The sequence below is a fragment of the Scophthalmus maximus genome, chromosome 7 (assembly GCF_022379125.1).
Source record: "Scophthalmus maximus strain ysfricsl-2021 chromosome 7, ASM2237912v1, whole genome shotgun sequence".
Taxonomy (NCBI): domain Eukaryota; kingdom Metazoa; phylum Chordata; class Actinopteri; order Pleuronectiformes; family Scophthalmidae; genus Scophthalmus; species Scophthalmus maximus.
In genome coordinates this window covers 6,593,698-6,882,055 of record NC_061521.1, presented here as the reverse complement: position 1 = coordinate 6,882,055, position 288,358 = coordinate 6,593,698, and the positions used below count along the sequence as shown (strand labels likewise).

Genomic DNA, 288,358 nt, shown 5'->3' with positions numbered 1-288,358 from the left:
GCTACACACACACACACACACACGCACACAGTGACACACACACACACTATCATCATTACCCCCAATAGAGTATCTCACACGGTCCACACTCTGCCAGACTCGGTCTGGATCCACTCCATTAGGAAGTTACTTCCTCCGGCAGAAAACTCGCCGGTCCAATCACAACCGATTGTCGGATAATGGGCGGGGTTTATCACGTGACGCGGAGAGAAGGGACTTTTGTACAGAACCAAGGCTGCCGCTCATGAACGAACAATTGACTCATTCACACATCATCAAATGTCTCCCACGATAACGTCAACACTGGTTCACAGACATCGTGGAATCCTCATCACAGACATCACAGACGTCTCCTCTCTGATCTGGTCTGTCGCTCAACAGACGTCACATGATTCGTTGCTCTCAGTGCTTGTACTGTAGGTCCAATTGGGTCCGGAGTCATTTTGGTCTGCATCCGTTAGTAACGCCTCTTGGAATTCTGAAATCAACTGAGAGGTCCCAGACTAATACCCACTTGAGTATGAGTCTGACTGCACCAGGCTACATTAATATATATATAGAATATAGATCATTTTAGCTTTGGAACCTTTCCCACCCATCAACCAGTGTCCACATTCAACAGATAGCAGCCTCACTCGTGAGTCATTTGTACCTATGCATAGGTGCATTTTGATGCGTACAGTATTTAAATTTATAATTTGCTTACATGTATGTATGAGAGTTTTTACATATATTTAGACATTGTTATACATTTTTTCTAATTCCCATATCGCTTATTACCTGCATATATGACAAAGAAATTATGCAAACGACCAAAAATTCCGCACCTTCGCTTTATCCGTGTCCACCCGCCCCTTTGCATTGACTTTGTATGTAAAAAAACAAAACGCTTTGGTTGGATCACATGATAACAGGGGAATTCACAAGTGTGACACACACACACACACACACACACACACACACACACTTTGTATGAAAACGAAGTGTTTAGTGATTTCCACGACAAGTGATTATGCTGGGCCCCTGACTGGAGTATCAGAAAATAAAGTGAGTACACGGCGTCTTTGTACCGACCACTCCTCGCCGACACAGCACAACAGAGCCGGAGCTGAGGCTCTGCTCGTGATTGTACTTGTCATTCACCCGACAAACAAGATGACAAGAGGCAGAGACGTGTGTGTGTGTGTGTGTGTGTGGAGGCACCTAAACTGAAAGAATTGTCATGTATTCCGAAACTTCACACAGTTACAAAACGTGTAACCAGATCAAGGCAGAATGAGTTGCTCTTCACGTCCCGCCTGACAGTCAGCCCCTGAAACCGGTGTGTGAACCTCTTCAGATCACCGTCGTCATCATCATCCCTCTGATCCAGGGCAGGGCGGGCACATCTGCATGAAATCTGCAGTGATTTCAATTACTGGCGAATAAAAAAGCGAGGCCAGCAGCTGCATAACATGCAACGTGTAGTCCAATCAAAACTTATTTGATATACAAAACACATGTTTTTTTTCTATCGGCCTACTGGACTGCAATGACAGCTTTTAAATTTCTTATACTAATCTGATTATTAATTCCGAAAATAATTAGTTTTTTTCCTCATTTGTTGCTTAATGGTGCAGAAAATATAAGATTGTTTCTTTTTCAATATCAAATAGTAAATTGAGAAGACAATGTGTGTGTGTGTGTACATACAAAAATTAATTTACAAGTACATATATGTATATATACATATATGTATATAAATTCAACTTGGCTTCCCCCATAAAAGAGAGAAGGAGAATAAAAGCCAAATATGGAGAGAAATGTAAAACCCCTGAACACCATGAAGACAGATGATGTTGTCGAGGAGCAGCGGCGGACACGTCACCTCTGTGCTTCACTGCAGAGGAAGAGCGACCGATGACATAAACACTTTCGCTCTCTGTCGTCAGGTCACATCTGAGGAGCTGCTCCTGTCAAAGCTCGTACAGTGTGTGAATGTCACAGGGGAATTCTCTCCGCTCCGAATGGAGCAAGGCCTTCACCTGTACACACGTCCATCCTCCTCTTCCTCTTTCAACACTGTCCAGCCACAGAAGGGAAATGAAATACATAAATACATAGACATACTGACATGTCTACCATGGGAGGATTTACACAGGGCTGTCCACAGCTAGATCTCTGTAATATCCTCTAATACTGGAATTCAATCGCCTGCCATTGGTCCACAATATTTGATTATCACTGCTTCAAGTAAACAAGATCATACTACACCAATCTGGCCTCCGCTTTTGTAGTCCAGGCCTCCAAACCCTGGAATGACTGCTAGGATTTCATTTTCTACATCTGTTACTGCTTTTAATATTATATTATATAATATATGGTCATTGTGTGAATTTAATTCGACTTTATTTTAATGTTTTAAATTAAAATGTTGTATTGTTTTTCTCCGTATATCTCGCTCTCTATATAAAATCTTGTACAACCACAATAAATGATAAAAGTACTGGAATTGTGTAGTAAATAAAAAAACTAAAATCGGACATGTTTTCATCAAAATAAAGAAACATGAACAAAAATGTCCGGAGTTATCTCATTTTTGAGATATGACCATACAGGACTACGCTTTTCAGAATAAAAAGAATGAATATTATGGTTTTTATTTTAGATCTATTTAGACAATTCAACATCAATGCAATAAATACATTAAAAACAATCAAACCGTGCAATGAGTTATTATTGGCTGACTGCCTACCCTGTGTGTTGGTTTCCTCTAAAGATGTTAACCTCTCAGAAATATGTAGTTTAATTTCCAACAAAAGGATCGGTCGTTTTGGAAAACAGCTGGCCACTTGGTGCTCCGGAGAGTGTTTGGGGCAGAAGACTTGGTGAACGCAGAGACTGTCCTCCACTCAAAAACGACCACGTATGTCGCTAATTCAGGAAACAATTTGGTCATATTTTACACATACCACACTCTGTTGTATGGATTTGAGGACTTGATGCAGGGCTGAGTTCAAATGGAACAAAACAAAAACTGGGTTTATTCACATGAATCAGCGTAGCAACCAGTTCAACAATGTGGCATATCAGGCTTTATAACATTGACCATAGTTTGGGTCTGCACATGAGATTTGTCAGGAAAAAGAAAAATATCAAATATAAAAAATTCATAGGCCTCATGTTCAAGAAAAATAAAATAGAAAATTGCAAGCAACAATACATTTCATTTCACTCCGAGGATGAGCAACTTCTTTTTGCCGCTCCTGTTGCTGCCGTACATTTAGTAGAATACTGCTGCTTGAGAATTGACTCCAGGGGAATTATTTTAAGTGCCTTTATATTCAAAATGCACAAATAATATATATATATATATATATATATATATATATATATATATATATATAGATAGATAGATAGATAGATAGATAGATAGATAGATAGATAAGACATGTTTGGCTAGAATGAATGATTTAGAAGTTGTCACTAATTCTGCAGAAATCATAAATTAATCACCTCTGTGTTTTTGCCACCTCACTATCAAATACATTTTTCGAGAAATGATTGATTCATTTGACCCAATCTCTGAGAGTGAAAACGTTCCCTGAGCCTGCGGGCCTCGTCGGTGCAGCCTCCGCGGCTCTCACCGATAAACACGGGGACAATGGTGGACAATAGGTAGAGTGCTGGTCAGGGCAGGGGGCAGGGGGCAGGAGGGCAGGTAGAGAGGGGCAGATTAAGCACAGAGGACGGGGCAGGGAGTGGGGGTCCAGGGCCTATTAGGGGCCTGTGAGCCAACACAGATTACTCACGCTTAACCTGGACCGAAGCTGCTTAGCACCAAGCAGGACACACTGCTCTATATTCTATTCTGCTCCGCTCAGTGGGTCAGTGAGCAGCCCTCCTGGTGGAAACCCCCAATCCAAAACCACGGATATTGGTTTCTTTTTTTCTTCCTTTTTTAATGAAATCTAAGGAAGCTAAGGAAGAATTTCCCTTTAGTGCTTGCAACGGGTGCAATTTTCAATTTCGACCCGTGAACCAATGGTTTCTCCAAGAAAGGTTTCCATAGTGTGCATTCATGATCTTGGGCAGATGAACTTTAAACTTTGATGACTCTTCCTTTTTGGATCAGTGCTCACTGCCAACTCTGGCAATTGCGACCACAGAAGGACACAAAGGATTCATTAAAGTAATTACATGTTTCAGTTGTGAATACGGATACCTTCTAGATTTCGTAGAAGGTATCCTATTTGGTTCGCCTATTTGGTTCGCGTTCAGAATGTAACAATTTTTTATATTTCCTGGGGGAAAATGAAATGACCTGGGAATGTTGATGGGAATGCAACAATACAATAATTGTGCCTATATATTTGGTTTTATTTTGGGCTGCACGTGGTGTAGGGGTTGGCGCTGTCGCCTCACAACGAGAAGGTTCAAATCAACCAGGGCCTTTCTGTGTGGAGTTTGCACGTTCTCTCCGTGTATGCGTGGGCTCTCTCCGGGTCTCCCCGGCTTCCTCTCACAGTCCAAACACATGCAGAGTGGGGTTAGGTTAACTGGAGACTCTAAATTGACCGTATGTGTGAATGTGAGAGTGAATAGTTGTTTGTCTCTGTATGTCGGTCCTGCGATATTCTGGCGACCTGTCTAGGTTGTAGCACGCCTCTTGCCCAACGTCAGCTGGGATTGGCTCCACTACAGTGTGTCAAACTCCATTAACACTGAATCCTACATTTCCCATTATGCAACCTGAAGGTGTTAGTAAGGGATGTATGGGATGCTTGTAATCATAATAATAATTCAACATGACCATTCTTTACCGAACCTTGATCAAACTGACGTCTCTCTTATCGTACAGCTTATATCGGACCTACAGTAAAGACTCTTTTTTCAAAATACACACAGGACATTACTGTGATGAAATCATGTCATCATTGTTATGATCAGGGTTACTTCCTCGGACTTGACAAAGCTCCCTCCGAGTAAAACATACAGTCAGCAGTGAGACGCTTACATTATATCTCTGACACGTTCTACACACACACACACACACACACACACACACACACACACACTTTTCCTGGTCATTCATATCGGGTTCAGGAGCTTTGAGCTAATAACAAGCTAACAACATGCTAATGGGACGATAAGGACTGAGTGTCCCCGAGGCCCTGTCTGCTACAGCCAATTAGTCAGCGCCCAATGGAACATCACTTCATATAAACAAGGTGCCCCTCCCCCTCTGGTACATTTGAAGAGCTATGCTACACAGAACCCTCACAGCTCTGCTTTATTGATCACAGACACTTTCACTGGTTTGTTTTGTCATTAAATCAAATCAGGCCTCAGTTGAATTTAAAAAAAAATACTCATACAGCCAGTGTGCCCAAAAATGAACCAAGGCCCAATCAGAGTCTTCCGCTCTCCTGGGAGAAAAGTCGGCTTGCAGCACTGAATGCTGAATGATGCGCATCAGAGGCGATTAAGGCATGGAGGGTACATATACATATCGTGTTTCCATGCCTTAATCGCCTCTGATGCGCATCATTCAGCATTCAGTGCTGCAAGCCGACTTTTCTCCCAGGAGAGCGGAAGACTCTGATTGGCTGGTACTCGTTGCCTTTGTCGTTAGGTTGGTTATAGATGAGGAGTGGTGATTGGTTAGAGTCAGTACATGAATATCAGAGTCCGCCAATCAGAGGCCTTCCTTTACCTTTTTTGGGGGGGGGGGGAAACCCTCTCGCGACTGAATAACACCCTAATGCAGCTAAATATGGCCTTTATTAAATTCATACATGAAGTGAACTACACAAACAAAGATCTTAGTTCAGCAGAAACGATCTTGTGTCGCTACATCGGTACATCCCGGCCCCAGTCAGAGAGGAGGTCGACGGGCATTAGTATCTAGTCAGTCTCACCTCCAATTAGAGTCATAGTGATTAATTTGTGGATTAAAATGAACTAAATATTAGACCTGTAGATGCACTGTCTCTTTGTTTAACATATATTTCTTGTTTTGACATTGCAGTAATGAGTTGCCTCCATAATAGTTTGAGAAAAGTGTAATTATGAAACTTAACTTAACTTAATAGATATCAGGCCCCCAAATATGATTGTTTCCATTAAGATCCATGGATTACTTCCTGCGAAACCTGGGGGGAAAATATCACAAAAATCCTTGTCTCAACCCTTTAATTAGTTATTTTTTAGCCCACGTTCTTCCAATAAGTTTCCTGTAAATCCATCATGTTTAATTAATTAATCCTGCAGACAAACAAATATACAAAACAAAAAAAACCCAGACAGATCTGGGTGAAAGTAAAAAGGAAAACATATTTAAATAATGTTCATCCGTCTGTTTGTATTTTTGTTTATTTGCCTTGGCAGAGGTGTCATTCTAGTCTTGTCATGTTATGTCTTACCAATTTATCACCACTTACACTGGTGACAAGCCAAAGTAAGAAAACATTCAAAGATGTAGTGCTGGAGCGGAGTTAAAAAGGAAAAAGAATTGAATTTAGAAGACAGAAATTGAAGAATAAATGTCAGTATAGTTTCATTAAAAAGGAAGTGGGAAGAAAGATCTTCAGAGCCACAAACAATGCTACTTTTTAAATTTTGTAATGACTTTTAAACATATTCAGAAATTTAGAAGAATTATTAATGGCTTTTTTTAAGTTATGAGGATTTAAGATGACTGTGTATCATCACAGCATATAATACACATGCAACACAGTTTTCAGGGAGGCAGTTATTAAAGGGCAAAACCACCATTTCACAGTTATTATCCTGACAGTTATTCAGCACATCCATCAACACCTCCACCCCCTCTATCATCAACCGTGCACAACCGTCCGCCACCCAAACAGAAACACAGACAGAGGGAGAGGCTTAGACTGAGTAGGAATCAGCAGAGAGACTGTGTGTGTGTGTGTGTGGGGGGGCTACATAGATCCATTTGTGAGAAAGGAAAAGAGGAAGAGCGAGGGAGAGGAGAGGTATAGGGGGTTAGACATAGAAAATGATCTAAGGGCTCTAATTGCAGGATGGAGAGGAGCGGGGCTTTGAAAGACGAGGGCAGGATACACTGTAAAAAACAACACTGTGACCACACTGCTCATTCGTTTTTGGTCATTACTTAAAATGACTTACTTTAGATGTAAAACTGTCTGAGCCTATCTGAACTTAAAATGAGTTGGACTAATTCTGGATGTTGGAAAGCACGTGTTTGTGTATGGTGAAAAACTTTCTAACCACATACACAGGTCAAAGTGAAAGTAGGTACATCCTAAATGGTGATAATAATGCATCAGCATACAGGTAAAGTGTACCCAATCACCCTACATCTTATGAACATTGCTATTCTACTTCTACACGCAGATTCTTGGTTCTGTCTTTTGCCTGCATTGCTTCTCCAGCGATATGCTGATGACACCCATGTATTTTTCTCATACCCCCATGTGAAACGCCTCATTAAGGAAGTTATAAATTAACTGAAAAAAATACATAAAAATTGATTATTATTACTGTAATAAAGTCTGTTTTTTTACAACTGTATTTTGATGTGCTTTTGTAATTTTGTATGATTTGTGATCATGGGAGTTGGTGTCCACCATTGTCGTCATTGCAGTCGGCTTCTTTAGTGTTTGTCGTTTAGGGGGTTTTACCAGGAGTGAAGTATCCCCTGAGGCCTCCTCCTGACCCATTGAATACATCCGATAAAAACACTGAATATCTTGTACTTCTATCAAATTTATTAATAGTGAGGAACTTGGTTGTGACCCTGGGTGATGAAATGTTCTCACCAAACATCAGAGCAGTATCATACTCCTTTAGATTCCTCTTGTACAACATCAAGAGGATCCTGCCCTTCCTCCCTACGGGGGGCAGACCTTTGCCATCTCCTGCCTGGACTGCTGTAACTCTGGAAGTGGTGGACTTATTACGTCAAAGTTTTTAAAACATCTAGTGCTTCATTATAATCTAGTTGTTACGATGGTTGGCCTTTTGTAAGTCAGAAAAAATTACCTGTGAAATGGAAGAAGAGTGTTTTAAGGAGGGGCAGACCTCAAACCGGCCATCATCGATGCGCAAGGGCAAGAAAGGCTACGGAGTCTGGGCTGAAACGACAGAAGGGCTACTGTGGCACACGTCCCAGATCCCAGATTTTACTATCCACCTTGGCTTTATTCGCCAAAAATAAGAACACCACCCATGTTGCAAACTGGAATTATTCTTGATTAAAGGGGTTACAGATAAAAGACAAATTGATTTAGGTTTTACAGTGTGTAAACAGGGCGGGGATGGAGTTCTGGGGGGTGGGGTGGCGGGGGGCAGGTTGGTAGAAAGTGATCTAAAGCTCTGTAATTGCAGGTGGTGTATCGGTGAAAGTGATTTTGTATCCCGGTACGTCCCAGCACATCTCTCTGGCTGTCACATCAATATTCTACCAACCCCTCATTTAAACATCAGCTGTCACCCCGCCCCGCCTGACCCCCACCACCCCCACTCCTGTGTGTGTCAGTGGAAACTCGACAATGTTGACCATTATTGCTGATTTTGATGATGCAGTAAGAGACAATTAGTGGGGAATTCAAACAATATATCTACCCCCCCCCTCTTTTTTTTTTCACATCCTAACTTTCTCTGCCCTACACCTTTTCGTCTTCACTTGCTGCCTGTGAGAAAGACAGATATGGATAGATGGATGGATTTATGGGGGGGTGGGTAATAGATGACAGACGATCATCACTGGGAGCTTCTGTCAGCTGTGACCTTTGCAGGCTGAGTGACCAGAGAGACGGAGCAGAGTCATTACCAGTCTTTATCCCTTTGTGTGTCTGTCGCAGTCCTGCTGAGAAGAGAATGGCGCGAGCGTTTAGGACGGCAGCTCCAAACCTGCTGTTCAGGACCCCAGGCGGTCACAGGATAATTTTTCAGGGTCATAGGATATTACTGTTTGTTCTTTTTTTATCTTGCTGCTTTCACTCAACCTTCTGCGATAATTGATGACAGTGAACACCACGAAAAGGGGACACTCGAGGAATCACTGTTCTCAACGTGAGGAAAATGTTATAGATTTTTTTTAAATGCTATCGATTCTGATGAATGTTGTTTGCTGCTGGAACCGTATTTCATAATTTTTTTGCATTTAAGGGTTGTATCTGCGCTTCAACGCAGTATGATGATGTACCTTGACACAAATTAAAGTATTTTTGTTATAAAAAAATGGTCAGATCATCTTTTATACTTGTCTTTTAAGTTTCATATATTCTAAAAGAAACAATACCCAAGTTGCCATTGGCACCTGATACAGAGATGCTCCACTATGGTTGAATGAGAGCGATCCTTCTTTTAATTTACTCACCATCACAGGGACATTAACATACAAGGTTACAAGCTGTGTTCCTTATCCGCCATATAATACATTTGATTCACAACAGTGATACCAGTTCATGTGCAACATAATGTTTCTTGTTTGCAGGGGTGTCCTCTGCTCGAGTCATATGGGAATTAGCCAAACGAGATGCGATAAATGATTGTGATCTACAGTGTGGATTTTAAAGATGCTGCTGTTATACAGTGCAACTAATCTGCAGCTTTTTACCGTCCTGCGTGGCACTAGAATATTGTGCTATAAATAAATTAACTGTCGGAACAAATGGGCAGAGTAGAACACAGTATTAGCCACATACCTACATTTGTTTAACTGTTAATTGTGCTCCCGTGGTTCCAACAAACACATCGCTGCTGGTTATCTGTGTGATGGTGGTTGATGAGCATCAGGTATATGCTCTGCAGCATCATGCCAGCCTGCAGGCAGGTTCGGACATGTAGTGAGGACCCCAGGGTCTCCAGACGCCCCTCGTGTCGCCCGAGTGAAACCTCACAGGATACACCACCACCCTCTGCTGCTTTAGCGTCACATTACCTCAAAACAATCCCCATGACGGTATCTCTGCTCCTCCGATAACATCCGTCCACAGATTGATGAAATATCATTAAACTTCAAAGACAGACCTAATCAAATTCACAAAGTATTTGTTTTTGCAATGCTTCTGATTTTATTTAGCTTTAGAAGACATTTTACCATTATTTAAGTCGGACGTGTAGAACATGTTGAAACCGGTCAACCGACCAGCTGCATGAGTAGCCCTGAGCTGCCAGAGCTGATCACCTGCTGTAACAAAGGGTAGCATTGCCAAGCAACAGTCATCTGCACATACTTCTACTGAACACACACACACACACACACACACACACACACACACACACACACACACACACACACACACACACACACACACACACACACACACACACACACACACACACACACACACACACACACACACACACACACACACACACACACACACACACACAATGAGCCATTTCATCAGTGCCTTGTTTACAGGCTCGTAGACAAAAGTGAGACACGTTGAACATGAAATCGTACACAATCCACTTCTCATTGTCCTCTTCACGTTGGAGTCTTTCTGTGTAACGGCCATGTGACGTACACACTGAGGGAACACGTGTCACAGCAGACCACCACTCCTCTGTTCTGTCCCTCCACTCTCTCCTCCTCCTCCTCCTCCCCCTCATCCTCCATCCTCTGTGTCTCCTCCTCTACCTCCTCCTCTGAGATGCTGAATCCTCCTCCACAGCGACAACAGTGCGTGTGCACACGCTCACCTGAAACAACACAATCACATTTTACATGGGAAACCATAGATTTAGCTTTTCATGACGTAATGTTCACTAAAAACTAAAATGCAGTTACAGGAGTTTGAAACCAATCATTTCCTATTTTAAACCAATAGAATAACAATATTACAATATTTATATGGATATACTCAGTCCAAAAGTCTGAGTAAATAGGAAGTTTCAAATTAAAGACTAATTCCTTACATTGCAAATGATTATATCACCTTAAGAGAAAGGTTGAATATTTGATGAATTTCAGAATATATTTGTATTTTATTTTGCAAATCCTAATGATCCATGTAATCCCAGTATTATCTGAAAATTCCCAGAATGCTCGGCTTCTTCTTCAAATGTCCCAATAAATGTTGAATGGGGTTGAGGCCAGTGGATTGAAGAGGAAGGTTCATGACAGTCAGGACTGCCTGGTCTTCTTTGGTGTCATCATTTTACTATAGTTCTCTTATGTTGCACCGTTAGAAGTGTTCTTATCTCCTACATTACTTGAATGATGAACCTGGTCCAGTCTCCCTTATTGGAACAACTCCACGCTCATACACAATTTGGTAAGTTAAAATGTAGTAGTAGATATTCCATGACGCAACTGAACAGAACAGTCAAACATGCTGGATATGTCAGAAACAAGTGACTATGTAAAATGATAAATATTTTAGCATGCTTGTGTGTGTGTGTGTGTGTGTGTGTGTGTGTGTGTGTGTGTGTGTGTGTGTGTGTGTGTGTGTGTGTGTGTGTGTGTGTGTGTGTGTGTGTTTACCCTGGTCCCAGGTCATGTCCTCCAGATAGACAGTGGAATCGACTGGCCAATCCTGTTTCAGTTCCTGTGCTGGAGAAGCATGAATACATCAGTGTTTGATCTGCTGTGATCTGTCAGAGTGGTGACACTTTTCCCTTTACAGACTGCTGATGATTAATCATTTTCTGATTCATGCAGAGAAGATCTGTTGTTACACATATTCTGTATATAGTTTGGAAGACAAAAAGACAAAATTTTGAAAACTGAGAGCTCACCCACTGCACGCTCACCTACAACTAACTGCAACCATGCACCTATTGAACAGCACTAGCTGTCAATCACACTGTACCCATGCCCCAATACATACGGTGCTTTACCGTTCAACAAATCAAGTTAAAGCCTAGGAGCATGATGGAACAAATAAAAACACATTACTACATCCTGGTTTTATTGTGTCAAGGAACAAATGTTTGCCTTTCCCATTAAATACTGGAGTTCGCCTGATCTGAACCCCACTGAGCTTTTGTGGCGCCCCGCCCCCCAACGGGAGCCCCCTCGAAAAGTGAAATTGAACGTATAATAATTATAATTAAACATATAGTGCCAAACAGAAGTCATTTAAGGTCCCTCCGCTATACACCTTATTCCTCATTCCTGTGGGCTCCTGTATAAATGATTGTGGATGAAACTTAATGTGATTTGTGAAACCTAACCCTAACCCCCCCAATAATCAGACATCATTGGGCTTGTGTCGTTGTTAGGCGCATGTGCGGTAGGGAATCACATAAAAATGCATTCCGGGATTGTCGTGGATGGTATCATATGGCACAGCCCTAATATGTACTGAATTTCGGCTGTGGCTCAGACAATCGTCCACTCACCCTAAGGTCGGCGGTTTGATCCCCGCTTCCCCCTGTCTGCATGCTGATGTGTCCTTGAGACACACAAAACTCTTAACCCTTCATTGCTCTGACAGCTTTTTCAGCAGTGTATGAATTTGTTGACAACAGGGCTCCAGAGTGCAACCAAAAGTCTGTGAAGTGCACCCCTGCGCCGAACATTTAGCTGGTCTGTCTGTGTGTAGCGTTATGTTTTTTTCCCCAACCAGCACACAGCGAAGAAGAACATCACAGTCTGAGCCAATCAGAGGCAGAAAAAGAGCAGACCTTTGTCTCTGATTGGCTCTGACCCTGGTATTCTTCTTGCTGAATGTTGGTGTGAAAAAGAAACAGGCCCAGGGGCCAAATCAATAAGCTCAGACGTTATCAGTGCTGCTAACTGTATTGAAAAAATTAATGCATTCGTCTATGAGGAATTTTGTCTATTTCAAATCCTGAAGAGAGGTGGGGCCAGCTCTCACTGCCCGTCACACACATGATGGCAGAGAGTGAACCAGTCTTGTTGTACTTCACCAAAATATTAGTTATTTGTTCAAAATACTGCTGTTCAGTGTTCAACAATCAGAAATGTATTGTATTTCAGTGGACTTTACCTTTATGAGGTAGTTTGTGCACCTACTGTAACTTCTGCACCTCTGCATTAGCTCCAAGGGGCTGGGTGGTACCCCATAAAATCCACATGATTATTTGTTGTTTTTAACAAAAGCTCACAAAGTGAAAGGTGTCGTCCTACCTCTCCTCTGCAGGTCATACTGTCTCCTGGCTTCCTGGTCACCGAGGATCCTCCAGGCTGCGTCGACTTCCAGAAACTTCGTCACACAAGTCTCTGCTTCTGAAGAACACTCACCCCGAAGGCGATCTGGGTGGTACTGTATACACACACACACACTACTAGTACTTGATTTGCCAAACTCATCAGTACTAAAGACTTTTAATCTACAGCTCGAACATCATCCTCATGTAATACATTCTGTCTTTAGAGCCACTGTGAACAGGAGGAACTAATGCAGTGACCCATAACTTCCTCCATGTACAAGACCCTGTGTGAGGGCTTAGTTTGGACGGTGCCTTTTGTCTGATGGGGCCGAGCTCTATAAAAACACTAGTTGGTAATAGTAGTTGTGTGGGGCGTTCACCTGTAAGGCCAGCTGCTGGTATCTGTGTCGGAGCTGCTGGACTGAGTAGGAGGGGCTGGCTCCCAGGACAGCATACAGGTCCATCTTTACAGCTTCACACATTCCTGCTCTAACACAACACAACAATTCAGTTACACTAGACGCATCAACTACACAATCCTCTGCTGACAGAGCTAGTGCATCACCAGGCTGCACAACTGACTTGACAAAAAATGGATTTGAGACATGCCACAAAGCCCGAACGATAATGATTTATAGGCAGCCTAGACTTAGTCTATTTCAAAATAATGAAAAATGATCAACATGACAGCTAAAGGTGACGTCTTTGGTCTTCAGGTTTGTTTGTTCTAGTCTGACCAACAGTGTGTGTTGTGTGTGTGTGTGTGTGTGTGTGTGTGTGTGTGTGTGTGTGTGTGTCTGTGTGTGTGTGTCTGTCTGTCTGTGTCACTCTTGCATCTCAGACCACCTCTGAATGTGGTCTCACTGATAGGATCTCAGTGTTCACACCTGACCATAGATCTGTCCACACACATCAGATCACTCAGGGCGGATGTTAATACCTGATCTGAAGGGGGTCTATGAGACATCAGGGCAACATTACATGAAAAAAAATTTAACACACTTATTAACTGTGTCTTTGTTAATTCACTGTATCCAGTTAACACTCTAAACCCCGCCTCTACCTCAATGTCAGCTGGGATTGGCTCCAGCCCTCCAGTGAACCCTTAAAGGATAATGCGGTACAGGTGTAAGGCTATTACATACATAATATCAACGTCATTATTCTGAATGCTCATCGCTGTTATATAGTTGAACCACATTAACAAAACTTAAAAGGAAATCCCCTGGTCCCAGCAGAATGCATTAACGTGTCCACGTACGGTACTGTGTAACATTTAAATGTTCCCGGGTTTTGGTCGGACAACACGAGACACGTCACCGCGACCTTTTGTGTTGTGATAACAGCGTGGAACCAACGTTTGACGTCCATGAAACGGGGACGTTAAACAGTAACGTACCCACAACTTCGTCCTACATTCACCTCCTGCCTCTCCTTCTGTCGGTGCTCTGCGTTTGAGACACGACACTCACCTCATGAAAACACGAAGGCACCGCGGCTGTCAGCTGGGAGGCGACGACATGGTGTACGACGATGTTATTTGTCCCCCGGCAAACAAGCGGTTCGCTTCTGCAGTTCCGCAACTGACGCCTACGGAGACTTCCGGGTTACCTCTGACCATTTAAAATAAAAGCATAAGGACCTCGAGATAACAATTAAGAAAATAAAATGGTAATTTAAGAAAAAATCCGTATATATTGTGATTAATTGTTCATTTATGTCTTGCTATTTGAAAAACACCCCAATACATAGCAGAAGTATCATATTTTACATCTAAATCTCTTCAGACTGGACACCTATGGCCACATATTCACTGGCAATTCTTTTTTTTTATTTAAAAATTGCATTTGCATTTTATTTGCACTAATATGTACATTCTTTATATTTTATTCCTTAGATTTTTATATTATTATACCTGTATTCCTTATATATTTTATATATGTATGGTATGTATAAATTAAGTACATCTATCTCTCTATCTATCTCTCTATCTATCTATCTCTTTCAACAGCTGCTATATCGTCTCATAGTTCTCCCTCTATGTGTGCACAAAGGGTAACTGTTTGTAGACTGAATATGATCAATGTGAAGATAAATTTAACTGACATAAGGCTATGGATATTTTGACATATGTATATTGGGGCCCTGTCTTTGCTTTGAATGGACACTATCTATTACTGTTATTACTATGAACATTTCTATCTTCATGTTAATTGCCCTATCAGCGTTTTGTTTTTACGCTGCATCACCACTGACAGGATTCTATCCTCCTCCCTGTCTTTCCAGAGTAAACTAATTCACCAAACACTATTATCTCCTAAAGTAAATCATGATCAGGATCACATACCATTCGTCATGTATTCTGTCGTGCATTTCTGTTGGTGTCTTCATCAACATCGTTCCAAGAAATACTGTCCAAACAGCGATGTGAAAACATAACTTGGCAGGAAAACTTCATCCGTTGGCAGCAACTGTAATTGTTTTCTGGAAAACATAATCATAAAAACATAATAGATGGATAACATACATGTTACTTGAATATATTCTAACTATAATATTGGCTGTCATAGTAACTTTTATCAGCATGAAAGTCATGATCACAGTGTTGAATTGCTCTGCCGAACCCGAGAAATTGCAGCCAGGAAAAAAGCAGCGCAGGACCACATGCGGAGAAATCTGCCCTGACACTACAGACCAGCAATGATCTGTTAATTGAAATGGGAACACAAGAGATGAGGTGACACATTGACACCTTTACAATCTGATTTCCTGTCTGTCACTTACTGATGGCTCTTCAACCACAGAAGGAGAGGGAGGGGAGATAGACACGGGGTGACTGACATTGTTGTGCAGTTAATTATTTCTTCATTTTGGGCGAATTAAGGCTCAATTAGTCAAGTGACAAAATATTCAGTCACAATGGGGGGCTGTAGTTACCACTTTATTAAATACAGAGGTTTGTACCGTCTGATGAAGTTCAGCACAGCTGTCTTTGAGAAGCTTCGTACTGACACTGTGTCGGAGGTGTTGATCGAACTCTGCTCCTCCACAGTCTGTAGTAAGTAGCAGATTAGTGTTTGATGTGGTTTAACAAGTGAAGTCTCTATTGTTTGTCCACACGCCTTTATTTATACTGTATGAGTACGGTGTATAAGACAAGTAAAGTGTTCCAAACTTAGCAAAAATAATTCACATTGTTAATATGCAATTATAATCTGACCACCAGAAGTAGAAGTCCCATTCCTTCCTTTTCTAATAGACGGTGTCCGGTGAGTGGCAGCTGGAGCACCTAAAGGCTTGGACAGATATGAATCATCAATATAAAAGATTAACAGTTTTTATTAGAAAATACAGCACCTGGTTCTGTGCGACAGGTGAGTCCCAACACAGGCCTCGGAAGAGAACGGTGAGTCATGCGCCAGGTGCAGTCAGCAGAAGTGAGGAGAGCAGGACGAGCAGACTGCGAGGCACTGGCAGAGGTGGGCTTAACCCCATCCTCCAGCATGGGAATAAAGGAGGCTTTGGTAGCCAAAGAAACATTCAAAAGGGGACATTCAGGTGGCAGCGCTGGTCGTGTTGGGGTTTATTTTCAACCCAGGCGAGTTGAGTCCATCACAGAAATGGATTACTGGTGGCTATTCAGTAGAGTGCAATTTACAGGTCCTGTAAATGGAATTAGAAAAACCCCATTTGTCCCAGATGTGTCATTACTTTGCCACAAATCCTGGTTTTGACCAACCAACCAACCAACCAACCAGGGCCTTTCTGTGTGGAGTTTGCATGTTCTTCCCGTGTAGGCGTGGGTTCCCTCCAGGTACCCCTGCTTCCCAGTCTAGGACCCAGACGAATTCTGGAAGTTCATTTAAATTTGCTCTGCCAGACTTGGTCTGGATCCCCTCCATCGGGAAGTGATTTCCGAACCGAATATCTAATAACGGGCGGGGTTTATACTGTGACGCGGAGAGAAGCGACTTGTTAAATCACCACGGCTGCCGCTAACGAACAAGCATATGACTTAAAGTACCAGATATTTTCAAAATTCTCCCACAAAAATGGCAACACTCATCAGCACAGACGTCAACTCTCTGCTCTAGTCTGTTGACATTTTAGCGTCACTCAACAGACGTCCCATGATTCGTCTGCATCCGTTTGGTAACGCCTCTTGGAAATCGAAGAAAAATGAACCGAGAGGTATCAGACTAACACGCATATGAGTATCAGTCAGGCTACGCTTCCTCCCACAGTCCAAAAGCTGGCTTGCCTTATCAACATGCTCATAATATGTGGAGCAAGATTGCCAGAGAAGACACTCTGCATCAGTGGTTGTGACTAGATCAAATTCGGTCTGCAGCTCAACACCACATTTGAGTAAATTGGGGTAATGGCAAGTGACTATATGTTGATCCAATTTACTAATGTTAATAGATAGCTCATTACGAGTTTTATTTTTTTATGTGCAGAATAAGAGATAACTTGACCCCCTCGAAAAATATTATTTCAACAATTCCCACAACAACGATTAGAGATGACTAACTGGGATAAAACCTAGAGTCATTGACCTAATTGCAAAAGTTAATACTTAGGTCCGAGCTTCTGTAAATATAGCAAGACAAATATGAACTGGAAAAAAAATCATATAATAATAATAAAAGTCTTGGCCAACATAATATACCTTACTTGGTATGTGTGTAGAGTGAAAAAAAGAATAAATGTCCATACTCTTTCAAATGCAATTCATCCGCATTGTTTACTTTTGTGGGTATTCTTACTTGCTCAGTATCTTAATGAAATCATTTGCATCTTAAACTGCTACTTAGCACCATTGTGAAACGGAGGTGCCTATGATAGAGTACACCAAAACATATCCCTGGTGGCCTTGGTCCACATGGGGGTCTGGGTAAAGGGAGTGGAAGAGGAGAGGAGTATTGGTTTTGGGTGCTGCGACCCGAATGTAGTCTCTGGAGCAACAACAGTTGGCAAAACCAAGAAACAGCTGAAGCTGTTTAAGTAAAGTTTCATTCCCAGCCACTACCCAAATCCTTCTCAGTTCTGTCTTTACTTGCCTTCACCATTCAATGATCAAACCCAAATAACTTATTGAGCTGATGTTGAATTCTCACTCTGCTATTATGAGTAAATTATTCTCAAGAAACCTTTCACGAATCGATCAGACATGGAGGGTGTGTTCCGTGAGGTTAGGGGGAAAGATGAGAATGCCATCGCGGTAAAGGATGACAAAACGGTAGAGGGAGTCTCGGATAATGTCATTCACCAGAGCCTGGAACCACGGGGGCATGACGAGGTGCTCAAAATGGCCAAGGGGTTATTGAAGGCTGTCTCCCAATCGTCTCCTTTCCGAATGCTGCCCAGGTGGTATGCGTTCCTCAAATCCAACTTGGAGAAGAAGGTGGCTGCATGAAGAGATTTAAAGGCCGAGTCCATAAAGGCAGAAGGTACCTGTTTTAGGTCTGGCTCATTGATGAAAGTTGAAGGTGCAAGCCTATTTAGAGCAGAACTGAAGGAGAGAATTCTCTTATGATAAAAGATAAGATATTCCTTTATTCATGTGGGAAATTCAGACTAGTATCAAAAGCTGTTGATGAAACTGTGCCATCAAAAACTTATTTTGTCTACATGTAGACTTTGGTAATCATGACAGCTCCGATTCATACCTCTGTCTGTGGAATAAGCTATGATGAAGATTTAATAAATGTGGTGGTCATTAGAGGACAACATTGTGGTCAGTTCCTTTACAAAACTAGGTATCACTGTTAAAAATTACAACAAATTAAAAAATGTTTGGTTAGGTTTAAGCAAGAAAATGGCTTGATTATAGGTCACACTACAACTCCTCGCCTCGGCAGTTCTCCCCACTTCCGAATCCTCTAAAGGAGCTGACGCAGAGGCAATGACATCTTTCTACAAACAAAAGTTGAGTTCATGGAATAAGTTTGTATATGTACAGTGTGTTTTCTGGTGAATGAAATATAAAAAATGTAATGGTCGAAAAATGGCACACAAAGTCTTTTAAATTTTGTATTGTGTGTGTGTTGTGTGTGTGTGTGTGTGTGTGTGTGTGTGTGTGAGAGAGAGTGCTGGCTAGCACTCTCAGACATAGAGCAGCTGTTCATTAGAAATGTGTGAGCTGAAGAAACAACACAGACGATAATAACAGCAATCTCTTGCTCATTAAAGACAGAAAAGAACAACCGGGCAGAGATGACACAAACACATGCACATGCTGGCACACGCTACACACGCTACGCACGCAAACGCACGCAAACGCACCCAAACGCACACCCAGGCTGTCTACCTGCTTTATGACCATAAAGTTGTTGTTAATTACAAAAGACAATTAAAACAAGATAAACAAGCAGAATGATACAGGCAGCTACAACATGTCAGTCAGACACTCACTGACCCGAACATTCGATTCTTTCTCTGCAGCCCACCTGACTCCGCGCACACACACACACACACACACACTAAACAGATGCTCATTAGAAAGGTGTTGACTAAAATAATAATCATCCACATTTAAAAAAAACCCAACAACTTCACAAAGAGCTCTCATATTAACTGAATCCACTGCTGCTGTTATCATCTTTACTGGACGAACCGCACACTGAGCACACGATTGACGCCTACGTCTCGGTAAATAAATAGAAAGCTTTTGTCTCCGCTTCATTTGAAATGTGTGTGTTGGATGAAAAGACTGTGAACCACTCCCTTATGTTTAGGACCACTGGCACAATGAAAAACCTTTGTGAGTGTTGACCTTTAACCCCGGTAAGATAACAACACCAGTCTCAGTTGGTCCATTCACCACTTCCATGCATGAAAGTAATGGAATGATCAGTTTCATCAAAACAATTTTCGTTTCACCTTTCCCTCTCGTTGTTTACACCTTTGGATTCATCTCTGTGATTATTTTCAGAAAGTCGTAGAAAATGCCTATAGGAGCAGTGAGTGATATGTGTTTGATGGTAAATGGACACTGTCGGAGGAGCGTCAGAGGCTAAGTGTCCAGGGTGTTAAGTGTCTTTCCCAAGGACTCATCGGCGTTCGGACTGGGGGAAGCAGGGATCCACTTTCGCGTTCGTGGACGACAGCGACCCCTGCCCTGGCGAGTTGCAGTAGCATATGCATAATATGCTACATGGTGGTAAAATGCTCCTATTTGATATTTTACATGGGTACCATTCATTTAAATCAATAAAGTATATATATATATATATATATATATATATATATATATATATATATATATATATTTATATTATAGTGATAGGACGGTAAGGTCTTAGTATAATATTAAATAAAAAGTGCACTTAATTATTGTATTTGATATACGCATACAAGAGCAGCGGAATTATGGTCAATTCTGCTTTTATCTGGTGCTTTACATTAAAGTAGAATATATTTTACATTACCTACTATTCATTTAAATCAACAAAGTCAAATTTGTTATAATAATTAAATAGTATAGTTAGGTCAAAGTGCCACGGATCTGAAGGACCAGGACCCAGATGAAGTATTTAATAACTAAGGTAACAATAAAACATAATCTCTCTGCAAAACTCAAATCCAAACGCTCCAAAATAAAGTGCAACGGCATCATAGAATTCCTGAAATTCAGTTATTGCTTTTGGTTTCAGTGTGCCACCCTGGGGTTTCCGGTCGCCCCAGACATTTGAGAATTGGTGATGCAAATGTCCACATTGGCTTCCTGATTGGTTCTTAATATGCACAATGCGGTGAACCAGAACGTGACACCTTACTGTCAGTAACAGTGCCGCCCCCTCACCAGTCCAAGGAATTAAAACCCTGCTCCCTCTCTTCACTATAGCTGTGAAGAGAGAGAAAGTATTTTCTGAGGCAATGGGCAGCCAAACATGTCAATGTCTTCCATGACATTGTGTGCTGCCTAACCCTGCGCCACACTGCTGAGTCCACCTCGCCTCACACAGGCCGGCTCACACTCAGCCACGCACAAACTGTAAATGCAGGTGACTTCATTCTACCAGAGCGTGGAAACACACTGAAGTGGAAAAAGACCTCATCTCATCCTCACCTCACACACATACACACACACACGCTCCCACCACCTGCTTCCTTCTGTGTGTGTGTGTGTATATGTGTGCTCGTGTGTGTGTGTCTGATTGATGATGGGTCGCATCTTGCTGTGCTCTGAAACACTTCACTGATTTAAACTGCTGAACCAGCAAGAGGCTGCCTGTGTGTGTGTGCGTGTGTGTGTGTGTGTGTGTGTGTGTGTGTGTGTGTGTGTGTGCTTGTGTGAGTGTGTGTCACAGTGAGTCTGAGCCAGAGAAACACAGCTGGTCAACAGAAGTTCCCAGGCAGCTGCTTCCTAAGTAAAGCGTCGGCCCGCTTCAGGACCCAGCGGGGCTTGCCAACTATTCCAGTAGGTTTTTTTTACACTTATTCAGCTCATTGTACACGTTTCGTTTTTTTACTGCCGCACAGCAAAATGCAACAAGCCTTTCAAAAAAGCTTGTGATCCGTTACGAGACATTTGCGATAAATATAAACTAGTCATGATTAGGAAGCACTACACTCAACTTCTCTCATGGTTGGAAAGCGCTACTACATCAACATTACTACAACAGAAACTCGACTACATTCAAGCACTTATTATAAAACAAATAGGATGGACTTTCATTGTTCTATCCTCTTGTGTGTGGTTCAGGGTTTTGTCCCGGATCGGCTGAAGAGCGGGACATGGGGCAGAACAGGAGCAACAGTTGAGGCAGAGGGAAGAAGGAGTTTATAGACAGAATAGAGATTGGGCCCTCAGGATAGAGGACTGACTGCTGAGAATGGACCTGAATTAACAAAGTTCAAAACACATAGCGAGATTACTCTCAGTAAAAGTTGACCAAAGCATTTGGCAAAGAGTGGGGTGAAGATTCACCTTTTATTGCAGTCGTGTTGGAGTTGATGATGAGAGCCATAGATCACCGTGCGCTTCCTGAGTCTGCACAGTGGTGATCGTGTGATGTGGACTGGAGCCACCAGGGGGCGATCAAGATGATTTGGCTTCACTTTTGGGGAGCTGTCACTTCTATACAGTTTATGGGCAGAAACAGGAGCACAGGTGAAATGGCTGGAAAGACGCTGGAGGGCGACGGCCAGAAGACGCAAAGAGAAAGACAAACCAGGGACGTATACAAACAACAAGGAGGGGGAGCACAAAGTAGAAGCACAAGAAAAAAGAGCTAAGAAACACAGGTTAACTCCAAATATTATGTTCTTATGTATTTTTTATTTATTTATATATTTACAATATTTACAAACTTTAGCGACAGCATTTTATTTTGCCATTATTACTGCTCAAACAGCGACGACAAAGCCCCCTTCAAGACAACAGGCAGAGAGCGGTTCTCAAAACCTGGGTGTTTGGTGGACAACGTGATAACAATTAGGGAGATATTTTGAGGTCCTGCGGCCGGGATGTGTAATATGGAGCTTGATTGTATTCAAAAATAGATTTCTGAGACAACAGCAAACATTATGACTTGATCTCCACAAATGAAGCCTAAAGGATCCCCCACCCCTTGTAATGTCGAGTATATTTTTGCAATGTCACACTGTACTTAAGTGTGTGTGTGTGTGTGTGTGTGTGTGTGTGTGTGTGTGCGTGTGCGTGTGTGCGTGTGCCATGAACGTGTCAGTGTGTGTTAAAGCATAAGTGTGAGGCCTGTGTATGTATTCATGCATGCAATGAATTAATTCCAAGTGTGTGTGTGTTGAAGCATGCATTGTATTAATTGTAAGTATGTGTGAATTCAAGTGCAACTGAAGTTCATAAAACACTCAAGAAGGAACAACTTTAAAGCTCAACTCCTCGTGTCCAACTACTGCATGCCAAACCCGTATTTACATTTTCGTACATGGTATGAATGGAGGCGTGGATGTATATTTCCAATTTAATCTAAAGCATTAATATATGTGATTATAATTTTTGCGCTATCAGGATCTGCTGAAAGGCCTGGTGATGTCCTAAATTCCGTGGAAAGACATTTAACAACAATTCCCTTGACTGATGGTGCTTAGATGATAATTCCTCGTGATGTTTTATCCACCTGATGAGAATTTGCTCCAGACATTTAAAACTAATGTGAACATCCATTCTGTCCATGACCCCCATGACCTTTACTCTTGCACCACCCTCAGGACCAACATTGTACGCTGAGTAGAGTTTCACCATTAATGGATTTTTTTAGGGGCCTATGCTGATGCCAGCATCAAGAAGTAATGTAATTGCGGCTTGATATTTTATAGATTAACCATAAACGTTTACTATCAATAGCTACCCTAACTACATATAGAGAACTTGAATTAAGAAAATAATCATATTCATCATATTCATGTACGTAAAATATAAAACATAAATGCACATCTTTTCTGCATTGTTTTTTGTCTGTAAAATAAAAGTTTTTATATTGATGCATATCAGCAAACGTAAATGACATACATATCTGCGAAAGGCTCATATCGGCCATTGTTATCATTATCTGTATTTAGTCGGATTTTAGTGACATGTAAATGTAAATACATGGGGGGCAGAGAGAGAGAGAGAGAGACTTTCCCCAGCGGCTTATAGCATCATAGCAGCTCTATTCTGAATTTGACACAAAGCCAATGCTGTGATGCTCACACTGGAATTTTTTTAAAGTTTCTGTCAGAACTTGTGCTGCAGCGTTTTGGATTAACTGGAGGCTTTTCACAGACTCGTTGGGAAACATCCTAACAGTGATGAATCACAGTATGGACTACTGCCCCAGCACAGAGACCTTCATTCCTAACATGTGTATGAATGGAAGAGTTGTTAACATTGACAAACTAAAACGTGTCTGATAAGTAAGACTTAAACCATTCTAGTGCTAGCCCTTTAATCCCTATAATGTGTTCTAGTCTCTGCAATAGAATGTCGTGATCAATGGTGTCAAATGCAGCACTAAGATCTCACAGGAAGTGAGTTCTCCAACTCGTACGACAACATATGTAATAAGGTGTTAAAACGACCATATCGACCGTTTCCTAAAATAGTGCCGTGTACATAACTACGGCTAGAGGTCTGCGGTCTTTCAAACGACCCCATACATTGTAATACGGTGCTTCAAAAACCATTCCCGTGCAAATAATCACCTAACTAGTTAGCAAAAGTTTTTACAAGGATTTTTAAAAATGAAATATCAAGAATATGACAGTAAGTTTGGTAAAAGGACTTCGCGATTCCTTAAGCTATCAGCTTCATGTTGCGTACAGCTTCCTATTTTCTCAGCTCAATGGAGCATATTATGTTACTCCAATCAACAACTGCATATCAGGATAAATTTGCCTTGAACACTTGTAGCCTTACAGGTGCGCGACACTGCAATACTCAAAGCGTTTAAAGATTTAGAGGTCTATACAGTTTATACAGAGGAAAAGAAACATACAAATACCACAACATTACGTACAAGGCGAGTCATTCACAGTATCTGTAACTGCATTTGAAACATTATATTTTTAATATAAAAGTTATGCAGCCCCATACAGCAACTGGGGAATTTGAAAGTATATTATTGTTAAATTATCGTGAACTCTTAAAAAGTTAAAAAAAAAAAACATTTGGACGGTTAAGGAATGTCAGCACTCTGAGAGCAGCTGATCAACCAGCTCTGAGGTCAGAGTCTCCAGCTTACGAGAAGCCGCTGGTACCTCGGATACAAAATTATCTTTTTGCCAGCTTAACCAGTAAAGGAAAGACTTGCTTGTGTGTTTTCCATCAGCTCAGTGGGTCTGTGAGTACCGGCGGTGTGACCTCCTGGGATCTTTTCACCTCCTCGATTCTCCGCTGTGGCAGATAATGATTTTGGTTACTGTAAACACACACACACACAAAGAGAGAGAAAAACAATCCGTTGCTTCTCTTTGGTAAAGAAAGACAGTGGTAGATAATATTATAGTTAATTTGTATCATTCATTCATTCATCGTCTACCGCTTTATCCATTTAAGGGTCGCGGGGGGTCGCTGGAGCCAATCCCAGCTAACTTTGGGCGAGAGGCGGGGTACACCCTGGACAGGTCGCCAGCCTAGTTAATTTGTATTTCAGTTTTAAATAAATCTTTACCACTATGAATCAAATATTAATAGAGCAGTGAGGGACATTTCTTGAGCAGATACAGATTATCATAATAATAGAGGATATTTAATATTGTGCGTGAATATTGAGCAGAGGCAGGCAGCCTGGTGGTTTCTCCGACAGGGAGACGAACGTGGTGTGGAGTGAGGCGGCACAGGAGGAAAGCCAGCTGATGGGTGCTGCCGGTCTGTGGCATGAGCTCCAATCCTGGATCTCTGCAGGCAGGAGAGATAACGTGGGGTTAGACGGGAGTTTTACAAAACACAGGAGAAAGCTAAACGAAAAGTTTAACTGGTATAATAATCTGGTGAGGTGTCCGAGCGAGGTCCACGTCTTTATGGTGTCCGGTTTGCGGAAAAAATTGCGAAAAGTAAATATTTATTTCATTTCAAAGGGTCCACATTTTAGTTGTTTTCAAAATATGATTAGAAAGATTTAAAAAAAATTGAATTTAGAAAAATCTAAATAACTTTAGATAACACAGAGCCTTCAAATAAACCCAAAAAATTGTGCTCTACTAAAAAAGAGCCATTGTTGACAGTACAATGTAATAAGTTGGAACAATAGAAAATACAGGACAATGAAAATATGAATAATTTAATAATATATGAATTACTATTTACACTTCAGGGGCAAAATGTAATATAACATAGTTCCAATTCAGAGGATTTACCTTATGTGCTGGACCCTGCACTATGGCTACTAAGGCTTTTACATTTACAGCATAATGACAATATACAGTTTTCAGTTTCATATATGGAAAATACAATAAAATACACTCACCACACTGCACATAGCACAATAACTTACACCAACCATCTATGAGGAGAAGAGAATATTTATTTTTGACAGTTATCACATTCAGTCCCCTGAAATCAATGGCAGGCGTAGGGTGTGATCTTTGTTCTCAACAAAGAAAAACTCTGCTCTGACAGGCGAAGGGGAGGGACGTATATGACCTGCAGCTAATTTTCCATCGCCTCTCTCTCAGGGCGGCAGAGGTTGTACAGCCAACTGGTGTGTAAGGGGGCTCCAGGAAGACGGTCAACGGCACAGTCATAGGGGCGATGAGGGGGAAGAGACTGAGCCCGTTGCTGGCTGAAGCCCTCAGCTAAATGGTGGACAGGTTAGGATTAGGTGGGTTGATAATGGGGGCAGAGTGAGCTGGAGCTGAGCGAAGACAGTTGGCCAGGCAGAAAGAACTCCAACGATGACTGGGGTGGCGGTCCGCTCTAGGTGGGAGTTGGGGAGCGGTAGCCCGGGCTGTCCCATTTTTGACCTAAGCTGCTCTTTTTCAGTTTCTGAACCTCCCTGCACTGCACGTGCTGCTTGCAGGCGAATAGGCTGTAGATGTTCAATGTAACTATGCTCATGTACATGAACTACACCATTAAGAGTAACAAAGTCCATTCCCACATGGCAGAAATGTTCATGTTCCTCACGTTCAACATTGGGGATCACATCTGTTGAGAAGTTTTGTGAGCCTGCCCAAAAAAAGTCATCAACATGACTCCAGTCACTTTGCACTCTTCATCCAACCCATAAAATACTGCTGGATCTACTTGAGACATTTAACCAGCTGTACTCAGCATGATTGCTTTCACCTTGTTGTACCAATACAGTGATGCATCTGCAAGGCCATAGACACATTTGTTTAGTTCCCAGAGAATATTTTCCTTTCCTGCTTCAGGAAGGGGTCGGACATAGGTTTCTCTGGACAACTGCATGTCCTGTAAGAAAACTGATTCGATGTCCATGGAATGGACTTGCCACTTATTCTGACAGATTACTGCTAAGAGACTCGGAAGCACAGGCATGGGGAATCCTTCTGCAGCTCGTGAATATTAAGCTCTTCAAAACCTCTGGCTACGACTCATGCGTTGGGCACAATTTCATTGGGAGTTTCTTTGAGACTACAGACCCATCTGACCCTGCTTCACCCCGACTTCCCTGCCTCGTCTCTGCCACGGTAAACACCTCTGCCTTCTGCCCCCGACTACTAGCTCTGTCAGTGTGTTTCTGGAGCACTGTCTGCCCGTCTCCTCGGCGGCCTGGCTTCTCCCCGTACCTGCTCTTCGTCGTGAGTTTCCAGCCATCAATGCTGTGGGTTGCCTCATCTTACAGACTCCAAGCTGTGTTACGCCCCGGCCGTCTGGACTGCTCCTGGGTGCCTGCTCTGCCGCCTGGTATACGCTACAAGCTGCCTTTAGCCTGTTTTCTCTGCCAACCTGCTGGTCTGCTGCAATAAAAGACTGCAGAATTGATGGAGGAGACAGCTCAAGACCAAGAGTAAGTCAGGTCAGACAATAAACTCATGGTGAATGCTATTTTAGATTTATCAGTAGCATAAGTCTGGGGGTGCTGAGTAGCCAACGCCTGCCGTAACCTATCTGTCGGGAATGCGGAGAGAGAGAGACAGAGATGGTTTCCAGGGTGTTTATTACGAGGAAACAAAACAACTAAAAGTCTCTGGAGAACTGGCTTGAGGCAGGTGGTGGCTGGCTGGCGTGGCAGGTGAAGAGCGGAAGTAGACCCGAGGAATCACAGGAGCTGAGCTGGAGGACGCTGGCACACTGGAAAGCCGTGCACACGAAAAAGCTCAAATTAGTCCAACAAAATTTAAAAAATGCAATAACAAAAAATACGACAAAACTTGTTGTTTGCGCTCACAAGAAAAAAATCAATGAGCTAGGTACATAGACACAAAGAGCCACAGAACACTACCGAATGCAACGGGATAAACTGGCACAGGAGTTGAGCTGCACCAACACTGCCAGGGAGAGAAACAGAAAGGCGAGGGGGGGAAAAGAAACCCACCAAACACAAAAACAAACACCACCATGACACTGGGGTCACTTGTGTTATAAATTGGCACTATCTAAATCCAATCAACTTGACTTGGTATCACAAGCGGCACTAAGATTGTACGAAACAAGTAATTCAGAATATTGTGAACATGTAAGAAGAGCAGATACATTGCTTACAACAGCGACCATCACAAGGACCTCCTTATATGGCGGAATATCTAGCCAGAGTCTTCAAGTCCTGAAGGACCAGCAGTTACCACAAACCATTCAGCATCCCAACACCTCTGCTGGTACACTCCATAAACAGGACCATGTGGAGCAGCTATGGGGAATGAACACTTCATCAATGAAACGTTGTTGACCACAGCTTTAAGTGTCATGCTTGAGCCCTTAGAAGTCTTAAATCTGCAGATGGCTGCCCAGGAGAATGCCCAGGCCAGGCCTCATAGACTGAGCTACTGCCACAATCAGCTCCTTCCTAGTGCATCCATAATAACCTCCGCCGGGGAGGTTATGATTTCGGCCCTGTCCATTTGTTTGTTGGTTGGTTGGTTGGTTGGTTGGTTATGTTGTTGTTTGTTTGTTTGTCACTGGTTTCCCCAGGAATAATGCATAGATCTTGATGATAAAAGATCGGGCATATTTAGGGGACTGATATCTATGAGCGCAATTTGGTGCAGCATCATTGAATTTAGAGGGACTGTTGAGTCTTGGTGGAGGTATGCAACTGGCAATTTTCTGCTCAGTTGTCTCATCACTTTGCTCACTGAGGTAGCCCCAGAGTGTGTCTCTAATTGCTAATTTGTGTCTGACAGTAAATAAAAGTTTGTGTCCAACTTTGTAATTATTTATCTGACTCCAATATTGTCACTGTGGTTGAATGACCTTGCCTTCATATTGTAATAATAGAGAGCTGAGCTGTGGAAAATGTCGATTTGATGTTTAATCATTTTGTGCTGTGAGGTGGAACAGAAACCATCCAGTGTCCAGTTCGTTGGTTCTATTCTAAATTCCCTTAACATTAAATTACACTGTTATTATTCACTGCTCATATATTATACTATTGACATAATAACAAACAAAGAACAGCAACTCAGTAATACTTACTGTAACTACATTTAATTTCCATTTAGCTGTGTTTTACCTACTTAACTGAATGCATTGGAATCAGAATTATGGTCGAATTCACCTGGAAAAAAAACCCATATCACTGATCAATTAATATTTTAATCTAAGCTATCAAAAAACTTCAATACTGTAATCTACCTAGTTATCTCACAATATAATATTTTTCAAATCAGAATGCTTTTTATTTTTTGTCAAATGAAATATGAAACCTTAAAAAAATGTCCCAAAACCACATGTCTATATGTGGATTCATCACACATGAAACTATATTTCACTTATAATGGAATTTCTTACAATCATTCAAAGTCACCTGTCTCATGAAATTTCCGCGTGTCAGCTGCCAACTACGTTATCAGTTACTGTAGTATCCTGGGCCCATATTAGTTCTCCATTATCAAAGACTTCAGTCATAGTAATCATATTTAGCTCTGGGTCATTGTTTAGCATTGTTAACGGGATGGACTGAAGCAAAGGCAGAGGTCTGCGAGTTGGATTTTTTTGAGCTTGTTCTTATTGCCTATCCATTTTTCCCATTTGGGAATAAAATTGATTTAGAAAATGTGGTGTTGTAACAATATAGTTACATAATATATAATATAGAAATGAGAAATACTGAGGAATATTTATCCCAGGCCCTTGCAATGCAAACTGCATTTGAAAATGGAGTCATGGCCTATATGAGGTCATTAAGGAAGGGTAAATGGTAAACTGATAAATGGACTGTATTTATATAGAGCTTTTCTAATTTTATCAACCAAAGTGCTTTACAGTAGAAGTCACATTCACCCATTCACACCCATTCACACAGCAGCTCTATATACAACACTTTTTCTATCACACATCAGTCATACACTGCTGGCACAGTTGTCTAGGGTTAAGTGTCTAGCCAAAGGACACATCGGCACAAGGACTGGAGCAGGCAGAGATCAAACCGTCGACCCTTCTGGTTTGTTGGCGGCCCTCTCTACCTCCTGCAACACAGCCACAGGGTGAGGAGGTCATCCAGAGCCATGGGGTCACCAGACTCTATGACACACAGCACACAGTGGACACCATCCTTCTGTGTCACTGTCAAGCCAATCTGACACAGTTTGAGTCAGTGCTGTAATGTATGGCTCTACCTACCTTCTGCCTCCAAGTAATCTGGGTCTTCATCTGTCAGATTGTTCTTGACAGAATCCTCTGTCGGAACGTGTCCATCTGCTGGAATCAGAATCATCCAGATCCGCCCCAGCAGTTCGCACCTCATCAAACCAGTTTGAACATTTCAAACCCTTTATGAAAACAAGAATAAGGTCTGTTTATAGCAACTTTAAAAACTGGGTCTACCGACTACTTTGGCAGACAAAGCAGACACAGCACACTTAGGGGCAGTCTCAAAATGAACTTATACTATTGAAAATGTACTTCTTAGTTGTTGGCCGTGGCCGTGTTTTCAATCACACACGCAAACTTTGTGACAGCTCGAAGCACTCTGACACACTCACAGATTGATAGACACATTCTCTCCTCTCTCTCTGTCCTCACACACACACACACACACATGGAGAGTTAATGAAGTGTAAACGATATTCTCTCCAGACCATTGCTACAAGAATGGAATTTGCACTTTATGAAACTGTCGCTACATGTGAGACACACGCACACACACACACACACACACGCACACACCTTGCAGCTTTTAAAGGTGTCATTTGTCCGCTTCAGTAACCGATGTGAATATTCAGCCTGACAGCTCCCAAAACAGACAGAGCAGAGATGAGCCATTGTTAGAAAGAAAGCGAGAAAGAAAGAAAGGGTTCATTTTACTTTAGATCAAAGCTCCAGAGATAGGAGAGACAAAGGAGGGAAAGAGATGATTGCTGGACTCATACTATCCCCTCCTGGTCATACAAGGAACAGCCGGAGGTGTGTGTGTGTGTGTGTGTGTGTGTGTGTGTGTGTGTGTGTGTGTGTGTGCGTGTGTGTGTTGTATGTGTGTTGTATGTGTTTGTGTGTTTGTGTGTTTGTGTGTGTTAGAGGTTAGAGAGAGAGCAAACTGGTACCATATGCTCTCATTTTCACCTCCAAAGCTGTTTGTGTATTGTCAGCATGGCGTTGTTGTGTATGTGTGTGTGTGTGTGTGTGTGTGTGTGTGTGTGTGTGTGTGTGGTACATTTTTCCCACATATATTTGTCCCCCATTCACCTGACAAACACTGACAAATCACTCTCATGATTCTAACACCTGAGTGTCGAATACAGAGACTTGGTAAAGGGTCAGTTCACCCAAAATACAAAAAATCAACTGTTTCTCAATGTTGGTTGTGTTTGTCCAGGTCCTGTCTGTCTGTCCGTCTGTCCGCCTGTCTGTCTGTCTGTCTGTCCGTCTGTCCGCCTGTCCTCCTGTGTGTCTGTCTGTCTGCCTGCCTGCCTGCCTGTCCGTCTGTCCGCCTGCCTGTCTGTCTGTTTGTCTTTCTGCTTGTCTGTCTGTCTGTCTGTCTGTCTGCATGTCTGTCTGTTTGTCTGTCTGTCTGTCTGCCTGCCTGCCTGCCTGTCCGTCTGTCCGTCTGTCCGCCTGCCTGTCTGTCTGTCTGTCTGTCTGTTTGTCTGTCTGCTTGTCTGTCTGTCTGTCTGTCTGTCTGTCTCTCTGCATGTCTGCCTGCCTGTTTGTTTGTTTTTCAGTGATAATCATTGGACAGCCTAATACCATCTAAAGTTAAATGACTTGGAAACAGCTTTTGCGCCCTCAAACAATACACGTCCTCAGCCCGTGTGTGAGTGTGTGTGTGTGTGTGTGTGTGTGTGTGTGTGGGGCGGGGGGGCCTTCATTCAAAAGGACAAAGAGCCTTGTCAAGTCAACATGCAGCCAGTCAAGCAAACAGTAGAGGGCACACACACACACACACACACACACACACACACACACACACACACACACACACACTCACACACACACACTCATTCACACACACACACACACACACACACACACACACACACACACACGCACACAAACACACACACACACACACACACACACACGCACACACGTCACAGCAGGAGGTGAGAGAACAGCCTTTTAGCTAATGAGCTTCTCTCATTCCTCACACTCTCACCCTCTCTGCCTATACAGATCTGTCTCTCCTCTCTCTGTCTCAGTTTTTGACTTTGTCACTCTGTTACATTCTTTTTGTATGAATTGTTTTGTATGAAATGTCGCCATGAAGACGGTCTCCTCTGCGGGTATGTGCACATTGCCTGCAACAATCAATGTGCATACAGGCCTTTACCTGCGAGAGTTGTCGTTACACCCACAGGACGGCTGACGAGGAAGTGAAAAATAAACCTTTCCAGAGATGACTTTCGACTGGCTCATGTGTCCTTCTGGTGCTTGTGACTAAATACATTATCATTTGATAACTGTTTTGGGAGGAGGTAGAAAAGGAAGTGATTGGGTCGGGGGTCCTGCATCAAGTCAATCGACAACAACGACTTTTACAGTGAAACAGAGTCTCTGTGGACCAAACTGAGAGTAATTTTCCTTTGCTTTCACACAAGGTGCATTCAATGACCACATTCTCCCAAATCCAAAAACTCGTTTCTCATTCATACTCCTCCAACTGCAAAACACTGTGTGCAGCACATTTTTCAAAACATTTCATGCTTTTCTGCACGAACCATGTTGAAAGATAAAGAAAATCCTGCAGAATCGGCACAATAAAATGAAATAGTAAGATTCGGAACACAGCTGATTACAAATTCAAATGAAAGCCCACCAATGTGTTTTTAGTCCTGTTACCTAACAGACGAAATGGGGGACAGCTTCAGAAGGATTTTGTTTTTGGAAACGTGGATCACGGAATAAAAGTAGGTGGGAAGAGATTTTCTACGGGAGTTGCTCACCCAGCGCATAGGCCGGAAAAGTTGCCCGGCTTCCACAATACTTCCTGGATCTGCGGCCCATAGATTTTTGCGCAGTAGCGTCACTCCCACCGTGCCTCTGGGTTATGAGGACGAGCGAACCGCGTTCTAGATCTCGCTCTGCGCGTCCTTGAATGCGACGTGGACTTCACAGGTGTTTCATCAGACTTCTACGGGTTAGTGTAAAAATGTGGATATAATGAATCTCAAAAAATCTTTGATTTCACGGTTAATTTGTGTTAAATTTGAATCTACTTGTTTCCAGGGAGAACGAGTCATTGGACTCTCGACAACAAACCATAACCAGGCATGAAGATTCTGTCTCTCTGTCATTTTTATTGAGACACTGATGCTGTTTGTGACATATAACTCCAACGTGCTATATAATGTTATTACTGGGGCTTTACAAATAAGTTCTTTACCTGGTTATATTGATATATATCTTATTCCATCTCTTAGACAGAGACTTCTCTTCAGTGCAACAGCGTCTCCTCTGACAGTCACTTCATTCACCATGTACTTACTCTATAGTTTATATATATATTTATTTATAGTGCAGCCTATCAGATGAAATGTGTTGATTTGAACCAGTCATACACTGATATTTTGTCTTTGTCTTTTCAGAGCCTCACCACTTTGATCCACTGAAGCTTTTCGATTTCACTTATATATAAAATATTTTTATTTCACTAACGTCACTGTCAAAGACCAAACTGTATATAATATTTTAAAATTTTAAAAAGGATGAAGAGCCACATGTAGTTTGTCCAATAGACAAGCTGATGAGCATGTCACATGTATTTTTACTGTATGTGGACTGAGGTACAGCAAATCTGGGTTCACCATGGATTAAAAAAAAGGAAATTAAAGCTTTAAGAACTTGAGATTCATTTCATTTTGTAAGTTAAATTCAACTTTTTAATGGTGAAGAATAATTGGTTTGTTGTATGTATTTATAGTCAATTTCATATCACAACCTCATCAGGCGTTGGAGATTAATTGTGTGGTCCAGATGCATGTTGGTGATGCAGACTGTGAGAAGGGTTTTTTTTTCTGAAAAAGTGGCTCCTGTACTCAACGATGCTTGTTAGCAATTGAAAAAAAAAACTGTAAATAAAATGGTGCCAAAGGGTGAGAGAGTACCAGCGTACGGCGACAAAGACAGAGAGCGCGACTTCTCCTGCGGCTTGTCAAGTCGAAGCAATGGTGAGCTGAAGGGGATGACAACTACTGTTAAACTATCTGACAGCGGGTGAGAGTCCTCAGCAGCCGAAGCACACCTGCAGTCAGCACCAAAGAGGCTGACCCTCGGTGGATGGCAAAGCCTTAAGTGAGGCGCCATCAACGAGACAGAGAGGTCAACCGCTGACCAGGAGGTTGGGCGTTCGATCCCTGCATTTTCCGAGCGCTGACAGTCCGTTTTCGGATTGTATCGTTCCATCGCTGTGGACTGTTCGCGTTACGGTGCTTTTATGATAGACGGGCCGACGGCGAGGCGAAGGCTCTGCTGGGCATTGTCGCCGAAGACGATATCGAAACGGCGTCTTTTAGTTTCCGTTCCTTTTTGCGCAAAAACGTCATCGGCCTGATTTGCATAGGCTTCCCAGGACTTCAGGCCGCGGTGGAAGCGCAGACAACAATGGGCCACAGGATTCCCTTTTAGTTCCTGGAAGAGCAGTTCCAGGAACTAATAGTACTTTTGGCGGAAACGCGGCTTAATATACATACCTGCTCACAGTCAGGGCTCTCCCAGTGAGAGCTGAGTCCAGTTACCAGGCTGACGGAGGGGCACTCAGCGGTGGTCATCCGTCCTGACCTGGAAAAGGACAGGTTTCATGACAGGACAAGTCACATGACTCCATTCCTTCAGGTGGACCCCTCAGCCCACCCCCAGCAGTTCTCTGGGAGCCAAAAGTGTTCCGCAGCTTCGACTAGTTTTAATGAGCACACGCTGGCAGCGGACACTGTATTGAATCTGAGCTGCGCATGTGACCCCTCTCTGTGATGACAGGTCATCTGTGTGACAGGCCGCATCATAAATATCTGATGGTGGGTGACCTGCGAATCCGTGTGCGTTGACACAGACTAAAATGGGCTCAGAGAGGACGCGGAGTGTAAAACCAGCGGCGTGCAGTCGGGCTTCGTGAGACGGCTCCCAGAGGCTCCACTGTCACTACAATCAACGGACAATGCTACTTTTCTCAATGCTTAGGGGTGTCACTACATGGATGGTTGTGGGGTCATTAAAATCAACGGGGTTTTTTGCCCTTGAAGGCATCAGTGGTCCCGTATTTTTTTCCGGGGTGTTATTTAAAATTTTGATATGATTTAGAGGATGTATTTCTGCCATCAAGCACCTGTGGGTGCTCGGCTGGAGGGCGGAGACGTTACAGTTGTAATAATAATGGACTGTGTGCGCCTCTTCAGGCACAGTATCTATTTAGCACCTAGACCTGCTGTGTACTCAATATCACAGATGTTTTCATCTACAGTACTCTGAATTTTGTTGTCATCAGAATTTCATCCGTATACGATGCGCTCCTGGTAAAACTCTACTGTTATATAAAGGTCAGTTATGACTAAATCTGGTTTTGGCGGATTGGCATTAAAAAACACGATTGCGATTGCAGTGAGGACCACTCCAAAAACTTAGATGTGGGCAAATAGTGATGGAAAAGTGAGGAATCAGGACAGAGGCGAGGAAGACGGAGTGATGGAGGCGGGGGAGTTGATAATTGTGTTTCTGACAGAGAGGGGGAGAAAGGAGAGGCGGAGCTGCTAATAGTGTGTGTGATGTTGGTATCGATCAGTCACACAGACGGGGAGGTGGGACGTCACACCATGACCCGACACTGTGGCTAATCGAAAACTAATTCCGTCTCCATCATCATCATCATCATCATCATCATCAACCTATCACATGCACACAATGGCAGCTGTGATCAGCCATTGTCCAGCGGCTACGAGTCCAAGAGTTTATTTTATAACTTTTTACTATTAGGACCGACTTTCACTGGAGCGTCACAGAGCTCTCTGCACATCGACCATTATCTGTCCGTTGTATTGTTATATCGTTTTTCTTACAAGGAGAACATGGCAACAATGCGAGAGGCAACACAAGTACAGTAATACAAATAGAAAACCATTAAATATAGAACTATGAATGAGCCCCATGAATTTCGATCGTAAATGACGACTGTTGTTTTATCCCGTTTTTCCTCTTTGACAACAAATCGCACGTTCCGACCTCAGAACCAGACCATGACCATGATTACATTTACATGACATTCATCTAGCAGTTGCTTTTGTCCAAAGCGACATGCAATAAGTTCATTCAACCATGAAGATATTACCCAAAAAGTGCAACAATCAAGAAACGTATCCATTTATCAAATAGGCAAAAGCAGTTTCAAGTGCTCATTTTAGTTTTTTGTAAAAAAAATTAAAAATTGTTTTTTATAAAAACCACCAATGAATTGATCTTACTAACACATATTGTATGCCTATCTTAAACCCCATAAGTTAAAATGCTCTGTGCCAGGGACTATAGAGTCTCCCAGGTCAAACAATCTGATTGATTGATTGATTGATTGATTGATTGATTGATTGATTGATTGATTGATCATCAAAGGAACGGTTCAGAATTTTAGAAAACATTCTTAGTTCATCTATTTTTTCCAGAGGAAGGAACCGGCGATTCATACATTCTGATGCTGTATGGAGAATGACGTTGTGGATATTGATTCTATAGACCGACAATGAGTCTGTAGCTGAGTCCGCTGCACCGTATCCCCCTGGCAGAGCCCTCCTTTTTTTGGTGGGTTTTGCTGCACTTCCATTGCACATTCCTCACTTAAAAATGTTGAGTTTGCCCAGTTCACAAAATTGTCTGCGGCGTCTTTTACGATGTAAAAATCTTTCACATAGCTTTTCAGCTCCTGGTGTGTGTCTTTACCAGGAGATCCGTCCCGCTGGTCTGAGGCACTTTGACACGCGGGCAGAAACACTCAAAACTTCTTATCCTTTAAAAGTGACTCCATGAAGTCGTGTGCTTTTTACACACACAGCTGGCTTTTTTTTGGGAAAATAATCAAATCCCCAAATAGTTTTTATTAGTTTTATTTATTAGAAATACAAGGACCCTTTCTGAGCGGCCCATAAAGAGGGTGGCCCTTCTGGCATTTGCCCAGATTCCAGATGGACGGTCCGTCACGGCCTGCGAGTGTCTAACTGTGTCTGACCTCTGCTGGTGAGCAAGCAGGGGACTGTTGCAGCCTGGACAGATGAACACTGAGCTACAGATTCAGCTGTACCACAGACCTCGTTCACAATTTTTCACATCAGTATTTCATACATTTGACACTAAAAAGACATGCGTTCATCCAGTGGAGATGTTGACTGAGTGCAGTCAGTTCAGTTCAAAGATCCCTGTGTTGTGTTGTGTGTACTTGAATGTCCCTCAGCTCATATTTCTATACATGGTGTGTGTGTGTTTGTGTGTGTGTGTGTGGACCATCTAAATCACAACATATATTGGGCTATCATCTCTCTGTTACCTGTCTGTCTCCATTATCTCTCTGTTACCTCTCTGTCTCCATCATGTCTCTGTTACCTGTCTGTCTCCATTTCTCTACAACCTGTCTGTCTCCATCATCTCTCTGTTACCTGTCTGTCTCCATTTCTCTACAACCTGTCTGTCTCCATTATCTCTCTGTTACCTGTCTCTCTCCATTTCTCTACAACCTGACTGTCTCCATCATCTCTCTGTTACATGTCTGTCTTCATCTCTCTGTTACCTCTCTGTCTCCATCATGTCTCTGTTACTTGTCTGTCTTCATCTCTCTGTTACCTCTCTGTCTCCATCATGTCTCTGTTACTTGTCTGTCTTCATCTCTCTGTTACCTGTCTGTCTCCATTATCTCTCTGTTACCTCTCTGTCTCCATGATGTCTCTGTTACCTGTCTGTCTCCATTTCTCTACAACCTGTCTGTCTCCATTATCTCTCTGTTACCTGTCTCTCTCCATTTCTCTACAACCTGACTGTCTCCATCATCTCTCTGTTACATGTCTGTCTTCATCTCTCTGTTACCTCTCTGTCTCCATCATGTCTCTGTTACTTGTCTGTCTTCATCTCTCTGTTACCTCTCTGTCTCCATCATGTCTCTGTTACTTGTCTGTCTTCATCTCTCTGTTACCTGTCTGTCTCCATTATCTCTCTGTTACCTCTCTGTCTCCATGATGTCTCTGTTACCTGTCTGTCTCCATTTCTCTACAACCTGTCTGTCTCCATCATGTATCTGTTACCTGTCTGTCTTCATCTCTCTGTTACCTCTCTGTCTCCATCATGTCTCTGTTACCTGTCTGTCTTCATCTCTCTGTTACCTGTGTCTCCATCATCTCTCTGCTGTCTGTCTGTCTCCATCATCTCTCTGCTGTCTGTCTCCATCTCTCCATTTGCTGTCTGTCTGTCTCCATCTCTTCGCTGTCTGTCTGTTTGTCTGTCTGTCTCCATCTCTCCATTAGTGAAGGTGTCTCCTTCGGTCGATATTTAGCGTGGTGACATACGGTGACGCCCACTTCTCTGAAAACATCCAATCATGGACCTTATGACTCCCAGCTGACCTCTGAAACCTCCATGCTCAGTGGAACTGATTGTGTGTGTGTGTGTGTGTGTGTGTGTGTGTGTGCGTGCGTGCGTGTGTGTGTGTGTGTGTGTGTGTGGGACTGAGAACACTGACATATTACTCTGTCAATACATGTTTTTATTTGCTGGCAGCAGATTGCAGCTTTTCTTGAAGTTGAAAAGGTGTTTTGAAGCAGCACTTTGAAGCGGGGAGGCGCACGGACAAACGCTATAATCAGATCGCTGTCTGGAGAATAATGTGTGGTCACAGTAATGAGCAGGAATCACAGGGTGAACCTTCAGCACACGATCAATACTGATGGCAGAGAGAAATGAAAAGACCTCACTCAGTAGTTGACTTTCTTTGCGCCCGACAACCACCGTGACAACACATTGAGTGTTTGAGTGAAAAAAAACACCTTGTCAATAATCGAATGCAGTATTTTTGTGATAATTACGAATAATGCAGAGCGGAATAAATACTATACAATACTAAACATGTGCTACAATTTTCCATTATTTTTATTGGTGTGAATACTGGAAACATATGTCATATGTTATACTCTCCATGTAACAGGGCTACTTCCTAGTTTTGGGAAATAAAAAATAAATTTCCTTTTTCCTTTTCACAATTTGAAAGAAACAAAATTTCAATAGCAAAAGGCACAATATTACTTACATTATTCACGTTTTATGCTGATAAAAACATTTTCTTAACAATGTCCAGGTCTGTGATTTGACTTTAGCCCCTGTCCGTCTGGTCAATGTCATCTTTGCGTGAAACTTACACTCACCAAAGATGCTATTCGAGAGAGAAGCACCACTCTGGATGGTTTTCATGTCCGGAGAAGAAAAATGACGAATCCAGACCTTTTTGAAACTAATGTTTACCCAAGCAGCAAAAGCTTGATGCTGTCGAAAGTGTCATTAGGAACCATCAGTCTGGACTTTTACATCGTCAGGCAATAAGACATGAGTGGACGATTCTGGAGCAGGTATCAATAAATATGACATCACTTTTGAATGTCGAGATTGTCTTTTTCATACTGAATGTTTTGTACCGCAGTACTTAATTTCTTACTCAATGTGAGATAGTGTTTATCACGTCATCCTCTGATAAAAGTCTGATAGAATAAACAACAGCTCAGAATATAGAGAGAAGTGTGTGGAGACCTTTTTATCATTCTGTCAATGTGTGTAAACATATTATTAAAAATAACATGTAGATCACAAAATAGGCCTTTGGCCTATAGCGTGTCATTTCTGTTTTGAACGGCATTAATATTCTGCTAAATTACTGTGAGTCATTTCCTGTTCTTACAAGTACGATGTGGTCGTTTTAAAGAGCGCAGACCTGTAGTCGTCATCACGCGCACGGCCACTAGAGGTCAGCGGTGGACCCGGTAGGTCCGTCAGGTTTGTGCATTTCAATGGATTTACTTATATTCTGTTAAGTTATCGCTCTGATTGTCTGCCATGTCACCCCAAACCCTAACCATCACCCTTACGGTAAAGACAATTAAAACCCCACAATTCTCTGAGGCGAAAAAGTATTCGTGGTGTACCTCCTGTCACCAGTGGTGGCGCTGATATAGGAAGCAGTCGATTTGGTCGTATTTTACACATACAACGCAGTTTGTCGTATGAGTTGGAGGCTCGACGCTCAGTTAATCCAGCTTTGAATATCTCACCCGGGAGTATTGCTTAGTGCCGTTCAGGAAAAAGTCAAAAATAAAAGCCAGATCCCGGTGACAGTGGGCGACCCCTCCTGTGGGCTCCGCGGGTGGTCTTTTGTCGTACGTAGTGTGGACAGCTCGCGGCAGCTCTAAACGCGTTATTAAACCTTTGGGAGTCTCACCAGCAATTCAGGCTTTTCAGAGGCTCGTCACCCTGCGGTCGAGATGTGCTGTTGTATTAGATCGCTTAGATGATGTTCCACTGTAATTGGCCCCGAACATGTCTGGGCTTTTCAATGTGCGACAGACACAGGCCATCTTCTGAAGGGAAACCATTTGATCTGAAAGGGCTCACCAGCAATCGTGAGAGCGAGGAAGCTCTCCTTTTTTTTTTCCATTTGTTCAAGATGTCACAGTGGTCATCCAGCAACTTTATTAACCGCACATGTGCTGGAGGGTTCTCATTCTACAATCGTGCCGGTGCGGGGACGAAGACGTGGCCGATTGACCGCGTCAGGAACGGAGAGCGCCGGCATGAAAAAAAAAGGAGCCAAAAGAGTACCAGTCGGCGTATCAATAATCACAAATTTCTAAAATGAACTTCATAGACATGTGTTAACAGTTCTGAAATAATTAGCACAGAATAAATAATAAAAGACAAGTTTGAAGGAATCCTGGAATTTTGTTGGATTAGGCATCTGAGCATTGTGGTTTTCTGTTGGGCAAATGATTTGTGTTCATGCTGCAAGACCCTTGACTGATATGATTAGAAGAGCGCTATATATATATATATATAGTACATTCACCATTAAATACCCTGAATCGCTGGTCACTGATACTGTGGCATAGTGCTAATGTTAGTAGCCACTCCAGGTGAAACAAGGTCTGATTTAAGTACATACAGAGGAAGGAATGACGTGTGAGTGCCTGCGAGTGTCTCTCATTCTGATATTCATCATGCAGTGACACTGAGGTGAAATTTTATACTGCGTATACTGCATGAACCTACACCGTCATATGCACTCGGTTGTCAGTTTATTAATGGATTCTAGCTAGAGGTAATGCGCTCCAACCACGTTCCGGGTATTATTAGTCATTTTCTGACACACACTGGGCAGGGTCCTCTCACACACGTGTAGACAAACACAAAAGCCAGGGCCACCAGCATACAGTAATTATACACGGACAGCAGTTCTCTCTACACACAGACGCAGAACAGCTCTCAGAGACACGGGGAAGAGGTGAAGGTGTGTGTCCTACAGCACGCAGATCCAGAGAGCTCAGGGTCATCTGATTTGCATAAATGTTTCGAGCGTTGAGGCACTGGCTGCCACGAGAGACGGAAGGGTCCCAGGACGGCCGATGATATTTTAGGGGTCTCTGGCATCGGCGTGCCAAAATGAGTTCCGAGTCAAAGCCCCCAGCATGTATTATTACTTGTGTTGTTGTCGGTGGTGGTGCTACAATTATTATCATTAACATCTTTACATCTATACGTGTCAGTGTTATTCGTGTCATTATCAGAACCAGTCTGACAGAACACAAAAGCAGCGGTTACACTCAAAGGTTTTCACAAAACGGCTCTGCAAGCAAATATTAGTGTAGGGTGGCCATAATTGTTTCTGGGGTATATACTATGTCTGTGTATTGCTTTGCTGTTTTACTGTACTGCAACTTTGTTTTTCTTTGTTCAGTAACTTTGGGCATTTTAGTCTAATATCAAAAAATACATGAAAATGTATATAATTTTAAATACATCAAAAATGATACCTGGATACTGTGGTATTTTCTCATATTTGATGGTCACATAATTCTTAAAGGAGACATTTCTAGTGGCCGTGGACAGATAATGAACCCGTGTACCTCCACCATGTGTCAAGTGTGTGCAGGAGGAGACGGAAATCACGATTAATCCTTGGTCGCCATCTTCTGGTCACTCCTCAGAAGATTCCAGAGGGGGAACCACTCTGGCAGCTGTCGATGATGTAGTTTGGAAAATTGTTAAATCGATTAAACTGACATATCACATTGATGACACTTGGATTTGACCTTTCCTCTGGATCATCTGTGAAATGAGTACCTCCTGTACAAAAGTCAGCCGTGTGACCCGCTGAACACTACAGCCATGACGGTAAGCACACGCACCACGTCCTATACTGAGGACACATTTCTAATGACGTGATGGCAAAGGAAGCACTAGACAAAAAAAAGCACAGGTTTATGGAAGCTAATCTGTCTCACAGATTTCTTTTTTTAGTAAAAACTCAATTATTAAAATTTTGATTCAGATGCAAAAAAATCCAGATAGATAATTTTAAATGCAAAAAGGATTCAGAGGTAGAAATTCAGTGCCTTTTAAACTTCAAAGTCTGGAGAGACATATTCGCCTTCCCTCAAGACGTCCCGTCACAACAACATTCTGATGTTTGCATCTGGCGTCACATCAACGCGACTCTCTGGTTTCTAGCCTCTCAGATGAGGATAATGTATCTTTGCTTTGATTGTTTTTTAGGATACAAGATAATTCAAAGGCATGGGCGATGGGACCAAATGACAGACGGATGGATTGATAGAAGTTAACGTTAATCATTGCAGCCCTACTCAAAGGCTTTGTAAATCTATTTGGCCAGGAGTCTTGGAGAAATGAGTTGACATTCATATTACTCATTCAATCAGATTCCTTGCTGTGCTGTGTATTGGAATCTGATCAGTCTCCCTGAATCCTCTGTCATCGTCTCACTGGTTCCCGAAACAAATGTCTGAAACAGTACCAGTCGGATGTTGAGCCTTCAGGTTTACACTGAAGCTGAAACATATCATATCACATATGCTTTGTGCATAAAACTAAATAGAAACTGGGAGGCAGAGTGTAAACTGAGCCCCAACAGCATGTCGCTCAACGGGGACAGATCCAGTCAGTGCTGCCTTTAAAACGGAAAACAGACAGTTGCAATGAAGAAACATGATTCATCTCATCTTTTCAGTAAAAGCCACTTACTTTACTCTGCATGTACGCAGAGGGGATACAGTGAAATGTCCAGCAGATGGCGACACCCAGCACAGATTGGATGGAAGGATTCCAACATCCTCAACAAGGTTGAAGTGAAGTGTATAAACTAAAGTTCAATTTCACAAGAATGGATGCAGGGTTTTAAATCCTTTTTCTTCAGAGACAGTTACTGAATATGGAAAATGCTCTGGATCAAGTCATAAAGTCTTGGAATTTAGATTTGCCAATAAAGATCTTTTCTTTGTGTTTTTGTTTATCAAAGGGAGCAAAAAATGTCCTTATTGATAATTGGATTTCTATCCAAGAGCCAGACTGAGCACAAACAAACCAGTCTTCTATTCTCATAACTGCTTGTTGTTGGTGTGTTGTTGTTGTTTCCTATTCCTAACAGTACAAACTTAATAATTTTTAGCTTGGTCGCAGGAGGCACCGGGGTCAAATGAGTAGCTGGGCTCCTTTTACCCCCAGTTCTCCACACGTATGCACATTTTGTGCTTTTTTTTTTTTTACCCAGCCACTGGTTTGTTGTGTGGTGATTTGCGGTAGGCAAATGTGAAAGACAGAAATGTAGGAATATGCACAAACATCTGACATACGGGAGGTTGTGCAGCTAAATTCTGACACAAGGACAAGACCTCAGCCATGGGACCCACCTCTCAAGGTTCTTATCATACCTGGGAAAATTTGACTTTATAAACACAACACAACAAGCCACTTGCCGAACATTCCCAATAATAAAAGTAACTGTAAAAAAAAAAAAGAAAAGTTTATTCTAGGGCTGCGACTAACGATTATTTCCATAATCAATTCATCTGTCGATCTTTTTCTCGACTAATCCATTAGTTGTTTGGTCCATAAAATTTATAAATTTCATAAAATGGAGAAAAACCCACAAACCAAAATATATTCAGTTCACTGTCACAGAGGAGCAAAGAAACCAATAGTTGGTGGTTAATTTAGTAATCGATTACTGAATCGATTAATCGACTGTGGCTGTTGCGGCTCTAGTTTATCCTACTCATTATTGTTTAAATATAGAACATATTTTATCCTGAAACTCTATTGCTTGTCCATATATCCTTCTTTTACAAATCTGAACATGCATCCAAACATATTCTGGTGTACATATTTTGATAAAAAAAAAACACATTGTGATAATAACCATTTCGGATGAATTACAAAGATACTCATTTGACTTGAACGCAACTCTTTTGCCGGAGGTAGTCGGTGTCGCAGGGTCGCGGTCCGGCTTTTTGACATTTCGATTTGAAAGGGCCGACCGGAAGTTGTTTGTCGTGGGACCGCAGGCCGCTTGACGCTGGCGGAGCGACCGCTGCGCTGCCGGCTGCATGGAGGAGAGCTGCTCCCGAGCGAGCACCGGGTCGGACAGTGAGGAGCCCGGAGCCCTGCACGGTGCAGCGGGTCGTCCCGCGGCAGAAGAGAGCCGAGGAGCCGGAGGGAGCACCGCAGCAAACATGTACGTGGATTCACCTTGTGTGTTTTTTGCTCTTTTGCGTGTCGCCATGTTGTTCATATGTTCTCCGGGTTGGTCACAGAACAGTTTGGGGGGTTAACTGTGATCCCACTGTGACTGCTGCAGTCCGGTGCCTTCGGCCCGTCCCGTCCACACGTCCCGTCCCGTCCACACGTCCCTTCCACACGTCCCGTCCGTCCACACGTCCCGTCCACTCGTCCCGTCTGTCCACACGTCCCGTCCACTCGTCCCGTCCACACGTCCCGTCCCTTCCCTTCCGCACGTCCCTTCCACACATCCCGTCCACACGTCCCGTGCTGTCCACACGTCCCGTCCTATCCACACGTCCCGTGCTGTCCACACGTCCCGTCCTGTCCACACGTCCCGTGCTGTCCACACGTCCCGTGCTGTCCACATGTCCCGTCCACTCGTCCCGTCCACACGTCCTGTCTCGTCCACACGTCTCTTCCACACGTCCCGTCCACTCGTCCCGTCCACTCTTCCAGTCCACACGTCCCGTCCGTCCACACATCCCGTCCCTTCCCTTCCGCACGTCCCTTCCACACATCCCGTCCACACATCCCGTCCACACGTCCCGTGCTGTCCACTCGTCCCGTCCACACGTCCTGTCTCATCCACACATCCCGTCCACACGTCCCGTCCGTCCACACGTCCCGTCCCTTCCGCACGTCCCTTCCACACATCCCGTCCACACGTCCCGTGCTATCCACACGTCCTGTCTCATCCACACATCCCGTCCACTCGTCCCGTCCACACGTCCTGTCTCGTCCACACGTCCAGTCCACTCGTCCCATCCACACGCCCCGTGCCGTCCACGCCTCCCCTACTCGTCCCATCCCTTCCCGACCACATGTCCCGTCCCGTCCACACGTCCCGTCCCGACCACATGTCCCGTCCCGTCCACATGTCCCGTCCCGTCCACATGTTCCATCCCCACGTCCCCGTCCACCCCTCTCAGATCAGCTCTTGGAGCTGGGACTCGGAGCCTGAGCTGCAGCTGAGTTTCCCCTCGTTGCTCTGCTTGTTGAAAGAAGAAAACGAGTGATTGAGATCTATACAGAAGAAGAATACTACTACTACTAACAAGTCTCTGTCATGATCTTTCAAGTTCTCCAAGTGATCATGTGGCATCACTGGGCTGAAGGTTTGTCACTGGACAAAGTTTGTGCCTTTGGTGAGACAATATTTGAGCCAGAGTCATGCTTTAGTGTGTGTGTGTGTTCTACATTACCGTCAGCTCACACTTTGAAACTACCATGTTGCCGTATGGATTCTAATTGTAGTGGACAGGCTGGGCTGTGAGGTTGGACCATGTTCTGGAATAATTAAGGCAAAGCTTGATTTAAAAAAAACTTCACTCCCAGAAGCCTTGCATCTCACTGCGTAATGCTGAATATGAGCAACTGTTGACACCGTGACAGCAAACAAAACCAAAATTAATTCACTGAGGTTATATTAATCTAAAAGGACCTTCTCTCTCATCAGAGTGTCCTGGTCTTCATCAAACCAATAGTGTCAGACGACTGTAATAACCTTTTTAAAAAATATATATTTGTCCCCTACCACCAACTTAATTCAGTCCAAAATAAGTATTATTTAGCTTATGAAGCAATTGATGAACATTACCAAAAGAAAGAAGAATACATGTTTTTTTACTCTAATTTTTGTAATTGCAAAATGTCCACCGAAACAAGCAACAGTGTCTTTTTTCTTCTCCAGTGTCCCTTTCCTCGTGTAAAATCTGAAATGCGATGGAAGTCTGACCTTGCAAGACTGGTCTGTTTAGATTTGCCCTACGGTTTCACGTGCGCACTTGTGTTTTGTGCACACAACATGAAGAAACTGTAACATCAGAAGAGCATCACTTCATCGAGGGGACTCACTCTTACTCAACAAATCCAAAAAAAAAACACTGATGCGTAACACTTCCAAACATCTTCTGGTTCCAACAGTGCAACAGCAGATGCTCAGATTTGAGAAAAATCTGAGCATCTGCTGTTGCACTGTTGGTCAGGTAAAATAAGCATCTAGAATACTTTGAGTCACTTAGGGCTCTGGACTTTCTCATGAATGTTGACGTTTTTAGAAATCAATCATTTATCCATTAACTGATGGTGACAACACCCCCCCCCCCCCCCCACCCCCCCCCCCCCCCCCCACCTCCAGTGTTGTGACACCGGACAGGCTGTCTGTCTCCAGATGGAGTGACAGCATTCTTGGCATTGCTTTGCAATGGGGCACATGCTGTAGTAGCGCTCTGGCCTCGGAGACAAACACACAGCCCCTCTTTTGACTGAGCTCCAAAGGGTGAAGGTGGCGGAATCCAAATGTTGTCGTAATAGGTGAGAAAAACAATCCCCCCCGTCGGACCTAGTGTGGGAACGCTCCGTCGAAACCACAAGCGCACTCTCTGTGTGCTGATCTGAACAGTCGGCCCATTGTGCCGCTTCCAGGCCTCTCACTGTTAGAAGACCTAATTCAGCTAATGATCGGGCCCGGGCTAACAAGTCATATGAAACGGATACAGAGCAGTGGGCAGGCACTGTACTCACTCATCTGATTCTCATTCCATCCAGCATGGACTGGGTTCATTCATGAGGCGGGACGGAGCAGCTCATTCCAGCAATGTGTCTCACTTTGAGGTGATTTTGGCAGTGATGAAATACAAAGTGGTCAAATGTGGAAATGGTTTTGTGACATAAACAAGCTGACGTAGTGAGGAATGCCTGTCATCTCTGTGCTCTGCTTGAAGGCACATTTCTTTCATACTGAGCCCACAGTGAGCTCAGACTGCACCTTTTCTTGCTTCAGTTCATATTTCATCAGAAAATGCACACAAATTCATTTTCTCAATCCTCTCACAGTTCCCACATTTGGATAGAATGCCTGAATGGATCGCATGGGTTGAGGTTGTATTCAGTTGTATTAGTGTAACAATAGAGGTACAGAGTGTTTGTTTGTGTTCGTTTGGACAACACTCTGAACCATTGATCAATTTGACAATGATCCCTAAGATTTCGTTATCAAACCTTTGTGACAAAAATGTAATTGAGGCTTGATATTTTACAGAAACTTTATTTTAAATAACTATAAATAAAGAGAAAAAAAACTAATGCTAATATTTTCTGCATTGTTTATTTTGGTAAAATGTGTTTTGCCATTCGGCATGTGTTGCGGATTTCACTTCCCGTGTCCTCGTACATGATGCATTGACTGCACCATGTAAATCGGATGGCGTTTGTCACATAAGTCTTACTTCCTGTTGTCAGTAGGTGGCGCTATGAACATGGCTCACTATTGTCATTCAAATCTGTTGAGGGCAAGACTGTTATAATTCCTGAGAAATTAGTTAAAGATATGACCACATATGGTTAAGTGATGACCGTGTGATATTTAATGCATAAAAAAGTAAAAATGTTCGACTTCAGGTTGGGCGGGGCTAATGGCTCCCAGAGGCTTTTTTGTAGTTCGTCACATGATACATGTGCCTACTAAATTTCATTCATCTACATTCAATTTAAAGGTGGGGGCCTTGACTTTGAAATGTTATAGGGTGCGCTAGCGAGCCATTTTGCCACAATTAGACTCAAGAGCCATTGCAGACATGAGGATGTGCCTCTCGTAACCCGTCTGCCAAGTTTCATTAGATTCTAAGCATCCCAAATCCCTCAAACAAACATTCGTATTTAATGACGAACAATGCATCACCATTGCAACAGCGTTTAATAGATGGTCAAACCTTTCAGGATATAACATTGTCAACGTCTCACAACTTAAGTGACCAAATTTGAGGTGGATGTGGTGAACCTGCAAGGCAGAGGACTTAAAAGTACAAAAAACTTTTAACTTCCTGTTTCCTGTTCATTTACGGTAAGGTAGAGAAGAGGGCAATGCGCAGCTAGTCGGCGCTCGGTGGAGCCCCTAATTAATAAAAAATTTACCTCGGGGTGGCCCCCGTCAAAGCAAGGGAGATGATAGCCAATTTACTGATTCAGTCTCATTTACAATTTACTAAATATCAATTAGGAATTCTGATTAATAATTACAACCAAATAAATCACCATATTGGTAGATAGCAAAGGTTGAAGGATTTCGAGTTCTGCTAGTCATAGGTTGGCAATGCTCTATCTTAAACAATATTAAATAGACCAGACTGGTTATTTTGAAACATTTATTTAAAAGGACGAGATGGCAGATTTCTAATGGAGAGGTCAAAGTACTACAAACAAGATGGCGGTAAACAAAGAAACTACAACAAATTGGTGGAATCAAAGTTGTCAGTTTGACCACATGGGATGGATTGGGATCGTCCTTCATATCGTCTTTTCCTATCTACTATTGGTGCTGAGGATTCATAGGACTTAGGAAAAGCCGACAGCGCTGCTCAGAGAATCCGACTCCACTAACACTAAACTACGTCATTATGTGACGGCGGATGTTATTGACGTGCGTCTGCCGAGGTGAAACTGCACATTTCCGAAAATGGACTTGAAAAAACTTAGTGGCTCCATCCATCATTCTTCAGTGTGTTTTACCACCGTGTGACATTAGATGTAAATGATTCATATGTATCAGTAACTTACATGATGACGTGCGTCTCTTCTGGGTCATATTCATACTCTTCTTCTTCTACTTCTGATTGAATCGTTTACACTCGTGCATTGCGTGTCACGTTGAATATCGCTGCCACAATGAATTGTGGGTCTATTTCTCCTTTCCTTTCACATAGGAAGCTCCGGGTGTCCTATGCTAAATGAGATAGGAAAGGAAGCATTGAAGCACCTTTCCTAAACATTTAGAGAATCCGAACAGCTCTTATCATTGCTGCCCATGAAATACTTCTGGGTCATTTCAAGATTTAGGAAACTTCCTAAGCAAATTTGGCAATTCAACCTCACCCATGGTGTGTTTCTTTGTTAAGGCCACTTGGGGCCTGTGAGGCGAGTTCAACATACCAAGGATATGTTGTTGTTATCTGGTTTGACTTACCCTGCCATTGACGTTCCTGGAGAACTGTGCTATTAAGCTGGAAATCAACGGTCTCAGTCAACCCTGGGTTTTCCTGTCGGATTACTAGCGCGTTCAAGAGCGCATGGAAGAGGCAAGAGTCCTTCATTTAAAGCTACATCACCAGAAAATGAATAAAGTTTTTAATATGATACGAAAAGAAACTCTGATACGTGCAGGTCAATTTGGTTGGTGTCCTTCGCCTCCTCACAGAGTTAGATTCTCGACACTAACTCAACTTGGTGGCTCCTAATGCTTGGATCAGCTGGCAAGACTTTACAGCCTTGGTTGATCCTGAGGCTCTCGCGTCGCTGCCTTTAGGAAGTCGCAGCAGTCTGCTTCAGGCAGGCCTGCATGGAGGTCAGGGTCCTCAGAGAGCAGAGAGGAGAGATGTTCTCTCCTTGATGTTTAGAGGCCATCAAAAAAAAAGAGAGAATAGTTGTGGAGCTGGGGTTTTAATGGCCCGGTGACCCCCTGGGGTCTGGGACACACTGACCAACACTATCTGGAGTTTGGATCAGATTTCACACCCAAGGTGTGATGAGGTGAAGGACCATGGGAGTCTGAGTTTTCTTGCTTTCCTTGTGTACCAAATGTTGCAATCCTCCATTTTGTGAGGCGCAACAAGGGAATGTCCTAGCTTTTAGAAGAAATCTGTTTGGTAGGGAGCCTCATGCCGGAGGCCTCTGGTGGAACACCTTCCTGACACACTTCATGGAACTGTATGTGGCAGGATAGAAGGGTATTACATTTTTGAAAGCATTCAGTACAGCTGCAGTGAAGTACTGTTCAGTAGTATTAGACCACAGATGGAGCAGGTTGTAGTTCGTGTGACATTAAGCAACATGAGTGGTATGTGTTTTGACTCATTCCATTCATCCGTTGTGAGGAGAAGCTGCAGGTCAGGCTCATCTTGGAGGCTACTCTGTGAAAAACGTACCTAAACCAGTTCATATTTCCCAGCAAGCATTTTGTGATGCAGCACCCACTGTCCAGGTTTAGGAAATATTTCTTTGTAAATGTATCACAGACAAAGAAATCGTGACTAGCGTGAATGTTCTTTAATCTCGGTTAGGAAGAACAAAAATCTTTTCCTTTCTACTTACTTGTAAATCCATCTATATAACTTAAATGCAAAATTACATAATGAACCATTTTGTTTTTTTGGACTACCTCTCTCTTTCTTTCTCTCTCTCTCTCTCTCTCTCTCTCTCTCTCTCTCACACACACACACACACACACACACACACACACACACACACACGGTCCTTTGAAGTTAATGACTTCCTCTGGTGGAGGAGACTTCCTTGAAAAACTGGACAAAAATCCAATGAACACATGCACACACACACACACACACACACACACACACACACACACACACACACACACACACACACACATGCCACTCTGGACCAGTAAAGTTTTTAATAATGTGAGTTGAAGACTTTGACTCTTGAGGAAAAAAAGAGTGTTGTGAAGAAAACATGTTCTCCAGTTGGTTTTGGGCTGGTTAGAAAGGGACTAGTTTTTTCAGCAGAAAGTGTGTGGTCGTTCCAATCTGTCACACTGGAACGTGGGGTAAGAAGCCAATCATCATAGAGCGGTCAAGACGTGATATTGTGTCTACTTTATATTGTCAGGCATTCTCCCCTGGAAGACGTGTTCTGTGTTGCACCTGATCGTGCCTGTGAAAAGTGCCGAACATATTTATATGAAAAACAGTACAGACAGTATGTGAAGTGGGTTTGAATGTCAGGCCGTAAGTTTCCTAAAGGTATTAGAAAGTTATTATAAAGTTATGCATTTGACCTTTCTCATCACCGTAACAACAGTGACACGTGATCAGGTCTGCTGAATGGTGACAGTCTGGTTTGGCTCTTCTTAGGTTTGGGACATTCCGAGGATTTGAATGCATCTGGTCTCACAGTTAACAGACGGACGAGACAAACTAGTACACAACCGATGACTGACGTAGGCTCGGCCTGTTCAGAAAGATTGATTATTGGGTTGATTATTGAGATTGCCCAATGAATGTGTGCAAAGTTTACTCTCATGATCACCGGAGTGACGAGAGTAGGACTTATGCTTTAGTCTGCCTGCCAGCTAAAGATGTGGCGACTGCGACTGTGACGTGTGACGTGTGACGTGTGACGTGCGTGTGCGTGCGTGCGCGTGTCGTATAGGGCTGCATCTATCGTCTTGGTTTCAGCAACACGTAAAAGTGACAGTGATCATAAAATTATCAAACAACTGAAATAGAAAAGAACCACTCGTCAGCCTAAAAATATCATGTTAATAAGCCCAAGGACACAACGGCATGCGGACTGTGTGATGCCGGGATCGAACCACCAACCTTCCGCTTAGTGCCCTTTGTTCTTCTACTAAAATATAGAATTTAGTTTTTGTTACCATTTATCGTGTTGTTCTGAGCTGCAGTGGTAAAATAAGAAAATTAAAACACTGTCAGTGATCCTGTCGGGAATCAAATCATCTTTATTCAAATCCTTAAACTTCATCTGAGTACTCTGGGCCATGATCATTTTGAGATGTTCTCTGCGGGAAACTTTGAAACCAGTATTGATTATTGTTGTAAATCAGAAATGTCATCAATCGTGAGCACACATGGGTGTAGCCTTTGACAAAAAAGAAAGAGAAAGGACCAGACTGAAACTGGATAAGTGTTATTATCAAGCCACACACAGCGACCTGACGTGACCTCTGACTCAGCTGAGTGTGTGTCCATGGAGCGGTTCTGCGTGTGACTCACGCAGCGTCTTGTACTAATGACAGAGCTGCTGCAGTAATGGCACACTGCTCTGATGAGAACAGCTCTTCAGCCCCGCGCATGACCTCCTGTCCGCCTCTTCTTCCAACAGGAAGTGCACGTGGAGGGAAGGTTAGCCATTGGTCGGTTGGCTGCTGTTATTTTCACCACTGGTCCTGGGCAGCTGTTGTCCACACCCCAAAAGGCTTTTGCTTTGAAAAGCATTTGGAGGTAATGTTGCATGTAGAGCTGCAACAGTTAATCGATAAGTAATCGATGACTAAATTAATCGCCAATCATTTTGATAATTGATTAATCGTTTCAAGTAGTTTTTATGAAAAAAAATAGAATATAATATTTTCTGGTTTCTTTGCTCCTCTGTGACAGTAAAGTAAATATATTTGGTGTGTGGACAAAAACAAAATTTCATCTTGGGGTTTGAAGAAACACAATCGTCATTTTTCACCATTTTATGACTTTTTTTTGACCAGACAGATTAATCGATTACGAAAATAATGGTTAGTTGCAGGCCTAGTTGCATGTTTGCATTGACTGAGGCTTCTCAGCTCAGAAGCTCTGCTCTTCATCTCTGTCGTGCTCCATCACATTCTCCTCTGACGCTGGTTAATAGTGTTATCGGTGATTTGTCACAGTAGATCTAAGCTGAAAATCCCCCTGCTTGTCATTTTTCCCATTTATCTCATCCACTTGTCATTATCTTTTCTCATAACTCCACAGCCCCCCATCCTCCTCATTCCCACTGCCCAGCACGGGTTTTTTGAAATGTTGTTTGAGCTGGTATTACACTCTTACTCGCAGTTTATTAGGTACATGAATTAATAATTACGGGATCACAATGAGAGGTTCTCCAGGATCTTGAACTGCCGCTGCAACAATGATCACAAACAGATTTCAGGACAAACTGAGCATCCTGAGCTTCACGAAGAAAGATTTACGACAGGACCGTATTAGTTTGAGATAGGTGTACCTAATAGACCAAGCACGCTGGGATGTGGCCTCCTCTACACCTCTGGTGGCTCAGGTAAAACAGATTATAAAAGGATTACTCACTCGGTCTTCTGCCTGTAAGACCAACGCCATGGTAACAGATAGTGTGTGTGTGTGTGTGTGTGTGTGTGTGTGTGTGTGTGTGTGTGTGTGTGTGTGTGTGTGTGTGTGTGTGTGTGTGTGTGTGTGTGTGTGTGTGTGTGTGTGTGTGTGTGTGTGTGTGTGTGTGTGTGTGTGTGTGTGTGTGTGTGTGTGTGTGTGTGAGAGAGTGAGTGAGTGAGTGACACAGAGAGAGAGAGAGAGAGAGAGAGAGAGAGAATGAAAATTTGTCAACACATTTGTTTCCAGAGAGATATTATTGAGTTTTTATACTAAAGTGACTTTGCCACTACAATCATTATTGTTCCTGCTCTAGGACCAAATTGTATTCATCCAAATCCTGATCCACATTTTATTCTTTCAAAAAATAAATACCCATAAAATCCAATAAAGGACCGAATGAGGTATCGATGAGTTAAGTTATCCAACGTCACATGGCTTCACACTGCCTCACCATTGCGACTTTAACATAAACTCTGATTATGATCTTTGTCAAGATGAGCATTTTAGTGTCCATACTAACACTTCTGAAAACACTTTTTTAAAAGGTCCCACCCAGATAAGCAGATTATCTACTCTGCAGCTGGTTGCCTTAACATAGCATTGCTGGAGCAAGGAACAGTGATGGTGAAAAGTAAGAGCATTTCTTTTCGTGGAGCGATGACGTGGTCTGTCAGTGACAGTAAGTCTTAACAAACCCTTAATACATTCATGCACTAAATATACTATATTTACCCCACCACATCTTCATAATGATACATTTATTTGTTATTTTAGACATCATCAAAGATCTCGAACTTGGTGTGTTGCACCATTGCTTCACTGTAGAGCTGTGGCCCTGCTGTCTGTCTCTCTGCCTGCCTGTCTGTCTGTCTCTCTGCCTGCCTGTCTGTCTCTCTGCCTGCCTGTCCAGATTTTTTTGCTGTGGTTCTGTGAGTCTGCTTGAGATCGAACGAGGGGGCCTGTGTGTTTTTGTGACTTTGTGCATGTGTCCTGAAGGGTGTGGTACTGGTTTGGCTCTGCACAATCTGATATTTCTCAAAGCAAAGTTATCGATATTTCTCAAAGCAAAGTTATCGCGCAAACCTTCGAAGACTGCACCTTATTTGAGCGTTTCTCTGTACTGCGTCTGCAGTAATTTATCATAACACAACAATTATGGAATTAGACCAGAGTTTCTGAATGCTCCAGTACCCCCGTGTCGGTGAAGTGTGTACCCTGGTGGTCATGAACATTCCTCTGCTCCCACGTCCCCCCTTTTTTTTTTTTTTATTGGGTCCCATATCTGAAAGTTGCACCATTAGTCATTCAAAGAACCTGGCAGAGCAGTCTACGTCTGCTGAATCACAAGGTAAACATGTTCAGTGTTGGATAAGTGAAACTGTCACAGGCCAAACTCCGAGACATAACTTCCATAATCCAAATCTATTTCAGCACGAGTATTAAAGAGGTTCTTTTCACTGTGGTTATTTGTGTCCCTGAACCATATAAGACTGGCTACAAACTAGTAATTAGCCCGCTGCACTCCAGTGACAGCTAAGCTGCTTATTGGCCAGCTGGAGATTAACCAGAAAGTCCCCACTTCACAGGGGTCCACACACACGCGCGCGCACGCACACACAGAGCCAGTCATGTGGTGCTTAGTGCAGTAGGAACAGTCTGTCAGTCCGTTACCGACTCATTCTACTCCAGAATGAAAGGTGTTAAATGAAAGGTGTTATTAAAATGATTCGCTGTCTGGTACAGTGGGATTCAGACAGTACAGTGTGGTCCAGGTTCTGTCCCACACTGACCGCCTGATAAGTCCAGTTGTACAGGAGTGTTCCAGAAGGAGCTGACCCTTCACAATGTTTATCATGCTCGTTAAAGCACACCGACCCACTTCCTGCTGCTGCTGCTGCTTCACAATAAAAGCCTTCAAGCAAAGAAACATTCCCTGCAGGTTTTTTATGCTTTGTGTAATAAACATCCAGCTACTTAATGTAGTTAAACCAAGTCTGAAAAAAAGGAAGTGAATACTTCTCAATAATATTGAATTTGAAACTAATGGCACCTTTGACAAGCAAGAGGTCAGCTTTTATATTTGCTTTTTCAGTGTGCACTTCATGTAAACAAGAGCTAACCAATGAGTTAATATGGTGCCATCTCAGGTGATGAGTTTGGTGGAGTGTAAACTTCCCCAAATCCAATAAGGAGCAGCCGACACTCTGATATACCACCTGGACAGACTCCAGCACAGTAGGTGCTCAGCCTGGATGTAACAGGAGGTTACTGCTGTCGGAGGAGGTAAACACACATTCTGTTCACTAAGGAAAACGACACAACCCTCGAGACTAGTTGTTTACTGGAAGACCACCGTGCCTGAGCCGTGGTCGGACAGTCACCGTTCAGCGGAGGTCCGCCTGCAGTGGTGTACGTTATGACTCCTGGCCTTTTCTGTCCTGATGTGTAGGTCTGGGAAAGACGTGAGGCGTCAGGTGAGGGACAAGTGCACGCAGGGGATGGTCTCATCAACATGACCCGCTGAGACGCAGATCTCAAAGGCAGTTGAGGTTTATTAAGGTTTACCCTGCGTACAAGATTTGTTGCAATATGCGGCAACATTATTTCTTGTGCTCAAGTCATAACACTCTGACGTGACGCGTATACATTTTTAGATTCGGTGTGACTTGCACTTACTAAGGGTGTCAGTTTATTCATCATGGAGAACAACAAACACTTATTATAACTAGAGCCCAACCGATATGTATTTTTGGGGGCCAATGCCGATATGGATATTAGGGAGGACAAGATTCCCGATACTGATACATCCGCCGATATGCATATAAATCAATGTCATTATCAAACCTTTATGACAAAGAAATGTAATTGAGGCTTGATATTTCAGTTTAATTACAAATACAACCAAATAAACAGAAGTTGAATTAAGAAAATAAACATTTATTATTTTACCTAAAATGTAAACAGAAATACAGATTTAAAGGTTCAAATCTAGAGCTGCAACAGTTGATCGATAACTTGATTAGTAATCGATTTCTAAATTAATCGCCAACTATTTTGATAGTTAAAAAGTAGTTTTAAAAAGTAGTTTTAATGGAAAAAGAGTAAAAATTCTCTGATTTTCAGAGTAATCTCTTTAGTTTCTTTGCTCCTCTATGACAGTAAATTAAATATCTTTAGTGTGTGGACAAAACAAAACATCATCTTGGTGGTTTTGGTAAACACGTCAATATTTTTCAACATTTTTACATTTTATGTACCAAACAATTAATCATGAATAGAGAAAATAATCGACAGATTAATCGATAATGAAAATAATCGTTAGTTGCAGCCCTAATATATATATATATTTAAATCTGTCAATGATTTTAAATGTCGTTATCACACCGACAACAACATTTATTTTAATTAAAGTTTAATGCACATTTTAAGGCTCATATCAGTTCATATCGGCTCTAAACATATCGGCCGATACCAATATGTCTGCGAAAGCCTAATATCGATATATCGGTTGGACCCGCAGCCTCAGGTATGGGGGACCGACACGCAAAATCACTAGGCCAAAACCGTGGCGTTACAGCACCACCCGCTAGCACGTCTCTTAAGGGGTCGACGAGTGATGTTTAAAAAACTGCACTCGCAGTGTTGTTGGTGCAGCCCGCACCATTTGTTTTGTTTTTAAATTTACGGAGCTTGGGCTGAGCCAAAACCCCCGATTTTTTTCAGCTCGGACACAGAACCGTCTGCTAGCGGACTGTGAGGAAATATTCACTGATTTTTACAACACGTGTTTTGCTTTAGAATTGCTTACTGCCACTTTGATCTTATTATTTGTTGGATGTGTGAGACCCTGAGCTGAGGAATCAGAGAACCTAATCATGTCACCAGTTTGCGTCTGAGACTGAGCATTGCATTATGTTTATTGAAAGATATGGGCAGAGAGGGTCTAACTATCTACAGCTGCTGTCTTAACCTACACTGTGGACATCTTATTCTCTGGGGAATTCACCGATTCTACATTTCACAAGCAGGTCATATATGGGGAAGATGGAGAAAAAGCAGGTTTTACACGTGTACCCAAATAAGAATAGACACGTCACAGGAGAAGAGTGAAGTGACCATTGTTGTGGATACTGTATACAGTGCATGTTACATCGGGAGGACTATGGCAGTGTGTTTGTTGTCTGTGATGTGAACAGTGTGTGTGTGTGTGTGTGTGTGTGTGTGTGTGTGTGTGTGTGTGTGTGTGTGTGTGTGTGTGTGTGTGTGTGTGTGTGTGTGTGTGTGTGTGTGTGTGTGTGTGTGTGTGTGTGTGTGTGTGTGTGTGTGTGTGTGTGTGTGTGTGTGTGTGTGTTTTTCATCCCAGGCTGGTGCTGTGCCAGCCTCCACGAGTCTTCACTCCAACATTTTCCAAATTCTTCTGTTGATGAAATTCTCCCTTGCTGTGAGAGTCTAAACAGAAGCACAAAACAGTCTAATAATGGTAGAGACAGATATTTTGACCGAAAACAAATATGTTGTCTAAGAACATTTTATTGATACAGTTAGTATACAACAAGTGCACGACTACATTTTACTAAATTGTCAGACTTTTTCATCTGGGTTAGCAACTGGCAACCGATGAGCAACACTTAAAGCCCCAGTGTGTAATTTTTGTAATTGTCTGGCGGCATCTGGTGGTAACGTTGCAAACCGCAACCAACTGAGCACCCAACAGGGGACACTTTATGGTGGCGCACCGCCGATTCCATTACCGTGGAATTTGAGCGACTGGCACAAGGATAGAAAATTAGTAATAATTAACATCCCAGTAATACCTTATAAGGCTTCGCTTCCTGCCGCATGTCAGGAAGAGGTCATGAAAATGGCATCAAAGAGTAAAAAGAAGAACTTTACGACATCAGAGATTGAAGATCTGCGCTCAGACAGCCAGAAATGAAAGTCTATATTTGATCAGCCTCAGCAGGAGTTAAGTGATGGACTAAAGCAGATCTGTCACCTGTGAGTCGCACTGTCCCTGAAATGAAGATGAATGAACCGATATGAAAATGGCTTTCTTTTAAAACACTCATCACAGCAAGTCCATCGATGACTGCAACGAGGCAAAGGTGAAGTCAGATCGGTATCTGTGAGAAAAAGAAAATAAGTGTACAATTGCTACGGGAAAATATGGACTCAATGCATAGGTTAGTTATTTTCTTTTTTCTTATTTAATTCGTGGAAATGTGGCCATTGCACAACAACGTTTAGCAGTAACATGAATACATTTAGAATTTTATTATAATTCAGATATAATCCATTGCAGAGTTAAACAGATTGTCACCATGATAAGGTGAAATTTATATATACATTTCATTTATTTTATCTAATTTATATATCCATAATTGCTTCAGCGTGATAAATAAAAATCCTACGACATGTCTGGATTTCTCATAAATTCTGTCCATACCTGAAAGAAAACTCATAAGCAACTAATTAGCATCAGAGAATGTAACGATGGGTAAATCTCTTTGGGTTTGAATTGTGATCTTTTTCGCCTTGCCGTTCCCCCCCAACAGTAGGGGGGGCTGCAGCACCCTCCGCACCCCTACTTCCAGCCTCCCTGGTATTTGATAAATGTCTATGTAATCTATTGATTCTTGCACTTTTGGGTAATATCTTCATGTTGAATGCACTTATTGAAAGTCCCTTTGGACAAAAGCGTCTGCTAAATTTATGTAATGTAATGTAATGTTTTTTCTAAATCATTCTTTTTTAACAAATCTGTTCTTATGAAGGGTTCTTGCACGAAGCCCAATGTTCCATAGAGGAATGTAGTGGCTGTGAAGGAATGTAAGTTCAAATACACGGGTGCAGACCCAGAAGTTTCTCTGTAGTCAAGCATCAGTGACTTCAATTTGGAAATTGGACATTGCACCACCAGAGCGAGGGCTCCGAACAGTCCCTGCTCACCACTGTGACACTGTATACTAGGACAAGAATGTGCTGTCACTGCAAATAATAGTTCAGTGTGCAGGTCTTGCTATTTGCAGGAATTTTTATGTCTGTGCAAGATGATTTTCATACTGTACAGAAATGGACTCACACTTGAAATGTGTAGTGAAATGGGAGGTTATAGAGGTTATAATATGTCCTCTTAGTAGCACTGCTTCAATAGGACTACAGCTGCAACAGTAAATAGATTTATCGATTGCTAAATTAATTGCCAACTATTTTGATAATCTATTAATCGGTTCTGGTAGTTTTTTTTCTGGTAGAAAGAAAAAGTCAAAATTCTCTGATTTCAGCTTCTTAAATTTGAATGTTTTTTGGATCTTTGCTCCCCGATGACAGTCATATAAAGTGGACAAAACAAAATGTCATGTTTGAGTTTTCGGAGACACAACATTTTCCAGCATTTTATGACATTTTATGGACCAAACAACTAATCGATTAATCGAGAAAATAATCAACAGATTAATCGATGATGAAAGTAATCGTTAGTTGCAGCCCTAATTAGGACAGACTGGACTGACCAGGCCCAGGGCTAACTGTTTTGTTAACGTTAGCTCTTGGTTTATAAAGGAATCAATTTGAATGATGAACTTGCTAAGCTAGATTGTAAGTAAACGGCTGTTAATGCTAATGTTGGATATATAGCAAAGATTCAGACGGGAATTTAGGGATGTAGGAGCACAACAAGGGGATAAAAGAAAAGCAAAGAGAGGATAGTAAGAGACAACATAGGATGCTAACAAAATATTCATATATGTTTTTACGCAGCACTACAAAGAGTGTTTGTAGAGGGAGATAAACACCAGTCTTTGCTTTAGATGGAATAAATACTTCAAGAGACGAAAAGTGATATTTCACAGAGAGAAACCTCAAATGGAACAGCTGACCATGGCCATATAAAGCCTGTAACTTTGCTTTGCTTCACTTCACACAGATAATGTTCAGATGTTGTGCTATGGAAGTTTTTTTTCTTGCTTCATCTGCATTATTACATAGAGAATATATTCACTATTAAATATGTTTTCTTTTTTTTTAGGCGGAAATTTAATATTTTATTTATGTTCCATCTTTATTTACTCTCACCCATATATCTGATTGATAAAGATATATAATGTATTGGTAAATTAACCAAAGGATTAAACATCTTAGTAAATAAACATTAAATCAATCGACTAATCGAAAAGAATAATCTATAAAAAAATAATCGTTTGCTGCAGCCTTACACTTTGAGCAAGGAAGTTTGCAGTCCACTATACACACATTGATTGAAAAAAAAACCCAGCAAGATGAAGGTCATCCAGTGATCCTTGGAATAATAGTGTGAAACAATATAAATGCACCAGAATTTATGTTCAAAACACTACATCATATCCTGCTAGGTTGGACAGTGCCCCCATGTGGGCTGTGCTATGGTAAAGGCACAAAGTTCTGGGAGGAATGGCCATGTGCATTTCTTTGTAGATTGAGCATTCCGATACTTTCACAGTATGTATAGACTGCAGTACAAGCTGACAGTAGAACAGTTTCATCATCAAAAAAGACGTCGGAATCTCACTTTCTGCAATGTAGGAACTTTAAAGTGAAAGATAATTTTACCATACCATAACTTTTTAGCCACGATACTGGAAAGGCTGTATGAATAGCAAATCATTAGTAAGTTACCACTAGTTGGGCATATGTCTTGGATGTTAAGTTCGATTGACACATTCATGAGGCTTATCAGATGCCAAATACTGCGCAGTGGTTTATAGTACTGTGCGACAGGACTTTACAGCTCTGTGTTATAGTGTTATTTCACCAATCAGAATCATGAACATTGACTCTCTATCCTATTCATGGTTAGAGATTTTTAATGGTACTGCTATTCTTATCCATCCAGTATAATTTAACGGTGCTCTTATCAGTTGTTTTTGTTATCATTGTAGGAGAAAAAGTTAAACAAATAGAGAACGGAATGGACAAATGTTTTATTTGTCATACCTGAGGTGGACGGGAAACGGGAGACGAACTGCAAGTTAGGCTGTTGAAAGCTGTACATTTCTCCACCTGAATATAGTTGAACTTTCACTAATTTTTTTTTAACAGATCGCTCATGTTACTGCCATTACTTGCAAAACATTTGTTACACTTGTGAGAACGAGCATTGTCTCCATCGATTTTGGTGAAGTACAACCAGACTTTCAACCGTTTCACTTTCTCTATCGATAAGTAATTTAGTCCCGGGTATACCAGGTTTCGGTACTGACCCCATTCATGATACAAACAGCCATTTTTCATGGCAGTAATATATTTTACAAACATTTCAGATCCATACAATGAAACAGGTGGTGACAGACTGGAGGTTATGTTTTCACCCCTGATCTTTTGTTGGTTTGGTGGTTGGTTGCTTTGTCAGCAGGATCACCCCAAAATTCTGAACAGATGTCCACGAAACTTGGTTCTAGGATGGTACATGGGCCAAAAAAGAACCCATTACAAGTTGGCGTGGATCCAGGCAAAGGGGCGGATCCAGGGATTTTTAAAAAACAATTTCTTTTATATTGCGGGATATTTTTTGACATTTTCACAGATTTCCCGGGTCATATTTGGTGGACTGATATCTGTGTTTGCAATTAACTGTTGGGTCTTGCTAAAGGAAAGTGACATTCTAGTTTTTTGATATTCTTTTTGGTAGGTTAGGTACTTTGCATTAGGCAGGTATGGGGCAGTGTAGAAGTGATATTCTTTATTGAATTCTTTTCAACATTTATGTGAACATGAGATAAAGGTTTTTAAAGCAGCAGAGTGTGAGGAGCACTGTTGGGACTGTGTTTATGTAGCACTTTTCTTTTCTTAACAACACACCAGAGTGCTTTACACTACGAGACACATTCACTCTTTCACATACACACATTTATAAGACACTTTTCTATGTCCCATTCTCACAGTGGTGGCCCAGCCCAAAGACACTTCCACATGTAGACAAATAACCCATATAAAACTATACCCAAAGAACAAGTCACAGTTCTGCTTACAGTCTTCTAGTAGTGAAGTACTGTAATAACAGTATCAGCATTGTCTGCACGTTTCAGTATTTATTATTCAGATATTTGATTAATGAATTTGACCAATATCTCAACATTTCAAATATGTGTGTGTGTGTGTGTGTGTGTGTGTGTGTGTGTGTGTGTGTGTGTGTGTGTGTGTGTGTGTGTGTGTGTGTGTGTGTGTGTGTGTGTGTGTGTGTGTGTGTGTGTGTGGTGTGTGGTGTGTGTGTGTGTGTGTGTGTGTGGTCAGAAACAATATGCTCAGCTGGGAGGGAGGGCAGGAATAACTGATGATGTCAGCAGAGAAGAAGAGAAGGGAGGACTGCCTTGCCTTTTCCTTTTTCCTCCTCCTCCCCCTCCCCCTCTCTTCTTATCAGTGCGGTGGAGACAGCACGGGAGGGGATCAGTCGGAGAGTGGACGGAGAGTTATCAACTGTGACAGTGGAGATGGGGAAAGAGGAAAAGGGGAAACAGAGAGAGAAGAGAAGAGGAGTCAACTAAAGGGGTAGACAGACCCGGTTATTCCCAACGTTCAACAAATTGAAAGAGGCGAATGGCACTGTGAGTGAGTACAAGTAGGGGAAGCGAGCAATCAGAAAGTCCACCAACTAAGAGTACGTCTCTCTGGAGTGCCTGTGTCTGGAACTGGGTGGAACCATCGCCAGGGAGGCTCCACTTCCACCCCCACAGCTACGATGTACAGTGGATATGGAGGTACGAACAAGTGTAGTGTGGCTCAATGGGACGAGGTCGTCTCTAATCATTAACTCTCTGTTTGTCAGGAGGAACTCAGGGTTGGTGGTTAACAGGTTTTGTAACTTATTATTAGTTTGCGAAGCCGGAGAGCTCTGCAAATACCAAACCAATGGAACCTGTAGTGTGTTAGGATCAGCGTTTGATTCGGTGGATGTTTCTCCACTGAGCACAGTATAAGTGTTGCTGTCGCTAATGAAGGGATTAGCAGGGTCACTCCACCTTAAAGGACCATGCCACTGTGTGTCGCAAGGACAGCCAGGGTTGTGTTTCCATTTGAAATCTGCTTTTAGAATGATTTGTTCAACTGATTTTAAAAGATGGTTATAATATGTTCATGTCTGTCTTGTACAACACTGACTTTCCTACATGTATGATCGTAGCCATCATTCTGCCACTGTGAATTAAGCTGAGACGAAAATGAAAAGTATGTTGTTGTTCTTTAACCAATACCAAGACTGTGGATTTAGTCCCCATCACTTACATTGGCTTCACAGCCAGTGTGGACAGGAGGAACAATTACAGCGATGACTAACCATACCCTTGCATATTTTTCATAATGTAAACCCCATGTGAACCTATTCCTTACAGTTTTAACTTGGGTCACTTCTCTTAATTTGTCAACAAAAACCAATTGGGATTATTTCTTAAAGACACCCTCTAGTCACGTTTTAAAGTATTTAAAAATAATCTGCTATGCCTAATATTTTGTTTAACATTGTTTACCCCCAAAAAAGTTTTAAAAAACCCTCTGAAATGGGAAACCACCATCTCTCCCTCATTGAGGAATTGTAAGACTATGAATATTCATGATATGCAAATAACACAGGCCCCGCCCACCACAGCTGCTCACGCTATGTCGACCGGTGGAAGAATGGCTCAACAAGATGGCTAACAGCAAAATCTGAGAGATTCAGCCATAAAACTTTCACTAGCTGCTTGTGCTAACTGTCTGCTGACACACCTGCCGTCCTCTCGTGAATGGTAATGCTAACGCTAACTGTCTGCTGACACACCTGCCGTCCTCTCGTGGATGCTAATGCTAACCCTAACTGTCTGCTGACACACCTGCCGTCCTCTCGTGGATGCTAATGCTAACGCTAACTGTCTGCTGACACACCTGCCGTCCTCTCGTGGATGCTAATGCTGACGCTAACTGTTTGCTGACACACCTGCCATCCTCTCGTGGATGCTAATGCTAACGCTAACTGTCTGCTGACACACCTGCCTTCCTCTCGTGGATGCTAATGCTAACGCTAACTGTCTGCTGACACACCTGCCGTCCTCTCGTGGATGCTAACTACTAAGGTTAACTGTCTGCTGACACACCTGCCGTCCTCTCGTGGATGCTAACTACTAATGCTAATGCTAACTGTCTATTGACACACCTGCCATCCTCTCGACGATGCGCTGCCTCTAGTGCACTGGAAGTTTCCGGTTTCTTTGCCTTGCATATTCGACAGCGATCGGTTTTCTGTATTTGTGACTTAACAAATCTAGCTTGAACAGGATTCGTTTGAATTTAAAATTGCAGAGAAGTGAAACAGAAATCTCCTCCTCCAGGACAGGAATGTAAAAAAACCCACCTCTATAGTGACAAGATTTGCTCAGATAGTCCCTGTAGTCAATGTCAGACATTTAAGAGGACAGAAACTGGAGAAAAACACTTTTTGGAGTGAAGGGGGGACTTGGACTTTGGGGTTTTGATTTCAAAGTGTTTGTCAACATATTAATTATGGTTACATTTAGGATACATTTGTTGACCTGTTCATACATTTTTGTCAGACAGTTTTCTTTCAGAACGCAGACCCCATATACTGTAAGATTTACATTACATAAGTGAGACAAAAGCTGTGTCCCAAATCAAGGGCTCAGTTTGAAGACTGAAGTGGTGAGACTATAGGCTATCCCATTTCGAAGGCGTCTTCAAACGCAATCTTTCCATCCCTGAGCAATGAAGGAGCCAATAGTCGATCCCTCTCGGGCCAACGTATCCCAGAATTTATTGCACACCGGTGACAAAGCTGTCGAACTAAGGCGAGTCCTCCGAAGGACGCTTCCCCTTGAATTGGGACATGGCTTATGAGAGAGTAGTCGTCCTAGTGCTTTGAAAATACTGTACATATTATGTTACCATGACAATATCAATGCATATTCATGGCGTAGGTGTCGAGTGTCCAAAACAGCAGCATGATGTATCATCAAATATACTTGAAGGTTGGATTTAACCATAAAGGCCCGTCTCTACCAATATCTCTAAATAAGTGGTTCATGTTGCACCAACTGTTTGTAAGTGCATCACTAAGTTAAGTCAATTGTAAACAGCGTGTGCGTGCGTGCGTTCGTGCGTGCATGCGTGTGTAAACAGGAAGTCACTGCAGTTTCTCAAGCTGCACATGACGATATATTATATCTTTGTGGAGGAATATTTATGTTTCACAATATGTGTGCATATAGTATGATTCTATCTCATTATGCAACCCTAATGGATAATTTTGGTTGAGTATTGAGTATCTCATTTAGTATTTGATAACCACGTAAAGAACCCTAAATGGAAACATAGAATCTTCCGAACAGGGAATCACAGCAGGCCAGTCGTGTTGTCACCCTGATGCAAATGCACATTTTAGGGTTCATGACAAATGGCAGCAGTGGCTGCAGACAGAACTGAATAAGCATCAAGGAGGAGCAAATCAAAACCAAAACGTGACGCATCAACTCCATTTTTTTAAATGAGCTTGCGGTAATAATAAGGTTTCCTGACAGGAACGAGAAAGGTAAAACTGCACAGCCGGCCTTATTAAATTGTTTTCAGTAATAATAATAATTTATTTGCTGTTTGTAACATAACATGCAAACACTGGCCTGGTCCTTTCAGGAGCTGCCAAAATATAATAAATACATTTTTCCTGCTCCATCTCCATCTTTACCAGACAAACATTGATCAAAAATTGATCATTGTATATTTAGAATGAAAATGGTGGAATTTAATAGACTTGGTAAAATAGGTCAGTTGTATTAATGCAAAGTATTAGCTTTCCACATCGGCTGCATGCGCTGGTGTTTGTCTTTATCAGCTTTACTTCTCAGCATACAGTGAAATGTCACATGGAACCACAACGGTTTTAAGACACTGGAATACTTCCTCAGTCCAACACTTGAGTTTCATAACAGTAAGTAAATGTTTTGAATGGGATCCAGGGAAGAGACACATACATGTTCTCCTTAACACCCACTGTACTCCCACTCACAGTCTGTGTGAGTGTAGCTACACTGTAGAACTATTTTTATTTGTATCATAATGTAATATTGTCCTTCATATCTTACTGTATGTTACAAGTGTCAATCCATTATCTTCAAGTTCAAGCATTTGGCAGAGTGTCACTCGTCCCTGCCTTAGACATGATATCAATAAATCATACGTGATCGTGGCCATCAGACAGAAAGTAAAGCATAGAAACTCGGCATCATAACTATCATTATTATAGCTCCCGGCCTTATAATAGTAATTTTTTCAGACACTATCCTTTTACAGTATCCTTTTTCCTGGAAATGAGCAGGCTTGCCTGTGCAGTAGAGCCTCTGGGTTATTCCTGTGACTCAGTGTCGCCATAAACTGAGCAAGTCTCTTCCTGACCCTGCCCTCCTCGCAGGATGTTACTCCCTCTGCTGTTTCCTTCTCCGAAAGGGCCTGCAGTTGTGAAGCCGAAACTGTATGTACAGTATGTGGGGGCGTGTAGGAAATAGTCATGTCGTGAGGGGAGGTAAACTATGAACATCAAATGAATCATCAATGATTCCAACAAGACGGACCCATCTTTCACTTTGCTCAGTATTCAGTGTGTTATGTTCTGCTGCACAGTCATACAGCACTGTACTTATCTGTCATATTCTTTATTCAATGCTAACCACTGCACATTTCAGCCTTCTTCCACAAGGCAATACTTTGTTTGTAATGTATATAACTTTTTATAGTCTTTTTTTAAATAGTTTTTTCCATTTTAGTATTGTTTCTTTTTTGCTATATTTTTTGTTCGACTACCTCCCTGGTGCCTCTGATTGTTGTTGCTGCTGTAACAAGTGAATTTCTCTGGCATGGGATTAATAAAGTCTTATCTTACCTTAAACTCAAACATACAGAACCTTAAAACCCTTCCAAATATGCAAATCTATGTACTGATCCGACACCACATATTTAAGGTTGATTTTTGCCCAGATAAAACCGCACTTTCCAGCGTGAAATATCGCCAAAATGCTGAACATTTTCACGCGCTCTGGCTGAACGCTACACTACTGGAAATCACTTCTGCATTTTTCTAAACTGTGGGTGCATGTTAAAGGAATTGTTATTTATTCCTAGATTTTTAGGTTTAACCTGAGCCAGGCCAAACAAAAGGGGTTAGGGTTAGGGTCAGTCAATATTGATACATGCCGCAATATAAGTTAAGTCAATGTTTCTGGAAAGTTTCACACCTCCGAGTAGTGGAGTCAGAACTGGAGAAGGGCGAACTTTAGCCGCCGCCAGCACAAAATGTATGTAAATGAAAACATGACACAGAAATAAACCGAAATCTCTGAGAAGGCGGCAGCGCCGAGTTGTCAAAGGCTATGCTGCTGAGGAGTGTGGACAGTAATGTTGTTCTTAGTCGACTGTGGTCTTCTTAAGTCCAAGGTGTTGGTGAATGTTGTCACGTTGCGCCGGCACACAGAAGGACAGCTCCTGTCTGGAGGACTGATTGATAAGATACAGACACGGTCTAACAAGAGTCTGTCCAATTTTGTCATTCCATTGGCGACCACGAATATCGCCATTCATTTCCATTTGATGAGATGTCCTGCTTGTGTGTGTAAGTTTGTGTGCATGTGTGTGTGTGAAAGAGAGAGAGAGAGAGAGAGAGCATTTTTCCAGAATGGTCTGGGAAAGGGAGGCCAAAGAGCATCAAACAATAGGCATGGTGTCACACACTGGGCTGAGTGTGTGGCACAGAGCCACAGTTCCCACTGTTCAGAGAACCAGTGTCAGAGGAGATGGTGTGACTGGACGGGTTGTTATCGACTGGACTGTCTGGATCAGGTAGGGAAGACACAGTTTTACTGCTGGACTTCAGGAGGTTTTGAATAGAGCTGATGGATTGTTGACTGCTGACTGATTGGCGAGTGAATGTCTGTCACCGAGGCTGGAGATGACACAGGAGTCGGGACAGTCGTGGTGTGACTGTCCTCTCTGAACTGGGACAGGGACACGGAGCCCCTTCCAGGGTGGTGTTTGGATTTCTTAGGGTGTAGGAGAACGTCACAGTACTAAAACGTGAAATTTGTCTCATTTATTTTCAAAAATGGCGATACAAAATTGTGGCTCATTTGCAGTTATTGGTGTAAATGATCTTAACAACAGAAACTGACACATATCAAATCAAAATTTATTCAAGGAGCACATTTTAAAAACAACAACAGTAGACCAAAGTGCTGTGCATTAAAAGTATCCCAAAAAACCATGTTAAAAAGAAACAACACAAACTCTACACGATTAAACACAAGGACCAGTTTTTGAACTGAGTTAAAAGCCAATGAGTAAAAATATGTTTTAAGACTCGTTCCAGAGTTTGCGCGATACAACGCACTAAGGCATGATCTCCCCTTTGCTTCAACCTTGACCTGGAGACGACCAGAAGCAACTGGTCAGCGGATCTGAGTGACCTCGATGGGACATGGGGTTGTAAGAGGTCAGACAGCTCGGCTGGAGCTAGCCCATTTAGTGACTTAAAGGCAAACAATTTTAAAATCTCTTAATCTGCATTGAGACCCACCCACCATCTCCATGGTGGGTGTGCGCTCACACTGTCTCTTACAGACCGATTGAGTCCATCAACTCCTCAGGAAAACGTTATTTTTGTTCAGTCCCGTAGAGTGGATGAGCAGTATGTTGCATGTGTGTTTGTGTTCTTGTGCTCTGGTTATCTGATGATTAGTGCTTGTGAAGGAGGTGTGTGAGGAAGTGATTGGACTGGGGATTACAACATACAGACCAGACATCACCAAAGTCACCAGAGCCAACGTTTCTCAGACTGCGGGCTTCACGTAAGGTTTTTGGAGCCCAGTGTGAGAACAACGCAGCCGGGCCACTGTTGGAGTTGGACAGTTACACTTTTACAATGCAGTCACATATTCAGAAGCTTAAGAGTGGTGGAGGTCCGTCTGCTCTGTTCACCACAGATATTGCTGTACCAGCTCTGATTCCAGCAGTATGTGTGTGAAGTCTAGAGGTTGGACTCTGAACATTTCGATGCAGATTGAGTCAATCAGGGTAAAAAGGGTTGATAACTGTTATTTGTCATCATCGTGCAAAAGGCAGCCTCACAAATCTGCTGTGGTTTGGGGTTACCTGCTTCTTTTTAGGAATCGTACCGGTCAGATGTGCTGTCGCCATTGTTATGACAGTGTCTTGACATATTTTCCTGTATTGGCTTCTGTATGCCGGCTCCGACAGTTTAGCTCGTTTTTATAAAATAATCTGTCGGACACGAAGCACGATGCGAGTATCTTTTAGTTTCCGACCGATGAGGATGTAATGTTCCCATCCATGTAAGGTGTGGTCAGGTGTATTGTTGTTGATAGACCTACAACCAGTGAGAGCAACGGATCATGGGAAATCAAATGATATCAAATGAGCTCCCAGAATTCAACTGGGTCCCAGGCCAATCTCGAGGCAGTAGAAAGAGATTGACCTTCAAAAACCTTTTCTGGAGTAGAAATGTTTCCTCTGCAGGGACCTGTTTTCTCCACTACCTGACAAGTCCACCGTTATAACATTAATCCACCAATGTACGAGCTCATCTGGCCCTTAAAGGGAATGGGAGATGGCCTTCTGATTGGTCTGATTACATGTTCTCTTATAGGTCGAAATCCTCTTGAACCATTTGACCCTTTTTCTGCTGTTAAACTACCAAAAGAGGATTTGTACACAAACTAAATTAACTGAGCTGTCGCCCCTGAGCTCAGATCATTAGAGTAGATCCCATAGAGTCTGGAGTCCGAGTCCCTTACTCAGTTATGGACTGTTGTGTCAACAACCAATAATCATTCATCAGTAAATCCAACAGGGAAGTGCTCGGATGTGTTGGACCCAGTTTTAGCCGACTCGTCCACCTGTCCTGTTTGTCTCTGCTCCTCGGTCAAATGTGTTTTCTTCCTCCGTCTCTCGCTCCCCCTTCAGCTCCTCTGTCTGTGTAACGCCTTAATCTAGGTCAAGTCAACAAATCCCACTAAACGCGCACACACACACACACACACACACACACACACACACACACACACACACACACACACAACACACTTCTAACTTTGACCAAATCAAATCTTAACCCCTCAAATAACCCTTTAAGGTGTGACAGAAAGTGAGGACTCAGAAAAATGTCCTCACACAATTAAAAACACATACATTCATATTTAATGAATGTATGTGTTTTTAATGGTAGAAGTCAGAAGCAATCACTTGAGCTCCTGCTGCAGTTCTTGTATATTATGTATTTTCAACGCTTTTGCTCTAAGTAAAAAGTTAAATTAAATGTCCCCTTTTATTCAGAACACATTTTTCATGAGCAACATTTTGGTATTACTTTGAAAGATGATGTGAAAATTGTACAATCAACCAAAAAATCCACTCCAATAATATTGTTAAGTACTCTTTCCATCCCTCGTGACTTAGTTGAACTCCAACAGAACTGACCTTTTTTTCTGTGCAGCCCTCAGGACTATCTCCCTTTGTTAAATTTCCTGTCAGGAGAGGCCGTGGCATCTGACTTCCTGTCGGATTGTGACATTTCCTGTTCTGTTGAGGTGGGGGCGGGGGATTGGCAGGCGTCTCGCGCAGACTTTTCAGCTGTTGGAAGAAACAGGATACAGGACAGTGGATCGGCCGCAGTCGGAAAACAGTGCTTTAGCTGACAAAAGTGAACCAAAATAACAAAATGCCGCTTCAGGCCACAGACGTCACATGTCGGTCAAAGGCCAGAGAATGGAAAAAAGGATTAGACCACAGACACTTTTGAGGTCGGGGTACTGAAATGATTGAAGCTGAAGCTAAATGTTGCTTTAGATATTAGTCACTGTGGTTTTCCGTGTCAGCCATCACAGCAGACAAAATGCAAATAACAAGTTTCAGAAAGCTGGGTGAAGAAACTGAGTTTGAACCTGTCCTCGGGGTTTACTGACTCTGAGCTGTCCAACTCAGAGTTTTCGGTTTCGGAACAGGCGATAACAATTAGTTTACGCCTCGCTGAGTTCAATTAACCCAAAGTGGAGATAAAAAGCCCTCGTCAATGGAACACAGATAACTGAATGTTGGAATGGTAACTGGAGGAAAAAAAGTCTTGAGCCTCGTATTTCTCCCCAGTGGAAATGAACATTCTAATCTGAATATATATTAAAGAAAAAATTAAATATTTTTGCAGCCAAAAAGGAACGTGAGCAGTCGTGGCAGAAAATTGCTGACTGAGTCAATGCATGAGTATTGATTAAAAAGAAGAAAAAAACAAACTTATTCTAGATTTAAGATATATATTCATATTTATTAGTGCTGTCAATCGATTCAAAATTGTAATCACACAATTTTGCTGGGATTAATCACGATTAATCTGATTTTTTTTACTTCTTAAGACTGAAGTTTGGAATAACAGATTTTTACATGTAAAATGATGGAATTACTGAAGAATCAACTCAAAGGAAGTATTTAAATTCAAATACTGTAGTTTAATAGCATCTGAGCACAGATTCTCTCCTGTGAACTACAGATTTCCAATAAAACCATCGAGGCTAAAGTGACGTGTCCAGATATCTATCAGATAAATATCTGGACACGCAGACTCTATGCTTGTTTCTGTCGTGTTGTGCATTTTCACAGCAACATATGCCGAGCGTAACCTCGAGCTGCTTTAATACAGAACCACATATTAACACGTCAAGTTATTTCTCTCCTGTCCACAGAGAGCATACGCCCGATCGCCTTTCTTTTTGACGTCCATCGTGAAAGTGACAGACAATTCCTGTTTGCATATTTTCCCGTGTCACTTCTCGCGTGTGTTTTTCGTGACAAAAAGTACTTTGGAGACATTTCTCCTGCTGAAGGACTGTGTAGTGTGTGAACCCCCCGTCGCAGATGAGTCGCGTAGTGTGAACAGGACAACGACTGAAAGCCTGCCAGTTCAAGACAGCACGTCGTGTAGTGTGAACTGGACAGAGATCTTTGAAAATCGTGTAGTGTGCCGTTAAATATTTCCCAATTAACACAAATATTAACACGTAAATTTTGACAGAACATATATTGCTATAAATGTATATATATATATGTATATGTACATAAACATGAATATACATACACATTTGTACTTGTAGGAATAAAAAGAGGGATATTGTCTTTATTTGGGAGGTGAGGGGTCAGTCAGAAATAATTTTTGCATATAGTGTCTCCAACTGCTCTGCCCTTGCTGGGGTGAGCCGGAGCCATGGGCCTTGAGCATCCTAATGGTCACCTCCACCCTGCCTCGTGTCCTGCACTGAGCCAAGTGATACCGTTGCTGTGGGCCGGGCTCAGGATCAGGGTTAGGGCTCAGTAAATAGGGCTGGCAGGGGAACCGGCTGTCACTGAGCAGGTAACCATTTGAGTCTTGTGGCTCTGTGACAAGGGAACACCACAAAAGTGAACAGCAAGAGTCAAGGTTCTGACAGCGCGTCAGACTTTTGCCTTAGAAATGTGCTCAGCGTCACAACTGTTGTATAGAAATCTGCCATTGGCAAAAAAGAACACAGTGCTACACAAATAAATGTGTGTCCACCATGTGTCATATGAGCGGTATGAGGGCTGAGGATATTGTTTAGATAAATGATGGATTGTGAAGAAAAACGGAAACGCTCTAACAGAAAAGAATCTTGCAATGATAAAATGTACGACCCTGGTGTGATCAGGGTCAGAAGTTAAATGTTCAGGATTGACTGTAACATCCATTGTAGCCCCATAAGGTGGTGACAGAGATGAGGAGATTTTAGAGGAGCTGGCTTTCTCTTCAGAACAAACTGTGGCACGGCATGTTTGAGGTTTAACTTATGTGTAAAGAATTCATTTTAATAATAATGGTTAGAACCACCTTTCATACTTACAACTGCCAGTTTACAAGAAACTAAAGCTAAACTAAATCAGTCTAATACAACAGTCCTGTAATAAATCCTTTTTCATAATGGTTCTAATGTCTTTAGAGGGGTCAGTTTGCATTGTGGTGGATCAATTTGCATTATACAAAATTGAAAACAAAAAAACCCTGTATGATGCCATTTAATTGAACAGCATCACAAACTATTTCCTCCCAAATGACCATGAAGATTAACTTATGTACCCAGAAGTTTTAATAAAGTGTACCTAATAAACTGCCAACAGTGTGTATGTTGCACATTGCACACAGGCAATGTTCTGTCATGTGTGATATCATGTAAAACTTGTCTTGTCTGTGATTGGCTCTGACCCTGGTATTCTTCTTCGCTGAATGTGGGTCGGAAAAAGTGATCGGGCATAGTTAGAGATGGGCATCGAAATCCGGTATGAAACGGGCCCCGGGGGCTAAATTATGAAAGACCGTAGTATAGATAAGCGGCAACGTTATCGGTGCTGGTAACATCAGAGCGTTCCCACTGCCCCCTCACATACGCAGACCTAGTGCTCCGTGTGACGATGGCGCAGAGAGTGAACCAGTCCAAAGTCTGGTTGAACTTCACCGAAATCGACGGAGACATCGCTTGTTGCCACAAGTGTAACAAATGTTTTGCAAGTAAAGGCGTTAACATGACGTGGAAATCTGTGGAAACATTTCGTTAAAGTGAAAGTACACTTTACTTATACCAAAGGGAGGATGACTGAGGTGAAGGGACCCGGTTCATAGTGAAAGAACCACAACCCTTTAGCTTTAGGAAACAGTCTGTCTGTATATATTGATTTGTGTTACTTTACTCCAGAGACAGAAACTCTGACATTTTTCAGAGTAATTTTTAATGAAATATCACTATCCATGATAAAGCAATTTAGCAGAAGCAATAATCCAGAATTTGTCATTTGTCATTATGTTGCAGATTTCTTCATCGTTTCCCCAACTTCCCTTGCTTCTTCACAGTCTGCACTTGTCAGTGTGACACTCAGTTGTTTCTCTGTTCGTTTCCATTTCAGTCAATTTCCAAAATGTAAGAAACTCTAAGATGGTTGTTCATGATCACATTTACGCCTGCATCAGCTTTAAAAAAAATCCTGATAGGATAATCAGATGCTGGAGAGTCCATAGCCGCAGCCTGGCGGTCTAAGGTGCATACCATGGGATTTTATCCAAATCGGAATTCCTGTCTGTCTATAGGTCAAACTGTAAAATGTCAGCGTATGATAAAGGGTTGAAGGGTAAACCTGTTTCATCAGACGTGTGTGTAGTCTGGTTATGGATGTCTTCCTCTGCTCTGCACAGGGAGTCCTTCCCGAGCTCTCTCCACCATGTCGCTGTCCGCTCGCCCAGTCAGACGCCTCACCTCCAGGTCCATCAGTAGGAGCCAGAGTTTCACGGGAGTCAACACCTACGATAAACCCTACAGGTACACACACACACACCTACACACACAGGTATATACTGTATGCTCTGGGTAGATACACACTGATGATCGTGTTGTTTGTGTGTATGCGTGTGTGTCAGAGAGAGAGAGAGAGAGGGGAAGCAGAAGCTGAGTGAATCTAAGCTGTTACTCATTTGAAATAGTAAACAAAAGAGAATCAACATGTGTCAGTCACTGTAAATACTGTGGCGACAAAGGTATGGGTAAAAACTTTTACCCATACCTAAAACTAAAAATTGTTTTGGTTCATTATGAAACCCGAGCAGGTCGGAGGTCGTCAGCTGAGGTATTTCGATGTCGCCCAGGACACACTTTGTGTGGGTGGTTGGGTGGATGGATTGGTGGATGGATGGATGGATTGGTGGATGGGTGGTTGGATGGATGGATGGGTGGGTGGTTGGATGGTTGGGTGAATGAATTGAAGGGTGGGTGGGTGGATGGATGAGTGGGTGGATGGATGGATGGATAGATGGATGGATGGATTGGAGGATGGTTGGGTGGATGGGTGGGTGAATGGATGTGTTGGTGGATGGGTGGGTGAATGGATGTGTTGGTGGGTGAATGGATTGAAGGGTGGGTGGGTAGGTGGATTGCTGGATGGATGGATGGATGGATGGATTGATGGGTGGGTGGGTGGACCGACGGGTGGATGGATGGATGGATGGATGGGTGGGTGGGTGGTTGGTTGAGTGAATGGATTGAAGGGTGGGTCGGTGGATGGATGGATGGGTGGATTGGTGGATTGGTGGGTGGATGGATGGATGGATGGGTGGATTGGTGGATTGGTGGATGGGTGGGTGGGTTTGAAGGGTGGGTGGGTAGGTGGATGGATGGATGGGAGGGTGGATGGATGGGTGGGTGAATGGGTGAATGTGTGGATTGCTGGATGGATGGATCGTTGGATGGATGAATGGGTGGATTGATGGGTGGGTGGGTGGACCAACGGGTGAATGGATGGATGGATGGATTGGTGGGTGGGTGGACAGATGGGTGGATGGATACCACTAAATGCTGCAGAATTAAAATGTTTCCAGACATAAATAAGCCAGTATGAGGAAAATGTTCAGATCCTTTCCATGCTAATGAGATATTTCATGTTATTATGACATGTTGGTATTACATTACATACCAAATGATTCCGTTATAACCAGTTATTCTTCACATGTCATGTTGGGACTTCCAGTTAAAGATGGTCCATGTTTGTGACCATGGATGCCAAGGTCACAAACATGATTGAGGTTTTCTCAGAGATGTTGCTCGTCCAGAGACTCTATGAACTGGCACAACCATTATCACTGTGGCTCAAAATACTGTTTCTCCTTGATCATCAGTTATTTGATCACGATGTGTGTGATTTTAAAATATGTTTTTCAATGTTGAATGAAATCAGAGAAAAAATCGAACCATTATATGATGAAGGGTGTCAGTCTGATGGGATGTGATGATGTCAGCGGAGGGTCTCTAGCGAACATGTTGAACTGTTTTTGAACTGGTGTTGCAGGAACCTATCGGTGTTCAGCACCCCAGGTCTAAGCAGGAAGCCCAGCAGAGCCAGCAGGATGTTCACCATGTCCGCCAAGTCCAACCCACCACCTAAGGTCCCTCAACCAGAGCGACTGGATCAGGTCTACGAGGCGCTGAAGAAAGGCCTGCAGTGAGTACACACTCTCTCCCACAGACACACACACACACACACACACACACGCACACACATATAGACACAAGTGTTTCAGCCTTTCTGTGCACCATATCCAACTCAAACTGAGTCTGTCCTTTACCAACCGTATAATTGGCTTACACTTACAGGAATTTAACATTTTGGAAAACAGTCTTAAACCTTCTTTCTTATCTCACCCCTGGAAAGAAAGTGGATTCCTCTATCTGTAAATTATAAAGCAATAATCAGTCACCTTAACTTAGCAGCTTAATGCTGCATTCAGACCAAATGCAAATGCAAAGATTTTTGGCATTGCGTTGCTCGTGCAAGATATGCGGCAGGAACATTGCAGGACTCGAGTGGGTGAGGCAAATTTATAGTGCAGTAGATGCAACGACTTTGCATGTCATATCTGTGCTTTGGTGTGAATGCACCATGAGACTGGAAGCCTTGCCCCGTTCTACAGGGATGAAAATTCACTTTCCAGTCACTAATACTCTCAGGGATCAGCGCTCAGGCGTGGAAACACACAGTGAACAGTGATCTGGGCGGTGCCCCCCGACTGGGCTCTGATTCATTTGTGTGTGTGTTTGTATGTTCGCCCAGGTCTTACCTGCAGGTTTATCAGATGGACCTGGACAGTCTGAGCAGACAGATGAAAGAATCAAAGAGGAACTCCAGACTGGTACGTCTGACATTTTCACTGTCACTAGTTTCCTTGTGTACGGAACAATTATTTCTTTACCTTTAGATTTTCCTTGGGTTTCAGTGTGGCCCAGAGCCAATGAACGCCACGGCGTTTCTGTTTTTTGCATCCAGCATTCTCGGCATCTCCAAGACTTCCTGAAAAAGAATAAGTTCTGACAAAGCAAAGTGGCGACAGACAAGTTGTTTTGCTTTAAATGATCCTCATCTTGATTGCACTGTGTAATGGCTTTAGAGCAGTGACACCGTCTCAACCATTAGATTGGTTCCCTATGAACTCTACTTTCACCCTGAAATTCCATCCTCCATGGGGAATAAAATATTTATTTACAGCTCAAAAGAAGTGCGTCCGACTTTGCACGAGCAAAATAGAAAGAGGATAGTTTTCCACAGGCCGTGGGAATTTTGAAAAGTCAGGAAAGACTTTTCGTCTTACAGGGGAAGGCCGACTGATGCAGCGACACATTAGGAGTTGTTCTGGTGACAAACCAGTGAGACGATGGAGTGTCTCCAGCAGTAAAAGCACTTGGTTTCCACTCTAACTAAAAGATAGACACAATCATTGTGCAGCCACTTGATGAAAATGTGATATACATAGATGAAAATGTACTATAGACTTGTTGTTTTCTCTCTCTGCAGGGTTTCCTGTACGAGCTGGACAAGGTGAGTTACTGTCAGTTCTTTGGTACTTACCTCAGCTGTCGTCTTGTTAAGTTCATCATAATGTTAAATTCCCACAGCACTAACTGAATTATGAAACACAGGACGTGAGGGTAAACTGTCCATTGTGCCAATGGATGGTATGCACATGAGGTTTGCCTTAATGTTGAGAGTGGCAGGTGAGCTGTATCTCAGACGTGGGAAAGATGTACATTTCGGGACACATCATCAGTAGTGTACTTTAGTAGTGTGTTTCGGCCTTTCAACACTAGACACCCTCATCAAAGTGGCCAGCTACAGGGTGATCGAACCCGAGCTTGTGTCCCATGCCCAATCATGAGAATTGCCTGGTTGTTTAAATGGCGCAGCCCACGGGACTATGCAAGGCAGGGGGCGTCCTCTTCCCTGAGTGAAGCTTAGAGCTGACTGCATACCTTGTTCACCCTCCTCCTGGAGGGTTGTGACCTGGGTTCTCAAGTGGGGTATGGGTTGGGGGGATTATTGATCGAGTCATGTTGATGCTCTTTGAGCCCAGCAAGGGTCCTTCCGCTTGATCCATATCCACTGGCTGCTTCTTTCGGCCGCTTCAGAGACCGATCTAATTGTCTGTCGCAGAGCCTGTCCATGGATGCCAAGGTCTTTCAGCAGCCTGACGGTGGAAGAAGCCAAAAAACCTCTGCATCCCACTTCAACCGGATAGACTCTCGCTTTCCATCCTCGTTGTGGAGCGTCTGCCGCCAGTTCTGTGTAGCACAGTTTCTTGCGCTCATAGGCCTCTTCTGTTGAATTCTCCCATGGGACTGTGAGCTCTGTGATGTAAACAGACGTCAGTGAAGGGGACCAGAGTACCAGGTCTGGCCTAAGGGTGGTGGCTGCAATCTCAGGTGGAAAGATTAGTTGCTGGTCAATATCGACTAGCATCTTCCAGTCCCGGGCCATGGCTAGCTGTCCAGCTTCTGGTTTGATAGGGGGATGGTTGGGCTTTTTCTGTCCCTCTCGGATGAAGGTTGGGGCCGTGACGGAATTGGTTGCTCTCAGGGGCATTAATACAACAACAGTCCTACTGTTAAAGTGAAGCTCAACACTTCCTGCACAGAGGTTTTGACATTAAAAGCATCCCAGCAGCTTAGGCAGGCTTTAAATGTGAAACATTTGTTGTAGGCCTTGCTGGTAGTTCAACAGCGATCCAAAAAGAAAGAAGCTGATTAGAAAGAAGTAGTTATGTGATGTGTTATAATAACATGATAGGTCATTTGACCCATGTCAGGGTTTTTTGTAGAGTAGTGGGAATAAATGTGACTCTGTGTTTCTCTGTTACAGCAAGTGAAGGTGACTGAGAGGTATATAAGACGACTGGAGTTTCACCTCAGCAAGGTAAGGCCCCCGTGATCCCTGTCAGACAATACCTGTTCAAAGGGGCGATTCTAGGATCAGAGCTTTAGGAATGATCCCAACATTTTTTAGATCATCCAATGTTGATGGTGTTGAGGGTCTGCTTGAATTACATTTTTGTTATATATCTGAAACCAAGCACCATGAAAGAAACTTCAAGGGTAAGCTGTAGTAAAGCAGCTTACAGGAGTCTCATTATCTCACTTTGAATCCAAAAAGTCAATACAGATATATACTGAAGAATCCAAACAACAGACTGTGATCTAGAAAACACCCAGAGAGCATCACTTCACACGATAGGTGGTCTCTGTATTTGTGATTTCTGTTAAATGATTTGCCAGCTGGCCCACTGTTCTGATTGGTCAACCGCTTCCGTTGCGTGTAGAAAGTTCTCTCGCTTTATCCGTCTTTGTTGGGGGGCGTGCCAGACTAGCCGCTGGTCATGCTTCCTATCTTCTATACCTGCAGTATATGTAAAATATGTGTGGTTAGGGTTCAGGAGGTGTTTTCCACTGGTTTCCTCCCACTGTCCAGTGGGATTAGGTTCTTCAGAAACTCTAAATGGACTGTAGGTGTGAGTGTCTCTGCATGTTGGCCCTGTGTCGGGTTGGACCGACCCTTAAAGAATGGATGGATGAATAAGATCATTGGCCACTCTAAAAAAACAAGTGAGTCTCATGTGATGGGTTGCTAGGGCAGCACACAAACATCACACACAGTGTTGTGAGCCCCCAACAAGCAGAAGTGAAAACATCATAGTTTCACTTAGTTCAGCCCAACAAGGAACCAAGAGGGAGTGTCACTGACAAAACACAGGAAGGAAAATGAATGTCACTGTAACGCATATCAGTTAGTGAACCACTTTCATATGTGCAACCTCTCATCTAGATTCGGTTGCAGCTTGACAGAGCATCATGGTTGTTTAAGGCAAATAAACAATTATTATTATCGTTTCGATATGACACAGTGGTGTCACGGTTTGGTTTGTTTTCGATACAGTTGGTTCTGTTTGGGCTTCTGTTTTATTATACAAAGCAGGAATCCACGACTATAAATGTATCGCCGCCGTTATTTGTTTTTCACTGTTTGAATCAGTTGAAGGGCTGCATGGCCACCCCGTGACACATGATAGAGTCATCCCCCCCTCTTCTTCTTTCACAAATTGCACCCTGACCCTATGTATCCAGAAGGTCAAAGGTCAAGGTCACAGGGACATCATAATGTTCTGTAACAACACTGGCCATTACTTAACACCATGACTCTGACTGGATGTCAGAGACATACAACTTGCAAGAACAGTACATCTAGTATTTGTTTAGGCAACTGCAGCAGCTGTTTTCAGAGAAAAAGCTCTAGTTTGGACAATTTCTGAATTTCAAGTTAGTTTGTTCGCCCTCTTCTCACAGATTGATGAGCTGTATGAAGCCTACTGCCTGCAGAGGAGACTCAGGGATGGAGCCAACAAGATGGTGAAGGCGTACACTGCCTCTCCAGGCAGCAAGGAGGCGAGGGAAAGTTTGACAGAAGCCAACAAAGGATACAAAGAGTACACAGAGGTAAGACAGAGAGAGAGAGAGAATGAACAATGGATTAAAGGGATCATTCAGTGATTTTGAGGTGAGGTTGTATGAGTTACTTATGCATAGTTAATATGTTACCTTATGGAGATGGTGATCAGCATGTCATTTTACAGAACTTGGAGAAGAAGTGGAAGTAGCACAATTCAGTCCCACTTTTGCAGAGGGGACCACCAAAAAATGTTTTTAAATGCTAAATCCTTGTGGGAGAGAGGGATAGTCATTTAATAAGCAAGGTTTTGGTAAAGAGTAATGGGACACGATAAAGCACGACATAAATATTCAGCTCTGTGAATGACTACCTTGATCCTCTCCGTAGAACATGTGTGTGCTGGAGAGTGAGCTGGAGAACCAGCTGGGGGAATTCCACATTAAGATGAAAGGTACGAATGAAACACTCACGGCGAGAGCGCCGACATGTCTTCACTCTGTCCTCCTCCATTTTTTGAAATTGTCCTCTCGCCATTTCATTCTCTCCCAATCAATGAACATTTAAAAAAAAAAATCACATTCTAGAAAAACTCATAGCGTCTGAGACTCACATAATCCAAAAGAATCTTTAACTGAAATGCCCTCTCTGAATAAAGTTTGAATAAAGGATACATTTATAAAGTGGAAGAGGAAGACTTTACAATTAGCTACAAAAATAATTCTGGATTTCAATTTGGGGCAATTCTCGTGCATAGTAACAGGTTTTGTCATTAGTCTCACATCTTTTACATCCTCCGGTCATTTCATACAACACTGGGTACAGAACACCTTGTGTTGGAACAAGGTGGAAGTCTAGTTATGTTTTCATATGACTAATATCCCAGTTAGAGTTATTAGATAGATATTTGACTCTATGAGAGGATGGTGCTGTGGGTCACACATCTGTATCGTTTTGTCTTTCAGGTCTGGCTGGATTTGCTCGGTTGTGCGCTGGTGACCAGTATGAGGTTAGTCCATCATGTCTCTCTCAGTTCAATTCATTATGCTTTATTGGGATGAACATCAGGTAAACAATATTGCAAGGGCAAAATAAAAGTGATGTCTCAGAAGCAGAATATAAGTACATTAGAAAATAAGAATAAACGTGTTAAATGTGTTTTGTGTGTGTGTGTGCGTCCTCGCAGATCTTTATGAGGTATGGTCGGCAGCGGTGGAAGCTTCGAGGCAGGATAGAGATCAATGCCAAACAGGTGTGGGACAGTGAGGAGATGGTGTTTCTGCCGCTCATCAACGACTTCCTCTCTGTGAAGGTCAGTTTTATTTTACTCTGGATGTATTTTCATTTTCGGAGGTCATCGACAAAGCGGAGGGTCGGTGGTTCGATCTCTGAAGTGAAATGATGAAATAATGCACATGTGAATTAAACATTACCAGTGGGTACGATAATGTTATGTAGTCATCCAGGCAGAAGACAGCAGTGGCATGTTCAAACGATGTTTCTGCGGTCTCCCAGGTGACGGAGCTGAAGAGCTTGGCAAATCACGTGGTGGTGGGGTGCGTTTCCTGCGAGACTAAGGACCTGTTTGCCGCACTGCCCCAGACGGTGGCCGTGGATATTAATGACCTCGGGACTATTAAGCTAAGCCTTGAAGTCACCTGGAAGTAAGTTTAGGCCCACTGAGCTGCCGGCGTGTTGAAAATTGTTCTGAGCCTCATGAGGGCTGTTATTCATCAACAGAACATAGCTTAAATATTATGTGAAATGTTGATTTATTCTGTGCTCTACCTCTACCTCCGCCTCAGTCCATTTGATAAAGATGATCAGGGGTCGGTGGCGAGCAGTGTCAACAAAGCCCCCACCGTCAGCAAGAGGTTCTCGACAATCTTCAACCAGAGTCCACCGGACACGCCGTCCTTACGTGAACAAGCCTTCTACGTGAGTTCTCCCACATGCGACATCCTTCTCATTTCCCCACTCAAGGGGGTGACACTGATTGACCCCTGTGTGACATGTGTCTTATGATGTATGTAGCCTTCAGACATTACAGACAACTGAGGAATGACCAGGCCCGTTGAGGACAGACGGTGTAATGCATTTAGTTTGTTTCCCGTCTTTACACAAAGATTTAAAAGATTATAGGTAATCTGTGTAAAAACACTGGGAGAAAGCAATAGGAATTGTCAGATTCATCACGTTCTGGAACACGCTGCTGTGTCTCCCGCCGTCCTGATCTTCCTGATACTGGTCCACACTCTGTCTTCGTCTCGCAACTGGGGTTAGGGCTGATCTCCCGGTTTCGAACCAATGGCAGAATGAGTTTAGCGTCCAGCCACCGGTCCCCCTAACTCGCTCTGTTGCCCTTTTGTTCCATCCGCGGTGACCCTGCCGTGTAGTCTCTGCCTCGGAGTCTGGCCCGGCGGCAGCACTGGCCGCTGCTGGACATCTTCCGAGACACTCTGAGCCAGAGCTGCTCCTGTAGTGACAAGTCGCCGACAAGACAGCCCACCGTCGTAAGTCCCAATGGAGTAGTTCCCCTGCGTCCTGTAGAAATGCAGAGACCTATTGACTAGTGGCTGTAATGATGATGTAGAACATTAGAAACCTCACCGTTTCGTGGAGCCGTGAGGTTTGTATGCAAGAACTAGAAATCTGCTGCTGTTGGTGTTTGGTCACCTGTTGGAAGATCTGCATACGTGACTCTGCTCGGGTCCATAGCACAGTTAGAACCCCCTGACAGAACTGTATGGAATCATTGCTGACCTACATGCTGCGCTCATTCATCTCATCTTGACCTCCAACAAAAGTGGTTTGGATTATCTGGATAAACTGCTGGTGTTACCTTTACCAGGGAGGTTATGTGTAGGCCCCATCCTTTTGTTAGTTTTTCCACAAAATCCTGGTAGACGGATGGAACATAGGCCAAGGAAGGAACCCATCAAATGTTGGTGTGGATCTGGACAAAGGAGTGGATCCTGGAATTTGTCATCACTTTCTTTAACATGGGGAAAGAGGGCGTTTTTCTTCTAGATGAAAAAAACCCAAGATATCTACGTGTGTGTGCCATTTGGTGTGGCCTGATTAAATGTTAGGGCAGGTAAGGGCTCTACTGTGCCATCTTAGTTTCCGATGCCATGTACTCAGATCTTAACATATACTTTGGTCTGCATAAAGTTAATAACCTTGAGAGGGCGGATGGATTCCTTGCAGGTGAGAATCCATCTCGCCCGCCTCAAAATTTCCAATCGACTTGTGGCCAATTGATATCTGCATCATCGAGCTCTGCCCTGGAACTCTGTGTCTTTGGGTCTTTCTTGAAGGCGCTTGTGTTGTTGTACACACCGCATCTGGAAGTAGTTGTACGCAGAATTACAAAAGTACTGCTCCCCTCCTTTCATACTTACCTGCACAAAGTGAACACGGATGTCAACTTACAATGAATTGTTAGAAGCTGTCTGGTTCTCATCTTAAATCAATTGACATATGCTGTTAGCCCTGTTAACCCTCATTTTTCATAATAAAGTATATGTATACAATAGTATGAAATAATATTTGATGATTACTGAAGGATCCTTGTGTTCCCAAAGAGCAGCTTTTTGTTAACTTTGGCAGATCAACTTAGAGTTATTTTTCCAGATGTTTCCAGGTTAATGCAAATTCCTGGACTTTGCTCTGAAACTTCACATTGATTTACTGTACATAGATGTACTGTACATGTTCAGAACACCCCTTGCCTCAATGATCCCTGCTCATGTATCGGTTTCCACTCAGTTGTCCTTGCGCAGTGTGCTCAGAAATGTACAAATGTGGTTACTGAAGCGGAACAGGGGAGAACAAAGCGAAGCTGAACGAACACATGAGATGATTATGGACTGTGCGTCTGAGTTTGCCAGAACATTAATCCAAAGTCCCTTGAATCTTTTACAGATTTCCGTAAATGATACATACCATTGACTTGTGATATGTAAATGAAAGTGCAAGAAGAATCAACCCTCATTGTCCTTTCCATTGAAAACAAGAGGCAAAGTGTGGTGTTAGCCTGTATAACAGTGAGTTTATTAGGCTGGATACTATGGCAACCGTACAGGTCGCATGCTCACCGACCTTCTCCCGATCTGGTATCCCCTCAAACACCTCAGACAACCCGTGTCTCCCATCTGGAAGACACCAGACCTCTTTGTATTAGTCCCCTTACAACTGCCTTTTCATCAGTCCGGCCTTTTAAGCAGAGCTCTCCTCTTTTAGAACATGCTGCGTCGTCATGAGGAGTTAGAGAACGGAACGGCGTGGTCTAATTCCTCCGAATCGTCGGACGACTCCTCTAGCCCTCAGCTGTCTGTAGGGGGGCTGCGTTACTCCGCACATCAAAAGGTAACGCACACGACAGACTCTACGCAATCTGCAGTTTTTGTTCTGCTAGGATGATATCATGATTCTACCTCGCTGTGATGGTTCATCTGACTAAAGTGTAGCTTGTATTGTATGTGTCATATCATAATCATCAACCTTTCTTTGATTATTTTGCCATTTTGTTACGCTGTAGAGGGATTCCTTTTATCTTCATCAGTCACATCCACTCCATCTGGAATTTATCTCACAGGTCCTCTAAGAAAATAAGCTGTCCTCAAATAGGAATTTGCCATTTTATGTTGAAACTATTGAAACTGAACCTCTAAGGTTGATGATACCAGGTTTCATTGTCAGGGAGAATTGGCGTACAGAAATTATTTTCACCGGCTTCCTCCCTCAGTCCAAAGACATGCAGAATGGGGTTAGGTTAATTGGAGACTCTAAATTGCCCGTAGATGTGAATGTGAGAGTGAATGGTTGTCCGTCTCTGTATGTGGCCCTGCAATAGGCTGGCGACCTGTCCAGGGTGTACCCCGCCTCTCGCCCAATGTCAGCTGGGATTGGCTCCAGCCCCCCCTGCGACCCTTAGGTGGATTAAGCGGTAGAAGATGGATGGATGGATGGATGGAAATTATTTTCATCTTGTCACTTTACTGGCTCTCGCCACGTTACATGTTATCTTGTCACAGTTTTCATTCCAAACAGAAAACTGTGTTCCAGTGGTGTATAAAGTACTTACATGCTATACTTGAGTAAAGATAAAGACATCTTACTTGAAAATGAATCTGGTAAAAGTAGAATGCTCATGAGAAAATATTTGAGTAAAAGTCTTAGAGAAGCTTACATCAAATGTACTTGAGTATCAAAAGTATTTGTCAGGTATTAAAATGTACTTAAGTATCAAAAGTAAAATGTACAAAGAAACAAAACAGCCAGAAATTCAGTTCTTCAATTTAAACTTTATTAACAGTATTTATTCCTCCCTCCTTTTAACTCTACTCCTTATACCCCCGCCATCCCTCTCCTCTTACCCCCTCCCTCTGCTCTACTCCTTCCTTGTCTTAAAGTCCCTTCATTAAAGTCGACAAACTTTGCGATTCATCTTCAGCAGGGGTTGGTTTTCACAATTGCGAGGATCCAGATGTGCCCTTCGTGGGCTGAAGTCAAGTCCTGCGATGCTAAATAGTCGTTCACAGGCTTCATTCCCATGAAAACATTTGTTTAAGATTCGGCCGTTGGGTGTTCTTCTTCCTCCGAGCTGGCCTTGCTGGCGCACGGCGTTGTGGCAGCATCGTCCACACTTCCTCCAACAGTGTGGACGAGGTGGCTGCCATGATCACATTCTCCGTTTACAGCGAGACCTAGTGAGAGCGTCAATACATCCAGTCCAGATACAATATCATTGAGACAATTGGGATGTTATTCTACAAATTTTGTAGCGAGTAACGCCGTTGTCCTATGATAATGTAGCAAAAGTATGTACTTGTTCTTTAGATACAACTAAAAGTACTGTAAAGAAGTACTTGTACTTCGTTACTTTACACCAGTCAGCCAAGGCCTAACAGCTCCTTTTAAAACAATACAGATCATGAAATCATATCAAGACATCAAATCTCCATTGTGTAAGAATGAAGTTGATAAAAACACAAACCAAATTACACAAAGAACAGCACGTATTCACAAGATAAAAAAAAAGAAACTATGAGAATCAAAGCAAAATTAAAAGATTCAGCTTTTCTGCAGGAGACAAGGAACTAGATCAGAAACCGGTGTGCAACCCAGCCAGGAACTCGGGATGACCTCGCCCATCGCATATGTTCCTGTTTCACTTCTCGCGTCTGTTTTCGTGTCAAAATGTACTTTGGAGACCTTTCTCCTGGTGTGCCCGAGGCATTAATATGCCAGATTTTTTTCACAAGATTCATGTTCATGAATGATGATCATGTATTTTTGTCTGGGAAATCAGTGAAAATGTAAAAGAATATCCACTATGTTAAAGAAAGTGATAAAATCCTGAAAGAAACTGAATCTGAGCCTTTGTCCAGATCTTTATTGGCCCATCTTTCGACCAAATTTTATGAAAATCCGCTCTGTAGAGCGCAACAGTGAGGATCCCAAAGTGAAAAATTCCAATAATTTTCTTCATTTTGATTATTATCCATAATGTCGCCACCATCCAAGGTCAGCTCATCACAAGGTTGTGAAACGATGGAATATGAACCTGTAGAAGCTACAAGTCCGTATAATATCAACCTTATTTTAAGAAAAAGGCGTTTTATTCCCGATGTCATTGAGAAATACTACATTACCCACAATCCGAGATGTAATGGAACGCAGCATGAGTTACTGGTACCCACTGCTACCACTGAACTCTACGATGGTTATGCACTATACAAGCACACAAAACACAAGCTGCAACACATCACAAGACTCTTATCAACAATATAAACACTATAGTGATGATGATGAAGGATAAATTCAAGAAGAAGAGTAAATGAATGGGAAATTCACGTCCGGAGCCGAAGCGTTCAAAAGGTGGATGGTCACTGTTGGGTTCTATGGAAGGGACCCTTCATTCACCTACTCAGGGAATGACCCATGATTCAGAACTATTGTTGAAAGGTTCATGAATGTAAAAAAACAACAACAAAAAATTGAGTTCAACCTGAGGTTCTATGTTCTCAATTATCCACTGTGGAGCCACAGTCTTTATTCAGACCGATGTAACGGTAGGAAACTGGAGCAGATCAGGTGAGCGCTCTGTCCAAGAATGGTTCTGGGAGTTAGATCTCTTTCAGCTCTGAGCTCTGCTCTGAGAAAACTATGGAGACGTAGGGGGACTACCGATTGCTTAAGCTTACCCTGACCAACTGAAGTGTTTGGACTACAGAAGATGCGTTTCTTTACTTTGTTGCTGGTGCGTTGTTTCCCAGTGACTCAGTGGCTCCATGTTTCTTTGGCCCTGTAGGCAATGTTGGTGACTCCAGACATTCAGCCAGCTGTAACAGGAAGTTCCTCCCCACAACCCAACGTCTCATTTTGCCTAAGAGACTCCTCCTCCCAAGCTCCAAACCCCCCCAACACGATCTGCTCCGTCGGCGAGGCTCCCGACACCGCCCAACACCAAGCAGACGGCAACAGGTAGAGATTCCATTTGAATTCCATTCTGCTTTCTCATAGATGAAAAAGGGGTTTCATATGCATCACATCGTGTGCTCTATCAATATTTATGAATTGGATTAATTGAGTTATGAACTCATTCACAGAGGAGAGCAGGAGGGGACAGTCAATGCGATCCAACAACCTGTCGTTGAGGAAGAGAACGCAGGGGAACAGTGTCCCGCAGCAACGGCGGATGGGGCGGTGACCAACAGCCACACCTCGCGCAGATACTCGCGCTCCCTGAGCCACATTAGTGAAAGCAGCGCTGACGGTGTCGTGTTAACGGACAGGTCAGCCGGCGAATCGGGGGAGGAGATGTCTTTGGCCTCGGGAATCTCCATCAATGACATTGAAATGGAGCTGCCCCGCAGAACCCCCGAGCTGCCCGGCTCCACTGCCACGGACACTGACGTGTCACCAAGGAGGCTCGGTGTCGTCGAAGAAAACACAACAGCTGATGACGTCACAGATCAACACGAAACTTCCTCCTCCGCCAGGTCCGAAGGAATGAACTCTAGCCCCCCACCACAAATGAACACACTTCCACACCCGGAGTGCGACCCCCTCCCAGAGGGCGGCGAAGAGACGTATGTGGCCCGGCGGGTGTCGGTGGAGGAGGAGATGTCAGGCGCGGTTGCCGATGGTCCGTCCAGAGAGGGTGACGGTCCAGTGGACTCCGGGCTGGAGGATGCCCTGGGAGCTGTAATCTCCTCTCTGGATGATTACAGAGGACAGTTCCCCGAGTTGCAGTTCCTGGAACAAGAGCTGAAGCTGCTGCAGGTGACACTGAAGGTGAGGACGGCGCATGTGTGACAAACACATGAAAGTTAAATGTTAATTTGTAAAAATCCAAGTTGAGTGTGCATCTCAAGACATACGGTCTGACTATGGATTTGTGTGTGTGTGTGTGTGTGTGTGTGTGTGTGTGTGTGTGTGTGTGTGTGTGTGTGTGTGTGTAGGGCGGTAGGCACAGCCGTTCACCCAGCGTGGTCAGCCTCACAGTGGAAACAGCTCTGGGCAGCTTTGATTTCCTCAACACGTCGGACTGCGAGGAGGATGAGGAGGAAAAGGGCGACAGGAGGAACAGGAATGTCAGGTCGGTGCCAACAAATCAAGTGTCGGTGAAAACAATGAAACACACCGACCGTCTCAGGAGAACAAAAAACTCGTAAAAACATATGTGACTAAGACGTGTCAAGTCAATGACCGTCCCTTTATCACAACTTTATTTGTTGATTGTAAGCTGACATGATGTAGAGTCACAACCGTCGCAGGATCTTGCTGCCATCTAGTGTTACAGTATAGTGTTTGCAGTTTTTTCCTCTTGTTTAATATCACAAACCTTCTGCCATAATATTAAATTAAATTAAGTCACAGTGATGTTATTTATTTTGACAATTTCAATGGTTGACTATCACCAAATATTAAATCAGCTGAGCTGCTGATGTTAAAAAATACTTTTTCCAACATGAAAACAAATAAAAATCAATACTAGCGATGAAAACTCTGAATATACAGCCATGCTAACTGTTCTCATGCCCCAGGTTGGCTGATTGGAATGTCACATGTTTATTCATAAATCAGAGTATTGGACAAAGTACAAATTGGACGTGATTGGTGGCATTAGAGAAAAAGCTGGGGGAGTTAGTACAGTTCATAATGACAGGAAACGTGAATGTCTGAATCAAAGTCAGTGTCCATCTGTGTAAAATATGATCTTTGTCCGTCCAGTGGTGTTTCAGAACGTGGACTGTGGTGGCCCCAGCCCCGGGCCACTCGCCTAGCTAAAAAAATAATTGACTATGGTTTTGTCAGATATGGGGTATGGGTAAGCAGTTCACTCTTCAAACACATTTGGAGGACGAGCCGTATCGAGAAGAACCCCGAGTCCATGTCCAGTGATATTTAATAGCTACAGACTGCCCAGCTCCAGCTGGAACACACTGTATTTGATCACATCATTTGGACCACTACTATATCACATTTGGCTTTTCTTTTTTTGCTTATTGATCATATGTTCCCTCTTTTGTTCACCCGTGTGTCTGAATTCGCGCAGAGTTTCATTTCTTCCCATTACACACTGAAATGCCCTCCTGTGTGTGTGTGTGTGTGCAGGTCTCTGCAGGACAGAGGCTGGGACAGCCCCTCCTCCTCCCACATGTCCCCCCTCACGACAGGCTGCTCCACCCTGGACTGCTCCCTGGTGGTCCACCTGAAGAACTGCAGCGCACAGTTGCTGGTAAGAGATAGGAGCCGTTGAATTCAGTCTGCCGAGTGATGTGCTAATTTATCTTGGACAGAAGCAACAGCATAGTGATGAACTGGGGCAAAAGTAAACTCTACATGATTCTACCTGTCGGGTGTGAATTGACACGCGGCTCTTTGTGTGTAGTGTCTGGGGATGTTTGGGCCCCTGCGCTGTGGAGAGATGTACGCCTTAGACAGACTGCTGAGGGAGGCTCGAGTGCTCGAGATCATGCGACGCATCACCAAGGACAACCCGAGACGCCCCAGACAGCCTGCCGAAGGTACGTGCCACAGTGGGACCACTCGTGAAACACCAGTACCTGCTTTTCACTCATCCACCCATGTGTGTTGATCGAGTGTTGCCCTGTAACATTCGGAGATGAACACACTTCAATTCACCAAGTTGTTTGATGACAAAGACATAAAGTACAGTGCTTGTTGCTCGCTACTTGATAAGGGGGACCTGGAAGAATCTCAGCTAGTGATACATCTAACGCACCTCACCAACAGATAGACTACACAGTTAGCACTTTTTACCACAACTGCACAGGCCGTAGCCCTCAGACCGATCTAAGACTTCAGACTACAAGTCGCTGCCCACAGCTGCTGGAGGATGGAAAAAGAAACCTGGAGAAAATTGAGGAACTACAGAACCAAACCTGCATCCTGTTCCTCTATACCACATGTCACTTAGTCATCTGGCTATTCATCAAAATACACATACCGATAGACAATCGTGAGGATTTTTGCGAATACCCAAATCCTGAGAATATTCAGCCTTTGTAAAGGGATGAGAGAAACTGACAGAATCGTGATCATCAGGGTTTGAAAGCGATAAAACTATCACCAGATCATTCTTTTGAATAGCAATATAACAAAAGTTCAATACATATTTATACAATGCTTATGCATGGCAGAAGCACTGTGAGGAGGTATCACACAAAATCATCCGTTTGGTTTCTTCAACTTTTGTCTCGGGAGCAAAACTCTATCTTTCAACTCAAAAGACAACGATTTAACTTAATCCTGCAGACATTCTCGGCCATATTTTTGTAGCCCTGATATCTGAGGTTCTGTTGTCGTCAAGTCTCAGTCTGTAAAGGTTGCTTATGTTCCGGAGGAAAAAAACACTAATGAGTAGGAATAATAACTCCAACCAGAAGGCCTGTGAGCAGACCACAAGGTCAGGAATTGACTAATCCTCCTCTGTTTCTCTCTCTTGACGCTGTCTTACCTTCTCTCCATTACAGTGATACCTCAACTGGGCCTGTGCCTGGGTGCCGTGTCACTATGGCAACAGTGTGTGGGGCAGGGCAGTGTGTACAGCGTCTCTGCCGAAAACCTCCTGGTCACTCTGTCTACAGCTTACTCCATCGCGCTGCCAGAGAGGGGCAGCAGCATGGCCGACAAAGGTATGTGTGTGTGTGTGTGTGTGTGTGTGTGTGTGTGTGTGTGTGTGTGTGTGTGTGTGTGTGTGTGTGTGTGTGTGTGTGTGTGTGTGTGTGTGTGTGTGTGTGTGTGTGTGTGTGTGTGTGTGTGTGTGTGTGTGTGTGTGTGTGTGTGTGTGTGTGTGTGCGTGCGTGCGTGCGCACAGACACACACGTCAGTGTGGGTGCCATGTAAACACTTGTGTGTATTTGTCTAGTGTTCCTGTGTCTGGTTGAGCGAGTGCTGGATCAGAGGTTACCACGGCGGGGGAGCAACGATGTGACGGTGACACTGTTCCAGCTGTGGAGTTACTTAGAGGCGAATGGCATCAGCGACATGGAAACACACATCACTGAGCTGGCAGAAGAGGGTATATGTCACACACACACACGTATAGAATAATAATAATACACATACAGAAAGCTAAATGAAAGCAGGGAAAAGCTTCTGATCAGTGGCAGTAACCAGTGATGACCTCCCCCACCAGTGTGGCTGGTACAGAGGCTGTCGTCGTGTGACCAGGACGTGATCGTCCACACGCTGCGGCGTCCCGCCGAGTGCAGCCTGAGGAGAGAAGGACTCCACGCCGTGGCCAAGTTGCTGAGAGACCCACGGGGCAAAGTGTCGGCCTCCGCCAGCTCTGTGCTGAGGAGCTTGGCAGCCCAGCCCCGACCACGGGAGCAGGTGAGAGTGCACTGCACACAGTGTGTGTTGTCCTTATGCACTGCATGTGCACTGTCAGTGTCAAAACACTTTGACCAAAATCTTTTTAACTGGATTTTATCGACTAAATTGTCTTTCTCTGGATACTGAGACTGCAGTGTTTTTACTGTGAACGATGTGACATTCTTAGAACTTTGATAATTTAATGATGTAACTTTGCTTTTATTTGTGGATCTCCATTCAGTGTCATTTTTATGATGATGTTGTTTGAATAATATTTGACTGTAAAGAAACCATTTTATGATAGAAACTTGTAACCAGGATATATGTGATATTGTGACTCTTTCTAATTTCTAAAATCCTGTTCTTATTTCCAGCAATTTGACAGGTCTGTGCTCGCATCGTTTATTATTATACTGCATATACAGCCAAGCTGTTATTCCGTGACAAATGGAAACAGGCTGACGATAGTGATCAGGCTCTAATCACTCTAACACAATATGAAACAAAAAGCAATGTACAATGTGCAGCAGCCTCTTACCAGAACCCAAAGAAGACATGAAACCTTGTATGTTCTCCTCCTCAGGCCTTGGTCAGCTGTCTGGAGCTGCTGGAGGACGAAAACGTGGAAACCAGAGTGTGTGGATGCAAGGCCTTGGCTTGTCTCAAGGTAGAAACGATACAGTGTGGCTTCGTCCTCAAATTACTGTTTTAGGCCAACGTTGATCCAATTTGTGGCACAAAAGCTTGTTTGTACTGTCAAACACAGCATGTCCGCGTCATGCTGACCACTTTTTTCCATCTGTCGTTATTGCAGGCCAAAGAAAGCATCGACCAGTTGGTGTATCTGTGTCGGACGGACAAGGAGGAAGTCCGAGATGCTGCCAAACAGACGCTGCTAGTGCTCGGTAATAACAAGCATCCGATTGGTCAGACAATGACATGTAGACACAATAATCGTAAAATAATGAAAACACATGCATGTTAGTTGGATCCTTCTGATGACTGTAGACTTTGAGTCGTACAGCGAATGTTGTGGTTTATATATATATTTATTTACTGTAAGTTTGTAGACTAAAACCTTTTGGTATTTTTTTTTCCCATCATTTTTTTATTCCATTTCCTCACATGCTTGTGACATAAGACAATAATTAAGGCAGAAACAAGAAATATACTTGTTTTCTGCCTGTCTGACATTTTCCAACACAAAACTCTCTGGAGAGGATTATTTCATTCATTCATTCATTCATTCATTCTTTCTTTTGTTCACCTTTTCCCATTTGTTATTGTCTTTGCTTTCGTTGCGTGGAGCAGGGGAGGAGGGGAAGATGGCCCACAGACATGTGGAGACGTCTCAGGACAGCATTCCCAGACTCTTCGCTCCTGGAAGCATGGCCAGCACAGCGTTCTAACAAAACACACACACACACACACACACACAGTATGCAGTATGCTGCTCCTCTACCCCATTACTAACACAAAAACATGCAAAAAGAAATATAATATATGATATACAGTACATACACTGTCAGAGGGGGGCGGTCATATTCACACCAGTGACAGCACCTCTGCCATAACACTGGGCAAACTTTTAAAGTCAGTAAGCTACAAACACAACACTTTTTTTTATCAGCCTGTGATAACTGTGCTGAGTTACAGTGCCACTGTAAAGAAAAATGCATAATGTGAGCGATTATCACTGGAAGGATGGAGGAGGGAGTAGTAGAAGGACGAAATTGGATAAGTGGGCAGGGAGGAAACAAGTCAGATTATCGGAAAGACTACTTGCCACAGCAGTCGTGTCCTTGGCCCAGACATATATATATATATATATATATATATATATATATATATATATATATATTTGAAATATGTTGGGAAAAGATAGCTGTATAAAGTCTCTTTGTCACATCGTTTCTGTTTTCACAGTCAACGAATGCCAAAATATGTACAAAATGTACGTTTCCTGTGATTTCAGATATGGAAAGTGTTATTATTTTTGTGCTTTTGAATGGTGACATGGTGAAACATGGAGTAAATATTGCATTCGAGAGAGTAGCGCTGCTGCCGGCTCTACACAACATTTCTTTAAGCCTACACTGCTTTTTCTAGTTGGGGCTCTGCCTTTACTGTAGCCACTGGCTCTGCCTGCGCTTGTTGATTCTCAAGTGTTGCGAGGTGACACGGGAGACCTGTGTGCAGTAGTTGACAAGACCACCATCACTCTGAAAATGTGGTCCGCGTCTGACCGGTTTTCAGACCAGGTCAAGTGAGTGAGTCCAAATGAAACACGATTCAGACTGAAGCAAAGAAAGAAAAATTGTATTCAAAGCAAAAATGTACTTGCACAATGGAACAATTTATACAGACCAGCTGAATAATGCTACTCTAAGTACAGTATAAGTACTGTCGGACTACATCTATGCGCACAACACCATTCAAACTTTTTAATACGCCCCAATGTTTCCAGTTTTTTTTCCTGAACAACGTTTCATTTCCATCACCAGCATGTTCCAGCTGCTGGATGGGTCAAACATTGAGATTAAAAATCAAGTTCAATGAAAAGATTCGAGGGTTACCTGTTTTCTACTTTAATTTCAGAAGTGCTGTGACATGAAACTGCTGTAAAAGCACAACAAAAAGCACCTCAAAATTGAGGTGTTGTAAACATTTGACACTCATTTGGGAGACACTTTAATCAAAAGCAACATACGATGGGGGTCAACACTAATTTGTTCAGTACAGTGTCGTATGGTTGTCTGAAGTAAGGCTGCCATCTAGAGATGTGACAGCAGAACTACAGTCTGCTGTGAGACAAGTGACCAGACTACAGCCCCTGACACTGTGCAATGAGCTGAAACTGTAGAGGAGGTCATCTTGCCCATCCCTGTACCCCTGCACTGGAACATTGCACAAAGAAGTTTGCACAACGTTTCACGTTACCACCCGTGCTGAGCGGCTTCACCCGTTGTCTGATGACAAGGGGGGTGTTAGGTGCTGTAAGATCGACACGCGCTCTGAAGCTCCCTGAGGTCCCAAGAGATACTGTACAAAACCCACAGCCCTCGCACCACCATGCACGCTTCAGTGAACATGAGACTTCTGGTAGCACAGACTCTTTCTTTTTTTTATATGTTCCTGCGTCGAAAAAGAATTCTGAAATGCATCTTGTGAGCACAAACTGGGCTTGTCTCCGCTGAGCGGAACTCTGTGCATGTTGCGTCGCGTGCATGAGCATTGGAATTTGGATGCAGAGGACAGGTTTACTTTTCAGAGTGTCCTGCGGGTCATAGGAAAAGGAGGAGAGCCACACACGGAGAGGCAAATAAATCTGAGTAAAAGATTTTTTATTGGATTGTGCCCTTTGATATGGTGATATATTCTTCATGGATCTGTCAGTGCAGCTGGACTCCTTTTGTCACTCAGGATACAGCAGACACAAACAGCCAGCAGCGCGTTCCGACTGATGCACTCGCACAGATAACTGAATGCTTATTAACTGTGAATCGTCATCCAATTCAAAAGATTTTTTTAAAAAAATAGAACTTTTCACCCTCTATCTCGCAGGCCTTTGGATTTAATGTCACGATGCTGGCAACCGATTGAAAGGAGAGTAACTCACACTGTAGCTCTGCATGAAGCTGAGAGGCGCTGGGGAATGTGTCGAGTTGCTTCTGCACAGGAATGGTCTGGACAACACAGTGCCATTACACTCTGACATATCTTATCAATGCAAACACATACGACTATATGCCACTGGGATTTTAATGTTCTGTGATTGTAAATTGTTTGTTTTTTTTTAAACAGTCTTCATTTGTAAATGTATACTCTGTTGTATCGTGCATTTTTAATGGTGAAAATGAGTCATTCAGCCAATCAGTTTGATGAATGTCACTGTACCACTGACACAGTACATGCTGTAACTGGGGCTGCGTCATGTCTGGAGTCACCGGACAGTTGTGCTGCTGTGGGGAACCGGGATCAGTTACGTTTTAGATTCAGGTCGGTAACAAATGAATCACCGAAGGTGTCCTGGCCTTTAGGAAGAATACGAATTTGTCTGTGTCGTTTAATTATCTGTAGTCTTAGACATTCGAATAGGAATAAGTTGAAAAAAACTTGATTGAGTTTCAAGTTAACTGGTCCCAGACATGGAATCATAAATTATCAAAGGACTGTACCAGTGTTTTTGCGCGGTCATGCTATTGACCACACTAAAATCTCCACAATGCTACTGACCATTTTTCCAAAGTAGGCACACTGCTTCATCCAAAGATAACTCCGAAGACCATATTTTATATTTATTGACCTCATAGTCCAGAAATATGTCATTCACAATTAACTCAATAGTTCCTGATTATGTGATGTTGCTCTTATTAATTATTACTTAGTAACTCCATTTTCTGTAAGTATCAGTTGACAACCTCCTTGTTACAATCGTTTTCTCATAACCATAAAATATGATTTCATTTTTTACTAGTAACTAAGTTGTGTTTTAGGATAATGTCTCATTACCTTTCCATTCCAGTGCAAACACTCCAGCGTACTGTTTTTTTTTTTTTTTTTAATCTATTCCTCTGGACGGCTGCTAGATGTGAACACACTGGTATCATTATTTAAACGGCGGTTATAAGTATTGAAGGGTCATATATGAAAATGCCAAAAATGTGCAGCCCCAGTGACTCCATCTCGTGACGTCAGTTTCCCAGTGACACTGCTGACAATGAAGCTGCCGCTCTGCCTTTCTTGTTTCCAGAGCACTGTTACTGTGAGGTCACCCCAGGCCTGCCACTGGTGATCATTAGTTCATTGATAAGTATATACAGTAGACGTGTCCCGATTGCATACTGTGCATGTTGACATGTGCATTGTTCTGGCAGTTGGAAAGAGAAATGTGTGCCAACTGGAAATGTCAAGTAATTCCTAGCAATGCTGGTGGCGAGCTCTAATGCAGGTATTTGTTTGTCACTCCATCTCGTTACGTCAGTTTCCCAGTGACACTGCTGACAATGAAGCTGCCGCTCTGCCTTTCTTGTTTCCTGAGCACTGTTACTGTGAGGTCACCCCAGGCCTGCCACTGGTGATCATTAGTTCATTGATAAGTATATACAGTAGACGTGTCCCGATTGCATACTGTGCATGTTGACATGTGCATTGTTCTGGCAGTTGGAAAGAGAAATGTGTGCCAACTGGAAATGTCAAGTAATTCCTAGCAATGCTGGTGGCGAGCTCTAATGCAGGTATTTTTGTTTGTCAGTCAGTCCACCACTTTGATTTTTAACTGTACCCACTGTACGATGTTCATCGTGTCGACCAACAGCATACCTACTGCATGTTTGAAAAAAAAATGTCGTGAGAACTACAGGGTATGCAAATGGGGCACAGATTTGGTCTCCAAGCAGAACGCTCAGGTTCCGAACGTACAATGTGCCAAACCTGAGTTAGACGTTCTCGACGACTCTAGTGTACAGAGACTCAACGCCATTAGGAATGAAATCATCTTTACAGTGGATTAGGGACATGTCTTAAACATATACATTCGGGTCCAAAAGGCAGAAACCATCTTTTAGCAATAATGATTTATTAATGATTTGTTGTATCCCTGAAAATAAGTGGCATTCAGATATTACTTTCAGCAGTTAGAGGGAGGAGTGATCAAACAACTAGTTGCTTGTATGTTGTGTCCAATTTCAACGTTTACTTCTTCAATTCAACATATTATAGGTGACAGGCTGCAGTCTCACTGGTATTGTAATATAGGACTGATGTCATGGAGGACTCAGACTCACTGTAAATATGATGGCTACCACTGTATGCAATGCTTTTACCACAATTGATTTCTATAGGACAGCAGCAATCTGCAGCAATACCTCTGAATCTATGAAGCATCTCAAAGCGTTTAAGTGCCTCAAGGTTTGACAGTATCAAAGATGCAAAAGGACATAGATGAAATCATTTATTTAAGAATGACGACAGTGTGAAGCAGTGGAAAAATGTAGCACATTATATATATATATGAATATATTTTTTTTTCTTCCACAAGCTTGATAAATTGTGCAGCATCGAACAAAAAAATGTTTTGTTCTGTTTTTCTTTTCTAAAAATATATTTCCAGGTTTTCTGGTGTCAAATATATACAAACTATTAAAATGTGTTTAAAAATTGTCTCATGTACCGTTGTTTGTCAATTTTATCATAACATGGTCACATACACTAACACACACGTTTTTTGTTTTTTTTACAACTTTATTTATCAGTTTTACATATCAAACTTTCAACAATATAGATGGTTGAGCATTTATGACAAAAGTTCTAAAGACTGAACAAAGATGTCAGTGGCTTTTGTTAATGTGTCACTTGTTGCATACTACAGTATGAACTACAAACCATATTTATACTCAGTTGCCATGGCATTTAACAGATGCAACCAGTTTATTTTAAACCAATCGCTGTATTTTTTTATTTGTAAAAATTATTAATAATAATAAATACATTATTTCTTACAAGGTTTTTACACATAGTCCTTATTTGGTGTGATACTGTAAATATGTAAAGATGCAGAGAAAAATATACGATCATATACGGTGTTTCTTGTAGTGCAAATTATATTGTATATTGATTGACAGATACTGTACATTACATTTTATATAATATAAAATAATATTGAGTTGTAATTGATTTAAGAGAAAAGAATAAAGTGTAGGATAAATATGCTGAAATGAATTCATGTCTTGTAATAAAATAAAGATTGAAGAGGTGATCAATATATTATAGATTATAATAATTATAAATATTAAAATATTACTAATTATGGAGAAGGGCTCGGATTAAATAAGTCATACTTCTTCCCACTCCTTTTTGAATATGTAAATTTAATGAATTAATATTCATGGTTTGTGTTTTTGTTTAAATTATTTTTGTATGTGTTTTTTGGTTCATTATGTTGCTGCCTGCAATGGTACGATCATTTGTTCTATATAATTCATAATTTGATTTCTGTTTCAATTGTATTAACGTATTGGAAATAAACATTTCATTCAATCAATCGATCAGTGCGGTGAAACTCCAATCTCCGAGGGTCACAGTGAAAAATGCTCCTCGGTGCATTCTAACGGGGCGCCCCTCCTGGCCAATCAGGGTGTGTGCAGTGGCTTCGACACCACCCCCCAGCGGCCGCACAGGCGCACTGAGCTCCCAACTGCCATTTTGTGGCAGAGGCTACTCTGCTAAAGCTGGAGAGGGATTAAAACAAACTGCGAAGAAGCCCGCGTTTGTCACGGGCACGGCAAACTTTATAGCCCAACCCCTGTGCCCTCGCTCTCGTTGACCGGGAGGAGAAACACGCAGGAAATAGGTAAAGTACCACTACTTTTCTGACAAGGGGGGAGTTTGCAGGATCTTTGATCGGCCTCTAGGTGTCACGATGGGGCTCTGGGTCCGGGCTCGCTCGTCGGAGAGTGTTTGTCTCCCTCTATCGTTGTCCAAAAAGCCGTCGAAATTCGTTAAAATAAGCGAAGTTCGGACAAATGTGGACGCGTGCCACCGTCTTCCACGGGCGTCCGTGGCGATGTCGTCGAGGAGAAGTTGCGAGCGCCGCGGCGATTTGGTCGGAGAAGTTTAGGCCGAGGCGTCCATTTTCTCGCGTCTTTGTTTCCCCGTCTTTGCAGCCTCGACGACATGGAAACTGGCGGGTTTAAGTGATAGCCCGCAGCTAACGCTAAGCTTGTTTGCATTCGAATATACGCAAAGTGTAACAAACAAACTAATAAAATAAACTACATTATTACGCACACGCAGCCTCCGCCTCGGTCGCCCAGTGAGGGCTCCGTGGAGTTTGAGCGTGGCGCATAACATTAAAACGAGACCTTTATTTGTAAGGCACGTAGCAACTGACGTTAGCCAGGGGCTAACTAGGCTAGCCGTGGTTGAGGGCCCCTTCCCCGCCCCGCTCCGCTCCCCCTTAGCAACGGTTTAAAAAGTGTCACCGCACCCGGATCCCCGACAGTGACCAGGGGCAGGCGTTGTTTTATTTAGCGGAAATTCGAACGAAATTTCCGTTCGGGTGGCGTCGTGTGCACGCGGGGGTTGGCGACGCCTCGCCAACTCGGAAACGAGCCCAAAACAATGACGACGACAAAGGCGTCGACATCAAAGCGATCATCATCATCATCCGTTAGAGAACCCACCGAGCGATCCGCCGGGCCCCCGACCTCACGCTCCGTCTTCGCCCACCGGCGAGCGGTGTCCCTCTCTCTCTCTCTCTCTCTCTCTCTCTCTCTCTCTCTCTCTCTCTCTCTCTCTCTCTCTCTCTCTCTCTCTCTCCCCCTCTCTCCGCGCGACCCTGCTCGGAATCGGCCAGCAGCTGCTACTGCTACTGCTGCTGCTGTTGTTGTTGTTGTTGTCGTTGCGCCCGTCGCCCGCTTGTCTCGTATTCCTAAGCCCACCGAACGCCCCGTGGCCACAGACGCGCGCCGCGGCGGAGAGCTCCCTCTACGACTCGGCTCGCAGAGCTACAAAAACACCGCCGTGCACATGCACATGCTGCGCGAGGAGAGGAGGCGACAGTCGCCCGACGGGGCGCCGATTCTCTCGTCGCCGTGTTGCGGGGGAGATCTGTTGCACCTCGAGCCAGGGGTTCCCGTGAGGCCTGTGCCATCAGATCACTCCGTCGGAGACAAGTGGACACGGGATCCTGAAGACGACTTGATGATGGGCACTGTCACAAACTCTCTCACCGTCCTTGTCACTAATAGTTAACATCGGCCTGGTTTCTGTGTTCAGTCCCTTTTTTTTAAAGGCGGATGCCTGTGATTCTAATCCAAATAATACACTATTTTTTGTCACATTCAGTGGGTATTCCCTCCCAGTCCTCTCGCCATCTGATCCCTGTACGTGTCCTTACACGGCCCGGATCTGTAAATTAAAAAACTCATCAGCAACACGGCACTATATTCCAGTTCGGGTGCACGGGACAAGGGAAATAAGAAGTAGGGAGATGGGAGGGAAAGGGGGACAGTGTTGGGCCCATGCTGACAATACCAAGTAAAAATGACCAGGGGGAGCAGAAGGGGCAGTCAACCACACCAGACTGTGTGGAGTTTTTAATGGGATTGATTGAGAGAGCGGACAAAAGTCCACCGGTGATGTAAATGCGAGTGTCTACCAGTGGCTTGCGCTACACACTGCACTGTCGAGAAGGACCAGTGGTCAAAGAACAGGAACTAAAAACATAGAACAAAGAAAGAAAATAGGCCCTGAACTTATCTGCTGTGAATGACCCACATCCTAATGGCCAGTCCATACTAGAGCCCGACAGATATGGACTTTTGGAGGCCAATATCAGTATTGGGGAGTACAAGATTCCAGATACCGATACATCAGCCGATATAAATATATATATGTATATATCTAAGATGTCATTATCAAACCTTTATGACAGCAATGTAATTGAGGCTTGATATTTCTGTTTAACCATAAACTTTATCATGAATAACTCAATAACTATTGAAAAAAATTACAAAAATACAACCAAATAAATAGTATTTGAATTAGGAAAATAAACATTTATTGTACCTAACATGTAAACAAATGCACATATAAAGGCTCATCAATTGGCTGATGTCTATGAAAGGCTAATATCGGCCGATATATCGGTCGGGCTCTAGTCCATACGACAGGTTATTGGTGCCATTGTGGTTGTGTTTTTTTTAATGCAGAGCAGGGACGGGTCAGATTACACATTTTTTAAAAACTCAAATTCACTGACATTAAAGTCACAAATTCGTGAAGAGATGTTTTTAACATCGCCTCACTTAGCAACGTCAATCTCATAACCCCACAGATACCATTTTTGCAGACTCATAGAGGGCCACTAAGAATGTGGCTCTGGTTATGTGTGGCTGCCTTTGTAAACCAGTGGGAAAATAAACTGCATTAGAATTTCATGTTTGTGAATGTCTTAATAAATGCTGAGATCAAATAGTATCAGCAGGGAGGTAATGCGTATTTTATGTGAGTCTGTCTTGAGCGTTACTGCTTTTTTCATGATATAAAAGAAGGTCTTTATTTATAAAGTGGTTGTTACTGTTACTGACAGACAAGAAATAATCCCTCCCCCCACTGCCTCTTCATGAAAGTCAGACTGACACCCTATGAAGACATTCAACACTCCCCTGGTGTGACCATCCATATTTTGAATGGCCATTAATTCACTTAGCTCTTGGTGCTGATCATATGCTCAATAGAACTGGGACATTTTCTGCTTCTGAGCTGGAAGAAATCAAAGGAGGCGAGGAGCTGAATCATCATCATAAATAAATATATATATATATATATATATATATATATATGAGTGTGTGATGACACATTCCCCCTACCCTCTTGCAGGTTAACATGCAGGTAGCAGCCTAAATCCTCAGGTGAGCACGAGAACAGTTCTCACTGTCAGAGATGTGTAGTGTGTCAAAGTTACTAGAGCCCGACCATTAGTCTCTGACTACAGTTTGAAATCTCGATGTGGCACATTTTTACGAATCTTTCGTCAGCATACTTACCATACATTAGCTCTGGCTATAGGCCGCTTTCTGCCCAGTGTCCGCTAGGATTGGCTCCAGAAAATAGTCAGCATCTCTCTGTGAAGACACTGCTTGTGTTCACATTGACGTGTCTTGTGATGGTAAATTTTCGTAACGGACAAGAGTTGATGCTCCTAAATCTGTGGTCAATCGGTCGGGCTCTAAAAACCGCCATGTGCGTGTGTGAAAGATCTGTCACAATGTGTGAGTGCAGCTGAGTAATGTATCCCTCTCCCCTCCCTCAGGTTGACAGGGATAGTCAGGTAACAGACAGTTGATTCAGCAAAGCTCAGGGACACTTTCCAGTACCACAACCCCTGCAGCCTGCAGCCTACTGTAAAGAAATCATGACAACAGTCCATTTATCGTTGATATTCCAGGTAACACTAGAGGTGTTAAGTGCCAACAGCTTGACAACAATGGCTTGTTATGTCACACTTGCCACAGACGTTTGCTCACACACAACTTTTCCACAAACTAGTGGGCCATAGAACGGAAGTAAGTTCTGTCAGTCCACCCGCAGTGGGCGGATTCAATATTATGTGTGTATTTGCCATATAGGTCTCACCTGCTGAGCTTAAACCCTGTGTATTCTTCCCACATCCCTGTCATAAAGCAAACATGGATCTGTTGATGGTTTTAAAAGGCTGGAGGGAAAGATAACCTGATAGGCAAATGGTCGGGGAGTGAACTACATGAGCACAAATGCCCAGAGCAGTCCCCGGTTTGACTGCCGTCAAATAAAGACAACAATTTCTCCAAGAAATACTTAAAGCCTGAGGGTGATGTTGCACACTGGTAGATAATGTTTTGTTTTCGACAATGCCATATTTCAGTTCCTACCCAGAATGGACGGAGGGCCAACAGAGGGTGTGGAGGTCCCCTCCATCCAGGCCATTCACAGCCAGGACGCCATGGTTGCAGACCTCCTCCAACAAGCTGCAGAGGCTGGGGGTGTGGTCGAGGGACAAGCTGGAGTCATCCTTGATCAAGGTTCTTATAAATTGTAAAAAGCAGAGACTATCATAGATTTTGTATTGTCTGTGTTTTTGTGGAGAATGTGGTCAAAAGTTTTATCCTCCGGCGATGTTTTGTTTCAGGTCATGGGGAAGGATTGGTAGCAGCCACCCAGGCCCAGCAGCAGCTAATGGAAGCCGGGGTGGCGGTCGGTGTAGACGGGGCAACAGGGGTTGAAATGATGGTCATGGACTCACTAGATCCCACCCTGCTGCAGATGAAGACCGAGGTAAGGTCACTGCTCTGAGTTTTGTGTGTCTGAGTGTACAGCGCTGCCCAAACATTCCTGGAACACCTTTTTTAACGTGAAGTTGACTTGCAGGTGATGGATGCTGCAGTGGGGGGGTCGTCAGCGGCTGTGGGTGTAGTTGGAGGGGTAGCGGGGTCTGCTCACCAAGCAACTGTAACAACAGTGGACCAGACTCAGATCATCACACTGCAGGTATGTGCTTTTCTGACGCCACTTCACATCGGACCCTTTTCAGTTGTTTCATCTTTTAGCGTAGTGTTGTGAGAACACTGGATTCACAAGCTGTCTCTAGGCACGTGTCATACCCTCTCCACAGTCTGCTGACCTCGGCTGTTTCTCCGCCCTCAGGTGGTAAACATGGAGGAGCAGGCAGCTTTGGGCCTGGGGGAGCTGCAGCTGGTTCAGGTGCCCGTCTCTGCCTCCACCGTGGAGGCCCTGCAGCAAGGCACCTTTGTTGACACCACTGCGATGCCGAAGGATGGCGACCCGGTCATCTGCCACACTCTGCCACTGCCGGAGGGCTTTCAGGTACACTTTTCAGGGTTCATTATTGCACCATGACCCCTCATGAGCAGCTAGCTCTGCTCGGATTCCCTCAGGTATTATATATAATGTAAAACAGATCAAGTACCTGCAGCAATAAAGCAACATAAACCCGTTTGAGAGACATGGATCCAATTCACATACTTCCTTTTCACTTACGTGAGAGTAAGAAAGACAGGTGGACAAACACAGTAGATTACAGTAAAAGCGTATGCTTTGTTTTATCTGAATGCACTCATAATTCCTTATGGCCTCATTTCTCCCTTGCACTTCACGCCCACAGAAGAAAACCTCTCAATTGTTGATTTGTAGGTAGTTAAGGTCGGTGCCAACGGGGAGGTGGAGACGGTGGAACAGGAAGAGGAGGGAGTCATAGCCCACCCTGAAGAGGAAGAAGATGAGGAGGTGGGGAACCAGCTGCTGGATGAAGTGGAAGACGGGCCCATTCAGACTCAGAACGATGACCCAAACTGGGCCAAAGATCCAGACTACCAGCCTCCATGTGGAGCAGCCAAGAAGTCCAAAAAGGTCTGAGACTTTTCTCTGTCATTGAACTGGACTTTTACAGTAGTGTGTGCTAAAGATGAGGTTTACTGAGTGGCTGTTTTTTTCCCAGGGAAAGAAGAATCGCCTACGTTACGGTGAAGGAGATAAGGACATGGACGTCAGTGTCTATGACTTTGAGGAAGAGCAGCAGGAGGGTCTTCTGTCTGAGGTCAATGCTGAGAAAGTGGTGGGCAACATGAAACCACCCAAACCTACAAAGATCAAGAAGAAAGGTGAGGAACGGCCGTCAGTCACTGCCTCTTCAAAGATCAGTTACTGTTGAAAAGTATTTTTTCTTAACTGGAGATGAACACAATTAGCTCTTCTATGATCTGTGATACAGTGAATATACCACACCGTTTGCCCACAAGGCATTGTGACCCATTTGTTGGCTGCTTCTATGCCATCTTACTTATTGTCCCGTGGAGTACATGACAATCTAATACATAGCAATAATATAAATCAACAACATTACACAGGTAACCTGTGTAATACATAATATGCTTTGTTCTATTCTCAGTATGATATTACCTATAGCATCACTAGAAAGACACGCTCTGGGATTATTTGCAGTTATCATCATCACAGTTAACATATATATATATATCCACAGTACTGTATTTGTGATACCAAACAATACTGTATTATAATGTTTTGCAACATTACATCTCATTTCAATTTCATTTCATTTATTTCGAGCATGTAAAATTCAACAACAAGAAGACAACAGCAGTTGTTGAAAACATATCCAACAGAATAGTAAAAACCAGAAAGATATATTTAATAATAATATTTCCTTAATGTACATGTGCGAAAAGGAGAAGGGAGAAGTATAAACTTATTTAATCCTACCCTTTAATCATGAAATCATTATTTACATTAACTCATACAATTATGGGGCTTGATACACTACTTATCACACCCATAGTTACATATTAACGGTTAAATACAGTTCATAATTTAGATTTTTACATATAACGTCAAGCAGAAGTCCTTTCAGGTCACTTGCCTTATACACCTTATTCCTCATTCCTGTATGAAAGATTGTGGATGAAACTTGATGAAATTTGTGAACCCTAACCCCCCCAAACCAATAAACTTAGGGGAAACACTGATACAATGCTGTAATAAATGTGGTCATAATGAAACCAATCTAGCAGTCGAACATTAGTGTTTCATGTCACCGTCTGACACCTCAGGAGTGAAGAAGACGTTTCAGTGTGAGCTGTGCAGCTACACCTGCCCCCGACGCTCCAACCTGGACCGACACATGAAGAGCCACACGGACGAGAGACCCCACAAGTGTCACCTTTGTGGCAGAGCCTTCAGGACCGTCACCTTGCTAAGAAACCACCTCAACACACACACTGGTAAACACTCACGCTCCTTCTCACGGAAAACATTTGAACAGTAGACAAAAGAACGGTTTAGTTTTTGACTCTTGAGTCTTTTGAATGCAGGAACTCGTCCACACAAATGCACAGACTGCGATATGGCGTTTGTGACGAGCGGAGAGCTGGTTCGTCATCGTCGCTACAAACACACACACGAGAAACCCTTCAAGTGCTCCATGTGCGACTACGCCAGTGTGGAGGTAGGATGTGCTTCCGTCTGCTAATGAAAGATGGTGTTAAGTCGTCGTGTTCTGCCCAGCGACTATAATATTGTCTCTGGCTGTTGTATAGGTGAGCAAACTAAAGCGCCACATCCGGTCCCACACCGGCGAGCGTCCGTTCCAGTGCAGTTTGTGCAGCTACGCCAGCAGAGACACGTACAAGCTGAAAAGACACATGAGGACACACTCAGGTGAGACCTTCTGTTCTGTGTGTGTGAAGCAGTGACTGAGGAAAAGATGATGCACTTTTTTCACATGTCCATTTTTGTCCAAAAGAATGAATTCCAGTCAAATGTTTTGGAGGACAAAAGGCAAATGCCTTTCTAATAAACCCTCCGTTAATTGCTCACTACAAACTACAAAATTATAATTATCACTTTGTGTGAAACGTGTAATATATGTATGTATGTATATGTATAAGTCATGTAATGGTCATACAGTTGGATTTACATTGTTAAAGTCTATTAGAGCTGCATAATCGTTTAGTAATCGATTACTAAATTAATCGCCAACTATTTTGATAATCGATTGATATTTATGGAAAAAAACAATCGGTTTGAAAAAAATTCTCTGATTTCAGCTTCTTAAATGTGAGTATTTCCTGGTTTCTTTGCTCCTCTGTGACAGTAAACTGAATATCTTTGGTGTATGGACAAAACAAAACATCTTCTTGGGGTTTTGGGAAACACGGTCAACATTTTTCACCATTTTATGAACCAAACAACTAATCAAGAAAAGAATCGACAAATTAATCGATAATGACATTAATCGTTAGTTGCAGCCCTAAAGTCTATACATTTGTGGTAGTTGAAACATTGTGGTTCATATCCTCCACCTTCTTTTTTCCTCTGAGGATTCTTGAGTTTTTCTTATTGGTGATTGAAACCTGTGGACCTGTCAACTCCTCTTCTCAGGAGAGAAACCGTACGAGTGCTACATATGTCACGCCCGATTCACCCAGAGTGGGACCATGAAGATGCACATTCTGCAGAAACACACGGAGAACGTGGCCAAATTCCACTGTCCCCACTGTGACACGGTCATCGCACGCAAGAGTGACCTGGGTAAAACCAACAAACACACACACACAAAAACAAACTTTACTCTGCTTGACTTGTTTCATTCCCATAATCATTTTTCTGTTGTTCACCTGCAGGTGTCCATCTTCGTAAGCAGCACTCGTTCATTGAGACGGGAAAGAAATGTCGTTACTGCGATGCAGTGTTCCACGAGCGCTACGCTCTGATCCAGCACCAGAAGTCCCACAAGAACGAGAAGAGGTTCAAGTGTGACATGTGTGACTACTGCTGCCGTCAGGTCAGTGCAATGACATCAGTGTGAGTTGTGAGAAATGACTGAGGTCTTTCGAATATCTATATAATGTTAAACTTTTTCAATTACAATTTTCTTAAAGGTGATATATTATGCTCATATTCAGGTTCATACTGTTAATTTGTGTAACCACATGAAAAGACCAGTTGTTCAGAGCCAGGCTGTAGGGTTTAGCCAGCTCACAACATAACAACAGGGTGTTTGTTTTCAGTTTGTGGGCCGACAAGGTCCACAGATACACACATTTATGTGCACAAACTCTGAGAAAGTAATTTTTTGCATAACATGTCACCTTTAATGTTACACGGCCATCATCGATGTTAGTAGGGGAAGCTTGGATCGAACCGCCGACTCTACCTCCAATCCATAGGGCCTTGGTCGCCAGCATAATAACATGTAATACTGTGATTTGATGTACTGTCCTGACCGGGTGACTTGTGTGTCCAGGAGCGGCACATGGTAATGCACCGTCGAACCCACACCGGAGAGAAACCATACGCCTGCAGCCAGTGTGAGAAGACCTTCAGACAGAAGCAGTTGCTGGACATGCACTTCAAACGCTACCACGACCCCAACTTTGTCCCCACCGCCTTCGTCTGCCCCAAGTGTAGCAAGACGTTCACTCGCCGGGTGAGGAACGTTTGTCTGTCAGCTGTCACCACAGTGTTCAACTCAGGCCGACATGGTCAACAGGCATACTAATTGCGTGTTCTTGTAGAATACCATGGCGCGGCACGCCGACAACTGCAACGGTGAGGTGGAGGATGCTGAGAACGGAACTCCGACCCCAAAGAGAGGCAGAAGAGGAAGAAAGAGGAAGATGAGGAGCAGGAGGGATGAAGATGACAGTGGTGAGTGTTAGATGTTGCATTCTGGGAACACTCGCTGTGTTCGCTCAGTTCATAGCTGTTAACCTGACGTCTGTCTGTCTTTCAGAGGAGGATAACGCTGATCCCGATGACGACGAGGACGGGGAAGGAGAGGAGGAATCATCACTGCAGCAGGAAGACGAGGAGCCAGAGAGTATGGAGCTGGACCAGGCCCCCGCCGCCATCCCAATACCAGCCCCCGACGAGCCACCAGTCAAGAGGAAACGAGGCCGTCCCCCCAAGAATGCCCCAAAGCTCCCTACACCCAGCAAGTCAGCGAGGGTGGCTGCCAAGACGACGGCTTCTGGTGAGAACACAACTGGAGGTGGACACTGTGAACGCAAGAGATGATTATTAGATTCTGTATTTCACTATGGTTACGGTCAAAGTGTACACTGGAACTTGATAATGACTGATTCACTTGAAGGTTCGTAGTGCTGCAACAGTTAATTTTAAATTTAAAGTAGTTTTTAAGAAAAAAAAAAGTCAAAATTCTCTGATTTCAGCTTCTTAAATGTGAATATTTTCTGGTTTCTTTGCTCCTCTGTGACAGTAAACTGAATATGTTTGGTGTGTGGACAAAACAAAACAATGTGTTGGGGTTTTGGGAAACATGATCAACATTTTTTAACCATTTAATTACATTTTTGGACCAAACAACTAATCAACAGTTTAATCGATGATGAAAATAATGGTTAGTTGCAGCCCTAAAAAACACCTTCAAATGGAAACAACAAAAGGACGTACATCCTGAGTGAATAGTAAACTTGTCTCTGTTGTTGTGTAGCTGCTGCCATCATCCAGGTAGAGGACGAGAGCACCGGGGCGGTGGAGAACATCATCGTGAAGAAGGAGGAGGAGGCCGATGCCTCTGCTGTGACGCCCCTGGACGAGGGGGTGGCCCTGACCGTGGAGGGGGTGGGGCTGGACGGGGAGGGGGAGGGGGAGGGGGTGGAGACTGTTGAGCTGGCTGTGAACGAGGATACAGCGGCGGCCGCTGCTGCCGCTGCCAACGGCGACCTGACACCAGAGATGATCCTGAGCATGATGGACCGGTGAACGCGACTCGTGTGGCCAGACTGTGTACAGCTAACATGTCTCATCTGTATGTGCTTCTAACGGCAGCCATGTTTCCTCCGCTGGAGCGGCACAAAGAAAGGAAGCTGCATGTAAATACTTCCACAACAACGTCACACACACACACACACACACATACACACACACACACACACACACACACACACACACACACACACACACACACACACACACACACACACACACACACACACACACACTCTACCAGATCCAGTGTCATCATCGTATACAGATGAGATGGTGATCACGGACTGATGTCTGCTCCTCTGCTCTTTCTTGTGTTGTGTCTCCACCCGGCCACATCCTGTGTCAGTCTCCACCCACACGCTCTGCACCTCACGTTCACATGGAAACTAACCCCTCTCCTCTCTGCGCGTTGCTTTGCCACAACCACTCATTACTTGCCCCTCCTTCACTTCTCACTCTGGGTTTCTGCTCTCCTGCTCCAGTCTCTTGCGACTTTGCCGATTTAGCGAAATGATTTGTGTGTGTGTGTGTGTGTATATAAGTATACACCTAGTTTCTCCTGATGAAGACGTAGTGTGTGGTACTGTACCTGCTCTCACTCATAGGACTGTTAACACTGCTAGCATCTGGGCTCTGGTGGACACGCCCCCTCGGTCAGCTCATGTACCGTCAGTACTTCCGACAGCTGCTCATTTAGTTTCCCACCACCGACGCAGTTTGAGATGAAGTTATTTTCCTCCAAGCCTTACTCACCCACAGGCAACGGGTCATTTGACGTCACATCAACCTAAATATTTAGCTGTAGTCGTGGTTTTGAACATTCCAAATACTTCAGGTCACAGAATTATGCCTATGCATTTGAACAGTCTCACATGAAGTAATCAGCAGTGTCCCTGAAACACCACCCGACTCAATGATCAACTGTAAATACATATTTTAAAACCTTTTTTTTTTTTTTGATTTCTTTTGAAGCCTTTTGAATGTTTTAGCTCGTTTGGGGATGAGTTGGTGGAAACGGACACTGAGGTTCTCAGTTGTGTGGTAACCTGGTTCTTCAGCCCATCACTCTCTCAGCTCTGTATGTGTGTTCTGTTGCTCACAGCTGTGTTCTGCTTCGTCCTCTTACCTTTGGCCCACAGAGAGAACTTCAGTCAGTAAACTGACTGTGATCAGAACTGACGGCTCTAAATACAGATTTTAAAGGACGGCAGTTGTGTTCAATTTGATCATCACAGAGCTTTCAGCACGAATGCATGTCCTAACCTCGACCCATGACCTGTAGTTTTAAATGGAGCCCTCTGTAACCAGGGTGTAAATAACCACGGTCACAGAAACATGCTGGAGGTTTTCTGAGGAATCATGACACTGTACCCGACTTCTGTGACTGGATGACGACATGTCGGTTTTCTTCCGCCGTTGCTTGTTTGTTTTCGTCCGAGGTGGGAGAGCAGAGATTCTAGTGTTGAAGTTGAGACACCGTACAGCTGATGAAAAATAAACGCCTCCTCCTCCTGGGCCTCCGACTGCTGTGTGTCTCTGTTCTGTCATTCAGTTAGGACAGGTAGGGTCATACGGTCATATGGAAAAGAAAAACTCATGTTGTTTTTTCATATCTTGTAACAACAGTGTTGTATGCTTGACACTTAAAATGTTCTTCAAACACGTTATACAACAAACATCATCCACACAAGGTTGGACCGTTTAGTTCAAATGAACTCTATGAATATGTTCATATTCTTCATTTCAGCAGTCGACGCCCTTTCTGCTACTTCCTCTGAAGTGTTCGTATTCAGGCCTGACAAGTTGTATATGTGTGTGCACCAAATCCCCACACATCAGGCATCAGCCCCAGCTCCATCAAAAGACTCCAACTGGTCCAGAACGCAGCCGCCCGTCTCATCACCCACACCAAATCCTGGCACCACGTCTCCCAAGTCCTAAAACAACTCCACTGGCTCCCTGTCTCCCACCGAACTACCTTCAAGGTCCAGGTCCTCACCTTCAAAGCCCTCCACCATCTTGCTCCCCAATACCTCACTGATCTCCTCTCCCACTACCAACCCACACTGTCCCTCAGATCCACCTCTGCCGGTCTCCTCTCCGCCCCCAAAACCAACCTCTGCAGCTTTGGGGATAGAGCTTTCTCCAGGGCTGCTCCAAGGCTGTGGAACTCCCTCCCCCAAGAGATCCGCGACTCCGACTCCCTCACAACCTTGGAGTCACGTCTTAAAACCCACCTCTTCTCCTCTGCATACCCCTAGCTCCCCCATTACACTTTATTCTTTTCTGTTAGTTTTTTTCTTGTTTTTGTTTGTTTTGTACGAGCGCTTTGGATACTTGAAAAGCTCTTTATAAATCCAATATATTATTATTATTATTATTATTATTATTGTTCCACAATAATAACCTGATGGGGAGTGGGTTCTCTAACCAATGTTTCATCAATAACAGACATGATCCTTCTCAGTCAAACTCAAACAATAAGTCACGGAACAATTAGAAACTAATAAGTGAATCTAAATATGCAGGTGCACCTCTCATCAAAAAGGCATGATGCAATATCATATTTCACAAGACTAAGAGTGATGAAAGGTTCATCGAACCTAAAACTGAATGATTTGAGCCGTGTCTCCATATGTGCAAACAGTAATGGATAACGGTACTGAGCAATATTACAATACCTGTTTCTTCATTAATTTCTAGATTACAGCATCATTAAAATGCCTGTAGCTCATCCGATGACCTTTAATAATATAATCTAATGTGTAATATAGGTTTAACACACTAAATAAATGTGTAACGGGGCCCTCTCACACCAACATACGTCTTAATACTCATACTGTTGCAATTCTATTAAAGTGTGTGTTATTTTTAATGCATTTTGAATTGTGGCATTGGCACATGTACTTGATCAAAATGTATTCAATTTATGTTTGGTGCCCCCAAGAGGTGAGCGGTCACCTGAGCATCGTACCCCAGTGTGGACGACACCTGTCATGCTCACAGATCGGGGTCCTCACACCCTCCGATGCTCATCTCCGGCCGTCAGCCCTTGGTGTTTCTGACGTACGTGTGTGTGTGTGTGTGTGTGTGTGTGTGTGTGTGTGTGTGTGTGTGTGTGTGTGTGTGTGTGTGTGTGTGTGTGTGTGTGTGTGTGTGTGTGTGTGTGTGTGTGTGTGTGTGTGTGTGTGTGTGTGTGTGTGTGAGAGAGAGAGAGAGAGAGAGTGAAGCTGCACACTTCCTGACAGTGGTTAAGTTCTTCTGTGTGGGAGGTTCCACTGCCAGGATGTGTGTCCACGTTCATCAGCAAAAAGAAAAAAGTGTGCACAATAAGCAAGAAAAGGTGATGTGTGTGTACGCATGCGCGAGTGGAGAAGAAAAAGTGGCTTCTGTGACAGAAATCTGATTGTGAGTGTGTAATCTCCGCAGTTTTTGATTGATGTTGCCAAGTTGCAGCACATTCCTCCTGGATGAGTTACTCTGATTGTTGTTACCTCCAGGTCGTCAGATGTTTTTTTAGTGTTTATGGTTGAGGACATTTTAAAGTGCACGTTTCCGAACCCGTCAGGCTCAGTCGACTGGAGGAGCAGCAGACGGCAACCACAGGTCGACTCTTCATCAACGTTCTTCTGAAGACCACATGATGGAGTCCACCTCACAGAACCTGCATGGTAAGACCGGCCAGAACGGGCCTGAACCAGATCCTCTGTCACGAAGCCTCTTGTGTTTGGTTGGTGTCGAATATTGTGACCACTCATGTTCACGTTCCAGCTGATGAATCGTATGACCTTTATACCAACAGATCTCCCTACTCGTATCAGTGAAGTATGAGAAGGAGATTTGTTTTGTAGTGTGTGGAAACATAACTGTGGCACATCTTGTGAAACAGGAGAGTTATGTTGAGCATATGTAGAATAAATGTGTGAATAGTTCGTGTGTCTGGTACAGATAGAGAGAGAGAGAGAGAGAGAGAGAGAGAGAGAGACATCACTGGAGCTGGGATCAGATCTGTGATGTGAGTACTCAGACTTCTGAGGGGGAGGGGTCTCAGCCAACAGCCTTGTTTCCATTGTAACCGTCAGTGACAGAGTGACAACACCAGGGGAACATGACTCACGGTGTTAAAGCTCACACGATACAGGAGACTCAAATTCATTTGTTGTTATTGTCATCAGTCCCATATTTCTCACTTAAATGTGCAGAATTCATAAAGAACAGCAGGAATATGTTGAGAAATGCTCTGAGCTTTGAGCTGCACATCTGAACCTCTCTCTCTCGCCTCGGAATATGTTTTGATCAACATCTGTCCCCCATTGTCTGATGGTGGTCATGTAGAACCAGTGCACGACACATTTGAACAAATTGAATCAAAGGGTGAGGGGTTAGGAACGGTGTTGGGAGATGTGTGCAGCTCATCGAGGAGTCAGTCATTGATATGGAGGGAAGCAGGTGAACCAGATTCATATTTATAGCATGAACCCGTTTCTGGTTCCTGGTGTGAAGATGAGCTGAGGCCTCGTGTCACAGTGAACAGGTCAACAGTTGTTTGCGAAGGACAAAGGACGGCGGACTAAATCACAACTACTCATTTTATATAATATTTTGGTATCAGATATTTGATTTTATACAATCCCATTTGATTTTATGCTACCCCTCTTACCGTGTGATGGTCTGTTTTCGGATGACACCCGTTATCCTTCTCTCCCCACGCACATGAACGAAGGCCGTCCTTCCTTAGACCTCTTTAGGTAGGTATGAAACGATGCGGACCGGGAACACCCAACAAGAGATGCCCTGACGCACTCGTCCAGCCGCCGTCAAAGTCGCTCAGATCCTTACACCGGCGTCCAACCCGTTCGCTTTGAGGACTTAATATTCAATCACTGCCATAATACATCCCACCCACTGACAGTGGTCCTGATGTTACGGCTGATGGACGTGATGTATTGTGCGGACGCAACAGAACTGACGGAGTTCAGTCGGCCTCCAGGTGACGTCTGTGTGTGTGTGTGCTCCTGTACACAGATCAGATCTCGGAGCTGCTGAAGCCTCACAGGGTCTGTCTGGTGACGCCCGTCGTCCTGAACCCCTCCGGTCAGACGTGTGGGCGATCGGCCAGCAGGTTCGTGGTGAGTCCCGGACAAGGAATACTACATCCATCACGCTTTGAATTATGCTCTGTTCTCCCCGTCCGCTTTTTCAGGTTAAACTCGTGGTGTGTATTTGAAGAGCTGCCAGTCCCATAACTCCTTCTCATCATCTCTCTCTGTCTTGTAGGTGCTGAGTCTGTGGAGAGGTTATGTGGTTGTAAACAAGCAAGCCGTCAAGGTCAATCACAACTCAAATGTGCAAACATTTGTCATGAGGAAAACTAACTGCTCTTGTAAACTGATATGGAATTGAAAGATTGCAGTAACAGGGACGTTGCAAAAGGGCTGCTGCATGAATCTCTTTTGGTTTTCTGGTCCTTACACGTATTCACAGTGCACCCAGGAAGTATTCAGACCAGAGATTTGGTACAGATTTAAAACTGACATGTCATAACGACACAAGTATTCAGACACTTCCCTCAGCCTCTGGTCTTCTTGGGTGTGACGTGAGAAGCTGTGTACACATTCACCTGGGGATGAGTCAGAGTCTGAATACTTCTGTCAATGTGATATTTCAGCTTTTCCTTTGTGATGAACATGTTTTCCTCTTGTGATAATGCGGTATTGATTGTAGATTGATGTGGGGAAATTAGATTGAATGATTTGAGCGTAAGGCTGCGCTGAGGAAAACCTTTGAAAGCTGTGATGAGCAGTCAGGCGGAATGTTTTCTTTGACATATGGTCATTTTAGGCTAAAAGTTAGAATTGATTTGAGGTCACAGTTGGGCTAAGTGTTGGGGTTGAGTGTGTGTTTTCACATACATGTCTGTTTAAATGTGTCCAGATGGAGAGCATGTTCAGTTACCTGGAAATTTGCTCCATCAACATCCACAGCCCCACACAGGTAGAGCCGCAGCTCAACGTAACAACGGCCCGTGTGTGTGTGTTCACGGACACTGAGGCGTCATGTGTGTGAGATGTGGCGCGTGTGTTGCAGATCGTGCTGGAGACAGACAGGCAGACGCTGTCTTTCAGCGTGTCGCATGTCGAGGATCTCGAGGCCATAGTCGGTCACATGACCACGTCACTGAAGAGGATCTTCCCTGATTCGTCTCCCGGGTGGGTCTCACTCCGCAACCTGAACGCACACCAATGACATCATTATGTCCGAGCAGAATCTGGGTCCTTATTGTTGTGCATTGACATTGGTAAAAGTAACATTTGTCTAAGCAATATAGTTGATCAGTTATGGCTATCAAAATATTCATATTAAAAATATTAATATTAAATAATAATAATAATTAAAATGTACTGATTCTGTCTCATTTTCAATATACTATCAATTTGGAATTCTGATTGATAATTAAATTAATAATTACAACCAAGATCACCATATTGGTAGATAGTGGAGGTTGGCATAACTCTCTCTTATGCAATATTAAATAGACCAGACTGCATATTTAGAAACATTCATATAAAAGATAACAAGTTGAAACAACAATATCTAATCTAACTAATGTAAATATATGAAGGTGTGAGTGTGTGTGTGTGTGTGGGGGGGGACACACAGTGACCAATGGTGTGATAAGGTGAAGGATCTTGGGAATCTGTGTTTTTTCCTTTGTCCTTGAAAAAAAAAAAGACCACATCTTCAAATCCTCCATTTTGTGAGACAACGATCAAAGCAGGAAGTGTATTCAGCACACTCATGCTCACATGAACAAAATGTTTTTAATGACCCAAAAACTTTTTTTTAGTACCACTCTCAGGGCAAAGGTTACAGTTTTGGCCGCACGAAGAGACAAAACTGGATGAGACGATATTACATTTTGTTCACACATTTTTTTGGTTTTCCCCTCGAGATTTGTGTTATAATAATTTCCATCATGCAGGTCAATGTTTCAGTTTGTCTGGTGTTTTAGTGTCTAGGGCTAGTAGGCAAATGTTAACATGCCACAGTAAGGATGCATGCTGAACACCAGCATGTTAGCGTGGCCTTGTGGACTTCGTCGTCGTGTTCTACACGCCTCACGCCGAACGTTCTCCTGCCGTTCAATCCACAGAAAGTTGATCAAGACGATTCCTCCGGATCTCCAGCAGAGACTGGTCACCCTGACTGCTGTCACGGAGGAGCAGATGGATAGTCAGCCGGACTCCTGCGGTATGAGATCTGATCCGTGTCTATATGTTCACGTGTGGCGAGTCATCTGAACAGGCTGTTACAGTTCACGTGGATGTGTGGGTTGTGACCGAACAGTGTATTTGTGCTCTGGTGATACATTTGAATGTGTGTTCCCTCAGGGGGATTCTCTGATACCTATGCTGCCCTGTGTGATTTCAACGAGATGCCATTTAGAGAGGAGATTCAGTGGGTATGTCGCTTCTGTTTTGTTCATTTTAATAATGCAATATGCCCCATGTTCCAAACTCGAATAAATAAAATGTCATGTCGGAGTGTTTGCATCAGTGTGTCATGGTTAACTGCTTTGGCAGGATGTTGACAACATCTACTACATCCACGACTGGAGACAGTTCAACCTGCACGACTTCAGCCACTTGGACAGCAGGTGAGGTCCAGCTGCCTCCCCCTCTCTCGCTCTCTCACTTCACGTCACATCCGTCCCATGCTCTGTTTCAACTCCTCCTCTGGCTTCTCCTCTGCCCTCAGAGACCTGGCGTTAGCCGTGGCAGCGTTGTCCTTCAACCAGTGGTTCACAAAGATCTACAGCAAAGAGCTCAAACTGGTAAACTCGACGGTGTCGTTTGACAACCGTCTGCCCTCTTGAATCCAAGCTTTTAAAAAGATCGTGTCCAGGGCATGTAGACGGAAAAAAACAACAACTCACACAAATATTTCACGAACACATTTCATTTTGCACACAGACAGAAAAGTAGAGGAGGCACATCAGGTGCCAAAAGAAACACTGTACTCCCTACGCAAAGTTGACAAACTGCATGTAACTGCAAACAACCAATCTGGAGGATGGAGGCAAAAAGCGTTTTGCATGAACTCAACAGCTTCCTCGGTGGGGTCACGAGACCTACAGCCAGAATAAATACAGAGTATTCAGCGTTATCGTGTCCCCTTCACCCTCCAGTGACCTGGAACTCTTTCCTCCCACAGGGAAGTAAGAAAACAAAAGGCCTTTTGGCCAATGTAGGTGTTTTCATGGCTTGTTTTTTTGGATTCTACATACATCCTTTTTTACTTAATGAATAAACATGAACAATGGGGCCACTGTTAGCATCCTATAGTATCACAAATCATGCAATTTCGTTGAGACTGATGCCAAACGGTTCCCAATCAGATCAGCTGGCCAATCGTAAAGAGACCGAGAGCTAAAGGGTGTTTTTGTCAGGTTTAAAAAGATTGGTGGTGGCTGAGGTCAGTCTAAGGGACTGGAATGTCCTCGATGGTGTCGTACCTCGAGCTGCTTCCACATCACAGACTGTGGAGGACAGAGGAGAGCACCTGAGTGAGGCTACACAACAGGTGTATATTGACTTGACTTGTTCAAACAGAACTTAGTGGCTTTCAAATAACTCACAAATACTTAGGTCTCTTTAACTCCACCCCCCCGGAGCCACAGAAGACATTTCTACATTATACCACTGTTTAATAAACCGATCTTACTGTTAAGTGTAAAATCAGTGGAGTGCTTACTTTAAAAACAGAACCCAGGGTGGACCATCAGTCCAGCAGTGAAACTATCACAGATTAAATACAAATATCTGTTGGTGTGCATGTTTTATTACAGTGTAAAAATCCATATAGAAACTTTGAATCACTTGCTTGACCTCGTTATTGGGGACGTGACCACACAGATTAACAGAGCGGAGAAGTCTCGTTGAGGACCCAACATGAAAAATATGGAAGGAAACTGTATGCAAGATTTACTTGAAAGTATCTGAACATATTCTTTAAATTGTGACATGGTCCAGTTTACACTAATTTGCCCAAAGCTTTGGTGCACAACATTGGGCAAAGTAGTTTTGCTGCAGTATTTTAAATGAAAAGATGAGAAGCTCACTGCTTCCTCGAGAAGTTGGCTTGAATCTTTGGGAGATGCATTGCCACATTTGTCTGAACTGAGGAGTTGAATTTTCAAAGAGGACATTTCGGTAACACAGGACTTTAGACTTTGTTCCGTCTCTCTGCCCTCGTCCCATCAGTCGGTGGATGTCCAGCAGCAGTTGTCCTTCCTGCTGTCCAGGTCTCCCAGTCTGGAGGAGCTCTCACTGGAGGCCAGTGGACTCAAACTGTGAGTGTGTGTGTGTGCCTGTGTCTGTGTGTGTGACTGTGTGAAGACACTCAGGTACATGAAGGAAACAGACACTTCCTTCAGTGAGCAAACATGTTCCACTTCAACTCAGCGACTCACAGTTTGAAGACTTCAGGTCATACAAAGTAGATTTTCCTTGGATAAATATATTTAAAGTTGAAGTGTCGATTATTCTCAAGTTCTGTAAATAGTGAAGGAGCTTTGCACAGGCTACAACTTTCTTCATGTCCACTTGAGATAAAGGTTGAAGGCTTACAACAAAGGGGTGTGCAAACATGTCTCAAGAATACTGCGATGGGATGCAATCTTCCAACTGAATGGTTTTGCTGTCTCAAAAATGAATGCTACTGTAGGACAGTTTGCAGTAAATCCATCAGACTTTGTGCCCTTTCTGTGCATAAAATCCCACAATGTTGTCGCCTGTCAGCTGATATGAATGTGCACACTTACCCAGAGCAAGAGACACTGAAGCCCAGGGTTTAATGTGAATGAAGGAAATTTACCAGAGATAGATTTAAACGTGAGTCTAAGTCTAATTGAAAGACTGGCTGTTTGTAGGTATTGGTTTGGATTAACTTTTTTTATTCTGCTGCAGGGACTTTGCAGTCAAAATGGCCGCCGCCCTGCGGGAGCACGCCTCCTCTACCCTGCACTCCATCAACCTCTCAGGCAATCCGATCGAAGACAAAGGTGGGCTCTCTGCACATCACTTCTCAGTGGAACAAAGTGGAACAATTTGACCCAAGTTGCCAGTGTAATAGTTTATGGCTTCCTCACGGCGCAATCACATAACCATGGTGGAGGCCTCAACGAAAATGCTGCATATTCATTTTGATCAGGGCGATGTCATGTGTCGCCGAACTGTGTCGTGCGTGGAAGAAGCTGAGGAAAGCTCAACTTAATCAATTAGGTTGAGCCTTCCCATAATCAATTCGAAGGTGAACACAAATCCTGTCTGCCGTCAAACATCAGAATGGAGTGGAGATTGATCGCCGCAGTGGGGAATCACCCTGTTCTCTGTGATCAGATCTTTTTTGATCTCGGAAAAACCAAACCTGGACAAAGGAGAGCGAGAGGCAGCTGGTGAACCGAGCTGACCTTGCTGCAAAGTCGCCATGAAAGACAAATTCTCTGGCTACGTTGTGTGTCCTGAGCAGGCATCTGTGATTGGTTGTTGTCAATGTGCCCTTCATTATGTTTTCTCACCTGTAGGAGTACCGTATACAGCACTGCATCCAATTTTCTCTACTGGAAAGGGCACCCTTTGGGGCACTGTCATGTAGGGTCGGCATAGAGGGCACTTCATAACGGCAACCTTTTCCATTGGAAGGACACCCATGAAGACACGTTATCAAATTTTCTTGGTCTAAAGGGCATATAGTCATAATTTGTTGCATGAAAGGGAACCCCTAGAGGGCACTGAATATTTTTTCCCCCATGTGAACGGCAGCCAATAGGGAACGTTAAGTTCAGACCATTGTAAGGGCCCCTTACAGGGCACTGCACAAAGTTTTCTCCACGTGAAGGGCACTCATTAAGACATGTTATCAAATTTTCTTGCTCTAAAGGGCACATTGTCATAATTTGTTGCATGAAAGGTCACCCTAGAGGGCACTCATTCACCCAATATGGAACTTCTTCTCGTTTTGGCCACTCTTCAGGGAACTTGAGTGACGAGGCCAGTGCTGCTTGATTAGTTCTGTTGTATTTCTGTTCTCAGGTGTGATAGCTCTCAGTCAGGACCTGGGGAATTTAGCTGAAGGACTCAAGCACCTTTCTCTGTCCCGGGTATCAATGACTGCGAAAGGTAGACACACACACACACACTCACACACACACACACACACACACACACACGTAAAAAAAAAAAGAAAGATAAAATGACTGTGTGGTATATGACACTTCTCCTCAGAGGGTTCAGCCCTGCTGCTCTCCATGCAGCCATCTATTTCAGTCACCTCAAACCAAAAGCAGTCATTTCACAAAACTATCTTTACATTCGACTACACGATGAGTCTGTTTGTGTTTGCTCTGATGCATCTGTCTCCAGGCCTGGGCTGTCTGAGTCAGCTGTTATCCTCCAACCCGCTCTTCTCAGCCTCTCTGACCCACCTCGATCTGTCTGGTAACCCCAGTAGCCTGGTTACTGAGGAGGCCACGGTACGCTGTGTGTGTGTGTGTGTGTGTGTGTGTGTGTGTGTGTGTGCGTGTGTGTGCGTGTGCGTGCGTGTGTGTGCGTGTGTGTGTGTGTGTGTGTTGTCAGTTGATTTGATGAACATGTTCTACACTGTTTTTGAAACTATTGTTCTGCTGTGTTACTTTCTTCTGCTTAGCGTTCATCAGTCACAATGACATCTATTATTGTTTATCGACAAGCAATTTTCATTTTTCCTCTGGCCAAAATGTCGACGTGTGTCTTGCAGTTTCTCTTCAGGTTCTTGTCCAGCACTAACTCTCTGTCTCACCTGGACCTCAGTGATACCAGCTGTCCCCTGGACACGGTCAGTGAGACGCGGTTCATGTCAAACTCCTTTTTTCATCCTCGTGTTGTGTCACAGTACAGCGGTAGACCCCAAACCAACACCGTGGACGATTATAGAGAATACAGAGGGAAACTGCTTACCCATCAAAAGTAAAAAGTATTTGACCATGCAGGAATATCTATCCGTCTGTCGATATATATATATATATAAATTTAATACTGGGATTAGCATTTTGTATCAATATAAATTGTTCATTTTAATTCATTAAGTTTTATTGTGCTACTTCTAGCCTGATGGATGAGCAGCACTTGTTGTAAAGCATTTCACCTTCAAATGTAATGACAGTGAAGTTGTTTTTGGTTTCCCTTGATTTTGAAAAGAAGTAAAAATGTAGTCCTTTACTCGCTGTTTGAGGAGGACGTAAATACTGTGATGAAGGTAATGCTCTAACATGTTAAACCTCAGTGTGGAAGTTTGGCACAGTGTGGGGAGAAAAGATTTGTGCAGACTTTCTTAAATGCACTTCATCATTGTTCACCCTGATAGGCCCAGACTTTTTTGCTTCTGATAATTATTGTGCATTAAACATCTGAACATAGCACTCACTCATCCACACTTGCTTCCGCAGTTATTCGTGTCCCTGTCTTCTGGCTGTTGTGACAAACTGATGCACCTGAACCTGGCGAGGAATCCTTTCAGCCACAGGTCAGCTCCGCTGTTCTGTAACGTCATCGGTGACATAATACATCTGACCAGACATTCAGACAACAAAAACACATTTAGTGGATGATTTTACTTGTGCGTGTGTGTAGAAAGGTGCGAGAGGTGACCAGGAGTATCCAAGAGTTCTTCAGTCAGAGCTGTGAGCTGAGGTTTGTGGGCCTTTCTGCAACCAAACTACCTCCACAGGCTCTCAGGTGAGTTCACTCCTAGTTAATGCCAAACAACCAAAACAGCAATACTAGGTATTAACAACAATTCATATTAAACAAATTTACCAGGGTATCCAAGATAATGAATGACTTGAAATCGTTTTTAGCTTTCACAGGACTATTATCTGTCCACATACACAATACACACTGTAAACCTTTCAACAAACCACGATCAACTCGGAGACCAAGAAGATAATATAACGTGTATATTTAATAGTTGTTTTGCTACTAGGTTATTACTACAGGGTCTGGCAACCAACACCCACCTCTTCGGGCTGGCGTTGGACCTAAGTAGCTGTGAGGTACAGTACACACACACACACACACACACACATATTTGTGATGATAAGCATTGGAAGAAAAATCAATAAACTAGTTATTTACATGTGTATATGTAATATTGTAATATTGACCTTACTATGTAAAGTGCCTTGAGACAATGTACATTGTGATTTGGCGGGATACAAATAAAATTGAATTTAATTGAATTGAGCATGTGTGTGTGTGTGTGTGTGTGTGTGTGTGTGTGTGTGTGTGTGTGTGTGTGTGTGTGTGTGTGTGTGTGTGTGTGTGTGTGTGTGTGTGTGTGTGTGTGTGTGTGTGTGTGTGTGTATGTGTATGTGTGTGTGTGTGTGTGTGTGTGTGTGTGTAGCTACGTTCAGCAGGGGCCCAGGTGATACAGGAGCACATTTCTGAGGCTACAGCTATCAAAAGTCTGGATATCTCTGACAATGGTGATACAAAATTACTTCTCACTGAATCACCTGCCATTTACGCCAGGAATTGAAATGAATTCATGAAATGAAACACTTTGTGTGCATAGGATGACACTAAAAATAATCTTCTCTGCAGCTGCCCGCTTATTGCACACCCCCTGTCCGTGCTTTTCTTAACGTTGCCGTAATAATCGGGGTGTCCTTCCTCTCTGCTGTAGGTTTTGAGAACGACATGGTGACACTGGTTCTGTCTCTTGGACGTTGTCGCTCCCTTCAACGCCTCGCACTGGGGGGGAACTTTGCCATGAAGTCCAGGTGTGGAGAACATGACACAAAGCCACGCTTTACATGATCCTTCTGCTCTGACAGCTCGTCTCCTGACACCAGCTCATTACCAAACCTGTGGAAACAAGGCCCAAGTGATTAGAAAAGCATGTTCATGTCAATTGACCCACTTTTCTACTGTTAGAAAAGTGTGCACCAGTATTCACCGTTTCAAATCTCACGTGCCGTCAGACGTACTGACAGCAATGGTCGGTCTTTCTTAATGTTTCAGAAGCCGCTTAGTGACTAAATGCTGCAGAAATGTTTCTTCCGTTTCCTTCTTCCCCATGATCTGCTCCTTCCTTGTCTGGTCATGGTTTGATATGTGCTTTCTGTGTCTACCAGAGCTCTCACTGATGTCCTCCATCGCATTGCTCAGCTCATTCAGGACGAGGAGTGTGTGAGTGACACCCTCCTTCCATTCACTCGCAGTATTTCTCTCAGCAATATTGACGCCACATTCCAGTAAATGATCAATATACAATGCATTACTTATACAGCACATGTGAATTTTCTTAAAATATTGTCGTTTTTTATACGTGTGTGTGTGCGTGTGTGTGTTCGCGTGTGTGTGCGCATGTGTGTGTGTGTGTGTGTGTGCGTGCAGCCCTTGCAGTCACTATCACTGTGCGACTCCAAGCTGAAGACAGGGATGCACATCCTTCTGAGCGCTCTAGGGAGCAGAGCTGCCTTGGCCGAAATGGACATCAGTGGCAACAACATCGGAGACACTGGAGCCAAAATGTTGGCTAAAGCCCTGATGAATAACACGAAGCTGAGGTGCACGCACACACACACACACACACACACATACACACACACACACACACACACACACACACACACACACACACACACACACACACAAACACACACACATCAACACATCAGTTTGCAGCTCTGTAACCAATTTTCCATCCGATTTTCTAATGTTTGTGAATGACAGTGCAGCCTTGTGCTTTAACAAACAGAGACAGTATCGTGGTTGCATCTGTTTCTCGAATGCATCACCATGCAAACTATTTTTTGTTACTGTAAGTTGTGGGTCTACTGTTTGCCACTAGATGTCATCATTTGATTATCTGAAACAAACACTGACAGGACTGGAGTGTGTTCACATGGTCATTTGATGCTGCATGGTGCACTTCACCCACACTTCAGTGATCACTGTGGGTCGCCCTCAACCAAACTGTGATGGAGCTGTACTGTAACAGGTCAACCTCTCTCTCTCCCTCTCTCTCTCTCAAGGACTCTAACATGGGACAGAAACAATGTCACTGCCAGGGGTTTCCAGGATGTGGCTGATGCCTTAGAAAGGTGTCACACACACACACACACACACAAACACACAAACACACACACACATCACGATTTCGATACAGGTATTTTTGCGGACATAAACTTTTCAAGGCCTGCGATTCTAATTGCAGCCAGCACAGTCGATCAAACCAGCAACATAGTAACTTCCCAGTAGTCAGTTAATTACAGAACCCCATAAGTTCTGCTTAACAAAAAAAATGATCTTCTATGGTTTCAGCAATTTCAAAGTAAAAATCTCAGCGGACATTAAAATGTGAAGTGGAACAAGACCACAGCTATGCCAGCAGCTCTGTGAGGCTGCAACTGGGTGTAGTGTAGTGGTGCTTCGAGGTGACTGTTAACATCAGCATGTTGACAAGCTCCCAGGGACAACGCTAACAATCCGGTGTCTAACTATCTTAACCATCTTTAGGTGTGTTTGCATGTTAACCCTTGCTGCATAGCGCTCAGCATAAACATCATAAATTGGTCATAAATCAACTGAACAATCTGAGATGTTGGCCTGATCATTCTGCCAGATTAGAAATCAAAAGGTGATTTCAACACTCAGCCCCAATGGGACATGAATGTGTATAAATCCAATAGAGAAAATCCTCAAGGTGGCACTTCAGGGATGGTGGGGATTGCCAAAGTCAGTAGGATTCATCCTGTGTGGACCATGAGTAAAAGTTTACAAGGAAGGACATAGGCTACTTTACTTCACGGTACGCACGGCGGCACATTTTGATGGCCGAGTTCTATGTCGTGCAGGAACCACACTCTGCGGCAGGTGTCTCTGCCCTTGGGCGACATCACACAGAGTTACCGCAGCAACCCCGACAGAACAAAAGAGGCCCTGCACAAGGTCAGTGTGTATCATCTGCAATACCGTTTGAAAGGGGGAATGCATTTGTCATTTTCTTCTCTTTAACATGTCGTCTTTCTGTGTGGCTGTCAACTTTTAATATGAGCAGTTTGTTAGGGTGACCTCTCTGTCATTCCATAGAGGACAAAGTGTGTTGTGCCTCTCCTATCTGTGTGTTCTAGTCAGTGACGCGGTTCTGCTTTCAAATGGGCTTTTTGTTACTATTTGTATTTTTCACTGATGAATGTTGAAAGAGGTCGGGGATGTTATGTTATTAGCTCACATTTGTAACAAAACATTAATTCCTTGAACAATGTGTGTGTGTGTGTGTGTGTGTGTGTGTGTGTGTGTGTGTGTGTGTGTGTGTGTGTGTGTGTGTGTGTGTGTGTGTGTGTGTGCGTGCGTGCGTGCGTGCGTGCGTGCGTGCGTGCGTGCGTGCGTGCGTGCGTGCGTGCGTGCGTGCGTGCGTGCGTGCGTGCGTGCAGATTCAGCAGTGTTTGGACAGGAACAACCAGAGGCAGTTTGACAGAGTAGAGCTTCAGCGAGGGTTTAGAACTCAGCAGTCTGAAAAGGTAAGAAGTATTCCACCAAGACAAGATATGTAGACGCAACAAATAATACCAATAATATGTGAGCTTGAATTTGAAAATGACATTTGCAGCACAGTTTGGCTTGGCGGTCTGGGAGAGGCTGGTGGCACTAACAATGACCAACAGCACGCTAGATATTTCAATGTTCATTTCATATTTATTCATCTAACAATAAAATGTGTCCCACCATATCAAAGATGAGCTCTTTGACTGAAGGGGGTTGTTTTTAAGATCAAAATCGGTTTCCATGTACCAGCTCCTCTCCGGGTCTTCATCTTCAGCACGGCATGTCTCTGTCGTCTTTACAGCTGCTCCGAGGTATGTGTCGGCAACTGGAGGACAGCGTCCAGCGTTTAAATCACTGCGGCATGCAGGAGGCCCAGGCTGACCTCCTGACAGCACACGAGGTGCTGCACAACGCCAGGGAGTCCTTCAAGGTAAGTGCCGCTCAGATGGGCTCAGAAAAATCCCTCAGAATCTCGTGGGTCTGACTTGCATGAGTCGATTTATAAATGATGTATTCGCTCTATCAGCACCTTTATTAGATACAGGTTTATAATCGAATGCGACCCAATACAAAAGCTCATCTACCTTTTGAAAGATGATCATATTCAGTTTTGAATGAGAGTCAGAGGCGTTCATTTATGTTTATATGTATATTGTTTACATTGCAGTTTGCAGAGGTATTACAGTAAACTGATCTCCATCATGTTGAGAGACGTGACCTCAGAGGTTTTGAATTCTGAAACTCTCGCAAAGTGAAAAAACGACTTCTTCAACGTGTGGTGGAGCTGTTGTACATTACGTTTACCTAATTAAGTGACCAGGAAGTGTAAATAATGCCACTACTTCCCCTGTGCAGCTGCTCCCCTCTCTGTACGAGGCAGGCAGGGCGTGTGCCTCCGATGGAGACTTGGTGAACAGCATCCTCACGGACACTGCTGCTTCACTGACCGATGAGTTCACTCGAAGCATACAGGTACACGTTCAAATTCAATTCAATAATACACCCACCGTGCGCCACATCACTGCCCGGTGATGAACAAGGTTTCAATCATATGCTTTGTGAAAGATATGTTCACATGCTGAGTGTATACAAGTCTTCTGTGAGAAAGACTGCAGCAATCCAGGAGTTCAGGGAACAATCTTTAATTATTTGGTTGTGGTTATCTGAAGAAACAAAAGCAAACAAATATATAAAATGAGTTTCAAAAGCGACACAGAATCATGGTCAATTACACAAAACATCCACAAGAGGTCTCTTTTGACCACAACATGGAATCTATGCACATATTGTCAATGGCTGCTGGTAGTGCTTCAATGGTTTCAGTGTCTACATAGTCACATCACGCACATGTTAAAGAAAATATTTGTTTAACAAATAAACCTGAACCAAGAATATACTGTCAGTGCAGCTATTGAATAGAAGATAACAAACTGCAACGACTCTCAACAGTCTCTTATGAACCTAGTATTCTTTATAGAACATTAATTATAAACCGACTTTAGTGAAAGTCAAAAGGATAACACTTCTCATTCAGTCATTCACACACAACTTTTAAAAATCATGCGACCTGTTCAGTCCGTCTGTCCTGTCGCAGTAACTCTTTTCTTCTTTCGATATGTGGGATAGTTACACCGTTTGTCCAATCATCTGTCTGGAGGGCAACAGGAGGAAACAGTAACATATCTCTATTTTGTCATGTCTCAAGCACACACATATTGCACATCTTTAGGTTGGGCATCGTCCTCATAGTCAGGTGTAGATAGCTGTTAGTACTTTAGGAACATTTCACATGTATTCACATTACACACACTGCAAGTGGAGCGCTATAATCTGTTGAGTCTGTCACCAAGTGTGGCATTTGATTGTCATTTTGAGCAGAGGTAAAGAAAATCGCTTGTCTTAAACAATAGATGTCATTGTGTCTGATGAACGGTAAACAGCGGAGAGCCCAGTTGAATGTCAGAACAACACAGTTTCAAATAAAGTGTAGAACATACATTACAGCACTTATACACACACACACACACACACACACACACACACACACACACACACACATACACACACACTGTCATCAGAGATCGAGTTGTGCTGCCGTGCTATCAAGGTCCCACAGATACACACAATCGACCGTTTTTTATGACATCAAATAGCTAATTAAATCAAACATGAACACTTGAACATACATCGGTGTGATAAGAATGACCTAAAATGACAGAAACCACCTTTGACAAGATTTATTTAAAGGGGCCATATTATGCTCCAGGCACCTTTTCAGCCTGCCTCCACGTATATTTGGTTATCTGGGGTGTCTGCCAGCCCACGGAGAATGAAGAGAAAACAATGAGTCGTTGATTCGTGGTTTGGGTTGGCCGTGCAGACAATCTGTAAACGAGCCGTTCACAGCCCGGGCGTCAAGTGACGTAAGTTGACTCCTGCTACTGGGGCGACCACGCCCCCAACCTGAGCAGCACCTCCCGCCTTGAAGTGCGGAAAAACAGATCGCGTCTATGCCATAATTTCCCCCCCCGCAAGCAAACGACGACCGCGACTGTTGTCATGGCAGCGCAACGCCGTAGTTGCGCAGCAGACCCGGGGAGGAGCGAGGCGGAGTGAGGCGGAACACGAAGGGTGGGGGGCGAGGAGTGAGCAGGAAAGCGCTGGAATCGACCATAGTCTCACAGGCCAGTTTATACAGACAGAGGAGGGTGCTGTGTGGCTTGATCCTTGAGGTCTTTTGACATGGAATGGCAAAGACATGTAGTTCACACACCTGAAAACCAATGTAACTTGTGTAAAAGGGGGCATAATATGGGCCCTTTAACATGTATGGAGGAGGTGGGGTTCATGATCTTTCCTGCAGCCAACCACCAGAAGGTGATCCAGATGTTTTGGATTCCTTTTTGGAAGTTTCATATCAACCGTCTCTATAGATCATACAATAGAGGCTGTATTTAATTGCGGCACTTAGTTTTTAACCGATTTAGAATATACCAGATATCACAGTTGGCGACAGTTCATCATTGATGCAGAATGATTATATTTGAAGATCAATAACATATCCTTGGATTCCAGAGAAAAAAGACAACAGTGGATTATCTCATTTGTGCCTTTTAATCAATTTACTTGGGATTCTGTGTGTGGAAATAGATAATTCACTGTATGCACAAAAAGAGTCACATTACGTTACACATCAATGACCAATGAATAGTCCTGAGTGTAAATGGAGGCTGATTAGATCCCAGATCCGCCTCTGTCTTGACTCAGTCTTAACAGTGTTCACTCTGTGTATTCTAGGAGATGGTTCAAGGCCTGGCGAGGTGTGCAGAGGCGCTGTGTCCACGTGTGATCCGGCAGTCAAGTGTGTGTGAGTGTCTATCAGAGTGTGTGTCCAAAAGCAGCAAGCAGACACACGCATTCCTGAGAAGCACTCTGGTGGAGAACGCAGGGAAGATCATCATCAACAGACTCGGGTGAGACGGCGTCACTTTGGTCTGAATGAAACACTACGATCACCATGGATACTGTATGATGTGACTGTTGTGATGAGAAGACAGTTTGAAGGACACCGTGGGTTGAAAGTGTTTCGACAGAGCCAGAAACTATGAATTATTTATCAGCACATCAAATCAATAGATTCAGAAAAATAATAATTTTTTTCACATTAAAGGTGACATATTATTGTCATCTTCAGGTTCATACTTTTAATCTGTGTTACCACTTGAAAAGGTTTACACGCTCCAATGTTCAGAAAAGTCATCAGTGTTCTCATACTGCCCATTCTCGTAGCTCCTCTTTTCATCCACTGTCTGAAACGCCTGGATTTATTTTAGCCCCGCCTCCTAATAAACCCCAATCTGCTCTGATTGGCCAGCTGGCCCAGTCTGTTGTGATTGGTCAACCACTTTCAAAATGTTTAGGACATTTTACGCCCCTTCACTAGAAAAGTGGAGATTCTCAAATTGCAGGCGGGGTTTCCCCAAAAGAGCTCAACTGTTAGATCACAGTGGGAGAGAAATGTAAATCAGTTGTTCAGAGCCAGGCTGTAGGATTTAGCCAGCTCAGAAAAAAACAAACACAGGGTGGTCTTTTTTCACAGTTTGTGGGCTGGCAGGCTCCACAGATACATACATTTATGTGAACAAACACTGAAAAAAGGATTGCATAACATGTCTCCATTAAATGAGGAAAATAAAAGTAGGACTTTAACTGATCACTTAAATGAATTGCCATTGGAGCTTCTTAGTCTCTGTACAGCTGTTAAAACTGGAAAAGCTTCAACATGAATTTGTCTTTTTCCCATGTCCCAGCTCCAATTGTGGTACAGCCGGGTACGAGCAATGTGCTGCTCATATTTAGTCTACCTCATTTACATAAAAGGAGCGTAAACATCGGACAATAAAATGCAGTCGAATGCAACGGCCAATCTAAAGAGACATTGATAAAAGGACTCTTTGAATTGCCTTCAAACACATCACAGAGGCCTTCAATGGGTCCACTACTTTGATCCAAACTACAGTATCTCAGCAACTATCAGACATTCATGTCCCCTAGAGGATGAATCTCACAGACCTGAAGTGATTCTTTGTCTGCAAAATTAATGACATCAGAACTCATTACACTGCGCGTCAGCATAGACGGGACTTCACACGTGCACAGTAAGCTCATACATGTGTGCCGACTGCTGAGAATCGTATGATTGCACCGCGAAAGTGGTGTCTACCGAGCTTATGCTGAATCCGGCCTACCTGCCGAGGACAGTAAAATGTTTTATTTATCTTCAAACTTTAGAAAAGGAAATTTGAATCAATGTCAAAGTATTCTGGATGCTATGTAACATCAATGTCCTATTACCCCAAATTAGATACAATTGCTAATACAGACAAGGCAAAACTTTCAAGATATTTCGATATTTCCTTGAATTATGCTAAATGTAATTCTTCTAATATAACTTATAAAGGACCTGTAGGAGTGTTTGCTCTAGGGTGCAGCAGAGAAGGCAAAGAGCCAGCTTCTGTTCTATCCTGCAGTCATAGAGAGCGTGCTGCGCGTCTGTCAACATCCAAATCTTCAGGCAATTTTTCAACAAACTATAAACAGACTGACCCCAAAAATAATCTCTGACCCAACTCACGTCCTCCATCCAGAGTCTTAGCTCTTCCAGACGGAAGAGGGTTCCCCTCAGCAGGTACCCCGTTTCAAACACTCACCTGTACATTAAAGCCCTTACAGTAATAGCACCTAGGCTCAACAACGTGTACAATTTTGTGTGTGTGTGCGTGTCTTTGACCACTATATTGCACAATATGTACATTTAATCGATATAGATGAACATGTGATGGATGAATGTTGTCTCTTTATACTGCAGACACTGTGATGTCCCAACTGGGACAGTAAAGTCTCTCTTATCTGGATTATGATCGTATATGGACACTGATTATTCAATGTTATTTTTAGTATTCTTCATAGGTATTTACTCGTTATGACTTTTGAGTTCACTCTTTAAAGGGGCAGTAAGTGAATATAAAGCAATGTATGTTCTGCAAAAATATATATCAATATTTCAAACAAAACAAATGGTGCGGACCGCGCCACACAACACTGCGAGTGCAGTCTGTAAGATCACAACAACAACAGAGAATCAAGATTTCTCCAAAATCGCTTACTGCCCCTTTAACCAACTGCAATTAAACTTTTTTTCCACCGTTGTGCTGTTCTTTTCATCCATCCATCCAGTGAACTCAGACAAACGTTGAGTGTCTCTTTGGCTGAAAGCATCACCGAACAAGTACTGCAGGATCTGACAATGGCACAGAACAAAATGGTGAGTGAGTGAGTGAGTGAGTGAGTGAGTGAGTGTGTTTGTTTGTTTGTTTGTTTGTTTGTTTGTTTGTGTGTGTGTGTCTGTGTGTGTGTGTGTGTGTCCATGAGACAGGTTAGCAAATGCAACAGTACGGTAGCAAATGCAACAGTAGAGAACACCACAGCATTTCCGGAAATAGTTTTTTCCCCCTTTCTTACGCACAGGCCGATCTAAACATTAACATCAGTTCCAACTCTGTGGGACAAGAGCAGAGATGAGTCCAGGACGTGTGTAGCCTAGCTTAGCACAAAGACAGGAAACATCAGCACACCGCCCAATAAATCCTTCCCTTGTCAGTGTTACTCTGTTTAAGACGGTTCACAAGCGTAGCTCCTGAAATGCTGTTCTTTACTAATGTACCAATGAAACACAATATGGATGTTATTACTATGAAAAGTAATAATACACAATGTTCTGAATATCAGCTTGTATATTGTTGGATAACTTTATCAGATATGATTGGCTAACACGCTGCGGCACTTTGTTTATTGTTTAGGATTGTCTTCAAAAAGAAAATTCATGCAGCGCTCTGAGACTCGACATCCCAGAGCTCCGTCTGATTGACAGTGACTTCCCAACTGATGATGTAAGGGACAACCCCCTCCCCCCCCCCATTCTATTATGTAAATACATTCATATATGTGTTACATTTTAAATTTTTGTTCTGCCTCTTTCTTTTTCTCTATCCATCACCAGTACAGTCCGGCATTCTGGACAAATAGTTTCCACTCCAACAGCCTGAGGCCTGCATCTTCAATTAAGAGTGAGATACAGCCACTGTCACCCTGCGATCATGTCATGTGTCTTTGTCTCGCCCTCTCGCGTCTGAGAGTCTGAATTCACTCCAAGTCAGTTCTTGTGCAGAAGGTTTTTGTGTGGGTTGATTTGCTCTGCTCGTAAAAATACACTCAGTCAGTGGCGGACTGGGAATCGAAACACGGCCCTGACATTTGCAATACACCCCAGCCCTATTTTAAAACCCAACAACACAATCCCACCCACATGGTGACATCAAAAGCATAAAAGCAGACAGACCGACTAGAACACCCCCAAACGACACGCACTATTGCTACAGCCAGTGTCCGGTGACTGTTCCAGTGTGTGGCGAGATTTGACAACTCAAACTGTAAATTCTCAACTGTTGCTCTGTCATCAAATGTAAAGCAGGAGGCGTTTACTTATGTTCTGAAGTGCATGTGGTGGTCGTCCATTGGCTTTTATCAGATTAGATCATCGTGAAGGTCCCCCGAGCTGCAGGAACCGGCGATTCATACATTCTGATGCTGTATGGAGAATGACGTTGTGGACATTGATTCTATAGACCGACAATGAGTCTGTAGCTGAGTCCGCTGGCATAGTTTTTCTGTTCTTGGTGGGTTTTGCTGCACTTCCACTTCACATTCCTCACTTGGAAATGTTGCGTTTGCCCACTTCACAAAATTGTCCACGGCCTCTTTCACGATGTCAAAATCTCTCACATAGTGTTTAAGTTACTGGTGTGTGTCTTTACGAAGGAGATCCATCCCGCTGGTCTGAGGCACTTTGACAGGGGCGAAGGCGAAACTGTCTCATACTTCAAAAGTGACTCCATGAAGTCGTGTGCTTTTACACGCACATCTGGCTTGTGTTAGTGGCTTGCATGCATAAAATAACTTTTTGAAACTAATCATATTATAATATTAGTATTATTTTTATCAGTACAATGCATTTGCCCAAATTCCAGATGGCCAGTCCGTCCAGGCCTCCGCGCTCAATGCTAAACCGTATCAACAATAACAGCATCATTAGAAGTTAAATAGGACTAAACATTATTTGGTTCAGGAATTTCATTTTGATCATGGTACGTCACAACACAAAAGAATGGATAAACATTAATATATGTGTGGATATAGCAAAGATGTTGGCAAAGCGATGCCTGCTTACACATCCGACAGACACAGAGCGACATCATTTGGACTCATGTCTGTGTCTCCGAAGGCTTTGGACACTAAAACACTGTAACACAATAATACATTTCGTCAGTACTTATTAATTGTTTTTTAAACGTACAGATACCTTACAGGGCTGTTTTTTTCTCTCTCGTGTGAAACAACACCTGGATACTGTTTGGTTTCTTTTGCAACCAGATCTTTATCTTTAATTTGAACCCTTTACATCATACTACTTCATCTTGTCCCATTTTACTGTATATTCTCCATGTGTGCTGTGCCATGCCGAACCGTTCTGTGGCAGGCGCCGTTTGGCTAATTGGAGCATGGCCTGTTTACTTTCACACCAGTGACTTTCACCATGGGAGAGACGAGACGGGGAGAAGACGGAGGGGGGAATGTTGAGGGGCGAGGAGGAAACATGGGGCGGGTGGGGGGGGTATGCTCTGCTCCACCCTTTGCTCCGCTTGTTTAATAGGGGAGCAGCATCAGACGGAGTCACAATAAAGCAAATTACGTTTCAAATATCTAGACAAGGGGGGGAACCCTGAAAACAAATACCATGAAGGATGTTGTCTGACTGTGAGCTCTGTGTGACAGGCTGATGGCTGTGTGCAGTACCCTGTGACTGCAGCATCCATCCGCTTCCTCTATTTCTTCACTCCATGTCTATGCTTAAATGATTATTTCTCACTTGTATGCTCTACCCCTTGTAGCCCCCCCCTTCTTTCCATGCTTAGTTTCTCCTCCCCCTCAATCTTACTCTCTTGACAGCCCCTCCTCTTCCTTTTTCAACACTTTCTTGTCAATCCACTATCCCTGTACAGCTCTCATGCCCTATATACATACATATGGCACATCCCGTCAACCGCCACCCTCTCATCATCCATATTCTGCCTCTCTCTCAGGTCTCCTGGATACAAACTGGGAGCAGCCGAATAGGGACAGAGAAGCAGAGGGAGAGAGGGGAGGCAACGCCGGGGAGGAAGGAGGAGGAGAAGGTGGTGTCCCTCGACGGCCTACAGCAACCCCCCTGTCAGTCACGGCCCCGAGCCCCTCCCCCTCCCCCTCCACTTCCCCAGCCCCCTCCCCCCCGGGATGGAGGCGGAGGAGGGAGGGGGAGGTGGTGGATGCTGCAGTAGCAATATCAGGAGCGAGAAGAGCATCGTTCATTCCGCCTCTCGGTCTCCCCCTCCTTTTCTCCATCTCTGCTCGAGCGCCAGAAGAGGAGGCTGTCAGCCGCGGAGGCTTAACCCGACGAGAGGCTCCCTTCCGTGGCTGCAGCCCCTGCCCAAGCCCCCTCCCCAGCACTGGATCACTTGCCTCTCCCATGGAGCCTCTACCCACCCAGGGACAGACTCTAAGGCACTACACCGCCTCTCGACCACGGCCACGACGCACACATACACAGCCCCCCTCCTCCAGGCCTCAGGTAAGAACACACACCAGTGAATATTTGCCAGACCATACACATACAAACAAGCGCACACACATTGAGTCAGCAGGCACAAATTACAGGGCATTTGTATCTAAACAGATATATAATCATTCAGACCTTACACATTTGCATTTATACATGCACATATAAAATGTGCCTTGTACGACATATATTCTCAGTACAATATAGGCAGGATGCAGGGATGGAGAGGAACGGAAGGAAGGAGAGATGGAGGGATGAAGTGGGAAGCTAATTGCACGATTACAGAGCGATCCCTGAGGAGAATTGAGAAAATAAAAATGAAAATTAAAGCATAAACAGGAAAAGTAAACAGAGGAGGAGAGAGGAAGAATCTATCATCCACCTGTCTATCCATCCATCCATCTATCTATGCCCTCTTCCTGATCATTCCTATGATGCTGTAGTAATAATGGAAGCCATCTTTTTTTGCATTCTCCTGCTCGGTGTAGTCGTGCTGTGAGTGTGTGTGTGTGTGTGTGTGTGTGTGTGAGTGTGTGTGTGTGTGTGTGTGTGTTTTGGGAGTGGTGTTCCCTGGGTTGTTCCCAGTGCTGATTTCTCTCTCTCTCTCTCTCTCTCTCATCCTCCTGGGAATGCTTTTCTCTAACTCAATTATTCATGTCCTCACATTAATGGGGGTCTCTCTTTTTCTCTGTGCTGTCACTGTGTAAATGGAACAAGAGGATTTCTCTACATCTATGGTGACCTTGTGTGTGTGTGTGTGTGTGTGTGTGTGTGTGTGTGTGTCTTGTGTGTTTTTTCTCTTTTTGAAAGATACACAATTTGCTGTTTTGTAGCTGTTGTTTTTATCACAAACGATCACATGTCGTCGTTGTCGTTGACATTACTACAATAGATGATGAACACTCCACCTGATGAGTGTGGGTCCTCAGTGGTTAGATTTAGGCACTGTTGTGTCCCACTTTTTTGGGCGTCATGGAAATTTAATGGCATACTAAGTTTTCATGGGTTTCCGACCCATCCCGACCTGAGAAGACGACGGCTGGTAAACATACGTCGGGATCATTTGTCCGTCACCAGCAGCAGATCAGCAATGGAAACAGCGTCATCGTTGAACCGGACCGGGAAACAGTCGAGCAGTACTAAGTGGTTGTGCAAGTAGCCCATTGAGGGGTAAAGTGTCTTGCCAAGGACACTTCGGCATGCGGACTCGGAAAAGCAGGGATTGAACCCCCGACCTCTTTGTCTCCTGAGCTACAGCCGCCCAATACAGGAAGAGACTTGTATTCACACCCACACGGTTGAGATCTGGCCCACACTCAACACTTTAATTTGGCCCACATACCGAGTGGAAGGATGGCAGTACGGCGACCCACTCCTGTTTGCCAGATCTGCACCACAAGCATAAGCACCGCCACATGTCAGCAGATGAACCAAATGAACCGAAACTGTCCCAAATCTTGGCGAGAGCAACGCATCTTGGCCAAAAAAGACCCACCTTGGATTTCGGACATTTGGGCCACATTTGTTACATGTTGGCCACATCCGGCTCACTTCCATTTTGTCCAGGCCAGAGGAAGGCTAGTTCTTGCTACAGCATTGCCTGAAGTGGCCCACATCCCCATGCTGTCTGGGCAGTAAGTGGGAGTGGCACTTCCTGATTAGATCTAGGAAACTGCGGTTCATTTCGAAACCTTGGTGCAAAATAATTTGAAGGTAGCATAAATAATGACATATTACAAATATTGACAAGTTCTCAGCATGGAAAACGATTCTGTCGCTAACATGGAGCCGATATCACAGGGCCAACGTACAGAGACAAACAAGCTTTCACACTCACAGCCAACGTCAATTTAGAGTGCCCAATGAAACCGCTCCGCATGTCTTTGGACAGTTGGTGGAAGCCAGAGAAAAAAAACACGAAGACACAGAAAAATGCCAACTCAACACAGAAAGACCCTTTGAATGTCATTTGTTTGAAACCACTGAGGAAAACAGATAAAACCAGTGAAACAGTCTTTGGTCAGAAGTAGTTAAGCTCTCAGTTCAGGGATCTTTTGTTTCAGTGGGTACGGGTTAGATGAAAATCTTGAAGGACAAATGGAGGAATTGAAGATGAGTCAAGGCCGCCGGTGCAGCTTACTTCTGATTTGTCAGACACCTTTATTCAAAGTGACTTGCAACTGCCATGCAACATTGAAGCTTCAGTACAGTGTGAGATCTCAAACTAAGTACTAAGTACTCTGTTAAATGAGTCAAAAACGGTTGCTCTTGCTCTAAAAGCATCCGGCAGCTCGTTCGACCATCGTGGAACCGCAGGCGAGAACAGCGCCGTCACTGCCTTGTGTGCTGGGTTGGCCGGGCCTCCATTCTTGGAGAAATGGAGTGGATGTGAAGGAGTGTAAGCCCGAATGACTTGAGACTTGAATTCCGGCAGCCAGTGGAGGTTGATGAGCCTGAGTGACGTGTCCCCTTACACGCAGAGATCACACAATGATCATTCAATGATTCTAAACATAAATTGTGTGCTACAATCTGTTACACAGAATGTGAAGAAAATAAGTAAGAATCATTCAGAATGGAGTTCCAGACTATTAACTACTAACCCTAAGCCTAAGTGAAATACTTGGGTTAAACAACCAGTTTGATTCACCATGTAATAAAGTAAACTCTTACAATCTAGTGCAATAACTATATGTACATATACATTCAAAGTACCCCCAATCACAGAGGTCTGCTCTGCATCAAAGGGTTTACAGTGAGCCTTGTATGAAATTCTACATTTTCTCACGCAGTGATCTCACATCCTGGAAAAATGGCTGTTGAACTACTGTACTTAATTTATTGACATTAAACAAAGACAAGGTCAGTAGGTGGTCATTTTGTTTCTTACAATACACAAGTCCATTAACGGTCTCACCAGAGACATGTTACATGGGAGAGAGAGGAAGAGGGAGAAAGCGGACCATTTTGTGTTTTAGTGATGACTTTCATTCCACTGCACGTTTCATGGTTTTCACTTTCCATGGTCCGGTTCTTGGACCGACGACAATGGTAATAGCGAATGCTCAGTCTCTGTTGTTAAGTGAATCTTCTGATCAAAACTACAGCTTGTCCAGGGCTAGTAGTGCCAGGTCTGGCTCTTGTAACTGTTGACACCTCTGTTACAGGGTGAGAAGTTCATCTGGAAAAGTCCCAAGCATGTCTGAAGAGTTCATTATAAAAGAGATGATAAGGTCACGGAATTGGTCCAGAGAATCTGAAACATTCATAGAAATCCACTCCTTGTCTCCTAGTGCTATCTGTGATGGAAAGTGGTGCTGATGTTGCCATCATATGTATATCACCAGATGCATATGGAATGACTTTGAGTTCAACAAGTCAAAGGTCAGGCATCTGGACCTCTGGTGTTTTGAGAAAGCTGAACATGAAAACCAAGGTGTGTGGAGGTTGTAGCTAATATTAACAAACAACCTTCTCTTACACATTGCCCTGCATCAGCAGCTACTCCCGGCCATCTGCTTTACTTCCACCTGCTCTTGTGCGCCCAGTTAGGTCTGTGCTGTGTGCAGGGCGCTGCTGGATGAGTTAGTGTTTGCTCCGCTGTCCATTCAGCATGTCAGCTGGAAAGGCAGAGAGCGGCCTGATGCAGAGCCAGCGATGCCAACACCACTGTGCCTGTGGACCGATTGTTAAACACAGTATATATTGTGATTGTATTATTATATAGCTGGGCTACTGTGTAGGTGTTGCTGTATTTGTCGGCCTGTTGTGGTGTCACTATCCACATCCACAACTATGCATGGGCCTGCAGACCGGTGTGAGCTCTGTTCTAGAGCTCACACATCTAGCTCTGTTGCCCCTTGGTAACAAGTGTGTGTGTGTGTGTGTGTGTGTGTGTGTGTGTGTGTGTGTGTGTGTGTGTGTGTGTGTGTGTGTGTGTGTGTGTGTGTGTGTGTGTGTGTGTGTGTGTGTGTGTGTGTGTGTGTGTGTGTGTGTGTGTGTGTGTGTGTGTGTGTGTGTGTGTGAGAGAGAAAGAGAGGGGGGGGTCTCTATGCCAACCACTGCGTGCAATGTTGGCATGCAGCACATAGAGACAGGTGGCAGTGAGGAAGGTGGCAGAGAATGAAATGAGGCACATTATTTTCATTGGATAATAGAAAGAGATGGAAAATACAGACAAATGCAACATTCGCAAATAGACAATGCCCTGTTGTAATGACTTTGGAGCTTTTATTTTATCTTTTTATTTGTTTCCATTCTGATGAAGTTGAATCTTATGTCTTCGATGGGTTTTGTTTTTAGTGTCACTGCTTTATTTTTATGTTGGGAGCATCCTGAGGCTGCAGCCACTGTTTTTACTTCTCGTTTCCGTGTGTGTGTGTGTGTGTGTGTGTGTGTGTGTGTGTGTGTGTGTGTGTGTGTGTGTGTGTGTGTGTGTGTGTGTGTGTGTGTGTGTGTGTGTGTGTGTGTGTGTGTGTGTGTGTGTGTGTGTGTGTGTGTGTGTGTGTGTGTGTGTGTGTGTGTGTGGCTTTGGTGGGTTTTAGTGGCAGAGGCCATGTTGACCTGTTTCCACTGTAAAGGTTGACACAATTGTGCTCATCCACACATCACTGGTTACACAGAGGATTGATGAAAAAAGAACTCAAGAAATAAAAGAGACAACGGATAGGCCCAATAATGCCCATTTGAGTCATGACATGCTCTTAACGAACTCTTTTAAGAAAGAATGACAATTTGCTGGATACGCTTCCAAGCCTAATTTACTCTGATACTTTTTGGACATTGCCTACTTCAGAATTGTTCCTTGGCGTTTGTGAAACTTCCTCCTAAACTGAATCGGTTTTGTTCCTGATCGTGTGTGACTTATACTGTATATAAGTTTGACAGATTTACTTAACTGCTTTTATTTTCTCATATCACGCTTCGCATGTTGGCTATTCTGAGGTCTGTAAAGCAAACAACACAATCTTTAACCAAGGTTTACACATTTTCAAATAAAAAGCTGTGTAATTGGACTTGGAAAAATTTTGTAGGCAAAAGAGGAAGTGATTTTATGTATGTTGCAGCCATGACAGGGATCAGCACCCATGGTACCCGAGAGGGTTTGTGTCTTACCCGATATCGTGAGAAAGAAAAGGGAATTATCAAAATGATGTCGCGGGCCTGATATTATTGCTGGTGGGACAGTTTTAGACCATAGGTCGTCCGTTGCCAACCACTCATGTAGGGGAGCCCGTGGTGGCCGACCATCAGGTAACATGTATAAAGAGGAGCACTCGGAGAGTCTGGGCAATCACCCAAAATTTGTGACCTACATATTTTTTAGATTTTAATTTATTTGTGTTTATATGACACTAATGTCAAGATTTGCCCTATCTCACAATATTGTAGAACCCTTCAAAAATGATCCATGCAAATTAAAAAAGAGTTATGGACAAACTCTTTGAGTGACCCTGCTAACAAGACAAACCGAACCCAATCACATAACCTCCTTGGCTGAAATAACAAAAGGCCCTCTCTAGAGCCAGTGTTGGGTTGGTCTGCTCTGGGCTACTGTAGAAACATGGTGGACCGGAAGAGGACCGGCTCCTTATGTAGATTTAATGGACTCATTCTAAGGTAAAGAAAACACAACGAGTCTTAGTGTCAAGTAATTAAACACTAAGAGTTCATATTCCATCTCTGATGATAGATCCTCCCCTTCACATTGGACTCTCAGTTGTCTGCACCCTGGTAGTCTAATGGTTAGGATTCAGAACGCTCGTTGCCATGGCCCTGATTTGATTCCCAGTCAGGGAAATATGTTTCCTAATTTTACAATTCCAACGCTCTATTGTTTTGTGGCTGACCTTGTTTGATTTTCAGTGGGATTATGGACTGTATCATCTCCATTAGCTAATTTACTGCACAGACATAATTTTAATAAGTTCATTGTTACCAGACAAACTGACCTCTACTGGCCTCGCAATTTCTAAGCACAGTTCTCCCCAGTCAGCTCCTGGCGCCTGTAGAAATCGATTCAGTCCCAGTGGCGTATGTACTGTATGTTACTTTTCCCTCTCACTTTTCTATGTGCAGGCAGTCTCTAAATGAATAAAAAAGGTTATGGATTACTCACACTACTCAGCCCAACTTCCCTACGTCTTCCACCAGTGTTGGGCATCCCCTCCAGTCAGCCATGCAAGCGCTGTCACAGTTTCTCTATTCAGATTGGAAGGTGCAAGTGAGCCGTGGTACAAAGTGAGAGGGGAAGCAGCTGTGGTGCTACTGTCTTCAAAATTCTTTGTCTGTCTGAGGTCCAAGCAGGACTTTGGGCGTCCACACTCAGCGTGCCGCTGTGCTTGGGTTGTCCTCTAAAAGGACCTTAACCCCACAGTTTTATTTGTATGCCGCCAAATCACATCATACATTATCTCAAGGCTCTTTACATAGTGAGGTCGAGACCTCACAACAATACAGAGAAAACCCAACAGTTCCCACAATGAGCAGCTGTGAGACTGTGGAGGAGGAAAAACTCCCTTTTAACAGGAAGAAATCTCTAACACAACCAGAAGTGGGCGAAACATCAGAGGTGAGAGATGGGGAAGAGAGGAGAGGTGGGCAGAAAGAGGGGGAGAGGAGAGAGAGCGAGAGAGAGAACAGTTGTATAACCGTTGCTTTAAGCTCTATCAGACTAATTCTTATACAATTCTTATACAATAATAATACTGACAATTATCGCTACAATGACACTGTTAATAATATTATTATTACAGAGACACAACCATTCAATTTAGGGTCTCCGGTTGACCTAACCCCACTCTGCATGTGTTTGGACTGTGGGAGGAAGCCGGAGAACCCGGAGAGAACCCACGCACACACAGGGAGAACATGCAAACCCCACACAGGAAGGCCCTGTTTGGCTGGAACTTAGATCCGAACCCAGAACCAGCGTTAGGGATGCTTCAACACGCACGAAACTTGGCACACGGATTACAAACGTTGAGTGGTTTAATCTGAGATGGGTCTTGGCCTTGGACATTGCAAAATGGCTCCATGGGCCCCCTAGAAATGCCTTAATATCAAGCCCCTCCTTACCATCTTACCTACATGTATGAAATTGTATCATCTCCAGCCTGATAAAAGTATATTGGTGCCCTGACCTTAACCCAAGAGGAAGTTGGGTTTGTTGAATTTGAAAATGTAGGCTGATGACAGCCTGCACTGACTGTTCCACTTTCTGTGGAGCAGGAAAAGTGCCTGACGGGAGAAGGCAGCCATCAGGTGAGCTCAACTCAAAAACAAATCAAATTTCAGAGCATTGTCAAACGGCCGGTGTCCAGCAACACGGCGGCGGATGCAGCACACCCCGACATGGGTCAACTTCCATGTTTCAGGAAGCCATGCGTTTTTTTCGCGTTTAATCGGTGAGGTCGTTTCTATAAGTTGGTCAAGAACTTTATATAAAATCCTAATAAGTATTTTTCATGATACTAAAACGTGAAGCAGAAGGCTTTGTTTTTTTCAAATTTTCTAACTCAACAGAATGCTGTAATCCACAGCTCCACTGATTACCTACAAATACAGTGGCTGAAATGTATGGAGTGATGGGTTCTGTTACTACGTGTAATGTTATTAAATGGGAACACACACACACACACACACACACACAAAACAGATAAAGCTGCTCATAGATCCAAACCTGGCGAGGCAAAAGAGGAATGATGTTGTTGGTGTCACGAGGTGGAACTGTGAAGCAGAGGAAAGGTTGTGAGGCCTTTCGGAGCACAAGGCAGTCACTGTCATACCCACCATCTCCAGCACTTCCTCTCCTGTGGCATCACACAATTTGTAAAAGATGACAAATGGTGATTATTCAGGTAGTAACATGTAGTCTGTCACGCCTCTCAGCCACAACACGGCCACAATGTATGACTATAATCACCTAACCCTGACTCGGTGACCATCTGAACAGACCCCGGCGTTTCATTAATTTTCCTGTAGGATTAACAACTACTTGCCTGACCCCAACTCTAACCTCAACCTAACCTCAACCTATAACCCAAGCTTAAAACATGTCTTCACCCGAAGATTTATTGATTTACATTGTCGCGACTTGCTCTTTGTCCCCAGAATGTGACTGTGTAAATAGATTTAGGTTCCCGCAAATTAAAATTCAATCATTTCTCTCTGCATGTGCCTGTCTACGAGATTTGGGGACAGATGGAGGGCCATCAGAGTGAAATACAATAGAAGGAGCCAGGCCAAGCTTTATGCAAAATTTACAGAACGAATGTCCACAAAACATGGTGGAAGGATGGGACATATGCCAAGAGAGAACCCCTTAAATGTTGTCATGGATCTGGACAAAGGGGCAGATCCAGGAGTTCTTTTTTGTCACCTTAATAAAAATATCTGGCGTATCTAGTGGACTGTATCTATCATATCTATGAGTGTGTGTAATTTGGTGCGGCTTGATTCAATTTGAGGGGACTGTGTGGCCTTGGCGGAGGTATGCGCTCTACTGAGTGTCTTTTATTATATTTGTACGTATCACGATGTTCATACCAAGCGTTGTTTATTTATATTGTTTGTCTTCTGATCCTACTGCAGCCTATCACTATCATTAAGAAGATTTTAAACATGTTTTATGTTTACAGAGAATAAACTGTATTTCAGGATGTTTCTTAATAAACATTCCATACAAGATCCTTATATTTGATTTTTTTGTGTGTATGTTTTAATCCTTGAGAAGTCTCAACGCATGTACACACCATACAAAGTGTAAATACTGTGTTTTAATGTTTTGGGGTTTTTTTAACTTCCAGGAGCCAGTGTCCAAAGTAGAGAATGAGGCCAGTGAGGGGATGGGCCGAGTGGACGAAGGAGTAGAGGAGTTCTTCACCAAGAAAATCCTCCCTGACTATGCACTGTGAGTGGAATTAAAACACACACACACACACACACACACACACACGTCCTCTTATTCTCGTCTATTGATACTGATACTGGGAATTAACCCAGAACACTCTTGACTGCAGATTGTAAAGAAATATGTGAATGATATTATAAGGAGGAGATTAAATGTAATGGTGAGAGATTAAACGGTGTTTGTTGAGACTGTTTGCCAATTTCATAGATTTCAGTCCACATACGTCTAATCTTGGATAATCCTTATTTTTTTTGGTTTTGGACATTTGCGCGACTATTTGCCTGATCACTGATCTTTTCATTTTGTACCCTGAATTGTAAAGTCTGTTTCAACATGAGCTCTTTAAATGATCATGGATTATTCTTCTGGCATGTAAGGATGTGTCAGATCCCACCACTGATGATTTACTGGACCCTGTGATGAATTATTGGTAAGGGTGATAAACAAGTATCACTCAATCAATACTGTATTGATAATTTTACATTACTGGGGGTTACGACTAAAGGAAAAAAGCCTTGGTTGGAGGTCACAAGCTGATGGCTTTAAACATTAGCTTCAGAATGTCCACTCCAGATACCCACATTCAAAGTATTTGTCAAGTGAGATGTGACATATTTCTGGTACCTGTCACAGTGCTGGTTAGACTGCAGGCAGATGGAGGTTTATTATAACTCAAGTTACCAGGTTTCAGTCCTCATAGTATGCTGATTTATTAACTGTCATGTAAACATACGAAAGCTTTTTCTATGATCAGACTGACAGAGCCTCTAATATCACTCATACAGACAAGAAAGTCATGCTTCCAAAAAAACAGTTTTGGGAAAGGGAGAAATCTAACTCCCGATTGTCTGCATGTATACTGTACACTTAATTACAGTAACAAGGTAAGCACGGTTCCAAATGACCTATACAGTGAGGTCTGGAAGTGGTCTCATACGGCCTCATTTTGTGTTACTCTCCTGAGGGAGCAACTTGAGAAACAAAGCACAGGGAAATATATAATGCCAGAGAAACGGTATGCAAGTAAAAAAAATGATTTTGTTTGAGCAAAAAAAAATGTGTTCTGTGCTAAATAAATGTATTTGCATGTTTGCCATTATACATATCCATCTCACGCAATTTTATTCATGTACTCACACAGACTCTGGCTCTGTGCGCGGTCACATTGTCTCTCTCGACCTTTGACCTCTGTGCTCGCTCAAGTTTCCCTTCACGCTCGCTCAACATGGCACGGCGTTACATTTGTGCCACAAGATCAACCAATCGGAGAAGGTCAACCCTGATTGGCTGTTTGGTGGCCAATCGCTCGTAGAGTTCAGCGGTTAGCAAAAACTCCCCCGACATTAAGTTCGAAGGCACGACAAACATTTCCATGGTAACGGCGAGCACCACCAATGAGAGACCTCGATGTTGCACTTTCGGATTGTGGCTAGTGTAGTACTTCTTAAAGACATCAAGAATAAACCACGTTTTTTTCTTAGAAAAAGGTAAATATCATACAGACTTGTAGCTTATACAGGTTCTTGTACCATCTTTTCACAATCTCATAGCTCATGGTGAGTCTACATTGGATGGTTACGATATAATCAAAAAGCTTGATTCAGAATCTCTTTGCTTGCATATCATTTCTCATGCAAAATATAATTTTGTGCATGCAGAATATATTTTCCTGTGCTCCGTTTCTCGCTCAGGAAAGAGACGCAAACATTTGGACTGCACTTTACGTCACCTGGTTTCCCAACTAGTGTCCTTGGGGACAGTTTTACAAAGAGACCTGAAACTGGTCTTCACTTTTTCTCTCGGATGAAGCTTGTGCACATCACACACAAATGTCACACACAGACAGGGTTATTTTCAGCCTAAAATGTTAGTCATGGTAGCTCCGGGCCAACTCTGAACTAAGCCCATCGTTTCCATGGTAACAATCACGGTGACACCCGTTGACCAGTGGCGGCAGATAAAAGGAGAGACAAAAACATGGCTCATAACCTTTGGTTTGTGACTAATGAGGTGGGAGGGGGTTTGGGTGCAGTACGCTGGTGCAGACATCACCAGTCCAAGGAAACGATCCGGAGCACAGCAGCTCAGCTCCACCACAGCTGGACTGAGGGGTTGGACGTGGTCGCTCGGTCAGCTGTGTTTTGCTTAAATTACCCACAGTCAAAATCAAAATCTGTCTTTGAGAAAACAGTTAGCAACCATGGATACTCAAGCTCAGATGCTTTAATGTTGTTGTTGTCACATGGTGAACAAACTGTAGGTACACGCTACACATAAAAGAAATATAGTGTGATTTTCTTTTTTATTATTTCTGTTAGATCTGACCAGTCTCATCCTGCTCAGAGCCTCCCCCTTCCCTTTGTACTGTTTAGACATTAGGCTGAATCCAACATGTCATGAACATAAAGCTGTTGATTTTTGGACACAGGCACGACCTCTCAATTGTTTTGAACAAAAATGTGTTCACACAACAGTAGATCGCCACATACACAAAGACATACAGCTGCCAGGACAGAGAGAGGAGAGAAAAATACCCTGAGACACATCTCAGAAAGAGTGCGAAGCAGGTAGATTACACTGTCTACATCATGACAGTGAGAGCAGTTATAACAGAAAATAGATAATGATGACTCAAGGCAACTTTTATATATTTCACTATAGTTGACAGAAAGATGTTCACAAATTAAGTGGAGAGTTTCCGTTTTCATACATTTCTTAACTTGAAAAATATTGCACATGAAGCCTGCAGAATTATATATAACCATTTGTAGGTAGCCTATAATGTATAAGAGTGTATTTTAACAACAGCAATAATAATGATATTAATAATAATAATAATAATAATAATAATAATAATAGTAGTAATAAATTGGATTTAAAGGCCGCTTTCCAAAGTTTGGAAAAAGTTTGACATTATAAACTTGTGTGTGATTTCTCCCTTGTAGCTGTATGTGTAGACTGCATGGTGAATGTTCTCGTTGTGTTTGACAAACCCCAAGTGTCCCTTTACTGTATCCCAGCATGAACACACATTGCCCGTCTTAATTCTTTTCTGTCAGGATTAGCTGAACAGCTGCAGCACTGAAAGGTGGACCTGTCCTGCGTGCAGACACACAGCCCAGTTGAACACTGGGGTTCAGGCAGGAATAGAGAACAGGATACTTCACTTGAGGAACACAAGGGAACACATGGTAGCCCCTGGTTTTCTGTTGTGTCTGATGTGAATCTAGTCCTCAGCCAATGATCTGATCTTTGACATGGTACCAGGAAATGCTCGGAGAGATTTTGGTTTTGGTGTTCAGGGACAGTAGTTCTGTTCTCACTCTTTCCCTGATGTAGCTATGCCCACAGATTTCCCATGCGATGTCATGATTATGGCACACGCAGCTCCAGTCTTCCTTTCTAGTTATTTACAGAAAACAACACATGCATGATGCAAAAGCATGGATATCAACCATTAGATGTCCCCATGCTGCTACACTAAGGACTTTGTACGGAGCAGAATCCAGATGTGACACCACACACCCTGCCTTCCCCTTTGGTTTTGGTTTTCGCGCTTCAGAGCAAACACACCTCCAGTCTGCAGCACATAGAGGTCACAACTCTTTTGGTCCCACCTCGTTTATACAGCACAGGATGACAGCCTGGGTTCTAATTCACAATGTCTGTGTGGCCATGTCTAAACCTGAATATTGTATGATGACAACCATAGTTGTGGACCGGGCTGCTGTTGCCGTCCATTTTAGGTTTTCATTTTCAACCCTAGTTTGCACCAGCCCTGTAGCAAAAGCTGCATAGTTCACAGCCCAATACACAACCCTGTAGCTCCACTTCTAATTGGACGGGAAAAAAAGTAGATCTGAAACCTAAAATCTGTCCCATCCCCAAGCAGGGCAGGCAGCAGCCGTGGTTAACATGGCCACATATCTGTTCTGTTCATGGATGGATTCAGAGGACTTTGTACTCTTGGTCAGTGCAACAAAATTTCCACACAGCCCAGTCAAACAGACAACATGTGTATGCTTTAGACAGGGGGGTAGAAAGTCTGTGCATTCATGAAGTCTACATGAAGTCTACATGAAGTCTGCAGAGTTTGACATGTTTGATTCTGGCTGAACCAAGACACTGAAGCAGAATGTAAAATAAAAATGATCCTTTCCTTAACCCTACTCCTTGTGCCCGATGGAAAACATCATGAAGTCAAGGACAGATGTAAAGGAGAACCAGTAAGGAGCCGCAGTGCAAAGAAAAATCTGACTGCACTTACATCAGCCTTTTTTAAACCAAAATTTATTTCTGACAAGAACAGTTACATCTCAATGCTGTATGCCTAAGGTTTCATGTCCAAATCAGAACCACACCGCCCATGAAGATATGTTTTCAATAGGCTACATTTAACCATCAGTAACTCACAGGACGTAACAACAAAGTATAATACAGTAACATGAAAGGAACATATACAAATAAAGAAAGTCGAGCAATAAGACAGACATAAGTATAAAGTGTTCCTCTCAGTCGACCTTTTCTATATTTCATTAAGACTATAATTGCGCATTCCACTATTTGGTGAGATGAAATGACATTATATATTTATAATGTTATGATGTTGATGTTGTGGACTCAAAATTCAATACGCTCCTTTGTAAACATCATTCCTGACTGGACAGATATAAAGAAGGGATCATATCACTATGTATTTGGAGCTCAGTGTGATGATGTCATGTGAGTATTCCCATTAGTTTTGGATCATGTCAGGAGAATAAAACATTAGGTAATGAACATAAGCCTGAGTCTTTGAGCAACATGAGTGAGATGTGGGAGCGCTGCTGTGACCTGGCGCTGTGACGTAATTGGCTGGTGAACATGTCCATCCGCACCAGGTAGACCCACCTACCATAAATAGTGTGTGTCATTCAGATAAGCAACCTCTTCTCACTCGCCCAACAAGAAGGGTGGTCTGGTGAATTCGGTGTCTCACTACGGGACCATCCATCATGGTCATCAGGCCAGAAGTCATCTAGATATCTTGCTCAGAATCAGTGTATCACTGGAGAAACCCCTGGGAGATGTGTTTGCTCTGTGTGCTGTTTGCATGACATTTCTCGTCATGTGCCCGAACTGAGCATGTGTCTTGAGTCCTGTAGCAATAGCTGTAGTACTGAGTGTCTCTTCTTGTCTGTTGCTCTTTCTGCTGTCTCCCTGCTGCAGAAAAGGCCGGTGGGAGGATTCAAACCCTGCCCAAGCCACTCCCCCAGAGTCAAGCTCTACCCCCTCTGCCTCAACCCCCTTTTCCTCTTCATTTGAGAATATCACCTCCTCTGCCACCACCACCACTGTCACCTCTCCCTCTGTCCCATACACTGACACATCCTTTACATCCAATGATACCCCACCCCTCTCTACATCTTCCACTCCCCCAACTTCCTCTTCTATCACCACCACCACAATTCCCACCAAAAACATCAAGAAAAAGTTTGGCGACTTCTTCGCCTTCAAGAGGGCTCGGGCTGGCCGAGCCACCAAGGCAGGAGGGGGAGAGGGAGGAGGAGAGGGGGTGAAGGTCAAAAGGACCTCCATTGCAGACCTTATTCGACCACTCCGCGAGGCCAAAGAAAGGGAGAGAGAGAGGGAGAGGGACAAAGACAGAGAGAAGGAGAGAGGGGCAAGGTCAGTGGAGGATGCTAACGTTTCTAATGATGCCGCCACCACAGAAGGAATCGTTGCCACCGGCCACCAACTTGTAGGCGATGCAAGGGACGGGATGGCGCCTGCCAATACATTAACCACGACAACGCCTCCCAGTGAGACTGCTCCTTTTCACCCCACCGCCGCCACGAGCCCTGACCACATCACAGCTACACTTTCCAAACTGGAAGAAGAGGCAATCCAAGCGTCGTCAGGTCCCACCCCCAGTCCAGTGGTCACCTGCCACTTAACTGAGCCAGAGAGGAGCGGTGTGCTGATGAAGGAGACGAGGATGGGAGGGACTCCATATGGAGAGAGAAGACTGAAGGCGACCAAAAGATCACTCAGAGAGGGCAAGAGCCAGAGTCTCATACTGCTGACCGGACTGGAGCCAGAAGACAGGGATAACACGCAGAGTAAGGTCAGTCTGACGCTACACCTACAGACACAGTCAGATTATCTAATAGGAAAAGGGATGTATGAATGAAACACGAACAAACACCAACATTGTTGTCAATGTCAATACCTCCAGCAGCACATCATAAATGTACTGTATTTATTTTGCACTTTTCTACACTCAATGCCGACTGAAAGCACTTAACACTACATGTCACTTTCACCCATTCACACAAACACCGTATGTCTTTTCCAATCAACATTCACACTGTGACTGAATAGTTATCAGAGGCAGTTTTAGGGTTCAGTGTCTTGCCCAAGGACACTTCGGCATGGATGGCAGGGGTGTAGAAACCACCAATCCTCCTGGTTAGTGTTCGACTCGCTCTATCTCCTGAGCCATAGCCGAACACATCACAGTCCTCTCACTAAAGGTAGGCACGCCAACAATACGTCAAACAACTCACATCGTCAGAGACATCCTGTTGTGTTTGCCCTCGTCGTATATGTCTGGCCAAGTCAGGCAAACAAAAATTGTACACGGAACGAACCGCCAAGACGGCCAAATAGCTCATACGACCTGCACCTGCGTGAGAGAGGAAATAACACTCCATACCAGCAGGGGGCGGTAGTTTGTATACCTCATTTAGACAGGCAAACTGGAAATTGTTCCTCTGTAATGTCGTAAGGAGGCGGCCTCTCTTGGATCATGTTGATCAGTTGATCCTCAACGTCTTTGTTCCAAACAGCCACGTTCTTTGGTGTGTAGCACCCTTTACCTGTCACTAGCTAATGAAATGCAGTTGTTTTTTGCTTTGCAAATTTTTTTAATTCTGTTTTACGTTACTGTCAGGGAAACTTAACACTTCTCATGAACAATTAGAATCTTAGAAGCATTTCAGCTGTTCATATTACTGAGCTCTTCTGGACAGAGATTTCGCAGTTGTTCCTGGAATCTGCTGGATCCACTCTCCATATATCTTCAATATATTCATTAGGTGATAGGAGGCTGAGTTGGTAATTGTTTTAATATGGCTGTTAAAGTTCAGGTTTGAGTCCGTGACTCCATCCAGATTTCTGGCTTGGTTTGTGGTTTTTAACATTACCGTTTGAAGCTGGATGCTAACTTTAGATCGTTCTTCCCTGGCTCCAAAAGCAATTATTCCTGTTTTTCTTCTTTGTATATTTGAAGGAAATGCTGATGCATCCAGTCGTTGATTTCCTCAATGCATTTACTCAGTGATTGTATTGGACCATAGTCCCCAGGTGATAGTGTTATAGAAAGTTGTGTGCTGCCTGCTTAATTATGATAACAAATTAGTTGTTTTTTCAATGATCTGAGGAAGTGGGAGCATGTATATGTTGAAAAGAAGAGGCACCAGAATGGAGCCTTGGGGAACTCCACATGTATTTTTTGCCTGCTCAGATGTGTTATTACCTATAGACAAAAAGTAGTCCCTGTCCCCTGGTAGTACCCCTGGTTTGGTAGACCCTGGCCTCTATTGATCTTGTTCAGCGCCTGTTATTTTGCTGCCATAATTAGCGCCGCTGTGCTCGAGACCAGTCTTTTCCAGCTACCACTAGGATTTCTCGATATCAGCCACCTCTTATATCTGTAGGTGATACATGCCGTATAGGGGCTTGTCCTTCCATGATCGTTACTCCTCCTCTTCATCATCGGGTTCCTGCTGTCTGAGACATTCACTTAGCAGGTCATCACTTGGGGCTACTTTCCTGTTGTACTCCTAGATTTTTCTTGTTTCATCCTGGATTGTGTCGCTCACTAGTCCTCGGCCTCCTTCCTTCCGCTTAATGTATAGCCTTAGGGTGCTGGACTTGAGGTGAAACACACACGTGCACTGTGAGGAGCTTCTTTGTCTTGATATCAGTGGCCTCTATCACTTCCTTTGAATTGAATAGAAAAGAATAGAAAATAATGCCTTTGTCATTGAACTGCTGTACAACAAAATGTAAGTGCACTCCTCTCAGTGGTACAAGAATGAATACAAATTACCAGATAAAAAGAAGAACATGACAAGACAAAAAGATAAAGCCCCAAAACTCACATAATAAATAATAAGTAACGGCAGTAAAAAAACAAAAAATGATAATCACAGTCAGTGTATTGCACTAGGGGAGAGTAAAGCCACTGCATCGGCGCACACCGCCATCTTGAACAAAACTGCCAGGTAATATACCAGTGGGTTGTCTGATGAAGGCCAATGCAGAGATGCTAACACTGGAGAAATATGATCTCTTTTTCTGGTTCCTGTCAGAACTCGTGCTGCTGCATTTTGGATTAACTGGAGGCTTTTCACAGACTTATTGGGGAAACATCCAAACAGTATTGAATTACAGTAGTCCAGTCTAGAATTGACAGATGCATGGACTAGTTTTCAGCATCCTTTTGAGAAAAGATGTTCCTAATGTTCTTCATATTGCGCAGGTGAAAGAAGGCTGTCCTAGAGACTTGTTTTATGTGCGAGTCAAAGGACATGTCCTGGTCAAAGATAACTCCAAGGCCAAGGTTATACCATCCAAAGAGCAGACCTTACAATAATAGTAAAGAGAAACCCAACAGTTCCCCAATGAGCGTTTTGTTAAGATCTGTGTCTACACTTACACCACTTATATTGTGTTATAATGTACAGCGGCAAACAATGTTGTGGTTCTTCTTCACGTGGTAAGTGGTCTGTATTTATACAGAGCTTTTCTAGTCTTATCGACCACTCATAGTGCTTTACAGTACAAAGTCACATTCGTCCAATAACACACAAATTCATCCAGCGCTACTTTATACAGCCCTTTTTCTATCACACATCGTTCATACAATGCTGGCACAGCCTGTCAGGGGCATGTGGGCTCGAGGATTAAACCGCCGACCTTCCGGTTAGTTGAAGACCCACTCCATCTCCTGAACCGCAGCTGCCCACATCTTTTCCTTTTGTCAGACAACTGATTATATTATACCACCTCTCATCCTGCTGCTGATGACTGGCCACTGAAAAGTATCATCAGTATGAATTATTATTAATAATTCATCTCTATTAAATTTCTTTGACAGCTAGTGTCAGTATGTGCCCAGTGCACTGAGTTATATTATTTTGGGGAGCGTGCATGGACTCACAGCCTCTTTCCGCACCAAGGTTTTCTACTGGGTTTGTATTGTGTTGATATTAGTTTAGTAGAGCCTGACTGATATGTTGGCCAATCACAGACATATCAGTATTGTGTATAAACTGTATCTTCTAATATGCACCAATATTTTTTGTACAGAACATAACGCTTAAAAAGGATGCTTGGGTAATTTAGAAGTGGTGAAATTAAGCAAATAGATAAATCTCACTTCTGCTACTCTAAATTATTATGTTCTTTCATCCAGAAACATGCGTCTGACAGCACCTCCAGCTTTGAGCAGAGGCTCCAGGTGATGCTCCACAGAATGGGCGTGGCCAGGAGTCCTCCTGCTGACACCAAGACCAGTGTGAGTGTTTTTTGTGTGTGTGTGTGTGTGTGTGTGTGTGTGTGTGTGTGTGTGTGTGTGTGTGTGTGTGTGTGTGTGTGTGTGTGTGTGTGTGTGTGTGTGTGTGTGTGTGTGTGTGTGTGTGTGTGTGTGTGAGCACAGACACACACATCCCACCCACTGCGGTCACTGTAACAGTTAGACCATGTATAACATGGAAGAATCATGACATAACGTTCTTTCAGGATGTGATGTAGGAAGCTACTAACTGTAATAAAACCACACTCACCCAGTAAATATCTGGAGACACATGAGCAGTCAGACAGTCCAAGAGGTCAGACAGATTTACTCAGACTGGGACACGAGGTCAACAGCTGCAAATTGTGTGAATACAGTTTACAGTTTAAATGTATATAATCTGGATTTAACGAGTACAATGGTGTCATAAATGACAGGTGGGATGAAGGATAAAGGATAAACCAGATTTATCCTTTAATCTGGTCTTTTTTTCTGTCAATACTCGTGTAACAGCTTTAGGATTAGTGTGCACAATGTAAATGTACAGTACAACTCATTAATGATCTTAAAAAGTATCTTACGACATCCCTCCTTCAGATCTCTATGTATTTGTAGCACCATGTTTCATCAAGAAGGATCAATCATCACATAAGGAACTTATTACACGTGAATGTTTCATCAAGTTTTAATATTGTCCCAATGTGTTTGTTGTAGAATAAAGAAGAGGAGCTGAGAAAGGCCAACTCTGAAGGTACGTGTGTGTGTGTGTGTTTGTGTGTGTGTGTGTGTGTGTGTGTGTGTAATATAGTATATGATCATTTTACATCTCTGTCTCTGTATTTTTGACTAATATTTTAGATATGTCTGTTTTCTTTCTGTATTTTCTTTTATCAAGAAACTACTTTTCTTCAACAATTCATGTATATTTTTGTATGTTTTTCTCTTGCAAAATCAAGGTGACATTGGGTGGGGAATAGTCGCACACACACGTTGTGATTGGTCAGAGTCATGATTGTGACTGGAGTCTGACTCCACGTGTCTCAGCTGGTGCCTCAATGCAGAAACATGTCTGAGCACAATGTTTCATATAATGTGCACCTTGAATTGAATCAGAACGACTTCAGCTGAGCCCCGTGCCCTTACCTAGTATCCGCTACATGTACAGCTTGGATAAGAATGAGCTCTCAGAGGTCCCACTGTCTCTGTCCCCTCAGGTGCTATCCTTGACAAACCTCAACCCCCTCCCACATTCATGAAGCCCAGAACCATGTCCACGTCATCAGGTACCAGTATCATCGAACCCTGGGTTCTGAATAGAGCATCCTACTAACCTTTGTGTGTGTGTGTGTGTGTGTGTGTTTGTGTGTGTGTGTGTGTGTGTGTGTGTGTGTGTGTGTGTGTGTGTGTGTGTGTGTGTGTGTGTGTGTGTGTGTGTGTGTGTGTGTGTGTGTGTGTCTGTGTGTGATGATTATGCACTTTGTTAACTTTTGCACTTAGAGTAATATCCCCATGTTTGAATGCACTTATTGTAAGTCGCTTTGGACAAAAGCGTCTGCTAAATGAATGTAATGTAATGTAATGTAATCTATACCATAGAGCACCGTTGTTTCTTAAAACCTATTAAAAACTCATAAATTGGCCACACTGTTACACTGGGTGACGTGTTCCTTCATCACCATGAAAACACACTGTCGCTTATTTCTGACTCAGAACACACGCACCATCCTGCGCAGGCTGGATAAAAGGCTCCATAAAAGGTTTCCATAATAGCTACGAGAACACAACAGACACCTTGTAAAGAGCGACAACATGGTTTATAATGCGTTTCAACACGTTTCACATACAGCCTTATAAGTCACAATATACGCTGATGTTTTTTAAGCCATTGTGATTTAAAATAAATGGTTGTCCTTGAAGAAGGACACCATCAGCATGGCCCCTGGCCTGAGACTACGGGAGGGTCTCTTAGTCTGCATCTGCCGAACATCTGTCCAACCTGGAGTCAACCTCTTATTCACTGTCTCTCCCCCTCTGTTTACAGCAGACCCCAGGCATCTTATTCGAGTGCTGGACCCCATCCGACCGGACCCTCCCCTTCACCCGAAGCCCGCCCTCCCCGAGCGCCCCGTTGGCACCCTGCCTCCAAAACCTGCCGTCGCAGCCAAGCCTCCCCTCCCCACCCCGGTGGCTCCTGCTCGTCCGTCTTCTGCTCCTCTCTCTGGCAGCTTGGCAGAGCGAGTCCAGCTCAGAGCACACACACAGGATGGCCGGCCGGCAGAGGGTACAGCACAGGTAACACAGCACTCACACACACTCCTGGAGTTTGAAATTTCACTGCGCACAGGGAGGACCCATGCAATAAAATACAGTTCAACATTTAACCACATAGTGCAAATGGAATGTCTGATGTCTGGGAAGCTGCTTACTGTACATCAGCCATGGCACAGCATTCAGATTGTTGGTGTCACAGTCCACTGAGCAGCTTTCTGATCTCCATCCCTAGAATGGAAGCCAGGAGGGTCCCCACGGTGCGGCCTCAGCCCCGTCCCCCAGGAGAGAGCTGCTTCCTCCAGCCCCGTCTCCATGGAGGAGTCCCGGCGCACAGGAGCGCTCTGAGAAAGCACAATCGGTGACAGACGGTACATTCTCACCCAGAGACTCGTGATAGTCTGTTGGCCCGCTCATTGAACAGCTCTGAGCCATCATCACGCAGATGTACAGCAACATGACAGTTATCAAAGTCACGTGTGACGGTCCATGTGAGAGTCTTCAGTCACACACATCAAGGTGTAAAAGATACAAATCACTGTACTCAAAACATTTACATAAGAAACAAGGAAATGAAGAAACAAGGAGGTAAATTATTCCCGTTTTTAACCCTCAAAATAGCATTACAAGCCATTCTCTTGAAAACAAAAAGAGAGTTGCACATTTTTAAATTTATTTTGGCATTGTTCCATACTTTAACCCCCACAATAGAAATGCCTCTTTGTTTGCTTTGTGACTTGGAATTAGCCAATCAAATTGCATCACTTCAGGGTTCTTTCTCTTTGACTGTCTCTGTCTTGTTCACTCACCTCAGTGTGTACAGCAGATCAATTCATTAAAAGGGAAAGTGACTTGTTAGATATATAATATTACATACTCTGTGTTTAAATTTCAAAATGTATTAGCCTTAAGAAGTTGAGGGGTTTGGATTGAAACCCAAGTGTGTGTTTGTGCGCGCGCGCGTGTGTGTTCGTGTGCGCGTGTGTTTGTGTGTGTGTGTGCGTGCGCGCGTGTGTGTGTGTGCGCGTGTACTTTCAGAGTGTCTTCCCAAACCGCGCCAACACTTGAAGCCAATTCCACAACGCAGAGCTGTGTCCGTCCATGAGGACACTCTGGCCATGACACAAGGTGAGTGTTTGATGAAGACGTCAAACTTCACGTTGCTTCCACTGAATACAAACTGGGAAAAGTTAATGTTCTGCATGTATATGTATATGGTCCACTAGGCTGTTGACTGCGACTTCTCCCTCAATAACCTCCTCATTTTTTTGGTAGTAATTAAAGAAGTCGTGCATGGATTGTTATGTTGATCTGTTTAGTACTACAAGAAGTCAACACTTAATAAATACGATCTACTCTTGTCTGACAAAACGCAAAACTGAAAATTTTGATCATGTTGAAATAACCCCACATGAAGTCTTTTTGGATCAGACTGTCTTCCATTCTAACTTCAGGTGCTTTGGCACTTATTTCCCCACGCTCACTTTATATTCCTAATATAAAGTGTAATCGATGGAGTTTATGTGATCCACCGGTTTCCATTCTATTTTAATTCTCTGCTCTAATAACGCCGGTTGCCAACGACATTGCAAACAACATGCGCTGGCTGCTGACTCGCAGCGTCTGCTTGTGACCCGTCACCACTGGTTCCACGTTAAGTTTCAGTTATGACCAGGTCAACCAAAGTGTGATTCAACAGAAAGATCTTTTCCCTATCTGTACAACTTACATTGCATTGCACAAGGGCCCACGTGGCTCAGGAGGTCAAAAAACAAAACACTAACCAGGAAAGCTTCTGTACGGTCCCTGCCAAAACTTAAATATAGATTTTGAATCTATAAATACTGATGAATGCAGCTTTAAATATGAGTGCTTGTCAGCTTGTCCGACCTATCTTACACCCAGTGGCACGATGCAAGTGTATCTCCTTACGTCACACTCTCCTGCTCAGTGCTCACGTTGTCTGTATAGAAAATGAACCTGCGTCCAACGGAGCACCCATGGGGCGCGTTGGTCTTTGGTGTGGAACCTTCCTCAGCCAACCCTTTTGAACCGGGCCTGGTGCAACAACATTTTCCCCGCTGCTAAAAGAGCAAGAGAGGATTGATACATGTCCGACATGCTTTAGACTATGGACTAAGATTGAAGTAGATCCAAGCAGAGCCCTCTGTGTTCACACGTGTTGGTCATTTAAGATCGAATGTTGATCTCCAAGTCTGAAGCCCCCCCTGTCTCCGTCTCAACACTCAGAGCTGAAGGCAGTGTTACAGAGGTCGCCCATCCGTTTCCGGGGCAACAGAGGAGACCTGCCTACTTGCACCGAGGATCCAGCCAGTGGGGAGAAAGAGCAAAGAGCGAAGGAGGGTGAGAGAGGTGTTTATCAGTCAGTTCTTATTCTTTGTTTCCTTGTTTTTCTTCTCCCATGGCAAACTACACATACCCTTCCTTCTGCCTGTATGTCTTTCATCCACCCAGCCAGTGACACAGGGAAAGAGACAGCGGACGTAAAGAAGGAGGCTGTCCAGAAGGAGCAGCTCAAGGCAGAGAAAGGTGGAGGGACGGTAGCTGAAACCAAGCACCCCCCTCCAGGGGAGCAAGAAGTCCCGGGCTCCGGGTGTCCCTCCTCTACAGCTCCGGCTCGACAAGGAGCACCTGCCCCCCGACTCTGCAGTCCAGCCGCATCCCTCATCAAAGCTCCGTCCGCCCCGGAGAGGCCCCCCGCACTGACCCAAACCCTGGAGAAGCCCTCTCTGACCTCCACATTCCAGAAGAAGAGCCCCAGCACAGCCCCAGCACTGGCCCCAACTCTCGAAAAACTGCTGGTGTCCCCGCCGCCCCGAGACAAGACCTCCAGCACAATCCCAGCCGCATCTGAAGTTCCAGAAAACCCCCACGTGAGTCCGGTGTCCCACAAGAAGAAGAGCCCTGGCACAGTGGATCTAGGAAACAGCACACAGGAGAGCGGAGAGGCGCTCTCTGAACAGCACACAGTGAAGGCAGAGCCAGCAGACCAAAGAACTGAGCCCCCGCCGTCTGAATAACACACACACACACACGCACACACAGACTTACCTGAGGAGAGAGAGGGGGAGGGGTCTGTGACATCACTGAGACCAGGAGCAGGGAGGGTACATGAGTCAGAGTCTGAGAGTAGTGGAAAACATCTGCTGCGTCCCACGTCAGGAGTGTTCTCTTCAAAAGTCTGAGAAATAGATATTATTAAGATCCCAAACTTTGGTTTTGTCTGCAGATATGAAGCGTCAGATTTTTGATTCTGCAGATCCCCCCGAGCAGCAAAATATGCAAACGTGAGCTGCAGCATGTCAGCGTCACACACACCAACCGAGCATCTTCACAGTCTCTCATCAAAAGTGATGAGCGTGTGTGTGTGTGTGTGTGTGTGTGTGTGTGTGTGTGTGTGTGTGTGTGTGTGTGTGTGTGTGTGTGTGTGTGTGTGTGTGTGTGTGTGTGTGTGTGTGTGTGTGTGTGTGTGTGTGTGTGTGTGTGTGCGCGCGCGTGTGTGTTTGTGTGTGTGTGTGTGCGCGTGTGTGTTTGTGTGTGTGTGTGTGTGTAATTCATTAATGACACATATGCACATTATAGCATCTGCTCACATAAATGTGATCATTATAATTTCAGAGTGTGTTTTTTATTCTTTTCACTTTGCCTTCTTCTTCTTACTATTAGTGTTTTCAGTGCCAGACAATAACCAGGTCCTTCTTCAGCCACGTCTTCATATTTTATTGTGACTTTCATTTAAGTGATTCATCTGCATTTCGACTCATCCAGATCAAGGTTTATATTATAATTCTTCAATATTTTGATTGGAATATTTTTAAATCTCATTTTGAATTCATTCCCTCCCAATGCTCTGCTTCTGTTTAGTCATTGGCTTGATATCGGGTGTTTGGATGGTGCAATGCTGAGGTAGTGAGAAAAATACCGTTACATTATACCAGACCTTCATGATGTGAGCTGCATGAATGGATTGACAGGACAAAACCTATAGTACTTCCTTTTAATGAATATCAGTGAGATTTATGGATATCTGCAAAGAGCTGTGTGGCACAGGTTTAAAGTTGAACGCCCAGAGTTTACAGAGGCTTTGTCTTGACAATATTATATACAGTGAGTTGGAAGGTTTACCATGCTCGAAATAGTTTTCACTGATCCATAAAAAAAGTACAACTATGCTGTAATCCATCCACCACACTTGTCTGATGTGTGGTCAAATGAAGGCTGTAGCAGGATGTAGTGTAGTGCAGAGGTCACTCTCACAAGTTAAAATCAGTCACATCACTGCTTATTTCTTTAATAATGCAGTTGTGGTTTTATTCATTAGCACTTTGAGATTGTTTTAATGCAATGCATTATTATTATTGTTATTATTATTATTATTATTATTATTATTATTATTATTATTATTATTATCATTACTCAAAGCAGTGTCTGAAACTGACCAACAATGAGTTAGATACTGTTGAGGTCCATGTCCCTCTTGTATTACAGATTCGATAGCTGTGTCAGTCATCATCCCACCTTTTTGTTTGAATCCTGCCTCAGGGGCAGCTCGACTTCTGCCCACAAAGCCTTCTAGCTTGTACTTTTTTTTGCAACTATAGAGAAACATCAAATCAGAGGCACAGCACCACACCTCACTCCAGAAACGTGCGACTTTCGAGGTTTGGAACCAGGCCAAGATTATGCTACACAAACATAAGGATTTTGTCTCAATTTGATCTTTGTAGATTTAAAAAAAAAAAAAAATTGCAGTTCTTATTCCAGCACTGACATCTTGAGAAGAACATTAACAATTCAATAATGTCTTCATCATCTGGTTATATTCTGGTTATTTTCGTTTTTGTACACACTGAAAATGATGTCAAAGTATTTGAGGATTTACTTTTGCCTTGTGTTTTAATGTTTTCACAATAAGCCTTTTAGAATCGTCACATTATCACTCGGGACACTAAAGCTCTGCATGTTTCTGCATATTTCGATGAAATCAAAATCAAGATGTGACTGAATTCAGATTCAGACCACCGTGTATGTGTGACGACTATTTGGCGGATACATCAGAGGCCAGATCGGCCCTACAGTATGTACAGCGTGTGAGATAAGAAGTCTATCAAACTCTCAGGGTGGTTGTTGAGAGTGTGTGTGTGTGTGTGTGCTGTGTGAGAACAGACCTCAGATCAGCTCCCTGTGGCGTCTGTGTCCCCGAGACTCCGTCTCGCCCCGGGGTAGAGTCTATTTTCTACCGTCATGTTTGTCTTTGCCTTGCACGCACGGGATATGTACAAAACGACATGAAGCCAACAAACGAAAAAACAAAGTTATGAACAGAGTGTAAATCCATACCTATACTTGTTAATAATTATTAAAAAGTTGATTGAGTTGTGTCATAAATTGGTAATGTCTCGTTTTCATTTTGATTCTGTGTTTTTTTTGAGGCGGGCCTTTTTGTGAATCCAACACTTTTTTTGCACATTTCACTGGGCCGGTTTGATCTGAACTCCTCACATAGTTCATGGAACCATGTCTGGTCGGCGGGGCATATTGGGACACGATACAGAAAGCGAAGGTGGTTGTTCCCTTTTACCGGTTCTGACCCTTTTCTCATGTGCTGCTCCTGTGACATACCTGAGTAATCGCTCTGTAGGCCGAGCAGTGAGACGTGAAACTGAAATTGTCCCACACGTCCAGTCATTACTTCCGATCAACTGGAGAACTGCCGGAAGCGAACACTTATGGTAATTGCTCATCATTAGCATATGAGGACCTTTTTGTTCTCACCGTGGTCAATTGATCCTACTCCGAAACTTGGTGCCATTTTTTTTATTGGGGAGTCACAATTCGTCCCTGGATATCAAATGTTCACAGTCAGAGCACTGTTTGATTCAATCCACGTGAATTACATTAGATGGATATGATGCTTCTGCAATTCATACGTTTGAATGACCCCTCAAGAACATTAAACGCCTATTTTACATGAGAGACACCATGCAGAGCTGTTGGTTCTAGGGAAAGGAGTCACCCCTCTTTATTTTTCTGATCTGGTGCAGACTGAGACTGTGCTGACGCTGTCTTTCTTCGTACCTACGTTTTTCAAACATTACATCACACCCGCAGTTGTTTATCTTCGTTTTCCTGTCATTTAAAGCTGGCCGTTCTAATTCACATGACTGGCGCTAGTCACGGAATGTCCCACAACTCAGTGCCCCGACGTGATGCTTTCCTTTTGTTTTATTCTTAATTATGCTCCATTTCTTCCCGCACTTCTCCCACTGGGATCATTGAGGTTCCCCTTTATTCGGTTCGTTGTGTCAAAGAGCAGCCAGGCAGCTCCCGGGTGGCGGCTCAGAGCCGCTGGATCAGAGCGGGCTCCGAATGAAGGACAGGACTGCTGCAGGTGCAGGATACACAGGACATACATGTGTGTGTATACATGCATGCTCATATTCAGGATCATTGTTTTGATTTGGGTTATTACTTTAAAAAGGTGCGATACTATACTATTGCTGTATAGCAGCAATAGTATAGTATTGGCAAACGCCACACCCAACCGAGCCTTTTCCATTCATGCATGTCCCTGTGCAGTGAACAGTTGTTTGGGGCGGAACTGGCGGAGTGGTCAAACCATTTCTCTGCCAAAACGTGCAAACGCAATTAAGCCGGGAATGTGTGGAATAAGAATGTGCTCCAGAGAGTGTCCTGACTTCAGACTGCGGGCTGGAGGACAGCGGTGATGCAGGGACAGAGCCGCAGCAGGTATTGTTTCCCGCTATGTAAAAGAATTTTCAGCAGTTTTAAAGTTTGTGCAGCTTTGTGGAGAGGATGAGCTCACTGTATTTTTTTGTTCTCTTGCGCAAACAGGTACAGGACACTCTTTTTTTTTATCCTGTGAGGACAAAAGTAAGAGAGCCCTTTAAAGGCGGCTTCACCTTCCCCTGCAGTTCTGTGTCTGCTGTCGATGTTGATCTTTCATGCTGTTGCATTCACAGAAACGCTGTCGTTCTAGGACTTACTGCCCTTTAGCTTATAATGAGATGGTGTCTTGTATTACCTGACAGAACAAAAAAAACCCGAGAGTCCTTCTTCCTCACCACATGAAACCGTCCACCGTTAAGAAAAACTTACTCCAAGGTGAAAACCATGTGAAAGTGCAAGTCATTATGGACAAAATGTTGGACATCGGGTTCAAGAATATGCCCAGATAAAATTAGCAGGAGACGGTTGTCCACAGAAATCAAAATGGCATAAATCCCTGATACGCAGCTTGTTTGTGGGGCAGCACTCACTACACGCACACACACACACACACAACAGCATCACACATAAGAATCAAACAATGATGTCGTTCAAAGACATTTAATGGATATTACAGCCCATGATAGTCGGCAGCTATACAACAACAAGATAAAGGGGCAAATCAATCGCACGATGTGTTTCTGATTACAGACTCTTTCTTTGCATAAGAACAACTCATCGCCGTCTAAAACTCACTACTCATCAGTCGGCAGTTTCACATTCCACTTCTAAAAATAAAACATCTGAGGGGCAGGCGTCTAAAACTCGTTCAAAAGTAGAGCCGATTCCAACATTCCAAACAGCGCAGAGCAGAAATGACACTTCTCCGTCTGATCATGGAAAGCTCCAGCAAGTGTTCGACTTCTAACAGAGATGCAGGCGTGTTTCCACCGCGAACACACCACCGCTTCCTGCAGTCACAGATCGGCGATGCAAACAGAAAAACATGTCGGTGTGACGGCAACCGAGGTTTTCGTCACTGTGGAAGGTGCACGGCGCCGTTTTCCAACGTTGCATTCGGAACTTTGCTGATTACAGACCAAATGATGACTTCGCGGCCTCAACCTATTCCAATCCAAACTATTCAGGATTAACGCGACGGCCGTGGGTTTTGGTGTCGGCCAGCTTGTTTGTTGTGTTTGTAATTAGCTTTTTAAACTGTACGGTGTCATTTCACACTGTGGCTATTTGACATCGACGGCAAAGACCTGTCGTGAGCCACACACCTTTGTGGAGTGCTTGAGCTTCCGATTTCATGTCAGGGAGGCGCTGATTTATCCTGGAGCCTAAAACCGCGTGCGGAGAGCTCAGGTACACAAGCGCTGTGTGTTACTAATGTCTGATCCGGTTGAAGTAAGATGAGCATGTGATGAGTGAGACCTTAGCAATAAATGACTTGCTTGTGGAAACAAAGCCGTGTTTTCTGTCTTCCCGTGTGTGTGTGTGTGTGTGTGTGTGTACTAGTTCTACTCATCTGGACAGGAGCATGATTTAAATGACAATGTTGACGCGTTCCTAATATTTTGTCTCCTACAGATTACGTCGCATTGTTTTTCGCTGACGCTTCTGTCCAAAGTAACATGCCATCATTGAGGGCAGGCAGCATTAAGGGGGGGCCCACACTGGGATGACCTGGAATCGAAAACCCGACCTTCTGTGCCAAAGTCGGCGGTGTGACCCGCTCAGCTGTACCACCTGCAATGAATGTTTACCACTTTTTTTAAAGCGCATGATCAATTGTCAATTGTTGGCGCTGGACTCGGGGATGTGGTGCTCAGGGCTGCTCCGCTATCTGAGATTTTGAGAGGGACAATTCTCATGGAGGAAATGACCAAATTTAATGTCATTTCATGTAGTCACATCGTCTTTTATGTTCAATAGTGTGATCTTTGGAAAGTGGTAAACCATCACACAGGCGACTGGTAGTGACGCGTCCTGGTCTTTGAAGGTGTCTCCCATCATGTCCTCCACGCTGCAGTGTTACTCTGACTAAACTAACTGTGCACACTTCACCTTCCAACAGCATAAACACACGTGTGCAGGTTTGAACCGTCGCCCGTGTGAACACTTTAAATAATCAGACGGATCTGCCAGGACTGTCACTGGGGGGGGGGGCCTACAGCTGCTTTTCCGCGCTCACGGAGCCTCGTCTTCACTGCCCGAGTTTGTCGGCTCGTCTGGTTGGACCGCGGGATTGTGGGTCAGTTTCTGCAAGTCGTCGGAAGTCATCTCTCGCATCGTGCCGTCCATACGGAGCTGCATGGGCTGGATCATATTGTTCCTGCACAGAGAAATGATGTGTTTCCAGTTGATGCTCGGCAAGCCTACTGATGCACACTTGTATCCTCTTCATCTTTATGAAGTCTCACATCTGTTTTCTCACGTCTGCCTCACCACTAGGGGCCACGTTCCACTAGACACAAACCCGACTGGATTAAATACTGCAATTAGCCTTCATAGGAAATCACAGGTGTCTTTGTTTTTGACATAAAATACACTAAATTTCAATTTAAAAATAATACCATACATGTGAAGAAGAACAGTTTTGATAAAATAACAAATTACCAGTTCATGTGTCACGTGTGTGTGTGTGTGTGTTAATGTTGTTAAATGTATTTTAGTGTCATTGACCACTCAAAGCACAGGACGAGTCACAATTCACACATCCATACAGCGCTGCTGTCCGCCTTACCTTTTTCTGTCACATTCGTTTTCTGTCAGAGGCAATTCAGGGTTAAGTGTCTAGCCGAAGCACACATCGGCATTCGGACCGGGGGATCGAACCGCCAACCTATGGGTTAGTGGACAACCGTCCGCGTGCGCGCGCGCATGCGGTTTCATCTTTCACTGACCTTGACAGTTTGTCAAACATGCTGATCAGCTTCATGGCTTCATATTCCTTCTGCTCCTCTGTCATCCCCTCCATGGGATTAGGCTGCTCCTCTTCCACGACTCCTGTGACTGGGTTTATTCTGGGGACAAAGGAGGAGCAAGAGAGAAATGTTAAAATCAAAGATGTGCACGGGAAGAGAATGAATGTACTGTAATTAATGCCAGGTAGTCGGAGAGGACACTTCTCTGCAGAGGAAACTGTTTCACATTGAATGTTGGCGCAGTAAAGTACGCTTGAAAAAAAAGTGTGTACGCTCATTGTGCACCTGCCTACTGTATGTAATATCTTGACAATGTGCCTGGAAATAACAGTGAAATACTGAGCCACTGACCTCAGACTAGGTTTCTGTTGGTCAATCTCTTTCAACATAGCAATGTGCCAAAAAGAATAAATGCACATGACAACATCTCTTTTCAAACCAACACAGCCAGGGAACTCAGATGGGAGCAAGTGCATCTATCTATTTAAACAACGTGGGAGCTGCATGAAAAGAAAAACATTGTTCTTAAACTAGCAAAGACAACACTTTGCACTTGGTGAAAAACGTAACCCAAAGATTCAGGAACTAGACTATATATCTGTCAAGCAACCAAATATCATTTTTTGGAAAAGGTGTGATGAAACAGCGGAGGTGGTACTGACTGAGCCCTGGCCTCTCGGTACTCCTCGGTCTCCGAGTCTTCGTCCTCGGAGTAGATCCCAGACTCTCTGCCCCCCCGGAGCAGTCCTCTCGCAGCCAGCAGACCTGCAGCGTTACCGTATCCAGTGTACTTAATGAACCTTGGCACTGGACGGAAAACATATCGCTGTTAATAGGGCGGTAACAATCGTAAAAATACCAAGAAATGAATACAATGTCGACAGAAGCAATCCGAAAGGATTCTGGTCGGAGCCAAAACTGAATCAAATACAGATCTATAATAATTAGTCAGAACGGATGTTTTTTATCTGTGTTATGTTATGTTATGTTATGTTATGTTATGTTATGTTATGTTATGTTATGTTATGTCCTATATAAAGACACTGCTCATTCCGAAATAAGTTTAATAGCTGGTGACGTAGTTGACGTTGGGAAGTATGAGCTGGTCAGAGACGTTGAACCCGTTGGAATGGCGTCATAGTACATATTTGTACAGTTGATGAGTCCAGATGTCACAATGAGCCACGGGCTCACTGTCAATCATACACAAAGTGACACAAGAAATCAACAGAAAACATATTTTCTTCACCACTTTCTTTGCAGAGAACGAAGAGGAACTCGGCAGCACAGTCCTTGACATCCGTGTCGATGTGCGTCATCAGGCGGACCAGTTTGTTCCTCAGAGCACTGCCCACCTCCGGCCTGTTCCTCACATCACGCAGTGGGGGCAGCACCTAAACACACACACACACACACACACACACACACACACAGCCATGAGTCATCAAAACACCAACCGTGCTCATTCTTAATATGTTCCTCGTGGATTTTATTTTGCCCCGAGGCTGACCTTTGACCTGAGGAACTTCCTGGTCTCTCTGTGGATGCGGCCACTTTCAGTCAGCAGGTTTAGTGATGGGAGGAGGGTCTCCTTCAGCTTATGGCCCTTATGAAAAGACAAACAAATTCATAATTCCATAATAAATACAATCAATCAGCTGGACTACAGTGACAAATAACACTTCTGCTTCTTTGAGCCCTTCTATCGGCAGACACGTCCCATGAATGCCTTTGTACCATAATTGGCCTCAATTCGCCTCGTAAATGTCACTCCATTCACTCCAACTAAATTTCTGTCAAAATTATTCATGCCTCCTTCTTGACACAAAGACCCACATTTTATTTTAATTTTGGCAAATATAGTATCAATTATATATCAGAATAGAAGTAAGAATAATACTAAGTGATTGCAGCAGGACATCTTCCTTGATGGCACTCGAGTCTCGGTAAAGTTAGTGAAGTGAACGACCATCCAAAGCCGGACCAGGAGGATCCAAATGAAAAATCAGGTCGTGGTGGTGTTCATAACCTTTTTTCCATGCCCACACAAAAAAAGATTCTGGCAAAAACCATAACGGCAAATACCGTAAGTGGCTTTTGTTGTTATGTGTCAAATAAAAAAGGTACTTTACGACTAAGTGAAATGGCGCGGATCTAATCAAACTGAACTTTATGGATTGTTTCTAACCCAAATGGCAAAAACATAAAGAAAGTTGTAGTTTAAATTGTATACAGCTCCATAGGCCCCTACTCATTCTGGACCACCTTGGGAGAGAGTGTTATTAGAGTGGAAGTCATTCCCATATTGGACATTCTCTGGCACAACTATGGTGAGGTCAGAAGTAGGAAACGGATGTGACGGATGAAGTTTGGCTCCAGCCTGTTGGATACGACACGATTGTCTGACCACTAGTGTTTGTTGTCCAGTCAGCGAATTGAATTTCCTTGGTGTTACTAACTCTCTATTTAACTAACTAACTTACATTATGTGACTACATCATGTAGCTTTTTTCTTATATATTTTAGTTGAAATATTTTTTACCTGCAAGAAAAAAAGCAGGGCGTATCTCAACCAAACAATTATCATGCATATCTCTATAATATCAACCAAGCATATTTAAAATATACATTTTGAATTGAAGCAACGATGACACATACACAGAGCCTTGTCTTACTCGGTCAAGTCTTTTCTCCATGAACTCCAGCAGCATGCTGACGGCGTCCATGTTAACCCCCATGTACTCAATGGAGCCTTGTTGCACCTTGGGCATCAGCAGCACGTCCAGACAGGGCAGGGGGAGGTTACCCAGCAGGTTAACAGTGTGGCTGAGGGGACGGAAAAAGGGGGAGGGGGGAGTTAGAGGGGCCGTGTCGTTCAAGTGATCAATGAACAGAAAGACAACACAGGTCACGTGTTTGCGGTCCCACTGTACCTGTGGAACTCCTCGGTCCGCTCCTCTCCATCGGCACGGCTCATCAGACAGTGTCTCAGGATGGCTCCCAGGTGTCTGTACCCTGCCGCCTCCTCCTTCACACACACACACACACACACACACACACACACACAAGCACATTACATACATACATGTGACATACATACATGTCTTTTAACATGTTCTGGACTGAAGGACTTGCTTCTGTTGGTGATTCAGTCGACTACTTAGAGCTTTGTTCTTCAGCTGACTTTTCATTATGCCGTTGACATCAACCAGTTGTTTCATACATTTGTTTCACACATTTCATGTAAATAAATGCATACCAGCAGATCCAATACTGAGGGAAGGCCTCACAGAGCCGCTAATAATTCTGTTTTAACATACAGTTAATCAGCTATTCTAATCAATGACTATGTAAGTCACAATTATTAGTATAATAGTGATAACATGAACTCCTCGTGTGTTCGTTTCTTCAGTACCTCGTCGACCTTACGCCTTGCTGTGTCAAATGTGATGTTGAACAGTATCTTTAGTATTTCCATGGCCAGTTCTATCTGTTGCCGGCTCAGTGGAGGTAGTTCTTCGGGTGGGACGTCCTCTAACCCGGCCCTGGCCGTCTCCAATGTGTCTGGCCAACACAGATCCAGCGTGGCATCCAACTGGTTGCCTAGAACACACACGACTGGACGTTACCAATTATTCTCATTTTACCTTTTGTATACTTCAATTCAATTAAATTCAGTTTTCTTCGTGTTGCGCCAAACCACAACAACAACATTATCTCAAGGCACTCAACATAGTGAAGTCGAGAGACCTCACAGTGGTCCAGAGAAACACAACAGGTCCCACACTGAGCAGCACTTGGCGACCATAGGGGGAAAAAAATCCCTTTTAACAGGAAGACATTTCTAGCAGACCGAAAGAAGTGTTCCTTGACGTAAAAGCTAATCAATTTACGTCTGATCATTTTGTCAAGTGTCATGTCATAGATTTATCATGGACATCACCAGAACACCCTTGCCGTTACGGACATTGGTGTCCCGGAATGTGAGCTGCTTTGCAGCGTCGGTTACCCTCTAGATTGTCACTTAGAAACCATGGTGGTTATAACCGTGTCAGCAGTTGTCGTTGCACCGGTTACACGCGAATTCAGTTACCTAGCAGACTGATGCCATGAAGCTCCTGAGCCAGCTGTGCCCGGACGTCCACTCTGAGGGCAGTCAGCAGGAAGGTGAGGCGCAAATCAAAGAAACGCACCTGGAGAGAGAGAGAGCAGACACAAGAGCACTTAATAGTGGTGGCAATGGCTCAGGAGGTAGAGACGGTCGTCCACTGACCCAAAGGTCGGCGGTCGGATCCCAGCTTCCCCGAGTCTGCATGCCGCTGTGTCCTTGCCTCTGGCGGCTCTTCCGACAGTATATGAATGTGACAGAAAAAGCGCGGTAAATAGCAGCGCTGTGTGAATGTGTGTGGTTGGGTGAATGTGACTAGCGCTGTAAACTTTAACTACCATTTATTCACTGTCTATGTCATAGCCTGCATATAAACGGGTGAAATGACAGAGCCCCAAAAGTAAAGCAAACTCAGCTTGATCACCCCCTTGTGGCTGGCTGCATAGGTCATAAACTCGGCCTCCTCCATGATAGTTGATGGGACATGGACCAAACTATAAAATGTCAAAGTAGGCGTCAAACAAATTCTCAAAGATGGTGTCTGTCATGTGAGGTAGCTCTTATTATATTATATATATACCTCTTCAAGGTTTCATCTTTCTGATCAGTTTGGTTCTAATTAAGTTACTTGATGATATGAGAAGGGGCTGAGACGTCAGGATTGACAGCTGACGCTGACTCATGATTGGTCGAGAGCGTGTATGGCGGTCTCCATCTCTACGATCACTACAGTACAGATTCAGGCACCAAATGACGGCACCAGTATCCAAGATATTTAGCTTACAATCAAAAAAAACCTTCTAATTCCAGGCTTCCCAAACCCTTAGGCCCTGGGTAGTCCCCCCCCCAGTGCTACGCCCGTGCAGACACACACAAAAACACAAAACTGTTTGTAATTCCTCTTGCTTTGAGCCTACATTGTCCACATTGAAACATCCATACCTCATGGTTCCAGGTGGGACCGTGACACTGTTTCAGCCTCTTGGACACACCCTTTATCAGCTGCAGATCTGCTGCTACCACCTGCCATTCATCCATCCGTCCACCCGTCCAGATAATGGATTTAGATTAGCACCAACACAATCTGAGGATTTCATGTAAATTCCAGGTGCAAAGAGACACAGCAGACTGACCTGTCCCGTCTCGTTGTGTAGCAGGATGTTACATATGGACTTAAGAGCCTCAACAATCACTTCCTGATCAGCATTTTCTGAGGGAGGGGAGGCTTCCTTCACCAACTCACTGGATACGTCCTCCGCCTGTTCCCCCTCACACTCCACTACAGAGGAGAGAAATGGTAGTCAAGTATCAAAGCAGACATTCATCCTATATTTCGACTGTTTTTAGGTAAAAATGTCCATGTGAAGAATTGATGACAGAAGATAAACAGAGCTGGTGGTAGAAGAGTGAGTACTTAATGTTTTTATTTTTTCATATATTAAAAATCCATAACAAATTTGTGCCACAGTCTGTGAAACACCTTCTTCACAAACCAGGGAGGAACACTTACAGCTCCATTCTGATAGTTATCAGATCACAATATACAATTACTGTATTTACGGGCAAAGAAAATTAAATAATGAAAAATGACAAGTCCATATATTTGCTGTGAAAATTCTGTTGGATGTGTAAAGACTCCTGAGATAATGATTTGGTACTATTCAAATAAAATGTCATTGAATTTCAATTAAATGGTATGCTCAATGACATAACTGGTTATCAGTAACCGCAACCAACTGAGCACCCAACAGGGGACACTTTATGGTGGCGCACCGCTGATTCCATTTCCGGTTTCCGGCAGCGCTGGAAATTCAACGCAAATGCAACGTATTCTGTACTGTGTAGTACAACAACTGTATTCAACATGACGTAGAAACATGGAGACTCACACGGAGGTTGGGTCCACCTCATGTAATTATATTTAACTCATTCAGAGTTGACGAAAAAACATTGTGATTATATATATATATATATATATATATATATATATATATATATATATATATATATATATATATATATATATATATATATATATGAACACATAGTTATGGAAAATATATTCAATTTCTGTGAATAAGTTCTTCTAAATAGTACACACCGTAGCTTTAATATAAGAGAGACAAACAAATCTATTTTATTTCCACAGTTCAATTAGAATTAGAATTAGAATTTAATCTTTGCAAGTTTGTAAGTTGCGTAAAAACAAATAGGATGGGTTCATTAAAGGGTTTTAATTTGTGTGTGAGGAGATTTAGGGGAGATTTGTGGGAGAAACATAAAAATAAATGATTAAAATAATGTGGCTTAAAATGTGAAAAGCAAATGTGGTTGGCAGGGATTACCTTGGTCCTCCATCGGCTTGGTGATGCCAGCGTAGCGAGCGAGGGTGGACATGGCCGAGCGGCTGATGAAGGGGTCCAGGCCGTCTTTGTCCCTCGACAGGATGCGAACCGTTTCTAGACAGGCCAGCTGACAGGAAGGCTGCAACTCCCTGCCGAGGAAGCCGAGAACCAACTCCCCCAGGTGCTGCGTCATATCACAAATACATCAAGTCAGACCTAAATTCATGGAAGAGAAGAAAACTATCTCGCTCTTTCTGTGTATATATATATAGTTCAAAGTATAAAAGTACATGAGATGGGAGTTCAGACCACGTAAAATCAGAAGAAAGCATCACATCAGTGCAATGAATTCTCCTTTATTAGGGTATTCTTTAAGGATTCATTGTTAAATTGCAAATAATATTTAAAAATGAAGGCCATTTCTACTCCACTCCAGATCTAAGGCAATGGAGCGAAGAGCAGAATCATTCATACAATATAAGGAGAGCTTCCTGCATCACTATTTTAAAAAACAGTATGTTGAGTACTGTCCATTGTTAAGATGTGACGATCTTTGGGAGGAAATTATTTCACTGGGAGCTTTGTGACTCGTGACAGTCAAGGGCCAGTTCGTCAGAGTGTCTTATGTCTCCTGGCGGACGAGGTGACCACCACTAGCTAATGCTGGCTGGGATAAATGTGTCTCCTAAGCTTGTCTTGCTCAAGTCTTCCTATATATGTGCAAGTGTATGCTCAGTGTGTACACGTCTTCTGGATAAAGGAGGCACGCAGCGGCACATAAGCTGCACTTGACCTATGGTCAAGCCTGAACTCTGAACTAACGTGCCTTTCTTTTTTCCCCTATAGATGTAAGTAATAATAATAATAATAAATTTCATTTATAGAGCACTATATAACACAGAGTTGTATCTTATGCTCTCTAGACATCCTGCTAAACTTAACAACAATAACCTGACGACTGCAAAGCTGTTTCCTTGCTTGCTCTGTCTAGGACTGGCTGAGACGCCATCCTATTAATATTTGAGGACAGGTTATCAGAGGTGGGAGAGTTATGGAAATGAAACGCATTTACACACAGTATCCCACCTGACACTTCAACATATGGACTAGAGGCGCTGGGGATCAAACCTTCCAATCAGTGGAGGACTTGCTTTACTTCCTGAGCCACAGCCACCCCTCATGCATCGCAGCATACATAAAGCATACCAAATCATAAAGTTGTGAAATGAAGGACCGTAGGACACAGCACAACCTGGATAAATATGAATATTTGACACAATTTCAGCTTCAACTCCACAAATCTGATCAAAGTGCTTCCTATGTGAACAAATGTTAAACGAGATGCTGGTTGGTTGTGGACAGTGTTGGTGTCACAGTCTGTTCCTCCATAGAGCCCAACAGTGACCGCCCATTTTTGAACGGCTCCGGTTCCGGAAGTGAATATCCCATTCCTCCATTTACTCTGTTGACATTTCATAAAATCCTTATACAAAGAGTTTTAAGCCTGGAACCAAGCCAATAATCTAAGAGATGAAGCGTTATCATAAAATATTTCATTGGAAAACTGAAAAAAGGCAAAGGTACAAGACTGTGTACATAATCATTTAAACAGATGAGGAACTACTCGTCCCATAAACCACTGCGAATGCTTTTCAACTAACAGTTTAGCTTCTATTTGAATTTAACATTCATCATCATCATCACTATAGTGTTTATATTGTTGATAAGAGTCTTGTAATGTATTGCAGCTTGTGTTTTGTGTGCGTATATAGTGTATAACCACCGTAAAGTTCAGTGGTAGCAGCGGGCACCAGTAACTCATGCTGCCTTCCATTACATCTCGGAACTCGAGGCTCTGTGAGTCTACAATGGATGGTAACGACATTATGGCTATGACTCTTTTCTCACCAGCTACTTGGTAATTCAACCACTTAAGCACGTAAGCTTATATAAAATATATGCATGCTGCTACTGTATTGAGCCTACTGTAGTTAGTATGTGTTATAATCAAGGGGGTGTCTTTACAATTAAATTAAATCACCAAAAACCCAGATTTCCACCAGCCTTTAAACGCAGCATGTACTTGTGGATCCATGTGGTAACCGTGAAGAGTCTCACAACTCCACGAGTAAATGTAACTGATCTGTGAGTATCAGGTGTCTGCAAACAAATGTAATAATCTGTAAATAATTATAAACAAAATGACACAAATACATTTGTTTAAACAAGAAGCTTTTCCAAAGCAAAATCGATCAGATCTGTGAAGTTCAAGTCAAGAATATGTATGTAAAATACTAATATGTAAAAAAAATTGAAATTGCTTGGTATTTGTGTATGGATTGGAACACATTTGTGACTGGCCAAGATGATTATTAATATACACAATTTCTTTGGTAATACACATTTGTGACCATTTTGAATGGAATTTCCCTCCATAGGTACTAGGAAACAAGTCGAATCAGTGTGTTCGAGTGTTGTTGTGTTCTACAGTCACTCATCTTAATCAGGTCAGAGGTCCAATATCATCAGGACTTAATACATAATCAGTTCTGCTTAGTGTTAGTCTATAAATGAATCCCAAGTTGTTATTTGTTATTTAATAGTGTGTTCCCATGCATAGTGGATATGATCCGAATAAGGCATTAGCACCAGTTCACTGTAGGTGCTGCAGTGAGTAATGCTACGGCAACTTAATCACTTCATCCCATCAGCGTGTAAAGGATGTGGCAGTTTGATTCTTTAATCTTCGAGCCCAATTAGCTTCCACTCTGCTGTTGCTGGTGGTTGCCACGCGGTGCCTTTACCCTGATTTTACGATTTTACGATTTTATTGGAACTTATGAACTGATTACGAGCAAAGGAAACGGATCCAACATTCACGTCTACTGACAAACACCCACAGTTTCTCTTGGATTGAGCCTGATAGCGTCAATAGAGAAGCTATTCAACTTGAAATTGGTTCGTCTTCTTGAACGTAGAAAATGGCTGCATTTCGTTGTGCTCTCCAAGCAAGGACCCCACCTCAGATCATCTGTATCCATTGTAAGCGGTTACGAGTTGAGATGGATCCTGTTCTGGCTCCATCGTATTACTCCGTGTCTGACTGGACCACACCTTCCATTCTGGTTATCTCTCCTTCCACTGACGGCTCCATCTCTCTCTATATACAGCTCCACTGACTTATCACTGCAACACATTTGTTGGGAATGTGTTTTCACAAAATTACCATTTAGGACCACTCAATCTTTAGACTGAACTGAGCGTAATGAGCCATTATTGTTCATCTGATTCAACGGATGTTTTAGTCCTGGACCTTTCCTCATTGAAGAATGGATGTGCTTTGATCCACTGGAGCTTAGATCCACACATATCTTTTAAATCTGATTTAAATTCATTCCAGTCAATCCAGCCGTGTACACCGGCCACGCAACACCTCTCATAGTTTGAGAATGAGCACAGTGAGAGTGCCACAGCTCAATAATGTGCACGAAATGCCTCCTGCACAGACAAACGCAGACGGCGCCTCCTCAGCCTCGGTGCGGAACAAATCTTTGAACCGAAGTGCATGAAACAATTCAGACTCTGCTCGACAACTTTACTGGGTTTGTCAGATGTCAGCTGCGTTGGTTGAGCTACGTTCGGAACCTTCGACCGGTTCATTACATTTCAAGGCAGATCACAAGAAATAAGACAGTACAATTTCTACACAAGGTCTTCCGTCACCTTGTTCGAACATCACATCGCATTCTAATCACCAGGACTTCATCCGTCTTTTCCTTTTGGTTGTAAGCAATTGGACTAAACTTTAAATAAAAGTAATAATCTGTCATGAATTGTAGATAAACTGTGGGCTCTGTGTTTTTTAGGGTAGAAACACGGACAAATAACGGTCATTTCTTATTCATACCTTTTGTATCTCCCCTTCCTAAAGGACCAGGCATGCATGCATACAGGGAGAGACAGATGATACAGAAGAGGTGAGAGAGTGTCTATCTATCCATCTTTCAGTGGTGAACTCATCGTTACTATAAATGTGTCGGCAATTTAGACATTTTGATTGCACATTTAAAGATTTATAGATGATTACTTTATGAGCTTGCTTAGAAGTAAGGAGATGTACAGGCATACCTCTCTGTCCCGCTCCTCTTCCCTGCTGAATGTAAAGCACTGGTTCATCTGAAGAATGTAGAAAAGCAGATGGCACAAGTCAAGTGAGAGGTCAAGAAGATGAGCCGAGGGAGGGAGAGGCAGGAAGGCAGAGGAGACAAGAGGAAGAGCACACCGCATGGCATGTCCAATCAACAGTCAGCATCAGCATCCGCAAACCGTGTCCCCCATCACACAGTGAAGACACAGTGACGACACAGCGACAGTTTCCCTCGCATAGGAATCCTGAGCGTTACAAACGGAAACCAAACATTTCTAATAAAGCTGGAGACAAGACCAGATTTAGACATCCTTTTCGTTTGTGTATGTGACCCCTGACATGAGTCAGTTACCATGGGAAGCTGACCTGCTCACTGGCAGCGTGTCTCTGTCTCCTCCAGCCGGCCTGAGGCAGCTTCCTCTCCAACAGCCGTACAGTCCATTTCAAAGATTTCCTATCTGAGCACGTTCATCTGCACAAGCTTACAAATCCTGGTTAGTTTGTCACCTGAGACGTACTGCATCTAACGTTTCTTCTTTTGTGATCAGAGATCCATGTGAGGACAGAGACAGTCAGTCAGAGTGCGTTAGCCTGCTTCAACAGGCCTTTGGAGGCAACATAAGCTGAAAACACAACATCATCATCATCATAATACAGATTTATGGTGAGCAACAGCTTCATACTGTGATGACTTGTGTGTGTAGGCTCTGTGTTGATCATATACACTGAAGTATTAACAAGGCTTTCTTGTCAAACCTTGCCTGGTCCTACCTACACCTGCAGTATGCAGAGCTCTTGAGAAAACTCCTTAGTAAATGTTTGTAAAATGCTCCATTATGTTCACGAGCTCGACACACTGTGTGTGTGTGTGTGTGTGTGTGTGTGTGTGTGCGTGTGCGTGCGTGTGTGTGTGTGTGTGTGTGTGTATGCGTGTGTGTGTGAGGTTTGGTGCTGAGCAGGTCGTGGACAGTGGGTTTATCACGGCATTTTTTCAGCAAAAAAATTACTTTTACACCTGTTCATATTTGTCTGTCAAATCCAACCGGCTGCTCAAACACAAACGAATGGCTGGAAAACCAAAGCCATGAGCTAACAGAGGGGCACAGAACAGTTAGAGGTGTTCCTCTACATGTAGGTACTTGACCCACTGTTGTAAGGCAGGGCTACGCAATCTTTATCCTATCATTTCAATTTTTCAAATCCTTTAAGGGCCATATTACTGAAAACATATATCCCAATTATGATTGATGTAGAAACCGTCCTCCTCCCTCGTACTAAAAATTGGGCAGTCAGTTGTTTCATCGCAGGCAAGAGAGAAAAACTGCACATTTCCTTGTGGCGTCCTTCAGGTTTGTGTCAACGTCTTGAGCCTCATCAGTAATCTGCTCCGTGATGGTTCCTCAAGACAAACTGACTCTGTGTCTGGTTCCGGCAGCAACAAGGCTCCTTTATTTATGTTTATGAGATTATCATTTAAGGGTTTTTTTGTTTTATCGCGGAAAAACAATCGCTGAATTTCTTAAATTTCTTGAGCTGTCTTGAAGTATTGTCATTAGTGCGGCTTAAACGATATAAAAGTAAATTCCTTAGTTGTGTATTTTATGTGTCCCCTGGTATTTGGACTGTTTCTAAAAAAAAAGTGAAGTGAATATTTTGAAGCATTTATGCTGAAACAGTCAAGAAATCAGAAGGAAAGTGAGCTTAGTGAGGAAAGTATACGACAGATCGTGCAGCCCTCCTGCGGCACTAAGCTGCTCATCTCTGAGAGCGCGTCAGTGGGATTTGACTGGGCAGTCAGGAGTCTCTATTTGTGAATCAGAGGATCTAATCCTATTGCCTCCGAGATCAGCCCCCACACAGCTGAACGCCCTGTGTCTGGGTGGAGCCTGCGGCGCCGCTCACCTGGGGGTTTTTCGCAAACAGCCCAGTCATGACGCCCAAGGGCATTGACGTCTCAGAAGGCAGCCGCTCGTCAGCAGAAGTTAACCCGCCGTACGTGTGTCAAACCCAACCTGTTAGTCTTCATCCTTCAAGTCTCTGGGCTCGTAGACTGAAACATACCTCAGGCTGTCAGGGCGCTCAACACCCTCCCCTCCCTCCATCCCTCCCCTCCCCTCTGCCCCCAAGAACTCTGAACTCTGAACCCCCCCCCCCCAATCAGGAACTGCACCGGTCACTTTACATAGACTCTGAGGAACACTTGTCACTTTCATCAGTGCCCTCTACATTTATTACATTTAATCTGCACTCCATATCCTTTATTTTGCACACTTTCAATTTATTCTATTCATTTGGTTTCCTGTATATTACACATACTGTACAGTATTTGCTTTCTATTGCACATTTTCAATTTCTTTAGCTTTTCTTTCCTGTGTGGTTTTGCCTTACTCTTACTTTTGCACTACTTAGAAATTATTTATTGTATATATTACGTTTTGTACTATTGCACCGTGAGTCAGAGACAAACAGTTTTTCAATTCCCCTGTATGTCTGGGACAATACTGCAGGAATTGACAATAAAGTTGACTTGACTTGATACTTGAAACACTTCTAATAAAGCATATATCTCACATTTATGTTACTCATCCAAGGTTTTCTGCGGCGCCCTATTCTTCCTTCTTGGCCCCTGGCGCTGGAAGGGCCAAACACAGCCGTTGACCCAAAATCAGATTTCTGCATAGTTGGGGAGTGCTTTCAAAAAGTATTTTTTGGGTTTTGACGCAGAAGAAAGAACTTCAAGGATGAAACGGAACTGATTGTTTTGGACAATGCAGCTTTCAGGTCACAGAGTTTGCCTGATACAGGTGGTTCGGGCCTGGATTGAAGTCCAGTGGAAACAGGTCCTGCCCCCTCCGCTCATGTTTTTGTGTTTTTTGTTGTGGACACTTTCACATGTGGCATTCAACCACCAATCATGCGATATCTTTTTTATTTTAGTTTTGTCTTGTTTTGTTATGTGCTCTTTTATTCCTATATGTATTGTAAAGCACTTTATAACCTTGTTTAGATCAGTGCTATAGAAATATAGTTTTATTATTATTATCATTATTATTATTATTATTATTACTACTACCTGATAAGCCACACCCACCTAACTCTGATTTCCCAAATGGCCCCCACAGGTAATGCATTAATGGTAAATGGTCAAATGCAAGCATTACAAGTAGACGAGGGTTGTAATCAGTGTCGATCCAAACATACAGTATGAAGCAAGCTTTTTAATTTGGAGTTGTTACAGATGTCAGTGGGATTCTAAATGAGGTTCTCGGATTTCTGGAACAGAATCTGGACGTCATGTTGCGTAGCGTAACGTTGAACGTTGAACGTTGAACGTTGAACGTTGACCTCAGGGTTGGTGAAGTAGATAACATCCTTTTTCCCCAGGGGCATACTAAATGACTGAACAGATTCATTTTGAACATGTTTTTGTGTGTCTGACCTTGTTTGTTGGCGTTGTGATTCAACTAATTCTTCTTCTACTTCTGATTTTTTTACTTTGCTATTCATTTTGTGTATTTTTTTTATTGATGGAAAAAAGCACTGTGAAAGGGGCTATTGTCTGGAACCACACAGCCCTTTAGGTCATGTTTCATTCTTTTCCATTCTTTGTATTTCTTAATCCTTGTTTCATGTCACTTTCTTCCTCTGTCGTATCAGATCTCACTTCCTTCCTTTGAGTGTTTTGGGGATTTTGGGGTCAGCCCCTATACACCCGTGTATTTACTCTCTGTGCTTCCTTTGCCTCATGCCAGTTCATCTCACTTCCCTTGTGTCTAGAAGTCCAGTCTTTCTTCTAGTGTTAGGTCTTCCGTGTTTTATCACTTCTTTGGTTCTTAACATTCTTTGATTACGCCCGTGGTTTCATCCCCCTGTACTGTTTGCCTGAGATTGTTGCCCACCTGTGCACCGACCTGTTGTTGAGTAAAGACCCAGATTTTTGGGGGTAAACAACGCCTTTTGTCTGTGAGTCGGGCTTTTGAATCCTCTGACTAGTGGTTCTCCAGTTTACACGTTTACAGATAAACGTCACTATTTTTTCTTTTCTTGACAGTGACACACAACAGCATGTGTCTCCTTCAGCCTGACCTGACACATCAGCTCATGAGCTCGTGGTTATGACGTGGGAAGTCGAGGGAACTTTGCACACCGTTGTTGTCTCTGTAACACTTTATGACAAATATGTACTTATATATATGATCACTTTTATTAACTTATCATCCTACAAGAAATCAAGTTCCATTCTGAATATGTCAGCAACTCGTGAACGAGAACACAAGAGGGGGTGCGTACACACACGACATACACACACACACAGCTAAATATTTTATGTTATTGTTGTTGGATTTTTGGGGTATTTCTAACTTTTGTATTTATAAATTGCCTTGTGGGCTGTGTAAGCCCTACACTAAATGATGCTCTCAGGTAAACAACAACAACTTTGAGATTTCAGATGCAGACTAATTTATTCCTTCACACAATCTATTGATGGTAATAATGTACCTGTATTCTAACTAAATACACTTAATAATACTTTGTATGTTTCAATATGTAACTCTATTACAGCTATTGCGTTACTCCCCAACACTGTAGGTCGACGCTGTGCCGAGACCATTTTATTAGATGAGTTTCTCTTGGACGGCAAAGAAAAGCTTTATTTGAAATCTTCATTTTCTGTGCACAAGTTGAGCAGAGGTGATGCAATGACCTCAGGCTTTGCAGCAATGACAAGAGTGCTCTTGGGATTTGGAGACATCTGGTCCCTAATAGGGAAATTGCGAGCATCATTGTCTAGAGTGTGTTTATGTAAGACAGGCAACAGAGAAGATATATATATATATATATATATATATATATATATATATATATATATATATATATATATATATATATATATATATATATATGATAAACTTGGTGTTTGGATGCGGAGAGGCTGCCTTGCTGATGGTTACTGTACCTCCTTGTTGTAGCCCTGCAGAGCCGTCAGGGCTGCGTCCTGCTCCCCCGTCTCCATCTGCTCTATGATGGCACTTAAATCCATTCTCAACGCCATAGATCGGTGGGCACGGCCGCGTGTGTCTGTCCTCCGAGGAAGTGCACGGTCTGCTCCGATGTGACGCCGCCCGCGGTACACTGCATGATGCCTGGATCCCTGCCAGCCGGCGGGAGCCGATTAACGGAAGGGATTTGCGCGAGCTGAATGCTGCGTTTAGGTGTTCCGGGGAGAGGCGGAAGAAATCCTTTCCTGAGCAACACAAAGGTTACACAGCACCTGTAATTGCATTTAGGATGTGTCTTATTATAAATATCATTATTATGATAATAATGATGATTATTTTTTGTAGTATTAGTAGAAGTAGTAATAATAATAATAATACATTTTGTTATCATAAGAATAAAGAGGTTTTCAAGTAAAGCCAGATTGCATTTTTAATAGCCTTTTCCTTAAATGTCCAAAACATGTATGGTCTTTCGTATTCGACATTTGCGTCAGTATTATATTTTACCACACATTTGTTTCAGCTTTAGTATTCTAATGACATGTTCTGAAACCCACAGATGGTAAATGGGCTGTATTTCGCTTTTCTAATCTCACTGACCACTCAAAGCGCTTTACAGCACAAGACACATTCTCACACATCTTTTTCATTGACCATGCTTTTCCTGTCACATTCAAACCCTGCCGGAATCAGAGGCACACCGGGGTTAAGTGTCTTGCCCATGCGGCCTGTTCGTTGGACAAGACCAGTAAATATGTTCATCATGATAGATGTGAGGAGGAAGGCTACATTCAATGTGAGCAAAGCAAACCCTCCCTTACTTCACGTCATAAACTTGAGTGTGCAGAATGTTGTTGACATCACAACATTTTATTTGATGCACATTAACTCAAACGTATCATCCTCTTGCAACTCTGGATGACTCTGGAAATGGCACCAGTGTTTCAAAAATGAAATGTCTAACTGGCGACATGACCGATGTTTTGGAGACATTTTTCAATCACATCAGATGAAATGCACAAACTCTCTTACTAACGCAACATGATTTTTGTGGACTTCATCTGGACTAGTGATTGGAAATGTGAGACACACAGAAAATGTCTCATATTAGCACTGAAGAAGTTACATAGTGCTTAGTGTTGTATCAAAATGGAACAGCGTCAGGTCAAATAGACCAAAAGTTTTGTCAGCTGCCTCTTTTCACTTTGTTCCTAAACTGTTCAGTGGGACAGGATATCTGTGTCATATGAAACACCATCTGTATTTATTTAACTATCTAAAGTGGCCCTCTGAAAGATTTCAGACCTGGTTGACTTGATGACACCTGTAGTAACTGATGGTAACAGAAAATGTAATTTAATACTGCATGATCACAGATGAACAAACCTTTGTTGTTTTCATTTTTGGCCTGTTTCCCTCATACTGTGAACAAGAGTGATCTGATCTTATGGTGCACGTGGTGCGAGTGTGAACAGCAGGGTACGGTGACAGAAGCTGGTTACCTGGCTGAGAAGGAGGCCCCTGACATTTCTGTGGGACATATTTCAGACTTTTGGTGAATATTATAAATTAAGTGCAAATTCCCTTACCATTATACACGTTACTATGACTACTTCGTAATAAAAGTCTACTTGTGTTTTGCCAGTGAAATGTTTTTAATTTGAACCTGAGGCGTAGTAAAGGTCCAGTTTGCATTATCTTTGTCTGTGATTAATGACTTAACAGACATTCATTTACATTAAAATATTTGAGATTGACACTTTACCCTTTTATCTTTTTATTTACCTTGGGAGCTGCAATAAAATAATGTGTCCTCAAAGATCCACAGCTGCATCTCCAAATAGCATATTGTTCTTTCATATAGTTTATCTTTTAATATGTTTATTGTCCAACAACAAATCCTAATATAGAGTTAATGTATTAATGTATTATGCATATCATATGACAAGTCAGGAATTCATGTCATCGAAAATTGATATAAAGTCCAGACTTTAATTTTACATAACCTACAGTTTATCATTGGGGGAAAAAAACATTTTCTTTTTTTTACAATTCAATACATCCCCTCTATCGTAACCAGAATGATTTGTTTTCCAATACATTTCACATATGTTGTGATGTGTTACAATGGTAAATCATCAGGAGAAACTCATCTCAAAACGTCTTTGGTCCATTACAGGCCTCAGTCAAATGGGCGTTTTTTTTCGCCATGGGAGTGCTAGAGCTGTGCGGGTATGTTCGATTTTGTATTCAAGACAAACGTGCGGGTGGAGTCAATGTTTCACATTAAATTAAAATGACCCAAACAGAATTATGTAATAGATTAAATAAATGTTGATACATTTTTACTTCTTCTGTTGCTACAGGATTTTTAATAAACGTGTAACAGTTAGTCACACAGTATAAACTCCACTCTCTCGGGCCACATTATGTCAATGCTCCCATTAAATGGCGCTATGGAGTGGCGTGCGCTATAGCCAATAAAAGTTCAAGGCGTGGTTTTGGCGATTGGAGCACAACCAATGGTTTTGTTGTGGCAGTTTGAGTGACAGGCGCTGCAGCTGTAGTGGGGGAAGGGGTAGCCGAAGTTGACGGAACCGCCATCTTGAAAAGTGCCCTCTGATGATCTCCCTTTTCGCGCCTGTCAGAATCAGTTTTAAACGCTTTATTTTCCTCACCGGGATTTCGTCTCGTCTCCGCGTTCGTTTTATCAAGGCCCGGGGCTGATGGCAAGATAAGGCACATGCTGGAGACTCGCTGTTTATCGTTGTCTTTCGGTAAGTACACTTTCCAGCCCGTGCATTTGGTTGGTGCTGAAGAGACGATTAGCCAGCAGTCTTCTGGTAGCTGGCTAACGCTAGCTTGTTAGCAAGAAGCATACTTGGCCATCTTAACGCTGCGCTGTCAGACAATCTTGGTGTAGCTCAAGCTAGGACAGGGGTAACGTAATCTCTGCATTTCAGTTTTATTAGGCACCCTGGGGCCTCAATGGCAGTTAGCAGGCCAACCCTTCAGCCCGTTAAAGCTGGCTTCGAGTACCACCGCTACCACGGTAGTTTGTTGTCGATTTTAGATCGGCTAGGTTAGCTAACAATAGCTAAGGACAGCTAGTGACGTTAGCTGGTTGGCCCGAGCCGGTGTGTTTCTGTTGCGTTAGCGGTAACCAGTCGGGCCCTGGTATGTAAATAGGCTGACGCTACTGCAGGCGAGGTATTTCAACAGCGACACGCAAGTAACGCGATTCAGTATTCCTCTATGTAAGCCGGGTAACAGCGTCAACGATCAGAGCTTTCGCTAGCGCTTGTTAAACAAAATGTAACCTGTGGCCGTTTTTTTTTTATAAGGGCCATCGTGCGGGTTTTCAATGATTTTCATAACTGATGGTTGTAAAATTGTGCGAGTAATGGTCATGATATGCGTCTACGGCTGTGTCCTGGGACCAAGCTCCGCCGTCGGCCGGCTCGGGCTGTCGGTTTCGCCGCTAGCAAACGGAATGGATGTCAATACGCGTCTCGCGGCGCAGGGGACACGGCAGCTGTGTCGGTGTCGCTAGGTGAAACGCCGACGTCTTGTCCCGTGCTCATGTGCACACACTCTGCGCAGGGTCGGGGGAGTCACGCCAGTCAAAGTTGACCCCAACCGGCAGTAGCTGTCCACATCGCTTCGGCTCGGGTCTTGTGACAGCGCCCGGTGTGCTGTCGAATCCGATCAGTACACTTTATTGAAGCTGTAAAAGTTTGTTGTCCTGTTTTTCTTCTGGGTTCAGTGTTTTATTGTCTTTGGCCTTTTGGACTATGGGTGATCAAGTTTTCACCGTGATAAAAGAACTAAATAGCATGCCGGTGGTATGTAGGGCCTCAGCACTGACCGGCGCAAGGGCCCTCTTGAAACTGCTTTTAATACTGTATTACAGGTATGGACAGCAGTTTATGGAAATTGAAAAAAACAAAACACGGAACAATGAACATGAACATGATATGTTTTAGTGGTGTTCTGAGCTCATATTAGCTGTTTAAGGTGCATATCATCTGCACCCTCTTAGTGCCATCTCATTTTCTTCAGATGAAGTAGAGTTAAGGTTCATGCACCAGTGTTCATTGTCCCCTCTAAACGTGCATACGCTGCAAACAACAAATAGCTTTATACACGAGCACAAGAGAGCAAGTTATTGAGGAAATCTTGAGTGGTACACACACACACACACACACACACACACACACATTTGTGTAACATGTGACATGTTTGCTGTAGAAGGTGTGTTTACATGCTGCTGATCAGTAGTCAGAATGTCTTCTACTCACCAACTCATTTGTAAACTAAAACTTTTATATTTGACCTGGTGGCACATTGAGGTCAGGCCCTGTAGTGAGAACACCAAAGAGTGAAGGTGTCCAAAGTCCAAAAACTGTTCAGCTGTAAAAGTTGTATAGACTGGATCATCTGTTTCATTTGGAGGTTGGATCGTAATAATTTTGGAAATAGTATATTAGTAATGATCTCTTTTATCCCACAGCATTACTGAACTGATCCCGTCTCATTTTCATGCACTTATGTAAATGATCCAATTAGAAACCTATACATGGCCAAGAAATCAGGTCTCTCCTGAGGAAATGTAGCTGTGTTTACTAGGATTGGCTTTGGGCTTTGTACTTAGATGTACTCCCACTAAATTTTTGATAGATTGCTCGTGTTAAACTGAGAATACACTAAAATAGCAGAAAAAAGCACTTTCCATGTTTGGACAGAATAATTCTACCGAACAATATTAAGCCCAATTATCCGTTCTCCAACAAATACTGGAACTGCAGCAGATCTGAGGAAAATCAGGCTGAAATCAGGGCTCACAAATCATATCTATCAGACTAAATATCTGGACAAGTCGGGGAACCATCTCCTGCAGTGTGGGCTGTGATGTGACGGGCAGTGATACCACTTTCACACCAAAATTACCATGTAGACCCAGGTTTTTAAAATGTGTGTCGACCCGTTAAAATCTGCAATTGGCCACTTTCACACTGCAAGCAGACCAGGGTCTGATGATCGCCAGCAGACGCGGTGCGTCATGTTTTGACTGGAAAACAGTGTAGTGATAGGTGGCGGTAGAGAGCGGTGCGCACTATAAAACAAAGATGAAGAACAGTGTAATAAACAACAGAAAGCGGCCAGCATGGAAGCAAGTGAGATGGTGGTCAGCGTAATGTTATACTTTTGTCACTCTTTCAAAGTATACAAACTCAGCGCAGTTACCGACGGAGGAGACAAGCCTTCATTGCCTCAGCCATCGCGCAAATTAGCTCATTCACCCGGGTGTGACAATGCCGATCGGAGGTGAAGCTAATTAATACCCGGGTCTATTGCAGAGCCATTTGACCCGGGCCTGAATGCCGATTAAACGTTTCAAACTGCAGAAAACGGCGGGTGTAAGCTTGTTTAAACAGGTTGAGTGTGTCAACCTGGAAACCGGGGGAGGAACTGTAGCACAACAACACAACAACACTCTTCACCCATATTGTCTGACTTTTCCTTTTCCGTGTTTCTGAATAAATCATCGCGCAGATTATATTTGGGGCTTTTTCTGTCGTGTTGTGCATTTTCACTGTTGATGAGTAATCCATATATTAACATTTCTCCTGGTGAAGCATCGTGTAGTGTGTGACCCCCGTCACAGATGAGTCACGTAGTGTGAACAGCACCGCCTCTTTTGAATGCATGAAGGGGAATCACTGAGACCACATGTCTGTTGTTGTTGAGTAGTGGGCGACTGTACCCAGCTCCACTTCTAGCTTGCCTCTGTGCTGCTGGTACAATGTGGGGATTAGGGGTGGGCGATATAGCCTCAAAATTAACAATATTTATGACGACATAGAAAAAAGGGCATTTCCTTCCTTTTCCAACTAGCTAGCTACTGTACAATATTATCACCGAATAAAATTGACCTCAAATGTTAAGTACAAATGTAAACAAACGGCATCACCACAGTTTTTCCTCTAGGATTTTTTTCAGCAGTAGGGGCAGATAAGCAGACTGGCGCGCGCACACAGTCAAGACATCAACACTGTACACTGCTACAATATTACATAATGTAACTTTTTATGCAGTCAAAAATTGGTATGTCATAACATAAGTAAATGTCTAATTGACCAGCTTGTGAAGGAACTGTATCCCTGAATGCTAATCACTGAACGAAACCAAAAGTCTTCTCTGCTAGTACATGTGTATGTGAATTATTGTGTCTAACAACTAATGAAAATTGCTGTAATATTCACATGGAAGCCAGAGGAACACTCCTGTAACAACATGTCTCTTATCTGTTTGTGTCTCTGTCTGTTTCACAGGTGTGTGCTGTTGAACTGCTGTATGTGTGCCATTTGTCAGTCTGTCTCTCACCGCCTTCTGCCTGCCTGTCCATCCGGCTAGCCTGGAATGGGCCACAACTCCCAAAGACTAGAACACACCTCTTTTTAACCTCAGCCCCTTCGTCTGGACTCCAACATACTCACAGGTTGGCAGAAAAGAAAGCTGTTCAATAATCCCTCAGTGAATCTTAACAATCGTCTGTATTCTGGTCACCAGTGATGGAAAGTAGGGGTGGGCGAACTGACGATTTTATACCATGGAAGATCTTCATTTGGCATGTGATATGCTGTTCATAGGAATAATATAGATTGGGGGGAACTTTCTACAATGCTCATGTTACAGAAAACTGTATGAAATCATTACAACTTTGGGATGCACTGAAATTAAATTGTTGGCCGAACACTTGGCTTCCCTTTTTGCCAAAGTTTTCACCATTCCATAAATTAAATGGCCTCAAAGTGCATTTTATGCGAGCCAATTTATAAATATTTTTATAAGACTGAACATAATTTTTATATTCCAGCAGACAATATACCAGCAAAGCACAATATAACATTAAATAAATAAATTATAGCAAAATAAAATATAATACTTTTATTTCTTGGATCCTGCCCACTGCGGGGGGCACGTCCAGCTCTCACTACCCAAAACGGAGGCAGACCATTACCTCACGGTGCCTACGTGAGACAGTTTCATACGGAGTAACAGTCGCAAATGACTTGTGGTACTGTATTTGCTAGATGGGACGTAGCGCCTGAATGCTTTGCACAATACCTTCTTTTGTTGCACATCCATCGGCTCAAACTCAAAATACTCCCAGGCCACTCGGCTAATGCAATCTTTTTCTTCGTTTTTTTACGAGCTTGTTGTTGGTGGGCCTATACACAGTCTCCTTGGGCAACTTCTGATTGGTGAGAATGACTAGTACGTGCACAGCACGGCATTTCTGATTGGTGGTCATGCAAAGTATACATCATTGGTCAGATGTCAGATGCGCAGCATTATAACGTATTTCAAATTGCAGCCTTTTGCGATTTGCAAATCACGCTGTTTCACATTGCGATTTTCATTAATTGTTCAACCCTAGAGTGAACCAATTCGAAAGTCTGGTTGTCCTTCACCAAAATCGATGGAGACAACACGCAGTGCCACAAGTGTAATAAATGTTTTGCAAGTAAAAGGTGAGACACGAGCAAACTGTCGAAATATTTAGTGAAAGTGAGAGTACGCTACTTCTGATGGTCCAATTCAAAGACCTGATCTGTTTTTTTTGTAAATACATTTTATTGTTATTTGTCTTTTTCTGACATAGACACTACCTTGTTTTTGTGATCAATGTGATCCTTTTAGAGCCAAGATGTTTTGGAAGTTTGACCTCCACACCACATCCCACATTGACACGCTGCTGGAGAAGGAGGATGTGACGCTGACAGAGGTGATGGACGAGGATGACGTCCTGCAGGAGTGCAAGGCCCAGAACCACAAACTGGTTGACTTCCTGCTGAGACCACAGTGCATGGAGGACCTGGTCACCTTCATCACACAGGAACCCAATACTGATGTTGAAGAGAAGGTTAAATACAAGTAAGACACAATGTTGTTAATGAAGGACCTAGTTGGTTTGCTTTATAGAAATTTCACATCTAGGTTGTGATCTCACTATTCTCCCTGTGCCTTGCTGCTGTATTGCAATATTGCCATTATAGTAACTTAAGTGGTGAATGGTTGTACAAGCTTTCAGACAACAGGCTAACCCAGTGTTGGCCTGGAGGACAGCATATTGGTTTAGGCAATGACTGAATGTTGAAAAATATTAGATGGGAAATGTAAGCCATTTGGTCCAAGTATTTTTTGCCTATTCCTGCTTGTTTCCTCCATATCTGAAGAACAGAGGCAAAGGGGGATTTTGAAGTACCATGGAAATTGAGCAAATTACCCTAACAAATATGTTATGTATAACATTGTTTTCAACATCCATCCAGGGCAGCTGTGGCTCAGGAGTTAGCTACTAACCAGAATGTCGATGGTTCGATCCCCGGCTCCTCCAGTCCACATGCCAAAGTGTCCTTGGGCACCACACTTGCCCCTGACGGCTGTGCAGGCAGCTTGTGAAAGGGATAGAATGTGACCAGTACTGTTAAAATCTGTGAACAACAGTCAACAACTGTCGACTAGTTGCCTCAGTATTGATACTAGTACCACGCAGTGCTTGAGAGGGACATTCAGGACTGCAAAGTCAGCGGTGATAGTTCCTCAGTCATCAGAAAGTATAAATCCCAGAGAGGGGGCTTAATGGAGGCCAGGAGCTATGGCAGAGGAGATCATTTTAGGCCATGGTTCCTCCCTCCAAAATGCAGGTAAAGTTCCTGGTCTTCTGGCTATGCTCTGGTGCAGTTCGTCTCCAGAGTGTGACCAAAAATATTTCCTTGGTGACACCTTATGCTGCGTTCACACCGGACGCGATGGGAATTCGCCGGAGCGTTAGCAGCACCGGCGCCAGCTCCCACCGCTCGTTACATACGCAGACCCCGTTACATCGTCACACCTCCGTGTCACGATGGCGCAGAGAGTGAACCAGTCGAAAGTCTGTTTGTACTTTTGTACTTCACCAAAATCGTCATGGCTTGTTACCAAAAGTGTAACAAATGTTTTGCAAGTAAAGGCAGTAACACGTGAAAATCTGTGGAAACATTTAGTTAAAGTTAAAGTACACTCTACTTATACCAAAGGGAGGATGACTGAGAATAAGTGACCTGGTTCATAATGAAAGACCCACAACCCTTTACAACAAGTAAGCCCAGAGTCCAAGGGCTTTAGGAAGCAGTCTGTCTGTAGGTATTGAGTTGTGTTACTTTTGTCATTTGATGGGCTTTATGTTAGTCTCATCACTCAACACCCAACATCATATACTTCATATTATAGCCCGACCAATTTATTGGATGGCCAGTTTAATCGGCTGATATGGGCCTATCAGAGAAATGGTGGTGGTGGATTGAGTTTGTTGTGTTGATTTCATGCTACGTTGTTACCTGGTTGGTGAAATGCAGAGCTGGAAAGCTTACCGCTTAACAACTTTCATACCTTGTCAGCTGAGTGGAAGCTAATGTGTTAGCATCTTAGCCGATTCTATCTATAACGCTACGTTATAACATTAATAGAAGTCTCTTAATAAGTAGTAAGCATAAATATTTTTGCTCCATATTAGATGACTTTTCCTCATTTAATGGGGGCACCTAGGTGAAAATGGAATGAACATGATTGATTTTATGTTTTCAATGTCCTGTATGCATCTGTGTTCTTTGGGGCCAATTTGACCCCAGGCAGGTTTTAGCTTTATAAAACATAAATATTTAACTCACATTTGTTTTGGTTGTTAAGGATGATATTTAGGTCTCCATGACATGCAAGTTTATAATTTTCAAAAACTTCCTACGGTTTAAGTGCCCTATAATCTACCTAACCATACCTGTAGTAGTGAGAACCACTGATGGTTCACTCGACATGGGGGAGGGGAAAACATAATACCAACGAGAACTTTGATAGTTCAGGGGAGAAGCAAACATCAAATCTTGCACAGCAGCCATCTATTCATTTTTCTTGGTGCTCTGTGAGCGTTCTCTTCGTGCTCTCTCTCTCATTTGAAAATGACCAGTGGAAAATGTTTTACTGTCAGTCACACTAGAATGACAGGGTAGACTTATACCTCTTTCACACCAAAATTACCATGTAGACCTGGGTTTTTTAAACACGGGTCGACCCGCGTTTAATCGGCATTTGGCCATTTTCACACTGCGAGCAGACCAGGGTCTGATGATTGTGTAGTGACAGTTGGCGGCCATTGATGGCAGTAGAGAGCGGTGCGCGCCATAAAACAGCGAAAAGAACAGTGTCGTAAACAACCGAAATTATGGTAGCCAGTGAGCCGGTGGTCAACGCTACCTTATATCTTGTACTTGTCACTCTTTCAAAGTTTAGAAACTCAGCGCAGTGTTACGAGCCAAGCCTGGCACTTTAAGCAGGTGGCCATATGGGTTTGGAAGTGTGTGTGTGTATGAGAGAAGAATAAGGTTGGCACTGTATGCTGTGTTTGTGTACATCACTGCAGCCACAAGGAGAATGGGCTGCGCACATCATCTATGTTAGCGACAGTTTATGGCCACTGTGTAATGAGAGACCGCCTAATGAGGCCGTGTATGTCCGCCGAAGGGTTGAAATGAAGGGCACCCTTCTGATCCTCATCGATGATCTGGATTGTGTTAGTCGTAACCAACGAGCCAAAGCTAACTACGGGGTAGTTAGCTTTGGCTAACTACCCCGTATTCAGCGAGTTGTCTTTTACAACAGCTGTCTTTACAACAGCTGGTGAGGTAACAGCAGTTACCGACGGAGGAGTCGAGCCTTCGTTGCCTCCGACATCGCGCAAATTAGCGGGTTCACCCGGGATATGACGTTCACATCAATGCCGATCGGAGGTGAAGCCGATCGGAGGTGAAGCCGGTTAAACGTTTTCACACTGCAGAAAACGCCGGGTGTTAGCGGGTTTAAACGGGTTTTTTGGCCTCAGTCCTGCTAACGTCTTCAAAATGGTCATGTCCAAGGTAACGTGCTGTATTTATAGGTCACAGTGCTTTTCTAGTCTTATTGACCACTGTCGTCAGAAGCAATTGAGGGTCAAGTGTCTTCCCCAAGGACCCGACAGCATGCTGGGATCGAACCGCCGACCTACGGGTTAGTGGATGACCGACTCTACCTCCCGAGCCACAGCCACCCTAAAGACATGGAATCAGCATTTGAGCTCTTCATAAAACCATCCACAGAGAAGAATATAGTTGCAATCACAATCAAAGAATCATTAACTACGTAAAACATAAACTTGGGTAAAAGTTTTGATTATAATGATTTTCTGGAGGTTTAAATGGCTGGGGTCAAATTGACCCTGAGGATTTACCATGTTATTAAATTTGAGGTTAACAGGAGGGTTAAGTCATTTACCAGTAAATACAGACATTTATGTAAATTTAAATAAATTCAGTGACACAGACAACAGTAGACCGTGTGTGTCTTTGTATGTCCTAATGACTCTTTTTTAGTGCAGTACTTTAACCATGGTGTTGGAAAAATGTATGAGGAACAGCTTTGGTTTTCTTCCAGGTATCCAAACATATCATGTGAGCTGCTTACGTCAGATGTTGGCCAGATAAATGACAGACTGGGAGAAGATGAGAACCTGCTGATGAAACTTTACGGCTTCCTCCAGAATGAGCCTCCTCTCAACCCACTCCTGGCCAGCTTCTTCTCCAAGGTCCTGTCCATTCTTATAGGACGCAAGCCTGAGCAGGTCAGTTGGGGAGGAGGGGGTGTTTAATGTTAGAATGCAAAGCATGTTTTCATGGTTTATGGTTTCTTCAGCAACATTTACTCGTAATAAGAGCACTTACTCCTAAAGTTTCTTTTGTGTTTTCCACTCTAACAGAATATTCTAGAATCCTAACAGTTTTGTGTTGATCCTGGAATGATTTTAAGGTGCATATGGTTGCCTTATGTTTATAGATAGTGGAGTTTCTGCGAAAGCGGGAAGACTTTGTCGACCTGATGATCAAACACATCGGGACGTCTGCCATCATGGACCTGCTGCTCAGAATGCTCACCTGCATTGAACCACAACAGCTGCGACAGGATGTTCTCAATGTGGGTAACAGTTTGTGATTAGAGCTAAAAATGTATCTACGGTGCATTCACTTGATAAATTGGACTATCACATTCCACAAGAACAGAGCAGCAAATTACATTTAGCTTAACACCTTTGTTTACCTATGATTTTGATGGCTTCTGTGAGAAAAGGTCTGTTGCTTCTTATTTGGTTGACATGCTGCATCATCCTGAATAGAAATGTCATTATGTTCTAGAGTGTTATCTAGGTATATCACACACAGGATTTCTCTACTTGCTACATTGAAGGCGATTTTGAAATTGAAGGTTTTGTTTTCCCGATTTCCTTCTGACCATTTCTACTTACTGTCTTCTTTTAGTGGCTGAATGAAGAGAAGGTGATTCAGAGACTGGTAGATATGGTACAGCCGTCTCAAGATGAAGATGTAAGTTTTGTCCATTGGCCACCGCAGTATTACAGTCCTCTGTGGGCTCGCGATGACCTGAGAACATTTTTAATTTAAGCTAAGCTTTAAAAACATTGATAGGTATTTAAAGTCGTGGTTAGAGAATGTACATGTCCACTGCTACATCTTAAGGATCAGTTCAAATTACAATAAAAAAAACATTATATAGGCTGCACGGTGGTGTAGTGGTTAGCACCTTCGCCTCACAGCAAGAAGGTTCTGGGTTCGAATCCTGGTTCAACCAGGGCCTTTCTGTGTGGAGTTTGCATGTTCTCCCCGTGTATGCGTGGGTTCTCTCCGGGTTCTCCGGCTTCTTCCCACACACCAAAGACATGCAGAATGGGGTCAGGTTCATTGGAGACTCTAAATTGACCGTAGGTGTGAATGTGAGAGTGAATGATTGTCCGTGTCTGTATGTGGCCCTGCGATAGGCTGGCGACCTGTCCAGGGTGTACCCCGCCTCTCGCCCAATGTTAGCTGGGATTGGCTCCAGCGACCCCCCGCGACCCTTAAATGGATAAAGCGGTAGACGATGAATGAATGAATGAATGAATGAATGAAAACATTATATAGATATCTGGTCTGTAGTTAAGTCTGAACAGTCATTCTTATTTTAAACCTGTTGGAGCATTAAATATGCCAGATTTCAAGTGAGTCAGACTCAAGACCGTGGATTTATAGATTCTGTCTTCTCCTTTTGGTTCGTGTTTGCACAGAGACACTCCAATGCCTCCCAGTCGCTGTGCGAGATCATCAGACTGAGCAGAGATCAGATGTTCCAGGTCCAGGGCTGCTCAGAGCCTGACCCACTTCTGGCCACACTTGAAAAGTATGTTCTTCTATTCATGGTTAATTTTTCTGTTTTTTTACATTGACCTGGGCTTTGACCCCTACTTAGGTGTTGAGGCTTATTAAATATTTCCTAGGGTTCAGATTGCTGTACTGTGCATTCAGTGTATTGAGCAAATCTGTCATTTGTTTTTGTTGTCTGTTGACTAATTTTTGCCTTGGAAAAAAAAGAAAACCGCTTTGCTATACTGATCTGACAAATGACTTTGAGTATCCTCGTGTCTGTTCTCCTCAGGCAGGAGACGGTGGAGCAGCTGCTGTCTAACATCTTCGACAAGGAAAAGAGTGAATCTGCAATCGTCAGTGTTATCCAGATCCTCCTCACACTGTTCGAGACCAGGAGACCAGCGTATGTCACGGACTCTGCCACTCTTGATATTTTAATTTCAAATTGGCTCTACAGTAGGTGATGACATTGTTGAAGAATGTAAAATGACCAGATTCCTCGTTTAAAATAAAAATGCCTTAGGTTGAGCAATAAAGAAATGCTTTCTATGTTTTGAAAGTCAGATTTTATAGCAATTTTGGTTCATTAGATTTGGCATCTTATTTTCATAGTTCTGTCCACTATTTCACATGATCAAACAGGCTGTAAGAATTTAATCCAGATTATGTAAATCATTTTACTGGGAGGTAAAGCTCAAATCAAGCACACCAAAAATGACTATTACTGACAACAAACCCACCAGTGTTGACCTACAGCAGACAGTTCATACCACCACAAATAGCTCTTGTAAATCAGTTAACACATTAGGAATGCTTACAAACACGTGCTCAATTCATCATACAGTGAAATAATGATTGAATCAATCGTACCATACATACCCTCATAATTACTACAAATGTTCAAACAACTCATCAGATGTTTGCTGTCCACGTTGTAGTTTCGAGGGTCACATGGATTGCCCACCGGGGATGTCCCATCCTTCGTTTTCAGTCAACCACAGCATCCTGGAGGCTGTGAGACCCCGACTCAAAGACTTTCACCAGCTGCTAGTGGAACCTCCAAAGGTAAGAACAAGCAGTTGTAAAACAACAAAATGAGGGGACACAATCAATTTTGTCTTGTCCATTGTCTGTTTCTTGTTTATTTTGTAGAAGTATGTTTAACCAACATTCATGAGTAACATTGTTGTTCCTCAAAATTGAATTTTTAGTAGGGCTGAACGATTAATTGCATTTGCAATAATATCGCGATATCATAAAACGGAATTTTCTAACCGCAAGGGACGCGATTATATGGGTCACGTGATACGCAAGAAAATGGAGCACTGGGTTCCAAGAACAAGCATCATTCATGCTGCACTAACCTGCTGCGCAATGGCGCATACATTACTGATACAGCGGAGACTTTAGTCACGAAGAGGAACAGCACGTCGGTTTTAAAAAGGACGATGCTGCGCAGCGTCAGGTGTTGTGCAGAACATGCAGTGCTACCGTTGCTACTTCACAAGGCGACACCACCAACCTGTATCAGCACTTGGCACAGCGCCACAGCAGCTACATGACGAGTGTACGGCCAACTATCAGTGAAAGAAGTGACGAACACAGAACCACATGAGAGTTGTATGAGACTGTTTGAAATGCCTTATGTGGCACCGTGGGGTGACGAACACCACGACTATTCCCTCGTTAAAGAGACAGGCTGCTAACAGAGAGAGAGCTCTCTCCCCTTCTCTTCTTCAACACATCTCGCTCTCTGTCAGTGTGGGTGTGTGCGCGCGCTAGTTATAATCGCAAATCAGATCGCAATCAGATATTTTCCCCAAATCGTTCAGCCCTAATTTCTAGTAATGAAAGTGGTAACATTTTATTATGAATCATATGATGATGACAGGGTGTTCTACCCTGTACTATAAGTGTTTTAGATATTAGTATGTATATGTACAGTCACATATACTGAGCAGTGTTTATTCTCCACCAACAGAAGAATGTGATGAAAACAACATGGGGGGTGCTGGACCCTCCAGTGGGCAACACCAGGCTCAATGTGGTCAGACTGGTGGCCAGTCTGTTGCAGAGCAACACACACAGCATCAACTCAGAACTCATTAACCTCAACACACTGGAAGTCATACTCGTGAGTACTATCTGTATTTTTATATTAAAGTTCATATATTTTGACAATGTTTTATGACAGTACAGTACAGTAAGATCCAAGACCTTCAACTCACAGCAACAACAAAGCTGACTGACTGACAGACATAGACATATAAAAAAAGGACATGGTCTTTGTCCGGAAAATGAATCCAATGCAAAAGTGCCTGAAACCTGTGTTCTCTGGTGTCACCAGCAGGGTGCGACTCACTGGTTTCAGAATGAAGTCAGAAGTTAGACTATGACTTCTGCAATAAAACACTTTATAACATAAGAAAACATTTTCCTGCGGAGTTTATGGTTTCAATCCAATACTAGTTTCAAGTCCTGTCCAATACAGCACGATGTTCATTTAGTAAATTGGTCTATTTATATATAAATTTGAGTTAAATAGAAGATAAAGCACTGTGGGGTAGATACAGTTTGATTGACAGCTGGACCGCTCAATCGGTGCATGTTTGCAAGTGTAGGTGGTCGCGCAGTGGACATGCTCTCAGTCAGACCCACCCACAATTCTACCTCTGTTTCAAAAACACCAACTGGGGCTCGTCAAAATGTAAAACTCAAAGGCTCAAACCAACGTTTTTTCTCAAAGTTCATCTTTTACTTTTTCATTTTTGGCTTTTTGTGTCTCGTCAAGAAAAACCCCAAACACACAATTAATGTACCTGAAAAGATTTGTGTGCAAATACAACATTTCAACATCGTGTAGTGATCAGGTACACTGAGCACATCAACACGGTCATGATCACAAAACATGCCCTGCCATCAATTATCAATGTCCTGTCCAATGTCCCTGGCCAGTCCTAACGATTGGCAGAGCTGGGCACATTTCGATGGATCTAAATCTGCTTAAATAAATCCAATCAAAATCCAATTCTTTGTTTATTGTACTCGTGTGTGTTTTGTCCAGCTACAGTGCAGCATTTACTCCATATGCCAATGAGAATAAGAGTGTGATTATAGTTTGTGTGGGCTTCCCTAAGATTGACTTGAGGTTGGCAACTTGATGGCCGACCAGAATAAAACAAAATGAAGCTGTCAATTTCTTAGGCTCCTTGCCAACCCGGTGTGTGTACTCGGCCAAAGTTTGTTCGAGGTAACACCACTGTACAACCCTGAGTTTCCAATAGAGTGAAACAGCTTCTCTGAAGCTGATTATATCTAGGCCTGTCATGTAATTACGTTATCGACTTATCGTACGATACATTGATATGAACTCAATAAATTTTATTGACCTCAATAATAGTCATTGTGTCTACATGCGTGTTTGTTGACATAAGAATGATTGTTACAACAGTCCAGCAAGTCTCGCTGTTTCTATCCTCTGTTCTTTTCGTATGATTAACCATAATCACTGTTTTTGTCTATAAAATGTCAGAAAATATGGATTTCTTAGTATTTTTCTAAAGGCACCATGTCTTCAAATTGCTTGTTGTGTATGGGCCTAAATTCAAGTCTAAACATTGGATAACATTTCTCTGAGCAGCAAAAAATGATCTTAAAATGACGATATTGTTTATCGCAATAATTTCGAGGACAATATATCGTGCAACAAAAAGTATTTATCATGACAGGCCTAATTATATCACATTAAAGGCTACACACCATCAAGGACGTAGGGAAGATGTAGCATATGTAACGTGACTATGTCATGCACACACACATTTTTTGGGATATGAGCTAGCTGTCACACAGACGAGAAATGCGACTGCCACAGATGATGACCTCAAAAAGACAGAAAATGATAATGAGAGTGATAAAGGAATGGACTTGCTACAATAACTCAGTCACCTGACCAGTGGCCACTGTGACAGAGAGCTTTACGCCCAAATGAGCATTTCCAGTAAGCAGCCAAAGACTGCTACATGGTCAGATGGTTTTTCCCAATGATGGCCTGGACTGTGCCTTTCACTGTTAAATGTGTCCTACCACAGTTTTCTAATGATCTTTTGTTTTTACACTTTTCATACATAAAAGATCTTTTATCTTATCTGAGGGCAGCCACACTGTGGGTCCACACGAGGCTACATTAGTAACTGCAAAACACCTTTTGATATGAATGGTTTTAGTTTTTTAATTTCCAGCTTGAAATCTAAGTTTAGTGTTGAACCATTTAAGCATGCCGTTTTTCTACAGGATAGTATGACAACAATATTCAGGACGAGACAATCCAAACCAGGGCTCTTTGTCGCACCGGTGCGCCTCACATTTAGCTGGTCTGTCTGTGTGTAGCGCTATGTTTTTTTTTCCACCAACCTATTGCGAAGAAGAATACCACGGCAGAGAAGGGCGGGCCTTAGTCTCTGATGCTGGTATTCTTATTCGCTAAATGTTGGTAGTTGGGGATGGGCATCGAAATCCGGTATTAAACGGGCCCCAGGGCAATATCATGAAAGACCGTAGAATCGATAAGCTCCAACGTTATCTGTGCTGCAAGAGTTAGAAGCATCGGAGCATTAGCACCTCTGCCGCGTTAGCAGCGTCGGAGCGGTGGCAGCACCGGCGCCAGCTCCGTGTGGCGATGCCGCAGTGAGTGAACCGGTCAAAAAATCAACGCTCGTTGCCACAAGTTTAGCTAATGTTTTGCAAGTAAAGGCAGTAACATGAGCGATCTGTGGAAACATTTAGTGAAAGTCAAAGTCAACTCAACTTCTGCTGGTCCAAGTCAGAGACAACAGCTGCAGCTAGTAGGAGGATGACTGAGGAGAGGGTGAATGAGTGACACCTCACTGTGACCTTGTTCATAGCGAAAGACCTACAACCCTTTACAACAGTAGAGTCCAACAGTCTGTCTGTACATATAGAGTTGTGTTATTTTATTTATATGATGGGCTTTATGTTAGTCCCATCACTCAACACACAACATCATGTACTTTATATTAGTTATTTGTTCAAAATAGAGCTGTTCAGTGTTCAACAGTGTTCAACAATGTACTGTGTACAGTCTGAAAAACAAAACATTTGTCCATTCTACTCCTCACTGCTTCTAGTCAGAAATTATAATAAAATTTAACACTGCTTATAATATCGCCAAAGATAAGTTACCATTTACATAATTTAGATCCCAAATCATCCTCATCCTTTATTCCTGTTAAATAAAATAAAATAAATTCCATGTGTAAAGAAAAATTCCATGTGTAAAGAAATTACAAATGTATATGGGAACTGTCAAGAAAAAGGTATAATAGGTGTATTATTGCGGTGCCAAAAGGCGCAGCGAAATTTTTTGGGTGCACCTAAATTATGTGTTGGTGCACCCAAATGAAAAAGTTAGGCGCACCAGTGAAACCAGATAGTCTGGAGCCCAGCAAACCATGTACTAATGTCTCTCCTTTCCTTGCTCCTCAGGACATGTATTTCAAATACATCTGGAACAACTTCCTCCACATTCAGGTGGAGATCTGCACAGCCATGATTCTGGCTATGCCCCCCGCCCCCACTGACATCCAGCCAGACACAGAGGAGGAGCATGCAAGGGAGAGCATCCTCATCAAACATGTAAGAGAATTCTCGGAATACTACCGGTCACAGTTTCATCTTGTTCCAAACTTTACATGGGTACAAATACTAACTGCTTAACATTCAGTCTAAATACAACAATGTTGGTAATGATGCTGTTATTCCATGACCGAACTAGTTGCACTGACTATAAAGTTAAACTAAAACACCTTAGTGAAGACTGTAATCCTTACAGGACAGTTATATACCGGGGCACATTTCCCCTAGGGAATCTGGTTTATATCAAGCATAATTTATCTCCGTAGTCTGGGACTGTATATTGTATTGCAAAATCCATATGTTTTTCTATTTTGGAAAGGGCAGACCTCAAAACTATTCACAATTAGTGAAGGCATTTTTTCAAGGGTATCTGAGTGCAGTGTGCACTATAAGGTAGACACCCTAAATTACTTGTATTTAATTTGCTTATGTTTCTCTCCACCAGCTGTTTCAAAAGTGCCAGTTCATTCAGAGAATTGCAGACGCCTGGAGTTCCAATGAGAAAGAACAGTGAGTATTCTGCTCTGCTGCAAAGTGAGACATAAGATGTTTTGGCCAATTGTAACAGTTTTATTGTGTTGATGTATGTAAATGTTACAAGTGTAATACGACGTGACAAAATAACTTGTGGTCGTGGTTCAGACTAGATTAGAGAGTGATGCTTGACTTTAGTAGACAAAGTCAAAATAAATGATTCATAATAGGATGTCCTCATACAACTGTATTTCTGTGTTACAGGGCTGAAGGTGGTCGGCGACGAGGCTACATGGGTCACCTGACCAGAATAGCCAACTCTATAGTTCATAACTGTGACAAAGGCCCTAATGGACCGCAGATACAACAGCTCATCTCCGGTAAGGGCTGGAAGTCATGTAAAGTTTTTTATTTTTGTTTTTGTTTTGGCTGTGGGGAAATCCTTCTGGGCCATCACTTAACTTGTGCCATCTGACATTCATCAGTTTTGTTAAATATACAGTAGGGGTGGGCGATCTGACGATCTGATATCGGAATCCATCTTAATTTGGCATATGACCTTCAGAGAAATCTATCGGGTCGCGGGGAAGTTTCTGCAAAAAAATGTTTTTCAAGTAATGGCGGTAACACGAGCTATCTGTGGAAACGTTTGGTGATGGTGAGAAAAAAATTGTGATTCCGATTGTGGATCGTAATTCTCTCCCAAAAGATGGTCATATGACCTTTTGGCCAGATGGCCCACCACTGATATACAGTATATGAGGATAAAGTATGAACTGTGTGTGTGTTGGATACAGAGCTCCCAGTCGAAGACAGAGACAAGTGGGAGGCGTTTATTTCTGGACAGTTGTCTGACACAAACAAAAGAAACACCATCGACCTGGTGAGTAACAACGTTAACATTAACACTTCACGATACATGTTAGATGTGCAGTGCAGTCATTTAGACATTGAGATGTTGTTTTTTATTGTGTTGACTCAGTAGTTCAGCATGTTGGATTTGAAATGAAACTGTGACATAGTCAGCAGCATTGCTCAAATAGTGCAATACACAGTCACTGTACACACAAAATGGAAGAAAATAGCCTTCAAATGTACAAATATGCTTGGGTTGTGTTCATTTGAGTAAAACAGCTCCAGCCCTTTTTGCTAAACTGAACTCTTCTATAGGTAAACACACACCACATCCATTCTTCCAGTGATGATGAGGTGGACTTTAAAGACAGTGGCTTTCACCAGGACTCGTCTCTACAACAAGTAAGACCTAAACACACACAAAACGCACAAATGTGTATTTGCACACGAAGCAGACCCATAGCCACACAGATGGAACATTGTATGGATACACATGGACATGTGATTTATGGAGGTAAAGCCTTAATCGTCAGCTTTTCTCTTCAGCACCACATGAAACCACTGCCTGGGTCTGTTAGTCAGGTCGGGCATTGTTCACAAATCCTTCCAAACATGTCTGGCCGATGATGGAGGTGACATCAGCTTCTCTGGTCACTGAACCACTCGGTAACACAGATGTGTTTGCTTAGAGCTCTTGTCATTGGTTGGTTGTTGAGGTGTAACAGTACATATCGAATTCATATCTTCGAAAGTTGAAAGATGAACTAGTTTTCAACTTGTTCCTCATACTTTGTGACTATGGGTCATGCACAGTAGAAGGCCACAGAAACATATTTTTACCCTGTTTTGAATTAATTTACTTAACTACTAATATTATTTAGGAAAATTCCCAGTTATTGTATATATAATACAATTTACCTGTTGTTGTTTTTTCCAAGTAATTAAGTGTTTTGGCACGTAACTGTAAATGCATGTTTGTGCCTTTTTTTAGCGATTAACCTGTGAAGCTTACATGTTATAAATTCAGTATACATATCTGTTATGTATCTGTACTGTACAGTAATGACCAGCTTTGTGTAGAGCCAAGACTATATCATTATCGTTGGTCTTGGGTTTTGCCAGGCCTTTTCTGATTATCAGATGCAACAAATGACGTCCAATTTTATTGAGCAGTTCGGCTTCAATGATGAAGAGTTTGCTGATCAGGACGATGTTGTGGAGTGAGTACTCATCCTGCATGTCTTCAGTATTACTGTGTAACACCGAAGGGACAGGGCACGTACAACGTCAAAAAGCTGGCGTCGCAGATTTGTTCAATTGTTTAAAAAACAAAACAACAATTTAGCTTAAACTAAAGCCAATACTTCTCAAGATGCGTCATATTAGATTTTCTATGACTGCTATAATCTGTGACCCAGCTTTCATGTTGTTGGGTGCTGCCCCTTTGTACCTTCCTTAGGGAAAGCCGGTCTTGGGGGTATAATCATCTGCAAAGGTTGTGGGTCAATGATTTGAAATGTGTGCTTCATTTTAAACAAGCAGATCCTCTTTCTTTTAAATTTAGATTTTGGGTTTAGCATTATCAGACTGCAAAATTCTCTGGGGTCTCACTAAAATTGAGCTGGGTGAAATAATCAATATTTACAACACAAACATTCAGAATCTTTTTCCTCAACTCCCAGCATTATATAATGTAACTTTTAATTGTTGGACAACATAAATCCAAAGGATAAGGTGATAAGATTTTAAAATGTATGCCTTCCTGGATCCACTTCAAAATGTACACACTCTGGAGTTTCTTTTATCAAATATCTGTCTGAAGTTTGAAGCAATTGTTAATATACTTTTTAAATCAGGGGTCTCTCTGAAAGAACAATGTTGCTATTGTAATGAAAAGTGGCAGCACACAGCAGCATTTCTGTCTGTCTGAAGTTCTCTGACAGCTCTGGATGGGACTATTTGTTGCAAAAACAATGACAAAATTTGATGAAAATTTTACTGGGAAAAAAAAAATTGTTGTTATAAAGTGAATAATTCACAGAAGTGCTGTATTCGGGATGGTCTGTCATTGCAGTCAAGATGCCTGGACATTATTTGACTTGTCCATGTAGAGTAACTAATATACACTGGACATCTGCTGAGTGTCAGAAACGCACTGGTCAGTAACTAGTCAGTTCTCATGAATGCACAATTTGGCAAGTAAAGTGGGATTAGAAGAGTCATTTTGGATACAACTATTATCATTTCTCTAGTAAATATGGACCTTTTCCATCTTTCAGTTTTCAATAGGGGGAATGAGTAATTAAGAGAATTACAGATGTGTAGGTTTGTAGGCCGGTGGGCAGATGGTAATGGGATTGTTGGGTTCCTGTATGTGCAGGTGTGACGGTCTATTCTTCATCTGACTTGGTCTTGAGCTGATGTGGGGGTATTAAGTAGTTAGTGGTTTGCATTTGATTCCCAGTGGAGAGACTGAAGCTGTCTTCCTGACAGGTCTTGTGAAGAGAGACTCAGACTCAGGGTCCAGATAAAAGACAGCAAAATTACATCAAATAAAATGCATACAGGCAACAGTCTGAAAGTTTGGATTAGGAAATCAGATGACAATCTTAATATTTTGGAACAGGTTGCTAGTAGAGTCCCGTGTGTTTTTAAGTTTAGCTTGGCCCAAAAACTGAAATCAAAAGGATAAATGTGAGCCTAGCTTCAGTCAAATGTGATTAATACTATAATACTATTTTCATTTTTTGGTGTTTGTGCCCTAATCAATATACAGCTTTAGTATTTATCACTAGAGTAGTTGGAAGTTTTATCTGTGGAAGATTTTGGGTAGCAGTTTCCCTCCATTTCCAGTCTTAATGCTAAGCTAGACTAAGTCTTGAACATATTATTGTCACCTGACTTCAGTAACTTTAATGGCAAAAGGTTTCACCAAAAGCATTGATGTACTATTTTCATTGTTGTGTGAGAACAATGTTTCAGGAAACTAGGCGAGATTGGAAGAAAGCATCTTGTCTTTCTTGTCAAAGTGCAACTGTGTCTCCTGCTGGAGCCTCAGCGTGATTCTGTGCTTTACAAAACAAACAGGCATGTAAAGAACAGAAGTGCTACTTCAGCACTCCACCATGAACCTGGCCTGGGGGGTGGGGCTAAATTGTGTGTAATTTGTTTGCTGCAGTATTGTCCATGAAGTATTACAACCTTTGTGCTTGTGTGTAGTCATATATGTGGATGCCTAACGACCCTAACTGAACTAAACTCTGTTCTCTTTAACATTGCAGTATTCCCTTTGATAGAATATCAGACATCAATTTTTCACTGAATACAAATGAAAGTGTAAGTACTTTGATTATTAATCTTGAATTCATACTCAGACAGTGAATAAGAGGAGGAAATGGAATTGTCATGGAGCAATTTAAAATATGCTGTGAATGAATATGACACATCTTGTATGTCCTGATATCACTGTTACCATTCATTCTGAAGTGAGATAAGAACTTCTTCCTGTACAACAACTGTATGAGGTTTCGTTTTGATTAAATGCATTTGAACTGAGCTGAAATACAGTGCAGCATGATTATGCTGTCAGTGAAGCCATTTAATCAAGTACATGTCCCATGTGTGTGATTCTCCAGGCGAACATAGCTCTGTTTGAGGCCCGCTGTAAGGAGAAGATCCAGCAGTTTGAAGATGCTGGTTCAGATGAGGAAGATATCTGGGATGAAAAAGATGTCACCTTCGCACCAGAGGCACAGAGACGCCCCAGGTCAGCTGAAAACACACACACACACACACACACACACACACACACACACACACACACAAGTTTAGAGCACGTTAAAGACTTTTCTTTTTCTTGCAACTACAAGGATGCTGCTACACTTTTACACCTTTTCACTTTTGATGTTGTTTTTTACTGGGAAATATATTGGCAAATATAACCTTCCAGTGGACATATCTCTTCCATTGATTATTATTAATAATAAAATATAATGGAAGAAATGTTTTTGTGTATTCTCATTATTGATCAAAACAAAATGGTAAAGGATTTTTAAAAAAAAGAATCATGTATAGAAAGGAAAATATCAAATTGTAGCCTCTGAATCAAATGGTGAGGTGAGGTACCTAAAGATTCCCACCCCTAATTGTCCCTCTCCTCAAAGGAATAGTAAATGACCCCAGATGTGTTGTCATTCTCAGGAGTTCAGGCAGCACCGACAGCGAGGAGAGCACAGATTCAGAGGAGGAGGATGGAAAGAGAGATCCATTTGAAGCTTCCAACCCCAGCACCGATGACCGTATGGAGGTGGACACAGGTTGGTTTACATCCAAATGACAACCACTATGAATGTTTGTCTGGACTTTGTTCACAATAGACAAAAAACAAGCCAATTCAAGGTTATAGATAATGAATCAATTAGGTTTTAAAGTGGTCTAGGTTGGGTTTCAGTGGGTTTTGTTTGCAGCAATAGAAATGGTCCAGCAGTTGTGTAAATGTGATTCAATTCATTCTTTGTTTTCATTGACAGGAAAACCACAGTTGTATCAATACTTAAAGTTCTCATGACTCATTTCCTGTATTTAATTTGATCATTCTTTTCTCAGGGCCAGTGTGGACGGCCAACTTCGACGACATCCCCATGGACACGGGTACATCCACAGCTCCAGCCTCCAGCCCCACTGAGCCTGCTGCCTCCTGCCCTCTGTCCTCCTCCTCCTCCCCCTCCCCCTCCACAACAGAAGGCCTTCCTGAGGCATCATGGAGCACCTCTCCTGCTGCCACATCCACCTCCGAAACAGGCTGGGCTGATTTCTCCAACTTCACCCCTGTGAGGTAGGGCGTCCCGACAGCCTGGCACTTGCTCTTCAGGGTGTCAGGGCTCCAGTTACAGGACAACATGACTTGCTTTTAGCTGCTTGTGTGACCGAGTGAAAATGGAGATTGCTATTTTTCAGCCCTAAAGACCCGCTGAGATGCAACTCTCCTGTTGCTATGGAAACCAGCATTGAGACAATGGACCCTCTGGGGGTCAATGCACCCATGCAGCCTGAAGGTGAGATGTGTACAATTGCATGTCTATGTGGACAGAGAGTGCAACTTATGCACACCCATGTTATCTTGAGAGATACACACACACTCGCACACATTTATGGCGCCCTTAAACATTCAAATTTGCTAATGTGATTCCTTTCAGGGAAGCTGTGAGTTCCTACATGTTGACTTTGACCCCGTCTGTCATCTTTCTTCAGTCCCCTCAGACTGTGGCGGCTGGTTGGGAACCACTGTGGCGTCTCCCTCCCCCGCCTCACCTAAGGATTGTGGGCGATCCAACGTGGAGGAGGAAGCCGCCTGCTCTGAGCAGCGCAGCATCACGGAGACGGTCATCAATGGCTCCATGAAAGAAACGGTCAGCCTCACCGTTGATGCAAAGACAGAGACCGCCGTCTTCAAGAGGTTTGCCAAATTCTCCCACACAAAAATATCTGTGACTGGGTGTTGTTATTATCAGGTTCCGTGGTCCTGATGAGGGGAATCCTGGAACACTCCTGTTATGGTGTCATCACCACAGTGGCTGCTTGTGTCATCAGTTTGTCTATCACTTGATGAACAGCTGCATATAAGAACTGCAAACTAATGGCTCATTACGTTCGGGCTTGTATGAAACATCCCATACAAGCTCGCAAAGTCTATAGTGTTAGAGCTGAAGTCTCCTGTTCGACCGCTCTTGTGCTTAGTCGTCCAAACAAATTCTCCTCCCTCAGACAATGACGTCACATTCATAATAAGAAAAGTTCCACATCAGCAGCCTTCTGGGATTAATCCATTACTTAAGTGGGAGGGAAAGGCTGCCTGTGAAAATGTTTTCATGTGTTTGGCAACATCTACACCCGATCGTGCTGAAACACTTACCTGACAACTTGCAGGGAGAAACAGCAATGATGAAAAATAAGAGAAGGGATTTCTTTTCTTGGACTGATGTGGTGGAACAGTTACTGACAGTAAGTCTGGACTTAAACACACACCTGGACCAGCAGCGTTTTCCAGGAGTCTCTGATAGTGTTAATGTAGCTGTGGATCTTACACAGCATTCAGCTCCAAACTATTTTAAAAATATTTTTTACTAAACTAACAAAACTTTTTACAGCCTACTACAAACAGTTATTGGCAGATTTCACAGTGTGTTCATATTGAAAAGCTTGGTCGTCCTCTGTCCCCTTGTTGATGAAGATGAAGATGAAGATGCTGCTGTGTGTGTGTGTGTGTGTGTGTGTGTGTGTGTGTGTGTGTGTGTGTGTGTGTGTGTGTGTGTGTGTGTGTGTGTGTGTGTGTGTGTGTGTGTGTGTGTGTGTGTGTGTGTGTGTGTGTGTGTGTGTGTGTGTGTGTGTGTGTGTGTGTGTGTGTGTGTGTGTGTGTCTAATGAACTGAGCAACTCTTACAACCTGAGCTTCCCCCTCTCTCTCTTGCTGTGCGTTGTGGGTGTGGTCTCCTTCAGAGTGTTGAAATCTTATCGGTATGTACAGCCAATCAGAGATCAGCCTGCAGCCGTGATGTAGTCTTGTTGTCACGTCAACCACCAACTTTTCTTTTCCTAGTTTGGATCTTCTTTTTTGGTTTCAGCTCCTTGTTCGTTTTCTTTCATTATCTCCATTCTGCATGTGTTTCTACCGAAGGTGTCGTCCAAGTGCAGCTTTCTACTTTACTCGATCTTCAGATGACTTTTATCTCAACAGGTCAACAAAACTCAATTATGATTTCAAATTTCACAGCAAGAGCCTCACCACAGCAGAGCTTTAGCTTCTTTGTTTTAATGGAGTATCTTGCCCACATATGCCTTAGTGTTGGCCCTCGTCCACGATCTCCATCTTAAGAAAATAGATAGGATTGAGTCACTGCTGTAAAAATGCACAATAAAGGCAAAACTGCTTAAGAATGTCTAATGTGTGAACAGTTCCAAAGCTGCACAGCAGATTAATATGATGCATTTACACATGATCCAACCCTTCAGGGGGTATGTCTTCAAAGACCAGTGGGAAAATAATTCTGATCATTAAGGCCCCAATCCTCATGTATGCGTGTTTTAAAAACTTTTAATTTGTTCACACGCAACTTAATTTCACTCCTGAAAACAGACCTGATGCAAAACAAAATTATTCTAATCAACACTGTCATTATAACAGATACTAAATGATTTCTAAAAGTAAAACTTTGGGTCTCTTTGCTACAAATTGTGCTATCTCTTTGCTAGTCATTTGTCATTTTATCTTTTCTCATTTTATGTCCCCTAACGTGTGCTTAATTCAGTTGTGCCAACACTAATATACTGTATCAGACGAAAGACAAAATTGCTTAAATATCTTGGGCCTATTATCAGTGAAAAGCTCAAAAAGCTTTGTGATTAAAACATAACTCATCCAAAGTCTTTGGTCGAAGGAGAAGACAGCTACATTTTTCAAGTTGGCAGTATTCATCATCTTGCAGATTAGATCAGCACTTGTTGTTATAAAAATAAAATATATTAATACAACAATATTCAACCATAACCACAGATTTGTAATTGGGCACAGATGTCTTCACGTAGCATGGTAGCCTGTTCTCTGGAATGACTATAATGGTGAATACTTGTCGTGTCATCACAGACGTTGTATTGTACTTGGGTGTTTCTGGGCGTTTGCCTGCGGCCTCATCCAGATCATTGGTGGTTCTCTGAGACAAAGCAAGACTGACGGCTGGCTCAACCAATCCTGGTCTAATCAGTGGCTCTGACGTGTAAACTACCAAAACTAATGACGTTCTCCATTTGCTGTACATTTTGATGCTTCTCCCAACATTACTGTTCAGTTCAGTTCCCCCATTCCAACACCTCATCCTTTGTTTTACTGTGTGCTCTGTTGGTCTGTGCAGCATGCTTCACTGTTCACACTGTTCACACCGTACTGTGTTCTGTGTCGCTGCTGGGAAGTGCATCTTATTGTATTAACATATATCTATGTTTGTGTGTTTACGTGTGTGTGTGTGTGTTCCAGTGATGAAGAGAAGAGTGCTTCGTCAGAGAAATACTCAGTAGCGGAGTGTGAGGATGTGGAAAGAACAGGCATCAGCAGCTCGGCCGGAGCCTGCTGTCCCAAAACAGGGTCAGACATACGCACACACAAACACACAGACAGACAGACACACACACACACACACACACACACACACACACACACACACACACACACAACTTGTCAATGTTCTGTCACATGATGTCGTTTACCTGTGCTATAATTAGAGCAAACCAGTACATCACCATCTTAATGCAGGTGTGGGAAGACACCATGCCATTAGTGTGGACTTACAAGTATTATTTATTATTTAGAATTTAAAATCTAATAGGAGCTTGGTCAATTAGATTTATCTGTAAACGATGCGTCACAGTGCTAAAAAAGAAACGTACAATCCTGAAGTAACAGGGCGCTTCTCTGCTTGGCCAGCTGCACCCACACAACAGCGCCATCTGGTGTTTGTGACCTGGGTTTCATTTAACTTTAAAGCTACAGTGTGTAATATTTAGAAAAACTTATTCTCAGAAATTGAATATATTGTCCATAACTGTGTTCATAAATGTATAACATAAGATAAGATATTCCTTTATTTGTCCCACAATGGGGAAATTTGTTTATTACAGCAGCACAGTGGACAGAATATAGGAGAAATAGCAAAATAGAAATTTACAGGATTCATTTTTTTAAACAGTATGCATGTACAAAATATAAATAATATGTACAGAGCCGTAGCAATAGTTGCACATGGGGATAAATATAAATATTGCATAGTTGGTTATTGCACTTAGTTATTTCACAGTGGTTGAGTCCTGTGTGTGTGTGTGTGTGTGTGTGTGTGTGTGTGTGTGTGTGTGTGTGTGTGTGTGTGTGTGTGTGTGTGTGTGTGTGTGTGTGTGTGTGTGTGTGTGTGTGTGTGTGTGTGTGTGTGTGTGTGTGTGTGTGTGTGTGTGTGTGTGTGTGTGTGTGTGTGTGTGTGTGTTCTATTGGGATCAGTGCTGCCAGTCTCACAGCAGCAGGAAGGAAGGACCTGCGATACCGCTCCTTCCCACACTTAGGGTGAAGGAACCGCTCGCTGAAGGAGCTGTTCAGTGCAGAGACAGTGTCCTGCATGGGGTGAGAGGTGTTATCCATCACTGATGATAGCTTTACTATCATCCTCCTCTCTCCCACCACCTGCACTGTGTCCAAGGGGCATCCTAGGACAGAGCTGGCCTTCCCGATTAGTCTGTCTAGTCTCCTCCTGTCAGCTATTGACATGCTGCTGCTCCAGTAGACCAATCCATAGAATATGGCTGATGCCACCACAGTGTCAAAGAAGGTCCTCAGGAGTGCCCCTGCACTCCAAAGGACCTAAGTTTCCTGAGCAGGTATAGTCTGGTCTGGCCCTTCTTGTACAGTGCCATGTTGTTGTCTGTCCAGTCCAGTTTATTGTTCAGGTGAACACCCAAGTACTTATGAGTCCACTCTCTCAATGTCCTTTCCCTGGATGTTCCACGGAGTTGTGGGGGGGGGGACTGTGCCTGCGGAAATCCACCACCAGCGCCTTGGTTTTCCCAGCGTTGATCTGGAGGTTGGTCCACTGGCACCAGTCCACAAAGTCCTGAGTCAGTTCTCTGAACTCCCTGTCATCGTCATCTGTGATGAGGCCGATGATGGCAGAGTCGTCAGAGAACTTCTGCAGGTGGCTGTGCTGTACATGAAGTCTGCAGTGTACAGGGTGAACAGAAAAGGAGCCAAGACTGTTCCCTGTTGTGCTCCTGTGCTGCAGACCACTGTATCAGAGACACGGTCCCTTGTCCTCCCATACTGGGGGCGGTTGGTGAGGTAGTCGATGATCCAGGATGTGAGGTGGTGATCCACTCTTGAGTGCTCCAGCTTGTCCCCCAGGAGCACCGGCTGGATGGTGTTGAAGGCACTGGTGAAATCAAAAAACATGGTTCTCACAGCGCTTCCAGGCATCTAGTATAATCAACTTTGATGAGTTAAATATAGTTACATGAGGTGGACCCGACCTCCGTGTGAGTCTCCATGTTTCTACGTCGTGTTGAATACGGTTGTTGCACAAAACGGTCCAGAATACATCGCATACGCATTGAACTTTGAGCGTTGCAGGAAACCGTAAATGGAGTTGCGGTTTGCAACTTTACCACCAGATGCCGCCAGAAAAGTGCAAAAATGACGCACTTCGGCTTTAAATTCAAACAGTCACTAAAGGTTTGAATGCAGGAAGTACATTGTGAGAGCAATTTTGGTAGAAAAACCCAAGTAAATAAAAATTTAATAATTAGAAAATGTAGGGGACAAAATCAGTAATGAATATATGGATCTTTTTATTACAAAATGTTAACCCTATGTCTCTGGAATGCATAACTTAAATACACATTTGATTAATCATTTATTTTTGATCACAGTGGTTGAGTTTTTTTGATCCAATGCATCAGTTAAATTAAATCAAATTACTACATGCATGTAAAAGATAGCTGCTGTATGATCTGCCTCGAGTCACAAACGTCCTGTAAACTGACATGAACAAAAACAACGTGTTTAATTTTTTTGGGGGAAAATATGCATAATGATGAGACCCAAAGTGGTCAGAGGATTTATTATTCTTGCTCCACTTGGTACATATTGAAGGAAACTGAAAACAACTGATCAGAATTACTGATATATTGGGGGGGGTTATATATATACTTTTTGTTTTCACAAAATTCTTGGTGTTGCTTAGTTGTTGCTGCTTGCATTGTACCCTTTGGTATCCTTTTGAACACGATCCAACTTGAGTTGTGAATATGATGCTGACTGTCCTCTGATGTGTTTCCTGTCCGCAGTGACAAGTGTCGGTCCACTGTGGTGCTTCCCAACGGTCCTCTGGAGGAGGGGGCAGCCACAGAGGAGGCCAAGTAAGTGAACGAAGAAAGCCCTCAAACGTCCAGTACTGCACATCAATTCTACTCTGAGAAATGTGTTTGAGAGTAAGACAATATCTTTATTTATGTCCTATATACATATTTGTCTGTTTGCCTTTGTTTTCAGACTGGACCAGAGTCCCGTGTCCTCAGAGCCAGCTGTAAATGGGCCGGCGTGAGGGTCCTCCTATGCCAGCCAATGGCCAGCCTGTTCTGTCACGCAGGGCCCCTCCCGCTGGCTAGTCAGTAGAGGCCGCTGCTCAGAGCTGAACCAATCACACGCCCCCACCAGGACCAGCAATACTCCCCATCGGCTCATCACTGACAGTCGCAGACGAGTGTACAGACACAGGATGAACTGAGACGTACTCAAATGGATACTAGTTTGTTTTTTTCTCCTGCATTTGTTTATATACTATTGTTCTTACGAGATGATGTGCGACTGATATCTTGCCACTCAAAATTAAATAGTAATGTTGCTATAGTTAAAGAAATGATTGTATGAATAAAATATTTTATAAAAACAAAAGTATACAGAAAACATAAGATGAATTACCCCAGGAACAGGAAACAGCTGACTGGTGCCCCCGACCAACCGCTGAGCACAGCTGCTCCTTCCAATTCAACACACATTCTAAAAACCACACTGTGGAGATGTTTTACTGACTTTTTTTAATTGTATTATTTATTATGAAAGTCAAATGATGGTAATGTTTATTTCCCTCGGAGCCGTACCAACACTCTCCGCCCTTCTATGGAGCTGCAGTCATGCTAACCCAGCACCAGTAGTTCCCACACACTTCTCACATTTAGAAAATTCCATTGCCGGCTGAAGTATCACAACAGTCTGCAGAACCCTTTAACCAGAGATTTAGGAAACGAGGTGGAAAGGAAAGTGCAGGCACATGAAATAATAAGAGATGGCGACGTGATTCACATTTGTGTAAAGAATAGATTTGTCCAGTCTTGATATGAGCTGCTTGGGACGGTTCAGACTGAGAACAGCTCCGTGTGGAGGAAACCCGGTGGTGGTGGTGGTGGTGTGGTCAAGTGCACATTCCTGGTATACTTGTTGAAAAAGTGACATTCTAGTGTTTACCTGCCAATTGTTAAGATGGATGATTTAAAAATCACTCATAATATTCTTTGCAGTGTCTGATTTGCCTTCAAAAAATACGAATCATCACTCTTCCTCCCTGCACTGTTGTGTCTCTCAGCAGCCACCAGAGTGACACACCCTCACCACTGAAGGTATTTGTGCTGTGGTGGTGATGGTTAGGGATGTTCAGTCCAGTTTGTTCCGTGTCCATCTACTAAATCAAATCCACTCTGCTGGCCTCTGTAGATCTATGAGCTTTGAGCTTCGGTTTGGTCTCTACCAGCTTCTGAGACAAGTGTCCGTCTGAGGTTTTTTTTAACATTACAAATATATGAACCAAGCCGATTGTTAGCCTACAGAGCAAATGCGACCATGGGCTGATCTTAAAATGAGTATCACTGCATGAATATCTGAGACTGACCAAGACCAACCACATAAAGCCTTCCTTCTCTCCACTGAACCAACAAATGATTCAATGTTTTGGCGTTTGATTCCAAAAGAAAATGTTTTTTGTAACTCAATTTTCTGTACCAGCGTTGGAAAGGGAATAAGCTATTCATGGACGACGGTACAACTCCACCCCCACGTTTTGTCTGATTATTACTGAATTAAATGTCCTCTTACTTTCTGAAGCTCGGTGGTCTTTGCGGATGGGTTATTGTACTTGTCTATCGTGGCTGAGGTCAAATCAGGCCTGTGACTCAGTTATTTCCACCAAAGGATTCTTTGGGGATTTTGTAGTTTTGTTTTTGTGCGTGACTTTGGATGCTCCTTTTCAATCAGGCAACGTACTTATGTGGCTGCCAAAATTTTGTACGTGATTTTTATTGACTGACCGGACAGTCACTGATGGTAGTCCAGTGACTGGTGCGGCCACATTCAAGAGCACTGATGTCCGCATTACTTCACAGAAAAACCTGGAGACGGTCAGTATTTATTTATTTTTCAAATGCTAATTTATTTAGGCAGTTATTTTCTGTGTTGAGCTGTGATCATGGAAGTTGTAAGTTGAGACCAATTCAGCTTGGAATGTACATGAACCCCCACACATTTTTTTCTTTTCTTTTTTACATCTTAAATTATGTTAAATGCACTGAATTTTTTAGAGGTAAAAGTCGCGTTTCTTAATTAAGAAGTATTTGTTTATGAAAGGCCTTTTTAATGCCAATGCTACAAACTCCTATTGGTGTTTATTTTTCCTAATTAAACGAGAATGATGTTTATACCTAAACATTGAGGATTCAGAGAGGATTCTCCCTTGAATTAACTCTGTATTCCTCATCAAGTAGGACAACTCTTTTTTTTTTTCTCTTCAAGCTAAAATGCAGAATATACTGAAGTTAAGGTCCAGGCCAAAAGAGAAATTCAAAATAATGTTGCCATGAAGTCTCATGTAGCTGCAGCCAGAGATGGAAAGAAGACCATTGAACTTTCTGACTTGAATGTGTATTGTCTTTGTGAACAACATGTGTTTGTCTCTGGGACAACTTGAGCAGGGATCATATACTGTAGAATAGGAGACGACCAGGTTTTTAGAATTGATGACATTTAAAAGTTTCCGGGTTATCAGATGTACATTCTGGCGCTCTTTTCCCTTCATCTTTTTTATTTATTTATTTATTTCGAGCATGTTTAATTAAACAACAACAAAAAAAGACAACAGCAGTTGTTGAAAACATCTCAACAGATTCATTCATTCATTCATCATTTACATAACTATATACATTGAACCTTAATTGTCTTGAATACAAAGCAATATATTAGCATATACACATACATGGTGATCAAAGCCCTTCTCCATTCCTGTATTTAGAGAGGATCATTTTTTTATTTTTATTTTTTTACAAAAATAACCCGTTATTGTACGATAATTTCCAAGAGAATATTCAAAACCTAACGCATCAGTACCTCGGTGCTGGCGACAGCGGGTCGTTCTGGTGGAGTAATACCAGGATACTACGCTGCGTTCACTGTCATGCGGGCAAGTGGTAAACGTCAATTGTGAATGTGTAAACGTGCATATGCATATATATGCATGCATATATATATATATATATTTAGAGTGCACATGATGCTCCTGTCTCGTCAGCAGATCGACTTGTCATGTCTGGAGAGAAAATAGTCTCAACGTGGTCGCAAAATGTGTATTACATTATCTACAAGTGAACGACGATCTTTCTTGTCCCTCTCCTTTGTATTGTAGGCGCATGCTCCCTGGGTCTTGGGGTGGTCCGCCGCCTGTCGGACAGTGGCATGTCCTCATTCAGCGCAGATTCCCTCAGCAGACCGCTGACATGATGAACACGACTCTCCTCGGCAGGTGCACGGTCCTGCCGTGACGGCTCCGGGCAGACTTGACTGTGGCGGCCGGCGGAGCCCACACGGCTCTCGCCTGACAGTCGCGCATCCGGGCGAAGTCGCCGCCGTGACGTCAGAGCAAGTTGTGTTGACAGCTAGTTCGGCTGAGCTAGCCCCGGTGCTAACTAGCCTCGCGTCAAGATGGAGAGTTGGCAGTCGCCTCGGCGACTCTGATTCCTTTTCCACGTCCGTCGCCCGTATTCCCCCCCCGCCCCTCGCACGGCGTCCAGTCTCCGTGTCGGAGATGCAGGACCGGTACAACGAGATCGGCTTCGCGCAGCAGATACTCGGTTTGAATCTAGTGCCGAGGAAGAACAGCACGCACCGAGGCAACGACACGTCCCTCAGCGACTTCTCAGGTGGGCCAGTGTTGTTAGCTGCACGGGCTAGGACCTGCCATCGGAGCTGGACTGACGCGAGTCCAGTCCATTGACATCACGCGACGGCCCACGCGTTGTCCTCGCTACCGCGCGTGTGAGAACCGGCCCACCGTGGCCACCCGCCGTGGGACTGCGTCCCGGGAGTCGGCCGCTCGACGGACGGTTAGCATCGTTCAGGCGACTCCCGTCCGCCCGGCGAGTCGCGCTAACTTCCGGCTACATTCCAACTGTCGACAATAGTCGCGCTTGTTCCTAAAGCTGTGGCTGATGAACGCTTTCTAGTTCTTTTTCCCCCCTCTCCCATTAGATCATATGTTAGGTCAACTGACTCTCTCACGTGCCTCGACACTTGTATAATAACGTTACATAACATCGCATTGTTCTTAGCTCGACGGTGCGTGGTGGTGGTGGTGAAGCCATCGAGATGTGATCACATTGTAGAGTGTAACCTTAAAGGGCTTGGCAAAAAGAGATCACAGCACTTGTTCATTCTATCCATGTATTAGCATCGACCTAGTTTGGGAGAAGTAATGTAAACACTGTGCCTCGGGAGGTAGAGAGGGTTGTCCACAAACCAGAAGGTCAGTGGTTTGATCCCCACTCGTGTCCTCGGGGAAGACATTTTTGTTTTGTAAAGAACTCTGGAAACGCGCTGTATGAAAAGCACAGCCCACGCACCGTTTCAAAAACGTTCATATAAACGCCACATACTAACTGCTGCCGTGTTGGTGTGCACATTTCGAAAAAGGGCAGCCGTGTGATGAAGTAGATACTAGGGATTGCGTACGACTCGAGTGCTGGGGCACGGGACCTGCTCTGTCCCTACCCGGCACCTGAGTCTCCATCTCAGTTGTTCCACTTGTGAAACTCGTAGATTCCTCTGGAGGGATAGAACACCACTTCCCATAGGCGCTCCGTTGGGCTGAGACGTGACGATTGGTCATAGCATATGATATGTCCTACTCGCCAAACCATTCGGTGACCCCCTCCTCACCTACACGGTATCACATGTACTCTTCATGTATCTGCACTAATGAACGTAGGCCTTTCCTTTGCTTTGTCCCTCCTTCATCTGCAAACCTCCTGTCCACGGAGCAGACGTAGTGAGTGGAGGAGGAGAGCCTGGATCACATTCATGAATAATTGAATGATCTGATTAAGTGGCCCCAGTGACCTGTGGGACTCAATATGATTTGTACTTCGACTGGCATGCAGTGATGTGTGCCTGCCTGCCTGACTGTATGTATGTATGTGTGTGTGTGTGTGTGTGTGTGTGTGTGTGTGTCCAGAGATGTGGTACGGAGTGTTCCTGTGGGCAGCGGTCTCGTCTCTGGTCTTCCACCTGCCGGCGGCCCTGCTCTCCCTCGCCACGCTGCGTCAGCACAAGATGGCCCGATTCATGCCCATCGCAATCCTCCTCATGGGCATCCTGGGACCAGTCTGTGGGGGGGTCCTCACCAGTAAGTACTAAGGATGCGCATTTTTGGTTGAATAATTGATTAAATGTTGCTAGTCTTACTAGTCAGCATTAGAAGTACCACTTGCTTAAACTAATTATAAATATTTTAATAAGAGCTGGGCGATATGGCCTATAAATAATATCGCGATATATTTTTGTTATATCTCGATACACGATATATATATTGCAATATTTTTTTAATAGAACTTTAAAGAACTTCATAAATGTACAATTTAACCCTTTGATGCATACACTCACACCAGTATGCAGCAGCAGCAATCAGTAGTCTCTTCCTGGTGCTTTTTTTTCTTTTTCAAGAATAAAAAGAACAGTGAGCCGTTCTTTTTAAAGGTTTATGCATCAGTACTTTTTGAACATTTTCATCATATTAAAAATACCATGATAATACTAATTAAAGCTGCGAGCAGCGATGATCGGGCCCTCGCACTCTTGCCGTCGGGGACGCGCCGGCAGCCGCTCTCCACGCGTCCGCCGTGTCTCGCGACGGCCGGTCGGGACGCGACGATTTCTCTTCCCCACCATAGGGAAGCGGGCTCCGGAAACCGTCCAGTGGCAAGAAGCGGCCCATGTCGCGGAGTGGACGTCCCCAACCCCCCCTTGCCCGGCTCCCCGGGGGTCCTAAAAATAGGCGGCGAAGTGTACGTACACTTCAAAATACCTTAGAGCTGAGGTCAGGGTATTCCAACTGGACAAAGGCAAGGTGGTCTCTTCCACCCGGCCAGCACAGTCCTCCTCAGTGGGGGGAACATGTCCACTCGGTGGAAGTGCAACCTACCCCGGGGGCCCCCGGGGGCCCCTTGTGCCAAAGCCCCCGGTGCTGGCAAGTGAGTTCTGGGATAATTGGACTTTTGGCCCCCGGGGGCCCCTGGTACTCCCGGGCCCCCCTCAGGCCTCTCCCCCCGATGTCGGCAAGTGAGTCCTGGGCTAATTGGACTTTTGGCCCCCGGGGGCCCCTGGTACTCCCGGGCCCCCCTCAGGCCTCTCCCCCCGATGTCGGCAAGTGAGTTCTGGGCTAATTGGACTTTTGGCCCCCGGGGGCCCCTGGTACTCCCGGGCCCCCCTCAGGCCTCTCCCCCCCGATGTCGGCAAGTGAGTTCTGGGCTAATTGGACTTTTGGCCCCCGGGGGCCCCGGGGGCCCCTGGTACCCCGCCCCAGAGTCGGCAAGCGAGTTTTGGGCAAAAGGGGGCCATTTACCCAGAGTGGACAAATATTCCTCCGATTGGACATATTTACTGTACCGTACTGTACTACCATGACAAGTTCTGCAATGTCGACAAATGTACCACGAAGCGGACACCCAAAAATTTACAAAGTGAATGAAGTGGACAAAAAGGTCCATCAGTTGGACAGGTGTACGAGTTAGGGAAGTGGTAGGGGCCCCTGTGTCCAACGGCAATACCCGGGGCCCCCCCCCCCCCAGCCCAGAAAGGAGTGATAGCGCCACCGACAGGCGCAGTGGCTTCAGCACACTTTGCGTCCAATTCGTGATCTTAGTCACAGCCATATGACACCCTAACAGGGACGCAAGTCCATTGTGATGACCTTTGACCAATGGCAGGAAAATGCCCATTCATTCTCAGCCACGAAGTGGAAAATTCCCTTACCCGTGTCCCGTAGGAGGAGTTCGTCAAAGTGCGTCGCCTTTCGTTCACTGCCTACCCCAAGGTAAAATCCAAAATGGCTGACTTCCGGTTGGGCGGAGCTAATTGCTCCAAGAGGCTTTTTGGTAGGTCGTCGGGAGGTACATGAGCCGACCGAATTTGGTTCTTCTAAGTCAAATTTAAAGGCGTTAGAATTGACTTTGAAATGTTGTAGGGGGCTTTATGGAGCCATTTTGACACAGTTGGACAAAAGACACATATCAGACATATTGTCTTGCCACTCTGAACATGTCTGCCAAGTTTCATGAGAAACAAAGCATCATAAGTGCCTCAAATATGTAACGTATTTGATGGCGAACAGGGCGTCACCATGGCAACAGCGTTTGACATATGGTCAAAAATTTCACAGTAAAATATCAGCCATGTCTCACAACTAAGCTGACCAAATTTGAGGTTTCTCCAGTGAACCTGCGAGGCAGAGGACGTAAAAGAAGAATTTCAAACTTCCTATCACCATTAGGTGGCGCTATGACTTATGTCCAATATTGACATGGAGATGTGTTTAGGGTGGGACTGTTATCACGCCTGAGAAGTTTGGATCAGATTAGACCATGTAGCTTTGATTTGGAGCAACTTCCTGTTCATGGTGAATCACGCCTCACCGCGGCCACGCCTTTCGATGTGGAGTAAATCTTTTGATATCGTTTGATCCGGAAGGCCTCCTCTACGCGTTGCCCAAGTTTGAGGCGGATCCGAATAACCGCCTAGGAGGAGTTCGTCAAAGTACGTCACCTTCCGTTCACTGCTTACACCAAGGTAAAATCCGAAATGGCTGACTTCCGGTTGGGCGGAGCTAATTGCTCCAAGAGGCTTTTTGGTAGGTCGTCGAGAGGTACATGAGCCGACCGAATTTAGTTCTTCTACGTCAAATTTAAAGGTGCGATAATTGACTTTTAAGTTTTGTAGGGGGCGCTATGGAGCCATTTTGACACAATTGGACAAAAGACACATATCGGACATATTGTCTTGCCACTCTGAACATGTCTGCCAAGTTTCGTGACAAACAAATTATCATAAGTGCCTCAAATATGTAACGTATTTGATGGCGAACAGGGCGTCACCATGGCAACAGCGTTTGACACATGGTCAAAATTTTCAAAGTATCATATCAGCCATGTCTCACAACTAAGCTGACCAAATTTGAGGTTGCTCCAGTGAACCTGCGAGGCAGAGGACATAAAAGAAGAATTTCAAACTTCCTATCACCATTAGGTGGCGCTATGACTTATGTCCAATATTGACATGAAGATGTTTTCAGGGCGGGACTGTTATCATGCCTGAGAAGTTTGGATCAGATTAGACCATGTACCTTTGATTTGGAGCAACTTCCTGTTCATGGCGAATCACGCTTCACCGCGGCCACGCCTTTCGATTTAGACAAAATCTTTTGATATCGTTTGATCTGGAAGGCCTCCTCTACGCGTTGCCCAAGTTTGAGGCGGATCCCATGAACCGCCTAGGAGGAGTTCGCGAAAGTACGAGGCCTTCCGTTCGCCCCTTACGCCAAGGTAAAATCAAAATGGCGGACTTCCGTTTGGGCGGAGCTAATTGCTCCAAGAGGCTTTTTCGTAGGTCGTCGGGAGGTACATTAGCCCACCGAATTTGGTTCTTCTACGTCAAATTTAAAGGTGGGATAATTGACTTTTAAGTTTTGTAGGGGGCGCTATGGAGCCATTTTGACACAATTGGACAAAAGACACATATCGGACATATTGTCTTGCCACTCTGAACATGTCTGCCAAGTTTCGTGAGACACAAAGCATCACAAGTGCCTCAAATATGTATTCGTATTTTATGGCGAACAAGGCGTCACCATGGCGACAGCGTTTGACATATGGTCACAAATTTCATAGTACCACGTTAGCAACTTCTTACAACTTAGCTGACCAAATTTGACGATGATGTGGTCAACCTATAAGACAGAGGGCGTAAAAGTGTAGACACATGTTACTTCCTGTTGCCAGTAGGTGGCGCTATGACTTATGTCCAATATTGACATGGTAATCTGTTCAGGGCGAGACTGTTATCATGCCTGAGAAGTTTGGGTCCGATCGGAGCATGTACCTTCGATTACGAGCGACTTCCATTTTCATGGCGAGGGATCGAAATTCGCCACATTTTCGCCACGCCGTCACAGCATGGGCCTCTGACGTACACTCAAGCTTTTGATATCGTTTCATCCCATGGGTCTTTAGATGACACACGACAAATTTGAAGTAGCTCATGTGAAATTTGTAGTAGTAGTTCATTAAAATATGGCACGTGAAATATGGATTTTGACACAAAATGGCCGACTTCCTGTTGGTCATAGGAAATTTTGCCAAGAGGTTTTTTGTCAGGTCCGACAAGATGTATCTGCCTCCCAAATTTCATTTATGTAGGATACTCCAAATTTTTTTTTCCTATACCTGCTGATTTTTCCAGGGGGCGCTGTGAAGCCCCTGGGCCACACCCAGTGCCGGGCCTCTAGGCCTGAGTAGCGGGAGCAGTTTCTGACGTGTGTGCCAATTTTCATCCGTTTTCGCATATGGGAACAGGGTGTAAAGTGAGTGAACGATGCTGAATAAGAATAATAATAATAATCCTTACGGAAACAATAGGGCCTTGCACCTCGGTGCATGCGGCCCTGGAGCATGCAATGCCCCAGGTCCGCGCACCTCGTGCTCGGGCCCTAATAACTAGGGATGGGTATCGTTAGGATTCTATCGATACCGATACTGCTTATCGATACCGATACTTAATGATACTCTTATAGATACTACTCTCTAGTGATTCAACTGTTATTTTATTACTTCTAGAGGGCTAACATCATGAAACAAGTCATTGTCACAGGGAAATCCAGCTTTTTAGGATAGCTGACAGTACACAGGCCTGGCGATATGGAAAATCTAAGTTTACGCACGTGAATATAGTTCTACGCATGTGAGTATAGTTCTTAACTCGTGAGTGTAGTTTTACGCCCGTGGGTATAGTTTTACGCACCTGAATATAGTTCTACGCTCGTGGGTATAGTTTTACGCTTGTGAGTATAGTTTTACGCACCTGAATATAGTTCTACGCTCGTGGGTATAGTTCTACGCTCGTGGGTATAGTTCTACGCTCGTGAGTATAGTTCTACGCTCGTGAGTATAGTTTTAAGCTTGTGGGTATAGTTTTACGCTCGTGAGTATAGTTTTTGCGCAATTGAATATAGTTCTACACTTGTGAGTATAGTTCTACGCTCATGGGTATAGTTTTACGCTCATGGGTATAGTTTTACGCTCGGGTATAGTTTTACGCTCATGGGTATAGTTTTACGCTCATGGGTATAGTTTTACGCTCAGGGGTATAATTATTTCCTATGAAATTCCAGAACAATTGTACAGAATTCAGAAACAAACCGATACATTAAAATAATTGTCTTTACCAAACATTTCCAGCTACAAAATCACAGTTCACTATTATACGATGATGTAGAGTTTTCCCAAACTCTTAGGTATTGGTCAAGATAAACAAAAGGAAATACTGGTCCTTTTACGCTCGTGGGTATAGTTTTACGCTCATGGGTATAATTTTACGCTCGTGAGTATAGTTTTACGCTCGTGAGTATAGTTTTACGCTGGCGGATACTGTTCTGTGCGCGTGCAGAGTAGAGATGCTCCTTGCCGTATGTTTTACGCCCGCGGTGTTGATCTTCTCCCTGTATTATCCACGCGTGAGTTGTTGATACGGGATCGAGACATCCCCACCCTTAGTAATTATGTCTTGTTTTCTTATGTTCTTAAGGTGCAGCCATAGCGGGAGTGTACAAGGCAGCAGGGAAGAGGATGATCTCTCTGGAGGCTCTTGTTTTTGGAGTCGGACAGTCCTTCTGTGTCCTCATCATCTCCTTCCTCAGGGTCCTCGCCACCCTATAGCAGAGCTGAGGCCCACCTGGCTGGACCTGATGCTGCCGGCTCAGTCTCTCACCACTTCCACCATCTCCTGACGGGACCCACGTTTCACGTGGTGCGAGGTTAGATCCTGGGCCATATGTGAACCAGCCAGCTGTGGGCCAGGGTGTCCCTCCCTGCTGCTGGACCAGGAACTGAACAGATTCTATTCCACAATGTACGCGTGTGTATTGCAGCACTAAGCCTTCAGGCTTGCTGTGGAGACATCCGTGTCATGTCCACTGTGGGACACTCACAAGCCTCCACACACCAACAGCACAATAAGCTGTTGATTTAAAATGGTAAATCGTCATCACACTCTTCATCATCTAGTATGCAGTTATTCCTGAGTGGAATGAAGGCAGCACACTGCTGTTGTCCACTACCACCAGGAGGACACTAACCTCTCTCAGGGGCTGTGTGTGTGTGTGTACGTGTGTGTACGTGTGTGTACGTGTGTGTGCGTGTGTGTATGCACTTCTATGTTTGTCAGGACCAGTTTGAGTTTTGAACCCTACCAGTGACGACATCTCGGCCCATCCTCACGACTTCATAATGTTGTTCAAGGGTTGACGGGTTTAGTCCACTTTGTACCACGGCGTTTGCGAACTGAATTTATGTCCTGGCCGACGTAACCAGTGTGGTCCGAAGTGAGGCCACGCTGCTGATTCCACTTAGATTTTCCTGGGGATTTGTATTGGTGATGTCAGTCTCACTTCTCTTTGACATTTTCCTCCATATCCTGTCAGGCTGACAGATGCTTTGTGGATAAAGGAAGATAATGTATATATGCAAGATCCTGGCTTTTCCCCTTGATGCCTTAATCATTTTCTAACTTCCAAAGTGGCGTTCTCTTCAGGGCTGTCTTTCTTCATCTCCCTCTCTAATGCTGGCCTTTTGTTCTTACTCATACTATTGGTTGAAACCAGTTCAAGCCTGTGTGTGTTACTTTCGATTCCAAATTAGCAACTACCACTGACTAGCTTTCTCATATAACTTATTTTGTGCATAGATGTGAAGAGGGTTTTATAGATGTCTGGTGCAACAGGACATGATCACAGCTTAGAGAATCTTCACAGTTTCGCTGCTCATCGTTGATTGTCACTTTATTTGATCACAGGTTTGAACTCAAACCCAAAGTTCTCTTTATCGTCGGTATAATTTACAGGTGTGTGATGTGACCGTCAGATGATTGGGTTTTCCAGGTCTTCGTAGCTTCTCAATCTTCATGACTAAATATTATGGATTGCTCTTATTTTCCCCTTGTAAACCATCAGCCACAACTCTCACATCAGTCGGTTGTTTTAATGCTGTGTGTGTGTGTGTGCGTGTGTGCGTGCGCGTGCGTGCGTGCGCACATAGTTGCTTTTTGAAGCTGCCAGTAGCTTCGAAATTTACATTTACATTTACAACGTTCATATACAGACACAGGTCCAGTGTATGTACAGTAACACTGCTCTTTGTTTGTGAGCAATGCTGTTTGCTCTGTCTATATTCGCACCTCCTTAGAAATGACTGACATGTATTTACTGTTCACGTCGTACCGGTTTGAATTTGAAATTTGAGTTGTCAGTGTCTTTGTTTTGATGAAAGTTATACTTAATGAATATGCAGTTGATTGAATGAACACAGCGCAACTTCCACATAGTTCCCAGCTTCACCCAGTCAAGAATCTACTTTGTGACTATTTATGGAACGGAACAGAAACGAGACTGAATCTGGAGCAGATTCCAAGTCCTGATCCTAAACTTCTTTCTATTTAAGGGTTATTACAATTCTTGGGCGGATAGTTTTGCACGTGACATTCCAGTGGGAAATCATGTACATTCCCTTATTAATATGCCATAACGATCCCGTCCTGTAATGGAGCCCAGACACGATCAGACGCTGAAATCTCAACATGAGCCCCTGAACCTCAAAAAAGTTTTTGAACCCCTGTAACCAAAGATGGCTTGAACTCACTTCAGTTTAGTCCAGTAGTTGAGTTTCACAATGTGTGTAGATAGTGCAACAAATCAAACTGATGCTAGAATGTAGAATTTTTTGTCTTGAGTTTGGTTCTGGGGAGTCAGATGGAAATGAATTGACACCGGTGACAGCACAGTCAGATTCTACAGACGCTCGGTACAATCGGGACCAACACTGGGACAAACTCCCCGCCACACCAAACATCTCATTTCTTTACATTTTCTCATTGAAGTGAAATTGTATTTCTTTCCAGCTGATGTACGCTCAGCTCATCACACTGTACACACTGTACGTCGCAAGTACAGTGTGTTCAGTGCGAGAGAAATGAAAAGCAAAGTTGAAGCGGTTCATTGAAACGTGGCTGATGCAGAAAGAAACCGAGTCGTCACGGTAACCGTGGGCCTTGCTGTTAATGCTGTACATTTTGGAGAATGTTTATTTTTTTATGGTTGTGGCCCTTTGAGCGAGCGCGTTCTCCCTGGTTCTGTTGCAGCAGCACACTGGGAGGTTGATTCACCTTGACGTTAGGTACTTCACTCTGGTTACGTTTGAAACGGGGCTGGTCATCAGTGAACATCCAACCGTTACGGGCAGCACTACATTTCCAGTGCATACGGGCTGAGACGTCTCAGTTCAGCCTTCAAACTCCCAGTTGGGGTCAAAGCTCAGGTTCTTGGAGCTACTCACAAATGCTAAGCCAGAACACTTAGAGAAGATAAAGTAGCACTTATGAAAGTAGCTGCACAAAACTCCCCACTCATGTCTGAAGTAACACTAGGAAAAGAGAAGGAAATATCAAGTAAAAAAAATGTAATCAAGGAAAGTAAGTCAAAATTCAAACCAAGTCAGAAATGTGAGATTCACCTTTTCAGTCAGGGGCAACTACAACAGTCTGTTTTTGCCGAGTCGTCTGATTGATTACAACAGAGGATCGAGCACATGGTGCGGTTCCGTATGAAACATTTGTAATATTTTTCCCTCCACATTTACGTAGGTGACAGCACACCAGAGAACTGTTGAAGGTCACACAGTTCAACAGCACCACTAACTGACCATCTCTCTACAACAAAAACTGTACATTATAACCTCGCACTTATCTAGGTGTACCTAACAAGCTGGCCACGCGCTGCACTGTACACAATTTTGGTATTAATATCCTCATAACTTTCACTATAAATCAAAATTATTTATTTATTGTACTTAAACTGTTCAATCGGATCATTTTGATTTTACCATAAGCATGGATGTTTTTGTTCATGCACTTTGAAAACGTAACGTGAACAAACCCCCGGTCTCTGGGATGCTCTCACGTTCTGACAACGGGAGGCGACGTGCACAGAAGACCAGAACAAGCCACCGGACTCCACTACATGCCAGATGTATCTGTGTACATTTCTCTCTGATGGACAAACACACTGATGAGATGAAGGACCAATGTCAAGGTCGCGCCAAGTATGTGCTGTAACAGAACCACTTGTTTCTCACGGTCCTGATTCCTGGACTGGTCTTGTTCCTTTCTTTTTTTTTTTTTACCAGATTCTAAATGGTTTTAACGTTGATTTTACTAGAGTAAATGAAAGTGCCATTGGTAAATATTTTTAATGAAATAAAAAATGTTTCAACTACAACGTTGTGGCGTCTCCGTGTCCTTCGTCATCCTCTAGTGGTGACCAATGGGAATCGCAACAAAGACCTCTTGAACCTGTTGCTCAGAAACGTAAATACAGAAAATAGAATGGCAAAAAGAAGTCTTCAAATGAGGTCTGGTCGGTGCATTGTTGTCAATACACATTGTTGTGTTGATATCACGAGGTAACGGTTTGCTGCTCCCTCACTACAAAGGGGTGGAGCTCATCTACATCCTGTTTTCGGTCCTGGTGCCTCAAGGGTGGAACGAACTCCCCTTTGACATCAAGACAGCCGAATCCCTTCCATGCTTCCGTCGCAGACTGAAAACTCCCCTGGTGGGATAAGTCAAATGAAATAAGAATAAACAAAAGGGGCTCCTCTTTTAGAAAATGAAGGCACGATAACGTGAACTGGACTTGTTGCAGTCGCCCTGTCTCACATGAGCCCCGTGCCAAGCCCATGCCCAGCAGCCCCCAGCCAACGCGGGAACCTCTAAACTGAGCCCGGATCAGTGGTCACGGAGACGAAGAGCTCTTTGCTCTTTAATGTGGAGACTGTCTTTGGATCCCGTTGAGTGACCGTGTTCCCCCTTGGGGATGGTTGTCGTGTAGTGACGAGTGGCTGTGATCCAAGTCCAACAGTCACCGCCCTTTGTTCTTTTGTTTCGTGACCATGAGTTTCATTATCCTTGGCAGAAGTTCTAGTATATTCTGTTGTTCCTTTTTTTTTGTTTATTTTTTTTTTTTTGGGGGGGGTATTTCACCACAGTTTTTAGGATCCACCCCACCCATATTCTGATTGGACTCTCACCACAGCACTTACCATTCAAACCTGTCAACCCTCCACGGGTGTACTCCAGTGTGATTACTGAGAGGGCTGACTGACCCCTGACCCCCGACCCCCGACCCCCGAACTCCCTAAGTCCTCACTGTCAGAAGGAAGGGGCCCAACTGCTCGATCGTGTTCCTTCAGCCCATAAAATGTTCCTGCGAGTGAAAGTAGAGACAGCACAGCAAAAAACGTTGATCATGATAATAATACATTCCGGCACATCTCCATCCATTAGCATGTTATTGCCCTAACAGAAGTGGACTAACTGCATGGAAAAAACTGTTGCGGTAAACAAATAAAAACAAAGTGTCTTTACTCAATCAAATATGCTTCCTCACATATTCATTTCTACAAGGTTAGTTTAAATTTTTCCCTTTTCTAGTCTTATCGATCACTCAAAGCGCTTTAAAATAATAAGCCCCATTCACACATACAGAGCCTGGCGCAGTTAGACTAATACACAAATACGTATTAGTCTGGGTCCTCTCAGTAAAACTTTCGATTTCCAAGAGGTGTCGCCAACGGACGTAGATCAAAATGCCTCCGGATGCAGTTGGACAGACCTGCCACCAGTGAGAGCAACGAATCATTTGACGCGTGTTGAGCAACAGACCAGAGAAGAGAGGAAATGATGTGATGTCTGTGATGAGGATTCCACGATGTCTGTGAACCAGTGCTGTTGGTTTTTGTGGGAGAAATTTTGAAAATATCAAGTACTTTTAGTAAAATCTTCAGCAGCAGCAGCAGCCCTGGTTCTTTACAGAAGTCGCTTCGTCAATGTAAACCCCGCCCATCATCAGATAATCGGTTGTGATTGGACCAGCAAGTTTTCTGCCGGAGGATGCAACTTCCCAATGGAGGAGATCCAGACCAAGGGTGGCAAACATATGAAATGAGCTCCCAGAATTCGTCTGGTCCCAGGCTAATGTAGAGCTGCTTTTTTTTTTTTTTTTTTACCTGCTCTGTCACATTCATACACTGCCAGCAAAGCCATTGGAGGAAATTTTAGTGTTCTTTATCGAAGGGAACTTCGGAACGCTGACTGGGGGGGAAGCTGGGATTGAACCACCGACCTTCGAGTTTGTGAAAGACCTCTCCACCTCTTGAGACAAAAGACATTTGAAAATGCACGCTTGGACTGTGATGACTGTTGTTGTTGTTGTACACTTAACATTTAATCTATTCCTTATTATTGCTACTCGAGTCATTATTACATTCACAAGATAACCTGCAATCGAAACATCACACACACCGAGCCCTGGTTTCTATATATTGAACATGTATTTATTAGTTGAGGGTTGACAGGTGCACAGATGAACATTATCACACAACAGATGTGATAAGTTCAATTTATCAGCAGAGGAGGGACACAGCCCGGGAGGAGGAGAGCGATGACTGGTCAGCTGACATCATCATCATCCTCAGCAGGGACCTCTACTCCTTCTTCTTGTAGTCCTCCAGGTGAGCCAGGATCCAGCCCGAGGGGCCCAGGATGGTCACAAACATGGCTGTCAGAGCTATTGCCTGCTCCTGTGGGTACACACACACACACACACACGGTTGAATTTATAATACCTGACAGCATGAGTATATTTCTTTAATAACCCCACAAATAATATAACGAATTTGACGTAGAGTACATGGATAAGAATGTTAAATACAGCATCGACGCATAACAATAGTATCATCTGTCCACAGACCTTACAAAAGGAAGCAACAGGTTACATCTGTTCTTTTGTATATTTAGGCTGATTAATGACGGTCACCGGCATCTGATTAGATGTGTGATAAACTGTAATCTTTCTCTGTGATGTGGTGCGATGAGGGTTGCAAAGTAGCTTCTCGGTGAGGATTCGATCCAAAAAAACAAAAACAACAACAAAATCCAGGACTTCAGAATTCCTCCAATAATAAATACAAACCACAACTCTGGTTTTCCACAGAAACGGTCAACTGTTACTTTCTTGAAAGCATCAAGGGGGGGGGGGGTATAACAGGTGCAGTGTTTTTGACTTTGAGGATGGCTTTTGACACTGAACCACGCGGTGCTCCAGTCAAAAATATCGAACTTTTCTACTGAGGCCATAAAGTGGATGAACACATATTTAACACACAGGAAACAAAGTGTACGCATTAACAACACCCAGTCCACATATCTAAACTGTAATATAGGTGTACCTCAAGGATCTTTTGTTCTGCCCTCGGTCTGCCCATCAGTTAACATACAAATGTACGCCGATGACACAGTCCTTTATGTAAAGTTAGGGCTGGGCGATATGGACCAAAAACCATCTCTCGATATTTTTTAGCTGAATGGCAATACTCGATATATATATCTCGATATTTGCTTCCGGTAAAGAAATTACAAAAAAAGTAATTTCCAAGTCAATTCCAAGGCAAATCCACAAACAATAAATAATTATATTTAAAACATGCTCCTTTCTTGCATCACAGAATGCACGGAGCGGTTCAAACAGGGCACAGCGAGGCTGAATGAAGCCTGCAACATTTGTTTCGGTGCCGACGGCTGCGGAGGCTTCGAGCTCTGGTTTGCAAGCACGGCGTCTTACACACTCCTCGTACTGCGGTTCGTGGCGCTGTTGTAAATGGTGGTAGAGATTCGCCATGCTCGAACTTTTAGTTGCAACCGGTTTGCGTGACTCTCTACACATCTGAAACTTGGAATCCATCTCCAAACGATCGAGCCAGGATTCGTAATAATCTTCGGCTGCTTTCCTCTCGTTTGTGTCTGTCTCCGCGTTGGTGCTGCATGCAGGACTTGTGTGTTTGTGTGTGAGTGGGTGGGTAGGGGAGGGGCTCAGGGAGGAAGAGGGGCGGGGCCGGGCAAAATTGTGTGTGAGGGACAGACAGGGAGAGGAGAAACAGGCGACCTAGCGGCTCCGCAAAAGAAACTTATAACGTTATTTTAACGCAACATAAATCTCGATATACACGATATTGTCTTATCCTATATCTACTTGAAAATATATCGATATATTTTAAAAACTCGATATATCGCCCAGCATCGCTGATTCCATTCCAACCATATTCAACCGTCGTAGAAACATGGAGACCCACACGGAGGTCGGGTCCACCTCATGTAACTATATTTAACTCATTCATAGTTGATTATACATATATGAACACATACTTATGGACAATATATTCAATTTCTGTGAATAAGTTCTAAATATTACACACTGTAGCTTTAAGGCAAACCAAACCTGTGATCACAGTTTTAAACTGTAAAATATGTCTAAATTAACTTCAGCTTTTTAAATCTCTACCTTTCTCTCGCTTACCTCCCCTCGCTATCTCTGTCCTAGGGATGGGTATCGTTTGAATTTTACCGATTCCAATTCTGCTAATCGTTTTCCAGTTCTTATCTGAAATCTTTCCTGCCACGGGAATATTTATATTCCTCGTACTTGTATAGTTTTGCAGTTCTTATGTTTTTACAATTGCATTTCTTATATTGGTGTGTTTTGTGACAGATACCTCCCGCTGTACACCGGAATTTCCCAGTTTGGGATCAATTAAGTACATCTATCTATCTATTTACATGTCATATTCAAGGAAAATAAGTCCCTTAAAGCAGCAATAGGGTATCTGTCCTTGGTGTGGAGGAGAGTAGTAGCAGGAAAGCAAAGCTCCAAAAATGAATCTGTTAAGAGTCCAGCAGAAATGTCACCAGGGCCAAAGAGGTGCCATGTACTGTGGGTTTAAAGGTACAATGTGGAGATTTAGTCACCAGTGGTGTTATGGCACACTTGCTTTTAGCAATGAAAAGTGCTCTATAAATGAAATGTATTATTATTATTATTATTATTATTATTATTATGGAGCAATGCTTTTCACTTCCCTGTTTTGTTTTGTACACGCACATAGACCAAAAACAAAATCAGCTATGTAAGTTTCATGAGGAAGTGAAAAACATGTGTTCAACTTGTTAGACCTCAAGGAAACACTGTGTCTGGTGAGAAAAACTACAGTAACTTTACAGGAGGCCATTTATACACTTTCTTTATGCCAAAATGTACTGCAGTCTTAGATAATAGTTTATTTTTAACAATATCATGTTTGTTTATGTGAAACAAAAACATATTAGATTATCATTATCGTTCTTTTCTTTTCCATTGTCCTCAAATAGCCATGTTAGCCTTGAATGTCTCACATGAGTCTGGTTGTATGTGACTGCTGTAATGCCAGTCCACTGTGAGGTCACTGTAGTATCGCAGACCAGGAAGTTGTGTCTAATAAAAGATCAGATTGACCAAACAAGTCTAAAGTGCACCGCGGGGAACTGCACTGTTCCAAGATTCAACAATGAGCCGTTACCAAACAAACAAGCACTATTCCACCGCTGAAGGACCAGGTAAAAAGCAGAGGGGGGAGAATGAACGCTTGTGTCAAGCAAGATTATATATCCTTAAATATTAACAAAGTTTTTTTCTGGACAAGGTCAAGGTACTAAACAAGTGAGCACTGAAACTGGAGAGAACACAAACGCCAGCAAAACATGCACAAAGTTCAATTACACATCTAATACATTCAACAGAACTGAGGGCGCATGCTGGGTCAGCTGTAACATACATGTCAGGGTTCGTGACCACTAGAGCTGCAACAGTTAATAGATTAATAATCGATTGCTAAATTAATCGCCAACTAGTTTGATAATCGATTATTCAGTTAAGGTAGTTTTTATTAAAAAAATTCAATAGTCTATGATTTCACCTTCTAAAATGTGAATGTTTTCTGGTTCCTTTGCTCCTCTGTGACAGTAGACTAAATATTTTTGGTGTGTGGACGAAACAAAACTTCATCTTGAGGTTTGGAGAAAGCGATCAACATGTTTAATCGAGAAAATAATCGACAGATTAATCGATTATGAAATGAATCGTTAGTTGCAGCCCTAGTGACTAAATATCAAGTGACCCATCTGATAAATATGATACATTTCCATGTGCTCGCATGATTCTTGCACTTTTTGAGAACTATCTCCATGGCTGAATGCACTTATTGTGAGGCGCTTTGGACAAAAGCGTCTGCTAGATTAATGCCATGTAAATACAAATAATGTCATCAACAGCTTTACAGTATGAAGGGTTGAATGTGTAACCTAATGTGTAAGTGAGTCTGTGCGTAATAATCCACCCTCTCTGTCTGGCTTGGTCTGGCCCAAGGTCAGTGACTTGGCACCTGCGGACTGTATACAATAAACCTATTCTCACACCACAATATCAAACTTCTGCAGCGTCGTCTAATACAGTACATATGGTGTTTATTCAATATTAACTTCCACCCACTCTGCTGTGGAAGTCGGAGCACGTGCGGGGGCGATGAGGTCCGTGACTTGCTATTTATGTCGGCGCAGACGAGTACGTGATCGAATCAGGCGGAATAATGGCGCACTTGGCCAACGCGTCACATATCAAATATAGTTCATGATTCAAGAATTGATATCGACATAAGCACTCCTCGGGGAAACAAAGATATTCTACATTTCAAACAGATGAAGAATATATTTCTATATAAGTGTGGGAGAAGTGACAAGTGTAAAAGTTTGGCGCAGTTGAGGTGAAATCCGCCTGTGGCCAAATGACTGCGTCACAACGCGCTGCGCTGCGGCGCACACTCGTCGGAGCCCGCAGCGGGATGTCTGTCGCACCTGCCCGGCGAGAGGACGGAGAGAGAGCGCGCACTCAACGCACAGAGAGCCGTGGACTCACCACTGCAGTGACATTGTGTTTGGCTGGTTTGGACGTCAGGTTGGCCACGGGGACCAGGTGAGTCCTCAGCGCGCGGCCGAACAGACGGGACGCCGTGGGTAGAGACATGGCGACGGGTCGGTGCTGGAGGACTGGAGGAGGACCGGGACGACCAGAGGCTTTACTGTCACTGACACTGCTGCGCTTTCTTTCAGGTTTCCTCTACGCGCCACCAGGCGCTTTGTCCGTTTGTGTGTGTGTGTGTGTGCGCGCGCGCTCGAGAGAGAGAGAGCGTGTTTGCGCGCATTACGCATTACGTCGACATCCCGTCAACACGGTGGAACATAATTGGCCGTCTCGCCTCCTGTGACCGACGAGCGCAGGACGCGTCCTCGTTTGACCCGGTGACTGGGAGGGAAACACCCTGCCTCACAACGGAGCTCATCACCAGAGGCGATTCTAAAGTATGTTGGGGCCCGAGGCAAAAAATCAAAGGGGGGCCCCTCCAACCTACGTTCAGTACCATTATGTTATAAATAACCTGTCTATTTGTAAACTATTCATTGTTTGATATTTACATTTCAGGGACAATGTAATGTAAAGTTCCAATACAGATAATGAAACTTGTGTGCTGGAGGCTTCACTATGGCTACTACGGTTTTTACACTTACAGCGTAATGAAGATTTCAGTTTCATAAAACCACAGACAAACAAAAACATTTAAATGCACTCACCAAACATCAAAGTAAACAAAATAATTTATGTGATGCTAGTGGATTACGTTATTCAAATGTCTCTCCTCCACAGTTAAGGCTAGACTAGCAGCATTTAGTTATGTAGTATCATATTTAATCAGTATTTTCTGTTCAATTTACGATTGTCTTGCTTTTTTTCTTCTCTTCCTCTTTTTTTGGCATTTGTTGTCGTTGTCATTAAGTTTGTTTACACTGAATCATGCACATCACTTGCAACAGCAATAAAGAAAAAAACTTGCAACGGGAGTCGGTAGAGTCAGGTGGGGCAAAGTCATAAGAGCAAATGGGAATATTATTAAATGCAGTGGCGCCCCTAGATATCTTTTCACTGGGGGGCGCCAGATGGGGCGACTGAAAAAGGCACACTGAGACAAAAAGCCATCACTGAATTTCAGGAATTCTATTATGCCTCTGTAGTATATTTTGGAGTTTTGGCGGCGGCACTGGGGGGGGCCATTGATTTCATGGGCCCCTGACCCCCCCTTGACGCCGCCTCCTCATATCCTCCCATGATCAAATATGGTGCATATTCATAAGCTAATGTGTCACAGATATTTTACACTTTACATTTTGTACAATTTAATGATGCATGGAAAAGCCATAGTGGCACCAATCTTCAGATGATACAGAACATGGTTAATGCACTGTGTATGGGCAGTAGTAGACTGAATGGAATGGTAGTGGTGGTGGTTTTAGTTATTCTAAACTTTAGCAAGTTTTCTGCCGGAGGAAATCATTTCCAATGTTGGTGATCCAGACCAAGGATGGATTCGAATTGTCCTTCCTAACATCTTTTTCTATTTACTTTTCCTTGCCCTTAATGGAAAGGTCATGAGGTCAAGGAAAGGTGTAAGGATTCATAGGACTTAGGAAAGCCGACAGCGCTGCTCAGAGAATCCGACTCCACTAACACTAAACTACGTCATTATGCGACGGCGGATGTTGTTGACGTGCGTCTGCAGTGGTGAAACTTACACATTTCCGAGGGGGATTTAATTCTTGCATGTTTTGTTTTGTTGTGCACCTGTAACAGTAGTCAGAGCTCTAATCGAGTGCTGTGCTGTGCAGTGTGTGTAAACCTCATTCGCCAGCACACAAACCAGTGAACCTAGGGTAAAAACTCTCTATCATCAAAGTTTCCCATCCCCATCTTGACTGGGTTTAAAGTTACCGGACAAATAATAAAGCGCAGCCGATATTGAGCTTGAGTGACCGCCCACTTTTTGAACGGCTCCAGTTCCGGAAGTGAATTTCCAATTCACTCACTCCATTGGCATTTCATAAAAATCTTATATAAAGAGTTTTAAGCCTGGAACCAAACCAATTAACTATGAACCATGAACAGAACATTTCATTCAGAGCAAAACATATGGAAATTGGAAAACTAGGCAAAGCTACAAGACTCTGTACATAATTATTTCAACAGCGAAGGAACTACTCGTCCCATAAACCATTGCAAATGCCTTTCCAACGACTTCCAACCAATCAAAGTACGATCGATGTTATACTTTAGGATTGTGGGTAGTGTAGTAATTCTCAATGACATTGCGAATAAAACATGTTTTTCTTAAAACAAGGCTGATTTCATACAGACTTGTGGCTTCTACAGGTTCATGTTCCATCGTTTCACAATGTCGTAGCTCTTGGTAAGTCTACATTGGATGGTTACAACATTATAGATAATAATCCAAATGTTGATTCATAATATGAATGGGATTGTCACTTCTGTGGGCTTTTGAGCTCTTGCTGTTCCATACACAGACTCATTAATCTTACAGCTTCATTTGAATTCAATAAAGATGATTTGATTCCCAACAGAATCACTATAGTGTTTTAGTTTCCTTTTATATCACTGTACCTCGGAAGAACACAAGGAGACTGTGACAATAAATAGTAATAAAAATGTAATTCTGTCCCTTTTATTAGGACAGTGATCCACACACCAATCAATATTTCTCACAATGATGATGAACGATTTAATCTGATTGACCTCGTCACCTATTAACTTCTCTCCTATTCTTTAATGCCAGAAACAGTCTGACATCACTTCAGCTTCTCTTCATCACAGTTTGATCATCTTCAGGCAAAATATTCACTCAATAGGAAACTTGATAAATTCCTGTGCTTATTTACATTATATTATTAGGCAGCTTATCAATTTTGAAAAATATTTCGAGTGTTTCTTTTCCGTTTGAGTTGTTTGATCATATTATAGTGATTTCGCTTTCACTTTTTGTCACTTTTACATGTCACTTCCTGTCCAGTAGTTCTTGTGACTTTTGGTGCCTTGGACCTAACTCCACGTTTTCTTCCCTGCATGCAGAGACCATGGATGGGATCCAGCTGTGATCTGCACGCCTTCACTCTCCAAGCCAAGTGTAAAACTCACTACAGAAGTTGTATGTGGTGCAAGTTCAAGCTCTGAGACTCTGTTGTGGATGCTAAAACCGCTCCTGTGTCTGCTCTACGGGTAGAAGTCGGTGAAATACCACTACATTTCAGAAGGAAACAGCTAATGATGAATTACTACAGCAAATCTCAAAGGACATTCACAAGATAAACATCCCACAACAAAAGTACTGACTCCAAGTTGGGAGAGTGAAAAGGTCAAATGAGTGTTTTGACTGGAGCAGCGGGAAAGTCCTCTCACCCACAACTGGTTCTGCCAGAGATTTCTTCCTGTTAAAAGGGAGTTTTTTCTTTCTCCTCCACAGTCTCAGAGCTGCTCATTGTGGGAACTGTTGGGTGTCTTTGTAATATTGTGAGGTCTCAACCTCACTATGTAAAGTTCCTTGAGATGATGTATGTTGTGATTTAGCGCTATGCAAATAAAATTGAATTGAATTGAATTGAAAAGTGGCTTTTAGCATACCAGCTTTACAATTTTCTGCTAAAAGAAGAACATTAGACCATTTATCAATGTATACAGTCGTGATGATGGCAACTGTAACTGCACTACAGAAAATGGAAGAATTACAAATCAAGTTATTCTTTGCAGTTCATTAATTTCATTACAGGCAATTACATCTCACAGTATGCAGGGTAGTCAATGAGATTTGTGAAACTCACTATACAGATTCAAAAAGTATGAGTAATGTGGTCACATTATGTGGATACCAGCTCAGAGAGGGATGAAGATGCTGACGCACTAGCAAAACAGACACTGAAAAAATGAGACTATGAACATTTCACTCGCAAATCTGAAGAGAGCGGCAGCACAGTGGGGATACGGCAAACACAGGACGACACCTCCATGCAGTGCAATGAGAAGTGGGCACGGTGAGGAGACGTGCTGATGAGGCTGAGAAGTGGAACAAACAGAGGAATCAGTGGAGCATGAATTTACACTGACATACTGTAAATGGACACAAGAGCGAGAAACATTAAAGAGGGGAATCAAGAGACTTGGAGTCAAAAAGATGACTTTAAAAATGTATTTTCTATTGGGATAGGAAATCTATTCCATTATTTGAAGGAGACATGGCTTTAGAGCTACAACAGTTAATCGATTAGTAATCGATTATGAAATTATTCGCCAACTATTTTGATAACTGATTAATCGGTTCAAGTTGTTTTTATGAAGAAAAAGTCAAAATTCTCTGATTTCAGCTTCTTAAATGTGAATATTTTCTGGTTTCTTTGCTCCTCTGTGACAGTGAACTAAATAGCTTTGGTGTGTGAACAAAACAAAACATCATTTTGGAGTCTTGGGAAACACAATCTTCATTTTTTTCACAATTTAACAGCATTTTATGGACCAAACAACTAATCGATTCATCGAGAAAATAATCGACAGATTGATCGTTTTTGTAAAATAATAATGGTTTGTTGCAGCCCTACATGGCTTACACAAATAATTGAATGTGTTAATTTATGAATTCAATTATTCATTCGTATTTATTTATTGTGTTTTTGGTCCACGTATTGGGGCGATAGCTGTGGTTCACACTCCAACACAGTAGGTGGCGGTAATGCGCGTTAACGTTGGTTGCCACCCGCCCAAAAGAACGAAGAAGAATGACTCCGCTTGCAATGCATGTGAAGAAGAAGAAGAAGAAGAAGAAGCAGAAGCAGCAGCGCTAGCTCCATCCCGAGGGCAGCGATGAGCTCAGTCAGGCTCCATCACTGACACGGCTGTGTTCAATAAGCGAAGCATTGGCGAGCAGATGGTGAGTTCCCCCGACGTGTCAGTGGTAGTTAGCATCACTGCGGGTAACGTGGGAGTGTTCGCGTGACCCCGCGCCAAAGATTAAAAAAAAGGGGTTGGTTAGCGTCAGCTAAGCTAAAGTGTTGGACGTGAACTGTCTCCTCGGTGGGACTCGGCGTGATGGCATGTGTGCGACGCGTCGCCGTCAACCCTCGCCCGTTTCGAGGTGTACGCGTTCAACTGCGTCGCTTCTCGGTTGTTCCTCTTTCTCTTGCGGCCGAAAAGTTTGGGACGATTCGCCCGAGCGGCGCGACGTCAGCTGCGACGGACCCCGGGCTACTTGGGTCAGTGACTTGTGGTTCCGACTTGCCTCGCCGTGCTCGCCGCCTCGGGGTTCCGGTTTGTTAGAGGAACCTGTTGGACTTCGGTGGAGAACGGCGTGCCGCTGGTTCTCTGAGCCCCGCCCCGCGAAGCGCCGGGGGCGACGTTCTTTTCAACGGGGTTTGGTTCCGCGACTCCCTCCGACGCGTCTCCCAGCGCTTCCCTCCACGTAGGCGCCGCCGGTGGCGACCTTTGGATAGTTCCTGTTTACTTGGAGGGCACGTCACCGACCACACGCTCGTGTTGAGCGGTGTTTCCCCTGCCGTTGAATTGGGAGCCCCCCCCCCCCCCCCCCCCCCCCACGGGAGCCCACGCCCCCCCCCCCCGGAAATGTCAAATTGATTTCCATTTTGTTGTATTTCACATATAATGTCAAGCAGAAGTCATTTCAGGTCACTTTCCTTATACACCTTATTCCTCGTTCCCTTGTGGATGGAGCGTAACGTGATTCGTGAACCCTAACCCTATTTAGAGTCAGCCTAGGGGACACGCTGTTCAAGTTGTACACAAGGTGGACAGGGTGACACGGGAGCGCGGTGGGTCTAGGGCCCCGATTCAATATATACGCTGCCGGGCACAAGATGAATCCGATGGTGTTTGATTTGTGGCGCGGGCACTGTTAATGTTTTCGTATGCACTTGACTACACGTTGAAGTACATTATGAAGTAAAAGCAGTGACTGGACACCCTCACCGACACTGTGTGTTATTCTCATACAGTCCCTTAAAAAGTGGGTTTGCACAGTTGGACAGATAAATTCTGCAGCTCCACCACGAAACTGGTTTTACCTCTGCGCCTAAATCTTCCATCGCTACTGTACCCCACACCTGTGTTTGACCCCACGTGATGCGACTGAATGTGTGTGCGTGCGACATGCACTAAACTGCCAGATTAATGCAAGCGTAATTATCAATCACAGATTCTCTCCCAATCTATTACCAGTTTCACTGATGTGTGTAGGTGCTTTGTAGGGACATCATTTTACAATTCCTTTCAGAGGAGATGATACTTTTCACTTTAGACCTGCTTTCCTATGATACATGAGACCATTTTCATGTATCGACCAAAATTGAGTTAGTGAATTAAAGACCTCTGCTGGGTGAAAACTCGGGCCTTAGGCAGTGGTTCCCAAACTCCTCGTGGAAGCAAAAGAAAAAAATCCAGCCATTGTTGGTTGAAATTAAATTCATGAAGCTTTCATGAAGCCAATGTGTAACTGTTGTATCAGGGAAAACACCATTGTAGCTGATAAGATTCACTCAGAGCCATTCCAAAGCAAAATTATTTGTATAGCACATTTCAAACACAAGGCAATTAAAAGTGCTTTACATAAAACATTAAACGCATTGGGAAGAAACACATAAAATCACATTTAAATACAATCATTCAAAAGAGAAAATAAAAACATGTTAAAGTAGAATAAGATAGGTTATTAAAGTTACAGTGCAGTACAAGGAATGTATAGACATGTACTCAAAGGCAGAGGCAAACAGAAAAGTCTTAAGTCTTGATTTCAAAGAACTGAGAGTTGCAGCAGACCTGAATTTTTCTGGGAGTTTGTTCCAGATATGTGGAGCTTAGAAGCTGAACACTGCCTCTCCATGTTTAGTTCAGACTCTGGGGACAGAGAGCAGACCTTTACCAGATGATCTGAGAGGTCTGGATGGTTCATAGCAAAGCAGAAGACCAGAAATGTATTTTGGCCCTTAACCATTCAGTGCTTTGTAAACCAACAGTAGTATTTTGAAGTCAAATCTTTGACCAACAGGAAGCCAGTGTAAAGATCTGAGGACTGGAGTAATATTGATGTACTTATTTGGTCTTAGTGAGGACCCGAGCAGCAGCGTTCTTGACTATGACTTTTTAGGGACACCTGTGAGGACACTGTTACTGTAGTCGAGTCTGCTGAAGATGAATGCATGGACAAATTTTTCCAAAAATCCTGCTGAGACATAAGTCCTTTAATCCTTCATATATTCTTTAGGTGATAGCTGACTGACTTGGCTCCAAAAGCAATTATTTCAGTTTTTTCTTTGTTTATTTGAAGGAAATGCTGGTGCATCCAGTCGTTAATTTCCCCAGTGCATTCACTCAGTGCTTGTATTGGACCATAGTTCCCAGGGGATATTGTTATATAAATGTGTGTGTCGTCTGCGTAATTATAGTAACATATTTTGTTCTTTTCCATGATCTGAACCAGTGGGAGCATGTAAATGTTGAACCGAAGTGGCCCCAGAATGGAGCCTTGGGGAACTCAAGCAAAACATGTATCTGCAAAAAACATCTGTTTAGCTAGTTTGATCCCACATTTTTCACTAAGTGAATACAAATATTAGCTGAAATGTATTAACTTAAAGGTACCAAGACCCATTCAACATAATGTCAGTAGAGAAGTGATGAGCATGCGACATGAGGAGGAGTCTGCAGGCAAGAATACACACTTTGGTAGCAGTACTGAGATCATTACAGAGAATTAGGGTTTTTGTAAAATGGATCCTTCACTTAGTTTGAAGGTTAATATTTTGTTGACTCTTTTTAAGTTTGGTCTTTGGTCCATTTTTAATTGCAGCACAAGCAGGCGAAGCTTGTATTCACATTGTTTTTCACCACAGACAATTGTTGCTGGTGATCTCCTCGTTTAGCTCTGACACCAGTTCAAGGTCCTGTGAAGGCAGAGCATGTGATGACTGCACAAAGACACAACAACCACAGCTATTTGATTTGTGTGCAGAAAAACTGTATTGTACCCTTTTATAAATAATATAAAAATGTTATCTGTTCCAGATAATGCTGTTCCTCTTTTTTTCCTACGTGGATATCCCTTTCAAAAAAGTTGAGAAAATCTTTAAAGTGAGACCTCAGAAGTATTTTTTTTTTCCACTACAATAATGATATATTCAGGAAATGAACAAATCAAAATGTAATACTCTATTGAAAGACAAGTAAGCTTTTACACTGCCAATTCAATCACAATGTTTTTGAAAAGATCACTTGCAGCAGACAGCAGCTGTTTCCCTGCTGTTTTACATTGCATTGCAAACATTGTTTTACATTACATTGCAAAAAAAATGATTTGTTTGTTGAATCTCAATGGAAGAGGCCTGCTTGATGTCAAAATGAATACACATTTCTGGTTTAACACGTCTGGTTTAATTTGGCATGAGAGAACTCACCAGCATTACACACAGAGGAGTTTTAGCATCTTTGATGCAAGTGCAAGGTCCAAGAGTACATTGTCAAGTAAATGACACCAACATGCAAAAAAATCATGCTGTGATTATCTGTGGATATTCTGAATGTTCCCTCATGTGTAGAGAATACAGTGCATTCAGGAATCATTTACATTCAACACAATTGCAGAATTTTATACATTTTCGCAAATTTTTTCCAACTGAAAATCCACATTGTCCTAAGTATTGAGACACTTGAATTTTAGCTCAGTCCATTTTTACTTGATCATCTGTTGTTAAGATGTTTTGACCCTGGTGATATGGAATGCACTGTATAACAGCAGTATCTCTTCCACACCTCTAATGTTGGTGTTAATGTCTGTTGTAGGTCCAGAAAGTGGAAGCTGCGTCCACCTCCTCCTGGTCTCCAGTTGAGAATCCCTTCCTTGTGTGTGCAAGTTAACTGTGTGCACATTGCATGCGTGTTAACTCCCTCTAGGTGTGTGTGTGTGCGTGTGTGTGTGTTGTGTGTCAGTCATTCCCTCCCTGTCCACCATGTCCCTGTGTCCCCTGAAGTCCCAGCCCAATCCTCTGGTGTGTCTTCGCCTCCTCTGCCTGCTGCTGCTCCTCACTGACTCCTCCTCCTCCTCCATAGCACCCGAAGATGTCACAGTTCCAGCCAACCCAACTGCCACAACACAAGCTAACTACTCCATTGCGTGTGAGTATGAGTCAGGATCAAGAGCATGTGGTCAGAAATGCTTGTGTGTATACAGATGTAAATACTTTTTATCATGAAAAGTTAAATGTTTGGAACTTCTTCACACCCCCAAAACACAACAAAACAGTTAATGGTGAATGGCCTGAGATTCACCCATTCATAAACCCATTAATTATCTAGTGCTTTGTCTGTCAGTCATGCATCACGCTGCCGAAGCAGCAATCGGGGGCAATTTGGGGCTCAGAATCTTGCCCAAGGACACTTTGGTATGTGAAATGGATGAGTTGGGAAATTAACCACTGTCCCTCTGATTAGTGGACGCCCCGCTTTCATCTGAAGCACAGCCTCTTGAGTGATCAGAGGCCCACCTCTTTAGTGGCTCATACAGTATATGCTGATTATCACTCACTGGAGTTTACACCAACACTCAAGTGTTTTTCACAATGCTTTGGAAGCACCACTGGACTGCAGTCTTTCCTTTCCCTTCCCTCCTATGGCTTGGCAGTGGTTGCAGTGTCCCTCCTTAGCGACACCGCTAATATGTACATGTGCAATCAGTATTTTTGACTACACAGAGGTTGCAAATTCTTAACTCTTATGCTGAGTTTACACGACACGATTTTAAGCCCAATTTTCCACTCGCCAACAAATCCTGGAGTCGCAGCAAATCGGAGGAAAGTCAGGGTGAAATCGGGGCTCGCAAGCCGGCACTCCATCGCTCTGTGTGAACTAGCAACGACGCGATCAAACTGACTCACCGTGGCCTTTTCTGTGTTTCTGAACAGATCATCACGCAGACTATTTGCGGGGCTTGTTCGTGTCGTGTTGTGCGTTTTCACCGATACAGATAACGAGTGTAACCTCGAGCTGACTTTATTTATTTGCCGGACAACATAGTAGGGCGTCAAGTTATTTCTCTCCGTGAACAGCACAACGACTGAAAGCCTGCGATTACAAGACATCACGTCGTGTAGTATGAACGGTACAGAGATCTTAGATCTTACGAAAATTGTGTAGTGTGCCTGAGGAATAAGCCTCACTCCTTGTCCTCCTTGTTTTGAACTGATGCAGTGGGGGGAGTAAGGCTCAGAGGTTATCCCCACACTGACTGTGATATGAGTGACTGGACAGAGGTCCACGTTGTTTTCATTCCTCCAGACGAAATCATTCTGTGTGGGCGCTGTTTACAATGTGAGTCGGTGTTGTGTTGAGCAGTAGGTCAGCTGAGGTGACGGCTTTACAAGATGTGAGTTTCTGAAAAGGGGAACATCATTAGTTAATCTGGAGTAAGTTTCATCATACATCAGTTTTGTGATTGTGTTGAACTTTAACGACAGCATCTTGCACATTATTCTGATGGAAGCCATGATGAAAATGGGTGCTGTCTCTGCTACTTCCATCCTGGTGATTAGTGTTGCATTCAGCCAGTGTCTTTCTTTGTTCCTATCAGCAGATGGCACCAAAGTCTTAAACTATTGGTCAAGTCTTGTTCAAGCTTCAAGACAGCCTGCTGAACCATCTCAGAGCTCCTCTTCTGAGTTGTTACTTAGTCTCATGTCTCTGACATGATCATTCATATTCCTATATTACCTGTGTCTTCATTTCTCACCATCTCAGCCACTAAGTTCCGTTCTGAACAGATACTGTTTAGAACCAGAATGAGGGTGTTTATGTGCCACAGTATTCTGATTTCTGTTGGCATGCTCCAGGCAGATAATTCAGGGTTTTGAAATCAGGATGTGATTTACTTGCGCAATGCATAACCAAGATACTATGTAAGGACACTCGTGAGCATGCAAGTATGCTCTGTAGTTCCGTTTATGTACTTTGGATCGAGCCTTATAAATCCAGTTTGTTGCCTATGAATTAACCTGTTATTGGGATTATGTTTTGTGTTTTAACCAGCCAGTATGTATTGAACAGATTGAATTGAATTTCTTGTGTATTTATGATGTTTTCAGAGGTTTACCCAGAGAGTTGGCATAAAAACATTTTTCCCAGAATATATTTTCAGAGCCATATTGGCAAAAACTTTTAGAATGGACTGGATATATGGATATGTCTGAATTGTGGATTACACTAAAAGAGAAGTTTAAAAAGTTTGTGGTTATTTTGATCTACATTTATCAGGTATATGGAGAAACTTACATTTAACTTATAATTTGAATTGCAGAGTTAAACAGAATAACGTCAATATGGTTATGAGTTGTAGTTTAGTGTTTTTTACGTAATGAGAATCAAATTACTTTCTGTCTTCTGACAGTTATGATGCTTTTACACCCTTATTCCATCCCTGTAGTTCAGAATAATATGATGTGACTCTATGGTGATGATTTGAAATGAAGGATAAGTGCTGTTGTCTTTTATTTATTTATTTATTTATTTATAATTATTAGTGGAACATTTTAGTCAGATAGAACTCATCAGACAAGGAGAGGTTTTAATTACAATTAAAGCTGCAAGCAGCAATGATCGGGCCCTGACACTCCCAATTCAATGGTAGGGTAAACACTGATATGAGCACGTGGAGTGGAGTTATAGCAAGTGATGTTTGATGGCTGTACATCGAAATTTGACTCCACTCAATGAGGAGGGCGTAAGACGAAAACTCACAGATTTCACCACACCACATAACATCTTGTAGGGTTGTGGTTTTTTCTAGCCAGTTTGAGGCGGTTAAGGATAACCTGCAAGGCAGAGGAATGTCCCCTATTATGGAGACAAGAGGCCACACCCATGGCCTTCCACGGAATGCAAATCTTGCGCTAACTTTTCATCACAATCCTAAACTTCATGTTCGGTTTCAGCATCATGGACTTATAATAAAACCTTGAGTATCGTTTCATCAGTTAGGTCTTTACTATAAGTTTGCCAAGTTTGAGGTGGATTGGTCCTGATTTACTGGTCCTGAAATGATACAGTACTTACCAAATTTCATTTATCTCATTAAATTTAACTTTAGCTGAACTTATTAATAAATTTAACTTTGAAATGTTTAGGGGGCAGTATCCAGCCATTTTGACACAGTAAGACCAAAGGGACCAATTAGATATCACGATTTGCCACTCTTAACATGTCTGCAAATTTAGTGAGACGCAAACCATCCCAAGTCCCTCAAACACATATTTGTATTTGATGGCAAACAATGCGTCACCATGGCAAAAGCGTTTAAAACATGGTCAAAACTTTCACAGTATAATATCAGCAAGGTCTCACAACCAAATTTGAGGTGGATGTGGTGAACCTGCAAGGCAGAGGAGGTAAAAGTACAATTTGTAACTTCCTGTTGTCACTAGGTGGCACTATGACCCATGTTCAATATCGACATGCAAATGTGTTGATGGTGGGACTGTTATCATTCCTGAAAAATGTGGTAAAGATTCAACCACATATGGTTGAGTTATGATCGTCTGATGTTTCATGGCGGCACATCGAATTCGCTGTCATGCCACGGGGAGGGCGTTAGACGAAACGTCAACTTGCACCTCCAGTGGACACACGGGGCACCGCACCCCCAGTGCTCAGGCCCTGATAATAATTCTTACAGAAACTATTGGACCTTGCACCTTGGACCTAACTATTTTACAGGATTATGGTACATAGCCTGATAATGATAGATTGGTCGTATCTAGTCAAGTAGTATTAAGGGCAGAATTTCCACTTCCTTGGCCTTCATTAGTGGAGATCCAATACTGCACTTCAACCTGGCAACAGGCAGATAAAGAACTGCCTTCATTTGGATCCAGTGTACAGTAATATCCACAAAAGCACATCATTCTTATTCAACTGTAAACTCATGTCAAGATGATCAAATGAGATGAAATATATAAGACATGATTTAATTGTACATATATGATTGTAACCTCATAGTCTGAACCAGAAACAACCTCATGGTTTTGTGATTTGCAATGTGAAAGAAATTTAGGTTAAAACATTTTTGTAATACTTTTTATATACTTTGCATTGCCATTGATATCTGTAGAGATTGGTAACTAGCATTTTTTTTGTAGTTTTTCTTTATTTGTGAGATTATTCATTAATGGAATTTATTGTTCCCCAGGTAATGATGGGGATGTCAGTGAAAATGCAGCTAATGTTTCCTGTAAGACCATCGATGTGCAAACCAGCCCACTAAAGAAGAGTTTGCCCTCTCTCGCAGACCCTGACGATGGTCAGAACTTCAGTGTGAACGGGGACCAGTCCTCCTCTTCATCCAGCACCCACACCTCTGTCAGCTCCAAATTAAACGGGCCTATACGCCCCTTAATGCCACTCAACCAATCTGCAGGAGGAAACCCTTCACCCAAGGCCTCACCAGCCGATCAGCAGTCAGACTATCAACTTTCATTACCAGAGAATGGCACTCAGCATGCAGCCGTACTTCTTTCTAACACCACAGGCTCCTCCACTCTGGCTGGTCAGACTGGATCCATTACAAGCACTGGTGATGCTCAGCCTGATAGGAATGATTACACAACCACTTTACTGGTGACTTCTACAGCCACAACCACACCCATGCCTACAACAAACACCACAACAAAAAGACCCACTACAACAACTACCACAACAACACCCACGTCAACAACCACCACAACAACACCCACTGGAACAACTTCCACTACAACAACAACAACAACAACAACCACTACAAAACCAACAATAATCTCTACAACACCCGGGTCAACAACCACATCAATGTCCACAACAACAGCAGCACCACACCCTGCAACAACGATAAAAGCAAAATCCACACTTGCAAGTGCTAAAACAACTGTCACTACAACCGCAAGTCCAAAAATGACACCTCCATCATCCGTTGCCATGCCACAGCCAAATGCCCCAAGTACTGGGACGCCACCAATTCATACCCAAACTGCTGCCAGTGCCACCCCCCCTGCCAAGGAACCAGCAGGCTCTGGAACAAGGGTTGCCATGGTAGAAGTAGCAGGGGGCGCTCTGACCAGGCAGCTGGTGGATACAGCGTCTTTATTGGCTATCCTGCTCTTCGGCCTGCTCTTCTTCGTGGTCGCAGTGGCCGTGTTCATCACACAGGCCTACGAGAGCTACAGGAGGAAGGACTACACCCAGGTGGATTACTTGATCAATGGCATGTACACAGACTCGGGGGTGTAAAGGTGGAAGAGGCGAAGCACAACTTGTGGAGAGTGTTTTTTTTGTACGTGGAGTCAGAGATTATTGATGGGATGATGGACACGATGTTGCTTTGAGTTCACAAGGCGATCTATTTGTCTGGATTAAATTGACCACTGAAGTGACTAGAGCATTTACTGATCAGTTTCATCACAAAATGAAATACTGCATTTAACTTTGTTCTTCATTCTTCTTCTTTGATGGTTTGGATTCAAAGAGTTTGGCTTGTCCCATCCAGGGTGACTGAACCAATCGCCATGCTCACAGGTAACTAAGGTATAATTTTGCCAGAAAAAAAGACAATTATTTTTGTTGTTTTGCAAAAATGGTTTCTAGATGAAAGATAAATCTGGGTTTGATTTATTTTTTTAACTGCAGATGATTGCAGTCCCACAGAAGTCTTCTTCTCATTAAAGACCATGGCTTACACTTTTTTTTAAAATTTCAACAAATTACATCTAATTTGGAATTTGCTCAAATCTGTTGAAATGCAAAATAAATGGGCCCAATATCCTGTTCAGGACCAAAGCATCAGGCAATCTGAGATGTGACTTGTCGCACTTCATTCGACAAAGTCACTAAACATTTAAAAGCAATGTTCGAGAGCAAACCCAATCTCTCAACCCATTGTTGAATTTAATTCTTTTTTTGAAGAAATACCAGCCGGTAGCACTATTGTTCCATGAAGGAGATCAGACCTGGGCTTGAACTGGCCTCTTCCATACTTAAATTCAAAGTAAATGACCATGTGGAAAAACCTCAGGATTCCACAGAAGAATGAGAGTTTTCTCAAAGACATTAGAACTTGACACAGGTACTGCTGCCAGCTGAATACAGTGGACGGTGTATTACCGCTGCTCTGCACATTAAGTCTCCCCAGATGGGGTCTGTTCATACAGTGTGGTGTCTGGTTTAGTCAGAGAGAGAGAGACATCGTCTGTCATCATTTTCAAGCCATCGAATTGATGATGACGCATCATCTGTCAGTGTGTGACTGCTGGCGCACGCTTCATGAGGTTTGTTTCATATGTTTGTTTGTCTGCTTTGCTTAGTGATGACGTTTGAGTCTGACAGACATAAAACTATGACAGAAAAACTGGCTGATTCAGTTCATGCTGAGAAATGAGGAAATCCATCCAGGTTACTTACAATTAAACTTTCCCTTTAGAAAACAGTTCACATCAGGCCGAGCAGCAGAACGGTCTTATTCATGCCCATTACAAGAGCAGCTGGTTTACTCACAAAACCTGCTGCATGTTGGACTGAGAGCTGGTGGAAATTAATCCAACGTGACTTTTCACTGAAGCTTTGGGTGCATTTTAAGACTAAGACAGGTCTGTAGAGAACAGACTGTGGTTGTAGTTATTCTGTGTTTACCCACATGAAATATGACTGACGGAGATGGTATGATTGTATGTGCAGATTTTTCTGTTTTTTGTTACTTTAAAAGCATTACATTTTGGGAAATAGGTTTGTTTGCTGTAAAACAATGCACGAGAAAATGCTCTATTATTTACATAGTCCTGGATGTTTAGGTTAGTTTAGCACTGTGCTGTGGTCAGATTCGATTTTTCTGGGCCCAAGTCCCACCAAATTGTTGAGGAAATCAGCTCAGTAGTTTTGTCGTAATCCTGCTGACAAACAAATAGTTGGGTTAAAAAAAATAAAAACAACCTAGACTGTATTTAAAAAATGGACGTAGTCACCAGGTCTGGAAAATGAAGCCAATGACAAACTTAACTTCTTTGGCGAAGCTTGCAATTCCAAAGCCATCTAATTTAGCTGGTCGCAACACGTTCAGTTCAAAATGATCTGTTTTCCAAACCAGGCTTCCCTCATTGATGGTGTGACATCTCTGCAGTTTTCTTCATTTGATGTTGTCATTGCAAACATTGACTCATGGGAACAGGTGCATACCAGATAGTTCATATATTTTCCTCATGGTGAATGTATTTTTAACACTTATGTCTTCAGTATGAATCCACTGTCTTTCCCTGTCCATGACCAACTTGTGGGTTGAATTTAGTTGATGATTATTCCTTAAGCTTAATATGGACTCATGTTTTTGTTTCAATGTCATTTATTTCACAATTGTTACTTCAATATAACATGTTTCTACTTTATTTTCTTATAATTCAACTGTGATATCATAATTACTGCATGGGGTTTGTCGTGACAAAAGTAGTGGGTGGATGGGGCATCACAAACTGAATAAATATTAATATATTACATAGAGATTTTAAACTTCAACTTCACCTAGGTTGCTGCATCGGATCAAGTTGTCCCGCATCTGTGATCTACCTATTGCCATATATAATAATTTATGGAATATTTACCATAAAGTTATATTTATTTTTAGACCCTCTAATTGAGGGGTGTTTATGAAAAAGCATCTTTCCCACTTCAAAATAAAAAAAAAATATTTTAAGACATTTGTACACAGGAAGCTATTTGAAAGTGAACATAATTACATATGTGAAGTTTGAATTAGAAATCTGTACGTAAAATATTAGCATTTATCCAGTTTTGTGATGTGTGCAGTTGTAAAACTGTTCTACGTTTGCACAGATTGCTTCGTATTTGTGCCCCTAAAGTTACGCGCAAATCATTGTACGCATTTGTAACTCTTATCTTTCAGATCATGTGATACACATTTGTGACCATGTTGAGAATAATTTCTGTCCATATAATTTCAGTTCATTATTCAGAGTCTTGATTCAGACGTTATGAAAGTAAATGCAATATGAGAGGAGAGATGTGACAGTAACCCCTGTGACATCGGCCCAGTAGTTTTTGGGTAAACCTGCTGACAGACAAACGGCACATGTCTTATTGGCCCACTTACCCCAATAGGTGATATTTTCAATAGTTCTCAATGATTTTGGGGTGTTTAATAAGTAAAACATGATAGAAATCCTAGAAGTCAGTGTCCATGCTGAAGACTGAATTACTGTTGCCTTTTCTCTTTTTGCCATCACTTTATTTTTTTTTTTAAAGTTTGACCTCTTCTGAGGGGTTCATGGTGGATGGACCTTTGCCAAATAGTCACTGAAGCACATTATTGCATGATAAAGCCAAGGGAAATGTAAAGCCATTGTCAGTGTGTGACTGATTGAAATGCAGATTTATGGATGGATCTGTAAACTCACACAGCAGATGTCTTCAAATTAAGATCTACAATTAGTTATGTATTTCTAATGTTTACAATGTATTGGACTTTTTTTTTTTCCTGCCATAACTGATCTGTTGTTTCTTCAGGTTTCTTTAGGTTTGGACATGAACATAAGAGGCCATCAGTATGGAAGCAGAGAGAGGCTTTGTTTACAAAGATTAATTTTTGCACTATCTGGACAAAAATAAATGTTCTTCTCATTAAAATTTGATCTTTATATGATAAATAACATTGTTTATTGTGATAATACTACAAAGGGCTGTCACAATATACCGGTAATGACAATAATCGTATCATTTTAAAAATAATTATTCATCTGATAAATTAAACGTTATATTAAAGTAATACTGCTACTATTAATAATAGTGGTTAATACATTAACAGGAAAATTGGTCCATCTATGATCGCTCTGACCACCAATGAGCTAATCATCAATCTGCACTAGATTTTTGTAGTACATTTGATACATTATTATTATTATTAATAATAATAATAATAATAATACAAATTCCATAGATATCCTGATGATATTAACATAGATTATTTTGGCCACAATAATCGTAACTGAAAATGTGATATTGTGACCGCCTTTAGTTTGTGTTTTGAAAATTACATAAATAGCCATGGCCACTCTTGGCTTACACACAAGGTGTCATCTTATGTCTTTTTCACAATCTGTGTCTAACCGTTTTCCCATCATCACACAATAATTATTTGTTGATGTCAGGTTGAGCTCACCACCCTAATAACATTCAGAACAATGTTTGATTCAGACATCAGGTAATTACTGCCTTATGACTGGTATTTAGTGACAACTACCTTTGTGGACTCATGCATTGTTCACTCATGATCCTGAGAAAATCATTTGGGTGATGCCAAGATCAGCTTAAATGATTATTGGAAACAAAAGGCTTCTCCTTCTTTAAGATTGACCTGAATGTTGTGTTTGTCTAAGTGATGACACATTGTGGTAAACAAAAAGTCCTGGATGATTTCATGGTGGAGCACTTTCAAGATGTGAGGATTTTGACTGTGTTCACTGTTTTCGCTGTGTGCCAACTAATGCACTTTGAAACTACATTTTTACTTAAGAGAGAATAAATAATATTGAAGAACCAAATCATTGCTTTTGGTGTTTGAGTCAATGATAAACGTATGCATATTTCATGGCCGCAAGCTGTAGTGCTGCTGGTGAACAAAGCCCGGATTGATCAAAGCTGCGGGTTTGTGGACAGGTCCTCGGAGATGCAGCTGTCCAGCACATCGATCTGCGCGTCGGATTTCTCACAGCTCCACCTCGGCCTTGGGGATTCTGAATGATGCACAACCAATGGAACTTGGCTCCTCTACTACATCTTTGTAAATGGCGAAATGCTTTTTGTAGGTGTGGTTTTCGACGCTTGGCTTGAGTAATCAGTTGGGAAAAGGCACTGATAAAATTCATGCCTATTAGACCGTTTCACCGCAAAGTTTGGCCAGAGGGGGGGCTTAAAAGACCGGAATCCTGCAGGGATCTGGTCTTTTCAGCCCATCCCTTCGGATTTCCTTCTTTTCCGTACAACATTTTTCAGTTATTCCATCAGTGAATTGCTCCACGTTTGATGAGGAAGTACTTATATACTTGACGTGTGTTCAAGTGAACCCACAATGTGCTTTGCTGAGTAACACCAGCTGTAAACAGAACAGACTCCATTGGGCTGAAAACTGACAGCAATTTCACGAGGCAATGACCTCACATACACTGCACATCACTCAGTTCAATAAGAGGGCAGATAAATGGATTGCATGTATACAGAGGTTTTAACGTCTTAGCAGCCACTCAAAATGCTTTACAGTACAGTTGACATTCACCCATTCACACAGTGATTGCTATACAGCACAGAATTTCAGTAATCTAATGAAATTCAAAAAAATTATTGGAATTTGTATTGTTTTCTTTTGTTTGAAATTATCTTTATACATTTAATGTTATATATATTATATATATTAATTTGAGCTAATTATAGCTGTTCCTTCATATGCTTCAACCACCTCTTAGGATAATGTGGGTCGCAAGTAGAGCGGCAACAGTTAATCGATGAATCGATTAGTAATCGCTTACTAAATTAATTGCCAACTATTTCGATAATCGATCAATCGGTTCAAGTAGTTTTTATGGAAATATGTCAAAATTCTCTGATTTCAGTTTCTCAAATGTGAATATTTTCTGGTTTCTTTGCTCCTCTGTGACAGCAAACTGAATATCTTTGGTGTTTGGACAAAACAAAACTTCATCTCGGGGGTTTTTTGGGAAACACGATCGACCATTTTCCCCATTTTATGACACTTTATGAACCAAACAACTAATGGATTAATCGAGGAAAATAATCGACAGATTAATCGATTATGAAAATAATCGTTAGTTGCAGCCCTAGTTGCAAGTCTCTGGCACTATTATTTTGGACAGGACTGAAAAGTTTGGGATGGACCGGGGCTCGGGAAGCACATTTAGATGACATGCACATGTACACTACATACCTGCTGCTGCAAACAGACGTCAAAAACAAGTCTTCATTCAGATGTCCATGTGCTGTTAGTTTTTACTTCATCAAATAAAAAACTGGGGAAAGAGATGAAAGTCTGAGCAGGCCATGACGTCAGCACAAGGAATGACTGACATTTATCCGGCAGGGTCTCATGAAGGATGCTCTCAACTTGTATTATGGGTAGTGTAGGATCCAGGCTTTTTTCAAAGGATTCTAGCTTTGGTTTTGACCTTGATTTTTCTCCCGCCCCAAACTTTAATGAAGGGCAACACCAGAAAGTTGAAGCACCCCCTTCACCCCTTCCTGAATGTGTCCATGTATGGAAGGCTACAAGACAAACCGCAACAGTGATGCAAACACAGCTCAAAGATATGAGGGGCCGTATAGGCCAAAACTCAAACTCACCTCGCATACACAGTATTGAAAATGTTTGGCCTCACACACATACTACTGAAATACTCTCACATTCCCTACTGAACACCTCACACACTTACAAGTGAAAATTAAGCATCACACACTGACAACTGGAAACCTCTCATTCTTATTGTTAGGGACCTCTCATATAATATACTGAACCCCTCACACACACGACTGAAAACAGTACCTCTAACACACACTACTGAAAACGGTACCTCTCACACACACCACTGAGAACGGTACCTCGCACACACACACCACTGAGAACGTTACCTCTCACACACACCACTGAGAACGGTACCTCTCACACAAACCACTGAGAACGTTACCTCTCACACACACTACTGAAAACGGTACCTCTCACACACACCACTGAGAACGGTACCTCGCACACACACACCACTGAGAACGTTACCTCTCACACGCACCACTGAGAACGGTACATCTCACACAAACCACTGAAAACAGTACCTCACACACAAACCACTGAGAACGGTACCTCTCACACACACCACTGAGAATGTTACCTCTCACACGCACCACTGAGAACGGTACCTCTCACACAAACCACTGAGAACGGTACATCTCACACAAACCACTGAAAACAGTACCTCACACACAAACCACTGAGAACGGTACCTCTCACACAAACCACTGAGAACGGTACCTCTCACACACACCACTGAGAACGTTACCTCTCACACGCACCACTGAGAACGGTACCTCTCACACAAACCACTGAGAACGGTACCTCTCACACACACCACTGAGAACGTTACCTCTCACACGCACTACTGAGAACGGTACCTCGCACACACAGTATTGAAAACTATACCTCTCACACACACCACTGAGAACGGTACCTCGCACACACACTACTGAGAACGGTACCTTACACACGTACTACTGAGAATGGTACCTCTCACACGTACTACTGAGAATGGTACCTCTCACACGTACTACTGAAAACGGTACCTCGTACACACACACTACTGAGAGTAGCTTACCTTACACACCTTTTTGATGGAAGTACACTGACCTTTGGCAGCAGGAAGTTCATCTGCCTCCCATCGAAACCAGGAAGTAAGGATCTAAAACAAGTGCTCACTATCTGACAGTTCATGACCTCAAAAAAGATGCTTTTTCAAACTCTTCTTCTACTTTTTCAAATTCAGAATTTAGTATTTATTGTAAAGTGCAATGAGGAAGACATTGAGAACCTTTTGAGAAGAACTCTACACTGTATTGACTGTATTAGAAGAGAAAGAGTGGGAGATGATTTTGAACAGGGGAGACTTTATCGTGAGCTTGATCATCACACAAGGACATTTTCAGAACTTCTCATGGAATCCCGGACTGGTAATGACCCAACCCAAGGACAATATTTAGTTATGATGGAGACATTATATGGATATTTGCACACCATTCTGACAGAATATGAGGCAACTCAGAGATACAGTGTTACTGCTAACAGTCGAATGATGCCACCTACTATTGTGACTAACTTGCCTGGCCGTCCACGTTATAGCATTACAAATGAGCAAATTTCACACTGCTTATCAATGGGAATGAACTGGAGAACGATTGCAAATTGCTTTGGGATCAGCCGCCGCACCCTGTACAGACACAGACAACACCTTGGAATCCAGAGTTTACAGTACAATGGTTTGACAAATCAAGAGTTGAACCAAATAGTGACTGAGGTACTTCAAAGGACACCGAATGCTGGAGAGGCCTATATAACCGGAAGTCTCAGATCAAGGGGATTAAGGATCCAAAGGTGGCGTATAAGACAGAGTCTACACGAGGTTGACCCTGTAGGGAGGTCCATTCGTAGGAGGCATGCTATCCGCAGACGCATTTATGATGTACAGACTTCTAATGAGTTGTGGTAAGAACATTAAAACTTAATTTGGTTAATTATAAAATGTTTAAATATGATTTATGTTGTGTCTTTTCTACTTCAATTACTTTATACTTCATGAGAAGTTATTTTTTGAGTATTTCACTCAATAATATAAGATTAACCCTTGTAGGGTTAATTACACATTCACAGAAGTCTCATTCTGATTTTCTAGAAGTCAACTTGGTTCTTTGGTTTTAGAATCCTAGTAAACGTCCTACAATTATACTAATTAATTTCTTTTTATCCTATTTTACAGGCATTTCGACAGCAACCACAAGTTGGTTCGATGGAGAATAGTTTTCCATGGCTGTGTAGATGGATTTAGTCGTTCTATCATTTATCTTACCTGTCTGGATAACAACAGAGCATCAAGTGTGTTGTCATTGTTTGTGAGTGGAGTAGGTAATTTTGGATTACCATCTAGAGTAAGATGTGATCATGGTATGGAGAACATAATGGTTGCTCGTTTCATGCTTGAAAGAAGGGGACTTAATAGACAAAGCGTAGTTGCAGGATCCTCTGTTCACAACCAACGCATTGAAAGGCTATGGGCTGAACTTAATAGAGTAGTAAGTAGACATTTTATCAGTCTTTTCAATTATATGGAGTCTGTCCGTATACTAGATTCTCTAGATGAGTATCATTTGTTTTGTCTACATTATGTTTTTATGCCTAGAATTAGAACAGCAACAACAGAGTTCATCAATCAGTGGAACCACCATGGACTCTCCACACGGGGAGGTCGGACTCCACTACAGCTCTGGCATGCAGGTGTAATTAATTATATGGGACAAGGAAATACAGCTGTGGATCCCATTTTTTATACCAATGACTATTATGGGATAGATGAAGAAGGACCTCTACCCGAAGTCCAAACTAATAATAATGTCATAATACCTGCTATTAACACTGTTAATGAAACGATGGCTCAAGCAATACAGCAACAGTTTGATCCACTACATAATGATGGAAACTTTGGGATCAATATTTTTTTATCTCTCTTGCATTTTGTCCAGCAACACCATACATGACTGCAATTTTACAAAGGTTATAATATAGTGTAACAGAATACACATTAAGCAGGAACACCAGAGACCTATGCAACTGCACACAAACACTGAAAAGTGCTTCTTTTTTTTAAAGTAAGGCTACTTACCCTAAAATGTATCTGGTCTCAATGCCTTGAACAATTCAGACAGAACATGTGGGATGTGTTCAATTTCAAATGAAATGTCATAAAAAGTTTGTTCTCTGCTCCCATCTTTGAAATAAATAAAAAAAAAGTAAAAATAAAATGTTGGTTGTTTTCCATAAAATATTCTCACATTACAGGAACTTAACAGTGATCCCACTGCTTCCTTTGCTACTAAAGAAGTCATCAAACGAACAGTTTTTACCGTATAACAACATTATTCTGTCTACAACAATTTAAGCTCTGCCGAACCCGTGTGTATTGGCAAAGGCAAAGTCCATTTTGTCCTTGAACACAGAGTAGGAGCTGTGCAAAGGCAGCTTGAGACAGTTAATACATGTATTTGCGATAGGAAGGTTTGACACAGCAGAGTCTCCATACTCCTCTTCATGTAGGAAACCAATAGATGGTGTAGGGATGAAGCCAATTGGTGGAATCACTGTTGCTCCTGTGGCGAAGGCAAGGATTATCTCAAGTTTGGAAGGACCCTCTTCATCTTTGGAAAAAAGGAAAATATCAATTTTTCTGGCTCCATTGACTGTATCCAAAAGTACATGTACTAGCAGAAATGGATCTATGTCAATAATAAGGTACATGTCAGTGATTGTTAATGTACACTGCAACTTGTGATGTACTTTTTTACAAACCAGAGCTCTTACCTTCCACATCAATAAGGTAGTCTCTCCAGAAAGGAACCACTACCTCCTCTGCTCTCCTCTTGTTGCTGCCTGGTGAAGATAGATGGATGGTGAACAAATCATCCATTATCTCAGCAGTCAGTCCTGATTGCTGGTGGCAGAATAGAGGGCGGAAGCTGTCTGGGTTCTTCTGGAGCTTCTCCAAAACCCCAAGGGTTTTAAGCCCCTCTTGGAACCTTTTTCATTGAAGAGAGAAATTTGTAATTCAGTGATGAGCACTCTCACTTCATACGATTAAGACTGAAAATAAGCTAAACATCATGCATATGGGTCCTCAGACAGTCATTTAAGAAGATTCTGCACATCTTAAAAGTATAACAGAGTGTTGCATGCTTCACTTTAGGCCAGACAAACATGACAGATGATAAGTAGTTCTAGAAACTATCTCAACTGACTGACCTTCATGTTGTAGCTAGACAGTCGTTTGTCTTTGCTGAAAGAGAGAGAGAGAAAGAGAAAGAAAAACAGGAAATACCTTTGGAATGGGGCTTCAACCCGGTGCACAACTTGAAACATGATGATATCACGAACAAGCTGTTCCTTGTCCTCAATCTTTCTCAGTGGACGAAGACACCCTGCGTTAGCCAAATAATCCTGCATCGGTTGAGTTGCAGCAATGAGGTCCTCAAATGTAGAACATTGGGACACCTGAAATGAAAATTTTGTATGGAAAAGCTATTGAAAACAGATTAAACTTCCTTGATAATCCATGGTTAGCATGACACGTGTTTACTATGCTTTAGTTCAGCACACAGGAGCATTCCCCCCCCCCCCCCCCCCAAAAACTGAATTTGTTAATATGTAGTTTTGAAAAGCTGTGTTATGATAAAGCTGACCCTTTTCACTTGATTGTAGATGTCTGTGTCTGCAATGTCCTCCATCACTGGCTTGGTTGTATGGCTGCCTGCAGCCAAGCAGTCAAATAGTGTTGTGGAGAGGAAAGTAGGTGGAGGCCCTCCATGAACAAGACTGACAGCGACAGCTCTTCCAGCAAGGAAATAGCGGTCCTCTCTGTGGGCTGTAAAGTCAGTTTGTGGTTGGAAAGATCTCTATAGTTTAAACGGCAACGGTGACTTTTGTAATTGACCATAGTTAGTAGTTTGTAATTTGATTTGAATTTACGGAACACAGTGCTCAACAATTACCTGCAATATCAAGTGCCAGATTCTGACTATAAGCGGATCCCTCAAACATGGAGCTCATTATCAACGCTTCCATTAGAAGGCGTAGGAACTCCCTCCTTGGTCCTCCCAAATCCACTGCCTCTTCATTCCTCCCTAGATCATCCGAAAATTTGATGTTCATTGTGGCATTGGGGTTGTACGTGGCCCGATTGAAACCCCGGAAGGCACCATCCAAGACTGCAGAGCGGTTTATATTAAATTTACAGCGGATATTTGTTGAGATTTTCTCAGCCAACTCTGAGAGGATCTCCTTAGCAGAGGCATTGTGCATCTGGGTGGCCTGGGCTCTGAAAAAACAGAAACATAACCAGGAATAGCACTTAAATATCTATTGTTTTACCTGAAGGGACAGGCCATGTGTAAGGGACATGTATTGCATTACAATAAAAATTGTAATGAAAATTCACTATATAATGTATTTAGATGAACATGGAATAAACTTGGATGCATTTTAGATTAGTAGGTTTAACAGTCTGGTTAGGTTTATAACTATATCAAATGATAACTTACTGTTCAGTTTCAAGGCTAGCTACTATTGCACGGTTTAAGTCCTCATCATCTGACGATAAATCTGAGAAATCTCTCATTAAGGTAACATATGACGAATAGTCAGATGTGGGGACACTGGTCGAGCTGGAGACTGTGACAGATGAAGTCATCATAGTGACACTTGTCACTGGATCAACGCTGGCATTTTGATTGGGTAGGAGAGAGCTGGAGCTGGAGTTGTTGGTATGAGGCGGAGAGATTGTGGTCTGAAGATCACAGTTGAGTGGCAGGCTGGGGGTGGCTGTGTCATCCAGCATAACGGCACCACCCTCTTCTATGAGCTGATTGGCCCTTGACTTGGATCTAGTGCTGGGACCCTCCTGCGCAGCACTGGACTGATCATCAGTATCGCTGTTGTAACGCTTATCGAGAGAGAAAAATAGGCTTTTGCTTACAATGATATTAGTTGTATTCAAAAATTTCAAACAAAGTTGTATTACAAAAACTTGTAAACTTACAAGAATAGCAACTGATGGTTTGACATACAAGGCTTTTGACCTGAAGACCTTATGGAGCATGTGACCATCCAACTCTTGACCTTCTTTTAGTTTAGGTTTCACAAGTTTATTACCACAGGCCATTAGAAACTGCAGGCTGAAGAGATGACAGATAATAAGCACATAATTAATAAAACATTAACTGACACATCTTATATGCCAGTTACATATAATGTAATTATACTATAATTTACCAGGTATATAAAGCTTTTTAATATAGCATGAATTAAAAGAACAACGTCTTTACCAGAGACTCCTCTACACATCATCATTGTGCAGAATCAAGCCTACCTCACATCATCAGGAATTCTGGGTTTAAACTCATCCCGAATCTGTTGGAATACAGTCGACTGGTTCCAGGATTTATGAAACTCAAATGCACTGAGGATGTGACCATTTTCATGCAAGAAGTGCTTGGACCTTTGCTTGCATACAAACTCCCATGTGGGGTCAGGGAGTAGAATGACATCCTTGTTAAAAGAGTCATGGTACTCTACAGAAGTGGGTCTAAAAAAGGAAGCAAGAAGAGTAAAACCTTGTTGTCATTATACAATGCAATTATGACAATGTAATTGCACTATCAATGGAAACAATGCTCGTTGCCACAAAGGTAAAAAAAAAAAAAAAAGGCCACTAAAGGCAGTGAAAGTAAACTACTTTTGCTGGTCAGAGACAACAGCTGCAGCTAGTGGGAGGATGACTGAGGAGAGAATGAATGGGTGACACCTCACCTGGCTCTTCCAAGAGCTGCGTTAATGTTGAATAAAAGAGGTAGGTAAACATATTATTAATAAACAAGTTAACATTTAACTGAAATAATCTTACCTCCTCCTCCTGCTTCCAGCGGCCCATGAGCTAAAGTTTTGCCGAACTCTATGACGATTTGATGACGGCTGTGGCCTTGAGCCGTTATCGGTGGAGTTGGCCTGGCGGAAAAGAGTGGCTATCTCTCCATCTACCGAGTGGAAGTTACTCCTCCCGGCGGGTGAGGGAGCCTGCTGCGCATTTGTTAATATGCTACTTATTAACGCTGCTGCCTGATTCAGATGATCGGTGTGACTTGCCATGTTGCCATTAACTTTTTCTGAGAGTTGGCGCTTCTTCTTCTTCTTCTTTCAATGGCGACTTGCAAACAGTCAGAGTATTAGCGCCACCTACTGTATTAATTTTTATATTTCCTTACATTCTTGTTATTAGTCCAGTTTGTTGTAGATATGTGAATATGAGTTTTAACACCATCTTTCAGAAATATACAGTATACACAGATAAAGGATGAGTTCATCTTTTAGACACCTTAACTTTTAATCATGGAATATAAAGCACAACTTGTTATTCTATTCTCTGGCGTCTTAGAACAATCAGTAAATAAATGTACACAATACCCACAACTGTCATGAAGCAGGGTTTACATTAGCTTGCATATTAATTACATTTTTGCTTGGATGTACTTGTTTCGATATGGAAAAATCAACTGGCTGAGGCAGTAACCATGGTGGTACAGCTGGCATTAAAACGGTTGGACTTGTAACCCACTCATTGAATCCTAATTCCTTTGTTAAGTCTGAGATTATATTGCAAGTCTTGGCTTTACCAACATAGTTGGCGCTTTTTAGGTTTTTTTCATTATAATGACTTCCATTTCATTCTTCTTTTTAATGGCGACTTGCAACCAGAGGAAGCATTATCGCAACCTACTGTATCACAAAACCATGTTACTCAATGTGTAGGAAAATTGTGTATGAATTCATAAAAATATACACAAATATACACTATAGCGACATCTGGAGTAGTTTTTCCCCGATATTTTACTCTCGCATCAAAAACCGACTAAACGGACGTAACGTAGGCTCGGGTTAAACAGTCAGTTTAATATGATTTATATGGATCACAATGCTTATTTTGACACTAAGAGGTTGAAAATGTATATTCATATGCATATAACGGACCACAGCCTCAAAAGTATGAGCCTGAGAAGTGCCCAAAAAACAGGAACAGTAGAAATAACTGATATCAGCCAGAAATTGAGTTGTGACAAGTGAACGACTAGGCAGCTCTCTACATCATTGCTATATCAACTTTTTGATGTTAATATCATTATTAACTGTAGATATTGTGTCCAAATCGCCAGGCACTATCATTAAACAGCTGTCATGCAGGTCATCTGTTGGATTAGAAAAATCCCTTACCCTCACGTGTCCGTCATCAGTAGACAGTTTCCAAAAGGAGGAATTTACAATGTTTATGAATGGTCTCGTTTGGGTGACAAACTACTAAATAATCACAAAGTGTCTTACTGTATGAAAACACTTACAACAGCAGTAAAGTTCAGATACTGCTTTAACTGTTAGGCCTGCATACAGAAGTTGCAAGACTATTAACCAACATTCCTAAATATACAAACTATTAATGTATTCTTATATTCAGGAACTGCAGTTAAGACGATAAGAAACATATTGCAATAAAAATGTAAACTAAGAGTTAACTGCACCACCAAAACTCAAAGCACAAGAATTGAACTTTTTAGAATAAGTATGTGAATGTACCAAATGGTCAAAAGGAAAAAAATGATTATCCATTTAAAACTAAAAGGCACCCAGAGAGCCTACTTCCAACAAAAACTATGCAATCTTAAATTAGCTATTTTATTATTAGAAAAATGTTTTAATTTGCTTCAGGCTTTAGATCAAAATGCACACGTAGACAATCATGAGAAAATAAACACGTTTTTTCTCAACTGACTACAATATGCAAAAGTAATTAGTGAAAAAGGTAAGAACAAACATCATGCAATGTTTACAAAACCTTTAAAAGGCTAAATTACTAAATATTAGTCAATTGATCTTTGGCTCATAGCCTGATTGTTCACCAGATTTCATCAAACTATATCTCACAATAAATAAATGGGACTCGGTATGTAACCTCTTTGGTTCATATGAATATGAAATGGAGAGTTTAATCTGACTTTGTCTTGACTAATAATAATCTGAACCTGTAAACTATTACAGTTTAGTCCTGTGTTAAACTGTGAATGTTGTGTGAGAGACAGGCACGGTCCCTGGTGATCCGTGGCAGGATGTGGAAAGGAAGGCAGGTGTAGTGGAGGACGACGCAGCTCGGCTCTCGTTGTCTTTGATGATGTGATGTAGTCCTCTCTCAGTGACTCCATGAGGGCTGATGCCTTTTGCTAAAGAAGGAAACACGTTTAGATCACATTCAGTGATTCAGCTTCTCCTTGATACCAGAACAGACCTCACCATCAATGGTCCGGCAACCAACTTCAAATGCAAGACTGCCCAGAGAAGCCTGTTGAAAAAGCAGATTATGTAGTTCACAATTTGTACATTTGTGAAGAAACCCAAAAGTAAAGACAATATAGTATAAAATCATAATCTAGTACATAGAAAACCTGTGAAAAACAAACAATTTTTTCTTGTATTGTGTAGAGCAGGGGTCTCCAACCTTTCTTCATCCGAGAGCTACTTGCAAGAAAATTGTGTGCATTTCATAGTTAAATCGATCAATCTGGTGAACTTTGACAGCAATTTAAGAGGCTTTATGCTCTTTTAAATAATTGTGTGGCACTGTATATATTCCTCATATTTTTTAAGACCGCATTTCTCTCTGTATTTTGATTTTCATTTAATTTCCACCATAATTTTTTGTATTCCTCAAAGAAATCAGACATATATATATATATATATATATTTTTAAGGGCAGCAGAGAGGCTGCTCTCCTCTGCTGGAGACATCGCTTTACTAATCTTACAAATAATTCAAGAAATCTGTCTGTCAGTCACATCTTGAGAACCATTCATCTTATCAGTCTCACACTTGGCGTGTGTGCTGTTTAGGGTCCAAGAAAGCTCAGTGCTGAATTTGAACATGCGTTAAGATACATTTGGAATAAACAGCTCAGCGCTCTGGCAGCTGGGACTCATCAACGAGACACGTTGTCAATCACGACCATCACGACAAAGGCGTGTTGTTCTCCGGTTCACGGTTCTGTCTGAGTCGAGCTTCACCGAACTCTGATGAATCAGGTGAACAGCTGTTTGTGGCGCAGCAGAGCTTCAGAACTCTGGGCGCTGAGTCCTGCACAGGGCGCTTCAACCCCCGCGGATCAGACAACGTCTCTTCTCTCACTTGGGTCTGTCTCTCAGCCCGGTCGTGCGTGTTCTCGTGCCGCTGGCGGGGGCTCACACTGGTCTCGCTCACTGCTGGGCATGAACATTTGAATTCTCTGATTTCAGCTTCTTAAATGTAAAAAATTTCTGGTTTATTTCCTTGTATATGACAGTAAATCGAATATATTAGAGTTGTGGACCAAACAAGACATTTTAAGACATCATCTTGGGCTTTGGGAAAAGCTGATTGACATTTTTACCATATCAGACACTAAAAATGTCCAAAAAACGAATAAAAATGATCGTCTGATTAATCAACAATGAAAATAATCGTTAGCTGCAGCACTAATGTACACCAAGTTAAATTAATGCATCTGATATAAGAGCCCTGCAATGAATTCTGTATTCATGAAGTTTATAATGTTTTTTGTTCAAAATGTTTTTGAGGAGATATTCTAACTTCATGGTTATTTATGAGTTTGCAGTTGAATTAAAATGTGTACTACTGAGAGGTCGTTCTTATGTTTTGTCCACTTAATTTTTATCAGTGAGGTTTGCAGCTGCTGTGTTAGGCTGCATTAGTTTAAGCTGTACTCATTCTTTCACCTTCACATAATATTTACCTGCTGTAAATCCAAAGGAAGGAGAACCCAGTGTGTTGGTGCAAAGTGGAGGATGAGGGAGTGAGAAGGTCTGATGGTGTGAAGACGACTGCCGAACATCTTCTCCAGTGCTGTTGTAGTAGCTTCCCCCTCCAGACTCATTGCTGCAGTTGATCCTGCATAAACATATTTTATTCTAATGTTACTTAACATGTCCACATATTAATTTATTAAGTACATATAATTACTATCAGGTGTGATCTGTTCAGCTGCAGAATTTAACACATCTTTTCATTTTCCCTGTAGACTTACCTATGATTTTGTCAGTACGAATGTGTCCCCTTAATAAAATAACAGACAGATGAGGACCTGTCTTACAGCAGATTCCAACATTTCCCTCGACCTGTTTCAGAACAGAAGCAAAATGTTACAAAAGAAAATGTAACCATAACAGCCAACCTAAACAGAAGGTTTGAGTCCTGCCTTTATCTACCTTTACAGAGCTTACAATGTGCAGAAGGAACAGACGGAAGATGAGTATCATATGTCATAAGGCGACTTTGAACTCCCAACATTCGGATATATGACATTCGCGTTAGCGATGACGCTAAACGCCAGAGCTCGTAGTTTGGTACCGCGAGCACGCCTGCTAATATGTCGGCGTGTGCGCAGCAAAACACTCGACTGACAGAGCACGTTACACGCGCACAACAAAACAAGCATGCAATAACTAAACATCGTATCCAAATACCAGCTGGGCCGTCGGTCGTTCTGTCCAGATGTCCAGTCCGCCCCTGTACAACACTGAAGCTCTGTTACGTTAGGAGCATCTGTCCCTACATTAACGTTACCAGCAGTCTCTACCAGTTAACACACCCTCATTACCGTTAACGTAACTTACCTGATATCTCCATTTCAATCACTCAACTCTGTGGAGTGGGCTCTGCACCCAGGCGACAACGGCCCCGTTAAATCCATAAAGTTCAAATGTATTAACTGTGCAAATATAGTCACAAGCTATCATTATTTAACTACACTTCTGGGTTCTAACATTAAGTTTGACAAAATACGATGCTAATGCTAGCTAGCGATAATATTAGCTTATCAGCTGGTGCGTTTCACGGCTGCTTTGCAGCAATACACGTTGGTTCTTATTACTGAAGTCATTACACTGGTTAATTTGGAGGTCAGCAAACGTTGGGAAATTAAACTTACGGTGCACAGTTCATGTTTTCGTCGAGATGAATCTCCGTGTCTCTTCCACCGGTGGTTGCAGCAGCACCGGAGGCTGTCGAGGCTGCGTGTCCTAGAAGTGCAAAGTAAATAGCACTCCAGACTGAGACAATGATAGCAAAGATCCACCGACGGAAAATCTGAAAATAGAATAATGATCGTTGCTAAGCCACCAAGATCAACTGCTGGAAAAATTAATAGCGACATTCCGTGCGGTCAATATGATAATGTACTACCGAAATAGTTCAAAAAATATATATATATATTTTCATTGTCGTTTGTGTAATATATATAGCAAAATAATTTTAAATGAAAATAAAGACACTTTCAATAAATGTTAGGTATCAGCACCATTAAATTTTTGCCGGCATTGCCATTCTAGTGTTCCGTTTCATCACAATGACTTCCGTTTCATCACAATGACTTCCGTTTCATCACAATGACTTCCGTTTCATCACAATGACTTCCGTATCAGCAAGAATCCTTACGCACACACATGGGTGAAATACAGTGCCCATAGATGTAAGCATGAAATGATTTTGATATTATAGTGAAATATGTGATACAGCAGAGTTAGGACAGTAGGACATGCAGGTTTGACTCTGAGTTGAGGGTGAATGATGATAATGATATGATACAGTGATGAAGGTGCAGTGTAAATACTAAGTAAAAACATGCTGTATATAACTAGGATCCAAATAAACCATAATATAGCAAATGAAATAATCATAATTCAATACATCTATATCAAGACCTGGATAATTGTTGGCATATGAACTAGAGTAACAGTTATAGACATACAAACCAGGCACACATGTAAATACACTCATACTGCCATCTACTCAGTGTCGTGTACTTTCAAATGCTGCCATTAGTAATGCCTATAACTTTTATTTTAACCCTGTTGTTATTATCTCGGCCGGAATCATGCGATTACTTTCTGAAAGAATAAATTAAGAACAGGATAATAGCCCAATTCATTTTAGCCTAAATATAACTAAATGTTGCGGCAACAATAACATTTAAAACAGCAAAGTCATTTTATAAACTCTGGACATTGGAAACTATGGAAACTAATCTAAAATGCAATAAAATAAATTATATTCCTGACATCAACGTACAGACTCTGTCTTCTGCTGATGTTATGTATCAAGTCAATCCACGTCACAGTCCAATGACATCATCGATGTGCTTATTAATTATATGGAAGACGGTGAAAGAGCTGTTTGTTTGTTTGTTTGTTTGTTTACAAGAATTTGCCACATTTTAAGATATATAGGCCAACCTAAGACAAACTAAGCTAAACCATTAAACTGTCAGATCGTTTCCAACAATTCGTTAATGGCAGGGTTGCGGTGTGTTTCTGTAAAACATTTATGGCAGTGAATGAGAGACTGCAGACAGAGAAGATAAAAATATTGTTTTCTGCATGTGCTTATTGAACAGGTTTATATATATATATATATATATATATATATATATATATATATATATATATATATAGCCTTTTTACATTTCTTTTTATATTGTACTGACAGTAACAAACGTGATGGATGAGCTCAGTCCAGACAAGGGAGCTGTGGACACTAGCAGGTAGGCCATGACCAAACGCATAATCCCCTCTTTTACGCCTGATGGATGGCGAAGATAATAATGAAGTAACAAGCTATTCAGTAAAGATAATTTAGTAAAATAATTTTAAAAAGAATGTTACAGTAGCTACTAGTTAGCCTACTGGCAAAAGTAACAGAGTTACTATCCCAACACTGCATCTCCTGGTAGAGAGGGTAAACATGAGCTTGGCTTTATGTTGAAAATAAAATAAAATATCAGTGCTAATAATAGGCTAACAACTCTGCACACACAATATTTACTTAGTTTGCAGTTCGATCTATCTATCTATCTATCTATCTATCTATCTATCTATCTATCTATCTATCTATTTTCTGGGCTTTTATTTTGAAATATTTGCTCTTACTTTATGGTCACCTGACTTCCTTTCCTTCCTTTCAGTAGTGTGTGTGTGCGAGGAAGCAGTTTCAATACTGTGTGTGTGACGGACCGTTTTCAGTAGTGCGTGTGTAAGGTACCGTTCTCAGTAGTGTGTGTGCGAGGTACCGTTCTCAGTAGTGTGTGTGCGAGGTACCGTTCTCAGTGGTGTGTGTGAGAGGTAACGTTCTCAGTGGTGTGTGTGAGAGGTAACGTTCTCAGTGGTGCGTGTGAGAGGTACCGTTCTCAGTGGTTTGTGTGAGAGGTACCGTTCTCAGTGGTGTGTGTGTGAGGTACCGTTTTCAGTGTTGTGTGTGAGGGACCGTTTTCAGTGGTGTGTGTGCGAGAGGTACCGTTTTCAGTAGTGTGTGTGAGAGGTAACGTTCTCAGTGGTTTGTGTGAGAGGTACCGTTCTCAGTAGTGCGTGTGAGAGGTAACGTTCTCAGTGGTGTGTGTGTGCGAGGTACCGTTCTCAGTGGTGTGTGTGAGAGGTACCGTTTTCAGTAGTGTGTGTGAGAGGTAACGTTCTCAGTGGTTTGTGTGAGAGGTACCGTTCTCAGTGGTGTGTGTGAGAGGTAACGTTCTCAGTGGTTTGTGTGAGAGGTACCGTTCTCAGTGGTGTGTGTGAGAGGTAACGTTCTCAGTGGTGTGTGTGTGCGAGGTACCGTTCTCAGTGGTGTGTGTGAGAGGTACCGTTCTCAGTAGTGTGTGTGAGAGGTAACGTTCTCAGTGGTTTGTGTGAGAGGTACCGTTCTCACTAGTGCGTGTGAGAGGTAACGTTCTCAGTGGTGTGTGTGTGCGAGGTACCGTTCTCAGTGGTGTGTGTGAGAGGTACCGTTTTCAGTAGTGTGTGTTAGAGGTACTGTTTTCAGTCGTGTGTGTGAGGGGTTCAGTATATTATATGAGAGGTCCCTAACAATAAGAATGAGAGGTTTCCAGTTGTCAGTGTGTGATGCTTAATTTTCACTTGTAAGTGTGTGAGGTGTTCAGTAGGGAATGTGAGAGTATTTCAGTAGTATGTGTGTGAGGCCAAACATTTTCAATACTGTGTATGCGAGGTGAGTTTGAGTTTTGGCCTATACGGCCCCTCATACAAAGATCTTCGCATCAAGCGAGCTCAAGTCCAAACACGTTCAACCACTCCAATCCCATACATAATACGGTCTCCATGTGTGTGCTGTGTGCATGTTGCAGCGGTGCAAGGCTTGCTACACTTCACCTCAGCGCTGATGTGTTTTGCAGAAGATCTGCAAGCATCATTTTTTTGTTCATTTGAGTCATCTGGCATGAATCTGCCAACACGCCCACAACAGAGACAACACGCACAGAAAGACGTCAGTCAGGGTGCATGGGAGTCCAAACATGGTGAGCCTTTCTCAGACTAAACAGCGCACACAGTAAACAGTTGACGGCCACACACACACGCAGCCTGACAGCATGTGTACACTGGGTGGATTGGTATTATTTCTGCTCATTTTTTTCAACATGGGAATGTGTTCACATTTCCAAACAACACTACAACTGCCATAGACAGAATATCCCCACTGCACAGAGAGTCAAACAAAATGCGCCTGATGTGCTGAGGAGGGTGGTCATGGGCGTCCGGGGAAAAACTATGCTTAATATTTTTCGTTGTTGTAAAGTATGAGAGGAGGTGGTTTGAGATTTTTCACATGTCCAATCCAGTGGACAGCATGGACATAGTCAACAAACCAATACATACAACTCTACATCAGGTGAAAACTATTAAAATAATATGTATTTGTAATGCTGTTAAACATACATTTAAATATGTTCAACAACATATCACATATCTTAACATATTCTGATACTGTTCAGTGCAATGCAAACATGTTGAACCATGCTCCTGACTCATGTCTCCTCCCTTCCTCATCAAGCTCCTTCACCTTGACACCTTGGCCCCTCTCTACCTCCCCCATTGAACTATTGAATCATTTTATTTTCCTTTTTGGCATGCGTTTTTGTTGTGCACTGTTCAATTTCTCTGGACTTCGGGAAACAGATGCATCAAGAAATCTATTGGTCCTGTTCCCTGAACAATCACTTTCCACTCTCCTGAAAAAGGAGACAAGTCTTCTTCAAATTGTTTCTCTTTTCCAGACTTTTCTGGGGTTTTTTCGTCCCTTGAGTCAGGCTGTTTGTCAGGTGGATTTAAACATCAGTAAACATTTCCCTTGGGATTTTATTTTTTTTTCTCAATGTCTAGTTTCAAGTCTTTTTCAATACAGCGTAAAGTTCATTTTGTTTATTGTGGTCCAATTTATAGTCAAATAGATGATAAAGCATGGTATGCATTGAGGTGTTGATACCGTGTGATTGACAGCTAGTACTGTCCAATAGGTGCAGGGTGCAGGTGCAGTGGATGAGCTCAAACCAACCCACCCCAACCCCCCGCCCCTCCAAATAGGGTTTCTTATGGTTTCAAAAGATGGCGCTGGCCAAAATGCTAACCTAAGGCTGGGTTACCACTTGGATGACACACAAGGGTTCACTGTTACCGCTTTTCCACCGAGGCAGTTCATGGGCAGTTTTTCTGGCTCTTAGAGTAGATTAGATACAAAGTCAACGCAAAGACACGATTAGATGCGAATTTCAGGGGTAACTTTCTCAAGTTGAAATGTTTGTGTGACGCCAGCGTTGAGATCCTCCCTACGTCCTGACCTTGTATCAGAAATGGAGGTAGAACTATTGTCGCTGTGTGTGGGCAGACACACAGGAGATTACACATGTAAAAATAAATAATTTGACAGTCTGCTCTACATACATAAATGCGTAATTGATGAGTGCATATGCGAATTCAGTACGCCCACATGAATGTGACCCACAGCTGGGCATATCGACACATACTTAGAATTTAACATAGCACAGGATGCTACATAAAGTGATGCTATCTAAAAAGGACGACACTGATGGGGGAGCATGTAACCGCGTGAGCCCAGGCAACAGCACACACTGTCTGGAAAACTCTCAAAACCGATAAGACTGCTTGGACACTATGCAATAAACGCAATTAAATGCAGCAGGGGTCGCTAAATGAAATTGATTCTTTCACATATGATCTGTCTCACATATTACTACCAGGATATGGTGACAGTTTCAGCAAATATGAGCAGCAAAGTTATTTTCTGCAAATTCTACCCCACGGAACCTTTAATGAAATCAGACCGGTGGCATTCAACTCTCTGGTTATGAAAGCTATAGAAAAGTCGGTGAAGGACGCACTTTTGGATACTGTACAGCATAAGTTGGACCCTTTCCAGTTTGCCTACAGGTCGGGGCAGAGGTGCGGATGATGCGACCGGGACCCTTTAAATATGGTTTGAAACATCTTGAGGGGGGCCAGGTCTCTTGTCCGTCTCCTTTTTATTGACTTCTCCTCTGCTTTTAACTGTATCCAGCCCCACGTCTTAGCATACTGCTTACAGAAAATTCATAATATTGATGCTGGCCTGATTTGCTGGCTGATGAACTTCTTCAACTGGGAGGTCCCAAAGGGTGAGGGTAAATGGTGTTTTCTCAGATGTCCTCCACCAGATCCCCACGGGGGTTGCGTCCTCTCCCCCTCTTTTATTTGTTTTCTATGCAAACGACTGCCAAAGTCCTCATGACAAGCGCCACATCATCAAATTCGCGGATGATTGTGTGATTGGTGTCCCTCCTCAGCAGTGACGACTCGAAACGTGGTATTGTAATGAGTGATTTTATTGACTGGTGCAAATAATCCTTCTTGAACAGGAATGTGGCAAAAACAAAAGAAGATGTACTACCATCTCCCCTGTGGTGATGAACAACCGGGCTGTTAAACTTGTGCAGTTGTACAGATATATCTCAGGACTGTCATCGACAATAAACTGAGCTTTGAGCCCCATGTGGATACTGTGTAAAAAAGCACATCAGTGTATGCACTTTTATCGCAAGCTTCGCACTGTTGACACCACTTTTATGAAAATGTTTTATTCCTGTTTTATTCAATCAGTTCTTTTTTAAACTTTATTTCAAACTGTCAGCAGAAACAACCACAACAGTAGCTAGTGTACAAAACACATAACTTCCGTGAGTCAAACATCACTAGCAAATAGGAATACATAATAATAAAGCAAGAAAATGACACGAAAGAAAAGAAAAAGGTAGCAAGAGTACAGAAATAATCACGTTGAGACATTAAATACATTGCACAAATGGATGGTTTTCTATGCTTTTTTGTTCCCTACAGGTGAAATTGTTGCAATGTACTGCTCCATTTCATTCAAGAACACAAAAAATAGTTTTTTTGTTTGTGAATTTACATTTGTGGATGTGAAATTTGGCAATGAGTGGGATCAAATCGATGACGAAATATGCTTTGTCATACCAAATTTTATATCTCTATAATAAAAAGTAGTGCCAGCGAAAATGTTGTATAAACTATAAAGATATTCACATCTTTCCACAGTTTATATGTATATTCACAAGACCAAAAATAAATGGGAAATAGTTTCTGGATACGATTCACAGTAAGAACAATTTACATCGATGTCACTTTTAATCGTCTGCAAAAAATGCTTAACAGGATAAAAATCTATGGAGCAACTTGAATGAGACTATTTTTTACTTTGTTATTTAAAATAAACTTTTGTGGTGGGGATCACACTTTAACCCAGTCAATGTTACTAACAAAGTTATTCCAACAGAACACTGGTGTCGGAGTAGAGACTAAGCTGTGCTGAAAAACAGACCTAATTTTGGAGTTCATACCTTTGTAGAAGGAAAAACTAATTTTACCCAAAGGAAATTGGGTTGGGTCAGGGGGCGAAACTGACAAGCGCAGAGAGGGATCGATCGTCCTAAATAACATGTGGAATCCAGAAGGGATTGCATCAAAAACTATAGAGAATTCTCTTGGAGTTACTGGTATATTGTACCTTGCGAGAAATTCTGAGTAGTTGTACAGTAACCCTTCTTTTTAAAACAACTGACTCACAAGTATAATACCATTGTTGAACCAGGTTCATAAAATAATGACTTATTTTTGTATACAATATAAATGTTGTTCCAGTCTCTGCGGAGAGAAATTGTGCTTGTAAATCATCCCAACAGAACCTGTTGAGGAAAGTTGGAAAGTTTTGCAAAATTTAAACCCCCTGAGTGTGAAAAGGCGTGATGAGAAATGAAGACAGAAGTAGGGTTTTTAAGATAATGTTTAATCCAGTTTATTTGGAATGTATTGTTGAGGGAACTCAGGTCTATGAAATGCAATCCACCGTTGTTGTATGTATTCAGAACTACAGACTTTCACATATGGTGAGTTTTGTTTTTCCACAAGAAATTGTTTAGCATTCTATCAACAGATTTACGGATTGATTTATCAACATCACATGACTGACCGTGACAGCATAGATTAGACGAGAGATACCTTCTGCCTTGGTGAGCAGAACTCTGCCCTTCAGAGACAAGTCTCTTTGTAACCAGTGTCTGAGAACTTTTGTTTTTTTTTTCAATGATTGGCAAAAAGTTTAGAGTGCCTCTGGATTTTTTTTTATTTTCAGTAATATGTACGGCAAGATATGTAAAAGAGTTTGGGTGCTAGCCATGTGGTGTCTGTTAACAGCTTAACAATAAACATTAGGTAGACTGCCTGTGCATAACTCAAAATCAGTCTTATGCCTAGTAACCCTGCGTGTAGAAAGGTTGGGAGACTTGGATTGGCTTTGTCCACATTATCACTGGCTGAACCTCTATGGTAAGGGCTGACACTGGTAAAGCATCTTGCATGCTGCACTATAGCATGCTTGGGTCCCTAACTGGTCATAAGTGAAGATTTTTGGGGGGTGGTCTTTCTCTCCTAGGGAGGTCATGTCTTTGTTCTCTAAAATCGTCACCTAAATCTTGATACTGGGCCACCAGAACCTCAACCTGTATTTCCTAGACTGGTTTTTGCATTTTCACACTGATTGTCCTCTTTCAGCAACACATCCTCTTGCTGTATCTCAGCAAGTCATTTGTGTTTGTGCTGGCCCTCGTTGCCTCCAGTGGCTCATCAGTGCCTAATACTGGTGTTTCTTTGTCGTTGTACTCTAGTGTGGCAGTATGTTCAGTGGTGCTCTCTGCAATGGCCGCTTGAGGCTCTACCACTGGCCCATAAAAGTGCACCCATTCCTCTTTGTCATCTTCCTCTCCATGAGCTGCGTTTTCTGCAGATGTCTCTGTCATCCTTTTCCTTTGTGCTGTTTTGGGCTGGATTTCCAAAGGCAAGTAGTCACATGATAGCAACAGTTTTGATGTACGATTCTTGATCTTCCTCTTCCCTGTTCAGGTTTGCTTTTGGATCACAATATGCTATCATAATATGATGTTTTGCCTATAGAATGTGGCTACTCCACCACCATGCCCATGGAAGCGTGGCTTATCCATGTATGAGTATCCGGGCTGTGTGGTCTGATTAAGTGAGAAATATTCCTCATGTCTCGGTTATGCAGAGAAAGTCCAGATTATTGTCAGTTATGAATACAATGAGTATGAGTCCCTTGCTGTTTAGGGATCGGGTGTTAAACAGAGCACATTTGAGATGTGGTTGGATTTGGACAGGCTGGGGTGCTTTGACTATGGGGCTGAGGCAGGCGGAATGCAGATGTAGGTTGTTGTGTTGATGACGCAGTGGGATGTGCGGAAGTGCGCTCAGCTGACCAGAGGGATGGGATGGAGTGAGTGGATAGGTCAGACTGGGAGTAAATAATAAACTTTCTACGGGTGGCTCTGTGGATGTAATGGGGTCGGCGAAGAAGTCCAAATGTTTCGATGGCTGAGGTGCACGGAGGAGAGGTGAAGTCGTTGAGTTTGAATAGTTGCGCGGTGGAGTATTTCAGAGACATGCCGGCCGGGAGAAACGGTGAGCAAGAGGTTGCTGGACGGTAGCCATGGACTTGATGACCAGGGAAGGGAGGGTCCGGTAGTGTGACGGCAAAACAGCTACTTGCCGTGGGATTGACCAGAGGCAGAGGAAAAGTGCGACAGGTAAGTGAAAGTCCATTCAAGTAGCGTTATTGAACAATCCAAGCAGGAATTGGCGAGCTGTCGAAAGGATGGGCTAACAAAAAGTAGGGTCAGAAAATAAAACTGGCTGAGGAGCACATGTAAAACAAACAGACTTCAATCAAAGCTCAGATGGAGAAGCGGCGAACACAACCACGCCGGCGTCCTCAGACATCCGGGGTTCACTGTAAAGTCATGATGTATCCGTTCCGGCAGTCCAAACTTGAATATACGTTCAACTACTGTTTTGTGCAGACTTGGAGGTGTTGGCGTAAGCCCATGCAAAACAGGTGAAGTGATCAACGATTACAGATTATGTATTCGTACCCGCCTCTTCATTTGTCCAAGTGGAGAAAATCAATCAAAGCGAGTTCAAATGGCTGCATAGTGATGATACTGGTAGGTTGTGACCATGTTTCTTTACATTGTGTCTTATGCTTCAGACAAGTACAAGTCCTTGCCACATAATGTTCAATCTCTTTTTGCATGTAAGGCTAGAAGAACCTATCTGTGGTCGGTGATGCTGTTCGAGCAATGCCTTGATGGCCCATCTCATCGTGCAGCCCTTTCAGTACAATGGTCTCTTTGGTGATACAAGCTGTGTTTGGTTATTTGTTTTTCTGCGGCGAATGCCATCTTCATCAATGAGACACTTGCTGACGGTCATTCCTTTCAGCAGCAGTCAATGTACTCGTCGTTGGTGCAAGACTGCCCCGAGGCCTTGATTGGAGGTGTGAAGGATAAATGGTTGTGCGAAGTCTGGGAACCCCGACTGGTGGCTGGATCAGACAGTTTACCAGCCGCTCCAGGATGTGCTGGTGCTCTTCAGTCCACTCAATTGGTTTCTGTGATGGCACTCTTTTTCCCCTTTCCTGTGAAGCGTCTCATGTTTGTCCTGCTTTGTGGCATGTTGTTGTCCTCTGTTGTCCCTTTTAGAAGGTCATAAAGTGTCCCTGCTATGCAGTAGAAGTCCTGTATGTATTGCCTGTAATAGCTTTGCAAGCCAATGATAGCTCGCAGCTCTCCCACGTTGCTTGGTCTGTTATATTTCAAGGCTCTCACAACAATGGTGTCTGCTGGATCGACTGAAACAATCCTTTCCAGATAACGGACTTCGGTTGGTAGAGAACGACACGGCACCATGAGTGGTCCTGTGACACAGACCAGTGCCCGATGGTGCCCGGTTTTATTAACATTGATTAATTAGCTTTATTGATTTTTAATATCTCATAACCAAATTAGCCCCAGCCGATACACAACTAGGTCGGCTCCCTCTGTAGCTAATCCAAAAGTCACTTCAACGAAACATTTGTAAGGCATACTTTATCCATTAGCAGCTGTAATTTTCAAATCATCAGGTGCGTCAAGCAGTTCAGAGACAAATCTTAACTTTTTCTCTTGGTAAACGTCTTTTTCCGCTTTCCATCAACAATACAGACTTTGGAGCCTGTATCCCACAAGGCTTGAGTTTTTCGGCCTTGTACATAGCACTCAACTATACACCGTTTCCGCGGATGAGACCGGCCTCTTTCTTGGTGGAGTGGTATTTGCCTTTGTGTGAGGGTACTGCTTTACTTGGGAGTGAGGGTGCTGGTTGCATCATTTCTTATGTTTTGGCCAATGTCCGACTTGACAGGTTTTTGAACAGTAAGTGTCTTTTTTACAAGATGCACGTTTAGTTTTTTTCTCAGAGACACCACAATGAGAGCACGACGGCTGGGACATTACATTATTGCTGGTTACTCGCTCTCCCGTGGGGGGTTACCCCCTCTTCCGTTTAAAAGACCGTCTTTGTCTTGTCTGGTTACTCTCACCCTGCAACCTGCGAGGAAGTGCTCACTACTACCACTACTGAAATGGCAGAGAGTATTCACTGTCACTCTGTTGGCATCCAATAGAATGGGCCTCATGCAGAGGCAACAAATCATCAACAGATTTGTTCTTAAATCGGGCGTACGAGTGATTTAGGAGAAATTCCCCATTTTTTTTCGTATTTTGGGATTTCTTTCAAATATGCCAGTGGTCGTTTGTTAATCAAACCTTTTTTTTCCACTACGGATCGTTTTTTCATCACTTTGAAGCAATTATACATATATAATTTCAACAAAATGTTAATATAAAAGTTGAGGGAAATATTAATTTCCCTCATTATTTTGACATTATTCTGTTTAACTCTGCAATTCGAATTATGATTTAATTCTACATGTATTCATGTACCTGTTAAACGTTGTTGCGCAATGGCCAGGGGAGCTCACATCTCTGGCAGTTGGCAGGCATCTTGCGCAGCTGCGCACTGAGTTGCTGGCTGTATGTCAGTTGCTGATTGTCACTATTTTCAGATCATATCTTTAAAACTTCACTCAAATTAGCGCAGGACATGTCTAGTCAACCCGCAGACAGAATGAGGGTTCATACAACAATCGTTCTCACATCTGACTCAGTATTAACAGATCTGCTTTAGTCCATCACTTAACTCCTGCTGACGCTGCTAAAATATACACTTTCATTTATGGATCTCTGAAAACTGAACTTCAATCTACGATCTCGTAAACTTCTTTTTGCTCTTTAATGCCGTTTTCATGAATGCGCTCCTCCTGACATGGGGCAGGAAGTGAAACCTTATATGGTATTTTGGGGGCTTTGATTATGCTAATTTGAGATCCACGGGCTCGCTAGCTCAAATATGCACAGATGAAAATCCTCCTGTTTACACACGTAATTTACAAATTTTTCTGAAGATAGAAGCGTTGGATGAATCCGACGAGGCCTGTTTGTACGAACTCACGGTACAAACACATGCAGGAGAAATTTAAGGAGTAGAATACGAACATGTTCTTGCATGAGGTCCATTATCTCAAGCGAGCACGATTTAGGACGTGATAGGGGCGCTGTGGCGCAAATCTTTGTTGAGCTGTCTCCTCTTCGTCCTGGTCCTTGGTACTGGACCAGGACAATACGTAGTCTGCTATCAACATGTCAAACAACTGCAGACACTAACTCAAAGGGGCAGTAAGCGTCCTGTAAAAATCTGCGAATAATTCCTCACAGTCCATTAGCTGTCGCTCTCTGGGGTTTTTTCGGCTCTGTAAATAGGAAAAAAACCCCAAAAGAGTGCGGCAGACCGCGCCTCACAACGCTGCATGTGCAGTTTGCGAACATCACTCGCCGACACGCTGAGGGACGTGCCAGCGAACGGTGCTACGTCTCAGGGCTTTTGGCCGAGTGGTTAGTGCAGTGGTCTCACATACCCGAGGGCTGTGGATTCGCGGCCCGGCCAGAGCAGTAAAATCACAAGAACAAGAGAGAAACAAGCTTGCTCCAAAATGACTTACTGCCCCTTTAACCTCTTCATGATGAATGTCTTCCCAGGCTACAACTGTAACTGTAAATTTGATCAGTGGAGACCTACATGTAGACCGTCTTACAGGACATGCCTGGTCAAGGTAACTTGTTTAGTAAGTGGTAAACCTCCTGATAGAAAAAGTCATTCATCATTTCTACAGGATCCCAACAGAAACAAATGGGTTTACAAGATTTCACACGATTCTCAAAACATTTCAGTCAGATGGAATTCATCAGGAATGAACTATTTCTGTCAGCTTTAGCAGCAGAACCAGTCCCTTGTTACTTTTATTTGTATTTTTAATGTCAGCAAAAATAATCTCTCAGTAAGAAACATGTTGAACTCATACTTATTTTCAGTATATCCTTTAGTTTAGTTTATGAAAGCATTTCAACTCAATTATTGGACTGTAACTTTGCAATCATCAATTTCATCTTCCTTTGTAGACTTATTTTCCTGTCAAGTGTAATGTCTTTATACTGGAACTGAACCAAGAGACGTGAGTAGTTCCTTGCGACCAAATTCATTGCATGGATGATGGCTTGAGAAAGTACATCTTAGAACTCTGTAAATGTCCTTAGGTGCGCCATTGGGAAAGAAACTGAACGGGAACATGCATGAACCACTGGATAGCAGATGCTATGCTTACCATACCACAGATGGCAGTCATGGTCAAATTCCATGACAATATGGAAATCTTGACTATCTGACAGCATGACTCCCATTTGCATGGGATATGGGACTGTCCTGTCAAACAGTGGCAGAATTTGGCAACATCGATGTTGATGTGCATGCTGTTATGTCTTTCCTTGTCACCGTCTCCTTCTTTGGTCTCTTCAGGCATGTCTTCTCCATCTTCTGTTGTGCTCTCTTCTTCTGAAAAGGTGATAGACCAGCATTGTCAGATGTCAGTGAAAGACTTCTCAGTCAAGTTACACTTCCCTTTGTTTGCTGTATAAAAAAAAGAAGTATTTCTTTCCTTGATGACATCAACATTTACTCTGGAATGATAAAAGAAAATAGGTTCACTTACAAATGTAATCTTAATCCTTAGCTTTCCTTTCAGATAAGACCACGCAAATATGCAAATATGCCTTATGGTCATTGAGCTATTCCTGATTAAAACAGGTGATGAAGCCAGAACGATTAAATCAGCATCCGCCTAAAGTTTGCAAAAAGGAAGAAATGTGTAGGATTTTTTCATATTTCTTAGATTATTAAATATATAAACAATATGCATTGCTTGCCTTGTAAAAAGAGCCAGGGACAAACAGCTGTCTGCAGATGTCACTTTCTTCCTGGACCAAGCTGAGGAGGCCGAGGAGTTTCATGCCAGAGCACAGTTGCTGAGGAATAGGAACTAACGTCACCGTAGAATGTAGGACTACAGAGCTGTAATAAAAAGTTTAATGAGTTAAATAAAATTAAACAAATATTCCAATCCTAAAAGTTGAACCCTCGTTAACCCTTTCATGTATAGTGATCACGACAATGGACAGCTATTCTAGAGCTGTTTCCTTGTATATGCATGGGTGATGATGGTATAACTGCACATCAGCCAACACAGTGGACTCTGGTGTGTCAGCCATACAGTCTATGTGTGTCATCCATACACTACCACCTACTGGCCAGCCACTGTAAGTGCAACACAAATTCATCAAATATTTCTTCAGTTAAAAAAACGCAAACGCATGCTGTCCACCTGACTGAACGTGTTTAAAAAACTCCTCGACATATGCATGTTTAAAAAAAATTGTTTTCATGCCTAAAGAAGAATAAAAACACTTGACCTTGACCTGACTGATGTTGTCATAATTCATGCATGAAAGGGTTAAAGGAAAAAAAAGTCCTACCGCTAAATGTCTTCTTTTCTGTGGACAGACACTGCCCCAGTGTATCCACATGACAATATCCTGTCTCTACATTCCATCAGGGGGATGTTGTCAGCTACCACAAAACCACACATTACATTACATTCACACCTACACTACAAAGAGACCACAGTTTACAAATCTGGATTTACAACAATAAAAGCTCCATTTTCATTTTGAAACGGAGTATCCTCATGGACAGAAAAATATAGAGTAAATAACAATAGTGACACATGAATTATTTACCCCACCAAAACTTGAAAAGATCATTCACAATGTAATATTTGTTGTCACATTTGATTGAACAACCACTTGTATTAGTCCAATGAGTTCAGTGTTTGTAATTTCCCTTTCAGTTTAATCATTCATATTTTTTAGAATGTACTTGAAGTTGTGTTACATTGACAACCTGGGATTTTTGCCGTTGTCCCCACCCTCAAAGAAGCACTTCTCTATTCCTGCCATCATTTCTTTCTTTTTTTTATGGGTAATGCACATCATTTATTATCAAATGCATATGTAACAACCATTTATAGACATGACCAATTTCACCAAAATTTGTAAGACTGATGAGTGTGATCACTTAAGTTTATAGAGCACATGATTTATTATAAAGATTTTTTTCACACAAAAAAAACAACAAAGAAAAAGAAAGACAACATACCAGTTAAATATTCTTTCCTCAGTGCCTCTCTAATGAAAGGAACCCTGAGGGCATGTTTGGGAGAAGATCTTCTCCTGTGCTGCCACTGTTTTATGCCTCTTTCAAGCATCTGATCCCTAGTTACACTAATGCTGAATATACCTTCATCACCCTTTCAGTAAGGCTTTTGATGACAACGGCAATGCTTGGGAAAACCCCCCAAAATACAGTTAAACAGTTTGAGAAAGTGTCAAATTAATAATGTTTAATAATAAATAATAAAGAATGAACGTTTCAGAAAACAACTTTGTCTCGTGATGCACCTTAACTCGTTTTCGGCATAACTCTGTCCCATCATCTTCTTTGTCATCTAAGTTGCTGGCCCTCTGTCGCATCACAAGCTCTGTAGGAATGCATGCGACATTCTTTAATCATACAAAAGCTGAGAAACAGTCACCAACACAGCAAGAAGATTTTTTTCCTTTGAGATTTGTTTTTCATGTAAAGTGCTTTAAAAATAATTTATTATTATAATTATTATTAAAAAAGAAGAACCGTGGGCCACCTTCAATTTTTCTAAAGACGATAATACTGCGCAGGAAAACTTACTTTACCTTTCACCTCAGAAGCTCTTGTTTGAGGAAATGGAAAATATATAAACGTTTGCTAACTACACAAAAATTCCATCTAATAGGCTTATCATCTGAAGTCAAAACTTTTGTCTTTAACACAAGACAGTTCCAAAAAAAGTATATGGAGGACTGGTATAAAACCTATGGAACTCATTTATGTTTACTACTTTTTACATCTAATTGAGAATTCAAGTAGTTACTGTTTACATTTAAGATTTTTGTGTTGGAGATAATCATTTCACAGCAATACTGAAAAGAAGGCCAAAAGAGGAACTGTATGCATGCCCTGGATGATTTACTTACTTTGACACCAGGAAAATTGGCACATGAATGAAGATCTACATTTGTTAAGCCATTTAAGATTAACTATAAAAACATATTATAGTGTAAACCAAAATGAACAGTAGTAAAAACAATCTAATTTAATACACACTGTATGTCTTACTTTATATTTGCATTGTTAACAGAAAGACATAGGAGGAGTGTCGTCCGGGTAGTTTTCAGGGAAAATGTCTGTGCTGGGAAAGTTATCTGGGGACCCCTGAAACTCTTTAGACTGGAAGAAACAAACAAATGAAACAATTTCACAATCTCACAAGATGCCACATGTGCAGCCCAGTAACTCGACTGACATGTTAAAGGGATAGTTCAAACTCCTCCACGTCTCCTCCAAACTCCATTAAATGGCATCGCTGATCACCATCTCCATTTGGTAACATATTAACTATGCATAAGTAACTCGTACAACCCCACTTCAAAATCACTGAACTATCCCTTTAAGTGAAAAGGTATGGCATGTTGCTTTTGGCATTTTCTCAAACTCCTTTGCAGAGTGAGGTAGAGGTGAAGTATCCAGAGTACTTTGGATTGGTGCTATGTACAGTGATGACTTCCCATGTGCAACTGTACTGAGGTAAGCACCTGAGTAACCTTCTGACTCAGGGGGCACGATACAAAATGATTTAATATCTTTACTATTTTATTTAAACAATTTGAACATACACAAGATAAATATAGGAGGATTCACTATCTTACTGACAGCCTTGTACAACATCCATGCCCCTTTCAAATCGACCATTTTAGAATAGGTCTCCTCAAGTTTTCTGGACAACTGTGTATTATTTATTTAATGTAATGTGAGTGTTCCTTAACCACAATACTTTTATTAGAAATTAAAAAGGAATTGATCAATCAAGGGTGATATGTTCAACTTCCTCCCACACCAAACAACATACATACTGGATATTGCGAAAACTTTTTTGACCTTGATAAAAGTTTACTTTTGAGCACATCAAAAATATAAGAACATCTCAGCTTCTTCAAATTATTTAGGAACATTATGCTCATTTCCGTACAATGTGTGACCACTTCAATTAAAACAACAAGTGGCATGGTGACTCAAAAAGAAATCCTCAATTTATCATCTGTTACAACTTACCCACAAATGGTCTGCATCTTCTGCGATACTGATGGTTCTCCGACTCATGCCTGCCTGCAGAAGGGTTCATTCTGCAGATGTTTTGACACACTTGAGAGTCTGCAGATACTCCTCATCATTTTAAACACAACAAAAAGACATTCTTGAAAATTCTTAAAGACTTAAATAAATAGCTAACGCTGACAACATTGTTGATTTTAGTGTTGAGCACTAAAATTGAAGTGAGCAAAAATAATTGCCTACTATAAGATATTAAGGTGACAATAATAACAATCCTTTGCTACCTTATCCTTCCCCCTCCCGCCTACTGATCTCACTGTTTAAAAAGGAAAAAACAAACAAAAAATGTCCTGCCGAATTGCCTACTTTCATTCCCATTCACACACACAGACACACACACACGCACACACACACACACACACACACACACACACACACACACACACACACACAGAGACACAAACACACACACTCAAATACAGAAACTTTAGAACCCACCCCAAACTCAATATAGTAACTCATAACCCATCATACTTATTGGGGTTATTATTTTATTATTTTGCTATGTTTTTTCCAATTGCTAACACACTAAAATGACATGCATAGCACAATTATTTAAACTGACACACAGAGAGCAAAATCTCTTCTCAAGTCTCCAAATGTCTAAACACATTTTCTGCTTTACACACATTTTGCAATTCAAAATGGCACTTTTTAAATGCACTGAACACGGCTCTCTGCATAAGATTGCACAACAATCTGACATAAAGTCACATGTTTGCCATTTCAAAACACTGCCATTCAAAATGACACGACATGAGCTAATGGGCCAAAATATGTGCCACCTGGCCAAACACCTCAATGGTTAGTTGTTACCAACAATGGAAGACGTTGCAGAGAGAGGAGGAGGAAGAGGGAGGGGGAGAATGAGAGGGGGAGGAAGAGTGAGAGGTAGGGGTGGAGCTGGTAGAGGAGTTCATGGCCAAAGAAGACGACAACGTTCAAATTAAATCAGAGCAACCTTAGTTGATCATGTCATCAACCATGGGCTGACAATGCGAGAGGCTGGACGGAGAGTGCAGCCCAACTTGAGCCGTTTTACTGTCGCCTGTGTCATCCGGACATTTAGACTGGAGTACAGGTATGTGCCCAAAATTTCCTTCACACTATGTAGTACACCCCATGTCATAGTGTATCAGTTGGGTGACACCTGTTTACTTCATGAATGGCTGATGTCATACACTAACTGTACAAGTTTCCTGTACAATTTACTCTACTGTGGGGGAAATATCGTTAGGCTGCATTGTCCAAGCCCTATATATATATTTTTTTTTTTGTTTTCTAAAGGACTGAGAGACGCAACCATGGTGGAGGAAGGGGCCAAATGTTCACCGGGGTACAGGAAGCTGCCATTGTAAACTTGGTTTTGGAAAATAATGAAATCAGATTGCGAGAAAATTCAAAGCCACATCATCCAAGACAACACCATATTCAACAACATTCAACGAGTCAGTCTGTCCACATTGGCTCGCATTCTCAAGCGAAACCAAATCAGAATGAAACAACTTCATAAGGTGCCGTTTGAGAACTCAGACGAGCATATGTGGATGTAAGTACAATATTGACTGCAGTACACTACACGCAACATTGTTTCCCAGTGCACTGGATAACACCATATTGACTGATTTTTGTTCTTTGTTTTCAGAGAGTACTGGACATGGATGCTCATGCAATCCCACATGAGTGCATCTTTATAGATGAGGCTGGGTTCAACCTAGAAAAGACCAGAAGAAGGGGGAGAAACGTCATTGGCCACAGAGCCATTATAGATGTTCCTGGCCAACGTGGTGGGAACATCACAATGTGCGCTGCCATCTCCAACACGCATGGTCTCCTCCACCGTCATGCCAACCTTGGACCATACAACACAGCCCATATTCTCACATTTCTGGACAGACTCCACAACATTCTCATACCACCAGAGCGTATGAAGGATGCAGACCCATCAAAGACACCGGTACGTTGTAGTATGGGACAACGTGAGCTTTGATCGTGCAGCCCCGGTCCAAAACTGGTTTGCTGACCACCCACCATTTCTGGTACAATACCTCCCACCATACTCACCATTTCTTAACCCCACAGAAGAGTTCTTCTCGGCATGGCGGTGGAAGGTATACGACCGGCAGCCCTTTGTGCGCATGCGCCTTGTGCAGGCTATGGAAGAGGCATGTGATGAGATTGATGTGGGTGCGATTCAGGGATGGATGAGGCACTCAAGGCGCTTCTTCCCTCGATGTCTGGCAAGGGAAGATATTGCCTGTGATGTGGATCAGGCGTTGTGGCCAGACCCAGCTGTGCGGGAAGATGCTGCCTAATTATTTTTCTGGCCTCTTTTTTTTTCTATATATTTTTTCTGCAATATCCTTTTTCAGTTTACTGTTTTTTTGTGAGCATATGTTTGTTCAGTACAATGTAAATATATCTGCTGTGCATATGTTGCACTGACTTGTTTGGTGAAAAATAAAAAAATAAATGTTTCAACAGCATGTGTGTGTATCTGCAAATGTTTCTCTGCATGTGAAAAATCTTAAGAATTTTCTACAATTTGAGCTATTTTAGAATTATGGCAAAGCATACTAAAGATGAGAGTGCTTTTCATTATGCCCAACAGTGTGTAGTTGGTTAGACAAAAATCTGGTAATACGAATGATGTGTGTTCCATTTCCGTTTGATTTTGATAATGCTATATGTAGCTTTGGTTGCAGTACTTCTTTTTGCAGGATATATGAGGTATTTTGTGAATTGTGTTAAGTATTTTGATGAAACCAGCCTAGTTTGCAAAATTGTGTTTTAGCAATTGGAAAAAACTGTAAGGTGCATCTATATTTTTTACCTTCCCATGCTGCTGGCCCGTGGGATGGAAGACTGGTTCATTCCATGACTACCATTAAATGTCTACTCCTGTGCCCTGGATTGAATGACATGCAGTACAACACACACTCAGCAAATCCCGTACTTTTGTCCATTTGTGGCAACTCTGAGGAGGTGCTCATCAGCTGCAGCCTCCCAGAAGTTATGTAACAGACAATTTAACTAACAAACTATAAAATTACATCACATATCAAATGTAGGTTGGTGCAATGTCATGGCAGTTACGAGATAAGTTAGTTATTTAGTTTGTACAGTGTTTAGGGCTGCAACTAACGATTCATTTCATAACCGATTTAATCTGTCGATCATTTTCTCGATTAATCGATTAGTCGTTTGATCCATAAAATGTCATAAAATGATAAAAAATGTTGATCGCTTTTTCCAAACCCCAAGATGATGTTTTGTTTTGTCCACACACCAAAGATATTTAGTTAACTGTCATAGAGGAGCAATGAAACCAGAAAATATTCACATTTAATACTTTTTCTTCATAAAAACTACTTGAACCGATTAATCGATTATTAAAATAGTTGGCAATTCATTTAGTAATCGATTATGAATCGATCAATCGATTGACTGTGGCAGCTCTAACGGTGTTAGCACAACTGACATAAATGATGTCATGAACTAGAGACTAGAGATTAATGTTGTGGATTGGGAAATATCCTTTGAAATATCAACCACATTCTGCGGATATTCTCACATCTTTCTCTCAGGCTATTATAACCACAGCGTAACATGCCCATGTGTTGCTCCTTGTGTGTGCTGAGAAAACACTATTTCCATTGCTGGTTTTCATATAAAAATGCAAAGAATGTCCAAACTCTAAGGGTTGGGCAACAGGACTGCTTGTGTTAGTGCCCGACAGCTTGCCATTTGGACGAGAGTGCTGATATGCATGTGCACAGGGTTTACTCCCCGCATGCATCCAGACATGACCAGCACACCCACGCTGACGGTTAAACCACACACAAACAGTTACACGGCAGGAGGGCTCCTCGGGGTTCAGGAAAAAACAAAAGTTTTAAGAGAAAAACATGGGAGCCATTAAGTGTGAAAACTGTGAGAACACAACTCTCTGGCATCAAAGGCCTGTTTCAGGCTTCGTCTCCAGGCCCCGTGTGGAACAGATGACATGCAATGTGCTCACTGCACTTCACCGCGAGGCCGATGAGCATCACAGTACATTGCTTTTCAAGTTGGTTACAGCAGGTGCGTGTCTCCAGTCAACAATTCTGGCAGGTGGCAAGC

General features: G+C 42.8%; 11 protein-coding genes and 1 long non-coding RNA gene across 31 annotated transcripts; 8 read left to right on the top strand and 4 right to left on the bottom strand.

Moving 5' to 3' along the window:
* Positions 1-10,022: 10,022 nt before the first annotated feature.
* dnajc24 (DnaJ (Hsp40) homolog, subfamily C, member 24) lies at positions 10,023-14,714 on the bottom strand. Of its 2 annotated transcripts, none has more exons than XM_035643475.1 (5): positions 14,571-14,714; positions 13,479-13,587; positions 13,076-13,211; positions 11,465-11,533; positions 10,023-10,680 (listed from the first exon to the last, which is right to left on the bottom strand). In XM_035643475.1, the coding sequence occupies exons 1-5, from the start codon at positions 14,573-14,575 to the stop codon at positions 10,466-10,468; spliced, it is 534 nt and encodes a 177-aa protein (XP_035499368.1). In that variant the 5' UTR covers positions 14,576-14,714; the 3' UTR covers positions 10,023-10,465. The 2 variants fall into 2 exon arrangements, with proteins under 2 accessions (XP_035499368.1, XP_035499369.1); XM_035643476.1 differs by having other exon boundaries at positions 13,479-13,582; positions 14,571-14,702.
* A 48,442-nt stretch (positions 14,715-63,156) lies between these two features.
* ripor1 (RHO family interacting cell polarization regulator 1) lies at positions 63,157-94,787 on the top strand. Of its 4 annotated transcripts, none has more exons than XM_047333599.1 (25): positions 63,158-63,506; positions 75,038-75,161; positions 75,333-75,336; positions 76,667-76,833; positions 77,443-77,521; positions 78,181-78,204; positions 79,522-79,575; positions 81,000-81,149; positions 81,490-81,553; positions 82,065-82,108; positions 82,286-82,411; positions 82,615-82,763; positions 82,905-83,037; positions 85,345-85,470; positions 88,418-88,590; positions 88,716-89,403; positions 89,571-89,707; positions 90,727-90,850; positions 91,004-91,139; positions 92,109-92,270; positions 92,504-92,656; positions 92,774-92,970; positions 93,536-93,619; positions 93,767-93,857; positions 94,264-94,786. In XM_047333599.1, the coding sequence occupies exons 1-25, from the start codon at positions 63,488-63,490 to the stop codon at positions 94,359-94,361; spliced, it is 3,306 nt and encodes a 1,101-aa protein (XP_047189555.1). In that variant the 5' UTR covers positions 63,158-63,487; the 3' UTR covers positions 94,362-94,786. The 4 variants fall into 4 exon arrangements, with proteins under 4 accessions (XP_047189557.1, XP_047189555.1, XP_035497343.1 ...); XM_047333600.1 differs by lacking the exon at positions 63,158-63,506 and adding an exon at positions 68,486-68,619; XM_047333601.1 differs by lacking the exon at positions 85,345-85,470 and having other exon boundaries at positions 63,157-63,506; positions 94,264-94,787.
* Positions 94,788-94,797: 10 nt separating this feature from the next.
* Positions 94,798-99,114, top strand: LOC124850146. Its single transcript, XR_007031038.1, has 2 exons — positions 94,798-97,903; positions 98,190-99,114. It is a non-coding gene; the product is annotated as an uncharacterized LOC124850146 (long non-coding RNA).
* Positions 99,115-100,064: 950 nt separating this feature from the next.
* Positions 100,065-112,276, top strand: ctcf (CCCTC-binding factor (zinc finger protein)). Of its 4 annotated transcripts, none has more exons than XM_035641453.2 (18): positions 100,065-100,303; positions 103,336-103,367; positions 103,769-103,903; positions 104,360-104,516; positions 104,624-104,769; positions 104,863-104,982; positions 105,139-105,318; positions 105,646-105,861; positions 105,950-106,112; positions 107,079-107,249; positions 107,340-107,473; positions 107,565-107,685; positions 108,409-108,558; positions 108,651-108,811; positions 109,274-109,456; positions 109,545-109,677; positions 109,763-110,002; positions 110,483-112,276. In XM_035641453.2, exons 3-18 carry the CDS (start codon positions 103,871-103,873, stop codon positions 110,752-110,754), a joined length of 2,580 nt encoding a protein of 859 aa, XP_035497346.1. In that variant the 5' UTR covers positions 100,065-100,303; positions 103,336-103,367; positions 103,769-103,870; the 3' UTR covers positions 110,755-112,276. The 4 variants fall into 4 exon arrangements, with proteins under 4 accessions (XP_035497346.1, XP_035497349.1, XP_035497350.1 ...); XM_035641456.2 differs by having other exon boundaries at positions 100,066-100,303; positions 103,769-103,786; XM_035641457.2 differs by lacking the exon at positions 103,769-103,903 and having other exon boundaries at positions 100,066-100,303.
* A 1,778-nt stretch (positions 112,277-114,054) lies between these two features.
* carmil2 (capping protein regulator and myosin 1 linker 2) lies at positions 114,055-162,710 on the top strand. 5 transcript variants are annotated; one of them, XM_035642711.2, is made up of 42 exons: positions 114,055-114,168; positions 114,329-114,431; positions 115,786-115,889; positions 116,038-116,088; positions 116,695-116,754; positions 116,848-116,969; positions 117,914-118,011; positions 118,152-118,222; positions 118,344-118,417; positions 118,519-118,594; positions 120,024-120,112; positions 120,729-120,823; positions 121,854-121,940; positions 122,184-122,293; positions 122,557-122,634; positions 123,245-123,321; positions 123,429-123,533; positions 123,781-123,850; positions 124,201-124,282; positions 124,483-124,579; positions 124,934-124,988; positions 125,196-125,368; positions 125,837-125,905; positions 126,659-126,752; positions 127,238-127,324; positions 127,651-127,779; positions 128,205-128,321; positions 130,647-130,822; positions 133,086-133,173; positions 133,709-133,798; positions 133,909-133,975; positions 136,049-136,572; positions 145,368-145,471; positions 150,680-151,577; positions 154,935-155,036; positions 155,748-155,784; positions 156,248-156,316; positions 157,078-157,325; positions 157,537-157,672; positions 158,340-158,429; positions 159,552-159,674; positions 159,777-162,710. In XM_035642711.2, exons 1-42 carry the CDS (start codon positions 114,121-114,123, stop codon positions 160,340-160,342), a joined length of 5,739 nt encoding a protein of 1,912 aa, XP_035498604.2. In that variant the 5' UTR covers positions 114,055-114,120; the 3' UTR covers positions 160,343-162,710. The 5 variants fall into 5 exon arrangements, with proteins under 5 accessions (XP_035498604.2, XP_035498603.2, XP_035498605.2 ...); XM_035642710.2 differs by having other exon boundaries at positions 114,063-114,168; positions 157,075-157,325; XM_035642712.2 differs by having other exon boundaries at positions 114,066-114,168; positions 157,075-157,325; positions 159,552-159,665.
* Positions 162,711-164,656: 1,946 nt separating this feature from the next.
* On the bottom strand, positions 164,657-182,813 carry ric8a (RIC8 guanine nucleotide exchange factor A). 2 transcript variants are annotated; one of them, XM_035643601.2, is made up of 15 exons: positions 182,542-182,813; positions 177,566-177,613; positions 177,345-177,362; positions 173,438-173,621; positions 172,226-172,371; positions 172,035-172,115; positions 171,078-171,177; positions 170,400-170,587; positions 169,918-170,012; positions 169,660-169,810; positions 168,495-168,590; positions 168,234-168,378; positions 167,647-167,791; positions 166,964-167,083; positions 164,657-166,392 (listed from the first exon to the last, which is right to left on the bottom strand). In XM_035643601.2, exons 1-15 carry the CDS (start codon positions 182,635-182,637, stop codon positions 166,248-166,250), a joined length of 1,758 nt encoding a protein of 585 aa, XP_035499494.2. In that variant the 5' UTR covers positions 182,638-182,813; the 3' UTR covers positions 164,657-166,247. The 2 variants fall into 2 exon arrangements, with proteins under 2 accessions (XP_035499494.2, XP_035499495.2); XM_035643602.2 differs by lacking the exon at positions 177,345-177,362.
* A 2,341-nt stretch (positions 182,814-185,154) lies between these two features.
* Positions 185,155-215,513, top strand: ppp6r3 (protein phosphatase 6, regulatory subunit 3). Of its 2 annotated transcripts, none has more exons than XM_035642201.2 (25): positions 185,155-185,361; positions 188,920-189,086; positions 190,292-190,525; positions 194,093-194,279; positions 194,492-194,629; positions 194,971-195,036; positions 195,774-195,886; positions 196,142-196,255; positions 196,791-196,917; positions 197,834-197,986; positions 201,355-201,504; positions 201,950-202,014; positions 202,243-202,358; positions 202,776-202,861; positions 203,149-203,235; positions 204,007-204,053; positions 206,115-206,169; positions 206,469-206,599; positions 207,034-207,149; positions 207,439-207,667; positions 207,790-207,887; positions 208,084-208,288; positions 210,859-210,966; positions 213,705-213,776; positions 213,910-215,513. In XM_035642201.2, the coding sequence occupies exons 3-25, from the start codon at positions 190,299-190,301 to the stop codon at positions 213,959-213,961; spliced, it is 2,742 nt and encodes a 913-aa protein (XP_035498094.1). In that variant the 5' UTR covers positions 185,155-185,361; positions 188,920-189,086; positions 190,292-190,298; the 3' UTR covers positions 213,962-215,513. The 2 variants fall into 2 exon arrangements, with proteins under 2 accessions (XP_035498094.1, XP_035498093.1); XM_035642200.2 differs by having other exon boundaries at positions 203,956-204,053.
* Positions 215,514-216,978: 1,465 nt separating this feature from the next.
* Positions 216,979-228,265, top strand: tmem170a (transmembrane protein 170A). The gene is made up of 3 exons (XM_035642205.2): positions 216,979-217,598; positions 218,909-219,079; positions 224,527-228,265. Exons 1-3 carry the CDS (start codon positions 217,484-217,486, stop codon positions 224,655-224,657), a joined length of 417 nt encoding a protein of 138 aa, XP_035498098.1. The 5' UTR covers positions 216,979-217,483; the 3' UTR covers positions 224,658-228,265.
* Positions 228,266-230,362: 2,097 nt separating this feature from the next.
* Positions 230,363-235,092, bottom strand: LOC118315159 (cytochrome c oxidase subunit 8B, mitochondrial). The gene is made up of 2 exons (XM_035642204.2): positions 234,830-235,092; positions 230,363-230,630 (listed from the first exon to the last, which is right to left on the bottom strand). Exons 1-2 carry the CDS (start codon positions 234,935-234,937, stop codon positions 230,535-230,537), a joined length of 204 nt encoding a protein of 67 aa, XP_035498097.1. The 5' UTR covers positions 234,938-235,092; the 3' UTR covers positions 230,363-230,534.
* A 4,492-nt stretch (positions 235,093-239,584) lies between these two features.
* On the top strand, positions 239,585-253,425 carry wu:fa25f02 (integumentary mucin C.1). 2 transcript variants are annotated; one of them, XM_035642203.2, is made up of 3 exons: positions 239,585-239,732; positions 243,650-243,982; positions 248,142-253,425. In XM_035642203.2, the coding sequence occupies exons 2-3, from the start codon at positions 243,817-243,819 to the stop codon at positions 249,113-249,115; spliced, it is 1,140 nt and encodes a 379-aa protein (XP_035498096.2). In that variant the 5' UTR covers positions 239,585-239,732; positions 243,650-243,816; the 3' UTR covers positions 249,116-253,425. The 2 variants fall into 2 exon arrangements, with proteins under 2 accessions (XP_035498096.2, XP_035498095.2); XM_035642202.2 differs by having other exon boundaries at positions 248,043-253,425.
* A 2,943-nt stretch (positions 253,426-256,368) lies between these two features.
* Positions 256,369-258,184, top strand: LOC118287440. The gene is made up of 2 exons (XM_035612622.2): positions 256,369-257,138; positions 257,410-258,184. The coding sequence occupies exons 1-2, from the start codon at positions 256,369-256,371 to the stop codon at positions 258,182-258,184; spliced, it is 1,545 nt and encodes a 514-aa protein (XP_035468515.1).
* Positions 256,406-267,698, bottom strand: LOC118287439 (G2/M phase-specific E3 ubiquitin-protein ligase-like). 6 transcript variants are annotated; one of them, XM_035612620.2, is made up of 15 exons: positions 267,583-267,698; positions 267,214-267,371; positions 266,311-266,401; positions 266,020-266,174; positions 265,295-265,489; positions 264,528-264,576; positions 262,099-264,457; positions 261,565-261,780; positions 261,235-261,370; positions 260,738-261,138; positions 260,189-260,514; positions 259,880-260,061; positions 259,519-259,691; positions 259,005-259,219; positions 256,406-258,841 (listed from the first exon to the last, which is right to left on the bottom strand). In XM_035612620.2, the coding sequence occupies exons 7-15, from the start codon at positions 262,338-262,340 to the stop codon at positions 258,582-258,584; spliced, it is 2,151 nt and encodes a 716-aa protein (XP_035468513.2). In that variant the 5' UTR covers positions 262,341-264,457; positions 264,528-264,576; positions 265,295-265,489; positions 266,020-266,174; positions 266,311-266,401; positions 267,214-267,371; positions 267,583-267,698; the 3' UTR covers positions 256,406-258,581. The 6 variants fall into 6 exon arrangements, with proteins under 6 accessions (XP_035468513.2, XP_035468509.2, XP_035468510.2 ...); XM_035612616.2 differs by lacking the exon at positions 265,295-265,489; XM_035612617.2 differs by lacking the exon at positions 265,295-265,489 and having other exon boundaries at positions 267,214-267,304; positions 267,583-267,649.
* Positions 267,699-288,358: the final 20,660 nt, after the last annotated feature.

Excerpts from the sequence above, each read along its gene's own strand:
- LOC118287439 (XM_035612620.2), bottom strand. The coding sequence starts at position 262,340 with ATGGCAAGTCACACCGATCATCTGAATCAGGCAGCAGCGTTAATAAGT. Across the intron at positions 259,220-259,518 it reads GTTGAAGCCCCATTCCAAAG|GTTCCAAGAGGGGCTTAAAA; the intron begins GTATTTCCTGTT and ends TCAATGAAAAAG. Across the intron at positions 258,842-259,004 it reads CTACCTTATTGATGTGGAAG|ATGAAGAGGGTCCTTCCAAA; the intron begins GTAAGAGCTCTG and ends TTTTTTCCAAAG.
- ctcf (XM_035641453.2), top strand. The coding sequence starts at position 103,871 with ATGACAACAGTCCATTTATCGTTGATATTCCAG. Across the intron at positions 104,983-105,138 it reads CTCAGATCATCACACTGCAG|GTGGTAAACATGGAGGAGCA; the intron begins GTATGTGCTTTT and ends CTCCGCCCTCAG. Across the intron at positions 108,812-109,273 it reads GTGACTACTGCTGCCGTCAG|GAGCGGCACATGGTAATGCA; the intron begins GTCAGTGCAATG and ends TTGTGTGTCCAG.
- ppp6r3 (XM_035642200.2), top strand. The coding sequence starts at position 190,299 with ATGTTTTGGAAGTTTGACCTCCACACCACATCCCACATTGACACGCTG. Across the intron at positions 204,054-206,114 it reads GATCAGGACGATGTTGTGGA|TATTCCCTTTGATAGAATAT; the intron begins GTGAGTACTCAT and ends TTAACATTGCAG. Across the intron at positions 206,170-206,468 it reads CACTGAATACAAATGAAAGT|GCGAACATAGCTCTGTTTGA; the intron begins GTAAGTACTTTG and ends GTGATTCTCCAG.
- carmil2 (XM_035642710.2), top strand. The coding sequence starts at position 114,121 with ATGCGCGAGTGGAGAAGAAAAAGTGGCTTCTGTGACAGAAATCTGATT. Across the intron at positions 118,012-118,151 it reads TAGTCAGCCGGACTCCTGCG|GGGGATTCTCTGATACCTAT; the intron begins GTATGAGATCTG and ends GTGTTCCCTCAG. Across the intron at positions 145,472-150,679 it reads ATCCTCCCTGACTATGCACT|AAAAGGCCGGTGGGAGGATT; the intron begins GTGAGTGGAATT and ends TCCCTGCTGCAG.
- ric8a (XM_035643601.2), bottom strand. The coding sequence starts at position 182,637 with ATGGCGTTGAGAATGGATTTAAGTGCCATCATAGAGCAGATGGAGACG. Across the intron at positions 167,084-167,646 it reads TACCGAGAGGCCAGGGCTCA|AATAAACCCAGTCACAGGAG; the intron begins GTCAGTACCACC and ends CTTTGTCCCCAG. Across the intron at positions 166,393-166,963 it reads ATGTTTGACAAACTGTCAAG|GAACAATATGATCCAGCCCA; the intron begins GTCAGTGAAAGA and ends TTCTCTGTGCAG.
- wu:fa25f02 (XM_035642202.2), top strand. The coding sequence starts at position 243,817 with ATGTCCCTGTGTCCCCTGAAGTCCCAGCCCAATCCTCTGGTGTGTCTT. Across the intron at positions 243,983-248,042 it reads AGCTAACTACTCCATTGCGT|GTAATGATGGGGATGTCAGT; the intron begins GTGAGTATGAGT and ends ATTGTTCCCCAG.
- LOC118315159 (XM_035642204.2), bottom strand. The coding sequence starts at position 234,937 with ATGTCTCTACCCACGGCGTCCCGTCTGTTCGGCCGCGCGCTGAGGACT. Across the intron at positions 230,631-234,829 it reads AACACAATGTCACTGCAGTG|GAGCAGGCAATAGCTCTGAC; the intron begins GTGAGTCCACGG and ends GTGTACCCACAG.
- ripor1 (XM_047333599.1), top strand. Across the intron at positions 81,554-82,064 it reads ATTCCACATTAAGATGAAAG|GTCTGGCTGGATTTGCTCGG; the intron begins GTACGAATGAAA and ends TTTGTCTTTCAG. Across the intron at positions 89,404-89,570 it reads TGCTGCAGGTGACACTGAAG|GGCGGTAGGCACAGCCGTTC; the intron begins GTGAGGACGGCG and ends GTGTGTGTGTAG.
- LOC118287440 (XM_035612622.2), top strand. The coding sequence starts at position 256,369 with ATGACCTCAAAAAAGATGCTTTTTCAAACTCTTCTTCTACTTTTTCAA. Across the intron at positions 257,139-257,409 it reads CAGACTTCTAATGAGTTGTG|GCATTTCGACAGCAACCACA; the intron begins GTAAGAACATTA and ends CCTATTTTACAG.
- dnajc24 (XM_035643475.1), bottom strand. Across the intron at positions 13,212-13,478 it reads ACCAGCAGCTGGCCTTACAG|TACCACCCAGATCGCCTTCG; the intron begins GTGAACGCCCCA and ends GTGTGTATACAG. Across the intron at positions 10,681-11,464 it reads GGACATGACCTGGGACCAGG|GTGAGCGTGTGCACACGCAC; the intron begins GTAAACACACAC and ends GTGTTGTTTCAG.
- tmem170a (XM_035642205.2), top strand. The coding sequence starts at position 217,484 with ATGCAGGACCGGTACAACGAGATCGGCTTCGCGCAGCAGATACTCGGT. Across the intron at positions 217,599-218,908 it reads GTCCCTCAGCGACTTCTCAG|AGATGTGGTACGGAGTGTTC; the intron begins GTGGGCCAGTGT and ends GTGTGTGTCCAG. Across the intron at positions 219,080-224,526 it reads CTGTGGGGGGGTCCTCACCA|GTGCAGCCATAGCGGGAGTG; the intron begins GTAAGTACTAAG and ends TATGTTCTTAAG.